The sequence below is a fragment of the Colius striatus genome, chromosome 10 (genome assembly GCF_028858725.1).
Source record: "Colius striatus isolate bColStr4 chromosome 10, bColStr4.1.hap1, whole genome shotgun sequence".
NCBI lineage: Eukaryota > Metazoa > Chordata > Aves > Coliiformes > Coliidae > Colius > Colius striatus.
In genome coordinates this window covers 2,995,968-3,239,016 of record NC_084768.1, presented here as the reverse complement: position 1 = coordinate 3,239,016, position 243,049 = coordinate 2,995,968, and the positions used below count along the sequence as shown (strand labels likewise).

Genomic DNA, 243,049 nt, shown 5'->3' with positions numbered 1-243,049 from the left:
CCCCCCACAATTCAGCTTGTATGATCTTTGGAGTCACGAGCCACCAGTCAAAACCGCCAATTCAGGAGACCTGATGTTTATCATCCTCTCAAACAATCTGGGCTTTCACACACTTAGATGAACAGGCTGACACAGCTATGGATTAAAGCTGTCTCCTCTTGCTTTAGAATAAGCCTTGGAGAAGGGGAAGGTTGCCTTTGCTTGGGGCTGTAGGGTTGTGGCATCCTCAGAAGTCCGAGTGGATCCATGCTGCAGGCTGGAGAGGAAAAGGACCAGCGAGACACAGAGAAAAGAGATGAAACCTCTGTGTGCTGTGCTAACAGCCTTCAGGCAGAAACAATGCAGCCACACTGGAAATAAGTCCCTTTTGTGGTGGTTTGTTGGATTTTTTTTTTGTTTAAGAGCAAGAAAAGAATGGATCTGGAGTTTAAGTGCTGGAGTATGGGAAGAAGGGGAACATATGTCAAATATAAAGCCCGATGCCACGGTGGGAGTAAACACGCCTTCAATGGCAGTGCATGCAGGTGCCAAACAGGTCAGTATATGGCAACACTGGGAAACAGAGCAAGTGAGATGTGTCCAGAGTAGCTGGTACATGTCATGGCACCAAAGAGAAGCACTGTTTCTGTAGGGTATGATTCAACATGGTTTAGTAACTGCAAATGCCCCTCTGCAGAGGTCATGACAGTACTGATAGAGCTTCTGAAGTTCTCTTACCCATAAATACTTCATTTCTCTTTCAAAACCTGTAATCTAACTATATACACAGGTACAGAGCCATATGGATGCAGAGGTCTGTTTTGTGCTTGCTTTGCTCTGGGGCAGGTGCTTGCACTCTCCTAGCAATCAGGAGCACCACACACTGAAAAAAAGCACGGCCTGACCTTTGGAAACTCTTCTTGAGAGCGGCACTTCTGTTACAACACTAATCTTCATGCCTGCAAGGAGCATAGATGCTCAAAAAAACTATAAGGTAGACAGATTGTTTATTTGGCTGCCTCATAGTTTCTGTCAGATCCTCCCTCCTGGTCTGTAGATCTTTTGCTAACTAGTTCCGTGCAAACGGTACAGCCAGGAACCCCCATAGAGGCAGAGTGATGCCTGGTCACTCACCAAGAAAGTCACTTAGGAACTGCTTGTGGCTCTCATTTCTAACCTCAAAGCAAAGACTAAATTGAATCTATGAACCCAGAGTAAAAATAGAGAATATGGACGTTTGCATAAGGCAAAGACTGCCTTGCTGCAGTCTTCCTCTTGTATCTCCCAATTGGTGTGATTTCACTTTCTCATCTGACTCCTTTCCTATTCACCTTCATCTTGATGGTGGTCATCAGTAGGCTGTACAAGGGCTAAGTCTGAAGGGCTTCTCCCCATGTTGATGTTCAGTTTCCCATCCCTCTCATATCTTTAAATGTTTTCTCTGGAAGTTACATCTTTTGTGTTAGTTTTGGCTACAGTTCTTGCTTTCTCAGTAAGTTTGAACCTCTGCTCACTCTTGAGAGTTAAGTGTTGAACACACTGACATGTCAGGATTAAGTCAAGGGTAGCATTTCTTATTCTTTGATTTAGGATGGTGTATTTCAAGTAGCAATTGATTAATGCATCTGGAAACTGCTTCTCTAAGCTTTGTTTCCCTGTATGCTGCCGACAAACTGTGTTACACGTCAGAAATAACTGTTCTATGAACATCCTTCATTAACTGCTGATCAAGAGGGCATTTGTCCTTATGTCTCTGCTCCTTCTATGTGCTCATTTTCACATGTATCACACGGTAGGGACAGTAAGTCTCCAAACTCCAAGTCCTATCTCACAGTTGGTGCAACATCTGCCCACTTAATCAGTCATTCCCCTATAGATTACAACCAGTAATGAAAATGGAAAAAATGCCTTGCTCTCCTCCCTCCCCACACTCTGTAAGTGTGCTGATGAGAGAGTTCTTTCCATAGCACCATCAACACCAGATAATATTTTTAATGAAAGCCATCACGTGTGTGGTGTGGGATTTCAAAGTGAGCATTGTGCCCAGCTGTACAGCTCGGCACTGCAAAGGCAAGCAGCAGTGCTATATCACAGCATGACTGGTGCAGTCCCCCCTTTCAGCTCAGCTAATTCCATACCAAATTCTAACTAAAAGATGACCTAAGGAAGAAAAGAAACTTAGAGGCTTCAAACTGTCATCATGGCAGGGCTGAAGCAAGTGGGGAGAAGCAGAGGCATCCCTGCCACGGGGAAGAGACAGCCACAGGAAGGGGTAAGTTGTGCACTGGAAGCTGATGGAAAGGCCTGAGGATCTTGGTTTATGCTGGCCCCAGAGAGAGAAAATTGGAGACAAAGCCAGACACTTCCCCCTGCAGAGCTTTCTGGTACTCCAGAATTTTCTTACTCTTTGCTAAAAGGAGTTATTTGGGCACAAGGGCATCTCAGCACATCTTGTTTCTGCTGAAACAAAACCACTGTGAGAGCATGATGTTACAACAGAAGTTCGTGATGGAGGAAAAATAATAGCCACAATTTATCACAGTGTAAAAGAGAGTGGTGACTAGATAAGTGTAGGAAAGCTGCAGGCAAACAGTTTGGGATAAACACAAGCATAAAAGCAGATGGCACTTTGGTTTTATGTTCTATTGCTATGGGATAACAACATAAACATAGCAGCGAGCACTTTTGTTTTTAATCAGTTGTCCAGCAGTCCGTGGCAAGTTATAAGTCATGACCTTTATATAATGACATAATTACCTCTAAGAGAACCAGCCTGTTAGGATGTGAATAGTTCACCAGCCACAGTAGATGTCAGGGTATTCAGCCTGTCCTTGCTCTATCACATCAGAGCACTACCAAAGTTTCTGCTCTGCTTTCCCATACAGACTGATTCTGGGCAGCAGGCAAGTGGGCTAGAGCCTCTTCCAGGACTTGTGGTCCCATGGGCTCACAACCTCATCCTAGCCTGAGGCTGATCAGCTTTCCTTGCTCCAGCAGCCTGATGCCTTCCGCATGTCTCCTTTGCCTGTAGGGTGCCTGGGATGATCTCTTTTAGCAGCCTGGCATCCAGTTCAGGGGGAAAATTCCATTAAGGACTGATATGGTTCACCAGATGGTAACTCAAGCAAAAAGTGAATGAGAAGCAAACTGCATTTGCAACATGTTTAAGGAATTCTTTGAATACCCATGTTTCTCTCCTGAATCAACACCACATGGATTAGTAAGCATTTTGTCATACTTCTGGATAAAAAGATGTGCCCGTGCTGTGAGACAAAGGGTACAAATTTCTAGTTCGTGTTTCTTGATCTCTTCCTTCTTCCATGGTTCTTCTCTTTCTTAAACTTCAATCTCTACAGCAGCTTGCAGTAACTGCACCCTGCTGCCTAAGCAGCAGATGCCAGCTGGCTAGAACAGCTACTCACATCGTGTATCTTGGGTGTCAAAGAGTGCAGGATTGGGCCTCTCATTACATTCAGTATTGAACTTCTTACTCACCACATTAAAAATATGTGCTTCTGCCTTGGTTATGAGAATCACTAGCTTTTTGCAGTATGCTTTTACCCTGGGAGCTGCTGAATTCTATCAAAGACTCGCTGATCATATGCCAGCCGGTGTGCTTCTGCTGGGGAGTTGGACTGGATGATCTCTAAAGGTCCCTTCCAACCCCTACCATTCTATGATTCTATAATTTGGCTGCCTTTGGTGGGATTTTCATAGGTGTATCAAAAGGCAGACTCTTGGCCAGCGCAGCAAAACTTAAACAACCCCAGCTTGCCTCTTTCCTCAACCACACAACTTTTTGTTTACAGTTTCCTATAACCTGATTCATAGCAATGGCTGAACCCTTCAGCATGAATAGCTTGGAGACTGAAGCAAAAAATAGCCAGGAGCTTTCCAGCACAAATGGAAAACAAACAAACCCAAACCAAACCTGAAAACCTGGATGTTATCACTGAGGAATGGCAAGAAGCCTTGGGCAGAGGCAATGCCAACCAGCAAGATTTGCAATCATTCTGATACTCTAATCTCTTTATCTTCCTTCTGCACCTCTTCTTTTATCTTCATGTTGATACCACAGAATTCATGGCACCAAAATGTTGTTTGGTTGGGGGTTTTTTCCCTTTTCTTTTTCCTCTGCTTCACTCTCAAAACCAAAACAGCCTCATTCTCATTATTTGAAACAAAACCTAAGAGTCCTGCTGTCCCTTCCATACCTTCCCCAGCTCCTGGCTTGTGGCGAGGTGCAGTTATCCTCTCTCTTGACCGAAGGACCACGTTCTGTCGCAAGACTGAACACAAACACAGCAGTGAGCACTTAGAAATTGTTCCCTGACTTGCAACAAAGCTGATGTATAATGGAGGGTGCCAGTTTTTCAGTGGTGTGAGGGGTGATTTGTTAGAGCATGAGGGGGTGATCTCCCATGGGACCAACAGCGACACTTTGCCACAGTGAGATCAGTTGGATGGAAGTATTTGCAGTGGTGACGGGGAGAACGTGAGAGACATTTATCTCTCTCCTGCCTCTTGGGAAACAGTATATATCTCAGCTGTCCCTGTCATGGGGATTCCTTGAGGTCCCTAGTCTGAATCTCCCTCTAAGTGCTGAGCAGACACTTTAAACACGGTATTGCTCTGCTATTAATATCGCTGTCACCTCGAGCCCGGCCGTACCAGAGGCAAGGCTTGTAGGGTGAAGTAATAACTTCTGCTAGACTTCCTGATATGGTTTGTGGAGCACTTTGTAAACAGGCTGACAAGATCTTTGCCTCCAAGATAGGCAAAGGATGCAGCGTGCTCCTGGGAGCAGAGCGGTGTGTCCTGAGAGCCACCTGCCGACACAGCCGTCCCCACGCACATGACATTTACACCTCTCAACTCCAGCGTGTAAACAAAGCTGGAGAAGAGTTGTAAGCAAGCAGGAGAGCCTTGCAGCGAGAGTTTGCTGCCTAACAGGTTTCACCAGACTGTCTAGATGAGGAATGCAGCCAGTCATGGAGGAGGTCGCTGAGGAGCATTTCTGGGATTGGGGATTGTGTGTTCAGCAGGACCCAGGTCTCTCTTTCTCTGTTTCCCACTGTTCTGGGAAGTCCTTTCTGAAGTTATGGCAGGGTGGAGCTCCACTCACCATGCTGGGTGATAGTCATCTCTGTGGTACATCATCACCTTCTCAGGAGACAGCCCAATGGCATCCACCCCGGTCAAGAGCTTTGTCTACTGGGTACATTACTGGGCAGCCAAGTTTCCAAGCCTGGGCACTGGGCTCTGTTCCCTTCTTCTGCATTATACATTCAACAACCACCAATTAAATCTAATCCCCCAAGAACAAAGGCTAAAATCCAGGGCTCTTTCCTGCCTAATGAAAACCCTCCTCTGTGCCTGAAGTCATACCCTTCCCATCCTCCTCCTCTGCCCTGGCACATCTGGAGTTCATTAGCCTTTAGCAGCCAGGCTGCAACGGGATCCTCACCACGGCCTGTGCTCCAGGAGCACCTTGAGCTGGTTATGGGCTCTGAAATTAGGCAGTCAATAAGTGGAATTTTCTTTTATTACATTTTTAGGAATACTTAATGTGCACCTAAATAATGCCTAAATGACACCATCTGCAGGTAGTTACTTTTTCAGGGTTTCCAGCTCAGTGGTTTGGAATTTAGCCACTCATTAGGATCTACAGAAGTAAAGGAAATGCATATCCTAATAGCTGAAAAACACTGGTTTGAAGGTCACTATCCTGTGAAATCAAGAATGAAAAGGTAGAATTCACCTTCTTCTGGGGGAATGTTATCAGAGTGAGTCAGTGCCAGACTGTAAACAAGTACCAAAGTTAAGAAAGTCAATACAGCTGGGATTTTCTTTGTCAGTATTTTGTCACAGTGCCTTGTTATCTTTTGCTTTGTTCCAGCTTTTACTATATTTTTATGATGGATCACATTTAAGCACAGTAATTAACTTTGCTACCCAGTAACAATGAGAGAAATACAGGTCTGCCAATAGAGAAGTTGGAACACACCTGAATCAATAATCTTTGTAATGTTACAAGATAAAGAAAACCCCTCAGAGATATTTCTCAGTTCAGTAGAAATGCCAAGTAATGACCCACCCACTTCAGACTTAGCATTTGTTAACTGATCAACTATACAAGTGTGCCTGAGCTGGAAAAGCTAAAGAAGCCATTAAAGAGAGTGGTTTTCAAGTCTGCATTTAGAATACAATTGTATGCTCTAAACTACTTAGTTTATGTGATAATTAAACAGCTCTTTTATAGGCTGGGTAACAGTCAAAACATGCACCTCTGGTATGAATCCCCAGGATCCAGTCACTTACCTGCTCTTCAATGAGTTTTCTTGAGAAGGCAGTGAAATGTCACTATCAACTTTGATGCCAGATCATACCTACAGACACACTCCTCCAAAACTTGACTTGTCATTAGATGAGGCATGTTTTGAATACTGCAGCTAATGAAGAAGCAGAGAGAGGAGTTATCTCTGCATCTCATTATGTGTTACTCCACACCTCCACAGGGCTTTTTTCTGGCTTACTCCCTTGTCCATTGCTATTTCTTGTTTGGTACAACAAGTACGAACAGCAAACTCCCACCCTGCCACTGTTTTACTATGTTTAGAGTACACAGATACTCATCTGAAACTCTCCTCTAACCTGAAGATCAGCACATCCACAAGGCATCATAGGCTGGAAGCCTTAGTTATTGTATTAAAGACAGGCTTTTAAAAGGAAATATAAGAGTAGATTGAAATGGTGTACAATCTGTGGAGACAAAAAGCTCAGACTAGAGACCTCTTTCTTTTTTTTTCTTATACTATTTGAGATTTGCTGACAAAAAAAATCTGTTTGGAGGCTGGAATGGGTATTCTACATTTTAAATGGAAAGCCAAGAGTGCAAAAAGAGAAATCTTCTCACGCCCATCACTTCTCTGTTGTTAGTGATGTAAACCTGCAGTTTCATGGGACCCAGAAGTCCTGGCTAGAAGAAATTGTACAAAGTGAGAAGAAAGCATTTCTGCCTTTGAATCATAGAATCATAGAATCACAGAATGGTGGGGGTTGGAAGGGACCTTTAGAGATCATCCAGTCCAATCCCCCTGCAGAAGCAGGCTCACCTAGATCAGGTCACACAGGAACATGTCCAGGTGGGGCTTGAAGCCCTCCAAGGAAGGAGCCTCCACAGCCCCTCTGGGCAGCCTGTGCCAGGGCTCCCTCACTGAAACACTGAAACAGTTTCTTCTTATGTTTAAGTGGAACTTTTTGTGTTCCAGCTTCATCCCATCACCCCTTGTCCTGTTGCTGGCTGCTATAGAAAAGAGGGATGCCCAGTGATGTTCTGTTAAGCAACATGGGTCTGCAAATCAGCTATTTCATTTCTTTCCTAAATCCATTCTCTGCTCATTGTTTTAATTTGATTCTTGACATCATAATCAGGATGCAATTTGGTAAATAGTTCCAGCTAGTCCCAAGCTGTACAATATATATAGTCTAGACTTTGTTAGAAAAAACCCATCCCAGCTGGTTTTCTTTTTCTTCTTCCATCAACAGGATTACAATAGTTATCTGTTTGGCTCTGCCTTTCGATTCTTATCAGAGATTTCAGCTCCAGCACCTAATGAACAGCTGAGATGTGGTAAAGAAGCAGACCTTTCTTTTCCAGTTATTCATACCCTTAATCATCAAGGTTGAATCTAACACATACGAAACAGCTCCCGTTAGGGGAGTGCGTTGGAATGTCACAGGGTATTATGCACAGTCCTTCTCAAGAGGGAAGACAAAAGTAGGGTCAGAGGGTAGACAAGAACAATAACAAAGTTTTGAAAGGTTCATTTAGTAGATTGGCTGGTGACAGCAAATGCAATATATAATCAGAGCTTGACTTTGCTTATCACTTCCTCCTATGCTGGCAGATTTTGGAGGTGTAGTCAAGACACAATGTTCACTCTGGAGGTGTTTGAAGGCCCTGGAGGACAACCCATTTAAAAAGAAGATGGGAGTTCACCATTAAAGACTAAAAAACCAGTAAAAATACAAAGGCCCTCCATGGTATGAAGGAGAAAACCAGAAGTTTGTAATGAATCCTCTGTTAACATGTGTCAGAGCTCGTCTAAGTTTTTCCATGCCCTCATTGCAGCAGGAGGAAGTTCAAAGGAATGTGGTACAACAAGAGCTACGTACTGATGAGATCACAGTCCCATAGGAAATGTGAGGGGGATGTGGCTAGCATGTAAGGGCACCGTTAGCCCTCCTGCCAAGGAACCCATATGGGCTCAGTGTGGGCAGCAGAGCATCCTCTTTAATGCATTGGCAAGACTCTCCATTTTGCAGCCCAGAGGGTCTGGTTTGTAGAGTGTTGCCACCACGGATGTCGAGTTGCCTTATGGCAATCGTGAAGTCTGGTTTGTCTGTGGTTTTGCCTCAATCCTCACTTGAAAAATGACCTTATTTCATGCAGTGAATGTTTGGTGAATGCTAAACAAAGCTGTGTTCTCCATGCATTGGTGGAGACGATCTTTACCTCAACCCATGTGAAACGTCTGACAGGTGTGATTGCTTTAGCATGAGTCATTACAGAGCAGGCAGTTTCCTACCTCTACATACTAACAAAATAAAATGAATGTTACTGCATTGTGAAAATTGGTGGGGACTTTCCACAGAGCCACTTGCAAGTGATTCATCAAAGAGGAATACTTAGCACTTATAAAATGCTCCTGATACCCTTTTTGGTTAGTTGTCCACTCAACAACACTGCACAGCTTCTGTGTACATTCTGCAGAATATGTTTGTACCCTTATTGAAAATAGGTGTATATTTAAAAAGAGAGAAAAGCAGAATCATTCATTCACAGCACTGAATATATACAGCTTGTTGGACTGAAGTGGTGGCAAGGGGTCTGCATTCTTTCCATCATCTTATCACTGATGGCCCTTTAAAATATGATAGACATGGGCAGCCATACCTCCTGCTGTTATAAACAAGGCAGAGACAAATGGCTTGCAAGGAAAATGGCCCTTTTTAACAACAGCAATGAAAAGATCTCCCAATAGACCCTTTAGCTGCTTTGCAGCGTGAATGACAAATTAAGACGAGGCCACGGATACAACAGTCTCAGATACATCAGAGCAAAGCCACAGATAAAAGCCCGTCTTTCAGCTGGCACTTGTTTGGCTCTGAGTCTACAAAGGCACTAGTTCTTCCACTCTTCTTACATATTGTTTAGCAATTAAGCAAATTTAAATTGCTTTTCTCTGATAGGAAGAGTATCTGCTCAAATAAAACATCAAGTCAAAGCTGCTCAGATGGAAACATTGAAATACTTTAACTAAAAATGGGCAGAAATTATCCAGGAGAAAATGTCATTTATATGGCAGAAAATGTTAACTTGTGCAAGTAAGAGTATTTTAAACAATTGTATATATATATCTACATCTATAAATACCCAGTTAATTCACTCATAGAATCACAGAATGGTAGGGGTTGGAAGGGACCTTTAGAGATCATCCAGTCCAACCCCCCTGCAGAAGCAGGGTCACCTAGATCAGGTCACACAGGAACGTGTCCAGGCGGGTCTTGAAGACCTCCAAGGAAGGAGCCTCCACAACCCCTCTGGGCAGCCTGTGACAGGGCTCCCTCACTGAAACACTGAAACAGTTTTTCTTATGTTTAAGTGGAACTTTTTGTGTTCCCTGTGGAACTCCACTGGCGCCAGCAGGGAACTTGCTGAGGGTCCCTCTGTCCCCTCATCCAGGTGGTTGATGAAGATGTTGAACCAGACTGGCCCCAGAACCCATCCCTGTGGAACTCCACTGGCCACAGGCCTCCAACTCAACTCTGTGCCATTGATCCCCAGACTCTGGGCTCTGTCATTCAGCCAGCTCTCCATCCACCTCACAGTCCACTCACCCAAGCCACACTGCCTGAGCTTTCTGATGTGCATCACTCAGTGTAACTAGCTCTGTATTCAGTGTTTGGCACAGTGATATGACATTTATTTTAAGCTGTCCAAATTATGCCAGTGCAAACTCATTCATATTCATCTGTATCAGAAGCCAAAGTGGGTTCTTCCTCCTTGCACATCATTAAGCTCAAAAAAATCCTTCACAAGGCTGTGCACTGGATTCACTACCCAAAAGTACCTTTGCACTCACTTGGACATTATAATGAATTATCCCAATAGCACGATTTGTTTGAATGAGTTTTCACTTATTAGCCAAATTAGCTTGAACTTGTCAGTAGAGTAGATTGTCCCTTTTTTGTTTTCCTGTTGGAGACACCAGAATAATTTGCTTTCTTTGCATTTCTCTTTTTGGATTGTCCATGGCAAAGAAGCTTTCAAAAAAGATCAGGAAACAGAAGTGCCGAGAGAAAATCCAGCGTAATCTGCTAAACTAAGTGTCCTTGGTTATAAAGGACCATTGCCTGGCATTTGGAGGTGCTGAGGAGTGACACTGAGGCAATACCATCAGCACCTCAAGTTCTCCTCAGCAGTAGGAGTAGCTTTGATTTATTCCTACACACAGGCTCTCCTTAGCTTTACCTCGGAAGATTGAAGTGTACAGAGATGACATTGGAAATCTTGACAATGTCCATAGAAACACTCAAAAGGCTCTTCACTTTTGGTTTTTTCCTAGCTCTTAAAGATGGGAAATAACAAACTGGAACAAATAGAAGAGTTTTTGCTCTGAAGTAGATGGTGTTGGGAGGCAGAGGGTGTATCCACGCAACAAAACGTTGTCCTGACTTGCAGAGAAGAAACAATGTAGAGAGACCTAAAATACACTTTTTGGCACATGCAGCTGTACACAACTGCAGGAGTCAACCTGGAAGAGAGGTTGGGTGTACACAAATAGAGGATTCACTTGAAAGGGATGCCTAACAAAAGTGTGTACCAAAATGTACAAAGCCATGGTCTCAGTCCAGCCCTCCTGGGTGGCTGTAGAGGTTCAGGAGATGGGAATTTGTCTTCCTGATGTTGAAGAGACACTTTATGGAACCAGGATGACAGAAAACAGGATATCACATCTGTCTGGTTTTGCTTTTAATGTTGAAATAAGAGTTTGTAGAAGGAATAGACTCTACAGGGCAGGTGGAAACATGCCAGCCTGGGTCAAGGAGGATATTGTGTCTGAAGAGGGAAAGAATGTGATACAATATATAGCTTGGCAGGACATGCAGAAATTGTTTGGATTGAAATAAAAGATTAAAAGACCAAAGAATGAAGATAGGAAACTATTGTAGCCCATCTGGAGCAAATAAAAAAGCAGTCTGGGATATTGATGCAGATAAAGAGCCCATGAAAGAAATCTTCACGTGGGCAAACTTCTGCTACCTGGGGTACGGTGAGGAAAGCAGGGTGCTGCATGATACAGGATGCCAGTGACTGCAGGGCTCTCTCATCTACTGGGTTTCAGTTATTCCACTTATTTCAGTTATTTTTGCTCTGCAACCAACATTTCTCCTGCTTTGTTCAGCTCTAAAGGCCATCAGAGGCTGTTGGTCCACACGCCTTTGCCTTTCCCTGTGGGGCCCTGCCATGGCCACCCCACCGTGAGCCGTGGCCGCAGAGGTCATCCCAGTGATCCAGGTCCAACTTCAACTCATCCAACCAGGTTCAACTGAAATCTCTGGGGGAAGAAAAACAGGGATACAAACCTCGATCACTTCCTCCAGATGGTTCAAAAGAGGTGGAAAAGAGAAAGAGAAGCTAAGGACAGAGGTGATGGGACCACCTTTCTGACAGAGGCTGTAGATGATGATCGTTTAAACTGACTAAAAATGCATTAGCAAGAGGGGCCAGCAGCTTGGCTCTCTCTTGGACATCTGGAGGCAATATGGAAGGGGAGGTCAGCAGCTCCCACCGAGTGGGGAGAACTCATTTTGAAAGACATCAGTAAAGACTCAACATTGGGAGGTATGTAGCACAGCAGAGGATATCATTTCATTCAAGTGAAGGCTGCATTTTTAGCCTTGGCAGCTTCAAAGCTGCTGCCCCTACCCTGCTCTATTCTGTGGAGAGCAAAGCCCCTCCAGGGCTGCTGCCACTGCAATTGCCATGGCATGGTCAGGCTGGCCAGGCCTCTGCCACAGCAGCTACCAGAGGCTGCCACACATTTCTGGCTCTTCTGGTTTGACTGAGCAAGCCAAAGGACATGAGCTGAGCAGGAGAATATGGGACAGAGATGGAGCCAGGGCTCTCCCAGCAAAGGCGAGAGGCATCGTACTCACCTGCTGTGTGCTGACCCTGCAAAAAGCCACTGAACCAGAGCCTGGGAGTATGACAAATTACATACAGACAGTTGAGACAAAGGAGGAGGCAGGAAGCTTCAGGCAGCTGGCAGAGGTGATTCTGCCTGGAAGAAGAGGAGAGGAGCTGCGTTGGCACTGGGGACCCTGTGAGCAGCCAACATGGGCCTCCTGCAGCCATCCTGCAGGACCATGCAGGAGCTGCAGTGCTGAACTGTAGCTTTGCCCAGGGGCTGAGCCAGGCTTCACAGAAACCCAGGGGAGAAGTTTTAGTCCACCTTGCTCCTCACTGATGCAAGGACACCCTGCACAACTGCCAAAACAAGAGCTGCTTGCAAAGTGCCTCCTAGTTGTCACAAGGCATTCACAGTGCAGTTCTGAATGCAGGCACACTTGGCACTTCTACTTTCATGTCTGACTTTCAGACAAGTTCTGTACATTTTCAAAAGGAAACAAAACAAAACAACAACCCAGCTCAAATTTTAGAGCAAATGATAGGAATAAACTGAATGCTGCTTGGAGAAGTGTTGCTATAGGATGGTGCATGTAACCATCAGAGCTTTGGGCATGGATATGGCTGCCTGAAGACTGCAGGTGGGCTTCACAGAATCTTCAGGGTTGGAAGGGACCTCGAAAGATCATCCAGTGCAACCCCCCTGCCAGAGCAGGACCAAATGTCAGGCCCTCTCCAAAAAAACAAAGCCTAAAAGTTCCCAAACCATCATGAATAGGTGCTGTAAGCTCGTTGAAAACACTCAGCTCTAACTTGCACAAGGCCAACAGACAAAAATAGGAAGAGCATCTGGAAGGTGACACCCGAGGAAGGGAGTGGGAGCAGGAGAGAAGAGCTATTTGTGTCTGGGAACAATGCTGGCACAAAGGACAGGAGGACAAAAACTGACCCAAGATATTTGGACAGGAGGTTGGGCCATCTCTAGCTACCAGGGCACATTATTTTAGAACCCAAAAGGAAGAATACTGGGAGAAAAGCTCACTCACTTGGTGCAGAAGAGCAGCTGGGTGATGCAGTGCCTTGCAAAAACCAGAGGCTTGGCTGCCCTGAGCTGAGGAGTCCCTCCCTGCCCCCTGCTCTTGTGTCTCTATGGTTCCAGCAACAAACAGCAGGAGAAATAAAAAATGATGCAGCACCACAAGGCAACCACAGCCCAGAGCTGGTGTGTGGGGGTGGAGGGCACTTTGGGCAACTGAAATCAAAGCCTGTGTGTGGAGGGAAACCAAATGCTGGGGCAGAGCAGTGGTTGGGGTGGCTTTTGGTGCAGTTTCTGATTATGGGTGAGGAGGGTGGATTTTATTTCTGTTTTCTGTTCCCTATGTTTGGTGTGCTGTATTTCAGACCACCTGATTACAGAGAGCTACAACCTGCTCATTTGAGGTTTTGTAGGCTGGGGCAACACCTTCTTTAAGAAGTGTCTTTGAAAAGCAAAGTTGATCTGTATTAGTATGGCAAAGGATCTGAATTGAGCACCACAAAGCTGTGCAATATTCAGGCTCATTCTCCTCATGAAATGAGGAAAGGTCTAGTGGAGATTTCCAAACTGGAGCTCAGCAAAAGCAGAGCCACAGATAGCATGGAGAGTACCCAGGCTCTTGGCCATCCTTCAGGCTCATCTGTGTCAGCAACACAGTGGGGTGAGTGGAGTCAGCTCTGTGCAAAGCACAATAACAGTTTTCACTGTGAAAGTGAGATAAAGCTGTGAGTCTTCCTCTGGGGTTGGGAGATGCCACACTTCTGCCTAGTTTCTTCCTTTTAGTTGGAGGATAAAAACACAATAAGATGGCAAATATGACTTTAAAGACATCACAGAGCCACGTGGCAGAGACCACCTGATAAATCTCAGCAGGGGTAATCTCATGCAGTTCTCAAACTCTGTCTTTAGGAACTTCCATCTCCCCCCCGTGTCAGACAATCTGGCTGGCAGCAACAGCCAAAACACAGCTCTGTGCCAGTGCTGGGGGAAGTCTGCTGCTGCTTTATCCCTTCATCTACCTGTCTGACAGGTGTGTTGTCACATGTAATTAGCTCATGTTTTTAAAATACTGCAAGATCTTTAGATCAGAGATGCCATAAAAGTGCAAAATCCTATTACTAGCTGGCAGAAAACCTGCAATTCCCATTTCTTGGAGGAACCATTATAGATAATGAGCAAAAAGTCCACCTTTGTCACCTATAAATATCAGATGCAAATACACCCCTATTTTCTCTGCCAAGGATGCAAACCATCCCTGCAGCTCTTGTTGACTACTTGTGGCAAGGCAAGGCAAATGCATGGCAGCAGCAGATCAAGCTGGCTGGATTGTTGAAGTTCTGAAGTAGTTGAAGTATCTGAAGACAGAGCAAAACAACAATGTGGTGAGGTCAGAGATGGGAAGGTCATGGGGGCTGTCCTGCAGGTTGCCTGGGGAAACCTCTGTTTGCCCAATAGCAGCTGCCTTGCTATGGAAAACATGTTTAGGGATGTGTTCCACCATTTGGGTATAAGACAAGATAAAGCATCCATGCTGCAGCTTTGTTGGCTGCTTTTGAGCTCTTCTGAGGCAGGTGAGGATGGAAGCATTGGGTTCTGTCTTGGCCTGAGGACTCACTTATGAGTTTGTGCTAAATCCCCTTTTGTTCCATGCCAAAGGTGGGACAAGTTGTTGCTTACTTTAAATCAGCTCCATTCAAAGGAATGAAGCTTCAAAACTAGGGAAGTGAACACTTTCACTGCCTGGTGAAGTGTTTCCCTGTGTTTAATTGGGTCCCTGCAGAAGAAGCCTTCAGCTTCTTGATGCTTGACTGCACATAGAAGAGAAGAGCTGGACCTGACTTCCCAGCCTCCAGCTGCTCCAGCCCTGCTGAGATACCACAACAAGGAAAGGCTCAAGCTGCAGTGCACAAATGAGTTTCTAGCCACTTGTAATGTTCATGTTACAGCACGTTTGCCTTTTCCAAAGCATCAGCTTGAGAAGCAATCCAGGCCATTTACCCAACTCTCCCTCAAGAGGAACAGAACAATTTCACATGTATCCCATTGTTACTCTAGCTTGTAGCCTGTGCACTGCACCAGGAGGCATCTCAGGGACTTTAGGGCATTTATCTCATGATCCCAAGTCTCTTCCCTTTTGCACCAGCAGATAATTCCATGATATTCTAGTAGTGACTGATTTGACTCTTATCAAACTCCTTTTCAGCTCAGGAGTCTATCTCCCTTAATAATTAACACAGTATCCATTTCTGCCAGGTAAACCATCACTGCATACAGGTACAAAAAGCAACTCTGAGCACCCTTTCTGGTAGTTACTTGTTTCCAGTTGAGAGCCTGAAATCTATTGCTGCAAGTGTTTCTCCCAGAGGAATGTATCCAAACCCTGAAAGCACTTGCTGGCCTCTGGGAAAAGTTCAGAATCCCTCTGTCCTTCAGGCTCACCTCTGCTCTGGGATTGCTTTATAAACTGCACTTCTTTGACACACAAGAAGAACCTGCCCTGTCACTAGCCTGCTCTCCAAAGGTTGAATTTTGCAATTCTTGCTCAAGTAGCACTATCAGAGGTCAAAGAGAATAATGCCCCATTAAGCACTGATTAAACCTTGATGAGGATCCTCCACTCCCCCCTTTCCCAAGTATCAGCAAAGCAAACACTGCAAGCAGCATTCACACAGGGGCTGTTGGCTCACAGCAACCATCTGGGTGTGTTTACAGCTCCAGCATTATTTTATAAAGTAGAACTTTGGTAGTGCAGGAATAAGAAGGTGTTTAAATGCAAATCACCTCTTAAACCTACTTTAAAAAGGAGCCCTGCACCCCCTCTGCTGGGCTGCTTCTGATATGCAAAGACTTACCCAAAAGCAAATGCCAGATGAAGAGGCCAGAAGCAACCAGGAGTGTTTAGGCAGAAAAGGAGAGAGCTTTAGGACGGAGTCTGAGCCAGGCAGGAGCAGAGTTTGGCTGGAATATTTAAGGAAGAGCTCAGAGGAATGGTCTGGGAGGAATGCCATATGTGCACTGATATAGTTTGCACTCACACAATGGACAACTGAACAAGGTTTGAGAAATGAGACTCGATTTCTAACATAAGTAGTATGAGGGAAGTTGGGAAGTGTGGACTGTGCTTTGCAGGACAGATGAAAGACAGGAGCAATCCTCACAGCTTATTTGACATAACATCATTATCAACTATTTCCCACGTCCACTAAGAGTGAAACTAGAAGAGATCAGTACAATTCACAGCAAGAGAGACTTGTACTAGATACTTAGGAAAAAACCAAGTGAAGTATGGCAGGAGACAACATGGAGTTTGTGGATCCCACCCTGGATGTTTAAGAGTGGGTGAGACAGCCATCTGTTTAAGATGATTACCAGATATTTGGACTCAGTGAGGATCAGGAGAAGGGATTAGATGAGCTCCCAAAGTCCTTCCTAGTCCTGTTTTTTTATGGCTCTGAGATTTAAAAATGAACACGTTGGTGAGATGTGCCAGACCCAGGAAGGGTCTCAGATTCACTGGGCTGGAGGAATTTGGTTTGAAACAATGCAAAGGAGGGAAGTTATTATGTTATAAACTGCATTTTTTACTGTAATATGAGGGGAGAAAAAAAGAGAGAGTACTGTAAGACTATAGCTCCTGATCACTGGCTATACTGAATAGGAATTTGAAATGAAGCTAATGGACAACTGCTGATTTAAATGATCTGTGTGCATTGAGCATCATGGGGCTTTTGGTGGCAAACTTAAAGAAAGAAGAAATGAAAAGTAACTGCTACATTACTTATTGCTGTAACATGGCCCTGGTGTTCCCACAATACACACACAACCACATGTAAAGGGCCAGGCATCGATGAATAGAACCTAGATCAAAGGGTATGGCAAAAGCCTGAATCCAAACTGGGGACTTTGTTGCAGCCAAAGAGCTTCTCAATCTATAAAAGCAGAAAGGTTGTTGCCACCTATGTTAGAGGTCAAAGAGAAATCACATTTGTGTTTGTACCTAAGCATAGTGTTTCACATGGTTTGAATATTTAAGCTTTATTCTTTCTTGCTATAACATCACATTTAAAACCTGTTACTGTTTGGGGTGGTTTTCTCCCCCCTCAGTGCTCAGATATTACATCTTCCAAAGTGTGTGGGTGAGGGCATCCTCTGCACTCAAGCACTGTGTTATGTGCTGGAGCAGAACTGTGTCAGGTACCATCCCAAAGATGTGCCAGAAGACAGAAAAGCTGCTGGGACTTGGCTGTGCCTGCCCTGAGACCTCAATGCACACAGGGAAGGGATGTGGCATTAGCTGAAAACAACGTGACCTCAGCCAGCAGAGCCCTCATGAACTCCAGCTCAAACGAAACAGTGCAGGCAACACACTGGGCTTTTCCAGATCATTTCTTTCCTGCATTAGAATGGTTATTATTTATCTGAGTACACATAAGGCAATTATGGTCAAGCTACAATTGTTTGACTTCTAAAGTGTGCTAAGAGCAATTACACATCCTTTGATTTCACTTTGATGTCGTCATTTGCTCCTTCGAGCTTGTATTTCAATCCAACTCTCCAGTACCAGATCCTAACGACAGAAACATTTGGGAGTCATGCAAAGATCACACAGCAAGGCAACTCAGTCGAAATATTTACAGCACATTTTAGAAAAATGTCTTTCTTAGTAAGAAGAAATGAAGTTATTTTGTTTACTTGGCTAAGGAGCTGTGGTTTACTGACAGATGTGCAGCTGAAGTGTATTTCTGCCCCATAGAAGTTATTATGTGCAAGAAAATAAAACCAGAGGATGAATTACGACTGCCATTGATGATGACAAAAATAATTGAGACCACATTTTGGGTTGGGTGCATCTGCAGAAAAGCTGAGGCAAATAGATACAGTGCAACACCCTCAGATGTTTTCTTACATGCAGGCAGTGGAGCTGAGGGAGAGAGAGAGCAGGATATGGTCTGGCTGATGGGCCATGTCAGAGCAAGGAACAATGAGGTTTCCTTATTGGAAACACCATTTCCCCACAAGAAGGGAATCACAGCAATCTGCAGCCCATGATCACAGCTATCAACAGCAAGACAATGCCTGTAGGATCAAATCTGGTATTTAGCTCTAATGACACAGACATTCTGCTGGTGTCAAATAGCACGGGTTTGTAGAGGCAAAGGGAGCTCAGCTAACAGGCACTAGCTAAGCATGCAGCCCCCCATCTGCTCTGCACAGCAGGTAAGATGCTCTCCAATGCAATCCACAGTTATGGGAGAGGAATGCCACGTGCACCAGAAAACCCCTGTGTGGCAGCACTTGGAATGCAGACTGCAAATTGCCTGGGGCAGAGGGGAAGGGGAGCATCACTCAAAGGAATGCTTGGAGAAGAAGAGAAAAATCATAATTCATCATGGATGCAGGAAGAAGGATGCTGTGGGATGCCTGCTTTCTTAGGGGAAGGAGAACAGCAGGGCACGTGCTGGCATGGACCAGTCATGTGTCTGAGCTAGTATCATAATACCCAGTGTGGAAGGGCTGCTCCTGCCCCACAGGCAGCCCCTCACCTCCCAGGACAGCCCTTCTGCTGCCAGAGGTGATGAGAAAGATGAGGCTGGATGGGGAAGCAGGAAAATTCATCACCTTTATTTTCAAGAGAGATGCAGAGCTGAAGAACCCATTGCTACACAGAGCCCTCATTTTCCTGTGTCCCCTTGCTGTATGCTCTCTGCTTGGACCAGCCTTAGGAGAACTGGGGTTAGATACACAACTGAGTCAGGATTTGGCTATAGAAACCATATGCAAGTATATGTGTGCATGTGTGCACATACATTCTGCACATAAGTGTAGATGTACTAGTCTATAATAGCTATAATATGCTAATGCAAACCCAATGTATGACATGATTAGCTACATATGTGTGCCTACAGAAATCCATTTTCATCATTTATAAATATCACCTTTTGTTCTTGCAGCTGCTTCTGTGTATGCTTTGGAAAAAAAAACCCCATAAATAACCAAATGATCAGTCTCACTCTGATTCCAAACTATCTATTAAAACCTCACAGCAGGTTCCTGAGCAGCTTAGGGGGCACATTAGCCAGTGAGCTTCTGCTTTAGCATCTACAAGAGCAGTCCAAAATTAGAGGGCAATTTTACCATTACATTACAGCATGTGTACTATCCAACCTGCTCAGAACATGCCAACCAGTGCTGGTGTGCTAACCAGCTGCCTAAACCTCTGATTATTATTTCTTCCAGATGCTTCCCTTGTTCAGAGGCTGTCTTGATGTCTTTGAACCATTAAACTTCCAGCTCAGGCTGTGGCTGGGGGCTGAATCTCTTCCTTTAGTGTTCAATTCACTGTCAAAATCCATTATGCAAACTCAGAGAGACCAGCACTCTTCTGACCATAGGCACCATCTTAAACACAGCAGCAGTGTGAAGGAGTTGATGAATGCAGAGGACAGGAGATGGGGAAACTGGAAAGAATGGGAGAGCATGCAGGAAAAGTTCAGTTTTCATTCATCATGACAACTGCTTGCTGACAACAGCTGTATTTCAGGCTTGGGCTCAGCTTTTCCTTCCAAGGAACAACCATAGCTGAGAGGCTGCCTTTGGAAACAGAATCGACAGATGGATGCAGCTTGGCTCAGCCATGGCTGGAAAAGTCCCCAGTGCAACAGCAAAGGGAGAGATGAGAAAAGGACCATGGGTGGAGCCTTAAACTGTATTATCATAGAATGGTAGGGGTTGGAAGGGACCTTTAGAGATCATCTAGTCCAACCACCCTGCAGAAGCAGGGTCACCTAGATAATGACCTGTTCCTCCTGGATTCAGGCATCAGAAATGATGCCCCACATAATGAATACTGCAAACACATCACTTGCCTGGCTCTAGGGAGCAAGGAATAAAAGAAAGGTGCAAAGACTCCTGTCCACATGAAAAACTGGTGGCTTGTTCTTGGTGCTCAGACTCCTCTTGCAAGTCCTTCTCTCCCAGTACTTCTGTGCTTGGAGGGAAATGTTCCCCCAGCCTCCTGGTGACTAGAACTGCAAAGTGGATGCACTTGGTAATGAATTCAGCTGCAGCTCTCACTCTCTTTAATTGAACAACTTTACTCTTGCTAATTACTGTGCAATGGCAATATAAAATGGTCATCCTGCTCCAAGCCCTATCCCACTGCTGGGCTGCAGGAGACTGTGCTGATTAAATAGCCTGGAGAAAGCTTCAGGAAGCTGAAGGGCAGCAGCCTGCTGTGCAGACAGAGCTTGCCTGCGAGCACAGCTATGTCAGCAAAGCTATTGTCCAGCTATTTTGTTAATCTAAGACAAAGCAAGAAGTTTTACTGGGTTTTGAACAACCAGTTCCTTCAGATGTCCATCCTCTCTATCTGGCTTTTCCTATGAATGTTCAGGAATGACCTTTAAGATTTCAGGCTGCATTTCTTTGACCTAGAAACAAATCAAAGTCTAGGAGAGATTTGGCATGTTTGCTCTTTGCAGTGGGCTGAAACATCCTGGTCATTTTGTGCTGAGTTCCACGTGATCCATTCATAAATACATGTTTGTGCAGAGCTGCCCTTTGCCTTCCCAAACTTAACAAATAAATCCCTCAGCCCCTGTGGATGGGTTTGACTTCCACACATCACATCCCTATAGTTATCAGTTAGGGAAAGGGAAAAATGCAGCCCCTGTCCTTCACCCCACCTTTGCCTCCCCATGCACAGACCAATGTGCAAGTGCTGGCTGGGATGCAAGAGCTGTTGATGCATGCTGGAATGGAACAGCATGACTGTGCCTTTCTTGAGCTTTGGGTTTCTTCTGCCTGAGGATAAAAGGATTAGCTGTTTGTCTTGGGCACAACCTTCTGCTTAACTGTTGCACCCAGCAAACATCCCTGCTCATCTCCCTCCCATGCTCACTAGGGCATCCTCGGTGCACAGTGGGTGCAGCTCCATAGGCAGGTTGGCAGGAACTTGGGTTCTCACAAATTATCTATGGTGGATTTTTCCAGACTTGGCTCCACACTAATACTCTGTTCACTTGAAATAAACTTGCAGAGTCTTATTGAGAGCCTGCATGATTAGCCACTGGGTTTCCCTGCACAGGAAGCCTGTTCTGTCAGCCTGGGGTCAGTGCAGGCTGGTTTCCTTCAGCACAGTTTCCAGGGCTTTTAATTTTCAGATCTAATTGAAAGGCTCTTTACTTTTTGTTTACTTCCTCCACTTCTTGTGATAATAGGAAGAGAAACTCAGAGACCTCACTGTCAGCTTTTGTTTCCTAATGATGAACCTAACCAGTGGATTTCCAGCTCTGATATTTCTGACTATTTACATTCCTACAGCCTCCAAACCCAGCTCCCTGCCCTCTTGGGCACACATAGTCTGGCAGCATTTCAGGCTGTAATTATGCTAGTAAGAAGAGATGGTGGGGAAGCTGGTTAATGTCAAGGTCTGCTGGAGGGCAGAGTCCTGGTTTCAAGCCATCCCACTAAATTAAGGTTTGTGGGGTTTTATTCAGAGATCAAGCCAAGATCCTTAAGCTTCAGAAAATGAACATGCCACTGCAATGTAAACTGATTTCCAGGCAAATTCCTCCCACACTGACGCTGGATACAGACTGGATCCCAACTGAGCTTAGAGTAAGTTGTGCCTTTAAAGAGCCAGCGCTCCCAGCTGTGCTCAGCAGTGGGTGCCACTCTGCACAGCAACCCAGAGACACACACAAGCACTTTCTGTTGCACATCCAGCCTCTCCTGCTCTGATATAACAACAAGATCCCGCTGGCAGGGCACATTGTGAACAACAGCTCTCCCTGCCCTGCTCTGTTACCTGTTGCTGGTAACAAAGAAAGTGTATTTTCCCCTCCTGGGATGCAAGTAGCACATTCTGAGATTCTTGCTCTGCTAGAGATGGGAATGCATGGATTTTGTTTCCAAATATTAGCCAAATTAAAAGTGAGACTCCTGGTACAGGCTGACTGAATGATTAGAGGCTGACGATAGAGGGAAAGCAAGCGAGGCTACTGACAGTTAGGGAGGGTTTGGAAGGTGTCTCTGGGGAGGGGGAAAGGCTTCATTGTCTTTCAGAGTGCAAGTGAACACATGATAGATTTAATATATGATTATTACAAATTAACCATAAACTGAAACCCAGACAGTTTCCTGCTTGTGAGGGTGGAGATGGAATATTAAGTACTTCATGCAATTATGAGGAATTGTTTCCATTTGGCATAAATCACTCTCCAGTCTCCATTATCTGCCCATAAAAAAAAAGCACAAGTGTCTTGGCTTCTCTATATAAATAACTTCCTTTAAAATTATTCTTACAGGGTCTATGAGTGATGGGCTAATCCTGTTATGAGATTTTGAATGCCAAATTACACACTGAGACTGGAATGGTGCTATTTAAACTACTTTACAGATGAAGAGCTTAATCATAGTTTTGCATTTCATCCACTTTCCCCCCGTTAGTACCCAACATCATGCACACAGAGAAGGCTGTCAGTAACAGATAATGCATCAGTAACCCACGTGCTTGAGCTCCTGCAGTATCAAACTTTACTTTGATAGGCCAGGTGACATTTTGACCCCTGCACACGTATGGAGTATGATCTGAAGTGGTGAGCAGGGTGTGAGACATGTCACTAAGTGACCAGCTGCAGGGCCAGCCAAGTTTGTTATACTTCAGCAAATGAGACTTTTGAACACTTTTACATCCACAATTGCAAACAAAACACAATAAAATGTATGAAATGTGGTATATATTCATCTCTATGCAGCTTTATAATTAGTCTGAATAGCTAATGAAGCTTATTTCTAAAGAGTATTAACTAGTACAAGATGAAGGGGAGTTTCCCAGCCCCCTGGCTTTTTGCTTAATGACAATACAAGGCTCATATCTCAGTAGATATCATGGTGAATTATAAATCTCTTAACCAAATATGAGCTTTGAGCTCTATGAATTCAAAGGTATAGCCAGGATAAATCTGGAGGATCTTTGAAAGGACAGGCAACAGACTAGGACAAAGGCTTTCCTTTGCAAGGCTTTGGGTCCCAGACAGATGGAAACCAGTGGAAATTCTTCTGATTGCTCTGTAAATTCCTGTTTCAGGAGAGGAGGGGGAGAGGGACTGCTGGCAACATGAGGTTTTAATCAAGAGGCTAAGGCAGCCACAGCAAACTTGATCAAAACGTGGAGATATTGAACCCAGACCTCAGCAACGGAGAGAGGAGGCTTCAGGCTTGTGCCACCACCTCCCCAGCAGCTCTGGCAGAATCATACCCACCTTCTGCTGATGCAAATTTCTGCCTTCCACAACAATACTTTACTTTGCTTGGGTGCTGAAAAGCCAGTGTTTTTAAAGCTTGCTGCCCTCTGACTGGTTTAAGTGCTAAGAACAGCTCTCATGGGTCTGGCAATCGGTACCTCGGGGTCTGAGGTTTACAGACACGTGCACCAGTTGTGGCATGTTCCCACAGATGGACATTCTCCTTGCCTAAACCCAGATGATATTTGTGAAGGAAGCCCAGCCACAGCAGCATTTCCAGGCTGGTATGGCTCTCTTCTACAGTAAAGCCATTGAATTTCCCTTCTGGTCTCCCAAAAATATGTAAGCAGCAAAACATATGGCAATTCAGATCATGAATCACTAAAGATGACTTTAGCAGAGGCAGATGTGCTCAGTGGTGTTCTGCCATGAACAGATTGGCTTTAGAGGGGTGTCCCATGGCCACAGTGCAATCTGCACCAGAAAAAGCATCCATATAATGACTTGCTTCCCTCCCTTCTTGCAGTTCTCACAAGCTCTGCAAGAAGAGAAACAAAGCCAGTTGGCAACCAAAGAGGAGTATTTCTGGTAGCAATGCAGACTGCTTCATTTTGTTGTCTCCTTTTCAGAGAGAAAGAAACTTTTACAAGCAATCCAGAAGGAAGCTCATCCTCTCAACTCATCTGACAATCAGGCTTTCATCTAAAGGCTTCAAAACTTCCTCCTCCTTCTCCCATCAAACTGAATGGTAGCTGTACTAGTCTGACAGGTTTAGAAAGTACAGTCCAAGTTCTTCAGTCTTAATGTCAGCCCTCAGGTCAGTGAACACTTCCAACACATCAGAAAAACAAGTGCATTTTCAAGTCAATTCCCAGGCAAAGGAGTAAAAGCCACCTAAACCAACGTCCTTTGCAGGAGAGAGGAGCAAAAAGCACTTGAAGCCAAGTGAACAAACTCAGTATCTAAAATTTGTACTGACCAGCATATCTGCATTGTTGAAGGAATGGAAGCAAGAAGATGAAGTTACATGGCTTAACAGAGTCTTTAATGCTTTAGCCTACTGAAAGTTGTCCATGGGACATCTTCCTTGTGGATCCAGCTCTCACATCCTGGCACAGAAACCCACCTCTCTGTTTTAGTGCCTCTCACCACTCCCCTCCTGCTTGTTTCAGTCCTTTCTCTCATCTTCTGTAGATCCTTCTCCCCCCACTCTCTTTCTTGCAGGGTGATTGGGGGAATCACCTTCCTCCTGTTGCACCAATTCTGTGCTCACTCAAGCCTACATTGACCTTTCAGTTCACTGCAGGGCACAAAATGCACTCTCAGAAGAAAGCAGGCTGGATTTGATGGGGTATTTTGCTGCTCATATGGTTCATTTTCTGCCAATGACCTGTGAGGTCAGATGAGCATCTGTGTCAGTACAAGGGAAGGGTCAGGAGCCTGATCAGAAGAGGAGAGTGAAACCAGCTACTCAACCAGCCTGAGTCAGCACACCATACCCTCACAAACACACATGTGCAAGCAAATACCTTCATGTCCCAGCCAGGAGCACAACCACTGATTGATACAGAGCAACCAACAGTCCAAGTGGTGGCTGCAAAGTGCAGACACGAGAACAAATCAAATAGATATGAAAGATGCCATGGTGGGGTCTCAGCAATCACCCAAGACAGAAAGGATTGCTTTTATTTGATAGAGTGGTCCAAGTTCCTCTCACAAGTTAAAAACAAGAGATGAAGAAGAGCATGGACTCACAGCAGCAGCTGACTGTTCAGGTCTGCTTACCTCCACCATGAGATAATCCCTAGGAGGATTCTTCTAATGACTCCCATCTTCTAGGTGAATTAGGAGTAAGCTGCCTTGCAATTAGCAGGGGAGGGAAGGAAGAGTGCAGATGAGAGAAACCCAGCCTCAAGCTTTAGCACATTAACTTGTTCTTGTAAAATGCCCCTGATCCATGCAGATTTCTATGTTGGAGGTAGAAGGAAACGCAGAGCACAGATTTCCCTTCCCTGGATAAGTTTTTCTTCCTTCATTTCCATCTATGGAAGACAAGGAGCAAATAGTCAAATATCAAGATGTCAGCAAAATGTGGACCAGCCAGTTCATTTTTGTTCCCTGCAGAGGGATCACACTGGAAGAGAAAAAAACCACCCCAAACCATGATTAAAGCAAACCATTTAGGCAGCTCCAGACATGTGTACAGTGCTTTTTAAATACAGGATGGAGCACCTCAGCCCTGGGGTTCTCATTGCCCAAGGAGCACCATAAACACAGGGCATGGAAAGCAGAACAGGGAAAGAGTCAGGGAAAGGAAGAGGTGTGGAAAAATTAATGGCAAGGAGAAGGAAGAGGAACTGTTGTTGAAATAATTGGCTGTTGGAGAAAGTTCTGAAGGTGAGAGGAAGAGTTTGGTGGGGGAAAGGCTAAAGTCTGCCCTGACATGGGAATATTGCAGAGCTGACATGAGAATCACAGTAAATCGTGCTGTTGTCAACCACACTGGTACACTCAAACCTTCAATTCCCTTCTCTCTCCTTCCTGTGTTATAAACAAGGCACCTAAAAGATGATTCCAGGGAGTCAAAGTCTCTGCTATGCAGACTTGCTGCTACTTGGGAAGAGAAAGATGATGGAGATCTGGGATCTTTCCTCTATTTTAAGGCCGAGGGTGTAAGTGTTTGGTTGGGATTTTCTGAGGTAAAGACTCTTTAAAGGTCCTATAACCTCTGCTGCAGACATTTAGGAGTTTGTTTCATTAGCTAGGATGTACTTTGAAACAGCAGCTGGCTCTAATTGTTTAACCAAGCACAGAGGACACCGTGAAGCTTTCCACACCAGAGCCCCAAGCTCACACCATGCAAACACCACAGGTCTTGCCTGATACAAACATGGGGGTTTACATAAGAGACAAGAGCCTAAACACTGCCTTGTGCAACATCCTTCCCAATGGCCAGAAAGCCAGAGCAATCCACTCAGGTCTATATGTTGCCTCTTAGGAAAATATCGACCTGAAGAGGCTGTAGTTGATTAAAACAAACACAAGTGTTCCTTCTCCTTCAGAAACATATTTCCCCCACTTTTCCCTGCTCAGTTTTCTGCTCTAAGAAGCTTAAGGAAACAACTTCCAAAATCTAAAATGCCTCTGGCCAGCTCTCCTCTCCTCTCCTCTCCTCTCCTCTCCTCTCCTCTCCTCTCCTCTCCTCTCCTCTCCTCTCCCTCCCCAGCTCCATGTCAGCTCTTCCTGCAGCCCTTGGGAGGAGTTAATGACTTAACAACAGCCTTGGCAGGCTTCACCTGAGCTGTTATTTTGCTCCCAGCTCTCCTTCCCTGCTTCACACTACCTTACTCCTTGCTGTGGTGCTCTAGAAAAAAACAGCTGGGCTTCATTACTTCTGCAATCTGATTTTGAGAAAGTGACACAGAAATGTCTCATTTATGTGTCTTCTCTCTTCTGCAAGCTGGCTGCTTTGCCTCTGCCTCCTGCTTTAATGCTGATGCTGATAAAGGCAATTACAGCCACCTAGGTGGCTCCAGATCAGCTGGATCAAAAGCTCTATCAGCACAAAGGACTCTGCATCCGATGTAGTAAAAGAAGAGCTTCCTGGTGGGAACTTGCAAGGGCAGCAAGGAGCAGAAGCCAGCTGTGGCAGCAAGGGCTGTGCTGCCAGGTAGAGCTGCTCGGGGCTCATGGGACAAGGGCTGCCTGACAAAGTCTGCTGCAGATGGGCAAGAGGGACAGCACCCCTCACCTGAGGAGCTCCACCAGCTCTGCTCTTCAGTTTACAGGACCCTTCTCCTGTAATGATGGGGAGGGTGACTAAAGAGCCTCTCTCCACTGCAGCTCTCAGCATGCATCTGGGCACAATCTGGCTCTCATTTAACCCAATCAGACTCCATCTGCCCATTTCAAAAAGAAAAGCCTGTGCTTTGTCATCTACTTTTGACCACAGGAAGATATTCTGTTCTCCTGAAGAGACAGAAGGGTATCTTTCAAAACAGAGGGTCAGAACTGGCTCTGCTCCAGCCAGCTAATGAAAACACAGCCATTTACACCAATTAGGCTCTGGTTACTGCAATACTATACATCAATGCATCTTAGAGCTATCATACCATTAGGTAGAGTCTGGGTCTGCATGTGTAGTATCATTGCAGAGCAGAGGAGACAGAGGGGCTTGAATATTTCATTGCCCCCTCTCTTTTTTAAGCCTTATATGGAAAGGGAAGAATTACTGTGAGCCTGAGGTTTTATTCTTTAATAACTTAAGCTGTCATGGTAAATCAAACCCATGAACAGAACTCACCTTTCAAATGCAACTGGTTCCTTCAGTTGTTTCAAAAGTATTTGGATGAAGTGCCTAATAAAAACAGGTTGTACTGTGAGCAGCAGCACAGCTAACAGAGTTTCTGTGTCTATGGCCTCATCCTTCCACCCAGGGCATTGCTCTGAGCTCTCTTCCCATGCTCTCCTGCAATACTGGCAGTTCCCTTCTGGCATCCTTTCAGCCTGCTCAGCCTCATTTCTGCTTGCAAATTAATGGATGAGGAGAGGAAGTTTGCAAAAGGCTTTGTGTGTGTTGCCAAGCCAAGCCAGAGATGCTGGGCATGGAGAGCAATACACAGCTCTTCAGCTGCTGTTCTCAGCCATAGCTTTGAAAGATTTCTCGTGTGTCAAAGCCATTACCTCTCTTCTTACTTTGGGGGAAAATGAGACAAAGAGAAGCAGGGCACCTTGTCTGATACTCCTGGCCTCTAACAGAAGCAAGGAAAGAGCTTTCATATTCCCAGCCCCTCACTCCAGCCTCCAAACCATCTGTTTTTACATCGAAGGGAATAATTTTGTTATCCATTTTCTCCACCCTTGTAACTCCAGGGTGTGGAGGTAGAGTTGACTGTTGTCAGGAGGGTTTATAGCAACAGCTTTGGGATTTCATGATTTCTATTTCTTTGCTCAGTGAATCTTTCCTCTGGACCTAACCTAAGCCACACTGTCTCCAAAGCCTGCTGAGTCCTGGTGCCAGGAGAGCCTCTCCCAGGAGGCAGAGCACAAGCAGAACGTGGTGAGAAAACACACAGCCAGTGGGGATGGAGATGATTTGTCAACTAACAGCCCCCATGGACTTGAATGGTTCTGTGCAGAGTGATACCACTCCATTCATCCACACTACCTGGAGTACAGCAGCCCCTCAGCTTTGTGGCAGAAAGCTGACTGCACTGGGTGCAGATTTACAAACCACTTAGGCTAGGCTTAGATTGCATTTTTCATCAAATCAATTAGTTGCATTTGCATTCTCACTGCAGGCAAGAATAATAGCTTCTGTAATGGCATTTTAGCTTTTAACTGTTTTCAGACTAGGTGTGAGGCTCTGTCACAAGCACTGGTCTCCTTGCTGTTACCACTCCACACAGAACTCTCCTCTGACTGCCAGACACGTCCTCCTTAGAGAAAGGGGAAGACATCTGCCAAATGGGCCTTGATTTACCCAGCATCATCTCTGTTTCATATTTAGGGTCAGAGTCTGGCAGCTATCACCTTCCCAATTCTGTTACACCAAAACCTGAAATAATTCTGTTACTCTGAGGATTTCCCTTGGGTTTTACCCTGATCCAGCCTGGGGTATGACACCCTCACTGGGGCTGGGAGCAGCAGTGTTGGTGGATGCTGCAGCCCAGCCCAGCAGGATTTAGGTAACGGCTTCTGTTTCTTCCAGTGCTTGTGAGCTAATTCACCTCTTTCTGCTTTGGAGGTGATGCTTTCCTTAGCAAAGCAGACCATGTTTTTCTATGCCTTGCTGTTGGAAATTGCAGCTTGTAGTTTGAGACTTGCAAGAAATAATTGAGTTTTACTTAAAATCAATTTAGAATGCTGGGCAAGGGCAAACCCAGGCTGGATCCAGCACAGCACAAAGAATACCTGCCCTGAGGAGATGCTTTTTGCTTGTCTTCACTCCTGCATCTTTCTTTTTATTTCACCCATCAATCACCAAGAGCCATTATGTCAGCTTGGCTTCTTCTGACATACATCCACTGGTATAATTCCCAGGATGAATGGATGATTGGCTGAGGAGGGGATCTGGGTGTTGTCTCTGGAGCCTGGCTTTTCTTTCCCATTGTATGTGCCTTCCTCTCTTGCCGACAGCTGATCTGACAGTGGTGTGGAATGTGCTATTTAATTTCTCTGCAATGAATCCACCAGCTCTGCCCTGTCACTGCAATTAGTCATAGCCTCTCAGAGCATTAGGATCCTCACATATCACATCTCACCCAGTCGTTCCTATAGTGTTGGGAACAAAGCTCTCTCACGAACGTCACCAAAGAGAAGCATCCAGGGGAAGTGAGTGCCAAGCACTGAGTTTGGCCCAGAAGCACCAGAAACAGGCAATTTGATCTAACACTGACCTGTGGTTAAACATTAAGGACATGCTGCCAGTCTGCTGTGAGTGCAGGACTGTGCCTCCATGAGGCGAGGATCAAACCTTCCTCTGCCTGCTCCTAGCTGGGCTTGGGCTATTACTTGCCAACAAGTAGACAAAAGGGAGAGAGAGAGAGGCTCTTGCACCTCACAGCAGTTGGAGAGACAGTAATGGGGGAAGCACAAACAAGTTCTGTAGCAGTGTATCCACAGCTATGCCTTACTGTGCAGGCTCCATCCACGCTGCAAAACGTTGAAGTCGAGGCGAGCACAGCCAGGTTCAAAGCACAACTTAACGTGCAGAACCTTGCAGCTTTCTCCTGCAAAGCCTGCTCTAAGAGGTAGGCTTAGCAGCCTTTGCCCCCCTCCCCTCCTTCTTGGTTTCCAGGACAATTTAACTCTTCAATCCTTAATAAGATATTAAATGCTACTAGATTATTTCGCCCATGTCTACACCAAACTTTCATTCCTACTCATTTGACCACTGCAAGCAGGAAAATTGGCATCTGTTAGTTGTGGGGATGTAGATTATGATTCATCACAGAGTTTTAGCCCAGAAAATGACAAGGGTAATAGTTATCACAAACCACCATGCACACTAATGACAGACAGCTGTTGTGGTAGTCAGAGATCAATCAATAATTCACTTGATATCCCTCGTGCAATTCATCATGAGGCATTAATGGGGCTTTAATGTGGCACTAACATGCATTTCCTGGGCTCTCCAATGTAATTTAACAATTAATGTGCCATCATTTTAAATTGCAGCTGTCCTTCCTCTGCACACACACGGAATTCATCTGAGCCACAGCATCCAACAGAGATGGGATAATAGTTGGAAAGCTTTCAAAGACTCGGGCTCTTGGAACTGCCCAGCTATCAGCCTCTTGGGACTTTTGGCCCCAACCCTCTTCCCCACTCTCCTTAGGACTATCTTCAGGGTAGAACAACATTGCCTTGCACCCAAGGAAAGCCAATAACAGATTTGCTGATATTAATGACTATTTTCATTAACCACAAGAAGCATTTGGGGTGTTTGAACTGCTCATATACATTGAAGCAGCAGCAGCTATATCCAGGGGATGATTAAACACAGACAAAAACCACAGCAATTGTCAAATTGTTCTTAACTCACCCATCACTGAAGCAATAAGGCTGGGCTTTTTTTCCCCCCATCAGCACCAAGCACTACAGAGAAAAGCTCTTTCACCCTCGACATTGGCATTGGTGGAATTAAAAGGTTCAGAGCCACCTCTTGCAGAAGCAACACACCTGTGGAAGGGTGGGGAGAGCTAAACAACGAGCACAGGGTGCTGTATGTGTTATTACAAGGATGCTGCCATCAGGAGGACAGGGAAAGCTATTGTCAGGAAAACAAAATAGAATGAATGACTGGTCTCCCTAGTCGTGTCCCAAAACACAGGGAGACCATGTGACCTCTGCAGAGCATCCCAGGAGCATTCCCTGGCTGTCTCAGAGCTAAGCTAAGCGTTTCCCAAATGTGTAGAAGAGCAGCACAGAAGGCTGGCTGCTCCACCTTAAGAGCAGTGCAGCCCCAGCTGCCTTCTGCCCCACTGGCTGCTGCTCAGAGCAGCTGGGCCAGGGCAAGGCAGGAACTGTGCTGCTGGCTGAGGTTCCCCACAGGCTGGGCTTCACTTCAAGGCAAATCCTGCAACCTTTAGGGCTGTTCCCACCAACAACCAACAAAACAAGGGACCTGCCCTCAAGACTTCAACATCATTCCTGAGTTTACTTTTTACTTAAAAAATAAAGGGAAAAAACAAAGCCCTCTCCAGTGGAAGCTGGCAGCCTTACCTTCAGCATGAAGCACTTTGCCTTGGGCATCAAGCTAATTAGGAATTTGCTCACACCTCTTTCTTATGCTTAGAGTCAAATGAGGGATTTGTTTGATTTAGGTGCATTGCAAACAGCCCTCACAAACTTCTGCCATTCTCTCACCTCCTTTTCAAGTGCTGTCTTTTTTTGTCCTTGGATGCTCTAAATTATTAACATATTTTACAGTGTGCTCAAGATAAAAGAGGTCTTTCAACTTTCCTTCTCTCACCCCTCTGTTGAGCCAGTCATGTTGTTTCTCACTGGATACCTTTGATCAACCTGCTTGTCGGACTGTTAAGCCACAGGACACCCCCAGTGAGAAAAGAACCAGGAGGAAGCCTTTCAGCAGTCCTTTGCCATCAGAATTTTCTGCTGAGCTAGGGCAGTGCTTTGAAGTCACCTAAGTTTATGGCCAGGCTCTGAGAGAGGTCATCCTTAATGTTAAGAAAAGCATAATGATGAAAAGGAGGACATGTTTGTTGTAAGCATCTGATGAAGCTAAATAGGCACTGCAATACATGTGGGCACAAATACTCTGCCAGTGGAAGCTGCTATGAGGTGTCACAAACTATTTGTTGCCTCATTTGACTCCCAGGATTGGTCTCACCGTGAACAAGGTCTTCTGTACTTTACTAACCCCTTCTAAACTGTTTTTCAACCAGTCCTTAACATGGAATATCATTGCAATACAGCAGTGCAGAACAAGCACTACCTTCCTCTGCATGTAACCCTGCTGGTTTTCTGATGATTATTGAGATGATGGTATTCAGAATGAGAACAGCACAAACCAGTCCATAGAGAGTACAGCAGACAGGAGACAAAGCACCTTCAGCTCCACGTGAGCATGTCTGTTCACTGATCATCTGTATTACAGACTGAAGACAGCATGTGGTCTTTACTTCTGTGCTTATGAAGAACTTTTTTCCCTGAGAGGGGTGTGAGCCCCTGTGCCAGGCTGCCCAGGGAGCTGGGGCAGTGCCCAGCCCTAGAGGGATCCCAAAGCTGAGGTGCTGAGGGCTGTGGGTCAGTGCTGGGCTGGGCAGGGTGAGGCAGGGCTGGGACTGCAGCAGCTTCAAGGGCTTTAACAACCAAAACTATTCTGTGATTCCATGATTCTGTTTAGAAACATGCATTTGAAGGTGTGCAATGACATGATCAGATATCCACATGCAGAAAGAGGAGACCACCTTTTCTGCTGTCCCATTCCCTTGCCCTTCAGGGCAGCCACAAGCACTCAGATATTTCCCCTTTTCAGTGCTCAGCAGCTCTGTACCGGGTTTCTACCCACACCCCACTTTCTGGGGGGCTGCCACAGCCTGGAGCTCACCCCAACAAGCAGATGCATGTTCCCCAAACCCCCTGTGACGTGCATCCCGCCGGCATCAGCTGAGCCAGTCTTTTGAAGGGGCTTCTCCCTGTGCTGCATTAAGCCCCTCTCGGGTAAGACTACACACAAGCCGAGGGGCTCCCCTAGAAGATGAGAAGCAGAAGTGTGTGTGGGCAGCCCAGAGGGGAGGCGGGAGCTGCTGGAAGCTGGAGGCAGCACCGCGAGGCCATCTAGAGGAGAAGATGCTCTGGGCAGGCTGCTGCTCGGTACCTCCCTGGTCCTCAGCAGCTCTGAAACCCATGCAGGGTGAAACCACCGGAGAGAGCACAGAAACAAGGGCTGGCACCGTCAGCTGCCACCGATTAGCTTTTCTACAGGTATTTGATAGAGAACGATCTTCTCCACAAACTCACCGTGGGATACACGGGGCTTTTTTCCTCCCAGCAGGCACATACAGTGTGAACTACACTTAGCCTGTAGCTGCTTATACAAAGCAAAGGTCACCGATAAGAGCTCATAAAGAAGTGTGACGTTTAAAGGGCTGCAGCTCCTATCACTCTGTGCACGGGGAAATCTGGAGCTGGATTTCCATGGGAAAAGGTGCAAGGCATTTGTGGCTGGAGACAAGTTTCCCCACATGGTGAACAGGATTAAAGTGATACCATCTGGATCCAGGCTGAAGCACAACCTCCAGCTTCACTCAGCTATGTACTGTTTGCATTCCTGGCTGTGAACTGTTTGTAGCAAAGCACCATCAAAGACACAGTACAGTGACCTTCCATCCCTTTGGCTGCCTGTCTCACACACCCAATACCTGCTCGGGGCTATGCCATGTTCTGTGTTTACCATGGACACATCTTTTAGACCAAGAATGTTTATGAGTCATTCCAGATGTACATGTACAGGTCTACAGAAGCTGCAGCATTGTCCTTAGTCCCAGTCCTTGCCTAATTTAAGCACCTGTCAGAACTCAACATTGTAATACACAGGAGACATAATAATTCCTCATGTATTGCAAGCCTAACATGAACATTTTCGTAGTAAAGTGAGATCATTGGTATGTTTGGAAGCTCCTTCTTTGCTTCAGAACCAGACTATTTTTGGAGCACAGCCAGACTGGCTATGAACACGTAAGCACATCACAGAAACAGACTATATCACCTTCATAGATGAGAGATGTGTCAATTGAGAAGGAAGTCTCAGAAAGGTGAAATGGCTTGGCTATTATCATGTCATAGTGGCAGAGCTGTGGGAGAGGTGACAGATGACCCACCTGTGTCCTGTGCTCTGCTATCTTAGAGATTGATGCCTGCAAGCAAAGCTGTATACACATGTCCAATGCTTCTAGTCTTTCAGGACCACGCTCACAGTGGAGCAGGGTCACTCTGGCAGCTGCTCTGTTTGCTGAGACATTCACATCTGGTTTATCTCTAGGTATTGAGATAGATAACAAATATTGCTGAAGTCTTATTACACAACTGACACTTCTAATGGATTCCTAGGGCAAAGTGCTTGTGTCTTTCACCATTGTGCTCCAGTTCTGGGGCAGGGTTTGATTGGTTTTCTTCTCTAGGATGCAGTGTGCAAGTATAAGAGATACTCACATCTCTCTTTAGGCAGTGTACAGGTGTGTTAAGAGGCTGTGACACATTTCTTTTGTAATCTCAGAGATGCCTGTGAATGTGATTTGGCTGACTTTGTAACAGTGTGGCTCTTGTGTGCTCCATGACAGTGCCTGGCTGGCTCTTGAAACCTGAGCCTGGATCTGAGCTGTATGAGATTTTCCTGTCCTCTCTACCTACATGTCATTTGACCCTTTCCTAGGTCTCAACACAACTGCATGAATTACTTAGTGATGGCCACAGCTGATAAGCCCAGAAAAGATGAGACACATGAGCAGTTCTTTTAGGGAAACTCCAATGTGCCACATTCAGATGTTTCATACCAGCATACAGCCCAGAAGAGCACAAGAAGTTTGGAGTGCAAAATTAGCACTGTTGAGTATTCAATTCCAAACACAACCATAGTGTGGTTTTAGTATAAGCAACAGCATCTTCTCACTGACTAGATATCCTCTGCTGTGCATTCAAACCTGCATGTTTCTTCATAGTAGTTCCTAGATCTCATTACAGCTCTAGGCCCAGCAGCAGAAGACCTAAAAATACCAAGCTGCTTAGACAGGACACAACAAACCACCAAGGGAAGAGGAAGGTCCAGATCCTGGTAGAAACCAAGCTTGCATGCTCAGATTCTCACTCCATTCCTACTCAACCTCTAACTGCAGCTGATAGCACCATGGCAGCCAACCAACTAACCAAACCCTAACCAAGGAAGAACTGAACATTTGCCTTGGTAGGAACAGTACCAAAGTCCTTTGACTGTTTCAAAGGTACCTGCTGATCTGTGCATGCAGTCCCCCTGGTGTAACCCTGTCATCTTTTGTTAGTTTAGTCCAAGCTATTAGATTGTCCACTTCTCCTTCTCCTACAAGTTCCTCTTGGTTGTCACATCCATCTTGATCAGCTCTTTGCCTTTCTGGTAGGAGCAGAGGCACATGTATAGCTAGAAACAAGGAAGATCAATAATGGCTGAAGGAGAACAAAAAAATACAGCAGGAAAGAGTAGAAAGGAGGCTCCTAAACCAAGCCAAAAGATATTCTTGTTTTTATTGTAAACAAAAGCTCAGATTTGTCACAATACATGAAGCTGCATCTGCTGGGAAGGCCCAGGGAACATGCAGATCCACACGTGCTATAAATAGAGAAGTATTTGTAGAACAAGTTGCAGAATAATGTAATAAGCTCCATTTCTCATCTGTCTGACAGCTCTCCCTGAAATCTGGCCACTAATCCATTGAAACTCAAACTTATGGCTTCTTCTAAGCTATTCTGGACAATTGCTTTTTAACCTGTCAAGAAATGAGGCTTCTCTCTGAGGCGCTGAATGACGACGTTGTGTTCAGAACGAGTGAAATATCCTCCCCACCCCTCCCAGCATTATCAATATTAACAATTCTGTCAGCAGGATCCCCATTTGCTCTTTTATAGCTCGAGGACTCTGCTGTGTTAACAGTATTCTAATTTGTTTTTGTCGGTTAAGTGAGCCCATATGCCTCTAATACAAACAAAGACCAGATTTATTGAGAAAACGATGCTATTTTAAAGCAGTTCCTTCTGACTCATTTGCAGCCAGTTGGTGATGTCACCTACTTTGAATGTTAGAAAATCACAATGCTCCAAACCACTAAACTCTTGCTTTGTGCAATATTCCAAGGAGAAAAAAAAAGAAACCCAAAAGGATTTAGGAAACATATTTTTTCACATGCAAAAACATGTGGCTAAAACGTTTCAGGTTATGAAACAACAACCCATACACTTATGAACAAGTCTGGTGTTTTCACTGTAAGGTACTGAGAAAAATGTCACTTTTGATGTGTCACTGTTTCCTTTCCAGGCTTGGAAACAAACCCAGGCTTAATAAGGGGGAAAAAAGCCATCGTAAGACAGTGTAAGTCCAGCGCTCAGTTGTGTGTTCTTGAGAAACATGTTCCCCCTCCTCCCCCTGGACTGCCAACCTTGAGTCCTGCTCCCCCAGTAGAGTAAGAAAGCCTCTGTGTTGTGATTTGGTGCAGGATTGTGTCTAGTCTCTTGGGGCAAAAGAGAAAAAGAGGGGTACTTCAGGAGTTGATGAGACAATTCAGCTGCAGCTCCCCCAAACTAAAGCAAGCGGGGTGCTGGGTGGAGCCAGCAGCTGGGGTGCCTACTGAGTCCTCCAGTTACATCAGTTACAGCCCAGCTCTGCTGGGGTGGGGGTCTTGTTCAGCACTGCAGACATGCCACGAGCTTTCAGCTCTCCTCCAGGTCTAACCCTCCATGAGAAAATCTGGTCCCAGTGCTCTCTTCTGAAATCCCACCTCCTGCCCCCATCTGATGTAGACATTGACTCGTTTGAAAGGAGCAAAGCCAATGCAAAATTTGGGCCTCTCATGATGGGGAATTTGAGCAATCAGGAAAGGTAAACTCTATGAGAAACCCTGGGCAAGTTCCCTTGTCAGCAGGCAATGAGAAACTTTGGAGAGCCAATAACAGCATTTAAAACCAGTGTGTAACAACTGCATTCCATACCAACTTCGTATCTGTTCTTTCATAGAATCAGAGCATGGTAGGGGTTGGAAGGGACCTCTAGAGATCATCCAGTCCAACTCCCTGCAGAAGCAGGGTCACCTATTCTTTCTTCTCTTTTGGAAAAAACAAGGGGGGAAAAATAGAAAGGAAACCTTGTCAAAAGGTGTAACTGACCTCAGACTTTCCATTTGTACAACTCATTCCTCTTTCACTTATATCACCCCCATTTTGGTGAAGCTTTTACATATTTGAGTCCAGCTGATCCCAGTCTCTTTTGTTTAATAGGGAGAAAATCAAACAAAAAGGTGCATGGTTTAGAGCAGATTCCTAGTCAATTGTCACTGAAGAAAACCATACATGGTTAACATCTACACTTCTGAAGAGGTCAGAAAGTAACCTCTGACCATTACCAACATGCTGGGGAGCTGCAGCTGTGTTTATGATGCCATTGGTTTTTCTTCTATAGCATCTGCCCATAATTTCCAGCGTGATTTTGTCCCCTGGGTGGAGGCACATTTCAGTCTACAAATGACAACATTAAACCACTCGATTCAAGACTTCCAATAGCATTAAATGACAATGAAGTTGTGGCACATTCACACTGGTGGAAGAAAGAGGGGGAAATTACATCATGCACATGCACAGGAAGGATGATTTTCTGTGGTACTGGCTCTTTACCTGGAGATGTGTACTTCTGTCACTCTGTTTTGCTCGTGTCAATCCTGTAGCTGTTTATCTCCTTTGCTTGCTGACACACAGAGCCAGGATGGCATCGCATCTGCAAGCAAAACCATCCCTTGATGGGTAAAATCAAGTTGGCACACTTGTCTTTGAGACAACTGTACACAACAGACACACTGTTATGTGTGTCCATTCCCCACTTCACCTGCCCTTCCCTTCTAGCAGCTGCAGGTGATCAGTGTTCTGAAGAAATGTGTTTGATTTGTGGTGTTGCTCTGTGTTCATGACCCAAACTTGAAGGAATACACACACACACTTGTTTTGACCAGCATGTCGTTCCTGTGGGCATCTCTGCATGAAATCTGAACTGGAAAAGTCTTCCCTCCCCTTCTGCACTCAGCTTTCTCCCCATCCCTTTGGTCTGGCAAGTTCAAAGTCCATGCTTGAGTCAAAACAGAGAATCAGGCCATCAACTCAGCTATCCTAGGCCAGCAGAACAGGATGGATACAGCTCTTCCTACTAACACATTTTAAGTGACAACCCCCTGGAAGATGCAAAAGCCACTTACCTGAGCAGCTGAGCTGAAAACCACAGAGGCTTTGCCCTGTAAAGTGCTGAGAGCTTTAACCCAGAGTCAGCAAAGCCCTGATCACACCACTAACTGTACAAGCACTATTAAGGCCCTCTGAAGCTAATAGCTTGGAGTTAATTGCCAACTTGTCAGTTTTGAAGGTAATTACGTGGTTAAGAGCTTTGCTTAGGCTTTGATTGCTGAAGGTCTTTCAGACCTGAGTCTCAGGAGCACATGAGATCTTCTCAAACAGCTTACATTTCCCAACAGGTGAGAAATGCTAAATAGAATCATGACAAAAAGCACCAAAAAGAGAAAGTTTTCTGTTGCTTTTCACAGTAACATTTTAGGGGGTTAGAAAAAATGAGGTGATACTAATATTTGTACACACAATTTTACTCTACCCATGACATGGATCTTTGCCTTGCCATAGCCCTTATAGTTTTACCAAATCAAACCACCTTGCTTTCTGCTTTAAATTGGGGTTTTTTTAACCCCAATAATGCTGAGAAGCAGTGGTGTGAGACAGTACCTAAGGAAGATTAAATAAGAACCACCTATGTCCACCACTTCCATTCCCCTGCAGCCAAGCACTGCTCTTCAGTTTGACTTCTCACCATTTCTTCTCTGCTGGGTCAAAATAGAACTGGGGAAAAACAACTGGAACTGGGGAAAAACAACTGGAACTGGGGAAAAAAGCTGTTGTAAAGAAAAGAATGAGAGAACAGTATGTTTTAAAATGAGTCAACTCAGTAAGTTGTCTAATACCTGTCAGTCTGCCTTGACTTTTAGAGAGTATTTGTTATGTCCATGCTTTCTGGAACGTTCATTTTTATAGCCTGGGGAAAACAGTACCTATTATACTACTGCTAATTAAAGTTGAATCTATATCTCACGAAAAGCAAGCAAGGACCATGAAAACAGAGCCTTCTCCTTCCAGCCACCAGATGGCAAACTAGCTTTGAACACAGAGCAAAGCCCCAGCACCTCTGCTTTTTAAGGAGCTTGGCAAAACATACACAAGCCTTTCTAACTTTCTAACCTCTCTCAGCAGCAGTGGGTTTAGACAGCACGGGGCAGTGATACGGGTGCTGAGAGCTCCTGCTCTGTCAGAGAGGGGAAAAGAGAAAGATCTAAAAGATCCAAGCTTATTTGCACTCTACATGTTTTGGTCTGTAGTCACCACAATAAACACAGGCCCAACACCAGTTCCCTTGCCCATTCCCCCTCTGCTTGCTCAAGGTCGCTTGGATTTCTTCTTTTTGTCCCTGCACCAGCAGCACTCCTGTCCCTCCCCATCAGCCACCAAACCTCCAGTCTCTATGGTAATAACTTCAGTGCTGCTGCAAGAACCCTCTCTGCTTCTACTGGGATCCCTCCAGCTCACCAAACCACAGCCCTGTTTTCATATACTGCATCTCCTTGCATTCCCCATCCTTTCTTTCACACTATTCCACTCTTCCTAAGGGTGATGTGCAACCAACTGCTCATTACACCAGGACAAATCGCTGGTCCCCGAAGGCTGAGGCTGATTTAACGATGTCAAAATTGACTCAGTGCCACCGCAATTAGGGAGCATGTTAAAACTCAACGGGGGCAAACTGCTCACAGCACTGGGAACAGCACATCAGACAAAGAAACAAGCTGCATTTCAAATGTCTTTTACAGAAGTATTTGGATGTAGAGAGCTAATTTGATGGAGGAAACACATTTAAGTATGAACATTTGCCTTATTCTAGAGCTGTGATTAAGATTGCTGCCGCTGCACTCGTGTCAGCAATCTTTTGGCCCCTTTCCTCTCTAATCCCATGCCAGGAGTTAAACAGGCTTTTAGCAAACAAGCATGTTTCGTGAGCTGTTTGCAATCGAGGGGGGAAAAAAAGGAGAAATATCATACAAAAGGAGAGGCAAAGCCTGTGTTTGAACCCGCTGCAGCCCAAAGCTTGGCCCCAGCTTTGATCTCTCAGCCCCAGCAGTCCAAAGGCAAGAAGAAATCTGCAAAAAGTCCGTTTTCTGCTGCCACCAGGTGGCATCGAAATGGGCCCCTTCACACATCACCCCTCTCTGCTTCTTAACGAATGTAGCGGGGAAAAGGTGTGTGTGGGGGGAATCGGTACAATGGGAGATGAAGCCACCACCTTAGACCTGGGAGATGAAGCCACCACCCTAAACTAACTCCAGGTTGCCTGGGCAAATGCACCAAATGCACAAAAAGGAGCATTGCAGCATTTTCTACAGCCTGGCAGGGTGGTGTGCCACTGCATAATGAAACAATTATCAAACATATAAAACAAAGGAGTTCTGTTAAAGGACATTAAAACAAGGGAGCCACGTCAAAGGAGAATTAACCCTATCTGCTAGGGGCTTCTTGTGGAAGAAAGAATACTCTCACTGTGAGCTCAGACTCACTGGCCTTCAAACTCAATGGAGCAGTCCTTTCCTTTCTAATTGATGTTGAAAACAAGAGGGATTCAAAGGGAAAAGGGATTTTTTGGTACTGTTACAGAGTTCCCATGCAAGAAATGAGAAGGAAGAAAGCCCCAGTCACCTCTGAGATACAAAGCAGCATCCTGGCTTTGCAACTTCCCTCATTATTTTTCCACTAACTAAGCCACAGGAGAATTCATGAGTAAAATTTAAGAGCCTTGACCACACCTCCAGCTGAAGTTAGGTGTGTGTACCTTCGCAGTTACAACAAGGAATTTGTTCCTGGAAGCCAGAGCTGTGTTTGGTACAGAAAGCCTCCTTTCAGAGCAGGGAAGCTGCTGGTTTGGACAGGTACCACGTGTCCTTCCCTCTCCAACCTGTACTTACCATAGATGCACCTTACCAGGGAACATTTGACTTAGGAGCTGCAATTTCAGACAAGGTGACAACTTAAGGGCACACATGGACAAACATGCAGCAGTTGCCTGGCAGGAGGAAAACAGAAAATGGAGAGTGCCTGCTGCTTGTTTTCCATACAGTACAACAAAGAAGAATAAAACCTTCATGCTGCAAACCCAGGTCAGTAATGAGCTCATGCAAACCCCTGTAAGACACTGGCAATTGCTCTGGTTAGTAACTTGGGTACAGCACAATCCAGCAGTAGGGTCTTGGTCTTCACAAAGGCCATAGCTGACATGCACATTTTTCTTACCAGCTCTCAAGGTTTAATGGTTGTAATTAATGACTTCTCATCACAACAGTGCCCAATTTAAACTCAGACCTCCAAGGCTGTCCCCAGTCAACAACGTCGTTCTCTGACTGGAAGGCCTTTGGGTAAGGATGCCAACACACTGCCTGGCTCCAGACCCTGAAGGCTGGATCTCCAGAAGCTGTTAACTGCCCTGGCTGCCCCAAGACACACGAGCTCACATCAATGCATCACCTTGAGTGCAAGGTCTGGAGGCCTGGCTAAAACAACCTGACCACAGACACTGTCCCAGTTACATCAGGATGAGTCTGACACCAGGACACCATCAAGTCCCTTATGTTCCTTTTTGCTTAACCAGGCATATCATTTTTCATGAATCTCTACAATGCTGTCTAGCTTTTGATACAGCTCTTCCAGAGCATGTCCTGTGGTCACCTTCAAACAAAATGCTTGTAATCCCTCTGAAAACACCAATACAGAACAAGGGGGTAGTTTCTGGCCATGACATAACTGGTTAGTTAACTCAGGCACTCATGGATAACTTTCACAAAAGAACATTATCAGTGGAGTGGATTTAAAACCCTTACAGCAGTAGTGGTTGACAAATGACAGACAGAAATGGGTGAACAGAGCTCCAACAGACCCAAGAGGAGAGACTTCCACAAGCAATTTGGTATCTCTGTTCATCACTGCTGTTAAAAGCAAAGGTTAATATTCTGCCTTCCACTCCAAGGCAAACAAAACACTGTTTAAAATCATTTCTGAAGCAAATCTCTCTAAGGGAAAAAATAGTTTTGCCATTAGATAGCAGTTTGTAAAACCCATTTGGAATCTTTGCATGAGTCTTCTGCCTCAGTTTCAAAGTTACTGCACAAACATTGACAAGAAATGGAGCAAAGTGCCTCTTCAAATGAACCTCTTTACGGTCCATCCCATTGCTGCATGGGCTAGTCACGTTGTAGGCCATGTCCCCACCTCACATATGCTCCCTACCCATGTTATCTTTCACTAAACCAAGTGACAGAAGCCACAACCCAAGTAAGGTAAGGCAATTCCCAGTTTCATGACAGTTTAAAAGAGCCCAAGCTGGTGCTGCTGTGACCCCACTGTCTCTTGTGCTTTTGTCCACACATTCCTAGCCCTCCCCCAGGGTTCATCTGATCCTGCTGTAGACTGAGAGAGAAGCCATCAGGAAACCAATAAAAGAAAATCAAATGAAAAAAGGATTGTTTCCTCCTGGTTTGGCTTCCTGAGCTGGAGCACTGAGAGGTCAGGCAGGCAACAGGTTAGGGAGGGGGTAAGACCACAGCCACTGGAGAGAGGTTTAAACTCCCATGGAAAGTCATCTTCAATCAGCAAGTCCCCAGCAACATTCCTGTTCCACTCAGGGCAGCTCTGAGGTCAGAGGTGGGATGGTCAGTGAGCAGATGGGGCTGAGCTGGTATGGGCATGCATCTGGGAATGGGAAGGGAAAAGAGACCTCTCCTATTTTGACAGACCTCACATTGGCTCACCTCATCTGGAACGACCCTCCTTGCCACCACCTCAGGTTTTATGTCAGTTTTACCACTAACTTCATGAGATTTCTGATTAGGCACATGTTCCTACTAGAGTAAGGGCCCAAAGTGCCCTTTCCCTCCTCTGCTGCTCAGAAGGCTCCTACATCAGTGGGTCATATGGGAAGGAGGGCAATCAGAAGTTGCATCCCCTTTACTGGCCTCCACCAGAAACCTGGCAAACTTGCATGAGACTTTTGTCTACTCGTGGCTAGCCAGCATTGTCTGACTTGGCACTCTCCTCAAGCTCCACATTATCTCATTCTTATTACTCCTGCCTCTATAAAAATAATGGATGGGGGAGGGCAGATCAAACTGTAAACAAAACATATTGGGCTAATGCAATTTTATACATTACAAACCACTGAATCACCCACTGTCTGGGTTAGGAAAGCCCCTGTGGTCCCACTGCTGTCTGTTATCTTCCAGGAAGTAACAATGAAAGTGAGAGGAAGACACCAGTTATGAAAAGACATGGACTCTTGAGCTCAGTGATCAGCATTATTTTTGTCTCTTTGATATCCTTCCAACCTCCCTTGCCATTGTAGTCCTGGGAAATGTCGAGAGCTGCTTGCCAGAAGCCTTTTGCTTTTAGCAATATTTAAAGCTGTGCCCATAAAAGGAAGCAATTCCATTAGAGAGCTCCATTTCCTTCCACTCCACTCTTGGAATTTGTGATGGAAGTGGTGGAAGTTGTACCTGAGCATCAAAGGCACAACTGCATCAGCAATACTGCGAGGACCAACTGAAGACATTCGTTTGGGGTTTGTAATCAACCTTCTCCTGTACCTGACCAAAAAAAGACCATTCTGCAATGAAATCCTGTTTCCACAAGCATGAATTAGAATTTAACTTCATCAGGGCCAAGATTTTATCCTTAGTGTCCCAGACACATCCCCATTGCTAGGGTGTGGAAGGAGAATGGCTTAGGAGTCTACTGCATCAGCACTGCTGCAGATGAGAACTTCTTGTCCTTAAAAAAACCGTCAGCAGGCCAAGTACTGCCAAATTCTGGAGGGAAGCAAAAGCAACTGAACTGAGAAAAAGAATCTGGCTCCATCTGCTAGTCTGAAAGTTAGCTTCAGAGATATTTCAACAGCCATGAGGTGTACAACCCCGGCAGTACAAAAAGAAATACATCAAAAAAATGACCCAGGGTTTTTTTTTCCTCCTAGAGTGAATTCACTGGCTTCCCTCTGCTATTTATTAATATAGCAAATGACCTCAAAATATGTATTGCCTGAAATAAATGCCATTGATTTGGTCAAATAAAAATATCAGTTGGCTCAACAATGACAAATTTCCTGGCAGTGCTCCTGGCAGGGCCAAGAACTCGTTTCACTTCTGAGCAAGAGTTGCTGGCAGTAGCTGGGCAGGAAATTGCTTGCCAAATGTCTCCATAGGAAATGAAATAATTGAGAATATTCACTAGCAGGAAAAAGAAAATCATTGCTCTCTTTAGTATACAGACCCAAACATCCTGGAATTATGTTGATTTTTCTGAAGCAGTGGCAGTGAAAGCAGAATGTTCATTTGTTACCTGGCAAAGCCAAGAGAAGACCCTTTAGTTGCCTGGTAAAACTTCAGAGAAGAAACACAATCCTCAGTCTCAGGAAGCCCTGCAATGGAAAAGAGGGTCTTTTGAAACATTTCTCATCTAGATCCAACTGCTGTACACTGATTCTGTACAGTGGAAGCTCTGTTGACTTGGTAACAGAGAAGAAGCAGTTTACCCTCCTTCCCTGTCTTCCATAGCCACATAGGCAAGAATGTGATGCAATTTGGGTAGAGACTGGTTCTTGTTGGCATGTGGTGCCTCTCACCCCAGCAGTGTATTAAGAGACTATGGGAAATGAAGGAAGAAGGAGAAGCAGCTGACCCTTGATTCTGGTGGCCTTTTGAAAGCACAGCTTTCCTGCCTTTAAGCTAATGGGAACAGACTGGGCTCTTTGTGCCATCGTAGAAGAACATTTACCAGGATCCTTCCCTTACACACTCCCTCTCCCTCTTGGCACTTACTGAGCCAACTGAGAGAAGTTCTGCCACAGGTTTTACCCTGCAGGCAATCTGTTCTGGCAGCTGATCACTGGAAAGCAGCCCATGTGCTACAAGTGTGGCAGACACATCCTTTATAAAGCCCAAGGAAGGACTTGCCCCACTGTGCTGAGAACCAGCGTGCCACTGGGAATCACTAAGGATGAGAGTTCCTGGCTAAAGGACTTATTTAAGGGGAAGGAATGGCAGGCATAGACTCTTCTGGAGGTGGAGGACTTTTAGGGACCTTTCTTTGGGAAAGAAGGTTGTTTTTTTTCCTCCATTCCAGAAATATCTGAGCAGGAGAGGAGAGACGTGAATGAAGGATTCTGGCTGCTTTCGCTGCACGCTTGGAACGGACAGAGGGTTGTTTTCTGTTGGTTTCATTGAAACGAAGCCAATGTTTGTGGAAGCGGCTGCACTCAGCTTACACTGGAGGGTAGAGAAACCAGCTGGTGTGTCAGAGAGAAAATACCAGCACATCCTGCCTCGCTGTCCTCTCTCAGCCCTGTGCACCGGGGAGGGGTGAATTGTGCTGGGCAATAAGATCAGGCACCGTCTCTGTTTCCAAAACTCCATTCCTTCTCCATTTAAACTACACCAACATTCAAATTTGCTTGTTAAGCAAGTTTTAGAATGGTTTAAAACAATGGTTAAGGGTTTATTTCTGAAGAAAGACAGTAAAAGAGACAGTGTCACCTTCGGGGTGCAGCCTCAGATTCCTGACACGCTGCAGACTCATCCAATAGTATATATCATGTATATAAAGGTGGATCATTTCTCACCATTTCTGCTGTGTCCATGTTGGCTGCATTTGCTGTTACTGGTTTTGAAAGCATCACCTAAAAAAACCCATGAACATAAACAATCAACCCCTGGATTTCATGCTTTATTAGTAACAGGCCACAACTCTGTTCTGTTTAACCAATGGCTTTGTGGCCAGAATAATCACAGCAGCCTTTTCCTTTTGGGGGTGGGAAAAATGGACTCTGTTTTCTTGCTCTTTCCACTTTTCCCCTTCATTCTTCTGTAAATCCCAACAGGCACCTGTGAATGATACATGACTTTGCCATTTGTTTTTTTCTCATAATCAATATGAAGCTGTCTGGAAAAACCACGTGTACACCTGGGGAACTTAGTTATGAGAGGAGTGTAGAGTCTCATTCAGAGTGATGGCAGGCAGTGAGGCTGGAAATGAAGACATAAAGGAGAGCAAACAGTGCTCCAAGAAAACAACCCACACAAGCAACAAAAAAAACCCTTAGAAGGAACAATGAGTCTGAAACACAGAGGCCCCTGTGACAAAATGAAAGAGAGCTTTAAGTTACCCTGATCTTCAGACTCATCCCAACACTCTGGATCCAGATGGACAATATGATAGCTCAGAGAAACTTAAAAGTAAAATTATCAGCTTCTTTAAAGCATTTTTCTGAGGTGCAGAGAGCTGGGTGGGCACATGCCTCTTGAGCAGTTGAGATAAAAGTGTGTAAATCCTAGAGATCAAAGGAACCAGTTAGCCTGCTCTGTCTAAAAATTAGCATTGGCAACAACACCATTCATTTCATCATCTGTTTTCATCAGGGTTAAGGAGCTGACAAAAGAGCCACTGCTGAAGAAGTGCAGAGGTGATGATTCCCTGGCAAAGAAGAAGGGCCAACAGCTCCTGTTTACCCATGCTCAGGAGTCATCTTAAAGTCCCAACTACTACATAAATCCTATCTTAATGTTTTCCAACAGAGAAAACAAGTAAATCTCCATCTTTTTCCCTACCTTCCCTGGTTATAGTTAACTTTCTACTTCTCAGAGTCCTGGAGGAAGCCTGTACATGGAACCTGACCCACTGCACGAAGGGAAAACGGTTCAGAATGCTGTGTAGCTTTTAAGATAGGACAGCTTTGTTGCTAAGCACTAAAGGAACTCGAGATCATGACTGTTTGCCCTGGATATCTTGTATTTTTTTTAATGACTCAAAAACCTTTCTCCAGGCTTCCTGTCTGTGGGACTATTTGCATGCTTTCCCACAGGCATTCCCATTTTTCTACCCAGAAAAATCCGTCCTTGTAAAAACTGTTCAATATCTCCACGTTTGTCTAAGACTTTTGGACATTTCATGGCTAGGCTAGAACAGCAGCTCGATAGTTGCTACCAGCTCTGCAGATTTTGGTGACAAAGGCACTGATAAAATGATCAGTGGTATGCTACAAGGCCTATGGGGAAGGGCTCCTGGCTTCTTATCCTGGAGAGAGATATGGCAACACTACCCAGGTGACCAGTATCTGTTATCTTCCCTCCTCTCTTCTGTTCTTTCTGATTCTTCAGGACTTCACACATTCCTCTCTGAAGTTTTGGTTGAAACCATCCACCACCTCATGTTAACAACAGCCTAAATGTTTTGGATCACCCAGGGATCAGAGCAAGAACTAGATGCTACTGGGCTCCTGCCACAAGGCACTTATGAACCCTTAACCCTTAAGAAGCAGCCAGCAGTGAATAAACACAGTTGCCGTACAGGCAGCAAGATGGAAAACAATGACATGAGAGCCAAGCTGTCTCCATATACCTGCCAGTTGCTGCAAGAGCAGAATGTGAGGGAGAGCACATGAGCTGTCATTCTGCACCAGTGTGGAACAACCCAGCATCTGTTGAGGTGAGGGAGCACTGGCAGGGGCTGCCCAGATGGGCTGTGGAGTCTCTTTCTCTGGAGACATTCAAACCCACCTGGACGAGTTCCTGTGTGTCCTGCTCTAGGTGGTCCTGCTCTGGTAGGGGGGTTGCACTGGATGATCTTTCAAGACCCCTTCCAATCCTCAAGATTCTGTGATTCTGTGATCTGCAGCCTCGACAGTTATCTCACTGTGCACAGCAGCAGCTTGTGTGTGACACAAACCAATAACAGTGTTAAGTCTTGCTCCTGCTCTACTAAGTGGTCTGCATGGATTTTCAGGGCTGAGACTAACTACCAGATAAGGACATAAATACATAAATTATACTGCAAAAAAAAAAACCCCAAATCCCCACAAAGTGATGTTTGAAAGGAATGTTATTTATACTGCAATGCTGAGCACTCAGGAATTAGGAAACGTTAGATTTATGGCTTCTTGTGCAATTGTCAGGGCTTGGCTACTTGGGAAGGCTAATTTCCTTAGCCCTGAGAGGTTTTTTCAGCATGAACTAATTTTTGTCCATAAATAAAAGTGATTTTAAGCTCTTTTAATCAAATATCCACCCCATTCAATGCCAACTGTCTTTGGATAAGGCTTACGTGATTCTACTTTTGGAACAACTCTTCTGTTCCTTGCAGTTTCCTCTTACACCATAATATAGCTTCCACATCATCTGTTTATTTGTGTCTTCTGTAACACTCCTGAGTTGGCTTGCTGGGTTTGAACCCTTGGAGGTGCTAGTACACAAGGCACACACACTGGGCTGTGGCTGGGACTGGTGGTGGTTTTACACATTCAGCTTCCCACCCACCCGCAGCTCAGCAGCTCGGCCACGGGCTTTTTGCTGTTCCCACTGGGACCTGCCGCCCCCTGAGCAGCCTGAACTCTTAATGGCAGTTACTGGAATTACCAGGCTCTGCAAGCAGCTCTCAGAGAGCCAAGGGAGAAGAGGCAATGACCTTACAGGGAAAGAAGAGCACTGACATTGCTCCAGCTCGCTAGTGAACTCTGTGCAGATCTCTATGAATATGACTCCACAGCCATGGCTGTACTGGGGACCTCACACTTCCCTATGCCCCTCTTCTTCCAGAAGCCAGTATCACTGTGCAGAGTCATATTAAAGCCCTAATTATTCAGTTACCTCCTTCTCCCTGTCTAGCAATATTCTTATGGCATTGGCACAGATATTTTTCATAGAATCACAGAATGGTAGGGTTGGAAGGGACCTTTAGAGCTCATCCAGTCCAACCCCCCTGCAGAAGCAGGGTCACCTAGATCAGGTCACACAGGAACATGTCCAGGTGGGTCTTGAAGCCCTCCAAGGAAGGAGCCTCCACAACCCCTCTGGGCAGCCTGTGCCAGGGCTCCCTCACCCTCACAGTGAAAGAGTTTTTTCTTATGTTTAAATGGAACTTTCTGTGTTCCAGCTTCATCCCATCACCCCTTGTCCTGTTGCTGGCTGCTATAGAAAAGAGGGATGTCCCAACCTCCTGACACCCACCCTTTAGATATTAGTAAATGTTCATAAGATCCCCCCTCAGTCTCCTCTTCTCCAGACTAAACAGCCCCAGGTCCCACAGCCTTTCCTCATATGAAAGACAACCATGGCCATCCAAGAAAGCAGCTGCCCAAATACACAGGAAAACATCCACAGTGAACAAGAGTTAGATTCCCACAGTTATCCTCCTATATGTCTCCCTTAGAAGTCCAAATAAATCATGGCATGATGAAGGAGGGATTACAGGAAGGTGCTAAGTTGAGCCAGTGCCCAGACCCTAGCAGTCCTGGAGGATTTATCTTCTGGACACTTCATGCTTAGCACTTGAACACGCAGAGCTAGGTAAGCCACTCTGTGGGAGGAGTGGCTGAGGTGGAGCACCTGAGATGTAGATTGTTGGGATACTCATACCAGCAGAAGCCTGTCCAGCATGGGATGCTCAGCAGAGTCTTTCCCAGTGCTTCAGAGACAAGAAAATATGCTGTGAAACGTAAGAGCAAATGTGATTTGTAAGGTGGCCCCTGAGCCAAGCCGAATCCCTGCCTCGCAGCCAGGTGAGACTAACCAGGGCCTGTGGCCGAGCTGCCACCAGACACCTCCAGGAACCCAGCGCCTTCCCCACAGCACACCAGGAAACCTGAAGATAAGCCAGGCCTAACCAGAGAGAAACTGCAGACAGCAGAGTTTGTTTGAACAACATTGGTTCAGCATCGTGATTTTGGGTCAGGCCAATGCCAAACAGAGATGTCAGTCTGAAGAAACAAGCCGCGGCCTTCACAGACCGTGATTCAGTTTCATTTGCTGGAAAGCTGGGTGTGAGAAGATGATTTTAAGCAGAAGGGAGGGAAATGAAAGCCTTGGCTGGCAAGTGCTAGCCCAGCCTCTCAGGAGATTGGTTATGGAGCACTCAGGAAAGAGGTTGGGAGCTGACACTGCAAAGGAGGAGGAGGAGTCCTGTATAAGGGGTGTATGGGGTAAATCAGTCAGAGTGATCACATCTCCCCTCAGCCTCCCTTTCTCCAGGCTAAACACCTGCAGCTCCCTCAGTTGCTCCTCATCAGACCTGTGCTCCAGACCCTTCACCAGCTTCATTGCCCTTCTTTGGACACGCTCCAGTATCTCAGTGTCTTTCTTGTAGTGAAAGGCCAACCTTCCTGGTTGTGGAGCTCTTTCACCTTTGTTTCACATCCCCTTACATCTGCCACGCTACAGTCTTCACCCCCCTCCAATCTTCCACCACATCTCCTCCACCCTCTTTACTTCCTCACCTGTCTCCCACCTCAGCCCTCACCTCCTCTGGACTCCCCAGACCCTCCAGCCCCGTTTACCTCAGACAAACATCTCATCTTCCCAGATCCAGACTTTGATTGTTCCTGTGCTGCATGTCCCTCGCTCAAGGCATGCAGCAACCTTTGCCCCTCTGCAGCTCCACAGGACCTGTACCCTAGGAAGCAGGGAGGTGGCCTCTCCATCCCACACAGAGAGGAAGAGGATGCACATAGGCTATTACCCTCTGGTGTAAAGTAACTTGTACTTTGTCAGAGAGCTGAGTAAAACACATCTCAGGTGGTGTATAGCCTTGCTCAGAAGGAGATACTCTGCATCAAGTAACATTAGGCTTGAAGAAGCAACCTGGCACGGCTCCTTCTGTAGGGCCCTCTCTTTTACAGACTGCACCATGACTGCATTCCTGCCTTCCACAGCAAGGGGTCAACTCAAGTAAGCTCACTTGTGTTTACACAGAAGGTGACTGGAAAGAAATGCTATCCCAGCTCCTGTTTCAAAATACTATTGGGTTTTTTCCTTTAATATCTATGGCAATCCTACCCAAACCATCTGTGTGTAGATACAAGTACCCACACACATAAACATAGCACGTTGTAGCCCAAGCACCAGCTGTGGTTTAAAACCTCCTGTGCTTCTTATGAATCTATTTAATAGATATTTCTCTTCAAAATTCCTCAGATGAGCAAAAAAAAATAACCCAACTTCTTCTTCATCCTGGTGCCAGCATTGGAAAACATTCCTTTGTGTTTTAAGCTCAAAACTCGACAACCAACAGTTGCTGTTCCCCTGTGCAAGGGCAGATAAACCACAGGGTTTAGGGTACATATCAGAAAATTAAAGCAGGACCAGGATGTCAGTTCTAAACCATTAGACACCATTCCAAAATGTGTTGCACTGTTAAATGGAAAAGAAAAGACACCACAGATGCTTCCAATAATTCCAGTTTCCAGTCAATTTTCCCTCTTTTGTCTTAAAGAGCTTTTGATGTGTAGTCACAATATTGTCTCTCTCTCTCTGTTTTTAATAATTTTATATTACCTCAGCAATATAACTGTCCTGAAATATACTGAACTTTAATCTTTGAGAGATCAAACAGGAAGAAATATGATGGGATAGAGACTTGACTGACTTGGGGGCAATATTCTCTCCTCCTATAAAAGATAGCTCACAGCAAGATAAAAATTGCTTCTCAGATTCCATGAACATCACATCTTTAAGAGAGGCTTTCAGCCCCACAGAGAGAGCAGACTTGGGGCCACAAAAAAACCCCATCACCATTGAAGATGCAGCCAAAAGCAAGCACGTTCTCACAGAGCTCAAGGATGTGGTTTGGGTGACTACATGCTGTAAGTTTGGTCCCAGCACCCTCAGACCTCCTCGGTTTAGCCAGGCTCTGCAAGTCTAACGGCTGAGAATCGTTTGGCTACTGGCTTTTCACTGGAATAAACGTGCTGGCTCTTGTCTCAAGCAAAAAAAAACCCCAAACCTGAGACAAAGGTGCAAGGTCACACACCATGAAAGTAAACCAAAAGAAAGGGCAGGGGAATTTAGGACTTGGATCTGATGGACACAAAGGAGTTGCTCTTTCAACGTGCAGCTAGGGCTTCCTTTGCAGAAGCCACTCACTCTCTGTGTGCCTGACTCAGGCAGAAGCCCAGTCGCCTTGTTTTTCCACTGAGGTTCTCCAGCAGAACCAGTGATGGTGAAATTCAGCTTGGCATGGCTGCTCATTCCATTCCCTAACCACAGAACGATGATGAACTCATATTCTACAGAAATACTGCTTATAATATCGTAACATATGGTAAAGATGCTGTAATGTTTCCTGCTAATAAAATATCAGTCTTTTTTTGGTTTACCAATATAATTTGGAACAAAAAGTCTTTTTTTGGGGGTACAAAATGGTTCTTTTGAACAAATGTGTTGACGGGTCTCTTTGCTGGCTGGGGAACCTGCTTTGTAGCACACTGTGCAAGCATCAGAACCACTTGTGAGCTTGTGATGCAAGGCCAAAATTCTCACAGGTACAGACTAAAGGTTCAGGGTTTCATCAAGTCCATTAGAACTCCTACGGACTCTCCAGCAGGCAGGAAGCCTGAGCCAGGCACCACCAAAACCAATGCAAAGGCTCCTGTGGATTTCAAAGTGGTTTATAAGGAACAATGAGAAGGATTTTCTACACAGGACTGGCTTTCCTGTGAGATTACCATCTTTGCCACACGTAGACAGCTCTCTCTCCTTACCTGAAGCATTAGGATGCTCATGAATTTCTATTTAATACATATAATTTATAACCAGCTACAGCATCTTATGCTTCCAGGGGGAGGGTGGATGATAAAGTCATTGCTACCTTAGTGCTTTGATGTACCTAACACCTGGTGTGACACGGTGTGTGAGGATGGAGGGTGGCTTAGCCCATCCCCTCTTCCAACCAGCACTACCCAGTGCCTCCTGAGAGGCAGCCCTGGCTCCACAGTTCCTCTTTTTAGGCTGAGCTGTGCCTGGCCTACCCTGAGGGAGAAAGAGGAAACAATAGGTATCCCTTGGTCAAATGACTCCACGTTGTGAGGGGTCAAAGACAATGCTCAGACATACTGAAAAAGGTGAATCCTGCCAAGGAGCCAAATATCTCCTGATAGCTACACTAACTAGAGCCAGTCAATGTTGAAGATCCTTGTTCTGTAGAACAGGGTCCATAGGGAACAGCATCTGTTTGTACTTGAGACAAGTTGCTGTATCTGGCCTTACCTGCAGGGGTGGTTTGAGTTAGGTGGACATTTTAAAGTTCTCCTGGTGCATGTAGGCTATAGAACAATTGGAACAACAAGCAAATGTAACAGAGTATTTCCAAGCCTCCAACCTTCTTGGATATCCTTATTCATGCAGAGCAAATAATGGACTCCTTTTTGACAATTTCTCATGCTCTGGATAAAAACATTTGCTGGTATTTCCGAGTTTTCCAGCCCAAATTTCTGCTTCACCTTCTGCTTTCAATCCAGAGAATGCAGAAACTCACTATAATCACTCCTCTGTGGGAACAAAGGATACAAATCTCCATGCCAGACTCTGCATTTCAGTCTTTAAATCAGCAAATATTTATTCTCTCTCTTTTTTTTTTACAGAACTATAAGCTAACCTGGAGGGAATGAGATTCTCCAGATCGAGGGCTTACTAAACAGTGTTTATTCAGTTAGATTTCCAAACCTCTAGAGCTTCTCAACCCATTACTGCGTTTCCAACAGTCTTGGCTGTCCCTTCTCTTTGAAAGAAGAGGGGATGATGATTCTAGCATGTAGTGTTAGGGATCAGCCACGAAAACACCTTTCATCTGTATGTCTGCATTCCCACCTGAGGAGTAATTCCTTAATTTCTGGCAACATTCATTTGCCACGTTATCTAGTTGGGTTTAAGGAGATGCTTTTTGTTTTGCCCTCCCTCTATAATGTCTCCCCGATGAATTCCTGCCTCTCTGCATCAGCATTTGCTCCCCAGGCTGTGATTTCAGCCCTGTGATTTCAGCCAGGCTGTGATTTCAGCCCTGCAGTTCCCAAACTTCGCCCGCTGAGAGGGGGAGGGAAGGGCAGGAAGAGGGCTTTTGCAAAGGTTTTCAGGTGTATCATTCAGGGCTGGTTTACAGCTGTAAGTCTAAAAATATTTCACCCTTAAGGACCCAGCTTACTTTGAAATAAAGGAAAACCCTGTAAACTAAGCTATGAGTGGCCTTGCACTGCGCTCCTGCTTTTTTAACTGAAAGCCACAAAGCGTGTGAGAGGCTAGTTTATGCCTCCCATTGCTGGCCCATTAAGCATTAGGTCACTGCTCTGCTATCAGGGTGAACAACACTAAGTATGCAGATTCAGGGCTGAGCTTACCTGCAGTCCCTCAGGAGCTACCTGCATACAGTCCCGACATGAGGGTGGCTCTTGATTGACTTTACAGAATCGAACCCAACATGTTCAGATGTGACTCGATAGGACAGACATCCCATCTGCTGACAGGGACCATCTGTTCAGCTCTCCCACAGCTTGTTCTGTGGCTGTCTTTTCCAGCCTGTGGAGATGAAGGGAGTTGCCTGAAGATACTTCCATCTTCTTCACACTTTCACTCAGTGATTGCTGTTGCTTGACAGCCATGAGCAAATACTCTGACCTCGTTGCTCGTGATATCTCAGTATCTTCTTCAGGCCTGCTCCTGCACAAATGTCTGCATGTCAGCTATGGCACAAAGACTCTTATTTCTCCACTTACTTCATTTACACCATGTTCTTCACCGAAGATTTTGCAGTAACAGCATGACCTAAGGAGCACAGACTTGTTTGGCTCCATATAGTTTGTTCTGCTTCTGAAACCAGATACTTCTGAAGTAGCAGACTCTTGAAACTGGCACTGTTGAAATGTCAAGCCCTTAATGGTACAAGCTAAGAAAGCTCATAGGAAAAGTGTGGAGCTGGGGGAAGGCTGCCTCCTGCTCAGTGTCTTTGAGTCTTAAGATGCAAAAGGGTTGTTTGCACTGGGGCAGACCCTCCAAAAAGCACGCAGGAGTAGATGAGAGAAAAGATGGATCAAGGATGACAACACAGTTACTGTCTATTGAACAAGATGCCAAGAGAAGTGCTGCAAAGCTGTGTCTGTCTGCAAGTGAGAAAGTGCAACTCCCTAGCCTCTGGTGCTGCTAATAGCTATGGCTCTGAGGAAAACATCTCAACCATTCCTGGAAAACACCTCTGTGCCAAAGTAGTTGTTTTAGCATGTAAGTCTGATAACCTGACACAGATGTGGAGGTTAGTTAAGGTGTCATTGTTATCTCAGTCTTCAGTTAAAACTGAACTTTAGCTGACATGTAACGTACCTTCATTACTGATCCAGATGCAGATTCAGCCCGTGGGGAAGCCGACATCTCAGGTTCACAAAGTATCTCAGAAGTCACAAAAGTCCTTGCTACATAATTACTGGCAGCTCTTAACCTGCAAGTACAGTTTCACACCTGTGCTGTGGAGAGGAGCTTTGGCAGCTCTGTGTGCTGCAGCAACGCATTACGGGGAAGCTCAGAGGATGCAGCAGGACCTACGGCGCTCGGTCCGGAGCTGAGCTGCACCAGTGAGGTCACAGCCAAGGCCTCTACGTTCTCACAGGGCAGCTACACCATCCCACTCCTTTTGCATGCTCTGCATATACTTGCACAAGTCAAACACTCCCTTGAGCCTCTGTATGTTACCCCTCAGTAACCTGTCTGCAGAGATTACTTGTGAAGCTCAGCCCCTACTCCAGCGAGCGCTTCAGCAGACTCTGCCTCAGCTGATTCAGCGCTGTTAAACACGAAACTTCCAACAGCTCACACCGAGACGGAGGAGATCCCGACATGGTTCTGTTAAACCAACGTTTTAATGAACAGCAGCATAAAATAATCAGTGTTTAATATCATCTCTGGCACGTGAAATACAAAAAAAACGCACGTATCAATTATAAAATAGCCTTTGTTGTTACATTGTCATGCTTGCCTAATTGAAATGCCCATAATTAATAAATCAACCATCAAGTAATACAGTGATTAAACGCATGCAGTGAAAACAAAACTATTTGTATAAGGTAGTGGCTGAATATCACCATAATATATCTCAAGAACATCTACATCAGGATAAAAACAAACAAACAGAAACAGACCAAGATATAAAATGCAGAGATGTATTTTCGCTTCTGCTGTACAAAACACCATCACACTTTTGTGCAAAGAAAGGTAAAAAGTCATATTATACAACATTGTCAACCCAGCAAAAGATTGTTCCGTGGTCAATAAAAATACTATTCAGTACAAAAAGAGTCTGTGAAAACCTGTTAAGCACGTGGCACCTTTGTAACTCCTTAAAGTGGTTTCAAATGAATTGCCTCCATTGCTTACACCTGAACGGGTTCCTAGTAACGACACAACGTCGCTGTAAGTCGAAAGCGAACGCTGATTCACGCCATTAGAACTGACAGACGAAACTGCTGCCAGGGGATGTGATGCCTGATGGAATGTGAGCTCCCCTCCCCGCAGGGTTACTGGAGCCCTAGCCACTGAAATCACACGTTGATCTGAAACAATAAATACTCCTGGGAAAACTGATTGTCACATACAAAAGTGTAGCTTGGAGCCTTTCCCTTAAAAAGTTGCATAGCAACAAAAGGATAGAAAATTCCTGCTCTAACTGCTAGATTATGAAACGTTACCTTGGAATGAGTCAACTCAGCTTCTGAAATGAAAACACTTTGGTTTCATTTCCTTTAAGGCAATTTCTTAGAAACTCCAGCCCCCGTTAGCAGCCAGCAGCAGATGAGTTTTGTACACTGCACGTTGACAGCTCAAGCTATTGCGCTGTCACGCAAAAGACCTTGTGTTTTCTTTGGTCTGAATCTGAACTCAAGACCCCAAACTTCACAAAAGACCAAAATGCTACCTGAAGGCATCGATTCCGCTCTCAGATCGCATCTTTGGAGCGGAATCCTCGACTGCCAAATTTACAAACGCTCTAACTAGCTACTGGCACTGAAATTGCACACCCAGCAGGTCTCTGAACATTTGCATCTCCTAAAAAAAGAGACAAACATTGGAATACGTTTTCAGCATCCACAAAGATCCCATGACCCAAATCACATCCGAGGTTTACAAAGCTCTCGGCAAAAAGCATACGGCAAAACATTTCTGTTATTAAAAAAGACAACCAAAAACCATCCTCTCCCTTCCCCTTTTGAGTTGTCGGTGGCACTTAAAAGATTAAGAGCGTGTCCGTCGCCGTAGCTTGAGCGTTCGTACCACAGCCATCTGCGTCTGGTTGAGTCTGCCCCGTCCTGTTTTCACAGCAGTTCAAACTTCACAGAAGATACTCGCTGCAGTGTCTGTTGCACAACCAGAAGAATCTGCAATAAAATATTTGAATATAAATCTTTTCTACGGCTTTCTAAGTTTAAGGTTGTAAATAGTTATTATTTACAAAGGCCTGGCTTTATTTACAACTCAGCCGAAATCATAGACTCGTTAGGTCCGTGGATGCTGGAGTCTCCTAAGAGGGACGACTGCTTGGAGTCAATTTTGTAGGGCTTTTGAGTTTTGTTTCCAAACACCGTGATGCCCATTCCCCCCGGGTGACTGGGGATGGACATGTGAGACAGCAAAGGGATATTTGCTTCCTGGTTGGATCCCGAAGACGGCAGACTCGTGACGTGCCCCGTGCTCGTGGAGCCGCTGGCGCTGCTGGGAGAACGGCTCTTGGGGGGAGGACAGTGCTGGATGACCCGGGGAGGAGGCTGCGGCTGGTAGTGGGCGGCTGGGAAAGCGGCGTATCCCGGCGGGATGGGGTACCCGTTGATGGGGATGTACCGCTGGTTCTGAGGTATCGGCGCCCCGATGAAGCCGGCGATCTGGCCTTGCGGTATGCCTTGTGCTGGAAACATGTAGTTGGGGTACCTGGGGTTACTGAGGTTACTAACTGGGCTGGCGCTGAGGGAAGTCGTCTGAGTGGTGGCGTTCCCACCGGACGGGGTGGTGGAACTCGTGTGGCTCGAAAGACCCTCCCAGGAGCGCAGCCGGGCGTGGATCTCTTTAAATCGTGGCCTCCGTGAGGGCAGGTCGTGCCAGCACTCTGTCATCAGGCTATACATTCTGGGAGGACAGTCTTCAGAGCACGGCAGCAGTTGTCTTTTCCTGATCATCTCTATGACTTCTTGATTGCTGAATCCGTAATAGGGCTGAAGCCCAAAGCTGAATATTTCCCATAGGACGACTCCAAACGACCAGATATCCGAGTCAGAGGAGAACTTGCCGTACATAATTGCCTCCGGGGGCATCCAACGGATCGGCAAGAGAGATTTGTTTTGAACTCTGTAATAATCTGCCGAGTAGATTTCTCTCGAGAGCCCGAGGTCGGATATCTTCACGTGAAGCTGTTCTCCAATTAAAATGTTACGAGCGGCGAGGTCTTTATGGACAAAAAAATGACTTGCTAAGTACTCCATCCCTGCCGCGATCTGAACGGCGATGTGCAGGAAATCCCCGTGGTCCAGGCTGGATTTTACAGTCCCATCCTCATCGCTGCTGCATCCAACGTCGGAATGAGGCGAGCGCATGATGAGAAACTCGTGGAGGTCTCCTTGGTTCATGTACTCGAAAAGCATGCAGACAGGTTGCTCCTGGGTCACAACACCTAAGAGGCAAACGATGTTGGGGTGATGGAGCTCGGCCATGAGAGATGCTTCTTGCTGGAACTCTGCCCACTGCTGGGGGTTGTTAAAGTCTTTCAGCGTCTTGATGGCAACGAGCTGAGCGTGATCCATGCCTGGGAGGTAGAGGTGCCCCTTGTAGATCTTGCCAAATGCACATTCACCCAGTTCTTCCATGAAACGAACAGCAGACAGAGGCAACTCTTTGGCCTTACTCTGTTAAAGAAATGACAGCAAAGAACACGTCAGGAAAACGGGACTGAAAACATATTTTTAAGGGAAAGACCTTTCCACACAGGATGGCTGAAAGCCAAGCAGACTGACCCAGGAACTCCCTGGGTCACAGAGCCATAGGGCAACGATCCCACCCAGCCCTGTGAGACATGGACACTGGTATGTTCGCATCAGATCCAGGCTGAGGGCCACCAGTATCCCAGCACCAACAAAGCTCGGGGCTGAGTGCCACCTAATCTCCACGCACCATGCTCCAAAATGAAATTTGGAGTTACTTTTTCCCCTCTACACAAGGTCAGGCACAAGTAGCAAGTATTGGATCTAAATATATGCAGGTTATATGCTCAATGTATGCAGAAACCATCAGCAAAGGCATTCATATGCTCAGGCATTTATATACTTAAAATTGAATCTGACTAATTTCAGGAATTGAGACAATTCACTTACTTTAAGTAAGCACATGCTGAAGTGTTTTCTGGGACAGGGCCTACAGTTTTAGCAGAAAACTTCCACTTTGTCCTTGTAGTCAATTCTTCCTTGACTTTGCCATTAACCCTTCAAAATAAGGCAGAGACTATTTCTGCTCACGCTCGACTGCTCAAACCTGACATGTGCAGGGCTGAGTTGGACCAAAAAAAAGTAAGGTGATGGCCAAAGAAGAAAGGCAAACTGTTAAAAAACCTCTGGTATGGGTCCACATACTCAACTCTTAGGCCATAAAGGAGTTGTTTTCTTTTCAGACGTTGACTCCTACACGTGCTCGTAACCCCTACACCCAAACCCACTCGTTTAGGGCCCTCAGTATAACCATGGGGAGTGATTTAGGGCAATAAAGTCATAATTAATAATAAAAAGGTAATAATTAATAATAACAAAAATAACTAAGGTAAGAATTTAATGACTTTGGGGGATCTGTGTTCCCTAAATTAGTGTAAACAACGTATTGGCAGCTCTACAGTGGCAACAGAGGAAAAGAAGTGAAATTCTACTAAATCATTGAAAAACTACAGTTTAGAAGAAATGAATTGTAAACATATTGACCACTCATAGCTTTTAGACAGATACTGTAAGTACTACTACTAGTAATAATAATAATAATAATAGCCACTTAAGCAGGCAGCCAGTAGACTGTATGGTGATGGCAGGAAATTAGCTATATTGTTGAGGAACAGATGGTTTATATTATACAAATCCTTTAGGCTAAAACTTGTTTAGGTCTGGCATATTGTAAATTATATTTTAGTAATGAAAGTGAAACGACCTCTGTCTGACCTGAGGCTGGGTTCCTCTGTTTGAACCAAGAGAGTGGAAAACTATGAAAGAAAATGAAGTCATAAAGTTTTGGCAGGAAGGGCTCATTTCAAGCGAAGCCGTTATAAATCTGCTGAGTTTTTGTTTGACAAGTTTTTGTCATCCACCGGCATACAAAATGTAAAGAAGTGTAAAATACATACGAGGCAGCACGCCAAAGTCAACCCAAGTACAAAGGGAGAGCAGCAAGAGTGAAGCCCACTGCCTCTACCTCTTTATCAGCTCCTTCCATCAGGTGAGTGACAGCTCCTTCCATAAGGTGAGCTTAGCTTATGATATTTCTTTGAAGGCAATTAAAATCCCTCAAAAGTGAAGCAGGCTTTTGGATGAAATGTTGATGTTTCTGTTTGTGCTAGCAAACACACCTCTGCCTCAGCTGGAGCTTGAAGCCTGAGCGTGTTTTTAGCCAAAGCTGCCATTAATACCAGATCCAGTACTTCAAACTAGGATTCTACTTCCTTTCTTTGTTTGATGGGCAATCAAACCATTTGAGAGAGGGAGAGCTGGGCTTCCCAGTGGGAAACCAGAGAATGAGCATCAACAGGATGGGAAGGCTTTTGCAGCATATGGCTTTGAACATAAAAAGAAAACAGTGAGTTCTATATTGGCTAAAGTTTCAGAGCAAGTTGCTTTCCTGTGCTGTGTGTGTAGGGCAGTGGTGTAGCAGTCTAGCTGGAAGTTCTGACCTCATTAAAATGATGCAGTGTCTTCGCTTTAGCCAGGGTTGTACCCCCAAATATGGAGCAGAACAGGGACCAAGAAGCAGAGCCAAATTTAACAAAGCATTCCATGAAGGTTGGATTGCAAGATGTAGTTTTAATACCTACCTAATTGAATGGGACTTGTACTATCACCAACACTTTAACATACAGCTACTCTAAGCTATGTGTGAAAGCTGAAATGAAGAACATTGAAGGAAAATCAAGACAAATTCATTGGGCCAGCGTGTGGGGGACTAAGGAGTTAAAGTACAACAGCCCAAACTCGTCCTGTCCACCTCAGATACCCTGCACTACAGTCCTGCTGCCACCACCACAGCAGCACCCGGTGCCTGCTACACTACTTAAACCCAGCAATCCTCCTGTCAGTGTTGCACCCTGCAAAAACATCTCTGTCTGCAGTTTGTGCCACTGAGGGGCAAAAGCAGAACTGCATTTTCCAGCACAGCCACACACTGGGTTCACTTTCATCACTGACTTTAAAAGACTCTCCTGCTCTTTCAGGGAGCTGGTGGTAAGCTGGAATTTTCCTCTCTGCAACAACTTTCCATGTCTGTCTGTACCACACTGAGACTGAAAGAGCAACTGCTGCCTGGGTGGTACAGCTCCCTCCCTCCCTCCCCGTCCCTTGCATTGCACTCCTTGTATCTCACGGGATACAGCTACTAAAAGGCATTTTCCCTAGGCTGCAACACTTAGCTATCACCTAGGTTCTATAAACCTGACATTCAAGAGCAAGCAATAGCATCATCCCAGAGCTGCTGTATTGAATTTAAGGAGAAAACGACTCCAGAATTTATTCAGAGATAAATGACAGCACCTGAAGCAATATTTGAAGGTTGGAGTTCAAACTGCTGAGACTCACTGAAATCAGAATGTGGGTTCCCTTTGCTATGTCATTTTCTAACAACAACAACAGCTTAGCCAAAGGCATGCCTGACTCTTCCAGACACTATAGTCTGAAAGTTCCTATTCTAATTACTCGTAGATGTTAATTTTCACCCTGAAATGCCTCAAAAGAACAATTGCCATCCAGCTGTTGACAGGAACTGGCACGGTGTGGAAAACAAGGCATGATTCTGCCCGTAGGTGGCAGAAGGCAGTTACGACCCTGACGTGGCAGATCCGTTGGGGTTTGCATGCTGGCTGCTCTGCCAACTGACAAGGAGCTCAAGGTTAGTCAGGTTTACATCTTAAATGACTTTTTAGCAGTGCTTCACGAAGCTGGGAGTAGAGTGAAGCAAAGCAACACCAGCAACACGAGCTGCTGGGCCTCAGCTGTGCTGGCCAGAGCTGCAGGCAGACTTTTGAGGGTCTGATTTGGTAACTTCTTCACTGAGAGAACGGGTAAGCCTGACAAAACAAGGAACAAATCTTTCCAAAGTGATTGCAGCTGAGTGAATGATGACATGCAGCTACAGCAGCCCCGTGAAACAACTCCCTTGAGAAAATGCTCAATCACATCTTTATCTGCACTGCTTTCTAACTTCAACTTGGAGATGCTTCAGTAATGGGCTGCTTGCTTTGTTACAACTAAACCTCTGGCTCCAACTCATCCCAGCTCCATGGACACACAGGAGTCACCCTCAGAGCTCCAGCACACTTTGCTGTGCTGCAAGGAGAGAACTCCTTACAAAATTCACACCAGCAGAAACTGCAGGCTGGAAATCGAGTCAGTACTTCAGTGACTATTTCAGCGAGTATTTCAGTGCTGATGAGAGCACTTCACTCCTTGCCTTCACAGACAGCGAATGCTGAGGCAGAAGGGAGGCATTACCTTTGGTTTGTAGGCGTTGAGCATGGACATCTCCACGTTTTGCCCTCTGACGTGTTTGGGTTGCCTCTGAACAGGAGGGGAGGACGACTTCTGATTGTTGCGACAGATGCAGATGAAGAAGAAGAGTAAAGCTATGGCCAGGGGGATAGTAACACTTGGCACCAGGATATACAGGATTTCCATTTTATTCTTTTCCTTGGAATCCTTATAATCTGGTTCAGGGGAAAAAAAAACGACAACCCAAATAAAACAATAAATGAAGTATCCCAGAGTCAAATATATCCTTGAGTCAACTGCAGTTGTTAAGAAAACTAAACCAGCCAGGTAATACTACTGCAATCAAACATTGAATGTTCTCTTATTTCCATGACATTAACTGAACACAATTCCTTTTGCTGAGTTACATCTTGTAAGAACACAAGAAGTGCCCAGGAACAATTTCCCTGCAGTATGTCGGTTCCAACCTACGTATGGCCATGAACTAGCTGGATGCTGCGAGGCAGCTACTGCTTGGGGTGACATGAAGTCATGGTCTAATACAGGCCCTCAGGAAAGTTAATTTCTAAAATATCATCTGGAAGAAAAGCTCTGGTGGGATTATAGACTCCTTATTTTAATATGTATGTAAATTAGGGTTTGGTGCCTCCTTCTCAACATCTTCTGGCATTGGCCACAGCATTTGTGTGGTGACCTGGGGCACTGGAACAAACATGTGCCATCAGAAACCCATTTTCTAGTTAGTTTTAGGTGCAGGAGCAGGACAGTGAGGGGCTCTAGAGCAGAAGAAATAGAGGATACTTGGGAAAGGGGAGGAAATGCATGGAAGTGACAAGAAGAGCCTGGGAAATCAGGAAATAGGTTCAAAAAGCCTGAACATGGACAAAAGCTGTAGCATAATATTAAGAAACACTCTTCCATACTGAGGACTTGGTCTTAATAGGATTAACAGGCTGTTGTGCTAATGGACAGGGTCAGCACAAAGTGTACAGGCACCAAGTTAAAAGGAAATAGGCTGATTTTTACTCACATTTAAAGCAATAACGAGTGAAATAACACAGCCAGAATAAAGCAGAACAGGGCAGAGCACCTAACTGTGACTACATAAGGTCAGCAACAGTGATGAAGGTACATCACCAACTGCCTTAATGCTTTACCATCATCCAGACCCTCAGGTGCTGGGAAGCCCCAGTTGCAGAGAGTGTTTGGAGACCCTGCCCAAACTGGGAGCTCCTACACAGTGAGTCCACTCACAGGGGAGGTTCCCAAAGTCACTGCAAGAGGGTCCAGCTTTTAGATTGCTAAATAAACAAGCTTAGAGAACTTCAAATGCAGGAACATCTGGTTCCACTCTCCTTTGAGATGCTACTCAAAGCCTGGCCAGTGCTCAGGGAGGAATCAAGGGAGTTTCTTTATCTACTTGGCTTTGACCACGTACTTCCAAGACACCTGGTTTCATGGCCTCGACAGTCTGCCTCTACACAAGAACTATATTCCCATGGCATGTCTTCAGTACTGATTATATCTTATCTAAGTTCTGTCTTTTGCTAATGATTGGATAGGAAGATTACATTTAATATTTGGTTGGGAGATTTATCTAGAGGTCAACTTTGGTCCAAGGCCTGTTGCTCAGGGCTCAGAACTTCACAGGCCAGTGTGAAAACCCACCCCTCTACCAACCATACACTCATAGTGCATCATCTGGGCAGAGTGGCAAATGCTGGCAGAAAGGACACAGCAATGCTAGTTGGAAGGAAAGCTAGAGCAGGGATAAAAAAGGATGTGGAAGAGGCTAGGAAGCCTATTGAACACAGTGTGAAGGGAAGCTGCAGTACTTGCTCCACACACAGCTCTCTTTGCAGCCAGGGATTAATTTTAGAAACGAGTAACCTACCACTGTCCAACAAGGCAGAGCTGGGACATCAGCCACCCACCTCCCCCAGCTGGCTCTGGTTTCACAGGGCACGTTGGTTAGAGGGAAGGTGCAGTGGGAGAGGAGGGGTTCCAGGAAGGAGCTCAGGTCCTGGCACTCACACAGCACTCGCCTGCGCTGACAGGGATGTACCTTCCTGCCAGTACCTTCCCTCTCTCAGCACGGGGACACTGAGGCTGCCTCTACTCTGCTATTTCCCAGCAGCATTCACAACACTTAGGGCATCCTTATGCCTGGATGAACACACTAACCACAGGGCACCCCAGCAGCTCTGGGGAGCGCCTTGGGCTGGCGGCTGTAGGCTGGCTGTTGTGGGCAGCGTCAGCAGCAGCATCAGGCTCGGCGTATCCTGGCAGAGCAGGGAATGGTTTATTATTCCTACAGGGTCATTGCAGTTTGTTTGTCTGTGTTTTCCAGGCTGGATTTGCAGAACTGCTTAGCAGCCCACACAGATATCTTTTATGCACTTAATTAAACATGAACTTGATCTGAAGCTTGGGTTTGACTCAAATTGTGACAGAGGCAAAGTTCAAATGGTTCTGGATGTCACTTTGCATAATCCCTCTCCTCTTACAGGCTCGCCTTGTCCTTCTGCTCCCCCCACGCTCTTTGTTGACCATTCCTTTTAGATTAAGTTGTGCCATCTGGTTTTTAATTGAGAGGAGGGGTAGTGCAAATGTTTCTACAGCCTTTGGGAAATGAGAGGACTAAAGCACCGTCCCAGCCACAGTCTCCCTCTGCCCAGCAGAAGTTCCCTTCAGTGAACTCCAGCTATACAGTGTGCACCCACTGCGAGGTCTCCTTCAGGTCCTGTTGCCTTCTCAGCACAGGCACACAATCTGTGCCTTTCCCCTCTCCTTCCAAACCTTCTCACACTGATCTTTGCTAAGCCTCATGCTCAAACTGCTCCGTGTTTCAAACCTTCCTATACTCAGGTTGACAAACTTTTACGACACAAATCTATTGTGTCTCCTGAGACAACTGAAAGATACAGTTGAAGAAAGAAAAAGAAAGCATCAGCACGAGGCAGACGGAGACCTGGGCACTAGTTCATCACCTGAGCTACTCCAGTCAAAAGGAATTATCCTTCTTATTAAGTAGCAGCCCCTGCTGTGAAGTCTCATTAGGTTAATAGTTTTCTTGGGAGCCACTCTAATTAAATCCATTTCCCATCTAGGCGTGTCCTGGTGAGGCAGAGCGCACAATACATATTAAAATGTGCCTGAAATGGCTCTTTCAGCCAGTGCAAAACCAGCTGAATGCAAGTCCCACATGGTATTTTGGTTTTAATATGCAGATTAGCATTTAGCAGTTAAATTGCTGCCCACCTGACGTAGCTCTGTTTGTATCTGGAATAACCATGCCATATAGCCCCAGTGGACAGTGAGTACCATTTAAGGCAGTGGTGAGAGGTAATTAAAACCCTTGTCAGGAATTCTTCCAGCCAGCCAGCCCATCTCATTTATTAACTAGTAAAACATTCAAATTGGAGACTTTTGCAACACGTCCAAAAGCGTTTGGCTTTCAGCTCTTTCAGATCAAAAGACTGAGGCAGTCCTGGGATCCCAGAGCCCATCTAGAGGGGGCCTGGCAAGCAGCTACCCCTCCATCAGCTCTTAATTGCCCAATTATCTGGAAGCTGTGGAAAAGACAAAGTGCACAGGGCTGAAAGGTCCCATAGCAAGGGCCCAGCTCATCACAGAGAGCGCAACAGCATTGCAGAGACCCCTGAGGCAGCCCAAACCCTCGGGGGTGAGCTACCTCTCCCCACCTGGAGCAGTCCAGGAGTCTGTGTCTGTGCCTGCAGCCATGCAGTTCCCAGGCTGGAGGGCCAAGAGCCAACAGTATGCTACAAGAGGTCCTGCTGACTGCTACTTAGATCCAGATTTTGGTACTGAAGCGCTGAATAAGACCTTTGGAACAGTTCATATAGATGGAACTATTCTTGTGTAGTCAGTCTATCACTGCACCTAATTAACAAGGAAAATAACTAGAGCTAAATGCTCTGAACTAACAGCAGCGGAGATGCAGGACTAAGAAGCATGTATGAATGTTAGAGAGGGTTTGAGATGCACATGATAGCCCAGACTGTCTGCCTTCCCTGATCTGCTCTTTCAGTAAGAACACAACTTAGTCCCCATTTTGGTATCGATTCCCATATTTCCATTAATTGGAAAAGACTCTGGAGCAGGGTCAGAACGTGTTTCACTGCAGGAAAGTTCATAACCATAACAAATGGAATTTGGTACTGGCAATGGAACAGGAACATCAAAAGGTATCTCCTTTCCAAGGGGAAGGGTGATGTTACTGTGACAATTCAGAGGCAACAGACAATTTCACGTGAAACCTTGCACTGTGAATTTCCAGGTGTCTGGGTGCATTTCTGGCATGTCCATGCAAATAGCTGTATGGGTTTTTTCTTGGTACATTATCAATATTGTTATTTCTAAGTGCAGACAAAACAATTAGGAACAATTTGCTCAGGTCTTCCATCTGCTTTCCTGGGTTTCAAAAAAGCACAATGAAATGAGAATCGAATCTCCACTTTCGTTTGTTTTACAAAGCCAAAACGCTGCAGTTCTGAGAATATGAACTGCAAACACAGCCAAGAGGATCTGGCAAGATCATCTCTACTTTTTAGACAAGGTCTGAGCTCTGTTAAATGAGGTTTGCATTTACTAACAGGGTTCTTAGTAAACCCAACAAAATGGAAAACCTTTTCTAACCATTTTATGGATCATAGAATCAGAGAGTGGTGGGGGTTGGAAGGGACCTTTAGAGCTCATCCAGTCCAACCCCCCTGCAGAAGCAGGGTCACCTAGATCAGGTCACACGGGAACGTGTCCAGGTGGGGCTTGAAGCCCTCCAAGGAAGGAGCCTCCACAACCCCTCTGGGCAGCCTGTGCCAGGGCTCCCTCACTGAAACAGTTTTTTCTTATGTTTAAGTGGAACTGTTTGTGTTCCAGCTTCATCCCATCACCCCTTGTCCTGTTGCTGGCTACTATAGAAAAGAGGGATGTCCCAACCTCCTGACACCCACCCTTTAGATATTTATAAATGTTAATAAGATCCCCCCTCAGTCTCCTCTTCTCCAGACTAAACAGCCCCAGGTCCCGCAGCCTTTCCTCGTATGAAAGATGTTCCAGTGCCCTGATCATCTTGGTGGCCCTGTGCTGGCCTCTCTCCAGCAGTTCCCTGTCCCTCTTGAGCTGAGGAGCCCAGAACTGGACACAGGACTCCAGATGAGGCCTCACCAGGGCAGAGTAGAGTGAGAGCAGAACCTCCCTTGACCTGCTGCCCACACTTCTTGATGCATCCCAGGCTGCCATTGGCTTCTTGGCCACGAGGGCACATTGGATCAATACCAAAGCGGCAACTTCTGTGACCTGATTTAATTTGGACTAAGGAACTGTGTTATCATAAAGACAGCCTGGAAAGCCTGAGACACCTGGGCTGGCAACTTGCTGCTGCTTCACCACCTTCTGGAGAGGGATTGGATATTCTCTATTAAAGCATTTCCACAGCACTACTTTGCCAGCTGCATGAGCAGTAAGTGCTCAAAGGCCTCCCTCGGAGCAGGGATGCTGTGGCTTTAGCCACACACGCTGTAGCCAGCCTTTCCTACAGCTCTCTTTTCAGGGATTCAAAAGAGACACTTTGCACACAGCTCCCCCAGCTCCTGTTTTGTTGCAGTTACCCTCTTTGTCCCCAAACGAAACACCAAAAACAAGGTCAGTCATTACCACACGCTGGGACGTCACAGAGCTCAGACTTCAAGTTCTCATCTAAGGTGAAGCACCACGGGGCATCCTTCTGGTTGCCGGGGTTGCGGCAGTAGGAGTGGCCGCCGTTGAGCTCGGGGTACCTGACGGCAGTGAAGGTGTGTGTGTGTGGGTACTGCGAGTTCCACGGCTGGCACTGCCGCCCCGACCTCGTCACGCTCACCGTGCCCCGGTAATCTGCTCCCGTGCCGTTGTAGCACTTGTGATCTGCAAAGGAAAACAAACCCCAAGCCATAATGAAATAATGCTGTAGTGGTTTTGCCTGGGCCAGGGTTTTTGGTAGCAGGGGGGCTACAGGGGTGGCTTCTTTAAAGAAAAAGAGTTGCCAGAAGCTTCCCCTGTAGCTCACAGGGTTAGGGCCAGTCAGTTCTAAGCTGGACCCTGCACCTGACCCAGGCCTGGCCAATTAGTGCTGGAGGTAACACCTCTGTGAGTAACAGATTGGAGAAGAAGCTGCTGGTCAGTTGCAAAACTGCTGCAGCAACAGGGAGGGAGAATGGGAAAACATCTGTGCAGACACCAAGGGCAGTGGAGAAGGAGGAGGAGGAGTGTGCTTAGGCACTGGAAAGGCTCCCCTGTGATATGTGGTGAGGACCATGGTGAAGCAGGTTGTCCACTGCAGCCCGTGGAGGCCAGCAGGGAGCAGAGACCCGCTGGCAGCCCGTGGAGGAGCCCACGCTGCAGCAGGTGGGTGCCTGAAGGAGGCTGTGACTGCGTGGGGAGCTCACCCTGGAGCAAGCTCCTGGCAGGACCTGGGAGCCCGTGGGGGAGGTGCCCATGCAGAGCAGGTTTGCTGTCAGGACTTGTGACCCTGTGAGGGCCCCAGGCTGCAGCAATCTGTCCCTGAAGGACTGTTCTCCTGTGGGTGACCCACGCTGGGGCAGGGTGTGAGGAGCTGCCCCCGTGGCAGGCCCCAGGCTGGAGCAGTTTGTGAGGAGCTGCAGCCCATGGGAAGGAGCCACGCTGGAGCAGTTGGTGAGGGACTGTCTCCCGTGGGAGGGAGCCCACAGTGCAGCAGTGGGAAGTGTGAGGAGGCCTCTCCCTGAGAAGCAGCAGCAAAGTCCATCTGGAATGAACTGACCGCAACCCCCATCCGCTGTGCTGCTGGGGGTGAGGAAAGTGAGTCCTGGGAAGAGGAGGGGTGGGAGGAGGTGTTTTTAAGATGGTTTTATTTCTCATCTCCCTGCTCTTATTGTTCCTTTACTAAATCAAACCTTTTTCTCCCTAAGTTGGGTCTGTTTTGCCCGTGACACTCATTGCCGAGTGATCTCTCCGTCCTTATCTCAACTCACGAGCCCTTTGTTGTATTTCTCTCTCTCCTGTCCAGTTTCAGGAGGGAGGAGTTATTTTACGACTGGGTGGACATCTGGCTAAACCACCACAAATACAAAGCAAGAGTTGGTGGTGGCAAGGCAGATGGGCTGCAGCAGCCCGGGGCAGCAAGCCGCTGGCATGGCCCAGCCCCAGCTCTCTGCTACTGGCTGCAGAACACAGGCTGGGAGCACGGGCTCCCGATTTGCTGTGGCTGTAATGCAGGGCTGCTTTGCATTCACATTCCTGGGAGGATTTAAAGCTTATGCTTCTGTAATGAAAACAGCTTATGCCAAGCGTTTTTAATATAAGACACACAAAAGAAGTACAAACTACAGTGGGAACCTGAATTGCAGCCATTATTTTCATAGGAAGGTGGAGATTTGGTGGGAGCCACAGTTTATATTTGCCAACTCAGATGCATAAGGGTTGTGCACAGGCTGCAGTCCAGCCTGATCAAAGAGCCAGCTCAGCTGATGCCTAAAATCAGGTTGTATGAGGCAGGGACAGTCAGGACCTACAAATGTTCCTCCTGTCAAGCACCCCTTGGTCTTGCACACTGAGCTGGAAGCTAGTGATGTTCCTCAGTATTCAAACGCTAACACAGTCCTTGTTTCCTGCTTCATAATGAAATGACATGAACCCACTTAGTGGGATCTCACAGACAGGTAAAGGAAAAACTGAAGAGGTATGTCTGAATCTCTACCCCCAAGCCCTCGCAGCCAACCTTTCCACAGAGGTATTTGTTGCACGGAGGAACAGACGGTTCCCACTTACTTTTATTGATGGGATCTGCCATTGGAATGCCAATGCGGATACAGTTGACAGCTTCGGGGCTATCTGGCTGGGGTAGATCTTCGCAGTTGGGCAGCTTTAATCTCATCAGAATCATGGGATTAGACCTTGCAAAAATATACTCTGTCTGACAGAGGACATTCTCCAGGATCTCGCACTCATCGCGGCACAGGTCCCGCGGCTTGGGAGCCGCCGACGTCTCGTCGCAGTAGGGGAAGGCGTAGTGGCACAGCGACGGGATGGCAAACTGGGAGCATTTATCTGACAAATGGCTGGAGGTGCCAATCATGGTGAAGGCAGCTGCAAAACACACAAAAGGATTTTCCTCAGCCCGCTGGGAAGTTTATCCCTGTGCTGTTGCCTCTCCAGTACAACCCTCGCTTCCCGTTGCGACTCTTGTGTTCAGATGCTCAGGTGATGAAGGGTCTTCCAGAAATACAGAGCACTCATTACATTAGAAAGTTATTAATGATGCCAATGTTGCTGACAGAGAAAATGCATCTGTTTTTCCATGCAGCATGTCACCAAAATCCCAGACCTAATTATACACTTCCCCCCACCAAAGTAATTTGTAACAGTTTGCAAAGTCCTACAATACCAGGATGCCTTTTGCCCAAGAGGTACAACCCAAGGCTCCAGCAGGCTGCAGGATGAGAATGCTGGTATCTTGGTGGAAGGTGACAGCTTTCACACTATCCCAAATGACTTTTCAAACAGAATGGTGTAAGATTGTGAACCGTTGGCTGTACAGAAACCATCGGCCTTCCCTGTGAGCAATGCAAAAGCCTTTGCAATGCTGACAGTGTTTGGAGACAAAGGAAGGACACTTGAGAGGGCAATTTGGAATGTTGTGACAGCAAGAGATATTCTGAATATAGAGAAGATGATTACCATGGCTAGGAGCTGGCCAAGGCTAATTTAGATTAATACAATGGAGAGGTATCGTATCTACAAAGCCTCAGTTTGAATTCAACACCCCCAAGCACAGAATCTCCCCCAAAATGATGACACTCAATTCTTTGCTAAAGCTGAAGGGAAAACACTACCTACTGGATTACTTTATGTGGCCTGTTCCAGCACCTAAATGATCTCAAGGGTGTAAAAATTGACTAAATCTGGTCCCCCATCACTTTTAAAACCTGCTTGGGTGAGAGCAGCACAGAGGAGCCTGCCTACTAGAAGCTGTAAAGACACAGCTCCTTCTCCTGGAAAACCTGATTTTATTTTTAGTCTCTTTTGGAGGAGCTGGATCAGCAGAGACATGGAGGCTGCTCAGATCCTCCCTCTTCAGATGACTCTCTCCACTGAAACCTCACAACGCAGGAGTCCCCGGCCAGCTTTGTGGTGGGAAGCTCCCAGCAAGAGAGGATAAAGAACAAATACAAATAGCATTGCAGTTTAGACAACTCTTACCAGCTTTTTGGGGAAAAGACAGCAAGTGCCTTCTTTTCCTCACCTGTAATCTGATTTTCTATCTCCCCTTGCATGTGCAGAGACTCCATGTAAATGGTTCGGTTTCCGATGAAGCGTGCGCAGGCAATCCCTCTGTAGGGCTGGCAAAACCCATCCTCTTCATACTCATCCCTGAAATCAATCATCAACACAAAAGGGTGAAACCTTTCACTGCCACTTTGCAACACAAAATGTCCCTCTGGGGAGCTGGCAGTTGCACTGGGAGGGCTCCCTGCGATTCGTTCTGGGGGAGGCTCGCCTTGTGCAGGAGCCCATGGGGCTGTCAGTCCTTCCACAGTCCTGTGGAGGGCTGTCAGTCTGGAAGGGCTGTCAGTCCTTCCCTGTGATAAGGGACTGATTGTGTGGTCTTTAGGTAACACAGGGGGCTTTGTGCCCTGGGTGATTTTAACCTTCAAGGATTCCCACAGTGCTGCAGGTTGTTTTTGGTATCTCGGTGTAAGGATTATATCCTGATATTCCACATCATCTCGAATACTTGTTGTTTTTAAAGAGCTTCAGTTGCCTGGTAAAAACAGGTAGTGGCATTTCAGGTTAGCCAGAATATGTAGTAATGTGGCATGAAACAAAGGCCTTTTGCATGAGGGGAAAGGCTATACTCAGGAGTACAACCAGCCTCGATTAGAAGAGAAAACACAAAGTGCCCAAAAGAGAAGATTGATGTTTATTTAAAGCAGCTAACGTGTTGTTTTCTATTTCTAAGCTAAACTTGTACTTAATATTGATAAATACAGTGGGAAGAGTCATTCTACCAAAGACAGAACTGTGTGTACAGAAAATGAAACCACTCCCAGCACTGACACCCTTGACATAGGAAATGTTTCTTCCACGAGTGTGGTAACAGTTATGGCTAAAACAGAACCAAAGCTAAGACAGGAGTTAAAGAGACAGATTTCTTTCATCGGGTGCTTTGTCTTATACAATATAGGAGACATGTAATACATAAATCCAGATGTGGAATTATTTGCCAATATTCTTCAAACAGAGCAAAGAAAGGAAATTACTGAACCTCTGAAGGCCAGAGTGGTCACTGCTTATTTTGAACAGATCATCAAGGTCACTGCTTATTTTGAACAGATCATCAACAGCCAAGTGCTGGCACACAACAGATACTTTTATGGATGTTTTCAGGAGGCAGATCACTGAAACATACCCCCAGCTGTAGGAATCAGCCCTTTGACATTCTTTGGAGGATCCAGATATTTGGGACTCATTTTCTGGAAAGACTCAGCAAAGGGAGATGACTCATGAAAATTTGCTAATAAGTTGTTTATTCATGCTGGTACCCACCCAAGCCAGCTACTATCTGGCTCTCAGTTAGGAGAAATGCTATTGGAACATCCATTAGTGTGATCCCAGCTGAGGAGGCACCAGGTTACTTTCTTTGTGTGTTTTTTCTTTTTGCAGATTTCATCCTCCCTCTGACACTGAAAGCTTAGAGGTGGATTCAGACTTTGCCATTAATAGGGGAAAAATCGAAGCTTTTTTAATCAACTCTGCCATTAAGTTTAACAAAAGCCACTTTCATCCCCTCCTGAAGACCTTGGCTGTGAGAGCTTGGAAATGCAAATTACACTGAGGCTCTTTGAAGTCACCCTTTCATTGTGTGCATGGCTTAGGGCCAGTGGCCAGCTCCCAGCGCCCTGTCACAGCAGCCAGGCCCAGCTAATGGGATTAGTGGGAAGAAGAGTTGAGGATAGCCTTCCAGGACACCCCAACCATCTCCCAGCACTCCTGAGCTACCAGCTCCAGAGCACCATCCCGGGATTTGCCCAGGGTTGTTTCCCCATTTCATGGGGAGAAGCCAGGCTTCATGAATTAAATGCAGTAATTTATGGCTGTGAAGACAGGAGGGGTGGGAATGAGGGATGGTAGAGATGGAAAACTCCTTCCACAGGCATCTCACATCAATGGAGAATTCAAGGGGAAGGAGGCCAGGCTTCATTGGATGATGGTCCAAAGATGTTCCCAAGTACACTGAAAACTAGGTGGCAAAAGTGCAACCTTTAAACTACCAATTGAACTCTCTGTTAACTAGAGCAATGGTAGGCTGAGATGCTTTGGGTGATGGATAGCACCCAGCCAACACAGGCACTCTGAGCTGCAGAGAGACACACAACCACACACAAGTGCTTCTGCATGGAGTCAGCTCTGGCAAAAACCTTTTTACTCTGTAGGGTTTTGAAGAGGAACAGCTGACACCTGAGCTGAAAAATCCACAGTAGCTACTGCTCTCAATAAACCAGGGATTTCCCCCAGTAAGATACAATTTATTACTCATTTATTATGCATTGCAATTTCTTATGGAACTCTGGGACTACACCTGACAGCAGCAACAGCTCTTGAGGGGGATCAAGCATTGCAACTCAAGCACACAACTAGATAGAGAAGACAAAACGAGGAGGAATGTGATTAACACACCAACAAAGCAAACTCACCTCTCACTCTGCAGCTCACCTTTGAGCTAAAGAAGATTTAACTGCAGAAGTTGCATGCAGCAAGGATTGTGAGTGAGCAAGGACTCCATTTTACCTGGATGGAAATGTCTGGAGGAGCAGGATTGTGGAGATAATCTCAGAAGGTGAAGATTAAAGCGGGGAGCCTGGATCCCACCACCTCTGCCCCCCAGGGCTGCATGCCAGCCTTGGATTCAGGTACAAGATGTGATTAGTAGCTCAAGTAAAGCAAGTACTGCTTTGAATTGTTTTGGAAATCAGTGCCATCATGAGGCAGAGGATAAATAAATTGAAAGGAACAGCAGAATCAGAGTATGAGAGAAGGACCCCTGAGACAGGAGAGGATCCTGGTCTCCACTCCCAGAGCTACTCTGCTGTGATAAAGAAGGGAAATACTGGGCTGTGAGGTTCAACTATTGCTCCTGACAGCTATCAGGAGCTCAGAATAGCAGCTCCCACAATAGGAGTCAAGTCATCAGAGGTTGGTTAACACTCACTGGGGTGATGTTATCAGCAGATGCTCATCAATGAACAAGTGGCTACATGTCACGCCCAGGCTTTGTTTCTGTGTCATCCAGCTACTCAAGGACACACAAATCCTCTGTATCATCCAGCCACTCAGGATCACAAAAATCCTCTCTTGCCTCTGCATATCTCATGACATCTCTTCCCTTCTCTCATTCCTGCAGCCCTTTCCTATGAGATGGCTCAGGATGCATCTAGCATCTAGGGCCTCCCTGGGCATCCCTCTGGTCCTCGATGGGCAACCAAAGCTGTGCCCAGTGATATCCAGGGCAGTCCTGGAGAGAGCCCTGCTGCCAAAGCAGCTGCAGCTCTGCCAGATAGACACTTCCTGAGCCAATGCTCCCCACGATACAGCATTTTGGGGGCAGTGGCAGCCTGCTCTCCAGCTGAGACCATTTCCCTCTGAACAGATTGCTGTCAAGGCTGAACACCTTCTGCTCACCAGACATTTTCATCCAAAAGCAGAGCTGTGGCCTGACACAGAGCCCACAATAGCATGAAGGACTCTCACATGGCTTAAACGCTTTCCCCATCTTCCACTGCCAACTGGCAGCCACCTCTGTGGCTGGCCTTAAAACACAGCTATCACCTTCTTGGGATGAAGGCTGAGCTCCCTCATTCCTCTCACATGGTTGAGGTTTTCCATACCTCCCATGCTTCTTGGAAGTGAGTGGCAGCATCACTGCTCAAATGCACATCTGCTTCATAGTCCTGATCAAAATTTACCCACAGCAAAAGGATGGGTCAAATAGGAAGTGAATTGGGCCTGATCCAGCAACTGATGGGTTAAAAATTACAGACAAGCTTAAATCCTAATAAAATGGAAGTCAATCTAAGCCTTGGGCACTGCCAATTGGGGATGGACTTCAGGGCGAGTACAAATTCCCTGCTGAAACAGAGGCAAGCAGTCAGCATGTGAAAACCACACAGCCCAGCTCACAGGAGCGACTTCAGCCATGAGCACAGCACAGACTTTGGGGTCTGGGTGCTGCCTCCCACCCAGCTCCTGCATCTTCTGCTGCCTGCACCCTGTGAAGCCCTGGTGAGCATCCAGAGAAGACTACAAAAGGAAAAGGAAAGCCCTGGATTCGAATGACTGACAGATGGTACAGCACTGCAGTGCTCTATGATTATTTCTTTTCAGGTTTCATTTCCACTCTGTTTTCTGTCTTTAGGCATTTCTAGCATCAATGTTTATCTTGGAGCTTGCCCATTGCTTTTAGATCCTGCTGCAGTTCCCTGTGTGACAATACTTCAGACTTCATGTAATAACAATAGCACCAAGGATTAAATTTACACTACACTCAGGTGTCTTTAAGTATCTGATTGCACAAAGTTTACAGAAGACTGAGAGCTTTGAAGGGTGTCCACATCAGTTCACTAATGTAATCTGATCTAGCCTGAAGCCTGCATCAACATGTGATGCACTGGATCTTCCTGTAGCCCAGACTTGACCAGTATCTTTCTTTCTAAGGACTGCATGGAGAGATCAGCACCACAATAAGGTACTTCATGTCCCTCTGGGCACTCTGGAATATGAGTAAGTGCCTGTATGAGTAAAAGGACCCCGTCCTTCACATGCAGTTAAAGAGAGCAAAAGTCTCAACAAGGCTCACCTAAGTGGAGCCAGAAGGAGAGACCAAGTCTCAGCATGCAAAAAAACTTGCAAATAACTGCCAAAGGATCCACTGTCACTGCTTGGGTTCATTTTCCCCTCCAATTTGCTTGTCTTTTGTGCTAGCAATATTTACATCTGTCAGCCTTGAGTCACCAGCAGCTGTTCACATGCTGGAATAATAACAACATAATAAAGCAGCCCTAAACCAAAGAATGGCCAGCACAAGTTCCTGTGTCTCCTCTTTTGCTGAACTCCCCACTCAAACCCTCCTCATGGCTTGCTTAGTGTTCCCCAACTGCACAGAGAGAGCAGCATGCACTTCCAAGGCAGAGGTTCCTTCACAGCAGCTCCCCAGAGGGTTATTTCTTAAAGGTAAGGTAATAAAAACCATAAAGGACAGGAAGGGAGGACCAAGAGCTCTGCCTTTGCACTGGGATTCCAGAGGAGGTAGTTACCATATCAGGAGAGAGAGATGTCTGCCTCATCTGCTTATGGCCTGATGGCTCCAGTGAACTGAAAGGCCCAGCTCAGTTGCCTTTCTGTTGCAGCCCTATACCACAGAGAACTTCCATTTGCCTCTGACTTGAAATAACAGCAGCTTTGTAGGCACCCCCCCCCATGCAAAGCACCTTACAGCAGCAGAAAAGCAATTAACAGTTTACAATTTGGTGCTAAACCTGGAGGGGCTGCACAGAATCCACCTCAGGCAAACACAGCTCTTGCAGGCTGTCTTCTAAACACAAACCACTCTGCAAGACTCTCCATCAGAGCTCACTTCCCAGCACACTGCCTTTTCTTTGCCAGCCTTTTTCCAAATGTCCAGAAACTGCCCAAAATCTAAACTACATTCCCAGCAAGCGTCAACAACAGCTCCAGGAACTTAGTTGAGTAAAAAGCTTTGTAGCCAGGCTTTAACATGAACTCAGAAGCATTTAAAAAGTTAACAGTAAACCTGAACTTTGGGAGAGCACATTTTTACAATATCCAATGTATTAAAAATACATGTTTCAAAGATGGTGTAATTGTGGGATCACTTCATCCACACCCCATGGATTGCTTGCTTGCTTTTCCTTTCTTTATCCTTCTCTCTCTCTTCCTTCCTTCCTCTCTTTCTTTCTCTCCTTCTCTCTCTCCTCTCTCTCTTTCTCCTTCTCTCTTTCTTTCTCTTTCCCTCTCTCCTCTCTCTTTCTTTCCCCATCCTTCTCTCTCTTTCTCTTTCTCTTTCTCTTTCTCTTTCTCTTTCTCTTTCTCTTTCTCTTTCTCTTTCTCTTTCTCTTTCTCTTTCTTTCTCTCTTTCTCTCTCTCTCCTCTCTCTTTCCCTCTCTCCTTCTCTCTCTCTCTTTCTCTCTCCCCTTCTCTCTCTCTCTTTCTCTCTCCCCTTCTCTCTCTCTCTTTCTCTCTCCCCTTCTCTCTCTCTTTCTCCTTCTCTCTTTCTCCTCTCTTTCTCTTTCTCTCTCCCCTTCTCTCTCTCTCTTTCTCTCTCCCCTTCTCTCTCTCTTTCTCCTTCTCTCTTTCTCCTCTCTTTCTCTTTCTCTCTCTCCTTCTCCTTCTCTCTCTTTTTTCTCCTTCTCTCTTTCTCTTTCTCCTTCTCTCTCTTTCTCTTTCTCTCTCTCTTTCTCTCTCTCCTTCTCCTTCTCTCTCTCCTTCTCCTTCTCTCTGTCTTTCTCCTTCTCTCTCTCCTTCTCTCTTTCTCCTTCTCTCTCTCCTTCTCCTTCTCTCTCCTTCTCTTTCTCTCTCTCTCTTTCTCCTTCTCTCTCTCTTTCTCCTCTCTCTCCTTCTCCTTCTCTCTCTCTTTCTCCTTCTCTCTCCTTCTCCTTCTCTCTCTCCTTCTCTCTCTCTTTCTCCTTCTCTCTTTCTCCTCTCTGTCCTTCTCTCTCTTTCTCCTTCTCTCTCCTTCTCCTTCTCACTCTCCTTCTCTCTTTCTCCTTCTCTCCTTCTCTCTCTCTTTTCCTTCTCTCTCTTTCCTTCTCATTCTTTCTCTCTCTCTTTTTATCTCTTTTTTGTTGCATTTTCTTGGGTTTTTTTTCTCTTTAAAAACAATTTGAATGAGTATCCAGCAAGAAAGAATCACAAATACAGGACTAACTCTCATATACTGATTGAAAATGGGCAAAGGAGAAATATAGGATGAGGCAAGACAAAGTCCCAAATGAGTGTCCCATGACAAGAGGTAGGAGAATCCTTCTCCCTCCCATTGCCTGTTCCAACACCAGCCCCCTGTGGTATATACTTATGCTTAGGTCTGTTAGTCCATTGATTAGATGGGATCATTGGATTCTCATTATTTTGGCAAGCACACCTCTAACTGACAGTACTGTAAATAGGGGAGTGTACATAGAGGCAGTGAGGGTTCAATAAGGACATCAGGACATTCAGCACACGCTGAGGGTGTGTGTGCAAAGCCAGACTGACTCCTGGAGATTCACTGCTCTGAAGAGCAAAAGCAGATAAATGCTGTTATTATCCCTGAGCAGAGATGGAGTGGCTTTGGCTCTGTGTGAAGACTGTCCAGACATTTATTCTTTTCACTTGCAAAGTGAAACACATTTTGTTTTGCTTTAAAAAGCTTCCACCACAATACTAAGCTAGTCAGAACCACCACCCAGATAATTTATATCAGAGCACTGATGGGAAAATGCAGCCAGTGTTGCCTAGGTCAGACAGCCAAGTGTTTTATACCCTCCTCTTTCAAGGACAAAACTACTGGTCCTGTCACTTTAGCACAGGCAAGTCCCCTGGCACAGCTGGGGATCCCCAGGGTGTCTGCAGACACTCCTGGGTCCTCTCAAGAGCTGCACCAAAATTGTCCTGCAACCTAAAAACGTGGTTATGGAGAGTGTTGCTTATGAGGAGCTGAGATCCTCATGAATGCTGATAGGTGACAGCACAGAGGGAAGAAACATGCTCTAGAAAACTTTGCAGTTAATTAAAAGGCGTATCAATAAATTACTTCTCTCACTACACAGAGCCAACACACCCTCTGTACCTGCATTATTGCTGCAGAAACTATTTGTGCATTGTTACATAAATTACATCTTTTTCCATGCTCATGTTCCAGGCTTCACACAGAATGAAACGAAAGAGTTGTAACTTGGCAGATACCCCTTGGAGCAAACAGATGAATAATATTCTGTCATACTTTCCAAAGAGCAAAGCTCAGTTGCTTGTGCCTCTCTTTGAACATGGAAACATATTGGCTCTGGTTCATAACAATATTTCAGAACTGAGGGCTGCATTTTGCTTTGCACAGAAAAAAAAAAGCCCAGAGAAGAGAATTACCCAGAGCTGCACGTCACTGTGTAACTCAAGGAAAAGTCCTGTGTAATATAAGCCATTGCTGTTTTGACACCCCTTTAAAGTTGCAGGGCAGCTAGGGTTTAAATGGGTCACTAGAAAAGCACAGGCATGATATAAAAAATGAATAATGCTGTCCTTTCACATCATTAAATGTACAGAGCCCCACAGCACCACTGATACACCTGGTGCCTAAAAATAATAACCACCAAAAAAAAAATCAATAGGCAAATACAGTCTGCCTCAGTAAGTGCTTTACTTAGTGTTCCAGGCTGATGGCTGGTTTAACATGCTGCCTCCCATCCAGGGGCAGACCAAGCTTCCTTCATGTGACTTTGGGATGCTGTTTTGCACGGTTTACTGGCACTGAGTGGCTAAGGCCACCGCATTATGGCCATTCCTCGCTTCAAACTGGGACAGACAAAATTCCCTGACCCCCCTCCCCAAAACCTGAACACTTAGCCAAACATATTGGCCTGAGCATTTCTCAAGGCTGCAGATCCTGTGCTCCCTTCCCCCAGTCACTTCTCGTTAGAGGGTTTTGCTGCTGAAAGGAGGCAGGTTTGTGCAGAGACATAAACATCACTGGTGAGAGCTGACATGTGTTTTCCACTAACCTCATCTGGGCAGCGTGGCAGCATCCACAGCTTTGGAGGCTTAATAAGATACATCTCTCATGCAATTAATCCCTTGGCTAGGGTGCACTGAAGCAATTACTGTGTGTTTGTCTTTGTCATCATAAGAAAGCTTCAGAGCATCTCTATCAACACGACCCGTTGCAGGGAAGCGAAAGCCACCTAGTAAAGCTCAGTGATGGTGCCCGTGAATATGAGCTAAATACTGACCCAAAATAAGTAAATCAGGTGGGGTGTTAGCCTCTGAGATTCACTCTTTTTCTCCTCTTAAACACTTTACAACAATCCTTTCCCTCCCAGAACTCCCCCTGTGAAGGCAGGGAGGGTGCTCAGCAGCTGCAGCTGGTTAGGGAGCAGCCCTGGTAACAGTGTTTGCATCTTTCCTGGCAGATTTCTTACATCATTATTCAAGATGAACTGCAAATCATATGCTTGCAGTTATGGAAATGGCAGGAAACTCCTTGCACTGATGTTTTGTTTGACAGAGCTATTTTAAGGTTGTGTTTGGAAGGCTGGTTCATCCAAGTTTCTAGATGCAGAGGGGGGGAAAAAAAGAGATGTTTTTGAAGAGCAGTCAAGCAGGATAAGATTACAAGTGCTAAGTGTTGCCTCTTCTATCAAACCTTTGTACTGCACAGAAAAACACTCTCCTTCCTCCTGGATTCCCTCACTGAGCTGCAGTGATCTCACACACACACGTTCCTTATCCCCTTCTCATCAGGCATTAACCTTTAGATAAGGAGTTTTTGATGGACCCATCATCAGCTTCACCCCATAAATCTCTGCCCTGAGTGATACCAGACTCCTACTCTGCTCAGCACAGGGGTTCAGGCCACTGGGCTGATGGCACTCGGCAGCAGACACACCCAACCAGACCATATCACATCCATCTCCTGCATGGCACTGCACTGGGAAGCTGGACACAAGACAGTCAGGCAAAGGGAAGAGATTTCCTCTAAGTGCCATGGCCTCATCCCTCTGGGGTGGTTTTTTTTGTCCAAGTCCCTAATAACTGGGAGCTTTTTGAATGCACATTTTATGAGCAGCCTCAGAGTGTAGCACAGCTTGACTGCTGCATCTCCATCAGCCACCCCTGCCCAGCCATCAGGGCTTGGTGCAGCTCAATTTGTACAAGTGATATCAACCCCTCCAGATCTGATGGGAGCTCCTTAATCAAACATCTCACTGCTTTCACATGCACAAGAAGTATTTAAGTGACCTATCTGACTGGGAAGCTGACATTCCCCAGAAGCTGTTCTCCATCTATCCCATTGCCATAGGAGAGAATTCCTACAGGTTTGCTTGGTGCTGCCTGAGGTTGGCACTTTTCCACCTAGGAACAGGAGAACAATACACCCTTCTGCCTCTCAGGGTCTGCCAGGGGGATACACACAGGACTATAAATAGGTCCTATCACAGAGGACATACTCTGGACAGCATTCAGTCTCCAGTGAGATAAACATCCCCAATACTGAGGACTGTATTCATGATTTAGTCACATGAAGTTGAGGTCTCTTTACACCAAAAATGTGGTATAACCAGGTTTAAATGCTTAAGGAGCTGGGTCTTCCATGGAGCACTGGTTTGAGAGAACAACAGGGACAAGATTACTTTGAACCCCCATGATCAGAAGAGGGTGAAAATAACAACAGAGTTTTAGGTAACATCTTTCTGCTTGCCCTCCAATAAATCTCTTTGATCACATGTCCTTCCTTAAGGAAAAATTAACATTTTAGGTTTCCCAGTTAGCACTGACAATGATCCCAGTTTGTCCCCCAACTGTTACTCATTGCAGAGGAACTGCTCAAGCACTCAGAAAGGATTTTGCTTCCCAAGGCGTGATCCACGTCTACCTTTGCAACAGGATTGGCAACTCTTCTGGGATACATATGGGAAATAACACATATTCCTACATGAGAACATCAAAAGTGAAAAGATTTAACCTAAAACAAGTGACTTTTTTGTTTTCATAGCACAGCACACACACCATTCAAACACCATGGGAAAGGATCTTCATTTTCAAGCAATTTGTCCACCCTGTGCATTTTTTCCTCTCTCTCTCCTATGGAAAGACATCCAAACTTCCCATTTTCCAGCAAAGTGTCTTAAAGACATGGTTTATTTCCTGACAAAACTGCTGCAGACAGTTCTTTGCCTGGGAAGGACTTCTTAAAGAAGGTAACATGCTGCTCCCTCCTGGGCCTCAGGACACTGCAAACAGCTTTGAAGAATTCCTAACTGTTACAAAAAACTTATAAGCACCAAGAGTCACTATTGAACACTGCAATATGACTTTCAGAATTTATGCAGACCACATTATCTCCTGCTTTACCTTCTTTTCTGAAGTCACAGGTCCATTTCTGCTCCTCCTGCTCCTTCCTTCTAACATTTAATTTGTCTTATGTGACTCAAACAGGTCTTTCTTCTGGTGACCTAATATTTTAACCTTAAGCATGATGAAAAACAGACTTCACAAATCTGACACTTGAATTAAAAGTGAAACACATGCCTCAGCACAAGTTAATGAAAAAGAATACGTCTAAAGTTAGCTTGTTTAAACTATTATTTGACCAAAATTTGCACTTATCAACAACTACCATAGTCCACAGTTGCTTTGAAAAGAAACCAGTAACCATCATAAGCTCAAACTTACTGCAAAACTTAGCTATGTCACTTCTTTTATTTAACAGAGGCTTTCACAGATCCTGCCAAAGCTCTGAGCTGAGTTGCTGAGCTCTACTCAAGGAGATGCTGGAGCACAGGGCTGTCTGAACCCAGGAGCTCAGGTACAGACTTTGACACAGCAGTACCTGACCACAAGCCCTGTACCTGCTCAGTGTTTTGCAGTGCTGTTAGATCATAGAATCACAGAATGGTAGGGGTTGGAAGGGACCTTTAGAGATCATCCAGTCCAACCCCCCTGCAGAAGCAGGGTCACCTAGATCAGGTCACACAGGAGCATGTCCAGGTGGGGCTTGAAGCCCTCCAAGGAAGGAGCCTCCACAGCCCCTCTGGGCAGCCTGTGCCAGGGCTCCCTCACTGAAACACTCAAACAGTTTCTTCTTATGTTTAAGTGGAACTTTTTGTGTTCCAGCTTCATCCCATCACCCCTTGTCCTGTTGCTAGCTACTATAGAAAAAAGAGATGTCCCAACCTCCTGATATTTATAAAGGTTAATAAGATCCCCCCTCAGTCTCCTCTTTTCTAGACTAAACAGCCCCAGGTCCTTTCCTCATATGAAAGATGCTCCAGTCCCAGTATCAAGTCAGATATTAACAATTACTAGTTTTACAGGCATACAGCCTTGTTCCTCTCAACCTGGCAACTGTTGCCCTGAAATGTGTTATCTGTGGCTGCCTTTGATGGAACAGGGGAGAGGTTGGGAGTTGCAGAGATGGAGAGCAATGCCATGGGAAAAGATGATCCAAACTTACAGACTCCCCTTAAAAAAAAATCTACTGGAAATCATATTTTTCTCAACATCCTTCCCAGGAATTATGTCAAGTAGGAATACAGCATTTCTCTCCACTGACAAGCAGTTTGGGGATTGCTGGGTTTATGAGCATAATACTCCAACTTCAGCTGGAGATAGCTGCTAAGTCCAAACCCCTTTTTAAGCAGTTCATCTTACTGAAATAGTTGATCAAGTTTAACAACTGTGAAAACATTTGAAGTTCACATAACTTGCAGGTCTGTCATAAATTCTGCTCCTGACAGACACACATAAATAGAGGCTCCTCAGCTGGGAATAGCCAGTCTGCTTTAAAGGGTATCAGGACTTACATTAAACTGAGAATGTCTTGTGGAAAAGATTGCTTTGGAGATAAGAAACTCATTCTTAAGACAACAAACACAAGTGAAAATATGCTTCAGTGAGAATGAAGCTCTGTCCACCCATTCCCTGACAGTAACTGGGTCAGGCACTGAGAACTTGCTTGTTTTCTTTAAAGGCATTTGGCCTCTCCACATAGGCTGCACAGAGCAGCGTGAAGCTACCACACTTCAGGAGCTGTCCTGGGACCAAAATACTCCTGGTTTTATTGCCCTTGAGAAGGATGCCTAGCCCTACATTCTGAAAATCCTAAATCTGAAGGAAGAACAGTGTGGTTTCTATTCAGAAATGGGCCAAATCCTTTCTAAAGCTTTGGTTCCTAGGAAAAAGCTTTTCCCTCCTGCTGCCCCAAAAGAGTGAATCCATTGCAACTTGCCTCCCTGCCTATATTCTGGCAGCAGCATTAAAGGCATTCTGAAGTAACTTCTGACCTCCAATCCTTAACTCTTTTGTTGTTGTTGCTGTGGTAAACAAAGATGGAAACACCTAATTTTGCAAGGTCAATCGGTGTGAAACACTGCAAGCTTAAAGCATTTCTCTGAGCAACTCCAAGCTTGCCCAGCTTGTTTGCAGCAAGGTGTTTGTAGAAAACATGTAAGATAATGCCACTTTGCAGCTCGTTTACAGCCAATAATTGGTATTCAAGGTGAAAATAACACTTTCCTCCCTTCTCTCATAACCAGCACCATGGCCTTTTTACATTCAAGTGATAGAAGGAAAAGGTACATATTCTTCTGGACTTGGGTCCAAGTTTGCAAGATATGTGATTTGAAAAATATTTACCAATGAATAAACCCATCTCAATAGATTTATTTCGTTTAAATTCATCATTCCAGTGCCTCAGAAATGGAGAACAGCAATTCAGTCGAATTCTGCATTGGCACTAATTATGTTAACTTGCCTTTGTCAACGGATCACAAATTTCTGTGACATTTTCCACGGGATTTCTTGGGTACTTTGATGCAAAGGTGCTCCTAACATCCAGCTCTACCATTTCCCAGTCAGAAAGCACAGCCCATGTCTGCTGTTCACAAGGGGCTGAGCTGTGCAACGTCAACATTTCAGCCATAATTCTGAACTTAATTGGTCTTGATAAGGTTCTGTTCCAGTTATGTACTCTAGTCATGCATTCCCTCCCTGGAAAAATATTATTCAAGAAAATAGAAGCTTCTAGAAGCTTGTTTTAGTAAAGTCTGCCCTACCATACTTTTGCAGTTGTGCTTTATGTAATGGAGAAGCTGGTTTTTATCACTGAGTAAGGTGCAATGCTGGCTCGTAGGGATACTAACCCTCATCCTGGTCTTGTAAAGTAATACATGTATTCTACAACTGCATAAAAAATAAAAGAGGATGAAGCCAAACAGCATTCCAAAAGGCATGCACACACCCCACTCATTCAGCAAAGCACTGCACACTCAGTGTGTGAGAGTCAAAAATCAAAGGAAACACTGGTATTTTTTTGCAATTCATTTCTGCTTAACAGGGATCTCTGCTGGCTCAGGCATCAACAACAGCACTGAGCTAATACCAGGTCAGATGATAACTGCTTCCCTTCTCCCCTGAGGTAACCACAGGCATATTTTCCCATTAACAAGATCAATAAACTTGACACGTTCTTAAACTGATGATTAACTCCTTTTATGGTGTTTGAGGTTGCCCAGGGTTATTGCTCTGAGCAGGCAATGCCAGGCTCAGTATCAATAACGTAACACCTTCTTCTTCCTTGCACTTCATGATGGTGTGACACAAATTGCAACTGAGCAGGTAAGCACACAGAGGCTACACAATGATGTTATCTTTATAGGAGAACTCATTCTGAAGGTTTTACACCACATTGCAGAAGTGAAAACACCTTGGGTGGGTGCAGATTTACTCCCATTTCTCATGGGTTTACTAGACTGAATAAACACTTCTCCCAAGACTGAAACCATTGGGTCCCCTAAAGGCTGCAGAAGCCCAGAGTAAACTCTGAGCTCAGTGTGACTGCCATGTCTTTGCAGCAAGGAGCCACATCCTTAGCTCAGGGGGAGGATTGCTCCCTCCAGTTTCAGGTGGGCTTTTACAGCCTCTTTGTCACAGGGCTCTTGCTCACAACACTCCTGAGGTGAGCTGGTTACAGTGTGGCTGACAATGGCATTTTAAATTGCTGATTCAAGTGTTCTTCACAAGTGAGACTTGTTTAAGCATGGGGATGCCTCTACTCACCCTCCCCTGGGAGCAGAGGAGCTTGCTCCCAGCAGGCACATCAAGCCAGCCCAAGGCAGGTAGGACGTTATTAAAGGTGGAAGGAGAAACAGCCTATAACCACAGAACCATTTATGAAATCAGGAGTTCTTAAGATACACAGGAGACAATTAAGGAACAAAAATCCATCTGAAGGGGCAGAAGCTGCATAAAGTGCCCATGGGAAGAGGAGGAAGGAAGAAGCAGGTTACATATGGACAGAGATGACTTTTCATGTGGGTGAAAGAGAGCCAAGGGCAGGAAACAAACCCATCCCACTGAGACCACGGACACTGCCTCTCCCCCTTCCACTACACACACTTTGTTTGCAATACTTTAATTATTAGTCTTACTATTTTTTGCTCTCTTGAATAATTCCTGCCACAAGCAACTGGAGCTTTCAAATGTTTAAGCTCAATTCATTTGCCAGCCCACTGGTAGTGAGGCTGGCTGCTTAGCAGATAAAACAAAAGCCTGCTTGAAGTTGTGCCCAGTGTTGAGCTGTTGCATGCCACTGTGATCTGATGAACCTCTGACAGATCCCTCACTGCTCCTCCTTTTCTTGTTTCCCCACCAACACAAAGCAAAAATAGCAGAAGAAGATTTGTTTAAGGGATATCAACAACAGCTGGGAACTAAAGCACAAAATGAGAAAGAGATTGAGATTTGCCCACTGAGGTTTTATTACCTGGTTATGTGGGATATTTTATTACAACCACAGAAACATTATAGGCCTTTAAATAGGATTTCCCTTGTAATTAAAGGCCTTATGGCATAGGGGAATCTCACTGTGCTTTGGAGATTACCTCAGACATTAACTGGTTTCTGAAACCTCTGACTATTTCTTTATTTCATCCCTTACACCTGACCAACTCCCACAGCTGTGCAAACTGCCAGGAGCCCAGGAAAGCACTGGAAGGACATTCCACCATCAGAAACTGCAGGGATTTTTAAGTAAAAGGAGACCACAGAAGGCTCCTAAACACCCTTGCTCCATGTGACAGAAGTCTGGTTATTATCAGAGGAATCAAGACCACTGATTCACAGTTTCATTTGTCAGTTTTCTCATTTTAACTCATTCCATGGCAGCCAGAAATCATTTTATACCATAAGTACATGAGACAGATTGGACAGCTATTTCCTTCCATTTCTTCTACATCTAAAAGACCTTCACACTCACCTCTGCACAAGTAACACCTGTACACACTGGGCAACAGTGCCCAGAAGGCAACAGCCAGACAAGAGGAACTCAAAAGTGTTCTCCTGCCACACCAAAGTCTTATATTTTCCATGCCATCCCACCTCAGGCTGATGGGGAGGGAAATCAAGGAGGCTGATTTCCAGCCTTTTAGCTTTTTGTTGATGTTTTAACTGCTCCAGGCAAACCAGTAACCCCCCCTCAAATAGAATAGCCTGGAACTTGAAGAGAAGAGGCTCTGGCACTTGGACTACATAGTAAAATACATCCCTGCTCTCTGAAACAATAGTACTTGTCTCTATTTTAGCAACTCTTAGCTGAAGAGTCACTGAAGAAGGTACTGTGTGGTAAATACACATCGATAAAACAACTGACTAATAATCTGTGCCAGCAGCTTTAAGACACTCTGTTGTCTGAGCATAACACAAATCAGGTCCAAGCCTATCTGAATCAGAGACCATCATTTTTCATTTGTCCTCTTTAAGGACAAGACACACATTCAGGGCAAGTTCTTTCCAAACTAAAGCAGCACAAAGACAGGCTCTGTTAAGCCAGCACTGTAACCTGACCTGGTCCAGGAAGGGTGAAATTAATTGTAATATTGTCAGATCTCACCTCACAGCCTTTGGCCTCAAAGAAGTCCTTGTAAGTCATTTAAATTGCTCTTATGATTACAGTTTGTTTCAAATGAAAATTGTCCTAGAGAGAGAAAACTTCATCTGAGAAAAAGGGGAATGTTTCACAAAAACACACTGGTTTGGACAAAACTGCTGCTGCAATCTTGTAGTAGCTCCAGAAGGAAGCTTTGGTTTGGCTTCCAAATAGCTGTTACCTGGAGTGACCACGTGAAATGTGGGAAAAGCAGCTCATACCTCTGCTCTAAATCATAGTGTCCTCCTCTCAAATGGATAGATGCTGGGCTAGGGGCTGTGCAACGTCTATGGTCTGAGAACAATGTCTAATGGTCTCAGCTTCATTTCAGCATGGAATAAATGCACATATTGAAGGCTGAATGTTTTTAATCAGATCCAATACTCTTTTTTCTTCCAGTCAGCCTGAGCTGCTGCCTTAATGTTGAACATAGCAGCACGAGTCCTCTGTTCTGGGGTGGACTGAACAACTCTACCCAGATAACTTCTGCCAGGGAGTTCAGTGGGAAAAAGGCCTCTGTGTGTGTGACATTAAGGATATCTAGCACTATAGGAACAATCCTTGGCAGGTCTATTTAGTTTATCTCACAAGACTTTGTTATCATCCTCAGGCACAGGTTTCCAACAGTGTGTAATGAGTTTGGGGGTTTTTGCCTAAGCACAAAGCCCTGAAGGCTGGAGGAGATCATCAGGGTGAGTGATGCAACTTTTCAGCCTCTCCTGATTTTTTTCTCCTCTTCATTTCTATTACCAAACAGAAGAAACTTCACAGCCTCACTTTGCTCCTCGTTAAATAAAGCAGGACAATTGCCCCCAGTCTGTAACCTGGGGTCAGATTTATAATCACAGGATAAACACTGGCAATTGAGATCACCAGCTAGGGAAAGGAAAATCTATCCTCTGGCCACACTGTATGTTCCTGCATGGGATTTGAGATGTTCCATAGTGTTAAAAACTGACAACAAGGTATCTAGGCAGAGTTTACAGTGGTGGTGTAAATCCACCTTTCAGTGTTACCCCCAGCACTTGTCAAACACGGCCGAATCAGCTCAGTGCAACGGGACCAATGCAGCAAGGCTAAAGTAACACGGCACAGGATCTGATCCAGCCTTTCCAAAATGCTGAAGGATGAGCACTTCCTAAGCAAGGAAAAGCCATTTTATCTTCTCACCTTCACTTCCCCTGCAGTGGTAATAGCTGCTCTGACCACACTGCCTGCCTCCTCCTGACCTCTGCGGGCACGGTGAGAAACTCTCCCACTGTACATCCTACGTGGCCCCAGCCAAGGGCTATAAAGATGCTGAGGGAATTGGAACATCTTTCTTATGAGGAAAGGCTGCAGGACCTGGGGCTGTTCAGCTTGGAGAAGGAAAGGCTGAGGTACACTTACAAGTACCTAAAGGGTTGGTTCCAGGAGGATGAGGTGGCACTTTTTGCTGGACTAGGGGTAATGGACATAAGCTGGAGCACAAAAAGTTCCACTTGAACAATAGAAGAAACTCTTTTGGTGCTGAGGTGAGGGAGCCCTGGCCCAGGCTGCCCAGGGAGGGTGTGGAGGCTCCTGCTTGGTGGGTTTCCAAACCCACCTGGACACGTTCCCATGCCCCCTGAGCGAGGGGAACCTGCTTTAGCAGGGGGTTGAGCTGGAGCAGCTCTGCAGGGCCCTTCCTACCCCCACCACTCTGGGATTCTGTGATATAACACAACATATGCACTTTTTTCCTCTATTTGGATGTGCAGTGGGAATTAGGACAAGAATCTGCATTACTACTTCTTGAGGAAGGCCAACCCCCAGAGCTGAGAACTGATTCTGCCAAGAAATAAGAGCAGTGCTTGTGTTTCCCTCCTTCAGTATCACAGGGCAGCTGCTGAAGTGGGACAGGTGTCTCAGGATGCTGCACTAAGCTGCACAGGCAGACTTATGCTTGGATAAGATGAAGTGAGCAGGCAATAGGATGAAGGGAACAAAATGCTGGGGCCAAGGTTTCACTTCCCTCAGTCTCCTGGGGTCTTGCAATCCTGTGTGCAAGGTCAGGGGTTACTGACCATGCAACTGGGCCATACAAAAGCCTTGTAGATATAAAAATGCAAATACTCTTCAAACACTGGCTGTGGCATTTTGCAAGGGCCCCTTTTTTACACCAAGCAAGAGTTTGCATATGTAGTTGCTACGGGTGATCCTGCACAGAATGGAAACAAATCCAGTTCCTAACAGCACATTGTCTTTTCCTCTGTAGTAGAAAAATGCACTAGGGAACTCTGGCTCCCCATGTCCAAGTCATAATGTACTTTACTCATTTTTCCCCTCTCCACTTAAAAAAACATTGACATCAGTGTAATTCATTTGTTTTCAGATAGTACAACTATGTCTCCATACCGTGTCAGAACTCTCCTTCATGCCTCTTGAAGACAGAAGGGCTTGCTGTTTGCCCTACAGGCAGATAAGAGTGGAACATTTCAGCCAAAATTTGTAGGAATATTTATCAGATACCCTTTCAAAAGTGAAAAGCACTTTCTAAGGTCGACCTTGCTCCAAACAACAGGCCAACTTCCCTTCTGTAGACTTAGCACAGCATAACAAAATACAACTTAAAGCACACCATTGGTAAGAGCTCTGTGGCAAAGAACTCAGGTTTTTGCAGCACTGCTCACATGAGAACCAGTGGATGGCCAAAGCAGACAAGAGTGATAACCCAGTGCCACAGGTTTTAGCCTGAGCCTCCAGAGACAGAGCTCAATTCTCTATTTTGTTACAGGAGACACATGCAACAGCTCGGGCAAAACACCCCAGGGTGTCTAACCCCAAGCAGGTGACCAGCATGACTTTAGCTGCATCTGCAGTAGCACAAACAGCTGCAGTTAAGGCAACTAAAACACACCTTTAATCTCACTCTGGCTCAGCTTTCTATATGTGGTCTGGGAGATAAGAGGAGGCAAAGAGGCAAAGGATATTCCCAGATAATGTGTATATTTAGCTACATAAGTACCTCGAGGCAGTTTATCTAAAATGCACTAGAATACTGTCTGTAGCCTACTCATTTCATACAAGACAAAGAAAATGCCAACAGAGTAATCAGACCAAGGGAAAAGGTGAGGCAGTGGCACAGCAGATAAGTGTGCACCGGATCAAAGGCCCAGGGAAGAGAACAAGTCCAGCTCTCCTTGGAAACATTTCAGCTCCACGACTGGCACGCTCACAGCAGATAATCTGAAGCTCAGAGCCTGGCAAAACTAAAGGGAGTATTCTTTTCACTGGAATGAAGTAATGCAGCAGAACTTAACATGGTTTCTGTCAGCATCAGCCACTCAGACTTGCAGCTTCAGACCGCGTGACTTTTTTTTGCACAGATCTATTTATATTGGCCTCCACACGGAATATCCCACTTCAGGGCTGTGTCTCAGATCCTACACACCAACGAGCAAGCTGCTGCACCAGCACACAGTGGGGCTATAAAAGATCTCACACCAAACCTCCTGGGATTTGCCTTCGCTCCTCGCTCAAAATTTCCACCCTCACTAAGCAACAGGGAGGTATTTTCTGTGACAGCCACAAAACATGTTACAGGGCTGGAAATCAATCCTCCTCCTTCACCAGGATCCTGGGAGGGAATCAAGCCTGGTGCCCAGCCTGGGCACAAGAGCCCTTGGGGTGCTGGGAGCTGTGGGCAGGCAGCAGCAGGCAGGTTGGTCTCAGGATGCTGCTGGAGTGGCTCTCCAGTGAGTCTGCTCCTGCCTCTTTATTGGCATCTTTTTCTTCTAGAAAACTTGGCTTCTAAGGCCAAAAGGGGAAAGTCTGTTACTCTGATATCTACAATCAAATACACAGTTGGCCAAGTCTCACCTGGATGCTGGCCAGTGGTTATGTGTTTTCTCTTGGAAGGAGCCATGCTGACATCCAGCCACACAGAGCCACTGCAGAAAAGAGCTGTTTTACTTCAAAACCCAGATGTGTTCAAGTGAAAAGAAGTAACCATCTTAATCACTGAAAAAGAGGATGGGAGAATCCTGTGAGGTTTGTGGCTTCACAAGACTTGCAAGCTAGTTCTGGGAATCACAAACCTCATTTGATTTTATGAATCAAATATCCCTTAAAATTATAGCTCCCTCCTCTTTTCCTCTCCTCTCTTCATTCTCAGTGGTTAAATAAAGAACAGGATAATACCATATTTAGATTATATAGCTACACAAAAGCCTCCATTCAGAAGAAAACCTAAACCACCATATCTTGCATGCTTACAGAACACTTCCAAGAGGTGCCACGCTGTTCCTCCCACGTTTCCACTGTAATAAAGTCAAAGTTTGCACTGCTGAGTGAACTCTTTTACCTGCAGGTTAAGCCTTTTTGAAACACACTCACAATATAATGAAATACACAGAGCATATTCCTGACCTCTTCCCACTGGACTACACTCTGGGCAGGGTTTGTCAAACTTGTTTACAGGCTGGACCATGTACAAAAGGTATTTTTGTTTTCTTTCCCACTGCAGCTCTCGTGGCAGTTCTTGGATAGAGTGAAAAGATGCCTCCTCTCATTTCAGGGACTTGTGCTAAAGGATTTCTCCTGGAGCGAGTGACGTTCAGTTCAGGGCAAGCACAGGGCCATTGCTCCAGGTGGTGGAAACAATACAGAATGAAAAAAAGAGGACAATAATAATGGGAAATGTTGGGCACACAATCATTTTCCAGGCCAAAGTATCTTGTTATACTCAATTCTCTCATCTCCAGCCATCTGCTGTGCCCTGACCTCAGCCCTTTCTGATTTCAAGCTCTGTAGCAACTGGAGAGACCTGAGGTCAAGATACACACTTCTGCATCCTAAAAAAGACCAAACTTTGCCATGGATGATGGATAAAAAATGACTTTCAAAGTGATGGGAAACATGGGAACTTCAAAAGCAATGTTGAAGTCACAGTCTGTCAGGGCATTTGTAGAAGTGATGGCTACAGGGGTGCACCTCTGGGTGTGCACAGTATGTATACACACAGAGAAATCGGAAATGCACAAGTACACACTGACACATGAGTTAGCTGGCAGAATGTTCCTTTTGATTTCCTTCAAATCACTGAGTCAATTTGAGTTTTCATTCCCACATGCCATGGGAAATAAAAGAAAAGGGGCAGGAGGAGGCTAAGCTAACTGCTGGAGGATTTCACATCAAGAGCCAGCAGGACTTATCTGCCAGAAGGCACCCCCGACCCACACTCCTGCCTGTGTGAAGCTGCCCTTGACACCATCCAGTGTATGGAAACTATTGCAGTGCCTGGGTTCCTGAGTACACGTGAGGCCCATGGCACTGCAGCCTTCACACCCTGCCCACAGCTCAGAGCGCTGCCTGCAGCTGGCACAGCGTCTGTAACACCTTCCAGTGCAAGGAAACAGCAAAGAATCATTTCTTTATAAAGCAGAAGCATGGGCTGGGGGGTGGCTTGTTTTGGGGGGGTGTTTTTTTTGAACAAAAGAAGCTTCTCCAGGCTATGTCAGAGCCAGAGAGCACCAGAGCATGTTAATGGAATGTAAGTCCGTGGCCTCACAGATAAGGGCTTTAAAGCTGACCTTTGCCAAGCACAAGAGAGTTAAAGGAAGGACATTCAGGTCAACCAATGCTTTTCACTATAGCAATATCATAGAATCATAGAATGGCAGGGTTGGAAGAGATCATCCAGTCCAATCCCCCTGCAGAAGCAGGGTCACCTAGATCAGGTCACACAGGAACATGTCCAGGTGGGTCTTGAAGACCTCCAAGGAAGGAGCCTCCACAACCCCTCTGGGCAGCCTGTGCCAGGGCTCCCTCACTGAAACACTCAAACAGTTTCTTCTCATGTTTAAATGGAACTTTTTGTGTTCCAGCTTCACCCCTTGTCCTGTTGCTGGCTACTATAGAAAAAAGGGATGTCCCAACCTCCTGACACCCACCCTTTAGATATTTGTGATACAATACATATAATATATATATCTCATATATATTTGTGATACAATATATAATGAGATCCCCCCTCAGTCTCCTCTTCTCCAGACTAAACAGCCCCAGTTCCCGCAGCCTTTCCTCATATGAAAGATGCTCCATCCCCTGATCATCTTGGTGGCCCTGTGCTGGCCTCTCTCCAGCAGTTCCCTGTCCCTCTTGAGCTGAGGAGCCCAGAACTGGACACAGGACTCCAGATGAGGCCTCACCAGGGCAGAGTAGAGGGGGAGAAGAACCTCCCTTGACCTGCTGCCCCCACTCTTCTTGATGCCCCCAGGCTGGCATTGGCTTCTTGCCCACGAGGGCACGTTGCTGGCTCATACTTAGTTTATTATCAACCAGCACTCCCAGGTCTCTCTCTGCAGAGCTGCTCTCCAGCAGGTCACCCCCAGCCTGTCCTGATACAGGGGGTTGTTCTTCCCAGCTGCAGGACTCTGCCCTTGTCCTTGTTGAACCTCATGAGATTCCTCTCTGCCCAACTCTCAATATCTTGTGTTCTTGACTTCCTTATGGGCTATGACAGTGTGTTTCTGCTGCATTTGTTTTTCATTCACTTCAGACACTTCCACAGCAGTCATCCACTTCAACTTTTAAGCTACAGTTGGCCCACCTATTTTTCCTGCCATCACATCAGTGCAGAGCTCTGCATCTGCAAATCATGCAAACAAAAAGTGATGGATATTTTTAAATACATGCTCCCCAAATGAAATGCTCAAATGAACAGAACCTTCCACTCCCAGTGGATTGATAAAGACATGGCCACTGAACAAGGCTGCAACTTGCCATCAACTTGGTTTAACACCTTATCATAGGAGAAGAAATCTATGCAGATAAGGCACAAACATTAATCCAACCATGAGTTTTCATTTCCACAACATTCTTCAAAGTGCTTTTCACATTTACCCCTCATTTAACCACTAGAAAATAATATGGTACATCCCTGTGGTGATGTGAGTGTCCTTTTGCTCAGAGCAACACCAGCAATCAGTCTGGACAGCAAGGGAAGGGACACACAGGTTCCCATGAATGTGTTTTGGGGAACCAAAATCACCTGAACCCACAGCTAGTTTAGCCAAAACACCAGGAACAATGGCCATCAGGGAGATATTTCCTGACTCAGCTTCCAGGACTACTCCTGAAGGAAGGGTTTCCTCATAGAGCTCCCATGAGTCTAAAACGATGATGAGTTCAACCATGCAGCATATCCATCACTGTGGAACCTGGAAGCTCCAACTTCTCTTCCTATTGAAGAAATTTATAATCAAAATACCAGGAAAATTATGTTTTAATCTCTAAAATGACTCAAATTTGGTTTTCAGACAAGAAAATTTAGCAGAGCTGTACAAAATGCTCTGTTCCCCTGTGCTGAAGAGCATTGCTGTTTGCAGCCAGTAGCCCTTCAAATGCATTTCTGTGACTCTTGCCCATGTGTTGTGGGCTCCTTCTTACCACAGGCACTTCCACCAAAGTTTCATTCATTTCTTAGCTAGGGATTTGTTTGCCAACTTGTATGGGGGAAAAAGCTATGCATGAGCAGGCTATCCAACATTCAAGCCACTGTTTGCATAGAAAGAACAGCAAACAGCAACCTGCATTCCACAACATGCCAATCTATGCAATTTCACTTCACACAGCTGGATGTAACCCCACTGCTGCTATCCATAAGGCTCTTGCACTCATGCCTCTGGCAACAGATACAAATTAGGCTCAGAGATGATGTACAGTGACCTTTTGTTTTTCATTTTCACTCAGAATGAGTTCCAAGTTTATCATTTCTTTGTCATAAGCTCCTTCCTGATTCTCTCACTTCATGGATGAAATCTGGTCAGCTTCTAGAGGAATGCAAATGTAAAACGAAGATCCCTCTGCAGGTTTCATTGGATAAGTTTTTCTCCAATGTTTAGTATAATATGACCTCTTACTAGACAGAACCCACAACCTCCCAGGGAAATGAAGTGTGATCAAATATCTTTTTTAGTTACAAAACTGGGAGGCACATCTCTCACTAGACAGAGCCCTTAACCTCCCAAGGTAATGAAGTGTGATTAAATATCTTATTCAGCTACAAAATTATGAGGCACGATTATAAAGTCAATTATTAAAGAGGATGTCTCACTTTTTTCACCTTTTCACATTCTTTATGTTTGTACACCTGCACCTTTGTGTTGGCATACATGAATCTTTGTGTTGGTACATCTGCATCCTTGTGTTGGCATACATGAATCTTTGTGTTGGTACATCTGCATCCTTGTGTTGGTACACATGCATCCTTGTGTTGGTACACATGCATCCTTGTGTTGGTACACATGCATCCTTGTGTTTGTACACATGCATCCTTGTGTTGGTACACCTGCATCCTTGTGTTTGCACACATGCATCCTTGTGTTGGTACACATGCATCCTTGTGTTGGTACACCTGCATCCTTGTGTTTGCACACATGCATCCTTGTGTTTGTACACATGCATCCTTGTGTTGGTACACCTGCATCCTTGTGTTTGCACACATGCATCCTTGTGTTGGTACACATGCATCCTTGTGTTGGTACACATGCATCCTTGTGTTTGTACACATGCATCCTTGTGTTGGTACACCTGCATCCTTGTGTTGGTACACATGCATCCTTGTGTTGGCACACATGCATCCTTGTGTTGGTACACATGCATCCTTGTGTTGGTACACCTGAATCCTTGTGTTGGCACACATGCATCCTTGTGTTGGTACACATGCATCCTTGTGTTGGTACACCTGAATCCTTGTGTTTGTACACATGAAGACCAATGGGCAGCAAATGCTGAAAACAACATTAAAATCCTGGGTTAAGTCACTTCAAAGCCAACTGAAGAACTGATACAGTGCTAATAGAATACAGTGACTGTTTGTTCCCTGGATATATGGGCTTTCCAGACAGAACAAGACATGATCATTTAAGCTAGAAGATGGGTGTTTAGCTCAGGGAGAGTGTAATATTCCTAGTCTCCAAACAACCTTATTTTTAACTCATGGTCTGGATGATGCTGTGTAGGTATCACCTTAGAGCTCAGCCCGACACTCACTGAATTAAAGGGACCATTTGCTGTTATGTCTGAGTAAATGGGTGAGGCTTTTAGCTAATGAAGTTGCAGTCTTTTTACCTAATACCCTAAAACCCTGCCAGAATGAAAAATGGGGAAAAGGTTCCCAAATCTATTTTGTCTTTAAAAAGTGAAGTAATCCTGAGTGGCCTGGACAGTGAAATCCCAGCACAGCTCTCTGCTTCCCGTGCTCACATCGCTCTCCTGTGGGTTTCCAATGACCAAGGACATGTTGCTTAACCTGACAAATTTCAGAAAGCCCAAACTAGGTGGGAGCAGATACAAAATACACATCTCAACTCTTTGATTAAAGTCTCAAAAGGGCTCAAAAGAGCACAACAGCCTCCACTTCCCACAGCCTCCACTTCCCACAGCCGCGTGAAGCTCTCCTCCCCAGAACACTGCAATCACAAAACGGTGCCTACGTGCAAGCAAAGAGCTTCCCTTCCAAAGCAAAGCCAGTAACTTCATGTGATGTACCTTCAAAAGGGAAGACAAAACCACATTTTATGATGTTCCATTAGAGGGCATCCTAGCATGTCCTTTTGTGATCAGATGCTTCCCCTAATTTATATCCTCTGCAGAGTCAGAAACATGCACATCCCCATGCTTTGGCGTCCACTGTAATTGTATGAATAGTTCCACTTTATGCTTCCATAGGTACTGTTTCTCTTCTAATGGTGCAGCTTCCCTCACCAGGAGAGGTGGGTTACAGTATTGTTCCATGCATGCAAGATGTGAATAAGCTGGACACAGTATCACAACATTAATTTCCAGCTTCAGAATAGCTGAAGATCACACTTGAGAACAACTTGGGACTACAAAAGGTGAGCAAGCTTGATCACGCATGGTGGAACCAGAGGAGAGGATAAATGCACATTCTCAAAAGCTGACACGATGTGGCATCTGCTCAGACCTTGCAGCAGGAACCAAACCTGAGCTCCAGGATGCAGGGAGCTGTTGTGAAAACCTTTAACAGTTCAGTTTTAAGAGAGTTTACTAACACAGGTACAGATAGATACAGACACAGCTTACAAATGTCAGTTCCCTTACAAACAGAGAGAAGCCCCATGGTAGTAAAATCTATTTACAGTGATAAATATTTTCTGGATTGGGCCATGACATGTACAAAGATCAGTTTCTACTCATACCTGTAGGTACACTGAAATCAATTCCAAGATCTAAAGGTAGTAATATTGGAAATTAAGAAGTCTGGGGTAAGAAATAGGAGTTGACATGATAACATGAAAATATGTCTACGAGACAGATAATTCAGTTATAATAAATTACTGTAGTATCTGACTTAAAGTGGAAGGTAAAAGAGCTCCTGTCACACAGGATGAAAAATGAACCCCTGACTGCTGAAATGCAAGATTAATGAATCAACATAACAGACATGAAACAACTTACGATGATCCTGGACTTGCTGTTGGCGGGGGACCTGGAAAAGTGACAGAAGAAAAACAGCGTGGTGAGTTACGGTGAGGTAGCAAGCAGGAAGCTTTTGAAAACCTTTTAAAAGATAAAACGAGCAGTCTGTCATGTTGGATGTGGTTTATGGAGTTTAACAGACAAGTTGCAGTTCCTCAGCACTAAAGACACGACTGTACCCTGCAGCAGTTACTGCAGATGAAGACAATGCACAGGTGAGGCGACTCGTCCTGCCTTTTCTACTGAGTCTTGGGCCATCACTGAAAAGGTTACATTAAACCACAGGAGGCTTGTTGTAACTATAACTGGGAGAAAACACCATCATTTCCTCCTATCAGTCTTTATTATTTAGCAGGGAATTCACCCCAGGCTTGATTCAGATGGGCTCTGAGCAGGCTTTGGAGGAGAGGGTCTTGCTACTGCCCTTGGTGCTGCTGTTCTGGCAGGTGCATGTTCACTGGCACAGCACAGACTCGAGAGCTGGCTGCAGCACATTTCAGAGAAGTTCATACTAATGAGTTATTTGCTCTAGAAACCAAACTGTGAGATTAAATATTGTTGCAGTCAGAAAAAGGCTCCCTTTTCTACAGCAGCATCTACACAAACACAGCTCTCCAGATAAAACTCTCCTGCATTTCAGACACAAGCTACAAGATATCTGCCCTATGAAAACATCTAATGATTGATTTCTTACTGCAACTTTCAAAGTGTGGCAGATTTATGTAAAGATGCTATGAAGCTCATCACATGGATCAGTCATTGTGTGTTATTTGCCCAGTTCCTAAGAGGATTAGCTAGGACTCTGCAAATATCTTCATCTCAGTGAGTTATTTCCCTCTGAAGGCGGAGGTGAAGGAAAAGACACACAAAACCTGTTTCTTGTTTGGAATCTTCTCAGTCATAAAATCAGCTTTAAAGGCAATTATCTCAATATGAACCTCGAAGAAACAGTGCTTATTTCACCTGACAGATATGTATTTGCATCACTAACACGTCTCTAATATACATTACAAGATGATATTTCTCACTTGCTCAAGACAAAGGAGGACACTCAGACCCTTCAGAATAAAATGCTTTTTCTCCTCTGGTCTGAATCCATTCAAGCAGCACATTCATGAGCACTATCAATCAGTGATCCCTGTGCTTCAGCCTTCCTTCCTGTAGGCTTTTCTGTAGCAAAAGCCACTGCTCTTACAGCTGACAACAGGGGCACCTCAGCCGAGCAATGTGCAAATGGGCAGAGAGGATAAGCTGCCATCCCAGAGATGCTCCCAGGAACTGGCTGGATCAGGCCAGCTGATTACACCACAGCAGCGTGTTCATTTTCAGAGGATAAACACGCCCTTCTCTTAAGGTGTTTTACTCAGTGACAATTTGAACAATCACAGAATCATTATGGTTGGAAAAGACTGTTTAGTCTAGAAAAGAGGAGACTGAGGGGGGATCTTATTAACATTTACAAATATCTAAATGGTGGGTGTCAGGAGGTTGGGACATCCCTTTCTTCTGTAGTAGCCAGCAACAGGACAAGGGCTGATGAGATCAAGCTGGAACACAAAAAGTGTTGCTGCCCAGAGGGACTGTGGAGGCTCCTTCCTTGGAGGTCTTCAAGATCCGCCTGGACACGTTCCTGTGTGACCTGATCTTGGTGAACCTGCTTCTGCAGGGGGGTTGGGCTGGATGATCTCTAAAGGTCCCTTCTAACCCTACCATTCTGTGATTCTAAGTCCAACCACTAACCTCACATTGCCAAGGCCATCACTAAATTAACTATGCCACTGAACATCTCATCTATCTATCTTTTAAGTATCTCCATCCCCCATCTCCCTGGGCAGCCTCTTCCAATGCTTAAAAACCCTCTTGGTAAGAAAAGTCTTACTAATGTCCATTGTAAACCTCCCCTGGCACAACTTGAGCCCATCTCCCCATGTCCTGTCATTCATTAGTGGTTAGAGCAGATGAGGGTTGTGGAGTCTCCTTCCTTGGAGGTCTTCAAGATCCACCTGGACATGTTCCTGTGTGACCTGATCTTGGTGAACCTGCTTCTGCAGGGGGGTTGGACTGGTTGATCTCTAAAGGTCCCTTCTAACCCCTACCATTCTGTGATTCTATGATCCCTACCTCACTCCAACCTCCTGTCAGGGACTTGCAGAGAGTGCTCATGTCTCCTCTCAGCCTCCTCTTCTCCTGGCTGAACATCCCCAGCTCCCTCAGCCACTCCCCACCACACTTGTGCACCAGCCCCCTTTCCCCAGCTTCACTACCCTGCTTCGACCACGCTCCAACCCTTTGTTGTGAAAGGTGCAAACTCACCAAACTTCACAAAGAGCACGCCAGTGGTAGAGACGGTCTTTCTGCCATTGGTGGCGACGCACTGGAAGTAGCCGGTGTCGGTGGTGTCCAGGTTCCGTATGCGCAGGCGGGAGCCGTAGCTCGTGGCACGGAAGGAGATCCTGCGGGGCTCCTGGACAACCGGCGCGTCGTTCTTCAGCCACCGCACCGTGGGAGGAGGGTTGCCAGAGACCTTACAGTGCAGCTCTGCCGTCTGCCCCAGCGTGGTGGTGATGTTATTCATAGGCTCGTCAAGAGTCAAGAAGTAGTCTGTTATGGGGGGAAAGAAGAAGAGCAAAAAGAAAGGGGTGAATAAAGAACTGCAGCTCAGGAAATGTTGGTTTAAAGAAAGCTGGTGTGCTTGTTGAAATGAGGAAAGTGGCTATTGGGTCTAGCAGCACATGGTAATACTCACTAATTGATGTGTCAGAGCAGGCAATAGGTCCCACACTGTTTTGCACAGGAATAAAAGGAAGGAGCTTTAGAGTTTCCATTGCACTACAGTAATCCTGTCTTTCTTGGAAACTTCTCTCCCTCCATACACTCCTCTCTGCTTCCTCATCATCATCCTACTTATCTTCACCCAACACAGAAAAAGGAGCTCACACAGCTTCAATTCTTCCCTTTACATTGTTTACTTTAGCTAACCAATAAACATGAAAAACATGCATCAGAAATCTGGCTGCTTATTTTGATGCCTATGCCCATGCAGATCTCCCCCTGCCCATGCAGATGTCCCCCTGCCCGTGTTAGGACCCACACAAGAGAGGAACATGCGAGGTGAATCGCTCAGAAGTGAAGGTCTCTGAGGCGTTCTGCAGTGATTTGCAGAGCACCGTGGAGCGTTACGCTGTTAATGACTTTGTAAGCACTAATTGCATAGATGAGGAAGCAGGAGCACGTCTAGGAGTTTGAGACTTTTTGCTCACTCGGTATTTCCCTTGTGAGGAGTCTTAAATTCTATCTGAAATCTGGAATGGGTCCCATGATAGGGGCAGGCAGAGAAGATCAGTCAATTCTTTTGTTCAGATCCAGAATGTTACATCAAAATTCAGCAAATCCATCTCTTCTAATCCATTAGTGAGCACTGCCGTCCCCTGTCAAGTGCTATTCCATTCTGCATCGCTCAGGAAGAGGACTACTTCTACTTAACTGTATTCAACATTTAATTAAATCCTTTAAAGGCAGAGAGTGAGATGGATGGGGGACAGGGAATGGGACACACAGGCTTTCATCTCCGTGTCACAGGTTCAAACCTAACGGTGGTCATTAGTAGCCCAAACCCATTATCATCTGCTGGCTATCTCAGCAGGGTGGCCAAGGAATGAGAAATCCAGAGGTTGTACTCTGCTCCTGCACTCTCAGAGCCAACCCAGGAGGTCAAGAAAAGCCTGCCTGTAAGTACACTTGTGCTGTGCTGCTTAGGCTCCACAGTTCTCGGGTACAGCTACTGTCAACTCCAGCAATACACTTGCCTAAATGCATGAAGACAAATCTCCAGCACATGTCAAACCTGCTTAGCCAACTAATATGCCTAACTACTCCACTTCCCTAATTATTTATTTTAATCATGTTACTAGCCACTCCCTTCATTATGCTTTGTGTGTATCAATCTCTCTTTCCTTTGTATTCAATCTGTTTAGCACACAAGCTCTTACCTTGTATTTGCATGGCACTTTACACAAGGAGCCCCAGCTCTCATTTGGTGCTGAGGAGTTGTTAAGATCAATGGTTAGAACAAAGGCACTGCCCACACCTATTTCTTTCCCTGATCAAACAGCCTTTTAACGTGCAGGTAGGAACCTGTGCAAAACACTACTGTTACCTACGCTGCCCTGGATCTAATTAGTTAGGAAAGCTGTGTACAGGGTAAAAAAAGGGCAGAGATCCCAGTCCTTGGTGAGGACAGACAACAAGGGCTGATGTCTTTTGCCAGGAGTGTCAGATGGGCCTTCCAGCTCTCCAGAATCATTTGTGCATGCCTCGTTGCAAGAGTGGAAACGTTTCTGAGCCGCTACCTTTAACAGCCTCGCTGGGCAGCAGAATCTAAGTCAGCTCACGTGTTCTTGGGGTCTCTCCACAATCTGGATTTAATAACATTACAGTAATGGCATGGAGCTGGATAACCACATCTAATTATCCAATGTAACATTTGTGTACCACAGCCATTCATCTAATTCCTGATAACATTTCAAAGGCTGGCTCGGGCATCTAAAGTGTAACACAGAGAATAGAATGGCCTCAGTCCTGTGATGGCCTTGCTGACAAACACCACGGTAAATATAGTATTTTAATGGTTATATCATACACAGGAAAGGCAAATAGAGGAATAAGTATGTAGAGAAGCTTTCCAAAGGCTGGAGAAGGATTTTAAAGCACCAGTAGCAACAGTAAGTCAGTGCAGAAGTGTGCAAGAGCTACGGTGCAACTTGTCTAAGGGTACAAAGAGAAACAGCCTCTCAGCACCTGGAGCTTCTGACTCCTCTAAGTGTTCTCCACCTTCCTCCATGAACTACAGAAACAACAAATGTATCTGCTACACTCAAATCATCTTAGGCATCAAACCTAGAAATCTTTCATCCATATCAGAAATCAGATCAAGCAGATCACCTGAGAGGGAACTGAAGCAGGGCGGCTTCCAAGCACGTTGGAAGCTTCGTCAGGAGACGTTTCTCACCCTTCTCACATTTCTCACAGCAGTTCTGCAACTGAAACTGTGCTTGGAAAAACCTTGGGCATACAAAACCCTGGGGTGGGCCCTCTGCTTGCTTGCATGGTGAAGACACCGTGTCATGTGGTCTCTGGCTCAGAGCACGTCGTGTCTTACCAGATCTCATTTGCCAGCCTCCCTGCCATCAAGGAGCTCCCCAGACACCCAGAGCTGACTCCCTCTGACCTAAAGGGTAATTTCTTAGAAACATGATGGTTCTTCTGTACAAAGTAATTGCTGTGATTTGGAGAATTAATCAGCCTAGTGGCACTGGCCACTGGAAAGTCTGAGTTTTAATCCTGGCTCTGAGTAGCCTTGGGTGAATCACTTCAGTTGTGATTTTTAGGAGAGCCAAAGGGAAGGAGACACCCAAAGCCAATCAAAGCTCACATGGGATTTGTGCAACTAAGTCCTTTTAAAAACAGCCTTAAAGCTTTTGGCTCAGTCTCTCCAGCTATAAAGTGAGGATAATAATCCCTCTTACATCATGGGGAGGCTGTTATGTACATTAATGAGATAATGCTCGTAAAGCACTTTGAAGGTGAAAAGTGCTACGCTGGGATAAGCGCTGCGATTGTATTTTAAGTTCAATCTCAGGGACACACCAAAAGCTGGTCTATATTTTAAGAGCAGTAGTCTATACGAACCCTTTTTGGAAACATTTGAACTTCCAGGAGTAAGAGCCTGAAAAAGTGCTAAATACAATTTGGCTCATCTATAATTTAATAACAGTCAAACTGATTTTTTTTTTCTCCTCTTAATTTGTATAAACAATTTACTGCTGTGCCTAGACCCTGAATGCCAAGTTTCAGTCCACAGAGGGGTTGGGTGGGTTTTTTTTTTTGGCTTTAATGGCTGAGTTATAAACCCTTGAAAAATGCTGACAGCCCCTTTACTATAGCAGCACTAGTGGGTGCCCTATAATGAACTTTTAAATGACTTGCGATAATATCTGGAAAGCCAAGCCTGAAATATATTTTCTGGGTTTGAGCCGTTGCCAATGCAAACACAACACATCATAAGTCATCTCCATGATTCTGAGCACATAAATTGGAGACACTGCATATAAAATCCAAATATTAGGTATCCTTCATGGCCAAACTTTTTTTCCCTGCTGGGTTGATGTTACAGAACGGCAACAGCTGTGCAAGGACCTTGCGTGTCTCCAAAGAAAAGTGTGTGTGTGTGTGTGTGTGTGTGTGTGTGTATGTGAGTGTGTGTGTGTTTCCACAGCTCTGTCTTGACATTGTTAAATAGGAGCCTGCCAGGTCATAATAAATTCCAAAGTATTCTACTACTTTTAAGTGGAACCCAGGTGGCTTTCAAAATAAAAGCTCGTCCTCTCTGGCCAAGGAATGTTAATCTCCTCTGTGACCACATGGTTACTCTATCTTAAATTACCAAAGACACATCTTAGAGCAGTAACACCCCTCGTTGCTTAGAGGAGGGTTTTGCTGGCCACAGTGAGATCTTTTTCCCCAAGCACTGCTTGTGCTATACATTTCTGATTTCACTAGGTGTTTAAAGCATGAGAGGGATGCAGGATCAGACCTTTAAATGTTCGTTTCAGGAGCAGAATTGTTGCTTTGTTTACGCTTTTCTGCTGCCCTTCTGATCTTTCAGGATATTCAAAGAAATGCTGAAACTGAAGTGTCCATTTGAGCTGTTACAAGCCTGAGAACAGCTTTAATCCAGGTGCAACAGAGAGGCCGGTGTACCAAGTTACTCCCCATTACAGACATGTAACAACACACGTCTCTGGAACTGAACATCTCAAGCAAACCTACAGCTGTGGAGACACCGTTTCCAGCTGCTGGACTGGAGAATAAATCTAACTATGGATTTGAAAACTCAAATCTGCATTGCAGCATGTAAAGCAACCACCTGACCTAGCTGGAGGAAGGCAGTTAGGACAGGAGTCTTACAGCCTGCTTATTGCATTCAACTCTTTGCATCAAAGGGTTGAGCAGCTTGCTGGTTCTTTGTCATGGCACACATTGGCAAGAGGAGAGGTGAAAAGTGTTTGCAAGACAGATATGTTTAGTGATGAGTATCTTAAAGAGTTGTTAACCTTTGTCTAAAAGGAAAGAGCCTGTTAAACACTTCAGGGGGTCTGACTCAGTCCTCTGATTTAACAGACTAGTCTGGGAAGAAGCATTTCCACTCGTTCAGAGCTTCGGATTATCCACGTTAGTGCACGCTGATGCTACACTCAGACACAGCCCATATTCACATGTATTGGCTCAGACTGTTGGAAATATTCTATGTGGAATCGTTCTCTTTGAAGAAAGTCAACAACGTGGAGCCCACCCAGCCTGAAGACACTGGAGGGGCTTGCTGCTTGTTCCATATGTTCAATCGACTTGAGTTCTGAGCTAAAGGAACCACCAAGATTTCTGACTGAAGTGTGGCCATAGACAGAGCTCATACTTCTGAGCTGGAAAAAGGATTAACCATTGATTGTTGATTTGCCCATAACTCACAAATGAAGACAGCTCCTGGCAGGTCAGATCTGTGGGTCTGATCAACAACCCCTTGTTATTAAAAGGTGCAAACGGAACACTCCCGTCTGGAATCTCATTTGTTTTAAATGAATAAAAGCAGAGGAATGACAGCGGGAGGAAAGGGATGCTATACTCAAGCCATGATTTGCAACCCATGTGAAGAGTATAAAAGCTAAAGAAATCCAGACAATCATGTGGAAATATGTCAGCTGTCTTGGGACTAAAGGAAATACTCTCCTGCCTTTCCTTGCCTAGTGTATTTTCAGATGAGTTTCCTCAGTGATGATGGGTATGTGCAAGACTCCACTCGGGACGCAGGCTGCAGCTGTGTGCTGGGCTTTCTCTTCCCAGACACTGCCCAGAGGATAATTTAGCAACCTGAAACAAGCTGACCACTGTCCCTGGGCTTTATGGCTGTTCAGATATCCACTTATGACATTCACTGTGCTTGGGATTCTCAGAATTAATTGCTACTTTCTGATAACTGGCAGTTTAAAGATTGGCCTGGGCCGGAGGGGAGGGATGGCTCGTGGAGGGAAACCAGAGCAGGCTTCCCAAAAGTAATCTGGGGCTCAGCACCTGAATCCCATTGCTTTTAGATACTCACTGCCCTTCATGCCAATGTGAATTCTTAATATGCATTTGAGAGTTCACATCTGCTTCTCCTTTTATGAGTCAAGTTTCAGGTTTAAGGACAGATGCCTCGGTGATAGCTTTGACGCTATAATCTGGCAAGGGGAAATGAAGGTTTTCTTTACTCAGGAACCAGTTTTATAGCACAAGTAGGAAGCCTCTAAACTTTATCACACACACACACACACACACAAAAGTGGTTTGGAATAGGTAAACAAATGTCCACATCCAGCTATAAACCCAACTACTGAAAACCATCAAGGGATTTTGTTGTCACTTTAGAAGCTGCTCCACAGTCAAGAGCCACGTACAAAAATGCAAGCTATTAAAGGAGGGGTGTACAGAAAGGTATGTGCCTTAAGATTGATGCTGCAGAGTCAAAGAAAAGCTGTTATTTTTGACATTTTGACATAGCATCACTTTAGGATCTGGTTCTTATTAGCCCTTTCTGTGCCTTTTAAAGGTCTATTATTTTTTTTTTCCAACCAAAAATGTCAGGAAATTTGGAACAGAAACTTACAATAAAACACGTCCCTTGACCCTCTGATCTATCAATCTTTCAAATAAACAAAGATAGCTCGATGAGTCAGGAAAAGGTTACTATATATAGTTACCTTATGGATAATGGTCAGATATTCGCTGCACACACTGAGGCTGTATCAAAGAATCTACAGTAAAAGCAGCGTTTTGTGCCAGATTTTTTTGCCACGAACGCCCGACGTAACTCAGGGTGGTTTCCTTTTCAGGTTGTGTTCTGTGACCTTCAGATTTCACACCCTGTATTATTTATAAATGAGACATTCAAGAAACACAAATTCTCAAATAAAACCCTGCGCTCTGTCAGTGGAAAAGCAAACAAAAGGAGCTAATGTACTGTGGCTAAAAAAATGTTCAAACAAAGTAGCGGTAATTTACTGCCTCGCTACTAACGGGACCCCACAAATAGAATCCGAACCCTGAGCCCCATCAGGGGAGCTTGATTTACCAAATATCCCCCAGATAATAAAAGGAAAATAAAAAGGTAAATTGTGCATGAATGTGAAAGCTGTAATTCTTCCCCTTTCACCACACGTATCAAATTCACATCCAGAGATTTCAAAAGCAAATCTGGAAATCTCTAAAGAACTGGGGCTAAAGGCAGGAGCCCTCCATCCACCTGGTGTTCTCCACGTTTGGTTTTGTTTATGTTTTCTAACATGTAGTTTGCCTAAGAGTCAAATTCTCCCTGGGACATCACATTTCCCTATAAGAACTCAGAGCCAGGTCATATCCCTGCATGGAAAGACTTTCCAAGGAGGCAGCTTTAGCCTGGATCTGTCAGTAAGGATGGTGAAGTTTGATTCTCCCTCCTAGGGAAGCCCCTAGACCCAAAGGCTATATCAGTACTGTGCAATGTCCTGCAGCCCCTTCTGCTCTCACGCTGCAGCTGCTGTGCAACCCAGCCTGCCAGGGGATGCTCTGCCCACACAAGGTCCTCAAGAAGTTAATGACACAGAGTCCCATGCACGGGGTAGTGGAGAAAATACTGCAGCTCCTTCATGCCCTGTTTTGGCCTTCCTCAGTTACCCTCTCCTCTGGATCCCCAGACCATCCCAGGGGAGGGGATGCCTGCTATGAATGATCACTGTACTGCTGCGCCTTTGAGTACTTAAGGGTAAATCCCAGCTTAACCATAAACCACTGAGTGATTTGGGGTGCATTTGTAACATCCTGCCCCTTGCTGCCAAACTCTCCAGGGAAGGTTGCTCTCTGGAGCACCACGAGACTGCTCAGTGCTGCCACAGCAGTGACCAGAAGGTCTGTGTCACACACACACACAGAGGCTGTGAGTGCTGGGAACCTCAAAGCCCACGCTTGGGATCAGGGATGTCTGGAAATGAAAACCATTCTCAAGCCCTGACTCATTCTAATGTTTTATACTTGCTTGCCAAAGCAGATAAGCCATGAAAAGGGAAAAGAAGATGGGCAGTATCTGCAAAAACTCACACTAATAGGATTTCTTTAGAAACTGAAGGACTAAGTGAAGAGCCCCTGGGAGGATGGCGTACTGGTATTGCACATGCTGTACTCCAGCACTGGTATCAGCTCTGGCTCAGCACATCAGGACACATCCCTGTGCATGGTCAGGAAGCTGCCATGATGAAATGAGCTCCTGCAGAGGCTGCAGGTGGGCATGGGGAGGGCTGGGAGGATTTGATCAGGGGAAGCCAAATCAAGGGTGTCATTTTCTTATCAGTCTCATAGAGAACTCTGCTTCAATGAACGTCCACTGAAGTTAAATCCTACTCGCAGCTGAAGGAAAATGGTGTTTCAAAGGTGGTTCTTGCTTGGCAAAGACTCTAGTATTATCTTTGCCTAAGGATGAAGAGTTTCCAGACAATCCCTCTACTGTACAAGACATAAATAGGGTCTCATTGGGATTTAGGCCTATCTGTTCCTTTGTAAATAAATTGATATCTGACAGAGGGAGAAGTCTACCCTTCCACAATCTTCATTTTCTGTAGAGGAGAAGCAGCTGAATGATGAGCTCTTGTCTTCTTAAAAACAGGAACAAGGAAAAGAGCTCATGGTAAATCAGAAGCTGTCTCAAAGAGCTGGAGCAGGAGCTTGTCCTCTGGTCTGAAGGGAGAGAGGGGAGGCAATGGCATAGGCAAGGAGAAATGAGAAACCAGAACGCCTTAAACAATAGGAAAGAAAAAATAGGCCCCAAAAAAGTGCCTGGGGTTTCATGCATTGCTCCCTTGCTCACTGCTGTGTCCCAAAAAAGAGCTGCATTAAAGAACAGACCTTAACAGTGGCACCAGGGCAGAGCATCTTTGTGAACTCCACTACTCACACTTTCGTCTGGCCTTCTTGTTTTGCCTCTTGTTTTGACATCACCTATTGCCATAGCCTGTGCCAAACAATGTCTCGATAAAGAAATTGCTTTCAGCTGCCAAGAGCAAATGGCTGAGCCATGGTGAGTGTCAGGAGAGGTTACAAAGCACAGTGCACACTTGGAGGGGACCCCATGAAGCAACAAGCTACGGTCCCCACCTACTCTGCTGGGCAGCAACAGGCTCCCCCAGCCCCAGGGAAACCTCAGACTGGGGCTGAAAGACTTTACATCCTGCCACCAACCTCCTGAGATGGGCCTTCTCCTACCACCATAGACCCCTTTTTTCCCCCCTGAAGTTCACTTACTTCTCCTCAGATGGATAAATATTGATTGGACCATATTTTCATGTCTCTTTTTCCCTCGTGGCATCCCCTCTGCACGCCACAATTTACCAGGTGGAAAGGAGAGAGAAAAGCTCGTAGCTAAACTTCCCCTGCTTTAAAAGTGATTATTTTTTATTTTTTATGCCCAGTTTGTTTGTTTTTTTAAGGTTTTGGTGAGAAACCACCTCCTCCCTCCCATCAATCGTTGCTTTCAACAGCTCTTCACGGGTGGCTGCTTCTCTTTTAAATTCATTTCCTGCTCAAAAGAATAAACAGGCAACTGTTTAATGCTGTCGATTTAGCTTATTTAATAGAAATTGAAACCTGAATGGGGCTCAGTTGTAAGATAATCACTGCAGAACTCACCCAGCTAAGGAAAGCACCATATTAAGTCATTATTGCAAAACGCAGAATATCGTTTAGCAAGATCACGAGCTGCCCGCTCCTTCCCCAGCGAGGGAGGCGTGTTTGGAGGAGGAAGAGATGCTCGTTTCCAAAAGGCAGCAGGTAGAGTTAGAGCCACTTAGAGCGACAGCCATTTCATTGGGAAATTTGGCTGGAAACCACTTTCATGTGGTGAACTTAATAGGCTTTAAAAGGAGTTTTACTGGGACGCCTGCGTGACCTCACGGCTGACTGCAGCAAAGACAAGTGGATGTTGATTCCTTGAGATGCTTGTTTGCAAAAGAAATGGAAGCTAAGTGCATGCCTAATTTTCTCCTCTGAGGTTTCAACTCACCGAGTCAGCATGTGCTGCAGCACAGCTGGCTTTATACGAGCCAGAGTATCAAAGACCTTTAGCAGAACCAGCAGCTCCCACATTAAAGCCCCTGCTTCTCTCTCAGACAAGACAAAACGTGTGTGTGCTCCTCTCTTTGCTCCTAGGCACGCTGGGAGAATCCACCCCTCTGACTAAGCTTTTTGGGCAGCAAACGCATTTTAATCACATATGTAAATCCGTGTTGAGCTGTGTAAGCTTACAGCAGTCTAAATGCTAATCAGCTCCAGCAAAGGGGCCGGTAATCCCCCAGGAATGCCGGGCTCTGCCTAACGAGTGGTAATTGCTGCATTCCAGGTGGATTAGAAGCGTGTCATTTCATTTTACCTGTTTCTGACAATCTAGCTGAGCAGCAGGTGCCACGGCAGTAACACAAGAAAAATGGTAATGGTTTCATTGCTAAGGTAGAGTGCTGGCACAGAAAGTGGATGCTTTGCTTTCAGCAATGACTCGACATCCAGGTTGGTGGCAATCACCCGAAGTTTTTATAGCTCTGGAGCTGCTGTTTTCTGACAGTGAGCACACTGGGAGCCAGGGTGGGAGATACAAACCCTAGCTGAGAACACTTTGAAGGAAGCAGACACCCAAGGAGGCAGGCAGTCCGTGCTGGCACCAGACACCTATCCCTGTTTCCCAGCTCTATCAACCAAACCAAGGCTTTGGGGAGTGCCCACCAGGGCCATGTGCCTGAAAAAAGGCAGCATTTGAACTAAAAGCTGAGAGACAGCTTAACCAAAATACAGGTTAAAAATCACCCTGGTCATAAGAAACTTGTCTATGCAAACCCTTCCCCTAGGAATAACAACAAAGAAGCCACTAGGGGCTATTTTTCAGTACAAATCAGACACAATTTAATGTAAATACACTTTATCTTTAATATCTTTTTTGTACCTTCCTCTTTACCTAGGTTTTGGTTGGAGGAACATAGCCTTCTCTGCAATATATAGCAACCTATGGGCGCTTTACCAACACTTGGGCTCACAGTGAGGAACAAAGAACATGACACCAATGATCATTTGCAAAACAGCTTCCACCACTTCAACAAGGTGTGGCCCTTTCTCCTCCTGTGATCACTGAGTGGGTCCTAGAGAAAAATCTGCTCTGTAGCTTAGTAAAGGGTATTTGTAGGAGGCCTGAAGTGAGACTGTCCGACTGCCTTCTCTCCAAGCTTTCCTGACTTCCCAGTGTTTGGCTTTGTGGCCTTAACTTAATAATTAAGTTAACAAGTTAGCTTAATTATCTTTTTACTTTTTGGCAAAAACAAATGAAGCTGCCAAAAAAATGAAGTAACATGCAGCTGTCCTGTTGGAGGGAACCACCACCCTCACTTCTGCACAGCTTCAGGATGTTCCTGGAGTACAGCCCAGGGCCTGCAGACCTGAAATGGGCAGCTGGGTGAGTCACTGCAGTGGGACAAGACATTCATTCAGTCAATGCCTTCTTTCAGCAATTTGCTGTGAATTGGGAACCCTCTGCTCAATGACTACATGCTTTTCTCCCCTTCCCATTAGCAAGCACAAGCCCTTTGACTTATGCCTTCTCCAATGTGTCCTGGATCACCAGAAAGTCCTACTCCTTCCCTGGTGGGAAGGCAGATGTGAAAGAGTTAAGCTTGCCTTCTAGTACTCAGAACTACATATTCTCTTCACATTTAAGCACAGAAAACATATTTCTGCATAAACATAAACCACGATGAACACATGTTCATAAAAAAAACATTAACACAATAGAAAAACGTTTGGAAAAACCATCTGTGGCAGAGCTCCACTATGGGAAATTTCAGCTAATGGCTGGCAAAGTTAGAAACAAATGAAGAGACTGGCTGACAAACTGCAGTTAGTGTGGCCAACAGCATCCTTCACTGCAAGCGTTACGTTAGAAGCCTTTCAAACACCAGACTGACTCAGGAGCTGCAGGCTGCTGCCTTGCAGTAAGGGCCAGAAGAAGCTAAGCAATTGGGCTTAAATAATTGCTGGTGCATAATTCACAAAATGAAAGGGAATGAGAAATAAATCTCTTTTAAAATATATATATATACCCTTCAGAGAGCTCCAAATCACTCGTAATCACCACCTGCAAATGCATTGTCCCCCTCTACGAATTTAAAGCCTCACAGTTTCATAATGAAACTGCCTGCCTGCCTGATGCTCCTTGATTTTGAGTTCCAATCCAAAGATCCATCAGACAAAATGTCAAGCAGTTCATAAACCAACAGAACTCAGAAATATTTTTACCACATGGACCATTTTCCTGGTACAAGAAACGAACACAGAGCTCCCCAGAAATCCCAGAGCCACGGGTCACTAATGGCAAATGATCACAGGGCAACCAAGGTTTATCTTAAATGCCCCCTCACTCCTTTCCTTGCTGACAGGGCCAAGTCTAGAATTGAGATTTTAAAATGTGATTTCACACCTTTCTGGGTTTTTTTTTTTCTATCTACTTACCTTTATCTAATTCACTTGAGATATTCCATGATGACGTTGGCAAGAAGTCAGCAACAACTGATGAATTTGCTCCTGGAAGGGAAAAATAGGAGAACAGAAAAAAAAGAGCTATTACTATATTGATTCTGTATCATCAGGAGAGTGAGACACATTTATAAAGTCCTGTCATAGTAATAAAATCATTTGAGGAACAGCAGCTATTAAAATGCACTCCATGCTCTGCGTTGGCAGGCTGAGACATATGGGTAGCAGAACTAACCAAGTGGAAAAAGGCAGAGGGCCAGTGCTGGAGTTTGTTTTGCAATGCTGTCACTGTGAGGCCTTGTGTTAATTAAGCAACCAATCTTTGAGATGTATTTGGCCCACCTTAAAATCTCTCCACAAGTTTTATGGAGGTAGAATGACTCTGCAGTGTTACAGCTGAGAGAAACACAAACGCTCTGAGGTTGCTGAACGTGTTATCTATTAACATTTACAAGCCATTTTAATCCTGCAAACCCATGTGCTCAAGAAGAGACACAGTTTATGCACTGAACTTAACAGGGCTACTTGTACAGAAAATCCTCCTAGAGCTCATGTAAACACAGGCTGGAAAGGCTGATCTGAATATCAGTAGCATTTTCTCATTGCTATGAGACTTTTTTTCCCTTACAAGAAAAGTTGAACAATGACTTTGCTTCTATTTTGACCTTTCTTTAACACACAAACAGTAAGTGGTACACAGGATGGTGTTAAGGGAACTGCCAGCAACCTTCCAGCCTCAGCTATAGGTCATGGCAAAACACCTCCCTGTATCTGAACATCAATGATTTCACCAAACACCTGTATGAGGGGCTCTGGTGTGTCACTGCTGCTGTAGCACTTGCCATATCCCAACAGGCTGTGGTGGCCAGGTGAAGGATCCACAAACCACTTTTGGCTGTGTAGATCCATCATCACACAGAGCCTGGGGATTACTGTTCCCCCAGAACAGCTGACCCATGTGCACTTCATGAGTCTTCTCAGGCAGCTGTTGACTGCTTCTGGAGCACAAATCCTCAGAGTCAGCCCCAGGGACAAACACACACGGAGAGGAGCTTCAGTGAGTGATGGTGGGAAGAGTGGGAAGAAGGGGTGTGCACACACATTACGTGGCACGGTGCACCTCCTAATTCCCTGTGTCCACCCAGTCCCAGGAAACCTGACCTCAAGAAGGAGAACGATGCCAGGCAGGAGTGCTACGGCACTGGAAGTGGGAGAGGAGACTGAATTTGCAATAAAACCAAGCAGTGCTCAATGTTTCAGCACCCAATCTCAGTGAGATGCTAAAAAGACTCACTACAAACTAATGCTCTGTGGCCCAATCCTGCACCACGTCTGGACCCCCTGTGCCGGGTGATTTCACTCAGTCCCACAGGTGCACAGTGGGGGCAGGCAGGGTGCTTGAGTATCAGTGGGATGCCACAAGAGAACAGGAGCATTTTTAAGTGCACTATTTTGACTTTGCCACTACCCCTTTAGCCTGTTCCCAGACAGCTTTTAACTACAAAGCAACATCCCTCATAGAGCTGTGGCAGCCCAATGCCACGCAGAGATGTTCTGCGTCTATTTGCCCAGTTAGCCAAGTATTCTGTTTCACTATAAAAACACCAGAAAATGGTAAACACAAAGTCACACTAATGCATGAAGCAGTTAAGTTCAGATACAGCCACTACACATTTATAAATATGGTCTTTCTTAAAAGACCACCTGGTAGCAGTGCTTATTTAAGACTCTGTCAAGTATTTCCAGTGTAAACACTGAATTTGAAGGCATTATAACTCACCTACAAACACAGCCCCTGGCCCGTGCAGATACCCACTGCTGGGGACAGATCCTGAGCCTGTGGAAAAGGACACTGCTCTCAAGCCAGCACTGACACCTGTTTACATAAGCTGAGATTCTGGCCCACTGTGTCCATCCCTCAGTGTCAGTGGCACCGGACTTTGGGACGTACGACCTCCTGTGCTTCCCCATGGCCGTTGCTCTTCCATCCCTCCTAACCAAAAAAAAGGGGCAGCTCTTGTAGGTTTGTGGTAAAAACCCTCAGAGATGAGGATCTGATGTGCCATCACTCTTCACATTCCCTGTTGAGACCAAGCAGGTTCATCTCTTAGGCACCACTCAAGCCCATGGGCAATAGGTTATGTCACCCAGCACTGCTCACACATTCAAGCTTTGCACTCAGCACATTTTCTGTAGGGAATACTACTTTTGTCCACCTGGAAATATTCTAGTACTAAGAGCTCACAAGCCATATTCTCCAAAAAGCTAACACACATTAACCAAGCTGAGGAAAAAGCACTGACAATACCGTGACCAAATACAGTGTTTTGTTATTTAAAACTCCAGTGTTCTTAAACAGGCTTTGAAAACATGGCCACAAACCTCGCAGAGCATCATCTGATCTACAGAAGAAACCACATCAGAAGATGAAACTTTCTTATTTATGAGATAGTTCTCCAAGCTGGTAATCCTGAATAAAAGCCCTGATTTAAGAGGAAAGCATTACTGTGCCCTCAGTTCCTTGATTGAAAGGATCACGCAGAGGAGCTACACAGCATGAGAATGTACCACTGATTCAAAGCTAATGCCAAAACCAAAAGCAGCCCAGAAGAGAAGTCCACGAGGCAACCATGGATTTAATTTCTAACTGCAATGACTTGGGATTGCTGTGCAGGAAAGTGAGAGTAGTGATACCTCTCCTTGGAAACGCTACGCTCAAACCTTCAGGCCAAATAGTGTGCTCTGTCAGAAGGTGAGCTCCCAGCCAGCCCAAAGAGACAGATGAGTCATGGATGGGAAAAGGATCAAATCTTCAGCTCAGAAAACTTGTTCCTCCCCTGTTCTTCCCTCTTGCTCCTGCCTGATCTGCCTCGCTCAGTAACTCTGTCTCCAGGAGGAACACGGGTTTAAAAAATGAGACTGAGAAGGAGTAAGATTTTTTGTACCTTTTGGGATCCACCATGTACCAGTGGGTCAAAGAGCTGGAGCACCAAGAAGGTCACACTGAATGCAAGATAGCTACAGCTATTCCACCCACAGAGCAGTGCTCAACATCATCCATCGCCCCACTCATCACTGGCTCATCCACTCCACTCAAACACCCAACCTTGAAACTCCCACTATAGTCAATCACTCTTTTCATCCTGTAAATCCCATATGCAGGATTTACACACAGCTACTTGCACTCCAGGCACTGGGTCAGGCTTGTATATTTGCTGTCACCATTGAATACAAAGAGAAAGAAAAGAACCTGCCTAACATTGCAACTGGATATCAAATCAGGAGCTTAAAAAACAGTCCTTAAATGTTAAAAAAGCCCTTCTGTGCCTCTCTAAATATTTGAAGATATGTTCTGAAAAAAGCAGTCAACCTGAGGAACAGCAGAAAGAATCATTGTCCTGTTAAGAATTCATTTGTAAATGAAATCATTCCAGATGAATGACAAACCTTAACACTGGAGAGATAAGTATCTGTTCAAATCTCTGTCACTATGAGGAAACTTTAGTCTGAAGTTGATGAGAAATCACAACAATCAGTTGTGAAAAACCAAGTAAAGTGCATTCAAACACATTTCCCACACAGCAGTTGGCTAATATCCGATTTTATTACCATATTGCATAAGGGCAGAGTGAATTTCACACAAGTCGGTCCTTTTCAAGCCTTTGTGATTAAATAAACTTCAGGAAGGTTTACAAAAATCTGCCTCTGAAGAAAAACTACAGAGCTAGCTCTTATCACAGGCACATACTGCTGTCTCATTTTCTCACTAGAAGCAACCATTACTCAGTGCTCCAGTGTTTGTACTGTCACCCTCACGGACCCATCAAAAGGATGGGGCAGCCCCATGCCCTGGCCACAGAACCAAAGAGGAGAAGATCCAGGCCCCCTGCCCAGGCTAATTACTATCTCTGTGCAATGCATTTGTAACACAAAGTAAAGAGAGCATAAGTCAAAACAGGAACAAGGGAGATAATTATGATGACACCAAACCTAGAAAAGATTGAAGATTTTCAAGGGGAAAAAAAATCTGCTACACAGAAACAAAGCAGAGAGCAACATAAATCTGAGAAGGTGGATATTGTGCTGGCGAGGCTCTGGGAGCAATGCATAAGGTCTGCAGGGCTGCTAAGCATAGCAACAGACACAGCTACTAGCAGTGTTGCCTTGGGTGCAGAGAGGAAACATCCCAGCTCTGGCAGGAACACATCTTTTTAAGGTAGAAGATGCGTGTAATCAAAGCAGGCAAACAAAGTGCCTTCTTAGTGAGCATCCCCTCTATGACTTTAGATCCCACTAGAGGATCACCCTACCTACACCATTACAAACAGAATCAGAAGTAAGCAGCCTTTTTCCTGATACAGACACGAAGGTGACTGCAGCGTAGGCGATGCGCACCTCACCGTGGAACACCCAGAACAGCAGAAAGATCAAGGAGCTATTTAGAGCAAGCAAGGAGTTAGAAGGCTGAGTAATAAGATAAACTATATACAATGGATGTCAAACTAAACTGTAACAGTTTTGCATCTGGGAGTCTCTTTCTGAGGCTGAGTAAAAAGCCCGTGCCAAGGGAGGTTGGTTATCCTGTGAAGGAATTTGCCCAAGGAAGTGATAAACCCCAATTTCACAAGACACTAAAAACAAGATTAGGCAAGACATTAGGAGTGGGGAGCTATCCCACAGTGTGAGGAGGGTCAAGACAGGGTAATTTGAGAGGAGATTTGGGCACAACTCTTTTTTGCTTAATCACCAATAAACACCTTATAGCAGCAAATCTACCAGAAATATCAACGCTCTTTAAAGAGGTGAACAAAAGCCTTCAAAGAATAAACTCATCAGCAACCCTCCTTGGATATAGTATTAAGAAAATCAGATAGATAAAGTTATACAGCCTTGGTGTAAAACCCAATTATACTAAGAGCTTTTTTGCTTTTCTGCACATTCCAGACCAACGCTTCATCCTTCTCTCTGTCTAGTCCCTACTTGACTAATCTCTTCCAGGATCTTCCCACAGATATGCCTCAGGGCTGTTTTCCTTCTCAGTCCTATCTCTCCCATCTTCCTCCTTTTTTTTTTTTGTTGGCCTTTTGCCTTTTCTGTTTCACTGATCCTTTGTAAGTTCCCCACACAGTTTTCATCTGATCTCCCAAGGTACTCCATTTTGCAACCAGCCAGCTACCAGCCTATCCACAGCCCACCCTGGAGCTGCTGAAGGAAATCTAGACATACTTTCTGCAGGCTGTAATGGATATGACCTATTATTTACTAATTCTCTTGTCTGTTGACAAGCTGGCACCGTCCTGAAATTTCCATAACATCTACCTCAAATGTTGCTGGTATCTTTAATGCATGAAAGGATTTCATTTTTTGACATCAGGATCTCTGTGTGTCAGTAGACATTTCTGCATTACACTGTTCCTGCCTTTCACAGAGAGGCAGGAATCATAAATACTTCAATCAGGTGAGACAAGACTGAGTGAAGGTGGGAAACTGTTGAGAGCATTTCTGCTCTTCGAGTAAGGCAGGAGGCAAGTCTCTCAAGGAGAATATGCTGCCTTTAACAGCACTGAATCCCACAGGTCAATGACAAAGCTTGCATTAGTTGTGAACATACCCATTTCAGCACACAGTGTGTGTAAGAGATATATGGTACACGTAGTCTACGGCAAACAGTCCACGTTAACAATACACTCCCGCAAAAAGAATCAACCTCCCATGTTCAGGTGAGCTGCTGGCCCTTGCACTGTCATTTTAAGCATTTTGAAAGAGAAGAGTCTACAAATTACATGCAATAAAAACTGCTGGAGAACAGACCTTAACTAAAGATCTACCTGGTAAGCAAGATGAGGCACTGCGTGATGGCACGTCTCCTTCCAATGCTGAACCTTTACCAGTTAGCTTTACTCCACCTGGTTACTCTATGGCTGAAAAAGCAAATGCAAAGCTTGTTCTGCCAAACCCTTGCATAGGCAGATCCCTCAGATAAGCCTTTACCAGATGATTCCTGCAGAGTTCACAACTGCTGCCATCAGCTGTGTCAGAAAAAGCACTTTCTGCTGGCAAAGGACCTGCCGGAGCTCTTCAGGCCACTCCACACAGGCCGAGGCAGAGATGGCACTGCCTGATGCAAATAACTTCCAAATGGTTCATTTTATTCCTGTTCTTAGAATGCAAAGCTGTCAGGCACGTTTATCTGGGATTTATGTGTACTGCAGCATTATTGCTAGCCTGAGGTGGGGTAACAATCGCCATTAGATAGGGACATTCCAAACATCAGTGAACAATCTAAGCTCTGTGGATTTCAGACACACAACACGGGAATTTTCATCTTCAAAAGTGAGACATGCAGCAGGATGATTTAACTCAGTGCAGGACTGGAAATTGTTAGGAACTTCATTTATACCACAGCCTAGTCCATCTATCAGAGCACCTCGTCGCTGCTACTGGCACTTTCACCAGCATGTACACAACAGACCCTCTCTGCCTGGGAGCCTCTCTAAATGCCTCGAGCTCCAGAGGGCTGGAGATAAATTGAAGGATTAGCCCATTTATGATGCATCATCAGGAAGAATCCTAATACCTCAATTTCTGGTTACGGGGCACGAAGCCAAGAGCACTGCATGCACCTAACACTTCTGCCTTACCTTTTCTTTGATGGGGATACATTAGGAAAGCTATTGGCACAAAGGTGGGTAGTCCTTAGGGTTTCCCCAGTACCCTCTCCAAAAGGGCTACTAGAGACATTAAAGCTCCTTCTCAAACATATATTTCTTAAGATTTGTCCTGGAGTATCAATAGGCAATATCATTAAACATTTCTAGGATTGCTTCATACTGAATGTCTGCAAACTCTTAAAATACCTTGAGAAGTTTTTGGCAGCAGCCTGATGACCTGCACAAGTCAGGGCTGACTGCAGTAGTTTTAGTAACTGGGTCTTTGGCTAAGGTCACACTGGTTAAAAAATGTTGTCTTCCACGGGATCAGAGGTATCTTTTGGAAGAAGAGGTTATTAAGATGCCTCTTTAATATGCTAATACTTTAATCCTAAATTTCTAATTACTGAACTACAATTCCCTTTGATTGCAGCTATTAATTACAGATTATCATTAATGCTACATGGATTTAGAAGTCACTGTGGAATCTGGGTGCACTTTACGTTGCTCTAAATTGGGTCGTTAACAGTTCCACTTAAGAAGAGCAAAACACTGCACCCTGGAGCAACCCACAGCTTTAATGACAGGGGATAGAGAAAAAGAAACGGCCAGTTGGCTGAATGCCAGCATTTCATAGCTCACAGTCGAGCCTTTGTGCTTGTGAACCGCAGAAGTGTGGCTACAATGGCACTTCAATGCCGGCCAAGCAGACGGGAAGCTCAGGCGCTGAGCGCCGGGACTGGCACGGCTCGGGTGCACCAGGCATCATCCTGCCCTGCAGAAAGCCATCGTTTGCTTGCCCATACAGGCAGGTTTTATTAGACAGAGATATCAGAGAGTCTGGTTCTGGATTCCTGAAACATCTTTCCTATGAGGGAAGGCTATAGGACCTCAACAAGAGAAGGCTGAGGGAGGATTCTCAACAGCATTTAGAGGTATTTAAAAGGTGGATGTCAAGAGGATGGGGCAGCACGTTTTCTGTTGTCTCTAGTGACAGGACAAAGGATAATGGACATAAGCTGAAACAGAAAAATTTTCACTTAAAAATAAGAAGAAACATTTTTACTAAAAGAGTGAGGGAGCCCTGGCCCAGGCTGCCCAGGGAGGGTGTGGAGGCTTCTTCTCGGGAGGTTTCCAAACCCACCTGGACACGTTCCTGTGCCCCCTGAGCGAGGCGAACCTGCTTTGGCAGGGGCTTGGACTAGATGAGCTCTAGAGGTTCCTTCCAACCCTCACCATTCTATGATTCTATAATTCTTCAGAAGTGATAACCCTGGAAGAGAGCACAGGACAGCTGTTGGGCATGCAAACCTACAAAGGCTGGGAATTTACATAATAAACACAAACTCCCCATCTCTCTAAACCTACCTGAAATAACACTGGGTTTTTTTTCCCATGCCCTGAGCTTTTATCTTCTGAGCACCTCCAACTGGCAGAAAGACAGAAGAGATAGTGGAAGTGGGAACCACACAAAGGAAACTGGATGACTGCAATAGAAGAAAGCAAAAAGCTAACAGCAGCAGGAAGAAATTCCTGCATAGCTTGTCTGGGGCAAGAGGGTGTGACAAGAAACAGAGGAGTCACAGAAACCCATCACAATATCAAAAGGGCAGGAAGATGGAGAAAGATAACCTCAGGGTACTCTTAGGTGACAAAGAACCTTCAGAACCAAGAATGGTGAAGAAGGGTCCAGGGAGGAATAGAAGGAGGCGACGTTCTCTGTTAGGTACTTTCCAAGAGCAACTGTGGTAGCAGCATCGGGGCTGCCAGAGATGGAGGTTTCCCTAACAACCCCCCCAGAGAAGGTCCTGAGTGTGAAGAGTGCTGAGATCCCTCCAAGCAAAGAGAAGAGGCCCTCTTGCAAAGCCTGGATGTCCTGGTGAGTCAGTGATCCACAGCTCACCCTCACAACGGGAGGTTGCTTTCCTGAAGGCATCAATGCCACGCACAAGCGTTTTGGGGGGCCTGAACTTCTACCGACACAACCACCACACAGGTTCCCACTTATTTATCTCCCAAAGCAGCAGACTGAGCAGTGCCCACGAGTGCATGGTTGGCACAGAAGTGTTTGCAGACGAAGGATGAAGTACCTGGCCAAGTCTTTGCATTGCACCTGCTTGTCCCTGGCTTCTGTCAGTGCCACTGCACTAAATTCACCCGCAACAGCTTTAAAGACGGCAAAACCCAGCCAAGCACAGGGAGAGCAAACAAGAAATCATTTACATCCACCATAAATCGCAGCACACCGTAACTCCTGGCACCTCAGCACTTGAGGCCCAGAAATTACTGACAAGGACAAGGCTACTAGCAATCTACAATTAAACCCTTATAACTTGTGAAGAAAATTACAGTAGAAGCCTGCCGTGTGCAAATTCGTTATTACTTCTCTGAGCTCGATAATTGTTTCTGTTGCAGTGACGAAAAACGTGCCGGTGTCAGCTCGTGAATTAATGCATGGCCCTGAAACAATTACTTCTTAAATACACAGAAGTCTCCCCAGTGTAAACACGCTCCATTTTATACCATATCCTCATTGCAGCATGACTTATTGGCTGCGCCTGATGAAACAGTAAATGCTGCGCGTTTGACGGCTCCAGCCTCATGCCTGGGATTTTACATGGGTTGATGTTGATTAATGCACAAGCTGCCAAATTTATAAAGAGGCTGAAACACAAGGATACACTGTGAGACGTATGCTAATAGAGCACAATTTATATAGAAAAGGGGGAATGTAAATATTTAACTGATGCCAGAGCTGGTTGCTTTGGCCAAGTCGGGACTGAGCTACGTAGACTGTTCAAGAGGAACTTACGTCCAGGTCTGAAGCCACACAAGCCTGATCTCAGACAGGCTTAGAGTCTGCACATTTTAAAAGGCAGACTTAAACCTTAATTTCTTAATTTCTCTTTTAAATTTCCCTTCAAGTCAACCAGATGACACTTGTGAGTAAGAGCTGACCAGCGTGCACGTGGAGAGCTGGGCTTAGCTCAGGTCTCAGCTGGGAGCACTGGGGGAAGTGCCAGGAGGCAGGATCCTGACCCAGATCCCTCCGTCTCCAGCACATGCAGGAACAGCATCCTCAAGAGACCAAAACCAAACCCAAGGCCCTCCAGCTCATTTACATCTATTAGCAGCCTCAGGAGAGGGCAAGGTCTCTCAGAGGTGAAGACTGAAGTCCCTTCTAACGGCTCCAGGTTGAGTTGCAGATACACAGTGACATGACACAGGGATGTTTGTCCTTGTCCTGCCCTTGTGGGACTCCACATCAGGGCTGTCCACATGCCAGCCAACAAAAGCAGTTATATAGGTACTTGGTCTGCACAAAAGGTTTACATCAGAGGTTTATTCTTAATGCCTTCATTGCTGGAATAAGTTAATGTACTGATTTAGTCACAGCTACAACTTATTTACCATCAGAAAGTTTCCTGAATCCAAGGTTCACCAGGACCTCCTGGATTCAGATACTCTCTAACAGGACCAAATTTGTTTTCATTGCTACTTTTGGAAGAGATCTTCAAATTGGTTTGTCAATGGCTTATCATAGACTCATAGAATGGTAGGGGTTAGAATCTCCCCTCAGTCTCCTCTTCTCCAGACTAAACAGCCCCAGGTCCCGCAGTCTTTCTTCGTACAAAAGATGTTCTATACCCCTGATCATCTTGGTGGCCCTGTGCTGGCCTCTCTCCAGCAGTTCCCTGTCCCTCTTGAGCTGAGGAGCCCAGAACTGGACACAGGACTCCAGATGAGGCCTCACCAAGGCAGAGTAGAGAGGGAGAAGAACCTGCCTTGACCTGCTGCCCACACTCTTCTTGATGCCCCCAGGCTGCCATTGGCCACCTTGCCCACGAGAGCACTTTGCTGGCTCATGGTTAGTTTTAGTAATCAGGACTGCCAGGTCTCTCTCTGCAGAGCTGCTCTCCACCAGTTCGACCCCCAGCCTGTCCTGGTGCAGGGGGTTGTTCCTTCCCAGCTGCAGGACTCTGCCCTTGTCCTTGTTGTACCTCAGGAGGTTCCTCTCTGCCCAACTCTCCAGCCGCTCGAGATCCCGCTGAATGGCAGCACAGCCTCTGGGGAATCAGCCAGTGCTCCCAGTTTGGTGCCAGCAGGGAACTTGCTGAAGGTCCCTCTGTCCCCTCATCCAGGTGGTTGATGAAGATGTTGAACCAGACTGGCCCCAGAACCCATCCCTGTGCAACTCCACCAGCCACAGGTCTCCAACTTGCTTCTGTGCCATTGATCCCACCCTCTGGGCTCTGTCATTCAGCCAGCTCTCCATCCACCTCACTGTCCACCCATCCAAGCCACACTGCCTGAGCTTTCTGATGAGTATGATATGGGAGACAGTGTCAAAAGCCTTGCTGATGTGTGCTCTTGTACTAGATCCCCCTTGATCTACAGAGATTCAGAATGATGCAAAATTCCAGGGGCTCCTGAACATCTCACCGTCACAAGCTCACAGAGCCCTCAGCACTGCAAGCCTCATGGTGGCAGTTTAACAGTGGACATCAAATCCAAAGCTTTGATGAAGTCAGCCTCTTGAATCCTTAGAATCATGCAGCAATCCTTATGCACTTCTGAACAACACAACTCAGACTTAGAACATCTTCATCTTAATTCCACCCAGAAGTACAAACGTCTGCAGTCTTCATGACCCCATAATGGCTTTGCCACAAAAAACCTCCACCCAGTCTCTAAAAATTAACAGCCTGTACAATAGGAAATCAACAGGAGCAGGGCAAAGTTGGCTTGTTCAACTCTTAACTGCTTTTGCAGCCGCTTGAAGCCTCATGGAAGGATAACACTGATGATTTTTTTATTAGCTCAACAAACAAGAAACCAGGCGTTTGATGTCATGCTACTGCACTTCTACAGAGATTATGTTTCAAAGTCATGGCAACTACCATACTTTAAGAAACTAGTTAGCTTGGAAATGGAGATAGGTTTTCTCTAAATGGCAAGGCAATCCAAACAAACATGCTGAGCACATGTATATCCAGATGAAGTTCCAGAGGACCAAGTGGTTGCTGGTAGTTGCAAACCGCACCGCTGCAGAAAGGTTTTTCATTGCTGTTCCTAATTTCTTGTTCTTCTGGCCAAGGGCTGCAGTAATATCAAGCTCAGCAGGTGATAAGAGCAAGTGTCTGCCAAAGTAAGCCCAAGTGCACAGATTCTGCTGAGTTCAAATGAGCACATACTTCTTACAGGGCTAAATTTGACTAGTGGGTTCATTAACGTTAGTCAGCTCTGATAGCATCCAGACACACTTGAAATGTTTGGTACAGACTATTTACAAGCAAAGGAAAACACAGTTTCTCCTTGAAAGTCTCAAAGCAAACATGACACTAGGAAAGTGAAACGTGGAATGTCCTGTAGCCTTCTCATTAGCTTTGTACCTGGTATTTGCAGACTGCTCCTCCAATTTTTCTCAGCTCATCTATAGTTGGTTCCCAAACCACTTCTTGTGGCCAAGCCAAAGTTTTCTGCTGTTTGATTTCTCTTCTAAAGTTCATCCACTGGTCCCTTCCTCAGCATGCCAGGAGCAACATCCTCTGTTCTGTCCCACTTCTCAGTTGTGATGACCTTGGACAGGATTCTGTTTTACAACAAAGTAAACTCTTGATGCTATCAAAGGGCCTTCTGAATCAATGATGGGGAGAGACCATGTTCAACTGCCATTTTGGTCTCCTGAGGGGTGGCTGAAGTTCTGGGAGGCGAATTCCTGGCTGAGAGATACACATCATTCATTGTACAAAGTCTAAACCCTCCATCGGTGATATGAGGAGAAGGTTGGAAGTACTTAGTTTTTATTCTGGCAGATTACCATATCATTTTCATGATTCTGGTCAAATATCACTATCTACCACCTGTTTAGTTTCAATTAAAATGCTGAAGTAATCAAATTCCTTTACCCTGTAGCTGTACAAGACTAAAAAACGTTCCACTATTTAACACAAGGCTGCTAGAGGAATATTTGAACCTAATCCAAACTTTACCGAGATCCCTCGAAAACCCATCATCAATTAATGATTTTGGATGCTGTTTCAGGTTTGTGCATGCCTTTAATCCTCCTGAAACTCAACACTGCCAAGTTGTGTCTTTTCTTACCGAGGTTCCCAAATTAATTGACTCTGACAGTGGGTTTGTGTGCTGCTGTTAGCCACGCTGTTTACATAAGGTCAGGGGATAGCAGATTATAGCATTACAATAATCTTTTAAAAATTTAGCTATTAGAGGATTCAGAAGGGGTGTAACAGAAGAGAGAGAAGAGATTTCCTTGTGGGTTACTTGACTTGGTAACAATGTTGTATTTGGTGTTCTCAGTCCAGCTCCCAGCAGTCAAACACTCCTGTCACAGAAAGCACAACTAGCAGATGTGGAAACCCTCTTGGCAAGTCCAAGAGCCAAAGGACTGAATTTCTCTCTCTCCCAGTGCCAGTACTCCTCTGGGATATTAACAGCTCAGCCTGGAGAGACCATGAACTTCAGGCGAGTCCTAAACTTGTGAATGGGGCAAATCTTCTTCTGCTGATTGACATCATTTCATTTTGTCTTAGGTTCTGGTTTAACAGACTGAATGGCTCGCTGCCATACCAGCCAGTGACACATACAGCCCTAGACATGGGCTTTAACGCAGCTGGGGGAAGGTGTGCATCCAAATGCCTTGGACACCAGCTGGGGTGACGTGTCATAGGATCAAAAGTGAACAAAGTGGTTGTGAAGTCCTGCTAGACAATGAGCAACCCTGAAATCCTGTCTGGTAGACAGAAGCTCTGACTACTAATAAAGTGCATTTCAGTGAAGTGAGTGATGCAGGCAAACACTGTGGACACTTTCACTAATCAAGGCTTTGTTGCTACTCCTTCAAGATAATACTGGTTGAAAGCAAGGAGTAATTGCATCAAACATTATCCACTTCTACCTGAGCCCTTCAACAACAGCGTTAGCCTGGAGTTCTAGCAGCCCGTGCTGTTGTATCTAAAGCAACAGCCTCATGAAGAGCAAGGATGAGCAAAACTAGTCTTCTGTGGTACCTGGACATTCCTCTTCCCAGCTTTGCCTCACAAGAAACCAAACTTCTCTGAACATTTGACTGGATTTAAACATGTAAGAAACTCACTTAACAGCTGGCATCAGAGATGAGTCTAATGTCCTTGCACACTTTATATCGGCCCAAAGGCACACTCTTACTTCCCAGGAATGAGAGGAGATGAGGGTGGTAAACGGGATGAGGCACCTGTAAATTTTCCAGCCTCACAGCTAAGTCTTGCAAGAGGTTTCCCATTATATCTAGAGACCTTTAAGCGTGGCAGAGGAAGAGCAAAGCTGTACACCTGCTGCATTTCCACACTGCGCGGCACACACCGCAGCACCTTAAAGAGACTGGCGGTTCCTCAGAACCACAACGTCGACTGATTCTTCTGGCAAAGCTCCAGACATTAGCACATCTGACCTTCTGGGGTCAGGGACACCCTGCACCTTGCCAGCTCTGCGTGTATTGCCACGAGCTCTTCCGCTGGAGGCTCCTGTCCGTGTCCATATGTTGCTTCTCAGTTCTGGGAAGGTTCCCACTGCGGTCGAGGGAGTTCTGACTAACAAGGATAAATAAAGGACTGCCCAAAGCTTTCAGGATTTGGCTTGCTTAGTGTCATTATGCTTGACATTGTGCCAGGCAAGGAGAACTTGATCTCTACTCCAAGTGCATAAACACTGCACTGAAGGCATGGGAGTCTTGGAGATCTCAGCGTGTATTTATGTAAAGCAGTGCAGGTGGGTTTACTTTTCAAATAAATAAATAGAAAAATACTTCATAATACTTGGAAGTCAGCAGAGAACAGTGTGGTGGAGTTGGCTTCTCATGTAGTGGGTTGAGAAGAAAGTCCCCACGGTAACAAGTGTCACTGATGAAGGGAAAGAGCCAAGCTAGACAGAGGTCACCTAGGGAAGCAGGAGATTCCCCTACACTGAGCACTTCAGCACAAAGCAAAACCAACATGCTGTATTAGAAATTTTCCCATGTATGCAAAGGTATTTCTTTGATTTGAACAGAACCTTAACCATTAACTCTTAACAGCAAATTAACACCCGTGTGTCCCCAACGGCAGCCCCACAGAAAGGACTGTCTGGTGACACTGGGATCAAACACTGACATTTTATCTGTTCAAATTGCCACTTGATGATCCTGCTACCTTCATTCTATAAGCTAAGAGCCAAAAGGAGAAAACCCCAGGGAAACCAGTGTGGTTTTTCGAGAGGCACTTGGGTTCACTTGTGCTTCCATTGAAGTCAACAGTGGAGCTGCTATTGAATTAGGAAATGCTGAGCACTTCTGAAAGCCACACAAGTGGATGAGAAGTGTCTTACAAAGCTATTAGCTCACAACTGCTCTACAAGTTACAAGCAATGAAAATAAAGAAGGTAAAGTAAAAGCAAAGAAAGGGCTAAAAATGTTTGAAAGCCCTTCTAAGCCATCACAGGCTGACTGCTTGCATTAGATAAGCAGCTGACTCTCTCAAAGTCCCTTTCATCTGAACCCAATCTGCTGAAGGCCACTTCATCACAGGCTAGGTTCTAATTAAATGTAATGTTTATTTGCACATGTTAGCTATATCATCATTCAAGAGAGGGGAAACCCTCTACTCCTCAGCCACCAGAGTCACCTTGCTGAAGTTTATGGAACCGAAATAGTCGGCACTCTTGAGGACTGCAGAGGTAAAACAAGGCCAGGACTGAACCAGCACAGTTACCTGGTCTTGTGGTGTGGGTCCTTGGCTTAGGTTACCTGATGCTTTTGCAGCTCTCTTGCACATGAAAAACCTCCAGAGCTAAATGGACTTAGCACGTGAACAAGCCCAGAAGCTCTGACAGACCCGTGGGAAACCCAGAGTCACCGTGTTCGCCGCTGGCACCTCGATAAACTGCAGGAGCCTACAGATACGTGTGTCCTTACAAGCAGCTCTGACACGCTCAACGTTTCACCTAACTCAAATACCGGGGGGAAGAGTTACACTGCTCAGAGATTTGCTTTGGCACAGGACGAGGACACTGTGGCACCATTTGTGTGTACTCAGCAATTCTGGAATCCAAGGATTTCTCAGCGTTGCATGCTTGGAGATCTAATAAGAGCACTCTGCACAGTTTCTGGCTGGTTAGAAAGCAGACAAATGAAAAAATATGATGACTTTTGTTTTTACTAGGCTGTCAGTTCACATTTAGCTGCATGGCTCAAGTTGCCTTTTAAAGGGTGCTGTGCTCCATCCTGGCTATTACGTGAAAAATGACACAAGGCGTTGTTATTTAAGCAGTAAGTCAGTCCCTAACGGCCTTTTATACACAAACATTTGTGTTCTTCAAAAGGTGAACGTGGAAGGACAGGAATGAAGGAAATCTCCCTTTAGACAACTAAACTAGACTTCCAGCAGCTAGCATATACACAGCACTATTAGAGCTCAACACTACTTGATTAGCAGCCCAAAACCATTTATCCACTTAAAGGTTCTGCTTTCATCACCTTAGTTTTAGGGAACTGTAATACAAAGTGTTGTTCTTTGCAGACACTGATGGCTAAGGCTGATGCTTTAAGGCCTGCAGAGGTTGAACCATAAGGATATGCTCACTTGCACCCAGGCTAACGAAGGTACAGGGTTTGATCCATAAGGGAGACAAAGTGATACTTCACCACTGAATGACTCCTTCTACTCAGCTCTGACAGGAGGAAGAAATGGCATTAGTGCAGGAAGAGAAATGAAGATATGTCATTCCTTGATGTCCAGAAAAGAGGCTGGATTTAAGGAGGTCGTTTTGAATGCAGGGAGCTGTTGTACAAGAGCAATTATGAAGACTACTTCCTCAAGTTCATCCTCACCCTGAAATAATAAGGTCCTAAAGTAAAACCAGACACTGGACATCAAGGGTTTTAAAGTCTCCTCCCTGTGTACTAAAGGAGCAGAGACCAGTGGTGGGACAGAGAAGGAAGATCTGTAACAAAGCACCTATTAAGTCACATGGTGCAGTCTCTGAATAACTCTATACATAGGTCTTTTTCTGCTGAAAAAAGGTCAGGGGGAGGGAGGGGGAAGGAAGAGAAAGCTAATCCTTGAAAAATAATCTTCCAAATAAAGAAAACAGCTTACAGAGAAAGGTTCAGCATACTGTTTGGAGGGAACTAGCAGAGGCAGCTTGAGAATGATCCTTTCTTTAACAGTAAGTGATCCCTGCACCTTGTTTCTCTTTGTACTGGTCGTTTACTCTCTGTCTTTGACAGGGTCATAAAAATGGCAAATAGTAGCAGCTACAAAAGATTAAATCAAAATGGTAGCTAGGAGAAAATGGAGATGAGACCCACAGCAAAATGATCATTTCATCAAGAGTGTCTGCCCAGCACCATTTGATTATGGTCAACTCAGAGGTAGCACTCTCCAGGAGCTGTGAGCCTGGTTTCTACATCTGTACAAGCAGCTCTTACAGAATGAAAACTTCCCATCTGTGGACAGCATATTGAGGTTTAACAAGTCAAAAAGACATTTAGATACAAAATAAGAAAGGGGGATGTAGGAAAGTAGCTTACATGCATAAGTGGAGAAATGAGGAGACACAAAGCATCAGCCCATTATCCTTAGCCCCACTTGCAAACCAAACCATCATTTCACGTGTTCACACAAAACCAGCTCGGGTACTTGTATGCTAAGCTAGAATATAAGCTTATATCTCAAAAGAGGCTTCTGAAAGACTGATACAGAAGCTGCAGCTGAAGAAAAAATCTCTTAAACTCTCTTTCCACAGTCCCACAGCACTTTGACAACCCAATTGTACACACAGTTACTAAGTATGTGTATTTTAAACCCTGGTATGCCAGCTAGCATTGCTGTCTTGCTTTCTGACTAGGCATTTCTATACATTCAGAAACATGGTGAGAAATGCAAAGAATAAGCATTACAATGGTAATTGCATGTAAGTCATGTAAAGACAGGGGCAAAAAAAACCCCAGTAAAATCAGGTCCAAAATGATGAGTGGTAATTGCTAAGCTAAACAGAGAAGATTTAGTTGAAGATGAGAAGAAGACACCCCAAAAACCTGCACCACTGATCACACACCTTAAAATAAGGAAATAAGGGTATCTGACATCCTTATTTCCCAAGCAAAGATGATTTATAACTTTGCTTTGTAAGAGTGCACCCTTGGAGCACTGGGTATTTTGAAACCCTTCATAAAGAGCTCATTTTGAGGTGAAATTCTCATAACGCTAGTTGGCAATAGTTTAAACTGAAAATCTTTGAAGGTATTCAACTTGTGAAAGATTTACTATGAACATAATAGCAAATATGGTTGGAATCAGGAGCCAAAGACTTTCTTTTTAGCTGAGAGAGTAAGTAGTCTGTTGTTCCTTACATCTGGAACAGTAGTAATCTATTCCTTAAGCCTGAGCAATCAAATTACCCTAATTTTCTGTTGTCTTGGCTAGAGTAAATATTTTCAAGACAAGTTATGTGAAAAATATGCACAAACTGACTGTAGAGTTAAATGTGCTTAACATCTGTGCTGCAGCTCAGTGTGGCAAGTTGGAAAGGTATCTCAAGGAAAAGGCACTTGGGGAAAAAAAAATCTCTCAATTTCCATTTGAATTAATAATCTACCACAGAATAACTGGTGTGGTGAAAAAAAGAGTGGGAATTTCAAAGTAAAAGAGAGAAATTGGAAGGGAAAATAGGAAAAAAGAAAAGAAAGAGGAAAAGGAAGGTTGGAACTCGTGTGGCAGCGTGCACAGAACTAGTCTCAGAGGGATGGCAGGCTGCAAGAAACACAACCATTCATCATTGCACGAGATCCAGAGCTGCCCTGGCAGGGCTGAGTGGGCAACAACTGCAAAAAGAGAAACACTGGGAGGTTTCTGCCCCTGGAATCCCCTTGCAAGTCCCCCCATGAGAGGCAGTGATTTGGGTTGCAGTTGTTTGCTAGTTTGTGAGGGGAAAAAAGGAAAAATGGACTCTCTCATTTCACTACCAATTATTGAAACCTTCTGAAATGTTGAGTGAAAAAACACCTGGGACGTATATTATCATTGTTTTTTGGGGGAAAAATAAGTATCAGGGAAATGTTTCCACTTTTACATCCAGATGCACTAAAGAATCTAATGGGTGATGAAGGGAAAGCACAGTTTGTGTTTCCAGAAATGCACATGAATAAAAGTCAATGCATTCAGCAAGACTGGAAGATCGTGTATCTAACAAGCAGGAGAGAGGCAGGTAAAACTGTGTCAAATTTTGGATCAAAGTCCCATATACTTCTCAGTTTTCCCTACAGATCAGTGACAGGGGTTGACAACCATTTCATAAACTCTAATAGTACTCATACTTTTAAACAGGTCATCTAAAACTGAAGTTCCTTTTCATTTACAAGGCACCACTTACATTCCAGCCCAACACAAGAAAGAAAACGAAAGCATTGAACTCTTTTAAACTCTTTTTTCACTAAAGTTGTTCATAGAATCACAAAATGGTAGGAGTTGAAAGGGACCTTTAGAGATCATCCAGTCCAACCCCCCTGCAGAAGCAGGGTCACCTAGATCAGGTCACACAGGAACGTGTCCAGGTGGGTCTTGAAGACCTCCAAGGAAGGAGCCTCCACAGCCCCTCTGGGCAGCCTGTGCCAGGGCTCCCTCACTCATATGCAAGATGTTCCAGTCCCCTGATCATCTTGGTGGCCCTGTGCCCTTTTGTTGCCTTTCTCCCCCAGCACTGCAGTATTAGGACACAGAGAGCAGAGCTGGTACAAGATCTTTTTCAAATAAGTGTCTTTTGTCATCTTTCATTGTAAGAAATAAACACTTGATATTGTTTTCCCTTAAGAGGCAATGTTTGCCTTAGTGGAAAGCTCTGGGTATAAATGAAGATGTGTCCATCCAGACATTTATTTCAGCTGGTCAGCTAAAAAAAACCCACCAACCAAACAAAAAAGAAAGTTGCTGTTCCTTCTTCCCCCTAACATCTCAAAACTGACTTCAAATCACATCATTTTGAAAGCTAATGCCCTCCTCTGCTTTCTGAGTCACAACTCTTCACTGCCATCAGAACTTCAAGCTCCTTCCTACAAACATGAACGTGGTGGTTTTGCTTTCAGGGAAAACTGCCATCTGTACCAGAACAGCATTTAAACCCAACGTGAGGAGATCCAAACTAACACTGCAGTAGGGATGCAACTTCTCATTCATCTAGAAGACAAACAGTTCCACTTAAACATAAGAAGAAACTGTTTCAGTGTTTGAGTGAGGGAGCCCTGGCATAGGCTGCCCAGAGGGGTTGTGGCGGCTCCTTCCTTGGAGGGCTTCAAGACCCACCTGGACACGTTCCTGTGTGACCTGATCTAGGTGACCCTGCTTCTGCAGGGGGGTTGGACTGGATGATCTCTAAAGGTCCCTTCCAACCCCACCATTCTATGATTCTATGATCTATGTGCTGCTGTACAGAGGCAGGTTTCCCAGTGCCTCAAAGCCCCGTTGAGCTTGGGGCAGAGGAGAGAGGGGAGGGGATGTGGAAACTCAAGAGCTGCACAGCTTTCTGTCTCCTTTGAAGAGAAAATTACATCTGTTGAGATGGAGTGTAATTGATGTCGAAAATGCATGCGTACTAATAAATTAATATCACGGCAAACTCGACTTCCAGGATTTATGGCAATGCAATATAGTTCCGTTTGGTAAACAGATCTGAAGCACAGACCATTTGGGAGGATAAGAAATACAGAAGCTTGGGTTGCTTCCAACTGAGCAGATTAATGTCAATATTTAAGCAAGCACCAATTTGCTTGCAGAGGGAAGGGGAAAGAGAGAGAGGGAGTAAAAATCATCTATCTGAAACAAAACACTGGATTGCCTCAGTGCTAGAGGATTATCCTAATATAGTAAAATCTTAGCCCTCTGCTCTTTATGTGTTTGAGTCCATCAGATAGCACAAATGGCCCATTCCAGCACCTTTGGAGGAAAAGCGTGTGTAAGGTTGGAAGTGCTGGAGAAGCTGGTTCTTATTTTTCAGCCAAAGGACAATTCTCTGGTGTCAGAGCTGCTCAGCTCTGCAGCAGAGCATCCCCACTCCTGCACCCCCATAGCTCCCAACTCATCTTGATGCCTACAAGGCAGGGTTTGAGAGCCATGGAAATGCTTCATGCTGCAGGGAAACACCATTCTTCCTATCATGTCATTTAGAGTAAGTTCTTGGGGAGGTGGGAGGTTTTTTGCAGAACAGCAGCTCCAGCCTCACCTTACGTATTCCCTGAAGCACAGATGAAGAGGAAGGTCTTCCATGGTGAAGGTGAGAAGATCCCTCCTTTCCCTCCTCTAGCAGGAAGACATTCACCATAAAAAAAACCTGTCTGAGGTCTTTTATTAGTCCTCTTTTTCTGCTCTCTCTCCCCAAAAGGAGACTCTCTAGGCCACTCAGATCAATAAAATACATTCTACTACAGAAGGGGCAATTCAGAATAGCTTAAATGTATTCATCCTTGTAATTCCAAAGAAACACTCTGAAAGGTCAAAGGTTGAAAGCCAGTTCTTTGAAAATAGTCCCATATTGCTGAACTTTTAAAGGAATCTTAACAGGAATGTTAATTACTCGGGGTCATACATGACACACACCAAGTGCCTGGTGAAACTTTAACAAAAAAGCCTCAAATCCATTTTGCCTCAACATATTTAGGACCCAGTTCAGCAGAGTTCTTAAGCACATGAGTAACTTTAAGAAGACTTAAGTATGTGCTGAAATACTCTACTGTAAGAGAAGCTCGTGGTGTATATGATAAAGGAGCTAGAATCAGATCAACCCAGTCCAAAACACCAAGGATACCAGGTGACAAGTCCCCGAGCAATAAAGGAAGTTATTGTGAGTTACTGTCTACCTCTAACTGTTTTATGAACATCTCACAGTGTATTTGTCATGAAAAGGCACCCTGTTAATTCAAAATGTAACTATCCAGTCCTTTTTTCTACCTGATATAAAAGTACTTCTCATTCCTCCAAAAAGCTGTGGGTGAGAAGAGGCAAAGCCCTGCACCAACCTTTGAGAGTCCATTGTAATCTGACCCCATCAAGTGATTACTCACAAAGGATGGCAAAAAACATGATTTATTTTGAGTACCATTGAACTCCAACAGACTGAAATGGCACACTCATATTTTCTGGGTTTACCCACACACTACATTTTTATTAAGCCCATGTGTGACTACATGAGCGTTGTTTCTGAGCATTCACTGACCTTCTCAGTTTGTAACTGTCTGCAGTGACATGAATTGGGAACATTTTCCTTTTTTTGCAAAATTATTATAAATTTGGGTTATTTCTGGGTTCTTATTTATGTAAAAAATATTGGTGATAGAAGAACTTCAGAGAGTGTGTCCAAAAAGTTCCAATTCCAATTCCTTTTCCATTAACAACGCAAATACTGACCACTTTTTGTTGAGGAAAACAACCACCCTTATGTGTCTAAGGCAGATTTTTACCATGCAATTAATACATCACCACCTTGAAAAGGCTCAAAGTTTCCTCAAGGTGCATCAGTAAAAGCAGACAAAACATCCCTTGGTTATTTTTGCAGAAGATGGCTGGAAATTTGTATTGCAGTAAATCCCAAATGCCAGTGCAGTCGTGCTTATCCTCCTTTTCAAGTAAAGCAGAAACTTGGAAGACCTTTTGCTAGACAGCCTTTGCCATCTGCTTCCCTCTCCCAGTTTTAAATGTGGGGATGATGGGAATGTGTCCTCTGAATCCATGAAACGGTGGCACAAGCAAAATAAGTGTCTTGGCTGAAGAATTGAAACAGTGACATGAAGTGAAATGTGTTATTAGAGATGACTTAACAGAGAAAGCCTTGGTGTGTGTGGTACTTGACTGGAGGCTGGGAATCACATTTCAGACCCTTTGGTTGTAAATGCTGCTGGTGAAATGTGGATTCCCTGTGAACACCAAGTGAATGTGGGATTTCCTTCTAGATACCATAGCAGTAGCTCCATCCAGGAGCACAAAGCAAAGCAGCACAGATGCACCCCTTTTTTTTTGGACCAGAAACAGGCCCAAATCAGAGCTCTTAAAGCAGGAAAATGTGAGAGGAGGTTGATGTTGGGTCCCTCACAACACTGCTTTGGCTTACCCTTGGTAGGTGGAAATTGGTCACCTCTGGGACACGGCACATGGCTCAGTATGGTCTGTGTCCATGTGGACAAAAGGTTTATTCAATTCCTGTTTCCATGAGCTGACAATCACATTAGATTACAACCAAATATGTCAGGTTCTTTGCTTTTGGCCTCAGTTCCAAACTGCCCCAGCTCTTCCACCCCATCCTCACCCGATACAGTCTCCACAGGCCCTCTGGGATCGATACCTATTCCTCTAGAGATATCAAAACCACATCCCACAGCATTCCCTCTCCCTGCCTCAGGCTTACCTCTGACACATTTCCAGCCCCAGGTGAGTGTTTATGACTCCATTTCTTACTACATCTCATACATCCTAAAGCTGTTAATCTAACACACAACAAAACAAGAACCAAGTAAAAGACATTTTATAGGTTTCCTCCAGGTAGGTTTCTGAAGAACTTGCCTGTCCATAACAAGCAAACAACTTGACTGAAAAGTAAATACCACTACAAATACCACAAATGCAATAGTATCTACAGGAAAGATGCACTGAGTATGTATCTCCACTTATTTCGCTAGTCCTGCAATCTTCTGTTAATTTCCTATTGCTTCATCATGGTGTAAAAACTCACAGACTCATCAATTTGCTGCTATGTCTCCATCAGTTATATTTCTGCTGCCCCAGCAAACAGTCAGTAAAGAGCTTTGTATTGCACCACTCTCAGATTCATAATTAGAACCATTTTAATCGCTCTCTCTCTCATGGAAAGAAAGATAACTTATCTTTCTTTAAAATAAACAAAACTAAATGGAAAGAATTCATTCATAATTAAATCATTCTCCCCAGAAAACCTACAAGCAAGACTGTCGATGCAACGAAGAGATAAGAAGATTAGAAATGTAATTTTTAAGTTGTCTTAAGGGTGAAAGTTTACACCCACATCAGTCAAATTACGTCTGTATCAGTTACAAAGAACGAGTTTAGCTCAGTCCAGAGTGAACAAATACATTATCAAAATCAAAACTGTCAGGGAATAGGCATCAGCTCTGTTCCAAACTGCAAAAGGACTGAAGAAGGGAGAAAGATTTAAAGAAGTCTGGAAGGTTTTAAAGTGAAGTTTCAATATTGTTACAAATCATAGAATCACAGAATGGTAGGGGTTGGAAGGGACCTTTAGAGATCATCCAGTCCAACCCCCTGCAGAAGCAGGGTCACCTGGATCAGGTCACACAGGAACATGTCCAGATGGGTCTTGAAGCCCTCCAAGGAAGGAGCCTCCACAACCCCTCTGGGCAGACTGTGCCAGGGCTCCCTCACTGAAACACTCAAACAGTTTCTTCTTATGTTTAAGTGGAACTTTTTGTGTTCCAGCTTCATCCCATCACCCCTTGTCCTGTTGCTGGCTACTATAGAAAAGAGGGATGTCCCAACCTCCTGACACCCACCCTTTAGATATTTATGAATGTTAATAAGATCCCCCCTCAGTCTCCTCTTCTCCAGACTAAACAGCCCCAGGTCCCGCAGCCTTTCCTCATATGAAAGATGTTCCAGTCCCCTGATCATCTTGGTGGCCCTGTGCTGGCCTCTCTCCAGCAGTTCCCTGTCCCCCTTGAGCTGAGGAGCCCAGAACTGGACACAGGACTCCAGATGAGGCCTCGCCAGGGCAGAGTAGAGGGGGAGAAGAACCTCCCTTGACCTGCTGCCCACACTCTTCTTGATGCCCCCAGGCTGCCATTGGCCACCTTGCCCACGAGGCCTCATTGCTGCTCATGGTTAGTTTATTATCGACCAGCACTCCCAGGTCTCTCTGCAGAGCTGCTCCCCAGCAGGTCGTGTTTAGTTTCATGTAGAACGTTTTAAAGCTTTGTGTGCTTTGGTTATATCAAACCAGTGTGTTAAATTAAAAGGTTGCAGGGTAAAAAGATGAAAGCAACCTGAAACAACATGAATTAAAGAAACATGGGGTAAAAGCAGGAATCCCCATGACAGTCACTCACAAAGTGGGGATGCGGGAGCCAGTTTTAATAAAGAGCTGACTTTGCCTTTCATCAAAACCTTGAAACAAGCCCAAGCCATACCCAATATTGAAGAAAGTTGGTGAAGTGCTTTTGTTCCTCTTCTTTCCTATATCTGTCAGCACAACTTGATTTCAGGCAATAATCTTTGGGATGGAGACTCAAATCTCAGAGAATTTCAAAGGTGCCTGTTCCAGCCTTGCTGGAAAGAGGAATTACTGTCCTCCAGCAGACGAAAGAGAGCCTAATCCTGAAAGATTCACAGTCCAAATTCCAGCCCAAAAGCATTTGATATGCTTGGATAGGCTTCCCATAAACAGCTGAACTTTGTGTGCTGGCAGGAACTCCCTCTCGGAATCTTTGAAGTTTGCCCTAGCAGATTACCGACGCGCATCACCGTCAGAGCGGAGGCAGGGCCAGTCAGCCACTCACACTGCTGGCATCACCTCTGAAACAGCTGATGGATTTTCCTGGGATAAAGTGAAAGAGCAGCTCCAGAACTGAAAGTGCATCAATAGCCCAATACACTCACTTCAACAGAAGTGGAGGAAGCCCAGCATCTCCTGGCATCTCCCGCCACAGGGCAGTGTCTCGCTTTACCGTGCCAGCTCTCCCGCATCACATTGCCCAGCACAAGGCCAGGGATGACCCTGCTCCTGGCACTGGTACCTAATTAAATTGAATATGGAAAGCCTATTTCACAGGAAACACAGAACTGAGCACTGGATCCAATCTGACATGAGACAACAACCAAACAAATGCCTCTCGGTCATCAGACTCAACCAACGGTGCAGGCAGAGTGATAAATGAGTTGCAACTGTTCACCTGGCACATTTGGTTGTCTCTCCTTTCCTTCCTGAACTTCACTAAAGCACAAGACCTGTGGTTCAAGAGGCAACATCCACAAAACACGTAAGGAATCCTCTTTTCCCTGCTGCCAAAGAGCAATGTCAGGAAAAACCCAAAAAATGATAAGACTACAAACACATGGACACCGTTGCATTGGCTCACCCTGACATGTCACATGAAAGCTGCTACATGATAGAGTTATCAATAGCACCAACAGTCCTTGCACTAGTGGGTAGATACCTAAAAGACTGTGACAAGGTTTTAAATGTTTACCAATCATTGTGCTGCAGCTCTTACTGGAGCACACAAGCCAGTTGGTCCTTCTCTGTCTCCAGCTTGGCTGTCACCAGTGGCCTTCTCTCTTTGTCTGATCTCTTTTGGAAAGTTTTTAGTGGCCCTTGGAGAATACTGTGATTTCAGTAAAGCTGGTATATGAATTACATTTTATTAAATGTCATGGTAAAGTGCTCAGGCACTGATGCACAGCCTATTAGTAGCTTTAAGATTGCAGTGTTTTGGTGGGAATGCTTCAAAACTGAAGTATGTTTTCTTTGGCTAAAGCACCACCATTAGATGCAGTTTCTCCTGACATTTTAGGAATTGTTTTATGACTGTTTCCATGGAGGTCAAAAAGGAAATTACTGTTCCAGGAATGCTTAGATAGCATCCACGGCAACACAAAAGTCTAAGTTATACAGCTGCATTCTGGCCAGTCTGATGGTGTGATGATTAACAAGTTGTGCTGCCATAGAAGGCCAGGAGCTGGGAATGCTGCAGGGAATACCGCTTCCTAAGCCCAACGGTGAGTTCCAGTGCCTGATCCAGCATCTTTCAGCTCATACATTTTCCTGCACAGTCAATTATCAAATTTTCTTCCTATACATTTCATCAGTCACAATTATTATTTGCATTGTTTCCCCACCAACTGCCAGACATTGGAGAGATCAAACGAGGAAGCCTCCCTCTCTTTTCTGTTTTCAAGAAAGAGACTCTGCTTAAGACTTCCATAAGAATAGGGATTGTAAATTTATTAGCTTCACTTGCTATGAGGAAGCTGTTAAAGGCATCAGGAAGCAGCCAGATAACCAAGGCCATAAAATACTTTAGAAATTAATGAATGAAAGATGGGCTGAAGCCACAAAGTGTTGGTCTGGTTCTGTTTTTTGAACTTGTGCAGAGTTCACAGATGCTCGCAGGCAGTGCTTTTATTACATAAAGCAAAGCACCAGTGTTCAAGTTTAGGGCAGAATCAAACTATTTCCAAAGCTCAGAGTTCCCCTAAATCCTCGGTTTTGTTCTGATACATTGCTAAAACGTTTCAGAAGTCCTGTGAGCTGGAGACTGATACAGCTGGCTTTCGTCAAGCATTTCCTGAGACAGTGCTTGAGAAAAACATCACTACTGCTGCTATCACCAGTTGTTGCATGCTGGAGACATCACCTTGAGAAACAGTAAAGATTCATCCCTGCTTAAAAGAATTCATGATCTGAATGGGTAAAACACAGGAAGGGGAAAGGATGATGCAGAGCTCAAGCAAAATGATGGAAGCAACTACTGTCCCAAGCCAGTGTGCGCCACCTGCTCCCCACGCTCCCCGAGAGCACAGAGAGAGCCTGAGCACTGACCTTCCCAAAAAAGAAAGAGCATCTCAAGTCTTACCCAAGTTCTGCTGAAATCACTGAATTCTCTACCAATTTAAGTAGATTCATTGAAACTGACAGTCATACTTTGCATGCTGAGGCCTCTATCAACATCTTTCGTTTGGGTAGACAGAAACGAAGTCTTATGTCTCTATCCTTGTCTCCTCACTCAAAAAGAGAAATCCCCTGGAGAAAACAACGTTGGATAGAAGAGCTCAGAGGCATACTCACCTAACCCAGCCTTACACAAGGGGTTCAGTGAATCAGACCTCATACATTACCATACACTGAGGTGCACTCTCTCCTTAAAAACCAAAATTCCTTCTCAGAATAGAAGCCTGTTTTCTTTCTCTCCTTTCTGCACCATCCCTTTAGACATGTGCATTAGCACAATGACACCAGTAACAGCAGCTGAGACTCACTAGTCACGTTTTCTTGTACAATTACTTTGTCTCTACATTATACTTGCTAACTGGAACAATGTCCACTCTAGATAGTGTTCCACAGCTGCTTTACAGCATTAACAGTGGTATCAGTAGATAGGGTCATGGACCACCCACAAGACAAAACAGCAACTAAGGTAGTTGCTTACATGGAAAAAATCATGTCAGAAAAGTATTCTATGTATTTTTAGCCTCTTTTAATGTACTTTAGCAGCTGGAAACAAGGTGGGAAGCCAGAACAGTGGGCCAAGATCCAAAAGCCATTGAAGGCACAGGAGCTTTTCCATGGACTTCAACTGGCTTTGAGTCAGGATTGCTCTGGCCAGGCTGCCTCGACTCCGCAGCCCAGAGCTCCTCAATTAAACTGTTTTCTGGGCTTAGAGTCATGGTTTCCTTCACTTTTCATACATGAGCTTGAAAGAATTACATGCAACAAGCATCCTGGGGAATGGAAGACTTATGGGGATAAAACCCACTTGCATACAAAATAAAAAGTCTTGTCCTTGAGAAAGGTGCAGGGCAGAGGAGAGAGGTCAGAATTCTTCTCACACCTTTCAGTGCTCAGAGGTATGGCTTGATAGCATCTATTTTAACTGAGGTTGTAACAGAGAGGGAGAAGGACAGCTTAGTTACAACTTCACGTGACAGGTTAGGCTTTGAAAGCAGTATTTGCAGCTTCTCTGAGTAAAAGTAAACACCAGAGTGCAATTTGACTTTCCACACTCATTAAGCATAATTACAGAGATAAAAGACCCTTCATTTTAAATACACTGAGCTTTGGGATTCACATCTGGGAAGGAATTACAAAGATAAACATAATTCAGAACTATGATTAAACTAAAAGAATCCCATTTTCAATAAAGCTTGTGAATGGAGTGGCAACATCACATCACTCAGCCTCTTCTGCCTATCTCCCACTTACAGCAATACAAGGGATGTAACACTACAGTGGATTCTAGGCCCCGTAATTACTCAGGTTGGTTTGCTCAATGGCCATGCTGATGCAAGGCATTCTTAGTAATTCCACTCTCATAACATCTGGTCATTACTCTGAGTGTTTCCCAGATCTGCAGTAATTGCACAGCCAGAGGAAAGTCCCGGTGTTAACCCAAACAAGGTGCACAACTTTCTGGAAAAGGTGGTATCATCTTCTCTTTTTAAGGTCAAGAATCACTAAAATTCTTTATCCCCACCCTAAAAGAGATTTTCAGGCTGTCTGCAACAGTGGTACAATAATTCACATTTAAGGAAAATTATTCTCCTTTGCTAAGCAGGATCCTTATCCTTCCACCTGAAAAAGTTTGCTGTGAGACCCAGACTGAGTGGTCAAATGTTTGACCAAAAGTTGTTACAAGAAACCACCTTATTTAGCTATTTCTGTCATGTGGCAGAAACTACTCCTACAGTTGAACAATTAGCTTTTTGGCAGCACATCCTCTGAAAATAACTGTATAACTGTCCATTCTCCTGACAACTTTCTTCCTGTATTTTTTCCTTAAATCCCACCAATGAAGGATTACCAGGATTTATGTAGCAATTTGATACCATCAGGAAAGAAAAAGCACACAGTACAGGAAGAGAAACAACAGGAATAGAATGGATCTATCATCATTTAAGTTAAACTCACAAATAAATTCATCCTGACATTGACTGATAAATATCTAGGCTACTTAAACTTCAGTTTCTTGGACTGGGTAAATGATCCTACAGCTGCTTCCTCTGACTGCTCCAGCTCGCTGGATTTTGGGGAGCAAGGCTACACTGCAGAGGGTGTCAAGGCAAGGGGAACGACAAGTCATAGCAACTGCTGGTGACTCACACCTTTCGCATCACACGGCGCTTTCCTTTGGGGTTTGAGAAGTATGTAGGAAATGTCACCTGTCTTGCAGGCTGCTCATATCACTTGCCCAAATTATCTGGCCTGGGTAATTTATATGAGTTTTATATCATTTTAAAAATGGATCTTTAGTCTTCAAATATCTTGTCGAGTCAATTGAAATTGAAACAATTTGAATGTTTCACACTGAGGCTTCAGGATTGGATCTAAGGCATTATTTCCCCATGAAGTGTCTCAGATACTCAATACTCCTTTATCACCTGGTTTTAATTCCCTGTTTATTCAGACTAAGGGGTCCTCAAGGTGTACCATAACACACAGCCAAACAAGGTGTCCGCTTTCCCATTCTCCTCCCTGCCCACCGTGAACATCACAATCTACTTCTCCCACCACTGCTTTTGCCTCCCGTGGCTCATCAAAATGGGGATGGGGTTAAGCAGCTTGAATTTTCATTGCATTCTCTGCCAGCAAGAATTAGCCTCTGCAACCCAGAGAGGGGGAGACTCAAGGAAACAGTAGGGTCAGTGTGACCAGCAGCAGGCTCAGCGCCTTTGCAGCCCCACTGATAACAAGGCTTTTTTTGTCAACATCTCAGCAAAGGACAGCTTTAAGGAAGGATTTCTGAAGCAGTATAATGAAACAGCTTTGCAGATACTGATGGGGAGCTCCCTTCATGCATGAGGGGAGAAGTACATGAAAACACAAAGTCATTTGTTTGAAAATTTAATGAGTGGATGATGAAGGCTGAGCCAGCAAAAGGCAGACACCCCCTCCTCAGCCTCAGGAAATATGACAGAGAACAGAACAGGCTGGGATGGACTTTGAAAATGAAGGGAAGCAGCTTGCATTTGATATGGCAGAGGAAGAAGAAGCAGTTAAAAGCACACAGAAAAAAAATGGAGCTAGGCAAAGCGACTGCCTAAAGAATTAATTTTTACTACACTGCAGCATATGAGTCCAATTTAACCCCTTTTGTGCTGGCTCTTAGTTGGGTGTATATTCCCCTACAAGGGCTTTATAATTAAATTCCCATGTGTTTATATAAATGGGTGGATAAAGGAGAGAAATCATAGAATCACAGAACGGTAGGGGTTGGAAGGGACCTTTAGAGACCATCCAGTCCAACCCCTCTGCAGAAGGAGGTTCACCTAGATCAGGTCGCATAGAACATGCCCTGACAGGAGGGGCAGAATGGTGGGCTCAGCCCTTACAACCACCACAGAGTCTGCATGGCAGAGAGAGATTTTTAGATGCTTCAGATGCAAAATTTGAGCTTGCAGTCAATGCCATGAGGTGCAAATCCCCAGGAAAGCAGGTTCCCTTATTTCACGTGCTCACGCTCGGTTCCATCTCACACTGCTCACACTGTACAGTTCCTGGAGGAAGGGAATGGTTAAATTTTGCCAGAAACTCCAAGGGAAGAGCAGTGTGCTCTAGTGATTCCAGCCGCCTGCATGGCTCCAGCTGGAACCCAGCAAGAGCTCAGGGATGCTGCCTCTGAAGGAGGCCAGATAGCACTGATGTCCTTATCACTAGTACCTGCTGCTGTGCGAGGCTGCTTCCCGGAGAGTGGGAACACAGCAGGGGCTGAGAGGTTTTGGTTTTCACAGAGGTTGCCTCTTCTTCCAAACCACATTAACTCTGAGGTTGGCTGTCAGCCTGCTCCAGTGCAGATCAGGAGCAAGGCTCAATTCTTCTGTTCAGCTATTTATAGAGTTTTTATGTGTAATAGATGCTTATATGCACGTCCTGTCTCGTGGTAAAGAGAGGAACGGTGGAAAATGTGCCTCTGAGTGTCATCTCTGCATGGTAATGATAGATATTGATCAAATGTGTTCAAGTGACCAAAGCAAACAGAACAACAACTGGATGCACATTTAGTGATGGAGGCTTGCTTCCTTTTCCCTACAGTGGATACACTGTTCTACAAAAAACGGGGAAGGACTGGAGCACTCATGCTTTCTTATTGTTGCTCATGAAGAAGTCATGGTGTAGGTGCTGACTTTTGATTTCCCAAATGGGGCATGGAGAAAGGGTTCAATCAAGCCTTTGATCTGCAGGTCAGGAGGCTCTTTGGCCTCCCCACACCACACGAGTTTAGATGCTCCACAGTGTGACTCCAAATGTCTTTTAGGCCATCAAAAAAGATCATCAAAGAACTCATCTGCTTTTGAATGGTGCATCTCAGGCTGAAGCCACTCTACCCTCAGCCTAAAAACAACAAATTGGCTATCCTTGGTGCAGGCAGTGGGTAGATTCTTCCCTGTTGGAATGTGAGAGGTTAAATCCCTTTCTATTCTAATGAAAACATATTTTAACTAAATCCAACACTCTTTTATTTAACTTAAAGAAATGGACATGCTGTGCTCTAATAAATTTTTCCTTGGCACTCTCCCTTCTCTTTGAATCTTGGGAGGAGGGAGAAGAAAGAGAGACAGACAGATTAACTATTTGGGCTAGGCTGACTGCCCTTTAAGTTGTCAAAAAGCTTGAAAGATATGTGAGCTTGCTGCACTGACAGTACCAGTAATGTAGGTCAGAGCCTCAGGGTCTCCAAGGCTTTCAGATCAGCCTATCCACAGACGCTTGACACTGGATGTCAGCATCTCATTTAACAGCTTATAAAAAGCCCTAAAATTGCAATGTGGTCAGGTCTGGCCAGAAGAATGCTTTTTGTTTTGTTTAATCAACAATGGCTAAGTTCACCTGGCAACACACATGAAGTCAAATCACGTTGAGACCTCAACGGACTCTTCTGAGTGTCTAACTTTCCCTTCTGTGTTGGATGATCACATTAACATTTTCATCTACCCTTGCATCTTACCTAGGCCATATTCCCTATTGCACTCTCTAAAAGGCTTATTTCATGTCACTGCAGCTGACCCAAGCAAGAGAGTTCCCATCACTTGCTTTCACAGTTAATCCTTGAGGCTAAAAAATCCTCCCTAATTGGAGACTTCATTCCTGACGCTTGCTCTGTATTTTCCATTTCTCAGTTTCACCCGTCATTCCCTTGGACAATGTTAAAACAGTTCCTCTCTTTTCTTGGTTTTTCCCCTTTACTATCCATTCCCACCCACTTCAAGGGAGTCAGCATTTCCCACAGAGCCCTTTGCCACTCTAAACTTGGAGGGGAGAATATGGCATCTGAAACGACATTGTGTGGTAACTGCTAGCAAAGGCTGAACCGCCCTAATTCCAAATGCACTTGGAGATAATACATTCCTCCCCTCTCGCTGAGCCCTGGCTCTTTAGGCAAGCTGTGTGTCCTTGAGGCTGAGTGAGAGGTGTTGATTTGGGCTTTTTACTTTCTCCATTCAAATGAGTTTCTCAGAGCTTCCAGACAATTTTGTAAAGTCTCTTAAATGATTTTAAGGAAAAAGAAGAAAAGCTGTTTTCTGCATCCAGTTTACATCTATCACTTTCAGGCATTTCAAAAGCCATTAGAAAGACTACAATACAATCTCCTTTTTCCATCCCTCCTCTGTAATTTAGTTTTTTGTGTGACAGACCCCTGTGCTCATCACCTACCTGCTAACATAACTCCCAAATCAGGCCGTATTTTCACGCTGCCTTCCTTTGGTATGTGTTTCAGGAGGGGGGGGGGAAAGTAAACTGGTTGGAATCCAAAACTCTCCTGCCTGAGTGCCTGAAGTTCAAGCAGCCAGAATAAATTCTCCTACACAACTGCCCTCTCACCCTAGCAGAGAAGAGTCTCCATCGCAGTGTCTCATGGAGAAGCAAACACAAAAGGATATGCTGAACTCATGTTGTTGTAACCTAGGAATTCAGAGAGTTAACAGCAACCCGCTGGGGCAACACAAGCCCCCATTCCTGCTTTCTCAAATACTGCATCACAGTGGACAGGAATACAAAAAGATCATTCACCTACACATTTCTCAACAGAGTCTAATCAAGTGGGACTGCGGAGCAGCGCATGTTTGCTGAGAAAATTTCCAAGGGGGAGATACAAGGAGGGCTGAACAACATTTAATAACTTTGAAATGTGATAGCTACCTACAGAATAATGCCCTAGTTGGGAACAATGGTATTTCAGAAGCTCCTCACAGAATGACCAAATTACTTGTTTAAATCTACGTGGTCCTCATTCATGGAGAGAGTTGAGAAGATTGTTCAGCTCAGGAGAGGAGTGGGTTTGAAATATTGATCTTATAATAATACCTGAAGAAAGCTAGAAATGTACCTAGATATCTCCCAGTTCCATTTGAATGCTGTGTTTAAAAGTCCTGGCTAACAAGTGAGATCTGATGTTTGCAGGGTAAGTAGAGAAATCTTGTGTATTCACTTCAGAACATGGCAAGGCAGCTGGAGCTCTCCCTTTGCAGAATCTGCTGGGGATGTATGAGAAGCAAATATGGAAACCACTTGAGTTAACAGCCACCTCAGCCATCCTGTCTTTATCAAGACCGTGCATTTTTTTGCTATGCCAAGTGTCAAGGAAAACAAATGTGTACCTATGAGCTCTCTTTAAATGCAGAGTTTAACAGCAAAAGTAAACTACAACCACTTAGTGTTATCTCCCTTGTGTCATATGGGGCAATTAGAATGTAAGCTGAAAGATCTTAGAAGTAAAATTGTCTAAATCTAGTTCAACAAAGTTAAATTACTGTATGAGACTGTTTTAAGAGTCTTTACACAGTTGCCAATTTCAGCCTCTTCAAGCTGAGGCTCCCAGACCCAGAATGATTTCCCTACAAGTACTAAAACCCTTCCAGTATGGGATTGCATTTCAAGTTGTATAATGTAGTTTGGAACAAGCCAAGAAAATGTCTTCAGCCTTACTTTTACTAATATGGCAAAGATCAACCCAAAGCATGATGTGAAGGTTGATTATTTTAAAGCAATTTAACATGTTGCAACAATGTTATACTTAATGCTGCTCCATTAAATGAAACTGCAATCTAGCAGCAGTACAAACATTAGGTCTATGGATTTGGTCCTACAAACTGGATTCACATCAGTAACATTCACCTACATGAGTAATCTCCCTGAGGTAAAGATAATGGATGACAGGGAGAAACGGAGGAGCTGGTTACAAAACTTGGCTTCAGCAGTGCAATTCAGCAGTTAGGTTCTTACTCTAGACTGGCTAAAAGTCATCAGAGACTCATTAAGGTTGGAAAAGACTTTAAGATCATCAGGTCCAACCGTTCCCCCAGCACTGCCACAGCCACCACCAAACCATGACCCTCAGCCTCACAGCTCCATGGCTTTGGAATCCCTCCAGGGACTGTGATTCCACCACTTTACCACTCAACCTAATGCCTTAATCTCAAGAGCAACTTGAATGTTTCTGATCCCTTTCCACCTGCTTTCACATTTTAGAGACTACTGTAGGACACCAAAAAGCAGCTGTCAGTAAATTCTGACAAAACTATTTCCCTATTCCCAACATCTCCTTGCAGAAGCCAGGTAGAGCCACAGCCTTGTGGTGTCTGCAGCCACCACTCCAGAAAGACCCACTGCCAGAAGGCTACTTGAGGATCAGGAGTTAGAGAAGGCCACTCAAACCACTTCCAATGTCTACTGCACAGGGGAAGGATATACACATTCAAACATATGTGCACTGATAACACTTTTTTTGGTGATGACAGCTCCCATAGTATTTATTATTAGGTGAGGGGTCTAATCAGTTGTGAAATGGCTTTTGTTTGCATCACTTGATGATTATTCACTCCTGCTTCTTTTTATATATATATATATATATGACACATTAAAAATCACATAAATCTAGTTTACACAAGCAGCAAGGAATGTAACATTGCAATACAATGGCAAAGATAACAGCTTTGTAATAATTTGTAGCTCACCAGCCACAAAAGCTCTACAAGCAGTAGCTTCCTTTATTTATATGTCAACAGATTTGCTATTCCCTGATGATCAAGATAAATAACTCTGCATCTCTGAGAAATAAATAGGCACACGAGATGGAAAGCAAACAAAACCACAAACGACCAAAGTATGCCAAAGCAAGCTACAGAGGCATTCCCAGAACTGCCAAAACAGGTATTACTAAGGGAACTCTATTGTTACCACTGTAGCCTTTAGAGTTAACAGAAACATAACTGCTTCAGAGTAATGTAATAATCACTGTCTATGCCACATAAATCCAACTGCATTTATATAGACGTGTTGTCAAATCACCTGTTAATTTTTAGAGGCAGCAGAAGACTCTCATATTCCATAACACCATAAGCAGAAGCACAGCAGTAAATGATTCTCACTGGTAATGAGGAAAATGACTTTACCAGCCACGCTGGTCCACAGAAGACATCTCTCATCACAGAATACATACATTTAAAGCTGTGGATTCCAAACCGTAGTTCGCTTGCAGATGACCTGCTGCCTTCCAACAAACTGCCTTGTTTCCCCATCATCAACTTGCCTGGACAGATATGAGAGCAATATTGTTCCAAATTCAGCTCATGGCCTCAGAGTACCATAAATATGGCTTGCTGATGAGAGGTGCTGCCATTCAGCTGCTAAGAATTATCCACTGACAAATAAAAGTTAATGTGCTTGTCAATTCTGACAGTACTTTTAATTCTTCAAAAGAGCTGTACTCTGAGATCTGGCCAAAGCAATTGAATCATGGACAATTATTCCTGCAAGACACATTGGCACCACAGTGTATGTCTTGAGCAATCAATGTCCAGTTCAATATACTTTGATTCAGTACTGGAGAATCTGTAAGAGTCAGCCCAGAGATGTCATTTGGTCAGTGCTGAAAGGGGGTTTCCACTGTCTCTCAGTAATGCACCAGTCAACAGTTTACGAAAGCTCCTCCAGTCTTCAAATCTATATTTGGAATCATGAACTCAATTGTGACACAAACCTTCAAATCAGCTAAAAATCACTTGGTAAGCCAGCAGGCTTTGCCATAAACAGCTCATATCAAATTGACAAAGACACACATCTATTGAGAGAAGTCCTGTAAGAATGCTCAGGGAGTCTCACCTCCACAAAACATGTTAATTCCTTAACAGAGGAATTATCACTAATAATCAATAATCACTAATTATCTACTCATTTTACTGCCCAAGAGTTGCAAGATGATACTGGAAGGGCGATTTTTCCATCCTTAAGCAGGTCTTCATTTAAAGAGTTCATGTAGAAGGATTTTAAAACCCAATGGATAGGGCCCCAGTCTGAAGGGGAGGGAAGAGGAGGGTGGGAATGCAGTGGTGACAACGCTGGTGCTCAAGGGCTGGAGTCCTCTGACCCTCCCCACTCAAACTTCTGCCACTGCCACAAGTAAGAAAGTAGGTACCAGTTAAATGTCCCTGCACAGAGACATACTGAGAACTGGTTACTGACCTGTTACACACTAAGATAGAGTAATTATCCTGTATTGATAAAGACGCTGTGATGTCACAGTAGCCGGGTGCAGGATTTGCAGCAAGACCTCCAGAGACAATACAGCTCAAGTAAGCTGAGACAGTCTGGGATGTCCAGAAAGGAAAGACATGAATGCCTTTTGCCAAAGCCCAGCAAAAGCTACCAATTTCTTGTTCGTACCACTCCCTGCCAACGACTGATGTGAGTTGGGAAGGGGGCAAAGAAATCCACAGCTCTGCATCACCACCAATGAAGGTGTCACCACTGATGTTGTCCTTTTCAGCAATGCAAATGATCAAGGGTATCATAATTCCATGAGTGTGCAGCATACCAAGGCTGTGTGGCAGGGTTAACTCCTGCAGGATCCAACGCTTGGAGGATAAAGAGGTCCAGTGCAGAAGGCTACCCATGCCCTCCTGGCTGTCCCCTCAGCATTTGCAGAGCTGCTTATCACAGTTCAGCCCTAAAGCTTTCAAAACTGATCAGTTCCTTAGGAAACAACGTTTAAAATACAACTGCAGACACCTTTAAATTACTTAAACACAGAATTGTCTGTGTTTAATGTTATTTAAACAAAAACACTGAGGAAATCTTTAATTCCACGACTAAAAGGAGATCAATGCAAGATGCTCATCACCTTGGTAATTTAGCTGACATCCAAAAGTGGACTAAATGTGATGACAAAAACTATGAAGGTGTGTAGGTAAACTGCCAGCACAGTCACTGTTTGATTTTGTCTGTCTTAATTTTGCATGTAGACTTTTCTTAAGGAGATACACATCTCTTTGTAGATGTAAAACCTATTTTAAGGGGGGAGAAAAGACTTAAAAGCACAGCCTGAGAGCTATCAGAGTTGAAATTTAGCTTTGTACTGCAAGTATCTGACCTATTCACTCAGTAATAAGCCTAATCAATCATACTATCTCCCACAATAGTGATTCATTACAGCACAGGTCTTATCTTTGTATCAAAGTCAAGAAGAAAGGCAGACACAGATAGAAGGAAATACTTCTCTCTGATACGCTATACATAGTTTACATACCAGCACTGATGATATGTTGGACACTTGTGAGTCCCATGTACACTTAATCACTCGTTTCCTTTAATGACTAAGAATAACACTGGTGTAATTTACTATGTTTTACCCCCTGCTTCTCCCAAGACATCTGGCATGCACCCAGGGAGTGGCACTTCTGAAGCTAAAGGACCATGGTGAGGCTTTGAGGGATGGAGGTCTGAAGGCTGAATAACTGATGGGAAGATTATTGTTGCCTGCAGAACTGATGGAAAGAAAATTTCCTTTAGCTACAGAGATATTTCAGAGCTCAGGAGATTCGAAGAACTCTGCATGACCAAGACTGTTTGACCCCTCTGGAGCTAGCCAAGGCACTGTCTCCACCTTCTGCTGCAGGCAGGCTGCCTCTGTTAATCTAAGCTATGCAGAGCCTAATTCACAGTCCCGTTTGAATCCTTGCAGAACTTGGATAATCAGATACAATGGGGAGGGAGGAAAAAGCACACTTTCACCTTTATCTTGGCTGGGAAAGCTCATCCTTCTCTTCTCTACCAGAGGGGACTTTGCTAGGAACAATGGTGTCAGCATCAGCTCCGTGTTCAGCTTGGGGCCACCAGCCCCCACACCCACAGTTGGCCAGCCTTCAGTTGCCAGACAGATGTGAGGGCCTGGGAAGAACCTCATGCTCAATCTGGAGTTGTATTCACAGCTAAGCTCCTGTTGATGACATCATTTCTCCCTAGCTGTGTGGTGGGGGGGTTCAGATCTGAACCAGAATCAAAGATGTGCACTGCCCAGAAGCAGCACATGGTCTAGGGGGTGGTTTCCCTCAAAAATGTACAAACCCAATTTCCCATCGTGCAAAGCATCATTTAGTTGTTTCTAATTTCTCAAATGCAAAGAGCCTGATGTAAAGGAACACACAGATATTTGTCATCTGGAGAACACTCATCACCTCACACCCATTTTCTAATGGTGTTCTCTTTCTTTCTGAGCCTAAGACACTTGACCATGTCACTCGACGACCATAAATCGCCACATGCTGCTGCAAAAGATCAGTCACTCCATTTAAAACCACAGTTGGCTGCATCCCTTTCACAGTGCCCCAGTAAGCAGAGCAAAGGAGAAGCACTCAATACCTCTAACAATACTTTATTTATAAAACTGACACCTTCAGGGTTTACCTCAACAAAAACCAAAGCAGCGAGCCCTGAAGGTTAAATCAGGCATCTAGAAGCGGTTTCTTTCTAACCTCACTGTGCTGAGGTTCATGCACACAGCCTTCAGGACCACCACACTTTAAAAGGAGCTGGGTCATCCTTGGCATGGCAGCTTCCAGAAATGAAAAACATGGTAATTGATCCGAGTGAAACAAAAGCACACCGACCACTTGGCGTGTTTTATTGCTTTTACTACTGTGTGCACCTGCATAAGTCCAGGAGTGCAGTCCCTCAAGGCCCAATACACAGATTTATATACTCTTAACACATCTTAAAAGTTGAGGAAGTGATGCATTTTTCTCTCAGAGGGATTTGCTTTCTAAAAATCCTAAAGGCCATTTCACTGTCACTCCTGTTACTTATGCAAGAAATAGTAAAGGTACAAACTATAAGTGGCTGGTATTTAAAACAACAGGTTCTTTCCACTTCTGCAGGTGGAAAAATACTGACACTGTAGTTTATACAGTGTCAGGCAGGATAGGGAAGAGCATCACCAAGCAGAACTTCCACTGTGCCCCCTCCTGGGAATGAAGGTTGACTGGGATTCAAGTAATGAGCACAATGGGTGCTAGAGGCAGACACACACAGAGCTAGCTTCTGAAAATCATCAACAGTAAATCCCCAACACACACATTTTTGTAGATGCAGGCAGACAGTCCATTTTTGCACACAAGATCCAAACAGTGGGTTGTGCAGCTGTCTGTGTTCTGCTGGTACAAGCTTGCAGGAAACACAATTCAACTTGGTAGCTCTCTGAAAATAACAGAGGGAGTGGGAACCTTGATTTGGGTCTGGCCACGTGCAAGTTAAATCTACTCCTTTTTAAAATGTATTCCACTCTTTTCACTCTGAGCACTTCTCAAGCATTTTGCAAACGCTGTGAGGCTGTCTGAAACCTTGTTTAAATTATAGGACTGAGAATTACTGCAGCAGAAACACCAAAACAACTGCTCTTTAAGTTTGTTTCTTAACCTTTTCCTTGGAGTGACTTTCTTTTCTCCCTAGAGACTTCATACAAGTGTCAGCTTCAGTCATTGCAGTTTTACAAGACTATAAAGTTAGCAGCCCCTAACATCCAATTAGCAGTTCCCTATATAAAGCAAAACCAGCTCCATACTATTGTATTTGTAATAACCTGAAGCTCACTGCATCTTTTCCCTTCCTTGCTTAAAATACTAGCTTCCAGCACTTTTCCCTTAGCAAAGTGACAGGGGAAGCAAGGAGGAGTAATAAGTTTGTAGCTGGACCGATTTGATTCACTTAGAAGACATGCAGTTAAGGCATTTGACTTTTACCTTGCAGTTAAGGTTTTGGCTTTTACCTTGCTAATAACTCAAGGTATTTTCAGATCATCTCAGAAATAATTGCACAGCTTTTTGTCCTGTGGTCTCTTTCTTGTTGTCACTTCAGATCAGAATCATACCTGAGGATCCCTGGTGAAGCCTTGGCTACTGTCTAAACATATTAAGAAGCAGTTCCCAATCTCACAGGCTTGTAGCTTCATGGATAGCACACACACACAAAAAAGGAATGAAGTGTTACCATCAGTTTTGCAGGAGAGGCACAGGAAACTCAGGAGCTGCACCCAGGTCAGACAGAGCACGTGTTCACATGGGGAATGACACGACATCCTCATAGTTGCAGTCCAGCATTTAAACTGTAAGGTGATTTTTCCTCCCCAACTAAACAGGTTGATGGTATTTTTCTCTCACCCAGAGCCAGTGGGCAAGCAGCTGAACACATAGTAACAGCACATGCTTGCAGGCCTCTCACCTATGAGACTATCATTAGCAGCAGCTTAGCCTGCTGGCCAGGGGAAGCAATCAGTGCCCTCAACTAGGGTCCTGTGAGGCCACATCTGGAGCCTGGTTGCATCCCCTCACACCCTTCACACAAAAGATAACAGCAGACTAGAGTGAGTTTAGCAGCTGAGATGGTCAGGAATGGTGTTACATGATGTAGAAGGGGAGTGCCAGGGCTTGTGTCACCTGGGGATGAGAAAGCAGAGGAAGGATCACAGAGTGGAGGAAGCAGAGCCAGGCCCTTCTTGGAAGTGTGCATATAAAAAGAGACAACACCCACAGGAAGAGATATCACAGTTGGAAATCAAATCCCTGATGAGAATGGCTGAGCACTGAGCAGGGGCCTGGGGAGGCTGGAGCACTTCCACCTTTGCATATCATTTACACCAGACAGGACAAGGCCCTGAGTGACTTGAGATGGCTTTGAAGTTAGCCCTGTCTTGACAGGAGGTTAGATGGGCTGACCTCTCACCTATACTTTCCTACCATTTCTAACCTCTATGCCTGATTTTCTTATGTTTAGACAGGCATCAGAAAGAAGGCATATGTGAAAGGCAGCAGCGTGACACTTGTTCTTACACCTCTAACATTCTGATGAGGCAGCAGTCAAGACTCCAGTTCGCTGGGTCTCAGACACTGCACAAAACAGCGAGCTCCTGGGCAAAGGAACTGCTTACACCAACACATTTTTGATGTGTGTTCATGAGAGAAAGTGCTATCCCCATCACACATATCTCTTCCAGAAGCACTGCTTTTTTAGATGAAAATATGTCCAAAAATACATTTTAGTGAGCAATGTTGCTCTGGCAATGTCTCACAACATCAGCTCTCACAGCACTTCAGGGCTAAGATCCCACACAGCTTTCAACACAAATAGCTGGCCAAAACTTTTCCATGCACACAGTTCATCTGGAAGAGGGGAAAGTGATCCATCTACCTCCCCCTCTGCTTTCTCCAGCATGTGCCTCAATCAGGTTGGCTGTCATACCAGATCATGTCATCGGGGCTATGACATCACATGGCTGAGACAGCCCAGAGCAAGTGATGTAAGATAGATTGTATTTGACACCCAGGGAAGATTTCAGTCCATGTGTTTGCTATCCCAAACCCGTTGTGTTTAATGACTGTAACATTAGGTCAGCAGGATGCTGGGAGCAGGTTACCAAGACACAGCAGCCTGTGCAGGAAGATTTTGTCCTTTCACAGTCAGCATGATGCAAGCTGAGCCATAAGACTAAATATTGGCAGTAAAACACGAGGCCAAATCCCACTTCCCTAGAAGCCAAGGCTAAAGCTGGACCACTCACTTTACCTCACCAACACCTCTTTAAGAGTGATTCAGAAAAGGGCCCTGAGGAAATACATGCTATATGTCCACCAAAAAGTACAACTCCCTGCCTCTGACTTACAAACAACAGACAAGTAGAAATACAATATATGCCATAAGGTCACTATTTTACCCAAGAGCAAGATATAAGTCAGTTGTTTTAACCAAGAATGTGTCCTAGTAGTACCTTTATCTCTTAAGAAGATAAACTTGAAGCCAGACTACAAACCTATATGACTACTTTAAAACAAAAATCTTCTAAAACAAATCAATCTTTCCCATAAATTTAACATTTTTACATTTCCAAGAAGGAAATACCTTCACTTCCATGGTCCTATTTGCTGATCTACTTAACTGTAGGGATTTCTCCTACACTTGCTTTTCCCTCATTCTGTTCTGTTGTGATTTTGCCAGGCTCCCTTTTCCCATACATCTTTCAACACTAAGAGGAGTTTCTTAAACATGAGCAAGCCATAGCCCAGCTGGTTAGTCTCCTGAGGACTCTCAGAACTAGTTTTTTTGCTATGAATGACCCCATGTACTTTCCCTTATAAAGATAAAGAGTGAGCATCCACTGGCTTTCATCAGAGACAAAGGTACCTGGAAGTAGGGGAGAAAGAAATGGGAACTTGCTACTACTCAGCCTGAGGGACAATGGCTCTGATACATCTGGCTATACAAACTCCCACGAGTTCACCCTGTCTCTCATCTGATCTACACAGGTAAACAGCCTGCCTGAGCTGTAATGGGAGCCCCACATTCAGGAGACCAGTTACATTTCCCCTCAAGCAAAATGGTTTTCACACTTGGCTTGGGATTCTTCAGCCCCACCTACAGTCATGACAAAAGATGCTTTTCTAAAGTTAACAAACTTCAGGTGCTTTTCATTGGCAAAGTGTAAATACATCTGCATAGCTCTTCAATTACTGATTCATATACCAAAACAAAAAGTCACCTTATTCTCAGTTCTGACCCCAGACACTCAATGGAGAGTCAGCTTCTGACACAGGGAAACTTGTGTGAATGAGAAGCTGGAGGAAAGATAAAAAGTCAGTTGGAGAAAACAAAAATGGTTTAATTGAAAGGGAAGTTTTGAAAGAGCTGAAGTAAGGTTTGAGTCCCAGGGAGGGGAGACAGGTCAGGTATGAAATACTCTTGAAGAGTTTCCCATTTTACACTACAGGTGTGAATTCTTTTGTCACCCTTTCAGTTTTGGCCAGGATAGGAATATCCATCAGGTTTCCAACTAAGGAGAGCCAGACTAAGCACTTCTTACTCTCCAAATACTTTAGGTGATCACGTAATCATTGTTCCTCTTTTGTTAGTGGAGATGAGAATTGATTCCTTTACTGCCTTTTAGACCTTCACATGTGAAAGTTGGTCTTGCCCATGCCTTTGGCTTCGAGGATCATCTATTCTCTAACCTGGTGCACACGTTCCACTTGAGTAACATTGTCTTTGGACCCATGACAAGTTTTGGCTGGGGAGAAGAAGGGGAAGGGGGGGGGGGGGGGGGGGGTGTAAAGATATCTTACTCTGAGATTTATGAGATGAAATTTATGCCAGCTTTAAGTATGGTCAGTGCAAAGGGTCAGGAAAAGTTCACAGCCTTCTCTCCTCCCCCAAAAGATAAAAATCAGAATTAACTTCCAAATATTCCCCTGAATTCTGCACATCCCAGGAGTCACAAAGAGCTTCTGGGAATATCTGTACCAGTCTGATGAAAAGCTGCCCCACAACTCCCCAAGGTTTCTGCGTTTCTTGAAGTGTGCCAAACCCGCCCAGCTTGTTAACAAGGACTCTTGGAAATAAAACTGTAACAATGAGTGTTATTTTGTAGATCAGCTCAAATAAGCAGAGTGTTTCCCAGGAATGAAAACTTGGTTGAAACAAATGTATTCATGACCTGTAGGGTTCTGTGGAACTAAGATTAAACGTAAATCTAGAATAAACACTAAAAACATCAACCTCAAGGAAACAATGAGTGCACATAACAGCTAAAAACATTAAAAGGAAAATCAACAGTAGTCATCTATAAAAGGAAATACTACACTTGTCTCTGAATTCTCCATTATTACAAAACTTCACCCAAAATCTCTTTGACTGTGTGGACAAATGTTAGAGAAACAAGCAATGACAGAGAAATAATACCTAGTGCACTACTGTGCACATTTTTAAAGCGATCAGGTTTATCTTCCCACAACATCTGTGCACTAGATTAACCACAGGCTTTACCTAAACCAAAACTCTATAGATTAAAATGTGTTGTTTCTTTGACATATTACCAACTTGGTTATGCAACCCAAACATCACAGATTGCCCTGTACAGATAGAGTGGTTCTATTTCTCCCCACAAAGAAAGTCATTCAGGGTGGGACATGAAACTAGGAGAGGAAAAAGCAGTTTAGGGGCCATCACCTGGTCATCTAAAAGGAGTCCAGTACCTCTCTGATGTCATCACAGAGTTTTCAGACAAGTTTAGCTGGCACTGGCATGAGTAAAGATTTTTTTTCCACAGACAAAAGTTGTTAAAATGTACAAAAGCAAAGTTGGGGAGGAGGGAATTTTTGGGAAGTCTAGACAGGACTCCAAACAAACTTCAAAGACAAACCCACTCTCAGTACAGCTCAGCAAGGGACCAGATGGGCTGCAAGGGGGGGAAAAAAGCCCTCCAAACCCTCTCAGACATCCTGGCTACCACTCGGAGGAGGTGAAGCCCTGAGACAGACTAGATAATATCCTGCTACTTCAGACCTACAAAAATAACCTACAAAAGTTATTCATTAACTCCCAGCAGAAGGTTGCACAGGCAATGAATCAAGAGAGAATGTGATTAATTTCTCACCATTTGCACTGCTTTCATTAAATAAAGCTAAAAACCAACAAAAGCTCTCTTTTGGACCATGTCACCCAGCTGCCATCTCCAGAGGGAAATAACTGCATTGCTTTCTGACATTGTCCATGTCGTGCAGATGCCTGGGCAGACTGCAGCATGGCCTCTCCTACAGAACCACTCGTTCACAACACACCCTCCCTCAACTGAATTTACTCTCTAAATAAGAAATTTGACCAAGAGCAGTATTATCACTGCTTTACAACTTGGGAGGGGGAAGTTGATTTACAGCCACCCATAAATCTGTGCAAAATAACCACCGCAGATCTCTTGGTTTGAACAGGCTTTTGCCTTTTTGATTTTTTTAAACAAAAACACATGTTGATTGATGACACCATTTTTTTTTTGCAGGTTCATGTTGATCTTAATGAATTGTTTATGTAAAAACAAAAGCTTCATACCATTCTGAACCCTCCTCAGACGGCTTCAGGGAAAGAGTGATTATTTCATTTGAAAGAACCTTTCATTTCCAACTGTTGCTGAATGCAATTGAAAGCTTAAAACAGTCAAAACCAAGTAAGATGGTTTGATTTTCTCTAGTAAAATATTTTGACTCAAAGTGAATCTTTTTTCCACCGTTTTAACAATTCTGTTTGAATTTTCCATTCGTTCCACACTCAATGCTTCAGCTCCTCAGAAAACCTACCACGTGCCAATTCTCAGCTGTGCTCTCTGCTCAAAGAAAAAACTGAGTGATCCAAGTTCAGATCCAAACCTCAAGCTCCACAAGTGATCTGCTCTTGTAGCTATATCCCACTGCAGCATCCTTTTAGCTATGGCTTAGAAACAGCAAAGGAATAAACGTGAATGGAGAGAAGCAAGACAGAGCAGACCACAGAGAAGCCAGGTAAAGAGAACAGCTACTCCAAAAGCTGGAAATGGCAGGTTTTCTCCATGGACCATCTGTGCAGCAGCATAAAAATCATTCTGGAAGTAGAAGGCAGTGGAATGGAACGTTTTTTTTATATACCCTGAGTCACATCCACCAAATACAATGCCTGTAATTTCCCCCTGTGCTCCCTGGTGCTGTGTTCCTCTTTCTTAAGAACAAACTAGACTTTTTAAACCAAAAAGAAACATTTCACCTTTGGATATTCATAAATATAATTCTATTATACTTATTATTATTATTATTTACTTGGCCTCTTTTAAAAAGAAAAATGGAAGTAACAGGCACTTGTACACCTGCACTACCACAAACATAGTTTTAAGTCTCTTGCTAACATGCAAAGAACAGAAAAATAATGTATTCAAATATATGTCACCCAGGAGTGACATTCTTCATATTAGATTGGGTTCAGTTAAGTTTATTTCTAACTCAACTGAAACAAAATCTTCTGTATATGTTATGGAGAAAACAGGGATGCAAGAAACGCAGACAGTAGGTGATCACTACAGGACTGGCTTAACTGCAGACTCCAGAAGGGTCGCTGTCAAGAGCAGAGACTGGAGTTTCAGTACACATCTTCTTGAGACAGTCTGCAAAGCAGCTCTGGAAAAGTGAGTCTAAGCCTGCAAAAGGCATTGTGGGGATTTACAGCCCCACATCTGCTGCGTGGGGCTTGGGAAAGCACCAGGATTTCAGGTCTCGGATCAGAAAATACAGGTGATTTGTCACAACAGGAAAGCCTGCCTTTAATAATGCAGCAAACATCTTACTGGGGTTTTTCTATTAACATGGCATTATTTTGGGATTTCATTCTATTTAGTCTATGCAGGAAGATGAGAAAAAACAGACTTAACAACCTTTGAGTTAAGAGTGGACTTCACCTCGTTTCCCAAAAGGGCAGCTGCAGACTTCACCTACAGCCCCTGACTGTCCCTTCACAACATCCTATTTACCTGCCCTTTCTAAAGCAACCACAGGGAATTCCAGTCTATATTTATCTTTTAAATGAGTGTACAAATCATTTTCCCCTGCCCCAAACAGGTCCTTTTGAAGTAATATCTGATATTTCATTGTATTTCACAAACTACTCAACTCTCAAGGTTCAGTGGTGGCTGAAGACCTACACACTTCATAATATTTATTTGCATCACAGACAATAAAGTACCTTCTATTTGTGGAAGCCCATTAAAAATAAACAGCCTGAGATAACTTGGCTTTTCAAACTTCCTTGTATGTTTGGTTTATTATTGTCCTTTCCCCAGCTCTTATCCAAACAGTCCTGACAGCTTGTTTATTGAGAGCTCTGCAGAGGGTCTACCTACGCCCAGCGTGCTGGTGACAGAACCATGGAAAAATCTCTGACTATGGGCTGACCTTACAAACAGTAACATTTGAAAGGAAAAGAATAAACTCACAAGAGCAAACTGGTTTATTTGTGGACAATACTATAAAAAAACCCTCTCTAGTGGCTCACTGCCAATTAGACAGAAATTCAACCTGAAAACGTTACATCTTTCAGTTTGATATTCTATCACCAAATACACCAGGCAATATCAAATCCACCCATAAAAACCTCTGCTCGTGGGATTTTTAAGTAGAACTCATGATTCCTTCTGATGAAGTTTCATTAAAGCAGAGATATAAATGTTTATATATTCAGTGAAACTCTTAAATGAAGTTATATGTAACATTTATATGTTGTATATAGCAGCCAATATATATTTCTGTAACAACCTATATGTGTTGTTTTCTAGACAGTTAAACTTCTACAAGAGTTTAATTCTAGGAAGCTGCTCAATTCTGACCAAAAATAGGCACATTTTAACCCACAATACATTAAAAGCACAAGTCACAGCAGTTTAGCTTTAAGTACTATTCCATTAACATCCTCATCATTTACCCAAAAGGAGCACAGGGGAAGATGAAAGGTGGCTTAGTTTCCAGACCTTCTCAAAAAGGTAGTCTGTTCAATGCCACATGGCCATGGGAGCTGTTTAACAAAGAACACTGAACTTAGACAACCCCAAACTTACTTCAGATGTATCATCAGTCATCTGAAGAAACTCTGATGTACTAACAACTTTTGATTAGACTCAACAGTTACTTTCCAAAACACCATCACTGCCCCTCTAACGTGGTTGCAGCAGTTATCATTCAAGGATTGCTCACTCGCCCACTTGCAAACCCAGAGTGAAATCCTTGCCTAGTTGAAGTTCTGCAATAAAGTTAGGTTTTCATCTCTGGTTGTTAAAAGCAGTAACTAAAAATAGCCTTTTAAAGACAATTTAGGGGCTTTTAAGAACTTCACATAAGACTGAGTCTTTTGAATGAGATCACAATAGGTTTCATAGCTCAGCACACCCTGAGATTTTGTACTGAATTCACATTTAAATACAGCGTTAGGGCACTGCAGCAGCACTCCAAGAAACTAAACAAGCCAGAGAATTTCTACTCAGAACTATAACTGTGTCATTAATTCCCCAGGAATGAGCTTCACTTTTGTTTTGTTTTTGTTTTGTTTCCCAACACTGAAGAGTGTACAGGTCAAACGCTGACCTTGACTTCATGCATACTCCAGCCCTGCAACAGCAAACCTGTAGCTACCCATGAGGATGCACAATTACAGCTGAGGACATAACCTGAAAGTAACGAAGTTGAAGAGGCGATGCTGTGAACAAGGCAGGGGAGCTATGAAAAAATCCAATTTCCTTTTTCAGTGCTATGGTGGTTTTGTTGAGCTCAAGTAAGTTCAACCTTTCCTGTGTCTTTAACGGTTGAAATATGATTAAGCAAATGTAACCCTGCTCATGGAGAAGAATGGTAGAAAAGCAACAGCCTTTCTATCAACAGTTGTTCAGACATAGATCACTCATGTCCTTGTCTTATTTGGGTCTGGGCAAAAAAGATTTGCAACTCCATGCAGATCTTGGCTGTGGTTCAAAGGAGCTTTACTACATCTTCTGCAGAGCTAAATTGTGACAAAGGGAAACAAAAAAACCCCAAAAATCACCACGGTGAGAGGCAGCTGTGCAGGCTCTTGAGACATGGAAGAGGGGAGAGAGAAGACAGCAGTAATGCCTTTTCCTGGGCTGGACCCTCTTACGTCTAAGCCAGACAGAGTCAGGCAATGAACCGTGACTCTCCAAGTCAGTTCCTTCCCCAGGCTGCTCTTCGGGGAAGGCACTTACAGCAGCTTCTCAAGCAGTAACTCAGGGCTGACATGAAAAAACCCCTCTGTCTGGCCCAGCTGCATTAGGAGATCTCTCCTAACAAGTACTATTTAGCCAGTAGACATTAACAACTCCGAATTGTAAACCTGTATTTGGGGACTTTCATAAAGGCAATTTCTGACCTTCAGGTTTCACAGCACTGGAGCAGTTACGGTCCATCATGCCAATGAGTATTTAGGGAGTCTTAAATCCAGAGACTATTTGGCTGTTGTGCATGCATGCAACTCCCAAGAGTCACGAATTCTGATTAAATGTTTGCTGAAAGGCAGAAAATGTCATATGACTCCCCCAAAAAAGAAGACAGCATCTTAGTCTCATATTGTTTTCCCTGCTCAAATGACTCAAAAGGCATCAGTCCATATAGTGAGCTAACTGCCTGGAAAACTTCAGACTTGCTAAAAGCAAACCCATTTGTCCATGATTTATAGGACTTTAGGAAAAAAAGGCAATTCCTCATGAAAACAGAAAATAACTTTTGCTTTTGCCTTACATTCGACACAAATATCCCTGAAAACAGAATTCAAACTGGAAAAGCTGACAGGAATTCAGCAGAAAATTGCTATACAAAAAGAAAGGCCCAGGCTAAGTAGAAAGGCACCATCCTTCCTGCTCCTTCCACTGCAGCAGGAAAGATAGTCGAGACACATTTAAAACTGACATGAAAACTGCAAGTTGATCCATAGTCTTACCACAAAGACTAACTAACAATGTATCTCTTTCAGTATGGCATCTGACAGGCCTACCACCTTAGCACTTCGTGATTTCATTAAATGGAAGAGAAATGAAAGTATTACTTTGCCCAGTAGCTAATACTGCCTTCCAAAAGCACAGCCAAGGCCGACAGCACAGCATCTTTGTCCTTCACTCTGCTCCAAACATACCCCTAATTGAAATGATTTCTCTTTAAATAGTAAAAGAAGTGTCAGAAAACATGGGAAACAATAGATGTGGCAAGGTGCAGAAAGTGCTCAACGACATTCAACACCCAAATCCCTCTCCTGCAGCAGTCTGGTGGATAATTCAGTAAATGAAGATGAAACACCCCAAACCCACATGAGCTTTTGACCTATAAACCAAGATGTCTTCTTGGCTTTTTATTAAATCTGATGTTACTGTAGTAAATGTAAAAATAAGCAAAGCTCCTCAATCCTTTGAGGTACTGCAGAAGTGACAGCACTGCTGAACCTCACCAAGACGTTAAGCTTCTGCTGTACCTTGGCAGAGAGCAGCATCTCCAGGAGGTTGCTCCAATCCTTGCCCAGGTTGACTCTGTGGGCAGTACTGGATAACTACAGTCAGCATTTCCTGTTTCCACCTCTTCTCTTTCTGATCAGGAATAATAAATCTGCAAGTCCAGGATTAACAACTCATTCAAAGGCAAGGATGTGTTTTGAAGTACAAAGATCCTCAACCAACTGCACACCGAGATGGCTTCACTAAATTGAGTAGGGCTATAACGATTTATATTCACCATCCACTCACGTTTACAATTGTCCCAAACCTTCTTTCAGGGTTTTTTCCCCCCATCTTCTTGTGAAATTGTCTTTTCCAAACCATGCAGTATTTACTCTGTGGTAAATCCAGGAAGAATTGCTATTTATCAAGTCAAAGGAGCTATCTGGAGTATGTTTTTTGGCTGAAGTACACTTTTTAATTGCTGAGATAACCTTAAACTTTGATAGAAAGCAAGAATAACATTCTGTACTGCTAGAGGAATTTCATAGCATAAAAAAAAAGGCTATAAAATAATATTAGCAGCTCAACTTCAGAAGTGTCTTTCAGAATTGTAACCCCAAGCATCATCTAGAGTGAGCCCTGCCATTAATCTGCTTGTGCCACTGCTTTACATCAGTTGAGAGACTGGAATACTCTTGGTAGTACAGAGAGGGCACTTTCTCAGAGACAGGTGAAGAAAGGATGAGTTTTATATTCCCAACAAAAAACCCCCACAGAGTTTCACACATTTGATCACAAGTATTCTCCACCTGAGTAGTGCTAGAAATCCACGTTGCACCTTTAATTTTGGTGGTGCGTCAGTCACCACGTGGGGACAAGACCACTCTTTTCTGAGGTCCATGAGGTACAACCACATAAACCCATTAGATCAGGATTAGTCAGGAGGTTTGGGGCAGCTCTCACTGCTGCTACAACCGGTTTGCTCAACTCTTGACACTTCCTTATCACAGTGGCAACAGGGAAGCATTGACACACTTACTGAAAGATGCTATGTAGTTCCCCAAATGCTCACAGCTGGCAGAATATAGAACAACAGCTAAGACAACTCTGGTAAATAAAGGCTGAATAACATCTGTCCCATGAAAGGAAGGCCTAATCACATATCACAGGCACTTTCACTGGCCATTTACTTCAACAGGCTGAAATGTATTCAAGCCCCCCACCCCACCCCTCCAAGGAAGACCACCTTCCAGAATTGGTTACTGACTTTCAGTTATGAAATATATTAAATAAGTAAATAATTCACAGCCTACATCTGGAATAAATATCAATCAACAAGCTAAAAAAACCCCACACTATTCAAGAGGTTCTTGTATCAACCTTTGCAATTCTCACTGGGTCGCAGAGTAACACAGGCTGAAGCAATGTAATAAAAATGTCTGGTCCCAGATATGGTGCTTAAGGGTTAAGTGTACAACCTGCTGATTGCTTAACCTTACCCAAAACATATGGATTTGCACTTAAGGGTAAACCCATGGAAAGGAATCCAGTGCCCAGAGTGTGTGTAAAATTCTTCCAAAGGTCACTCTGAGGCAAAATGTATCTAAACACTTCTCCTGCACACTTTTGTTTCCAGAGGCTTTGCCCCTCCCAGCTTGCAGAGATTTCTGAGCTCCTTACACCCCTCTTAAAACAAGAGTGCCTGTTGAATTAATTAGGCAAGTGATTAATCCACAAGGAAAGGAATAGTTAGTAACTGCTTTACAAATACAAAAAAAATGCTCTGTTTTACTGTTCTTTAGGTGTCCTAACGCTGGATGGATACTTGTGGTTTCCAGCACCTTGCCATCTTTTGCACAACAAGCCAAACACTAAAAACCTCTGATGCCTCTTGCTCAGGGAAAATCCAAATGGGCTGAGCCAAAAGCACAGTAGCTTCTGCGTGGCCATCAGGTGAACAAGGTGAGACTCAACCCCAGGACCACAAAGTCACAGTCTGGAGAAGCAATTCAGGGTCATGCTGCGCGAATTAGGACTTGAGGTGCAAGTCCAGCCCTTCGTTCTCTTCCTCCAGTGTTCCCAACACACAGGGCCCTTCCACATCTACAGCACCATACAAATCCACACTGGGCATGACAGTATGTTTCTAATAGCTCATTTACCCTTTTTGTGCAGTCCCTTAAGCAGTAACAAAGACATGGGCGGTTTGGTGTCCCAAAGGTAGCCATTTCTTTGCATCCTCTACCTAGGCAGATTCCCAAGTCAGTGTTTTTCACCTATGCACTATGTCTTTCATACCTAGTACAATGTTAAAGCCATTGGATTGCCACATCACTGGCAATCCTGCATGTACCTGCAAATTTTATTAGTGCTATTTCAGTTCCACCTCTGTGTGTCACCACATAAACACAAATAGTTACCAGTACATGCTGTACTAGTAGGAATCACTGGGGAGTGAATTTTCTCACATAGGAGGATGCCCTTTCCTCCACATTCTCAAGTGGGTCAGGTTTGGGAGTTAAGAGGTGATTGTGCTTTACACAGCTGTCTGCACAACCTAAGCTTCACATGCAAGGACTCATCAGTTCCTACCAGTCCTGTTTGTTAGCCTTTCGCTTGTTTGAAAGCAGCACTGGTGCCATCCAGTATCACACACTGCTAGGTGCTGTGCCTGGTGTTGTAAATAGCTGCTTCCAAGCCTGCAGGTTATCAGCCTGGGCATTAAAAACGTCTTCAAGTGGTCTACTGAAATACGTGGATTCTAGAGCTTCAAGTGACTTCAGACATCGTTACGGCTTCAGGTCTACTCTAATCACAAGGAACTCGTCCCCTTCTTCCCCGTTAAGCAGCAGCATGAGTAGTTTCTATGGCAAATGTTTCAGTGCAGAAGAATTTGAGAGGCTTGTGGATCTGGGCAAACTATATTCTTATATTACAAGTGTAATACAAAGAAAAAAAACTAGCCAGGTGTCACAGAACAGAAATGACTGCGTCGTTCCTTCTGAGCCTCAACAACCATGAGCCAGCAATGGCTAGCACACGCCGAAAGGCATTTTTCCCATACAGTCACTGAAGATTCTCTTGCAAGTGTACAATATATATATTTGAACCAACATGAATTTTAAAAAACTATTTCAATAACAGCTGGTTTTAAAAGTGTAATATTAAAGACCATTTACAGAAACATTTTTGATTCAGGGGAGTTAAACTCATGCTAACTCTGCCTCACACTCCTCTGTCCTGTTCTCCATGCTTGATGATGTGGTGACAGACATGAAGGCGTGACATCATAGCACCATCTTTTCAAAATTGCCAAAAAAAAATGATTTCTCACCATATGGGTTCTGTAACAGTCCTGAAGTGGTTTAGACTTCTTACATTCAATTGCTTTTCCCCTTCCCTTGTGTGACAGTCATGCACCTACAACAATTCACCATCTCCGCAGTTTCACGGTGGATTTTATCTGCTCTGACATGTAAATTAAAAGCCACGTTAACAACACCATGTATCGAGACGATATAAGAAATAGATGTGTACCTCAGCTTGTTTAATGTTAGTACTGGTGAAGCCTGAAAGTAAAAAGCATGTCTGGAAATCTTATCTGAGAACTACTGCCTTCAACTGCACACCATCACGCCCTATCGTTAAAAGCCTGAGTTAAGCACTCTGAGTACACGTATCCAAAGTGAAGAAAGGCTTTGCATGGTTCTTCCACCACATTGTCCCAGACCATGTGCACCAAATCTTGACACTAGACAGGACTCCCCAAATAAAATGGTGGGAGTATAGGCTTTTCTTTTCATCTTTAAAAAGGATTGAGACTTACACTGGCTTCAGTGGAACTGGATTGCAAGTGCCCTGGTGAAGTTGTAGGCTGAACTTACCTACAGCGTGAGGATATCAACAGGCTCAGTTCAAACACAAACTGAACTAACAAAAGAGAAGATGCACTATTGGAGTGTGACAGGCTAGACCCAAGATGGGAGGCTCTGAGGGACACTACCTCCATTCACAGGAGCAGAAAAAAATACACCGTAGCCCACTCCAAGTTCCCAAAAGACCTGACCTTCAGGGTGCAGGTTACATCTGAGCTCACATTTTTAATAGATACACAACTGTTTTCAAGAGGCTCATTTTCCCTTTCTTTTCCTCCTCAAACAGATATTCACTATGTCTCCACCTCCTCTTCGTCCCAGGCTGATGCTTTAACCTTTACACAGAAGTAAACTGTCTCCCTTGACTTCCTTCTGCTTGAGAAACCTACAAAGCGTGTCGGGTCATCTGCAGGACTTGTGTCCTTCAAGGTCATGACACAAATGCTTTCCCCAAGTACATTTACTAAAGTAATACAGAGAAGATCTGTTTTTACAGTCCAGTTGCCACCTTACCAGGAGGACAGCAGAATCATGCTTCATTGAGATTATCAGAACAAGCGTGCTCACGGACACATACAGCATGGAGCAGAGAGTTGTTTCCAAATGAAGAGCATTTTCCAGCAAAAAGAGCACCTCACTTTTCATTGAAAACACACTAAATTAATAATTTCTAGCCTTATATTAAACCAACTTCATCTAAATCTGTTTAACATGTTTAACATGCCAAGATCTCACTGTTACCAGCTTCATCACAAGTGAGTTTATGGAAGTTTATTTCACTCCTGAACTGGCAATACTAAGAAAAAAAGGAAAGAAAAATGGGTTCCAGGACAGGATACTGATGAAAATGTCATCTGCAACAACATCAACTGGCAAGTGAAATTTTTGAGGTACTACCTTTATCCATGAATGTACATCCTTAAGTGATCTATTGGAGTGCTTGTGTACATCTCTTCCTGGAAATCACTCAATCACCACAAAATGTTTTTAAAGAACACCTCTTAGGCTATATTTAATACATTCTTCCAAAGCTAAGTTATCTGAATTTTGCTAGCCATAAGAATTAGAGAAGTACAGAGGTGTTTGTACTTAACCCTCAGTTTCAATCCTTCGCTTTTAGGGGAATAAGTAGACCGGATCCCTCTTAATGCAAAGCCATTACTTCTTATTGTCCTGAAAGACATCCATTCAGACACTGCCTGACTGTGAAGGACAAATCTACCAGCGATTCAGGCTTGAAGAGGAAAATGAGGAGTTGTTTGAGGTTTTCCCAATGTATGTGTTCAGTCAGTCAGTCTTTTCCTGCTACTTATTTTTCATGGCAAGCTCTGAATTTTCACCTGGGGTTCATCAAAGACGTGTTTAGTTTTGTGGATACAAAGCAAAAGAGAAGATGAGGTTATTCTGCTCACTGCACATGCTCCAGACATAGCTTGTGGGGTGGTCTGTTTAGGTCCAAAACATTTCTTCAAGGAATCACAGTATCATTAGAATGAGCCTGAACTGACTCCTCGCTTGCAGAGTCTGATCACAAAAGCTAGAGCTGTAACGGGAATGGATTAATTTCTCACCAGGTCAAGGCTGAGGCATATTAACTTAGGCAGCACCTGAAGAAAGTCTGTACTGCAGCTTTCCCATGCTGTGGTTATTCTCTGGGTAAACAGAAGACTTCAGACTCCAAGGTTGTCAATCTAGCACCTTTAACGAGCAACAAGTTCATTTTATTAAAGGAGGAAAAACGTAGATTTCCATCACTCCTTATAAAAGAGCTAGAAAATGTCAAACATGTAGGTAAAAGTCATATTTCAAAACGGCTCAAGCCTAAACTCCCTTTCCCCTTGCACCTGCATGGTGATGAACATGTGCTATATGTCTCTGTACTGGCTCAGTACTCAACATTTGAACTGGACCTGCTCCAGCTTTTGAATAAATATCTCTTTTGGGGGAGAGGGAATTACATTCCTTAGAACACAGTTTTTCTTCTGTTCAATTTTGAAAGAAACGTGTACTTGTGGAGCACGAGGAACCAGCCACGAGAAGAACTGAAATCCTTTCTATCTCCATCCTCAGCAAAGAGCCCTGCTCCCTCTGCAATGCATCCGTGACCTCCAACCTAACCACACATACAATTGAGATGAGAGGGCCTCTAGTCAGAAAGGTGTTCCTACGTTTTACTTTCTAAGTAATGCTTATTTCCAGTGAGGGTACTTTTGAGGAACTACATGAGGCACTATTCAGAGGGATATGATAGTCCATTTGGGATCAAGGTGGCAGCATTCACTTTGTTTCCCATGGGCTGCAAATTACGAACAATTCGAGTCTCTTGGGAGTGCCCCTGCTGGGTGATGAAGAACAATAATAGTAATAAAAACAACTTCCTTCTGTTCCAAATAGGTTTCTCAGTAAACATTTGCTCTCATAATTCATCCAGCAAGATTACATAGCATCTATATTTACTAGACAACATCACAGCATCTCATGTGTGCTGTGTACAGGACAAATAACCCTTTATGTTTTCTACAGAGATCTGCCTCCTAATAGCCCACTTGTGCTCACGCTGAGTTTGCTGAAGAGCACGACTGCGGGAAGTTAACCCCAATATCAGGATCCTGCTATCACCAGAGGTCGTCTGTTTAGTGCAGTGGAACTACAGCTCCAGGCAGCAGCCCCAACAGATGCTGAGAAAAGGAAGCAAACGCCTGAGCCAGCCTGCGAACATCAGCTGCCAGTTTCATGCTCACAAGTACAAGCACGCAGACTTCGTTCGGATGATCGGCGCTGTCACATCGAATGTACAACACCAACTTCCACCAGTCTGGAAACACTCAAGGTTGGTTACTCTGCTGCCTGGGTCACTCCCACAAGCTCAGTTTGTACAAGCGTGTGCAAGTGGTGGAACAATCGAGGTTCAGGATAGTAAGAGCAACTTTAAATTCTAAAGAAGTCCACATTGGAGGTGTGTGGTATAAACAACTCAGGGCATTAACATATTTCAGAACAAAGAGACCTGTGAAAAAGCATAATGAAGGAAGCTGAACAGCAAAGAAGAAAGGAACAGATGTCAGATTATACTTAAAGCAAAGTTACCAGTTTATTTTCCCACCAATTTGAATATCTAAAATGTACATTTTTGCCAAGGCAAACAGGTGATTAAAATATATTAAAAATCCCAGTAGGCAAAGGGCTACATTTGTATTCGCTTGACATTTGTTAGCCATTCCCTAGCTTATGGCACATGCAGAGCACAGCAATAATAACATTCATTTTACAAAGGCTGACTGTTTAATTGCAATTAACTGTGGCCTTACAAAAGGGAAGATGCACTCTCTGGAGTGCACATAAGCCTCATTTATCCCGCAAGGACAGCAAGATGAACCTGGCATGAAATATTAAGATCACAATTGCTGTTGGCAAGCCATCTGACGGGAAGCTGTTAGCTTGAAAGAGCAAGGATTATACAAAGGAGCAAAGAGTGAAAACACAGCGGTGAATCAGCTCCACAAAATGTCCTTTCATTGAGGAGTATCAGGAACGGGTGGGCCGTTGGCAGCAGGGGGTGGGCAGGATGCTGAGGAGGTGACAGCAGCTGCGGGAATGCCAGGGAGTGTGGGACAGCCTCCGGAGGAGGGAAGGCTGGAGGACACGGGTAAGGAAAGTGACACGTAGGGTGATTTGGTGCAGTCTCCTTTGATTGCAGGCATGCTGTACTACTTATGAACTGAATGAGTGCCATCTTCAAACTAATTAAGTTTCTTGCCCAAACTGCTCCTGCTGGAAAGCTCTTCAAGTGCCTCACAGCTTTCCACTCTGAAAACTTCAACTCAAATGTACTGATGGCCAGTTTAGACAAAGTTAATTTTGCATGGGCATTAATCTCTGCCTCAGTTACATTCCTTGCCTTTCTGGCATTTATGAGGATAAATGCTTTATTCATACAGAGCAGTAACATTCACTGTAGCAAGCACTTGACTTGACTGAACAAGCTGCATCTGCAGCCTCATCAAAGAGCCTGTCTGTATCGGTGATGGTCTTCAGAGTAATAAGCTCAAGTATTGCAGAGAATTCCAGATTGAGTCTTTCCAGAACCTGTTACACTGAACTGCTCCTGATAACTAATACCTGATACTCTAGGGCATCATTCCTTTTCATCTGCCTGTCCACATTGATGATTCCCAGTCAATATCCTGTTGGTTGGTACACTCCTGTATCCCTTCAGCTTTTTGCCAGGTTCTCCACGTGTTCCAAAATGGAAAAGAAACAGAGATAAGATGCTTAGAAAAAAAAGCAGGCACAAAATCCCTATTTACCTGGACTCATAAGCAGGCAAAGGAAAAGGAAAATCAACTTAGATCTAAAAAGCTTCTTTTGAAGGGACAGATCTTAGGCTGGACCAAGATTTTCTATGAAGAAACACCATCTTACATGGTGGGCACAAACAGGATTTACAGATTGGTGATGAGAAAAATCAAGATTCATACAAGAAAAAACAGCATGAGAGAGGGACCATGCTGCTAAATGAGAACATGTGAGATGGGGTGGACTGGGGCACAACTGCAGCAGACAAGGGAAAAAGCCAAGATCATAGTCTTGTTGCTGGGAAAGGAAATCTCCAACCCTGGGAAAGCCACCTATCCAAGAAACCAGGGCACACACATCCTACATGAAAGAACAGTGGGGGCTTCCTGGCTGCTCGTCTTTCTCCTCCCTTCAGAGCTGTGAAATAGGCTGGCTGGAAGAGCTAGCAAAAGTCCCTGAGAACATGTCAGCAGCCCCTGCGGTATGATCTGCTCTGAGAAATATTGTAAGTATGTGTTTATGTATTTTGCTAACAGTATAGCTGTTGTGCAACATGTTTATGCAATAACTGCAAATAATGTAAGGAGGTCTTTGAATGCGAGCTTGTAGCGGTTTGTAGAGGTGGTGGTTTTCACTGGATCCTTGAGGTTTGAGGGGGTTTTATTGGTTTGGGCTTGGTTATTATCCCCACTTAAGGTGTAATATGCAATTTCTTGATACACCAGCTGATTGCAAAAAGTGTTTCCAGTACACCCTCCAGCAGAAGATGCATCTTCACTAAGATCCAATCGACACGTTTTAAAAGACTAAATGTCATTACCATACCACATAAGTCAATCTGATGACATGACCAGGGCCTAAATTTCTAGGCCTGGCATGCTGCAGTAAAGTTAATTCATCTCAAATTTGTATGGACTTGTAGAGGAACCACATCTTCCTCATGTTGTACATAAAATTTTGATCACCCTCTTAGCTTTCCCGTATCAAATGTCCAACCAGAAATCCTGAATAACAGCAACAAAGGCACAAAGAAGAAACCCCATTGGAAACCACAAACAGGTGAGTTGATTGTTAGAAAAGCAAGGCTTTAATCAACAAAAATAATGTATGCTTGAAAAGGAATAAAACAAAGAGAATGCATTTCCACTGGAGAATGCCAAACCTGCACAACTGAAATATAACCTGGACACGGTTCCCTTTGGAAATATTTGCTGCAGAGCCCCACCAGCGTAATGATGAGAGCCTTGCTGCTGAGCACAACCCCACAATTTCAGCCTTGCTAGGTTAACAAGGAGTTTGCCTTTCCAGCTCTCAGCCCTTTGGCAACGTGCCCTCCAGTTCCCACAGCTCCCAGTTGCCGGCATGCCCGCCCTCCAGTGCGGCTCCCCCGGGGGCTGCTGGGCTCTCTGGCTCCCCATCACTAGCTGACTCGGAGCCAGAGCCTGCAACCATAGCCGAGCCAGACATTTTGGAGCCGTGGCTCCCAAGACTTCCAGTTTCCTGGCTTCCCTTCAGCCCACCTGGCAGATTAAAGGGCAGCTCAGAGCTTGGAAGCATGGTTCCCAAGGCTGTGTCTCGGAAGGAGCCCCAGCTCTCCAGGCCAATGGCTCCGCACACCTCCCAGGCAGCTTGCCCTGAGTTAGGGCCCCGTTCCCTTTGCAGAGAATTTCACAGGTTTGGCTTTCAGTGGAACCCTGAACAAAACCACAGCTTTTAAATGCTCTAGTCCTCTGCGAGTGGTAATCATCTTTCTCCACACATCTCAAGTTTTAATCCTTTAAAAGCACAAACAAGTTAATTCATGGGGGAGAACGGGAGCAAACAGTTCCCAGCCCTGTAGCTTCGAGAGATTCTCTGCTTGCATTTGTAGCTTTCACGGAGCTGCCTCCAAAACCTGGCTACAGCACTGCCTGCTACACTTTTCCTGCACTCACCTGCCAAAACCCTGACGTGTGCCAATAAAGGTGCCAGAGGCACTTGGGCAACGCTGTGCTGCTGCACACCAGCTGAGCTGCAAAACAGCCCTAGGAGTGACAATTCCCCTTTAAAGGTCTCAGGAGTGGAAGGAGATCCGGGACAGAAAACACTGTGTGTAATTTTACAGCTTTCTAAAATAGGTTTATATGAAACAAAGAAATAAATTAAACCCAGTGTTTGCCCTTGGAAATAAAACATCACCTCAGAACAAGACACTAGCCCTGTAAGTTAAGAAATGCATGACAACTTCTTCACACTAACTCCTCCTGATCTCTCATATCAACCCTGAGGTCTCCTGCACAGGATGGATGCTTTGTGAAAGCAGTTTAACTGCAGCCCTGTCAGCTTCACCAACACACCTCTCTCATTTCTTTTAATTATCAGCCCAAGCAGTGAGTACACCCCTTGAAGTCAAAGTATGCAGATGGGCTCTAACACATTTCCCTCCCAAACAATGAGGCCCATGGGCTGTCCCTTGTAATACTGAAAGAAAAACCCAGGTGTTCCTCTGGCCCCCAGGAAGAGGAAATACCACACTGATTAAAACGAACCACACTCACACCAGGACAGACCTGAACCTCCTCCTGCCCTCTTCTAGGCCACCCCTCCCCACTTCTTTTAGTCAAATGAACGGGCAAACATCATTTGTAACTCATCTCGGGATGTGTAATTTGAGCGCAGGCAGAAGCGGAGCTGGCCCACAGGGATGGGCTGAGAGTAGGTGAGCTATAAAAATCACATCGTTCTCAATTTGATGGGAGGAAAAAAACTGCCTTAATTAGAGAATCACATCCTGAGAATCACATCCCAGCTTCCCAAGTTAAGACACCATTTCTCATTCCTCGAAGCTCTTCCAAAACACCCTTTTACAAGCCCTTCCTCTTCCAACGAGCAGCGGGAGATTTCATTCTGCTCCCTCTCTCCCTTTGCTTTCCCTACCCATGCTTCATTTTTTTCACATCTAGGCTGAAACACACCCTTGACCACTTATGAGCTACACACCCTGTTTTATATTAAACTACATCCACAAAAAACCCCAGCTCACTGTTTCCAAACGTCTCCTTTTCCACGTGTGAGCTGCCTGGTGCTGCCAGAGCTGCCGCACAGCAGTGCCGGAGCCCCGTCACCCCGCCTCGCCTTACGCCAAGCTCTGGAACCCGGCACAGCCCCAGCCCCCCCTCCCACAGCTGGAACTGGCAGAGCCTGGGAGCAAAGACACAAAGAGCCTCCTTTGGGACAGCAATCAAATTTTCTTTTCCTGGTACAGCAACGCCTCTTGGAGCAGGAGGAAAAGCAGGTCATGCGAGGGCTCTGCTCTCTTCTTTGTGTTCTCCAGAAACTAACAGCTGATGGCTCTCAAATGCATTTGTGGTGTGCAAAGTGTTTCATGCTCAATTCTTTCACACATATAATGCTTAAGTCTCAATGAAATCACATCGGCTTTTTTGTCTTCTTTTGTCAAAAATCAGGCCCACCAATGCTTGCTTTCTTTAAGAGCCAAACAACATTCTTGGATAGCAGTCCAATATCTCCAGAGGTGTAAATCACCACACTCTGTCTTATTAGAACCATTTGAAAGAGGGCAAGTGCTTTCAAAGTCATAAACTTCAGATTCCATACATGTTCCAAAGCTGTAGTGAATACACATTCCTGCCTTGAGCTGGTTTCAATTTGCAGTCCCTTTAAAGCACAAATGCAAAAGTCTAAATACTAAATCAACTTAAATAACAAAAACAAACCATTCAAGAAATTGTCCATTTGCAATGTTTTAAAATAAAATTGGAAATGGGAATCACTTAAATGCCTGAAGCAATGCAGTGTGTGTAAGTCCAGTGCAAAGGTAGCCTGCAGCTCCTGGGGAAATGCAGCGTAATCACTGCTCCACCATGGATTATTTATGGTCACAAGCCTGACAGAGCATTATAAACTAAAGCAATGATTCTCACTGCCTGCTGCAAAAGGCTAAAAATCCCTAGACACAATGAGAACGGCAGAATGAAAACCACATGACAGTTAAGAGGGGAAAAAAAACCCAGAAAGCCCAACCAAAAATTGCCACATCCTTTGTGAATACAAACAATTAAGTCATGAGGAGATAAAAACCATACCTGAAAGCATGGGGGTGGGCGAGCAGATGCTACTTGTGCCAAAGCATGCAGTTATAATTTCTCAGCAGGCACCAGTTGTTCTGGGGCCTGGCAGAGAGCCCTGGGCTCTCCAGCAAGCCTTTTAATTAAAGATATTGCCAGTTATCTCTAACCGCAATCACTGCCCTGGCGATCAGATCGGAGCGAGCGCTGCAGCACATCTCCCTTAGGAAACGCCGGCGCCAGCGCTCAGGAGAGAGCTCTCCAGCACATGGGGAAAGACTTCCCCACCAAAAGCCCTGCTCAGAGGCAGCTGGGGCCAGGGCAGAGCTCTCCAGCACATGGGGAAAGACTTCCCCACCAAAAGCCCTGCTCAGAGGCAGCTGGGGCCAGGGCAGAGCTCTCCAGCACATGGGGAAAGACTTCCCCACCAAAAGCCCTGCTCAGAGGCAGCTGGGGCCAGGGCAGAGCTCTCCAGCACACAGGGAAAGTCTTCCCCACCAAAAGCCCTGCTCAGAGGCAGCTGTGGCAAGGGCAGAGCTCTCCAGCAGGGAAAGACTTCCCCACCAAAAGCCCTGCTCAGAGGCAGCTGTGGCCAGGGCAGAGCTCTCCAGCACATGGGGAAAGACTTCCCCACCAAAAGCCCTTCTCAGAGGGGCTGTGCACGAAGCAAAGAAAACCCACCCACTGATGCCAATGTAGGTGTGCTGGCAGCTTTGGGAAAGCTCTCAGGGAACAGGGACTAGTGAGGAACACAGTTTAGAGTCATAAACTGGGAGGGAAACATTTTTCCTTCCCACATACAACCTTTAATGATGGAAATCTTTCCCTCGGAGTTTTCAGCATTTCAATAGAATTTCAAAATCAAAACAATGGACCTTTAAGGAGAAATTAAAATTGGAAAACCCCTCTTAAATGTATAATTTCCTACAAAGCTTCAATTTAAAAAGTAGCTTTTTCTCCCAAATTCAATGTTTCAGTGAAATTCAGTTGCAAGGCATGTGGAATTGACAGTATTTTACTAACACAGAGGTGGTTTGCTGCTCTGCATTCAGAGAAAGCAGCTTTTGTCAGCAGCTGGGGAATAGCCAAATCAAGAGCACAAGAGTAAGTGCCACTTAATCACCAAGAAGCAGTCTTCTTTCTCTCTAATCCATTGTTAGAGGAAAATGCTGTACAACTGAAAGCCTATTAGTGACAATATGGACTTGTATTGAAACATGGGACACGTCCAAAAGGTTTACTTTGAGGTACTAAGCATTCAGGAAATATTATTAACCTCAAGCACAATCGCTTAGCAAATTGATTTTAACCCCTCCAAGTCCTTGAGACATAAACCATTCAACCTGTGAGCAACCTGATCTAACACCAAAGCTGAATCTCACTTCAAAGCAGGCACTGCTCTGAGCAAGGGCTCGGACCTGATGACCTACCTTTCAGCCTAAGTTGCTCTGTGATTTTGTGTTTGTCCTTCAGGAATCTTTAAACACGTTGACTACATCAAATATGCAAATCCCAGGCCTGTACTAACGAACCTTCCAAACATTGCTCATTGTGTTTGCCATCTTTTTAGTACAGGAAAAGAAAAAATCTGAAGTGGAACTATAAATAAGCTGACATAGGGTTAATGATGACTGCAAACATGCACGGCATACACATCTATTATACCCAAAGTAGCAAACATTGAGAGGCAAGAACAATAAGCAGAATGTCTAAGTAGGCTTGAAATTCAGGAGTTTTCTAACAAGTTTGAACATGGGCAAAACATGTCATGACCTTACAGAGACATAGCCTTTGTGCATTGCAGGGTACACTGGGATTTCTCCTATTTTTCTCTCCAGTCCTAGAAATACTCTATGATGAAGCAGTAAATTGTGTCCAAGTTAGGCTTTATTAAATCCTGATTGCTAACCTTGAAAGCAAAATTAACTCATTTCAAATCATTATCTCTGGAAGGATGAAATGTGAAAGAAAAACTCAAAGGCTTTTTTTCCGCCAAGGAGGAAAAAAGTGCATGTCATAAGTGTTCCTGCAATAATAACACCTCAGGCTGTGATGGCTTTGGGTCAAAGAAGGTGACAGAGGTCAGATCAGGTCAGTACCTTTATGTGAGACCTCCAAGAGAAGGCAAAGTGCTGCGGGGAGTACCGCCGGTGATTCCCTGAAGATGACACGCAGCCCTTCGAGCTGCACCACGGAGGTTTGTGACTCCAGGAGGCAGTGGAAAAAGCTGAGTTACTGTGGTTTTGCATGTGCTGTTTACCAGAGGAGACAGGTCTTAACCACTTGTGGTTATTCAAAAGGAAAAGAGAACGTTATTAACTCCAGTAAAGTGGAGCAAATTCATTCAAAAAACCGACCCAAACTTCAAAAGAAATAACTAAGCAGAACAACCAAAAACATAAACCCTGAGAAATCCAAGCAGCTACCAAAGTGGCAGAAACAAGGAAAAGCACGTCAGGAAACAGACACAAAAACAAGTTGGTGTAAGGTAAATGAACAGCGTCCTGCTCTGGAACAGTAACTGCTTCTGCTTATCCTCTTACCCAGCAGCTCCTCCAAAATGATGAGTTCGCTCATACCTCACCCTGCCAGCCCGAGCTCTAAACATAGACAGGGGCTTGGGATCAAAGGGGTTGTTATCTGCAACACAGGTCTCTGAAGGACAAAAGAAGTTTCCCCTGATGTTTTCCATCCCCATTCTTCAATCAAAATGAGGAGAAAGCTATGTCAAGGCAGAAATAAAATCCACCAACAGAACCGTGCTCTGCAAATTCTTTTCTTGATGTGTATTTTCCCTCCACGTTCTTATGTCCTACAGACCAATTTCTGTGCTTTGGTCATGGGATCAGCTTCCAAAACCTATGGATTAGCAAAGGGATGAAAGGCAACGATACACAGGACTAAAGATGTGGTTTTAACTTTGAAGTGAGTCACTACAAGCTGGCAGCTTGGAAAAAGGAAAAAAAATACCTTACCTTGGTGTGTCAACACAGCTACCGTGGAACCTTCCTCATAAATAAGTTTGCATGCAGCGCAGCTGTTGTATGCATGGACATCTCTAATCATACAGCAGCAGCTCACAACAACCCTGTATCACATAACCCAGCCATTGTGGCTCTTCCCTGACCACCACAGAAAGAGACAACATTACTACTACTATTTGCAGGACTAAGTAAGGAGATACCCTGAAACAGGACACAAAATCCATGAGAACGTGCTAGGTATTAAGTAATAAGACTTTCCACGCTTTTTCCAACCACGGGCTTGAGCTTCTACTCTGTAACAGTTGCCTCATTTCATTTTGTAAAGACACGTTTACACAGACAAGTCTTGAAGAAGCAGCACAAAAATGGTGTCTACATGAAAACACTACTGCACTACAGATACACAGGGAGCTCTAGCTAAAAGGTATGAGTTCCTTGGACTAGTTTTTGCCCTGTATACAGCCAGATTCCCACTCTGTATTCTTGATTATGCCAGAACCTGCCCCTGCACATGACTTTGGCAAAGGGTTTCCAGTATGTGAGCCAAGGACTGAAAGACAGCGCAAGACAACTGGCAGTAGAAATGTACGCTCTCTATATTTGTTTGGTTGGTTTTCCACCTGCTTGCCAAACAGCCAACTCTTCCTAAACGTTTTCCAAATCAGTTTAACACCAGTAAATGGCAGATGTACAACAAAATAGCTGCACTTTCCACCGAGGGCAGCCTCCCTGGTCTCAGGGACACAGGTGTGCATCACGGAGGCTGCCCCACTTCGCAGAGCACACAGTGTAAATCAGCAGACCTCTTGTAAAATCAGCAGCGCAGCTGATCTTACAAGATACCAAGACCCACACCTGCATTGCTGAAAGCAGGAGCAAGGCCTCAGTGTATGCATACTTTTCCCCCTCCATTCATCTTTCAGATTTATTCTTGTCACTAACAATACCCATTTCCTCTGTGAGCCTTACAGAAAAGGAAAAGAATAGCATGGAAATAACTTGGTAAACTCTATGTTACTTCCAGCCTGATCAAAGCCCACCACAGGTCTTTATGTTGACCCAACAGACCTTTTGGGTCAAGATTTTAAGCACTTGCTAATTTTAACCTTAGCACATAGAGTGCCTAAGTCAGCAGTATGAAGGTACCACCTTCCTGACGCTCTGGTGGAATTTCTCTGTTTAACTCTGCCACGTTATGGATTTAAGATTTGTAAGTGATCAAAACTGAGAACCAAAACAGTAAGGAAAACATTTATTTATTTCCAAATGGAAAAAACATAAAGCAACCCTGGAATACCATTGTCATGAGAAGTGAGATCTGGAAATCTGATTCAGTGCTGGATTACCAGCAGCTCCCAGTGCACCACTTTAATACCGTTCACTGTAGCTGTTTGGGAGTTTAAAGCCAGGCCTGTGTTACATAGGATCTGGCAGGTGCTTTTCATTTCTTTATGCATGGTTACATATAACAGCTTTCTCTTCAGGCAATCAGGTAGATCTTTACAGCACGTTTCACTAATGGTTGTACAGACAGAAACAAAGTCATGAATTATTAACTTGTTAAGAAATTAAAACCACCTTTCTCAAGCAGGAAGGTGCTTTCTGTTACCGTTCTTCCGTTATTTCCACAAAGGATGGAAGTATAACACAACACAAAAAGCACCAGCTGCCTTAGCACTACCCTGAACACGATTAAAACTGCCAAACTGTTCTCTGTCTGCTCTACAGAATTATTGTGGAATCAGCTACAAGTTACTGGAGGCCATGAGGAGCCACCAATTTACATCTAGAGCAGATGTGGCCCTATCAAAGCAAACACGATGTCAAAGGCAAGAGCTACACAAACAAAACCGGTAAAAGTTAAAGTCAATTACCACTGTTCATGTACTAAGTACATAGCAACTCCATCACATACCTGGAAATCACACTGCTTGTCCCATGAGAAAAATTATTCCCTCCAGCTACGACAGATTGCCACAGCAGTCAAAGAGTGAATTATTACAGCTCTTGCTGTTTCTCGTGTGTTATCATTTCCTACGTACAATTAGTGCCAAGCAGCGACACTTTCTGACCTTTAGTTTCAAAGTCAATGCTTGTAATTTTCTACTTAAAAATTAGCAGGATCAAATCAGAATTTCAACCTTCCCCTTTTTGTTGGAGTTACAGATGTAGCAAACAAATAGTTTTACAAAGTTTAAAGTTTTCCAGCAGCTTCATGTGCAAAGACTCAGGACAGAGAATGGAGCAATGTGGGAGCCACCTCTCCAACCCAGCAACCTGCTAAAGAATGCTAAGGATACCTCAGAGGAATGAAAATTAGGCTGAGTGCTATTCTCACCTCTTGCTATTGCAACATGTTCTTTTGGATTTGGTTTCTGGGTGCCTCAGTTTCTCCAAGAAGAAAGCTGGCAATTTCATGCCAACTTAGAAGCACTTTGAAGTCAGCTCTACCATGCAAGTCTGTCATCACTTTATTTGAAACACAGCTCATTGCCATTTATGGAAGAAAAATACATGAAATTTATGAAGTAAAGACTCCTCTGTCAACTTGTTTCAATATTAGCACCACAGACCTGATCTGTCACTAGAGCCAATGGAAAGACTATTGACTTGAGCAGGCTTTGCTCACATTCCTGCTAGAGACGACAGGGTAAGTGTAAAGGCAGGTAGGTAGTTAATACACAAGACCTGACTTTTATTAAAAAGGAAGATTTTTTCATGTGTGTGTAAGCCTAACATGAAATGCAAACACAAGAACAAGTTCTGCATGAGGAGAATGGTTTGGTAATGCAGAATAGACACCACTGCTCCCTTCAAAAACCCCAGGGATATACTCAAACTGAACGTGGCAAACAAACACACTCAATTTTTGTCTCCCCTATTTAAAAGCACACTGGTAAACCAGGGAAGGAAATAAGCAATTCATCCCATTTTCATTCAACACCTATTTGGACAACGGACTGGGGAAAAGTTGGAAATGCAAACCTCAGACCCTCTTGGGACCATCCTTGGGAGTCTGCTGCAACTGGATTCTCCAGTGAAATGATGCGCTGCAAGTTTCAGCTCTGTGCACAAAGCCAGCCCACCAAGGTCTTCATTGTTTTATTTGCCCATTTCCTGTGATTTCAACAGAAATACTCCCTTCCTTACTCCAACACTCTCAGCATCTGTCTGCTGAGGCCACGGTGTTGCTGATTTTTGCCCTGACTTGCCTGGCACCAGCTGCACAGTTTTGTTGGCTAACGTAAAATTGTTAAAAGTAAATTGAAAGGCAAATAAGATAAATCATGCACACTGCTGGCTGGAGAATGACTAAAGATGTTTTAGCTCAGCCATGCACAGAGCAGCTCTCTCTCCAGGCAAATCCATGACACCAAAAATCTACGTCAATATCTCAAGAATATAGTCGAAAGTAAACCAAGTACAGAAGGTACATCAGTAGCAATGATGCTGCCTAGAACTTTTCATTTAGGAAGCAACTAATAGACAGGGTAACCCTACTGCAAGTTGAACATGTTTACACTGTTTTGTTTTCTCTAAGCACTCGAATTTTTCTCATTGCATTTGCACCTCAAGAGAGGTGCAAAAAACCCCCATATATAGCTGGTTTAAAGCTTAAAAAGGAGAACAAGCTGCTGTTCAGAATGTAAATAACTTATAATAGGTTCAAACAATTAGGATTAAATAGTTTTGTGTTTGTTGTTTGGGGCTTTTTTTAAAGAAGAGTGATTATTCTAGGCTGCACTTTGGAAACCGTTTCTACCTTATTTTCCTTGGTAACACAATTTCATGCTACCAAAGAAAAAAAAGCATCAAACGATGAAAAGCATTTGTTTCTTTCTAGTTCTTAAGTAAAACCAGCAATGTTAAACAGGTCAGATATAATAAATACAGCTATTTCAAGGCAAAGAAAAATGTTTTCCTGTCCTAACTTTGAGTGACAAGAGAAAATTTTTACCAGCTTGCAATTCCACTTTATTAAAAGTGTTCAATTTTATTTAATTGGATATAGATGTATATGTTATATTGGGTTTCTTTGTTGCATTTCTTCAAATTAATCATACACCGTAGAAGCAATGTTTTGAAGCGAGTGGATGTTCTAGACACCTTTAAAAGTTCTCATCTGTGGCAGCCACAGTCTCCTGCTCCATATTTTTACGTTTTTGATACTTGGATTACCCTGGCAGGAAGGCGATAGTCCTTGAATAGAGCTTTTTGTTCAGCTTTCTAATAGCTTCCAGCACTTGCCCCAGCCCACAAGATACATACCAAATTTAGTTAGACATCTAGAGGCCAGACATGAAGAATTTCTCTGTAGATCCAGTAAACCCCACCGCTTTAACATTTTGGCTTCTTGAGGGCAAAGAGGAGACGGCGAGGCAGCAACAGCGCCTTTTGCAGCAGCCCACTGACACATGGTGTCTCTTGAAGTTAATGAATGAGGCTACTAACCTCTGCAACCCCTGAAACATTCCTATTTTAGGGTTAAAAAAAGAAAAAGGAATCATCCATCCTTAGCTGTAGTCAACCCTATATCCTGAGGGCTGCTAAGACACAGATACCTGATTCTATTTCTTTAAGTCCAGATTGCCATGTAATAATGCCAGAGCTCAGATCCACTGCCTATTTCCCCACGAAGATACTAAAGACATTTCAACCAGCTTGATGCAACTCTTCTCTTTCCACTTTGTTTTAGAGTTGTTACCAAGAGTTTAAACCCAACAGAAGGCACTGGTTTAGCAATTTGTACTCTCGTATTAAATTATTGTGGTTTGGTTTAAACCCATTTATTTTGATCCTGTTGTACTAATCTTCTCCCATGCAGAACTGGTGCAAAGGGAACAAATTTCTGTTACCCAAAATGATTTAACAGTTTGAAAAAAGGGGGACAGAGTGGCAGAGCGCCCTCCAACCAGAGCCTGTGAGAGCCTGGCATTGCCTGCTGCTGAACACTCAGGATGGCCACTCCCAGAGCCTGTGAGAGCGTGGCATTGCCTGCTGCTGAACACTCAGGATGGCCACTCCGGGCAGGAATCTCCCACAAGATATTTTCATACCCGCAGAACGCTCTCAGGAGGGTTTGAGTTTTTGGGAGAGGCTCCTCTCTCTGGGCTGGGCAACTGTCTTGTGGGAGGAACTGTAGAGGCAAATGCTTGCAGAGCACTGTGAAACCACAGGGCTGTGACGGGGGGATCTGCAGCGGAGCCTGGGCAGTGCGGGGCCTTCTGGGAGACCATGAGAAATCACTGCTGAGTTCCAGCCCAGCGTTCCTCATTTGGAACTAATTGCCCCATGCAATCCTTCAGGAGGGGCCAGAGAAGATATCTTTGTGAAGTGGAAAAAAATGAGTTCTTAATTTATAGATGACAATTAAACCAAATTGGATTGATTTTTTTCTTCTTCTTCTTTGGAAGACTTTAAAATGAACTCGAAGTCAGATGATCTGCCAAGGCTTCCTTCCCTAATTAAACACATAACTTTTCAGTCCAGCTGCTGAGAGACCGTGGAACTGCAGAGATGTATGGTTTGTGGGAAACATTGTGTTCCTTCTTGAATTCTGCAGCTTTCACAACAGACAGCATGTGAACACTTTCCATAAATACAATCTGTGTTTTCTAATTGAACTACTGTCACTTCTATAGAACGAGTTAGAGAACCAATGAAAGCTTACATAAATTAACCAGAAAGATTAAACGAGGCTTTGTCTTTCTAAATTCTCTTGGAAGGTGAAATTCCAGTTCAGAACCAAACTCATTGGCTTTAGTTACACCAGCCTCAGAGTTCCAAATGAGATATGCATGTTTCTTACAGAAAGCTACTTTATTTTTTCCTGCAATGTAAGAGTTTTGGCTGGTTTAGCACTGTGCCTCATTAGATAGAGACAAAAGTGTTTGTCTTCGATTACCTCCACCCTACTAGAAATGCACATGACAGTTACATAAAACATTATATACTTGCACAAGAAAAACTATTCCTTTTCCTGCATTGGTTGCTTTATTCCTATCAGACTGCCTTTCTACAAAAGCAGCTCTGCAGGTATTACATACTCAAAGCTTTCTCTGGCTTGGAAAAACAAAATAACTGAGAAGTATCAAAGACCTAATCCTGTGGAAACAGTTCTTTCTGTGAAAAATCCAACTCTTTCCAATCCTGAAGTAGCCAATTTACTTGTACATTTGTAAAGTTTAGCACGGGTCAGGACTTTCTATAGCCCAGCCTGGCTAGCTCACACTCGCGTTGCTTTGTTCCCAGTATCCCTCACATCAAACTTGAGGCGTGCTGTCAAGTGTTGCCTTTGGAAGCCAGCCTGACCCAGTTAATGCCTTATTCAGAAAAAAACCCCTTCCTACCTACTTAGAATCATTTTAAATGCACAAATTAATGCATCAAAAAGCTAACTGCTCTTCCTGTTCCTCCACTAAAACTATGTGCCCTCTTTTACACTGACTCTGTTACAATAGCTTTAGTGTATCTCAATTATCCTACATTCACTTTTGTTGTACCAGATTTTCTTATATCAAAACAAAACTAATAACCTGCTTCCAGCTACAGTTCCTTGTCCGAACCCGAGGGGATCTTGTTCCTGCACTGTTTCTTACCCTGTTTCCTAAGTGAGGTCTACCGACCACCCATCATCAGAGACAAGCTGCTCATTTACAGGGGTCTTTGGTCCAGCCTAGTAGGCCTGTGGCTGCCTTCTGAACCTAAGGGCTATTAAGTGATCAAGTAGCTGACTGAAATCAAATAAACACTCTCCTGGTTCCACAAACAAGGAATACACACCTAACAGATCGTTAGCAGGGAATTGGCTTTCACACCTAAGGATGTGAATCAGTGTGCCTTCCATTGTTGGAAGACTACCCAGAGGAGTTTTCATCTTGTTTTCGGTATCAGTTGGAGGCTCTGAACTACCTACTCCTACTGTGCCACTCACATCCAGGGAAGAGAGGAGCACTAAGGGGAAATGGGCTCTTCTATTCCCATTAACAACCATTAACTTCATGGTTTTGTAATGCAAGCACCTTGGCACTTGCCTGTTGAGAGGCCTTTTGCACATGACAGAGTGGCATTAGCCTAAGTAACAGCAGCAACAAAGGAGCAGGCTGGGGGAGCTCAGGTAACAGCAGCCTTTGCCTGCTCCTCTTGATCTCAGGGAAGGAAATAAAAGCCACTGGCTTTTCCACCCTCATCACAAAACTCTCCAAACCATTTCCCAGCTCATCTCCTATTAGAGCAGCACTGGCTGCCAGAGAGCTGGAAAGATTTCAGCCCCTCCTTTCACACTTAGGTCATCTTTGCACAACCTGAAGCCTTTATCACCAATAGATTCCCCACAGTTGCCTTCACAGTGATGTCAAAAAGATCCAGCAAAGGCTAATGGAAAGCCACTTGTGGAGGGGCTGCTAGAACCATTTTGAGAACCTCGGTATTTGTTTTAAAGATCATCTCCTGATGTGAAAAATGGTTCTGCTTCCTCGCTCAACGAGAGCATCGCAGACAGTTAATCTCACCCATTTATTATATATCATCCAAACCAAAATATTGATACATCTGGACAAACTCAGGCCAAGGAAAGAGCACCATTCCCAAAGCATCCATGAACACAACCAACAGATCATAAATCGTAACTGTCCAGAACTGACCACAGTTAAACACTCTGTCAAGGGAGGAGGTAGGCAGCCATCCTGGCTGGGCTCAGGCTGCTGAGAGGAACTCAGAAAGGGCTACATTAAAAATATCAGCAGTCTGTAGGATCCGTGTCTCCCGAGTCACTGAGTTAAGACTATGCTACAACACACCTTCCCAGGGCTGCTCAAATATTTATTAAACTGTTGTGCCCAAGAGGCTTAAAAAGTCAGGAAAAAAATAATCATTGATACACTTTAATAGGGCTCTGTCCAGGACAGGCTAGCACAAGCACAGGGAGGCATCTTCTTGGGTGAAGGGGCATGGAGATCTAGGGTGAGTCCTCGAGAGCTCAGTCCCAGTTATTCCATCTGTGCAGCCACCTTGCTGCTAACAGTGAAGAACGTGATGTTACATCAATCCTTAAGGAGAGAGATTTGTGCTACAAAACACAGCCCTGCCAGCTGTGGCCGTGCTATGCACTGGAGCCACAGCAACATGTGAGATTACTAATTGCTGTTTTAAAGAGAACTTAGGAAAAAAATGCTCAAATCCTCCAACACCTCCATTTTCCCCCTCCTGTATCTTAAAGAAAGTCAAACAAAGCTGATAACCATGGTATTTATTCCTGGCTCTGAGAGCAGGAGAGGATCAGGGCAGAAAGTGGTCATTCTGAGGGCAACACAATAGCTGCACCTGAATGCCACTACTATTTAAAACATCAGAGATAGAAGGAAAAAGACATTTCTAGACAGAAATCTGCATTTTAATTCTAGCTCTGCTGAAATCAACAGTTTTGCCATGAACTTCAAAGGAATTGTGATCTCCCTGTGTTTTTAGGGCTAAAATACCAGCATAGCTGAAAAGGATTTGAAAAACTACAAACTACACCTCCTATTAGTAACCACTTAGTAACTTCTAATCTGTGGCAAGGGCTGAGCCTGCACTCCTCTATTGTAAGATGGATGGCTAAAATGGAAAGTGCTACTGCAAGCTTCGTCTGGATGCCACTACTTCTGCTGGCACCATCAGAGAGAAGCTCAAGCCACCCTTCACACAGTTCTTTGGTGTCTTTGCTGTTCTAACAGCACTCTAAGACCCAGGTTAACCAATCATGAGAAGTTCTTGTTTCCTACTTGTCAAGTTTTACATTACATCTCTGAATTGCATAGAATTGGGGTGTTTTTACCCATATAATCCACATGCCCTCCCTTTATTTGAGCATCTAGACTTGATGCCAACAGTGATTGCTCACCATCATACGAAGCACAAGAACCTACAGAGTTTCCATGTCCTACAGGAACAAAGGCACACACACACAGACAGAAGCAGCTGCTGGCCATGCTGTAAAGCACTCCTCTGCTTCAACCAATGCCATCAGCCTCTGAGAGCAACATCCACTCTTTGCGCCTCAGTGATGCACTGAGACACATTCATTGTCTACTATTAATTTAGAGTTCATTTCTTAATCACAACTTGGCCTACTTAAAAACTACTCAGGAACAAAAGTCACATTTACAAGTGTTTGACTAAATGCCTCTTGCATGGCAAAAGACAACCCCAAAAGTCACACAGGACTTCAGTTTATCCTCTATGTGCCTCTAAATTACATTAATTAAACTGAAACCATGACCCTGACTTTTCCATTACAGCAGTATCTTCAAAGTGAGGACAAAAGCACGAATTCATCTAGGTATAGCTTTATTTTTATGAAAACATTTCTTGGCAATCAGCAATAATGTCTGTACTTCAGCCTGACCTCAAAAGAAAACCAAACAAGCATTTCTGTACCACTGTGCAAATTACAGAATTAGAGTAGCATTCCTTCCCATCATGTCTTATTTTACAATAAAGAGGTACTTTCCTGGCATAAAAGAAAAAAATTCTCAGTGTTGTAACATTCCCCTTGTTACACTCCTTGTTACACTGTAAATCACTCAATCTGAACATAAAAGTTGGGCATTAACTGACTTTACCCTGCACCAGGACAGGCTGGGGGTGACCTGCTGGAGAGTAGCTCTGCAGAGAGAGACCTGGGAGTGCTGGTTCATAAGAAGCTAAATATGAGCCAGCAATGTGCCCTCGTGGGCAAGAAGCCAATGGCAGCCTGGGGGCATCAAGAAGAGTGTGGGTAGCAGGTCAAGGGAGGTTCTTCTACCCCTCTACTCTGCCCTGGTGAGGTCTCGTCTGGAGTCCTGTGTCCAGTTCTGGGCTCCTCAGCTCAAGAGGGACAGGGAAGTGCTGGAGAGAGGCCAGTGCAGGGACACCAAGATGATCAGGGGACTGGAACATCTTTCATATGAGGAAAGGCTGTGGGACCTGGGGCTGTTTAGTCTGGAGAAGAGGAGACTGAGGGGGGATCTTATGAACATTTACAAATATCTAAAGGGTGGGTGTCAGGAGGTTGGGACATCCCTCTTTTCTATAGCAGCCAGCAACAGGACAAGGGGTGATGGGATGAAGCTGGAACACAAAAAGTTCCACTGAAACATAAGAAAAAACTGTTTCAGTGAGGGAGCCCTGGCACAGGCTGCCCAGAGGGGCTGTGGAGGCTCCTTCCTTGGAAGTCTTCAAGACCCACCTGGACATGTTCCTGTGTGACCTGATCTAGGTGACCCTGCTGCTGCAGGGGGGTTGGACTGGATGAGCTCTAAAGGTCCCTTCCGACCCTACCGTTCTATGATTCTATGATTCTACCCTTTTCTCTTTCTGTACAAATGAAATGAAACAATCTGTGAGCAAAAAACTAGTCAGGCTGAACACAACACATTCAGAGTTTGTGCCTCTTGAGCCATACAAAGCTACGCATGTTACACAGAGTTTATCTGTAATTAATAACAGATCTGCATCTAGTTGTGCTTATTTACACAAATAACCTATAAACAAACCATACACAGTGATTATTAATTCAGCCTAAACATCTGTACTAACAAATTGAAGGAAAAAAAGTCACATTCTTAGAAATGGAAACCTTGACTTGAATAAAAACTCTCCACCTGTATTTCAAGAGAGCCATGTCTGAGTTATCTGTGCATTACAGAATTCTGAGAGCTTCTCTTAACTTATAAACAAGGCAAGGCACAGACAGCAACCCTGCTGTCATCTTCAGTGCTAATCACAGCAGGATGAGGTTAAAAGGTTCAAAACAACATCATTCCTTTCACTTGAAGCACCACTTTTAAAATATTGCCATTAAAAACTGTTTGTTTGCTTGTTTTCCATTGACACAAGAGCAGCAAAACCCACACTGCATGACATTTAACATCATTTGCATCTTTATATAGCCAGGTAGACAACTACTGCGTGTCTATCACTTTAAGCTTTCAAGTTCATGAAGAAGTGCTCAAGATCAGGAGCACACGCTGGATCTTTATGTGAAAGGCACTTGAATTACATGTGTTTACTCCTCCTTTTCACAGCACACTGCTGCTGATAGAGTGTATCAAACTGATGAGCTCCTTGGGAATGAATCGAGTTATGAATGAACATCACGAGCAAGGACTGTCCTAGTGGCTTAATAGATCTTATCACTGCAAAACACCTCCAGGAATGTGCCTCATCCCAGTGTCCGTGTGATTGCTGTTTGTACATCTGGTCAGGAAGCACAATGCAGCCACTCCTGACTCCTTGCAAGCATTAAAGTCCAGACAGAGCTGCAAAGATAAACAGTGCTTTTGACGAGGCACTCACTTTGATGAAATAAGATTTATTCTCGAGAATTACTGGAGCTGCTCACAGCTTTCAGGAAGAAAATAAAGTGAAGGAAAACACATTGGCTGCTGGAGTGAGACTAATGATGATATATGCTTGACATTAAAACTGCTAAAACCAGGCTGCATGTTGGTAAATTGTGTCATGTGCTTGGGAGTCTGGGCACTGGCTTTCCAGCCAGAAGCCTCTAGTTTCTAGCACTGCTTTTAACAATAACTTCTTTTGTTGCCCTTGCCAAGTCACTGCTTGGCTTGTGCTGTGGTGAGAAGAGGCCAGGGCTTACCTACCATGTGGAGGCTGTGTGCTTCAACTAATAGTTGCAACGTGCTCTAAAAACTGCAGCCTCATAATGCAAGTTCTTGGGATTATTACGATGAAACCAGCGTTGCAGACAGGGACACTTGCCAGCGGCAAGAAGAGAAGAATAGATCCAAGTGCCATGACATTTTGCCCAATGTATCTGACACAAGCACAGCACAAAACCCATCACTCCTTGTTCATTCAACTCAATGCTGATTTTTATGCTCGTTTATCTACTACAGCCATTGTTTTCCTCTGGAAAGTAAATATCAGAAGAGAAAGCTGTGGTAGGCAGGCACTGTGGCACAGCCTTCACTGTAGCAATTCAGAGGACCACTTTAGTGAACAGGCAGAGAAACAAGCCTGCAGTCAAGTGACTCCTACTCAAAGCAAAGCCAAGCCATCAGTTACCCTGCAGATAGAGTCTTCAACAGTGTGTCTGACAAAAAGGAGCAGGACCACCACAAGAGAAGGGATGAGGATCCTCACCTTTTTGCCAAGGGAAATCTAGCAAACCTATGCCTTCTGCAACCTTATTTCCACCATCCTCAGTATGGCAAACTCCCATTCTGTAATCTTTGCAAAGGTGCTACATAGAGTAGAACTGAAGTCACGCTAAAGACGTCAGCTCTTCCCTCCCTTCAGCTCAAAGCAGGATCAGCTGTACAAGTGGCTGAACATCCTTAAAGACCACGAATAACAGCAGTTCCACAAAAGCTATTCCATCATCTAACAGTTCAATGCATGTGTCCCTTCTTGTTGTCCTAATTTCAGTGGACAACTATCACCTTCCTTTCTGTAGCAGTTCCTTACCGTATTGGAAGCACATAAACAAGTCTGTTCTCTCATGGCGATGAAATGCCATAACAATCGTTTTGTCTTTTGGTTCTCTTCCTTTTACCACCAGTCACAGGGCTTATGCTACAATGACAGAAAGCAAGAGGCTGAGTTCTCCTAAGAAACAGGTCAAGTCATCATCACCTTTCCTCTCCAGGTGGCAATGCCAGAGGCCGTGCTTCCCCCTTCAGTGATGTAACGCAGCACTATAGCTGAAGCTAAGCATAGGTAACTCTGCAAGGCCAAGGATCATAGCCAGCAACCCCACCAGCACAATTCTGATGCCTGTAGCCTGCCACCCTCCTAGAGAGGTAAAGTAAGCAGTAAGCCCTTCACCCTGATTTCAACTCTTCTGCAGCATAATCCTCAAGTAAATCTTCCCCTCTGAACATGACACCATGTGCACAGCATTATCCACAAAGGGGACATGGGGGTGAGCACTTTGCAAAAGCACAGAGCATCTTTAGTTGTGCACACTCCAGAGAAAGGTATAGGCTCTGTACATCTGGGAAAGCAGGGCCACACATTCATTATGCCCTCAATCACCTCCAAATTATATGTATGTTTTTCTTAATCAAATTGCAATTATTTAAACTTATTTTCCATCTCTGCCCCGTTATGACTCACAGTGAAGGACTCCAGCAGCAGCAGCTGCTCAGCCTTACCTTGTCTGAAAAAAAACCAAAACCCAAACAAACAAAAGAGCCCACCCCAACACCCTCAAAAGCCAGCAGAGCTTTGGAGAGGAAGTGTGAAATCTCAGACCTGCTGCATACTGGCTTTTTGCATGCACTTCAGTGACATCCAGATTTCACCTCTTGTAGACTTACAGCTGTGCAATGTGTGCCTAACGTGTCACCATGGATATGAGGCCAGATTCCACATGCTTCAAACAGAAGATTTATAAGGTAAAACACCATGTAAGCCAGCAAAGAGAAAACAGACTCCTTATTTGCTCATTTTAATACCAACTTGAAGGAATTAGTGTTTTCCCAAAAAGCAGCTGTGGGGAAACAGAACAAACCACAGATGACCTCAAAAAACCAACCCATGAAGGCCTTCAGTCAGGTGTCTTCCTATCTCCTGAGCAGAGAACACAACTGTTCTTCCCCACATAACAGCAGAGAGGAATCATAAGTATTAAACAGAAGCCTGTGCTAAATCTTTTCCCATATTAAACACGTACTAAAAAAACAGATGAGAAAAGGAAGGAACTACAGAGGGCCTGAGACAACTCACCCTGCAAAGACCAGTTGAATCCTTACTCCAGCTCCTGTTGTAAATGAGGTACCTAGTCACTAGGACATGACTACCAGTGCCTCAGTCATTCTGCTGCAATGAGATATTAGACTCAGGATGGCAGCTTTATTTTTCTTGTTGTCATTATTCCTTTTTAACCATAATGCAGAAAAGCATTCAAATGCTGATCCCTCCAATTCATTCCACGGGCAAATGCATGGTTTTTTGGTTCCACGCTTATTTCTTATACATTCCTACCCTCCCATCTGAAGAGAGAATGACCCAAATACTATCCCATAGATATTACTGATTACTATTAGCCAGGGAGAAAGCTGTAGCTAATATTGTTATAATTACATGACAAAAAAACAATGCCTCGGTATTACCAGCCCACCAGAAAGAGAACCACCATGTTAAAGCAACACTCTGCTACCTCCTGGAGGAGCTCAAACAATGGCCACATTGTTCAACAGCCTCATCTCTGCTGAAGGCCACCCACATCTTCCCTACTCCAGGGAGAAGTCAAAATCTTCCAGCTCAATAGACATCCAGTCAGAGGAGAAAGCATCTTTACAAGGCTCGTTCATTTTTCTTGGACAAGAAGAGAGTTCAGCTTTGCCTTCAAGCCAAGTCCCTGTAAGGAAGGGAACGAGTTTGAAGTTCCTGAAGATGGACATGCCTCCAAAGCTCAGGCATTTTATATCACACAAGATTGATTTCCTCCAACTACAAGAGGCCTCGGGTGAAAACGATCCTTCACAGCCCCGTGGCTGGGAGCCAGCGCCAGACTGGAGCACAAAGAACACGTCGTGCTTGCCTCAAGATGTCAGGAGCTTTTGATACATTAAAATTCATTTTGGTAAATGAAAAAGAAAAAAAAACCTCCCTGGAATCTTTGGTTCATGCTACCATGCACCCTCATATTTCACATTTAAGTAAGTTACACAGAAACAAGTAGAAGATTAGTCAGTTCTTGCAGAAATTGTACAGTCTCCCCATTTTTTAGAAGACTAAAAACATTCTATTCCTTTTACCAGGCCTGCTATAAGAACAGAATGCAATCAACCCTAAAGTGCTGGAGAAATGAAAGGGTAGAGGAAAACAACAGAAATGAATCATTGTGCCATGCCAGATGGAATCCAACCTCTGTCCCAAATCAGACGCAGATCTGGGTAACTCAGCACCAAACACTTGCCACGAGGGAAGACAATGCTGCCAAGGACAGAGTAGGTCCCACAGCATACAAGCACAGCCTATGAAGTCTGAAGACTTTTCAGGATTCACCTACAGACCAAAAGAGATTCTGGAAACATTTGCCAGATGTCCCAGTATAAATCAGGGGTTTTAATATTCCTCCTGATGTCCCATTGACCTCACCAGTATTTCCACACATGTCCTCAGGACGTCCAGTATAAACCTAGGAGACACATGTTAATGGCAGAGAAGAACAAGGGAGAAGCCCTCACAAGCCTGAACCTGACTCTTTCAGTTTGCCATGCCTGGAACAGGGGATGGAGAACAAGGAGACAAAGGAAAACAGCTTGTGTGTAAAATAAGCATAGAAAGAGTGAACACAGCCCAGATGGACAGGGCAGCCTAGATCCTGGACTTTGCTCCAGGAGATGAAGACAGCACAGGAATGGGAGCTTGTCTGGGGACAAGGGAACAAAAAGGATATTATTTTATCGTGCTTACTTCAAGATAAACTTCCTGTAGCCTAAAATAACCATTCCTGCTGACAAGCATTCAAACACACTGCAAATTAGTGCACTGATACTGCTCACCTAGAAGGGGTATGATCTTGTGGTGGATGCAGGGCTGCATTTCATGCTAAACAGAGCAGTGAATGCTCTCCATGGCTGCACTAGCTGGCAGCATGGAACCCAAACTGCCTTCCTTACAGGAGGAGACACACACAAACTGCCATCCACAAACATCTGCTGCTGTCAAACATATTAACTTTTCCTTCTATTTACCACTGTCTAATCAATAAGAACTTAACCACAAAGAAAAAAGCTTTCTTCTGAGGTCCTTTAATTAGAATATTTACAACAGGTATCAGGGAAACTGAATCAGTCCTTAGAAAGCATTTAGCTCTAAAGAGGTGCATAGAGTCATTGCTCTCTCCATTCCCCAGCAGAAACCAGATATTTCTGGAGAGCTGAAAGGGATATAGTTTGTCATGTCCATTGAACACCTGCCTCCACTTAACCCTTTTGGGACTTTCTGCTTCAGCTAGTCTTTACAATGAGGTTAGTAGATCAACAGGGCTCTAAATTCTTCAGAAACTGTTTTCCCCCTGCTTCTTTTCAACAATATCTTACCAGACAGTCTTTCAACACAGGGTCTCCATCCTTATGATTTTCAAAAAGACTCCAACTGAGGGATCACAGAAAGTCAGGACAAAGCAGTTTTGTTTCTGCCAAGGATTTGAGCTCAGATAGCCCCTGTTCATTATGTCAATCAGTTCTCTGGGCTAGGTCAAGAGTTACTTGTAGACCCAGCTCCAATATACATTTTTTAGAGAGTGGCTGCCTTCTTGCCCTGCTCACAGAGGCAAAATGCTCTCCTGCCTTCATGTTCTGTACGCTGTTCCATGCCCCAACACACATGTACAAAACTCTTGTGATATGCAAGTTTAACAATTAACCTTTCATTAACATGAATGCCAAATGTTGTCCTCTTTTATTGGGATGTTCATGTAAAATACTTGAAGGGCAGTCCTCAGACTACAGCAAGCAGCTGACAGCAGAAATAAAGTCTTCTGCCTTCACTATTTACATAGCATGCCACAATACCATAGGTGCTTTAAAGAGAGATAACAGTGACAGTCACTGCAATCAAAACTCAGCAGCTTTACTTCTAAAGAAAACTGGAGATAAGATTCACCCAGTAGCTTTATCTCTGTATACAAGCATAAGTGTGCTGTATTTATTTACACACTCTATTCAGAAAGGTATTGAATGTTCTCAGTTGTAAACAGCCAAGCTCCTTTCTCCCAAACAGCCTGTTCAAGTCACACCGGCGCTGTTACAGAATTATTTTGGATTTATGTGAAGACTAAATGCCATATAGCCAGAACTGGAAGGATGGAGTTGCAAATGTTTGTCTTTTAGTGCTGGCATCAAAAGTACAATAGAAAACGGAGTTCAGTGGGAAGTTCAGATGCTTGACTACCCTGCTCTGAATAGAGCAGAAAACTTCTATTAGTTCCCTGCTGTTTCAGCTCTGCTAGGTCAATTCCTCCCCCCTCCAGGACACTCTTCCAGCGTTATCAGCATTAACCCTCTTCACACTGCTCAAGAGAGTTGACAAAACCGCCCCGAGGCTGGTGCCAAGCAGCAAATTCCACTTCCAAACTCTCTAACGTGGAGAGGTCAGGTACTTTAAAATATGGGATCACACCAACATTCTGAGCCCTTTGGCCAGAAAGCAGGACATTACAGCACCTGCAGAAGGTGTGAAAATGTGTGTCACACAAAGACAACCAGCATTTCCACTCTGTGCTTACAGGGTAAGAGTAGATTCTAACCAGTTGGAAAAAATTCATTGCAGCAGCACATGTAAAACACAAAGTGCTCAAACCAGACACAGGTAGACTAAAGTAGATGAAAAAAATTGCTTCCAGCACATCCTATGGAGGAAAAGGGTGTTGGTGTTGCATGTCAAGTATTGCACAGCTGATGAAAAAAATGTGAAATGCAGCATTTTCTGAACACTAACTCATGTCTGTGGTTATATATAAAGTACCTGGCACTTCAGCAATGGTGTCAGAGAAAGTACCTACTAAAAGTACTGCTGAGCTGGTTTGCCTGTTTTCAACCCCTGCAACTGCTGGTGTGGGGTTACCTGTCCCACCTTGACACCATCAAATGCTACAGGACAGTAGCATCTGAATGCTCAGCAGTAGGAGCAGGTGAGACAGTAGGAGCAGGTGAGAGAATTGGTTTCCTCATCTGAGGGCATTCTTTCTTCATGGAAGTATTTCTTAAACAAATACCCTTCTGTAAATTGAGGATTTCCATCTAGATTTTAATCACTGGTCAATAAAAAGAAAACCCAAACAATTTAGCTACCAAATTTGAGTGAGGATTTCTTAACTGGAGTTTGAAGCCTACCCTGAAAGGGAATGGGGTTGAGCTCTTCATCCCTTGCACAGTTCACCTTGAGAAAAGACCACAGGCCACCAAACACTGTTCATTGCTGAATTAACAGCTTGGGAAACAAACAAACAGGGGAGAAACCCTTGGGCAGTATCTTAGAGAGAAATAGATGTCTTGATCATCACACAGAGCACATCAGGCAGCAGTGGCAAGCTAGAAGATGGACCAGACCAGATGAATCAAGGAGTAAAGTGAGAGCTGATGGTACTGGGAAACCAGAGGTCTCCTTGGGCCAAGCTAGACATGGGGAAAAAAGCATATGCTCTGAACCTTTGGGGCTTTGTGTCCCATTACATTTTTCTGTCATGCCAGAAATATTGCATGGTTTCCAATCTTTTGACAATGAAACAGGGCATGGAGCAAAAATCATGCTACAAGGCAAAAATGAGAGGTTGGAAGTACAGAGCTAGGTAGAGAATGGCAGTGGTGGGGATGCTGGGAGTCTGCATTATCTTTAGTTTTGACAACCAAGATTCCATACCTAGCATGACACTGTCACTCTTTGATACCAGCTTTTGCTATGCCAGCAGAAATGCATGTGCCCCAAGACATGTGCTACCCTCTCCAGGCTCCACATGAGTGGCCTGGAAGTGATAGTACCCATCTGAGCAAGAAGAGCTCAAGGTTTGAATCTTGGATAATTATCTCTTTGTCTGGTGACATCCTAGACAAGTTATTGAGCCTGTTCATGTCTCCATTTCACAGAATCACTTCCCAGCTGTACAATGGGAATAGCAGATTTTGCCTGCCTCAGAAGGAACGTAAGGAGGAAAATTAGGTCAGAGGTCATAAAGCTTTGGGGTATCTACAGTGACAGGAACTGTGAAAGTACCAGAGGACGGGGAAAAACTGTGCCTTAGCCAACTGTCAACATAGAAATCACTTCACAGTGCTATGAAGAGGAGCACAGCTACAGATCAGCAGCAGCATTTAGTGAAATGGATGATGGAATGCTTCCTTTCTAGGCTGAAACTCTGAAGAGCCCCTCATTTTGCTTGCTCTAGTTAAGATTTTGGCATCCCAATGCACCTAGTCCTGGTCCACTGCAGAGTTTTTGCTTCCCCTGAAGGGAAGTGCCTGAGTGACAGGGGGAATATGCACACCCAGCCTCCACCAGGAGGATGCTCCCTCGAGGGAAAGAAGAGATCAGTCTGCTGTCCCCATCTAAAATACTTTCTTCCTCTTCTTTATATTCAGTTAAGGGGACACTCTAAGCACATGTTTAATATCCAAATGTGTCTTTCCAATGGAAAAACACATTTAGAGAGGCTTAAATGGCTGTGGGAAAGAATTCCTATTCAGGAGAGGATCCAAAATAGTGGCCACAAATCTACCCCGTGGATTTTGGGCAGGGCAGAAGAAGAGTTCAGGCTGTCTCTGTTTCTGTGCAGCTGCAGCATGCTGTGCAATGACTGAAAAAGTGTCTTCCCACTTACCACAGAAAGAAGTAGTAAAGTGTGAGTGGTGCCAAAGCTCAGAGGATGACAAAGAAACCAACAAAACAACCAAAAACGACAAGGGGGAAAAAAAAATCAGTTGCTATTTTTCCAAACAACTCCAGGAACACAAATAGGGGTTTATAGATTTAAGTAATTTTTCTTAATGGAGGAAAAAAAGAGAGTACTGGAATACCAAAGACTTATATAAACTTGGACAAAAGCTAATTTCCAAGAGGAAAGCTTTAAATACCTAAGAATCAGCTTTTTAAGCCAACAAGCAAAGCGGCAGGCGGGCTGCCACGTGCCAGCACAAGGGATTCACAGATCTGTGAAGAACTTGCTCCATTGTTTAAGCAACTGATTTGCTGAGATAGGCAAACTGCAAAAGGCAAAGGCCCTGCAGCTTTCCTCCGGCGCTGCAGCAGCAGCTAGGCATAGGCATCCCACCAACTATTATTCTATTAACTACACATGGCGGGGAAATGAGGGAGGAAAAACACAATACGGCGCAGTTCTTTCCAACAGAGACTTAGCAATATCAGGGGATCATATTGTGTTATTTAAATCTGAGAGCCTAAAAATACTGTTCTTTATTGCTCTGGAATTTGAAGACTAAGAGCAGTTACATGATCTGAGGTAAGAAACCAAAGGATATGTCACAGTTCCTTCTTTTAACCTGAATTTGGTACGCATTATTTTTCTGCGGACCTTTTTCCATTAGTAAAACAAACAAACAAGCAAGCAGGCACATGCTACTAATTGTATTTACATTACACATTATCAACCAAATCTATATGTGGGGTTTTGTCAAGACCACCACAGGGCTCACATTACTGGGGCTTTGCGTTAAGTGGAGAAACAGTTAAAAAATGGGTAAAAAAAAACCCACAGAAAAATCTTGCTACTTCAATACTCATGACATAGATTTAGGTTAAAGATACTTTTATGATCCCAGGAGGGGAAAAAAGATCCATTCCCATCTGAAAAAGGGATTCTCTTTTAATCTTCTGTTAAAAAAAAATACTCTCCAAGGCAGAGTTTACAGGCAGCAGTCTGAGATAATTAAAGAATGATGGCAACTGTGGTCCTGCCACTCGTCCCCTCCTCCAGCCTAGGAAACCTGAAAGTCTGCACAGACATTTAAACACAACTGAGATCACAGAAACAGAAGTGACATCTTCAGCCAGTCAGGTCCGATCCGGAGCAAGCTGAAAGGCTCCCATTGACTTGCCGAGGTGCTGGACTAACCTGCACATCCAGCCCACTGCCAAGGAGGACTTGCTGCCAGAAATATATTCCCCCATAGCTCTGCCCAGCCTTATTCAAACATTTCAGGCAATGTAGCTTCAATAACCTCTCTTGCAACAGTTTTTACTCTTAGGAGACTGCTTCTGAAACTTGTCTGCATTTCCCTCCTCCTATTTACAGTCATGTCTTCCTTTGCACTGCTCTAAATAATACCCCTTTCCCTGATGGTAAAACAAATCAAGTATGTGTGCACAAAAGACCATCCCTCTTAACATCAACATGTTTTTATTTTACCTAAATAGAAACAAACCACAGGACCGAGTTTGATGGTTTTCCTCCAAGGTTTCACCCCAATTTCTCAAAAGGTTTTCTAGTGTTAACTCCCCCACAGCTGTATATAACGTTACAGGTGTGTTCCCACGACAGCTGTAGAGAAAGCTCACTAACCTCACTGATCTTGTGTATTTTCCTTTCAGTCAAATAACAGAAACCTGATTTGGGGTTTGGTTTTATGAACAAGTATCTGTGTATTGTTAACTACGTCTCTTTTCCTTCTTTTCTGGCAATACCATGCAGAGTACCCCAGCAAAGGCTACAGATCAATACTCAACAAAGCTGCAGCTGCTCAGGCTCAACTCCTGCCTTAGAAGTAGTTTACATCACCTTCATGGCACACAGGGTGATAAGGAAGAACATCATAAGGGAAAGAAAAGCCTGTATATTTTTTAGCAGTCCCCCTACAACAACTGTAGATGAGATGGAGATGCAGAAGAAAGAAAAATGGTCAGAACTAGGAGAAAAACCTAAACACCTCTGGGATGTTCCCCAGTCTAGCAACTATGTGAGAGTACATACCCACACAGAGTTGAATAAACCGTGGGCAAACTTCTTATTCACAGCCACCGTGTTAATGAGCACTTAGGGCAAAAGATGAGTCTGACACCTACAAGTGTACCCACACATACACTTGAATGGGCAAATTTCTTATTCACAGCCACTGTGTTAATGAATGCTTAGGGCAAGAGATAAGTCTGACACCTAGAATGAGGAGAGGTTAAACTGCAGCTCTCTTCAGGCAAGCTCCTCTGGGTGTTTCCTTTCTCTCTGCTTTATTACCCAGGCCATGAGCTCACCAGGAGCAGCAGCCTACAGAAAATGACTTTGCATCATGTGCAACTTAACAAGCCCTTGAGGAACAACTGTAAGAGAAACAGCAAAGCCCACTGAGAGAAGCAGAGCACGTGTGTGTAATCTAATAGAAGGGAAAACAGCCCCACTCCAAGCAGAAAGTTGGACTAGGTGACCCCAAGTCCCTTTGAGCAGCGTTACAAGGATCCCATGAATCTACAACATTTCACCATTCATCGTCCTGGAAAAGAGCACGATTCTGGTACAACTCTTACCTAAAGTCTCATTAATAAAGATTAAAAGGCTAAGTTTGATCCTTAGAGAACAGAACAGCAAGCAGCAGCAGACTTCACAAAGAGGGTGATGTTAAATGGAAGTTACTGTGGAAAAGAAAGCATGCTGGGGTTTCCAATGGAAGGAAGCAAAGGTAAACAGAGCACTCGGACTCACGAGATTACACTTCATTGGAATTAAAAACTGAGTATTAAAAAGAAGGGGACAGTACGTGTATATAATGTATTTTGGGGGGAAGGAGGAAGGGGAAAGTAATACTTGCTATTTGAGCAGGGCATGCCTTTTTTTCTTGGCAATCTCTGCCTTCTCTTTTCAACAGATACATCCTTTGGGGCCTAAATTGCAAGTTAGACGCATGTACACAGAGAAATGGGCCTCTGTTTTCTGTATAACGACAGACTACTTATTTTTCAGCACAGACAACCCCTCATATCTGGTATTTAACTTATATGTAAACTAGTCCCAGCAGAGCTACCCCTCTTAATGGCTCACACAACTTTGGATAACTGATTTTTCTCTTTCTGCCCTTGGACTAGACTCATCACTGATGTATTAACTCAAAACGACAGTGAACCTAAGGCTATTCGGTTCTGTGGGTTGGTGTTGAGTGATCAGGCTTCTTGGCAGATTTGAGCTACTTGGGAAGTCAGAAGTGAATCAAAGACTATTACACAGATACTAAAAACAACATTAGAGAGCCCAACATATTCAACCCTTTCAAAATGTTTGCTGCTTTGCTGTTCTCAAGTGACTCGTGATTAACAAAGTACATACGTTTGTCATCTCCTTGGACACAACTAAAAACGTACTTTGTTACAAGGCAAGACTAATAGGCTTTTAGAGGAATGCCACAGGTGAATGCCACCCACAGCACTGCTGTCCTCTCCCCAAGTGCAAGGCATGTGCAGTGTGGAAGCACCCTTCCTTTTAGAAGACGTCCTGGGATCAAGGACAAAAGAACGTTTCAGGATCACTAAAACTTATGTCTAAATAATATTTGTTGTCTGTGAGCTTTCATATCAAAAACCATTCTACACTCCATCAGGTCTTTGATGAGAAATGGCTTGATACTATTATAGTTTTAATTAATGTCTATATTTGTAAAGGCCTGTAGAAATAGATGAGAGAAATATTCACCATGACTAGATGGAGCCTAGGGAAGCTCATCTCTCTAGGATCCCTTTAGAGGCACAAAGTTAATCATGTGCAGAATGTGATGTGTGATGTGGCAGAATCCTCTTGTCTTCTCCCTCCTCAAACCTCATCCTAACAGATATAAACCTAATCTCTTGTTGGGAGAGACTTCATAGCCCTCTCAAGACTGTAAAGGGCTTTACTCTCCTTACCCTGGGTAGTTTTATCTGCATATCTAAATTAAAGCTATTCTGCTGTAAATAAAGCAATCACTGCCATTGCAAATACACTGTTCTCTTCATCACTGTAACAACTTATTTACTAACAACTCATACCATCTGCTTTCCCCTCCCTGGCCTTTTTGGTGCTGGAGCCTTGGGTTCATTCATCCTCAGGAGTTGTGCTTCCCATACTAGGCACAGTATTCCCCCCTGCCCAGTCGAGGTCTCACCCATGCTGAGCAGAGGGACAGACGACTTCTCGTCCCCTGCTGTTTCCATTGCTGTTGGGGCAGCCAAACACAATGTTTGCCCTCTCCTCACTGTTGACTCTGCTCAACTCCTGTGCCACGAAAACTCCCAAATCATGTGAGCAGAGCTGCAACCTAACCACATTCCTATTCTGTAATTTACTCCTTTAGAAGTTTAATATATTGCACTTATTCAATTTCAGCATATTTCTTCTCACTATTTTTCCCATTTAGCAAGATCATTTAAAAACCTGCCTGCCTACCAATACCCTCACAGTTCCTTTCACCTGGGTGTCCTCCAGCACAACTGCTATTCCACGTCCCAGCCTGCTACCCCAAGAACCAAACCACTGAGCCCAAGGCTTTCCATTCGTTTTAGAGGCTCTCCATTTTCCCTGCAAACCCCGAGAGCCACCCTTGGCAAGCAATTACTCCAGTTCTGCCTTTATGCTGTACTAGTTTCACTAAGACCCACAGATGACTTGTAGGAAAGGCACTTGAGATGTGACATCAAAAGTTTACATGAACTCAGGATACATCATCTCACGTTCTCCACAAGACTCGAGAAGCTGCTATAAGATAAAAGGATTGGTGTGACAGGATTTGTTCTTGACAAAACCATTTTAGCTTGCTATTTATCTCCTTGTTATCTTCCAGCTGCTTGCAAATAATTTATCTGTTGTTTAGCAGATTGATGTAGAATTCCTTAGCACTTCCCCTTTTAGCAGGCTTTATGTTTGTCCTTTTTTTTTCCTGCCCAGTTTTCAAGTCCTACCTCCATCAGTATGCAATGTCTCTCACTTCTGAGACAGACCAGGACTGGAAAACTTCCTCAGAGGTTAAAGAATTGACAGAAGAAATCTGAAAACACCTAATTTATCCAAGTATTCTCAAACTGTTTCTTCTTATTCTAGCCTGAGATTACAGCCCCTACATCTTTGCATCCATTATTTCTGCTGGTTTCTTCAGGGCAGGGTGGAAACCAGCCCCCAAAAAAGAGCATTAAAGATTTTAGCCCTTGGTCTCATCTATCATGAATTTTTTCCTGTGCACTGAATCACAAGTCAGCATTTCCCTTGGCTTTCCCTTTTTCTGCTTCTCTCATTATCACTCAGAGCTTCACTCCTATTCTGTGCCTTTACTCGTCTGATTTTTGTGGCTGTTTATCCTAAGCTTTTTGTACCCCTTTCTAGGAATCTCATTTCGTTTTTTGATGCCTCCTTCTCACATCTGAGGCCCTTCTCTTTCTTCTCTTCACACTTATACCCACATACTAAGGGGGTGTTGTCTCATCACAAGTATAATCTCTACAAGAAACTGTAGAATCCCTTAAATACTTCTTAAGTTTGCTTCCCATAGGATCTTATGTAATCCCTCAAATAGCCAATCACAGTATTTTTTATATCATACCTATTTCCAAAGGATTTTTAACTCCACCCTTCAATACTCTTAATTAAAACACTTCTCATAGTCAAGATAGCAAATTTTAAAGCACTTTGTCCTTTTATATCCAGTAGCTATATTCAGCTACAATCTGAACACTACATGGTAAATGGAAGTCCTCCTTGGGAAAATATATTCAGCACCAAGTTATTTATCCTGTGGGTGTATGTCGAGTTGGGGTTTGGCATGGGGTAGTGGGGTTGTTTTGGTGGGGGTTGGTGTTTTTCACATAGTGTCTCAGTTATTAGACTTTAAGAAGGGTTTCACACTACTTACATGATGTAGTGAGTTCATTCTTTCTTAGCAGGATATAATAGCACATAGGTAAGATTCCACAGTTTGTTGTGTGGCTGACTGCTATTCTTTTCTTCTCCTTTTGCTATATAAACCTGATTTTCCAGATGGCTAAATATAGATTTGGTTTTTAGTCTAAACTTACATTTAAAACATTCAACACATCTCATATTAATCTGAACTATATAAAGCACCATATAGGACTTCACTCTTGACAGGCTACTGCACACCATCACCTCTTTACACCTTTTTTTCTTGATGCTTAGGTAGCAGCCAAAACTCAAGGCCAATCTCTGCTCACAGGACAGCAAGCCCTTGGATTTAAACCACTATGCAACACTGGGTTGAAATATTCTCCTCTTCACAATGCTATGCAATCTCAAGAAATGATAGTAAATACTTTTAATTCATGAAGGTAACAACTTCTGAAATATTAGCAACTTCCAAACCAAATGGCTAATGATTTCCTTCTGTCAACATCCCACTCCCCAGGTGAATGGCAAAAGACTTCAACAGCATTTGGGAAGTGCATGGATAGGAGACAGCGATTAAGGAGCTTGAGCAAGCCCAACAATAAGGAGTAATGTACACAAGATGACTGCATATCATCTTAAAATAGGTATGACCTTCAAAGTTTTGGTAAAGCAGAGGCATGTGGAAGAGAAGATGCCTGGTTTTTATTCCCAGACCTGCTGTGGGTTCTCTTTTGGGATCTCAAACAAGCTGTTTTTCCTGTGCTCCCTCTACCTGTAACTAAAAGGAGAAAATACATAACTAGCCAACAGTGAAAAATGAAAACCTGGGTATAAACAGTTCTGAGATCCCTTGATCAAATCTGCTGTACAAAAGCTTTATAACTTCTGGACACTATCACTAAGAGACAGCAAAGCAATAAAAACTGAGCATGCTCTTTTTCTTTTAGATGGAACACTGGAAAGATTTGCTTTTTTTCCAAAGCCTGCCAAACTGCAATAGGAACCATATTTTCAGCATGAAATTTAACACCCAGAAGAAACTGTGAAGGACCAGAGGGTCCTTTGTCCCTATACACTTATTACTGCTGTGAGCTCCCTGAGCACACAAAGAACATTCTCTAGTTTGTCTTTCAGGATATAAATACAGGTGAGTGCATTTATCAATATGCTTTATTAAAAAAACAGCCTACAGATGTCATGAAATAAGTTATCAGAAAACACCTATCAAAGTGGCAGAAGGACGTGAGTTCAGACCCATCCTTTTTTACATGCTCTCTATGCTTTGGGGTTTATGTGCATTTTCTTTTAGCTGCACTGCCTATTTCCCAGGACTCAATGAAAAGAACCTGATCTTTCGACACACAAAAGTTGTTTTGGTGTTCCCTCGTTCTGATTCAACACATATCAATGTCCCAAGCTACATATTATCAACAGCCAATATCATGCAAGAAACAATACCAAAGTATGGTAAGTGTTCAAAACACGCTTTTTATCCTTCTGCTTTCCATTCATATCACTCTACCCACAACAGCTTCAGATAAGCCACAAGTGAGTGCAAATATTAACTCTAATATACTAAATTGTGCACATTTCTCTATGAGCACCTCTTCTTCCCACATCCAAATCACTGAGAAAAAGCAGCTGCTCCAGCTCAGAACAGGGTAAATCCCAACAGATTATACTGAAGTACTGCAAGATTTAGTAGAGACCACAACAATCATGAGCCTGATCCCCTGCATGACATGTGGCCACAGTTTCCTATAGCCAGCAACTCTTGCATGTCGCTCGCTGTGGCTGTGGGTGCACTGTTCAGGAACTCAGCCTTGATTTGAAGGCTTCTAAGTGATGGTGAGTCTGCCACATCATTAAATCATTTGTTTTCAACACATAGCTCCTTCTAAAGTAAAAAAAACCCAACTTGCAGAAGAAAGCTGAAGGTGTCTCTATTTCAAGCTGTGGATGTTGTTAAGAGTGTATCTCCATCACAAACCACAGTAAACTGGAGAATCCCATGAGCAAGTGGGGCACCAGAAATGGGGCACCAGAAGGTCCACACCAGCCAATAACTCCATTACAGAGGAGATCTCAAGGGGCCAGTCTTGTTCAACATCTTCATCAACCACCTGGATGAGGGGACAGAGGGACCCTCAGCAAGTTCCCTGCTGGCACCAAACTGGGAGCACTGGCTGATTCCCCAGAGGCTGTGCTGCCATTCAGCGGGATCTCGACCGGCTGGAGAGTTGGGCAGATAGGAACCTGCTGAGGTTCAACAAGGACAAGTGCAGAGTCCTGCAGCTGGGAAGGAACAACCCCCTGCACCAGCACAGGCTGGGGGTTGAACTGGTGGAGAGCAGCTCTGCAGAGAGAGACCTGGGAGTGCTGGTTCATAAGAAGCTAAATATGAGCCAGCAACGTGCCCTCATGGGCAAGAAGCCAATGGCAGCCTGGGGGCATCAAGAAGACTGTGGGCAGCAGGTCAAGGGAGGTTCTTCTTCCCCTCTACTCTGCCCTGGTGAGGCCTCATCTGGAGTCCTGTGTCCAGTTCTGGGCTCCTCAGCTCAAGAGGGACAGGGAACTGCTGGAGAGAGTCCAGCACAGGGCCACCAAGATGATCAGGGGACTGGAGCATCTTTCATATGAGGAAAGGCTGCGGGACCTGGGGCTGTTTAGTCTGGAGAAGACGAGACTGAGGGGGGATCTTATTAACATTCATAAATATCTAAAGGGTGGGTGTCAGGAGGTTGGGACATCCCTCTTTTCTATAGTAGCCAGCAACAGGACAAGGGGTGATGGGATGAAGCTGGAACACAAAAAGTTCCATTTAAACATAAGAAAAACCTCTTTCAGTGTTTCAGTGAGGGAGCCCTGGCACAGGCTGCCCAGAGGAGTTGTGGAGGCTCCTTCCTTGGAGGTCTTCAAGATGCACCTGGACATGCTCCTGTGTGACCTGATCTAGGTGACCCTGCTTCTGCAGGGGGGTTGGACTGGATGATCTCTAAAGGTCCCTTCCAACCCCCACCATTCTATGAATCCATGAAGATATCAGCATCAGGGAATGTGCTTATACCAAAACAGCCCACTTCAGGATCAGACCTCAGCCTTTATTTTGTGGTGATTTAATGAAAAACTACAAAGTGGGATTCAGTTTGCAACAAAATGAGGAGTATTCCAGCACATGACTAGGTAAAGAAGAACAAAAGCTGTTCTCACACTACTATCCTATCATACCTCTTTCATCCCTGTCTCCCTGACTGCTTTGATAAAGCTTAATCAAAGAAAAAAAAGCATTTTGTTATAGTCCAGTCTTAAAGGTTGGATGAAACCAATTGAAATCTCGAATGAACTGTAGCACGTTAATGATACCGTACTCCTCTTTGGCTTCCTGCCAGAGTGAACAGTGCCAACATCTGCAGACTTCCAACAGGAAATTAAATAACTGCCCTGTTGGAAATATAAACCATTTACAGTGGTCAGACTTGCATTTTCCTAAACAATGATACAGTTTGTGCACGTAAAATGCTAGGAAAATTTTGGCCAACCGAATATAAAACAAAGCCTTATGAAAAGGTGTTTTACACAGGGCTACAAATTATAGCTTTGTCAGGTGTATTTCCTGACTTCAGGTTTATATAGGAACAATTATAAGGGCCTTTACTGAGTGTGCTGTACACACACACCCTCCCATGGCCGACCACTGAGGATTAACAGAAGAGCTGCTTATTTCACAGCTTTCTATATTCTTTTATTTACTCCTTGAGAAGTGTTTTGGGCCGCTTGCAAAGCGCCTGCTGGAGACTGGTGAGAGCCCGTGCTTCATTTCTAACCCGTTGGTTAAACTGTCGGTCACATCTCTGCTCTGGGTTACTGTTCCTCCTCATCTACTTCATGATGTATTGAAGAGAGAGGCAAACTCCTGTCCCTGTTGAGGTCAGTGGAGTTTTACCACTGACATTGCCACCACTGAGATCTAGACTATAAAAATACTGGAGAAAGGAGCTGCCTGTTCCTTACCAGCTGTTTGTACACAACCTGGACTGTGGCATCATTCTTGTCCAGGCTTTACAAGTTCAACACACAATAACAACTTTTGGTTTTTAAGTATTCTTCTCTAGGTAATTTGATTCTCACCTTCATTCTGTTTCACCACCCTGCTGTTGCAACCTTTTCCCTCTGCCAGCTCCTTCAAAGCACTATGCCATACAGAGTCAGAAATGACAGGGACACACACGCCAGTCAAGGAACAGGAGGCAGGCAGTGCATTAGCCAGACACAGAACAGTTCCATAAGCAGGAATAGCAGCAGCAGGATTTCCACACCTAAAAGATTAGACAGTTGTCCTTCGCATTTTTGCCAATGCTAAGATAGTTCTATTCCTCAATCCCATTTCTTTTCAGAGCAATATCAGGTAGCACTAGTGCTAACTACACCTTACCTATTTGCTAATGAAACCTTCACTACACTCACTGCAAATAGTCTAAAGTTGCAGGTATACAATACTTCCCCCCACACACACACACTAATGCTACCTTGTAGTTTTGCACAGTAGAGCCTTTCATTCAAGAATCTGAACTTGCATTACACAGGTGAGTAAACATTATTATCCAACTTCACATAGACTGGTGAGACAAATTGTTGCAGGGTAAGTCAATGGCAAACCTGCAGCAGAATGGCATTCTCTGCATGGCAATCTCCTCTGAAGTCAGCAGTCGGCTCTCTGGAGGAAAGGCAACTTGCAAGAGGAATAGTTTCTGGGATCAAGCCCACTAAGCAAGTTCTTCCCAGTAATGAAAGTCATATGGGAATAATTGCTTGAAAAAAGTCCTGTTTCCCTTCCATCTAGGGTGGATTGAAGATTGATAAAAAAAGATACAGATTATCTACACAGGACTTAGACATTTTAAAACCTCACCTTTAGTTTTATGTGTACTTACACTAAGAATCTTGCATGTACTTAACACCAGTGAAGCAGAAAGACACCTCTACATCATTGCTCTTATTGCTCCTTCTCTTCTTTCTCTCTCACCACACAAGTTGTGTTGGGGCCCTTGAAAAATGGGATCAGTTAGAGCAGCCCCCTGACATGGAATGAATTATTTGCATCTTTTAGATTCACATTCTGCATAAATTATTTTACTTGTGAGCAGAAAAAAAAAGCAGGGGGAAAAGAAGCATATCTGTAGGTGGCAGGAAACGTAGCAGCACGGGTACAGCCTTACAAAGTCTCTCTGCAGCTCAGATGCCCCAGGACACCACTAACCACTGGTCAGGTCTCACTCAAACACTCACTCCGGTCCTGATCCAGAAAGGCACTCAAGTGAGTATCTAACTTTAAACACAATAGTTGTCCCATTTAAACCAACCAGACATCTTGACTGTTTATAGTTAAAATGTATGTCTAAGTGCTTTGCTGGATTGGGGCCTTAAGCAGAGATTGTTACTCAACACTTTCTTTTCGAGGTATCTTGCCAGTTTCTCGTGCCTCGACTAATTTCATCTCTTTTCCATATGCTGCATCTCCTCTTGTTTCTTGAACAAACACAGATGTCTCCAGTCTGAACACTTCAGATTCTGCCACCACAGTAATCTAGGAACCAGCAGATATGAAATTAAATGGCAAGATCCTATTTTTCAAAGTTTCCCTTAACACAAGAATAAACTTGCAACTTTCACTGTCAATAGAAGAAAACAGGCAGTGGTGAATATGCTGGAAGGCAAAGGGAGACCTTAGGAAAGGGGAAAACAAACCATCCCTGCAGAGGAGGTAACAGCTTGAGGCATTTTCCCTCACCACAGCAACTAGCTCTGTAAGAAGTGTAGCAGGAGGAGTTCTCACTTCTCTCACTGCCACTGATAAAGCACCAGAGCTCAGCATAGGGCTTGCTGCTGAGAACGACCAGAGACATCTGCAGTAGGGCCCTGTGGAACAGCTTTTTAAGCAGAAGCAAAGCATTTCCAGCACCATTTGCACAGAATGTCTTCTCCATCAGCCTCTCCTTGCGCTATCTGATGCTAAGATTCAGTCCCCGGCCTAGTACAATAAACCAGGGATGCACAGACTCCTCCTGGATAGATGAGGCATTATCACAGCAGATGGACCAAGAAGCACGGGCAGCTTTTGGGGTCTCTTCTCCCAGCTCCTCCACCACAAAGAAACTAATCACATGGACAGCAAGGGAATTATTTAAGTAATCAAAGGGAAAAACCTCTTTTAAATCAGAGCTGAAGAAACTGCTTAGACAGACCTCAAGACAGTCAGCAGGGGATTGCTTTGAAAAAACAAGACTCCCAAGGACCGTGAAGAAAGCACAGTGGAGAACAGAGATTAGAGAAGAGGAAAGAAACAGCATGAAGAGGAAGAAGTATCATGTGCTCTGCTAACTGCACCTCTTAATTAAAAGAGCACAACTCTGGCTCGGTGAATTACTGTGACTGCACATCCCTGCTACAACACACTTTTTTAACAGGATACATTCCTGTTCTTCAAAATGCTGAAGGATTTACATTCATCTGGCTCCAGCATGTTACAGAACTAAAGACATTACAGAAAAGAAAGATAATCTCTAGAAAGTCTGTGCTGTTATTCATATATTGAAACATAAGTAAGATATTATTGGTTTGGAAGCTGTCAAGACACTTCTCTGTGTGCTGCAACAGAAGTCAGAATGAGACATTATCCAGTCTCTATGAAAGGCTTCCATTGGACACAGGAAAAAGAAATCAAAGGCCAGAAATCCTCTGGAATGTTGACATTACTTTTCTAAACTAAATCATTACAAGTAGAGTTCCCATTCACATAAAGCTAATTTTATTTGAGATATAAAGCTTCTAATATAAACAAAGTTCCTGAAAGAAAAACATGTCAATCACTTCAGCTGCCACGCCAGGTAGCATTGCAGCTCTGTCATTTGCCAATACCATTACAGGGTTTGGGCATGGGAACATCTGTCATTCTGCTCCCCAGTATCTTCTCCTCTGAAAATGTAAATTGCTGCAGATGGATTGATTTATTTTTTTAATAATCCCAGCCCCTAGAAACTGGGGAATTAAAAAAAGCACTGGAAAGTGCACTGTCATCACTGTGCCTGTGTCGTGTTAGACATGTCTCTGCTTGGAAACAAACTGATTTCATCTCTTGGTAAATCAGTCACACTGTGGATAATATACCAGTCACTCCCCAGATTAAAGAATAAGCATCTGCTTATAAACACAAAACAACTGAGGAGCTGGCACTGCTGCAGAACTTCATGGTATGTTATGTTTCTCTGCTATTCATCAAGCGCACGTAAGAATTGAACCCCACCACAACTCTAACACCACATCAGGAGGTCCACTCAAAACTGTAACTGCCCTGTACTTTTGGTATATGTATCAAAAACATGCATTTTAATACTTTTTTTTAAAAAAAGAAGCATGCAAAGTAAGGCATGGAGCACAGTGACTACCAGTGCCCATTAACCATTTGTAAGAGCTACTCTTGCTTCCATCTCTTCGTTGTTAAGCATCCCAGATGAGCAGACAAGTCTTGAACTATTCTTGGGAAGCCAAGAAATTTGGAGTCTTGCTGAACCAAAGGAAATGAAAACTTTCAAATCACAGACTCTTTCACAAAGACAATTTCCTACCAGCACTGGTCACAGTATGAGTTTATTCTGCATCTACACCAGTGTAAGGAAGAACAAGTTTGGTCAAAATATTTTCCTGTCACTTACAAATCTCCAATTAAGCAAAGCATATCCCAAAATAAAAGAGACCTTGGCAGAAAAAGTCTAAGCAGCTGTTGGCTGTCACAAGAATACACTAAAATCCAAACAAAAACCCCAAGAATTGAATTGCCAATCCAAATGATTTGTCAGAGCAGCTCAACAGCATAGTCCCAAAGTGTTCTCTGCTCCTCATCAAAGAATGGGAGTGGAAATGCAGCCATGCTCTGAATCGGGTGATGCTTCCTAATGCTCTTGGAATCTTTGAATATTCTTCTACAAAAGACAACAGAAATCACAAAGTTCAGTGTAGGCCATTTCACCTCCGAATCTCAATAAACAGAGTTCCATAGACGGCAAGTTCATCATTTAAAAACATAGAACAAAAACAAGCAGGCCCTAATACTGACTTTCCACATCTCAGGGATTTATGCTCTCCAGGGATGACTCTCCTGTATACTGCCCTCTTCAGACATACCAGGACCTAGATACGGGGAGATGGAAATCCAAGGAACACCTTGGATTAAAATTGGCTCAGGATGGAACCTGTTGGTGCAGGCCAAAAAAGGGCTGCCAGAAGCTCACCTGCCAGGTGCACCCCTCTTCCAGCACATTTTCACTCAGGCTTATATCCAAAATAAACCACTGAAGTTCTGAATCCCAAACATCAAAAGGTGAATGAACATAAAATATACAAAATGTTTCATTGTTTGGCCCAAACTAGTAAATTCTGCAGAACCTAGGCAAGTATCAAACCTTGTGCAACAGGAAAGAGACACTTTAGGCTGTCTTTCCCTTTGCTTCATTTGAACAAACATTTGATAGATTCAGAATAAGCAGAAAAATCCTGAAGATCAAAAAATCCCACTTTCTATATATACAAAAACCATTCACTTGAGAACTCTTAAAGACTGATGAGTAAATTAATAAAAGCCAAAGAAGCCACATAGGAGACAAACCAGGAGCTGTTTCCCAATCAAGACAGCATTAAATATTTCCTTTTTTGTCTTTATATTGCTCCAAAATGTGAAAAGTTCATGCTTAGCCAATTAGTCTCCTTGACTTGCACATGCAATGGGCTTCAAGAAGCAGCATTGTCTCAAGTAGCAAGGGCTTTCATCAAATGCTGCAAATGCTTTCCTGACATACAAGTGGACTGAAAGTTTGCAAATTCAACTGCTTACTTCAAGTGATACATTCAGTATGAGGTATGTTTCAAGTCGAAATAACCACTGTCTTTTCATTAGGATTTAAGTGCATTCTCTACTATTTTTTACTAGGCCAGTGTGAAGTCTTTTAATTTCCTAGCACCTATTTCTTTATGAGAAAAGGTTAGGATACGGTTAAGGTTGGTAGAGGGCATGAGAACATCCACGGAACAAGAAGTGTAACCATTTGCATTTTTGGCTGCTCATTTTAACCCCATTATGGTATGAAAGTCATGCAAAGGAGGTTGGATAATATTTTGTTTAGTGAAATCAAATACCCCCCGAGCAGATATTTTCCTGGATGCAAAGCATTTGCTTTCTCCCTTCCCCCTAAACAGCGAGGCAAGAATAGGCACTGTTTTCTCATACGGCTTGAAATGACAGTCGTCTTTCATCCCTGAAAGCTGAGACAGCTACACATCACAGTATGGACAGCCCAGATCAAAACTATCGTTTCTCCCATGGCATTTGGTGCAGGAAGCAAAAGCAACACTATATTCTGCTTAAAGACAAAACCCAAAGTCTTCCAATTTCACACGTTCTGCAGTGGACACAACATCTATGGGAAAGGGCACACTGGCAGAACTCCACACTCTCACCATTTGTCAATTAGTTTTCCTCTGCTGCAAAAAAACCTACAGAGGAAAAACCATCTCAGTGGTTTCAACATACATCTGAACAACGACAAAGTTGATGAGAAATACTCAGGAGCTGTATCACTGTAAGGGAGCAATGTGGCACAACAAAACGAAAAGGCTCGCTCATTTCTTTAAAGCCTCACGTGCACTTTACACCCCAAAGAAGTCAGTGAGGAGAACAACTGTAGTTGACTGTGCTTCAGAGTAAGATACTCGAAGGACACCCAGCACCCACATTGCTTTCTGTAAAAGGACTCCCCTTGTACACTGCCAGATGAAGTTGCAAACAAAGCAGAAACATTCTTTTCTGTGGAAAGAAAAGAACCTTTTTCTTTTTCAAATAAGGGAAATCTATCAAAGTAACTTTTGAATTTATGGTCTGTGTTTAGTAGCAACAAGTCCCATTTCATGCTAATTGTTTAAAGATGCATCTCTTTGGGGGATGACATCACACTCAAGGGGTGGGCTTGCACTGCACATCATCACTTTCTCATTGAAAAGCGGCTCTCTTACACAAAACTCTCAAGAACAGCTTAAAGGGTAATTCCAGTGAGGCCAAAATTAAGGCAGATAAATCTTTTTTGAACAGTTAGATAATTCACTTTTCACCTCTTACTTAAATAAAACCAATACACTGGATAGCTTCAGATGCCTGTATTATTTAATGTGCCACAGCTCAGAAGAAATCACTTGGAAGCCAGGAATACTACAGCACAAGTACCACTCCAGTGCCATGATTTTTAACAGAAACCCGGATCATCAGCAAAACATCTTTGTAAGGAGAAGATGCCATGGATGCAGCCTGTCCTTTCTGACACAGCAGCACTTCCAAGCCCAGCATAGTAGACATTCTCTTACATGGGAAATATTTAACTGACTGGAAGCAAGTGCCAGCTATGTTTCCTAAAAGATGCATTACATATATTCTTTAAAAGGCTCTGGCAGAAAATCTGTCAGGCTCTGTCGCTCGGATTGACTATTTTAATCAGCATTGCTGAATGACTGAACCCCAGAGGGTCATAACCACTTGTAGGATCTTTAAGACAGTAAAACAAGTAGAGATCAAAAGCAAGCATTTCCTTCCTGCACACCTCGGTTACCCGCAGTGGAATCACCAACCATCGCTGGTGTCAGTGATTTACAGTAAAGGTACAGTAACAAATAGCAGGATGTCATCAGGCCTTGATACCTGATGAAATGAAAGCTAAATTAGCACAGTAATCCTTCAAGAACACAAGCCCCTTCTCAAGCAGCCTGACACCAGCTTCTATAGGCAAGGGGATTAAAAAAAAAACACTTAAAATTAGCTTCAGTGGGATAATGCAACAAAAGCAAGAGAAAGTTGAGCCTCCATATCACCAAGTATCAATCCTTTGCAACATTTCAAAGGATTTCACAGCTCTCCTGACAGATATGTACATAGACACCTCTCAGCAAATTACACTGAATATATACACACTTAATCCCCTACTTGCAACGCAGAGACAGAATTCTTCCCCTTGGGCCTTTTCAGTTATTACAATTAGTCCATGTGAAGTTAACCCTTGATAATCTCAGGAGATAATAACTGGCAGGGGGAACGGTGTAACAGACAATTACAGGGTTTGGGTAGGGAATTTCTGTAGAGCTGACCAAAAAGAAACCCCAAACAAACCCTAAAGCGTGCAGAACCCTCCCCACTGCAACTTCCCCAAGCCAAAGGCAGTGACAGCATCCTCTCCCTGCTATGACCCTTGCTGGATGGTTTGTGGTGCCTGAGGCCACAGTGTCAGTCATTTCCTTACACAACAGGAAGAACAACGCCAGTTAAGTCATTTATGCTGTGCTCAGTCAAAACCTTCTAGAGAAAGAGGTCTGGATGTTTTAAAGCTGGATGGAATTGTTATAGCCCATGATAAACAAAATGCAGGGCAAAAATATTCAACCAGTGCTCCAAACCTTCAGAATGGCCTTGAATGAACTGAACAGGCCTCATGAATGACAACAGAGCACCCCTGGATGTTCAGCTTCCCCAAAATCCTTGTCAAAGTACCACATTTACAGGAGCCATTTCCACCTGTGGCACTCACCAAGACATTACATTACTCAACCAAGAGCCTTATGGCAAAGGAAGATAACATGAGTTTGCAAGTAATCTCTATTGCACAAACTCGCTGAAAACTGACTTTACCCACTATCAACACTGAGGAGACCTTTTTCTCCTTCTCCCAACACCCAACTTTTTACATTTTCAACACAGATCCACGAATTTCCCCTGAACTACTACAGCCTTCACAGATATACAGACTTTGAAACCAGAGACAAGTGTCACCGCTAGCAAATCTGGCTCCCCATTAAAACCAGTTCAGGGATGAAAGGAACAGTACAGTTAGCTTCATGTCCAGCCTAATCTGTCTCAACAAAGAAACCAAAAGCAAATCAGTTTGATTTGGACATTCCCTGTAGATTCTCAGCTTGAAATTAAAAGGGCTGAGAGGTTCCAAAGAAACACAAGGAAGAATTTCTCCACTGCGAAGGAGCACTGGAAGGGGCTGCCCAGATGGGTTGTGGAGTCTCCTTCTCTGGAGACATCCAAACCCACCTGGAAAAGTTCCTGTGTGACCTATTTGAGGTGTCCCTGCTCTGGCAGGAGGGTTGGACTGGATGATTTTTTGAGATCCTTTCCAACCCTTAAGATTCTGTGTAGGTTAACAAAGATCTCAAGAGGAGTTCATATGAAACCTCAAATTTCTGCACATAAAAATATCCTCAAGGTTTGTGAACTTTTTACTACTGCTCAGGGTTCACTACACAACCAGTCATAAAGAGTCACAAATACTCATCAGGATTTAAAAGAAGACTGTGAGTTTAAAGAAGAAAATCCATAAATCACAGAACCAGAATGTGCAAACATAAATCACATCCTGCAAACACCCTCAAAGACTCTCCCAGGAAAAAAGGCAAATCAGATATCAACTCCTCCTGTGTAACGGAAGAAAATCAGGAGAACATCTTTTGATCCCTGATGAATTAGACTTTTGCCAAGATACCTCTATGGTGAGAGGATGCCTTTACAGCCTCTTCCCTTGCTTGGGCCTCTTTCTGGAGAATTTATGTATCAGTAGGGGCTAAAAGAAGCAAAAACCCTTAAACAGTTCTTTTTCAGATGGGCATTCAAAGGCCTTCCTGAAGCTCTTCACTGTACTAAAAATCTGTTTTATACATATTTAAAATATTGATGGTTTTCAGGTGCTTTTCAACAGAGAGAAACGTATGCTACATTGGAAATATAAAGAGAGAGATAAAGATGACATCCCACTCATGGCCCAGGAGTGGAATGACCTGTAACTCACAAGAAACAAGAGTGTAGAGCTGTCATGGTCCTGGGCTCTGCTGGGCAAGGTCCCATGCACCACTACTGCATGTGCTAGAACGATTCTGTGATCCCACATCAGGTTTCAATATTCATCTCTTACTCAACTTCAGATTTACTTATTTAAAAGGATACCATTTTAACAATAAATCTCATGGACAGTGTTAATTAAAAACTCAATCTTGCCCTGAGCTGGACTTCCAAAAACTGTGAGAATGTTCACAGCCCGTTTATTTATTCCAGCATCGTGTCAGTTATTGAAGTGCAGCAAAAATTAAAAACACAGTGACAGACCAATAGCTAAAATAAGTGAAGCTCATCTCACAAAGGTTGCCAGACTTGGGCTCTGACAGACTGCCAAGAAAAGTGAATTTAAAAGCAAGGGGCCCTCGGTTCAAAAACGCCCTATCGTGAACATGAAGTGCTTCAACCTCAGAGATGCCAGCAGCACGGCATTCCCAAGTTAATCACAGCTGCTGGATGCAAGACTGCTGGACAAAATGACCATGCTCTCAAACCACAACCCTGGGTCACTCAGAGCTGTAAAAAAGCATCAGCAACACTACTCAGCTGCCTCAGGAAATCAGTGAAGAGGCTCAAGCCTCCTGAGTGTCTACTAGCTAGAAGGTGGCCAGCTTTGCACCAGCTGGAGTTTCTGGGAGGACTTCTATATGATGCTCGTTAGAGCAAATGCAACTCTCCTGTCCAGCAGTAGTAAAGTTCATCAAAAGCCCAGACAGGGCTTGAATAAAGAAAGGACCCACTTGGAATTTCAGATTTAGTCATTGGCTGATAGTTCTAAACCATTACATTTTCACTTCCAATTACCAGCTTCCCTGTTGCTGTGGGACATGGCCATGACCAGCCCTCCAAGGCTACTCATCTCTCCAGGAACCTCCATGCTTCTACTCTTCATAAAGCAGCAAAGGGAGCTCAAGTCAAAACTGGGAACCTTTTTTTTTTTTTAATGTGAAGAAGACCTTTAAGTACGGGAAGATAAAATGATTCAAGACACACTGAGTACTAACTCAATGGTCAGAAGCAAAGATCCACCCAGTGCTATTCTGTGGCCTTTGGAAAGCATTTAGTGACATAAACCCATTTCCTTGAGGATCAAGGGGGAATTAAATGGCCTGCTGTCATTCTAGGTGAAACACTCTGAAAGTGTCTGTTCTGGAGAAAGAGATGTCTCCATCAGGCTACAAATTCCCACTAAATTGACAGAGAGATAATGTGCTTTTAAAAGAAAAACCAAAACAAAACATGTGGAATGAATAATTAACAAAACACAAACCTAAAGCATACAGAATGCTTGTTACTTAGAAAGCACATCAAATGCTTCAGAGTAAACAAAACTATTACAAAATAGTTGCTTTTATTTGAAGCCAAGTTAATTTTGGAGAAGAGATGTTCAACCATGATAACTGATCTCTTACAGGGAAAGCTGGGAGAGGCAGAAAGCTCTTGCAAGCACGCTGCAGACTCCACAGAGCCCAGATACACACCGTGTCACAGATGAGAATGATATTCACAGTATGATAAAAATGATACCCCTCCCTGAAGAGAAAAGTAAGGTTACAGAAGTTTTGCAAAGAGGATCTCACATGATCAACAACCAATCTAATCTAGTTCTAACATTGATTGGGTTTTATTTTGCCATTTGGCCAGGCTTCTGCTTGTAAAGTTTCTCTCTCAGTGTATCATCTCGAGCAGCTTCATTTCTCCCGACCAGGCTTCTGAAGCCTTTGGACTGATTATGTGCCTTCTGATGAAATTAAGAACTGCTCAGCTCTCCCAGGTAAATGTCATGAGAGCTAAAGGCCCTGGAGTTTTGAAAGTAAGGCCACACAGACTATAAAATCCCTCCTCCAGCATGTGTTATCAGCACTGAATCAGCACACAGTTTCTCTGAACAAGTAGCCACAATGTTCAGTATGAGACACAATGGACACGTTACACTTGCACCCTCATTTCCTTAAGGCATGGCTTAGCACCTTCAGGAGGGGCTGTGCCACCTCCTTCAGGGCAGGACAAAACAGCTAGCTCCTAAGAGGAGTGCTCGTGCTGTGAATCTGGAAGCACACATCTTTCCAAAGACAGTCTCGAGTTCTAAGGGTAAGAAAAGCATATCCTGGTGTATTTCCAGTCCCTGGAGGGAACGTGCAATGAGCTTATAAAGCTGCCGAACATTTTTCCTTGCTTATCTCTGATCTTTCAATTTCCCATGGCCTGCTGCTGTGCTTCAACACAGCACTTCACCACCCTGTCCCTTTCCCAGACCTGCATGGAGCAGATGTTGAGAACTCCGCTGCAGGCGGAACAGAGCATCTGGGAACGGGACAGGAGGACGCACAACCGACATCCCTAGGAGGAAAGGAGCAGAAGGTCACAGGAAGCCATCATGAAGTATCAGTTTCAACACATGATCTGACCAGTTTGAAAAAAAAAGCCCCTTCTAATAAAGTGCAGGCTTCCACTAAGGCATCCACTGTTTTCTCAAGAACTTGTCTCGTTACAGCCTTTACCGTTGCATATTGGGGTGGCCTAAACCTAGTCCCAAATATCTGTTACTGAGTGAAAGCATGTCTGTGCACAACACAACACACAACAGGGCATCAGCAGCAGTGATAGAAAGCATACCACATCTGCACCAAGTTACCAGTTTGCTTGAACCCTTTATGAGGAGTGTGTCCTGCCCCTACGTATGCTGGCTTGCCTTGCTTTTTTAAGAAGCAGCCTTCCCTGCTACCAAGGCCAGGCAGATCTTTCCCTTCAATGTTCCCAAAGCACCATAAACATGGCCAGGCTCCTTGCCTCCAACATAATAGCAGAAAAGCTCAAGTGAGTCAAGCTATGGCCGGGCCAGTACTGCTGAACTGGCCTGCAATCACCTCGATCCAGCCAATAAGGACATGCTGCCCACATCAACACGGGATGCTTCCTCCCAGAGACTCATTTTTTCCTGATCTTCATTCTCCTGTAAAGGTGGCTGTGGAGCACCTCACTGATCAAACACAACCACAGCCTCTATGCAGCTCTCTGAAGGGGTTTTGTTAAAAGAGGGTATCAAGTACAATTACCACATGGAACTCAATAGAGGTAAGAAAGCAGACTTGACCCAAGCTTTCTTCTGCTTCAGAGCCTATTTCATGCCTTTGGCATCAACTCCAGATGAATGACTTGTTGAAATACATTAGAAAAAGCCTAGCATTGTATACTTTACTGCTGAAACACAGTGCTGGCCCCACCCTCACAGACACCTGACAGTTTCCTCCTCAACAGGAGTGATGTGGCACTCTGTTCCTGTTTGTGACCATTTCTGTGGTACTTTTGAGAAACTGTATCTAACCAACCACCCTCCAAATCTGTGTCTACTCCCAGCAACATGCACCATAGGATTCTTTTCACATGTCACTAGCCATTTCCTTTCATAAACTACTCTGCAGATTTACTTGGAAACAGTGGCACTCCAATGTCTCCACTTCAGGAGGAGACCCTGGAAAGCAATCTTCCTCACTACAGGATGCTGGCATAGAAGTGTGCTGAGAAGCCTGTGTTATTGCCTCCCCTCCCTAAAGTGTTCCCTTCTAAAGCTACTCCTTTTTCCCAAGCTATCTGACTTTGGCAGAGCATTATTTTCAATATCACATTGCATTAGATCCCAAATATACACAAGTCCTTCTACTTTACGTTATATTCCCAAGGGGATGTAGAAGATCTTTACTATTAAAGAATAGTAACATTTAGAGCTTTGTTTTATTACATAACACACTAGTGGTATCTGATAGAGCTGAAATTATGCCCTTTTTTCATCTTAGCAAAACTTCACAGCCTTTCTATACATTCTGTCATTTCAGCTCAACTAAAAGACACTGAATGTGACCAAATCTCTCCTATGTCATGCTCCTGGAGGTGGGGAGGAGGGAAGGAAATAACCCTGCTTGTAAACAGACAGAAAAAAACTGTAACTTCTTTGGCAGCACTTCACACAAATGTGTGTTTCAGGAATTTTAGAGCACTCTTCACTCATTAAAAAGTATGTAAAACCACAGTCACCAAGCCTACAGACACATCCTCCAGCTAAGACCAGTATCTTCTCATTCTTTCCAAAGAATCATAGACAATTGCTCTCATTTATTCATTTCACTAGTGTCTCATTTATAAACAAGCAACTTCATTGACTTATATCTCCACGATTAGAACAAAAAAGAAATCAGACTAGAAGAAGCCCTACAAGGCCAATTAACTATTCAACTGCTGCCCCAGCCTCAATCAACCCAGAGCTTCTTTAAGCTCTGCTTCAGGGAGCTGGTTCCACAGCCCTCCCAGTGCTGCACTACTCTTACCACCAGAATCTGTTTCCCACTGCGTAACCTGAGGCAGATTTCACATAAACCTTCCCTCTGTTTTCAAGTGCAAGAGAAAACAGTTCCAGTGTGCTAATTTTTAAAAGCAGAGGTTTGGATCAACTGTAGCATCTTAACAATAAAATAACTCTATATGAGATTCATGTAAGTGTTTCAATACATATGAGTTGCTGTCAAAGCACAAGCTGCCTTATCACTGTCACGTCTCTGCCTACACAAGGCTGGATGTGAGACTTCCCAGCTTTCCTAAGGCCAGCCCTGATACAAGCTGCCTTTTGGTTCAAGGGAGCAATTTTACCTGTGAAATACCAACACACATCACCTGAGCAGCTTACAGCAGGATGAGAACATCCCACTAAAACAGCAGAAAAAACACGCATGACTTTGCAGCTGGAAACAGCTGCACCTCACAGCCTACCACATCACTAAAAACCAGCTCTCGAGGTACAACGTTTCAAAAGCACACACAATTGTGTGAGCAAAAACTGAGCATGACTAAGGTTTTTTTCCAGGGCTTGGGGAAGAAAAGGTTTACAGCTTGTATTTTGTATTAGATAGCTTTCTAGATACTTCTGGCTTGCAAGACAATCGCTATGGGGGAAGCAGCTGCATTTACTTAGAGACTCCTTAAAAGAGTTTTCAACTGAGGTGCTCTTTGGAGTCCCAGAAGACTGCTGCATTTCTACATGTGTTTCCAAAGAGAAGTATCTAGTGTCACACCACAGGGAAACCTATTTTTTTTTCCAAGCCTTTGCCTACATTTAGGTATTTGTCTTTAAAAATCCATACACAAGTTCTAAAGGCTCCCCTCTGCAGATTTGCCACACTTTAACTTAAAAGTTCCTCTTCCAGCACTTTCAGCAGATGGTAATTAGAGAAACAAAGAAGTGATGTCCTGAGGATAATTTGCAGAGACTTCAAGCAACTTTAGTCAAGAAATGTGAGACTACGGTCATGGTAAGTCACAGCAACTTCTACTCTCATCCTCTTAGAGGCTTAAGGCAACAAAAGCATTTTGTTTGTTTGTAAACTCATAAGTGGGTACTGGCTGAAACATCAGCCTGTTGACCTATGGACGAAACAATTAACCACTGGGGTGTTACAGGGACTAATCAAGAGCTGTGGAACTTTATCTCACAAGAGGCAGCTTTCAAGGAAATCAACAGTACCACCTATAATCTGAAACATAATCTAGAGATTTGTGCCTTTACCATATGCTTTTAAAATGCTTTTACACTATTCAGGCTCCTTCCACTGTGACTCCTCACGAAGTTACACGATACTGAAGAATAATAATAAAGCTGAACTGGTAATATTCAGAGTCAGATACTGCAGAGAATGAAAAGATATCCTAGCTGGAGGGTTGCTGTGACTTATACTGACATTAGCTTTGTGGTTTTATTCAGAACGCTTGAGCCCGCCTGTGAGCACCCTTGGGAAGGGCAGGCATTAAAGATAGCAATGAATGTAGAAAGGAAAATGCACTTTTTGTTTTGTTTTGCTCTTTACAAGGAAAGGTCATTGACAAAAAAAGGAAGCAGCAGGAGACAGGGGAAAAAGCGAAGAGGAGAAGGCAAGAAAAGAGCTTTTGGAAGTAACACAAATAGTTTTGGTCACTCGACAATCACAGAATCTCAACTAAATGGATGACCTGGTAATAATCCCACCAAAAGAGACGTGACAATACCACGCAGGTCCAAGCAGATCCACTTGTCCTACTGAGCTGCACCAATCCTACTAACACAAGGCCGTTTGTGCACAGCTGCGTGCATTTACTGGATCAGAGTGTCAAACTGGGAAGTCTCTGGAGTGGGAGTCATGTCTTCACAGATGTTTGGACCGAGTGCAGCACAATGAGGCTCTGATCCTTCTGGGCCTCAGGGAGCTACAAGCCAAAACTACCCTCCAATATTTTTGTTGTGTTAGGCTGTTGGATCTTGCACTCCCAGCCCATCTTTTCTGGGAGTTAGGCTACAACCAGAGATGGACTTTGATTGCAACCTTTATTTGACACGCCTGGAAAAAGACTCTTTTACTCATTTAGCGGTCCATAGTCTATCCTTGTTTAAAATGGGAGGGTAAAAGGGTAGGGACTGAAGGGTTCTGGATGGTTGGCTGGCTTTGTGGTGCAGCAAAATCTATTCACCCACACGCTACAGTTATCTTAAAGAGATTTGTAAAAACACTTTATAATAGATTTGTTGGTTGGCTGTTTGTTTTCTTTAGTGTTGGATGTTCAAGTTTCCTTACTCTTGGACAAAACCTAGATCTTTACCAAGTTTGGGGGGAAAACATCCTGTGTGGTTGTAACATACGTGACAGATGCTTGTCTATTAAAACAAAACAGCCTGCTCCTGAGTGAATAGTGTAAGCTTTTGCCAAAGATATTACTTAAAACACAGCAACTATTTCACTGTGGAAAGTAATTGTGCTTAGTGACTATATCAGTAGTCACGCATAAAGGTGAACTGATACAATGAAAGCAGAACTCATAGTGAATAAAACAATGGTCAGCTTCACACAGAAAGGTGAATTGATAACATTGAAAGCTACTTCCCAGCAGAACTCGTAGTAAATAAAAACAGTGGTCAGTTTCACACACACAATGTGATCAGTTGCTTTACGTTTGTGATGTTTGTTTTCCTTCCAGCCTTTTAGAAAGTCAAAATATTTTCTATTATAACCCAAAAGTTTTGAAAATACATGAAAAACAGGGGAAAAAAATGAGCCCCAACCCCTTTCAAAAATGCAGCTATTTGTTAAGCACACACACAGCATTCCCTGGAGATGCTAGAAAACAACATTTGAACACTTTCCCATTGAGATGTCAGGGAGAATTCCTACCCTAAACTAGAATATCATCCAGCCATTGAGTCTGCACCAGGAGACTCCTGTGTCCAACAGAGTGATGTCTGGAAGTCATTCCGACAGATCCACTGCCTAACACAGAATCCCAGGTAATGGCATCACTGGGGACTGTCTGGGGGGGGCAGGGACACACTGAAAGGATGAGAGAAATTCAGGCACGGAGCATTGTATTTGTTAGCTCCGACTGGCTTTTAAAAAAGGCAGTTTACCCTACAGTAGCTGCTATTTGGCTCGGGGGTTTTATAATCACAGCCTTTTCAGTTCTGAATTGCTCAGTATTTAAACTCATCAGCTTTGTCTCTTTAGCACTCACTTTCTTCCCCTTCTTTAAGCACTAAATATGGCCATATTATTAATCAGGACTTTCCAGAAGTGGCTTGTGATTTAAGCACCCATCATAAAATACCGTCAAGGAGAACGAGTTGATGAATATCCACCTCTTACTGAAAGTCCCATGCAGCCGCGCAAAAGCACCGCTCACTTTTTATTGACTTGGCCTCCGAAATCAGCCCTTCTTTCCCGGTTCCATCTAGGTCCCTTTACGCCTGTGCTACTCTCCACTTTAAACGTAAATCACTTGCGAAAGGCTGAAATCAAAACTCTAATAAACCCGAAGAGTCGCAGAATAAGCGTTAGCCGTTAAAGCGGGATCAAAGAGGCTTTCTACAGAGGTTGTTGCCTGAACAAAAAAACCCCACAACTTCTTGGAAGACTACAAGGGCGATGAGACGGCAAAACACCCCCCGGCTGGAGCTGAAGGACAAGCCATCGCCGATAGCACCTCGGGAACCATCAATCACGTCTCAAAAGAGGGGTTGCCTGGAAATGGTTACACTCGGCTAATAACTCGGCCGAACTTGGAAGGGTTTTTTTACGAAGCAATTAAACACAGATCGAGTATAAAACTCGGAGTTCGTTAACGGGACGGGGGGCGGCGGAGGGGGGGAAGGGGAGGGCGCTGGAGCCGCCGGGCTCTCCGGCAGAGCCCCTCGGCCGGACGGCGCCCCGCGCCCCGCTTCGGCCCCGCGACCGCCCGCCCCGCGCCTCGGGGCCGACCCCGCCGTCCCGCACCCCGCGCGGGCGGCACCACCGGCTTGCGGAGGCTCGGTCCCGGTCCCCGGCCAGACTCACACCCCACACGCCCGGGATCGCCGCCGTCCCAAAGCCGCGTGGCGGCCCCGCGCAACCCCTTACCTTGCGTGGCGTCCGCCAGCTCCGCTCGGCTGCCCGCGCGCAGCAGCAGGAGCAGCGGGAGCAGCAAGAGGCTCCCGTCCCCGCCGCCCGGCTGCTGCATTCCTGAGCCGGCGCCGCCGCTACTCCCACATCCACCGCGCAGCGCCGGCGTCCCGGGGCCCGGCCCGCGCACCGCCGCGGGGCCGCGTCTGGTGCCGCGCCGCCGACCCGCCGCACGCCGCGCCCTCGGGGCCGCTCCGCTCCGCGCTGTCCGGGCGGGCGGCCGCCGCCTCCGCCGCCCTCGGCCCCTCACTTGTCACTTGGCGCGAGCTCCGCTCCCGGCCCGGCCCCCGCCGCGGCCCCGCCGCAGCCCGGCCGCCCAGCGCCCCCTGCCGGCCTCGCCTCGGCCCTGCGCGGCGGCCGCCATCTTCGCCCGGCCCCGCCGGCGGCCCGCGGCCTCTCACCTGCGAGCCCCGCAGCGCCCGTGGCCGAGCTGCCCTCCCGACCTGCCCTTCCCGTGCCTTCTGTTCCAGAGCAGGGGGATTTTGAAGGCTTCCACCCCTCGCCCTCCCCGTTTCTCTGGGACTGCCACTCAATACCCTAAATGTGATCTGTGAGGTCACTGCGCTTGGGCACAAAACCACCTTTCCAGGCTGAGCCCGTTTCTATCACAGAGTCATCACGGTTGGAAAAGCCCTTGGAGCTTGTGGAGTCGAAGCCCACCACTGACCCTCAGCTCCACAGCTTTGCGGCATCTCCATAAATAACCCTCTCCTAACTTGCCACCTCCATTCCTCATCTTCCCAGGTCTCTTCTCTGCAACGTATGACAGCTGGGATCCCTTGTCAGCAAACTCCCCAGTAAAGGCAGCCATATGAACAGAGAGGTGGTGAAATCGCCACAGCTGCAAGCACGGGTCAGCCCGTTCCTGCCTGCACACCCAAGCATCCCAGGGCTCCTTAGCAATGTGGGCTGGGAGCAATCAGGGCTCATCTGAGCCCACACAGCTGATCCCAGCTGCCTTCTGTCCTGGGAAGGGCATCACTCTCTGCCCACGTGCAGCTGTGGCTACGGGGAGGGCAGCTGATCATGATTTAAAGTTTATCTCACCGAGCTCTGTGGGTGCAGGGTTCTACATTTTAGAGCATTTCCATTGAAACAAAGCAAAGAAACTGAGAACCAGCAGAATGGAAAAGTCACTTCTCAACTGTTCTTCATACATGGGTTGATAGTCAAGAGCTTCCCATTTTCCTCTCACATTTTGGATTTATTGGAGCTCTGCTGCATTTCCTCTCAGCCAGGTGCTCACAGGTCCAGTTTGCATTAACAACTGTGTTTCAACCCTCTGCCTTAGTGAAATCAATGTTTTAATATAGAGATATATCCTAATTTAGTTTTTATTCAAAAAGTCACCCTACCTGAGAAGGAGTCAGCTATGGTTGGTACCTGAGATCACACTCCCCTAATTCTCCAGCACATCTCGCCCCAGCCTGGGGACCATCCCCACACACACGCTCACTACACAGCTTTGACCTCCTTACCATGACAGTGACAGGAGGCTGAGCTTTATGGGCAGCACAGTGTCAGTTCCTTCCCTGCCAACACCAAGTCCAATTCACCATCCATTTTCTGAGAGCTGTAACTGTGGTCAGGCAGATTCAATAGCAGATGGCACAGTCCTGCTGGAGTTGAAGGACACTGCCAAAGCTGGTTGAAGCAACAGGAGTGATAACTACTGTCCGTTCAGGAGAGCGATCGCTTCCCTGGGATGCTTACGTTAGGTTTAGGATTTCAAGAGTCAGCAACTGTTTAATACAAAGTTGGTAAGCAGAGTGGAAACAAGGACAAGATTAAAGGAATTTCCTCCTCGCTTCCTGCTAGATCAGTTCCCTCCCCTCTTAGGCTTGCTTTCTGCCATATGAATCTCGTAGTTCTGTCAGATGCTAAGAGAGCTTCAAGAGGAGGGACAAACCCAGATAAGCATCTGGCTGCATGTTAGGGAAGGAGGTTGAGGTCTGGAACCACATCTCCTCACATTTACAAACATGCACAAATTCCTTCTCAGGCCAAGGAAGACAAAGACAAGAGATTATGCACCTCCTAGGGGAAAGTTACCAATGTACAAACATGGATTAAATGGAAGCGGCAAGCCAAGCTTGATACTGCCAGATCTGGGTGTGATACGTGGAACAGACTGTCTGCTGCTGGGACCTGGGTGCCTATGTTTGCAGCAAGGTAGAGTTTGATTTCTGCACCATTACACAAAGTTGCTCCTTGTCCGAGGAGCACAGCCACACAGGAGCTGCCCTTGAGCAGCACTATGAGCTTAGGCCAGCTTAAACTCACCACAAGACCAAGCCCCTCCATACCAGCCAGAGCTGACTCAAGACAAAGTTAGGAAGGGCGCACACCACTTGCTTCTCCAGGGTCCAGGTCCAACAAAGAGTCTAGATCATCAGGCAGGTTCATGGTGGTGAGGCAGGTCTGAGATCATGCTGAGAAATCAACTACAGGTCAAGATCTATTCTGCAGGGTCCATCCCAGCAATGGTCAGTGAGATGTAGCACAGTCATTGCCAGGCAGGTCCACAGTGATAAGACAAGTCTCAGGTCAAGCAGGGAAAGTCAGTCCACTCATCAGGGTCCAGACCAGCATAGCCAGGCACATGAATGCCGGAGTTACAGACAACTAATCCTTTAACATAGCTCAGGCAGGGACAGGCTGAGCTTAAATAGAGCCCCAGGGAACAGTGGCATGGGGTTTGAGGCCCCAGATGAAGCTGGTCAGTTGTTAAGAGCTATGAGTGCCCCCAGGGTCCTGACACTTATCATCTAGATACAGCAATACTAAAGCTAGTGCCAGTGAGAAGGTCAGGCAGTACAGCTGGGATAGGATTTCTGCAGCACCAGCCTGGACTTGCCTGCCCTGACCCTCCAAGGTGACATTTCAAGTAACTCCTGAGCTGATCTAACAGCAAGCTGCCCACAATCCAAAAAATCTCTTTTGTTTCCTGTATGTTCATCCAGGCAAGTCCATTCAGCCAGCTGGTCCCATGGAAAAGTAACCCTCTGATGAGGGAAAAGAAGAGCAATGCTCCTGCAGATCAGGCAGCTGGGTCAGCTACCCCACAGCTGCTGGGCTACTGGAGCCAGAGAAGGAGAGGAGGACCCTTCTTCAGGGGTGGGGTGGGAGCAGTTGAACCTCTGCTATTGGCAGCAACCTGCTCTTGGACTTGTTCAGCTGCAACACAAAAGAGTTTCCTTAATCTCTGTGTTTGTGGCATAATGAAGGAAGATGCCTGTGAGGTCTGGGTGCCCCTGAGCTATGCACAGGGACAACTCAGAGCCTAAAGGTACAAAAGAAGTCAATGGCAGATGGGGAAGCTAAACGCAGATTGCCCAAGTCTTCAGTGAGCTCCCAAGTGCTGGATACATGCAGTGTGAAAGGAGAAATCATTGCTAATTAAAAAACAAACCGCTTATTTTTAGCTGCAAGTCTACCAAAGCACATGCAATTAGCAAAAATAAATCACTTCCTTGGCTTGCAGACTGTTCAGCACAGCACAGCAACGAAAGCTAAAACATACGGTTGGGGAATACACGGTACATCTGCTCCCAATCTGCAGCGCTCTGAAATCAATACGAATAACTCTCCCTGCCTCTCCTCCTCACATGCTGCAGTCTGTCACACCACGGTGGGAGAAATAAACATGCATTAAACAAAGGAACTAGGGCGGGCACGGCCCTGAACACCATCACACAGGTAACACGGAGCATTCCTAACGATCCCATGGCAAAAAGTACCCGAGGTAAGGATAAGGGAGGGCTTGGGAGGACAAATTAGAGAGAGTTCCTCCTCCACGGTCTCCTGGATGCTTCAGAGATGCAATGCAGAGATAAAGCTGCAGAAGGTGACTCTGGGGGGAAGAATCAACCGCTTGATGCGTGTCTACATACTTTAAAACAAGGAAAGGCTTGTAGTCAATATCTTGGTGGAATTAGCTCCCGCAGGGAGAACGGATCACACACCAACCTTCTTCATTCTTTTGGGCTGAGGGGCTTTTTGTTTCTTTTTAAATGAAAAGATAGCAAAGAAGCTGACTGTCTGGGAATGATTTGTAAGTACAATAAACCTCACAAGAGGATGATAAGCAAAATATTGTCAGAGAATAGTGTCAGAAGTACGGCAAGATGAAAGAGAAGCGTTATACTTACTGACGCCGTGTGTTCTGGAGTGTCGTGTCACGGTAGAAAAGGATCCTTGTTTCCCTTCCCATCTTTCACTAACACCCCTCTTATTCTGTACCAGGTGTTTTTTTTTTTCATTCAACCATTTGAGGCCAAATCACACATCCTTTGGCCATTTCAAATCCAACTGGAATGACACCAATTTTCTGACTTCTCTACAAAAACAAGGCAGCCACCGTACAGAGAACAGTCCTGTACAGGACAGACACATGTCCTCCTAGGCAACTGATTTCCAGCAAGTTAGAGTATTGTAGAAATGTGTCGCAGACAGTTTAAGATAAATACAGGTTTTGACCAACAGGCATGTGGAAAACTGTACTTTGTATGATTAGGTAGCAAAAGCTTTCCCTTTTGTTCCCAATCGCATGAGCAAACGGCTGATGAACCTGACGACTGTGACAGAACTCTATGAAGCAATTAAGGCTGGTCTCAGTATTTGTCTTTTCAGCAGGAGTAAGAAAAGGCACCACAAACAGGGAGGCAATGGATTGCACTTGAAGGGTTGTTTTAATTAAGAGTTCAATCCGGCGCTGGTCCGTGTCAGGATGCTTCCTGACGTGCCTCCCTGCCTGCGCCACGCAGCTCAGCTGCAGGCAGCGAGAAGCTCAAGCTCTGTCCATCCGTGGGCAGCCAGTGGGATGCACATCCCCTGCCAGGGACCTCTCTTTGGTTTGAAGGCAACAGCTTAGACTAAAGAGTAGGTGCATTTGTGTCGGGTTTTGCAACAGCTCTGTCTCCTCCTCAGGCTCAAGTTTTTCTCTTGGCCTTAAGAGGAAAGCCAAGGCCTGGCTAGCCACAGGGAGGGAGAGAGCAGTGGTGGGGTCAGGTTGTAGCCCCGGGGAATGATGGAGGGAGCATCAGGAGGTGCAGTACAATCTTGTTCAGATAATCTAGTTCAGTCTGTGATCTGGGAGTACTTTGAAAACTGGCAGGAGACTATGGAAAAGATAAAAGGAAAAGCCTTGAAATAGACCACAATTCTTTCCCTTTCATATGTGTATTACACTGGAATTTTATATATATATATAGCAGAAGGACTCTATTCTTTCTATCCTTGAACTACAAACCCCCCAAACGTGTCATGCTACCCTGCTGGGGTGATAGAATGGGACACAAACAGCAGCAACTACTTAATAACACATGCAAATACTGGCATGCCTCTTAGGCATTATTTCTGGTGGTGTTGCTACTTTATTTTTATAGCTGTGTGCTGGCACCCCAGCGTTCCATTACATTTGGTATCCGTTGTGCTGGGCACTTTCAAAGCATGAATTTAAGGACCAGACGTGGCACAGAGCAGGACAGTCAAAGGGAGAAGCGTGTTAACAGTGATGCTGCCAGTCACTCAGGCTGGCTATTTACACTTCAGATGCTGAGCTTCCTCACCATCCTCTGGGAGGAAAGAGTTGCAATTGTTTTGTCTCTGACTTCCTCATTACCTCCTGAAGTGAGTCTTGAAAAGATGGTGCTGGATTTACAGCTCAGCTCAGGCACGAGCAGGTTGTACTTTTGCAAACTATCTCAGGTGGTTTCAGGTGAAACTTCAAAGGGGCCACGATTCCTCTTGCAGAGTTTGTTTGCAGCTTCTGAAAGGAACCGATTAACCCAATCCTCAAAATATCTGAATCGGAGAGAAACTTATTCAGGCACTGGTTTGGAAAACTGACCTGGTATCACACTTTACTGTCTTAATTCATGACTTCACACCATCTGCAGGTAGCCCACTTGTACCAAGTGGTCCTGCTGGGAAGGGCCATGGCAGCCATCAGCACGACCAAGGGAGATTTCACCACCTTCCTAAACAATATCATCTTTGTTGCCAGGCATGTAAAGCAGCAAAATACCTCAGTCACCAGAGGAAGGAGAATGTCACAATTTCTGCAGGAGGAAAATAGATTCCAGAACTTGTGGTTTGACAGGTCAATAAGAAGGCCTGAACATTTGCCTTCACAATCCATGCACTCCTAAGTCCACACAGGGATTTTGTTAGGGATTTGGCATCTTAAACAGGTTTTTATTCCAACAACGTTTCAATCCGCCTTGAAGACTTTCAATTAAGACAAACCCAACTAGAGATCCATCGGTGGGATTTGCATGGAAGTTAGCAGGGGGCTGGCAAAGCCATGATAGCAGGGTTTAGGTATCAGCTTTATGGACTTGTACTGTACTATCTAACATCTCGTATTTTCCACCCGTTTCACACATAAAACTTTTATTGATACCTGAGTCTAGCAGCCCACTCCAATGCAGCCTGTGCCCCGAGGACATGGAGTGATGTAAGGGACCCCATCTCGTTAGAACAATTTGGCTGCACTAAATCTTGATGTCGAATGTTTGGTTTAGCTCCCCCATAAACTTCGTCTGCTGGATTTATGTATTTTGGCTCCTTTTATTTTGACTCTAGTGGCTAAATTTGTGATGGGCTGAAGTGAACGCAATCCCACTCGCACCAGCAGCAAATCTGCAGCACAGTGGGTAGTTCTTCTTATGTAAATACAGGGCCTCATCTGGCAAGACGCTGAGTGGCCTGACTTGGTCGGGTTTCTGTGAGACCCAAGAGTGCTCAGCACCTCGAGGGAGGAATTCCAGCCCTTGCAGCAACTGAAGCTCCACACAGCGTGCCTGTGGTCTATTTTTCTATGGCCTTTTGTCCAAATCAGAGTACACAAGACACTTGCTCATCACCTTTTTAATCCCAAACACAAAAGCTAAAAGATATTGATTTCCCTGGCTCTTACAGAAGCACCTGCAACGAAGAATTATCTGCAACTTACCCCTCCATCTGCAGCAAAGAGTTGTCTGCAACTTACACCTCCATCTGCAGCAAAGAGTTGTCTACAACTTACACCTCCATCTGCAGTAAAGAGTTGTCTACAACTTACACCTCCATCTGCAGCAAAGAGTTGTCTGCAACTTACACCTCCATCTGCAGCAAAGCGTTGTCTGCAACTTACACCTCCATCTGCAGTAAAGAGTTATGTGCAACTGTCATGATTTGACATGACAGCCTTTTCTGGTAAGGGGAAAGGGGCTGTAAAGATGGCTCCTGTAAGAAGTTGCTCTCAACTCTCCCAGCTCTGAGCCAGACCCACTGCTGGGGCTGAGCCAATGAGCCACCTCCACCATCACTTTGTAAGAAGAAGCCGGAAGAGGAGATTTCTTCCTCCATCTTCTTCCTTCTTCTGCCTCTTCTTCTTCTTCTGGCTGCTGGTGGTGCAAGGAGTAGGAACAGTGAGAGAAACAACCATGTGGGCTCCAAGGTCAGTGATGAAAGAGAGGAGGAGGTGTGCCAAAGCAGAGACTCCCCTGCATTCCATGGAGAGACCTGGTGAAGCTGAGATTTGTTTGCATTTCTTTAAAGACCCCACATCAGCAGCAGAGACTCATTTTGATAATGAGCCCGTATCAGGGGCAGAGACTTATTTTGCTAAAGCTGACCCCGGACCAGGGGCAGCGATTCACTTCATGAGAGGCCCCGAGCCAGGGACAGTGACTATGGCCAGAGGAGGCCGTGTCCTGAGGAAGGGACCCAATATCCACAGGTGTAACTGTGGGGAGGAACCCACGACAAAGCAGCTCATTCAACTTATGCCCAGAAGAGGCCTTGTCCCGAGAGAGGGACCCTGTAACTGCACAAACTGCAGCCGTGGTGAAGAATCCACACCAGAGACATTCCCCAAGGGCTGTGTCCCGTGTGAGGGACCCTGTATGGGCAGAAGCTGCAGCTGTTGGGAACAACCCACACCAGAGACGTTCCTTAAGGACTGTGTCCCGGGGGAGGGACCCCGTGTTGGAGCAGGGGAAGAATGCCAGGAGTTGTCCTCATCTGAGAAGACAGAAGCAGCAGAGCCCATCTGTGAGAGACTGAGCACATCCCCCAGTCCCTGCCCCCCTGAGCCACTGAGGGGGGCGGAGGTAGAGATATCGGGAGCAGTGAGCTGGGCCGGGGAAGAAAGGAGGGATGGGGAGGGAGATCTTAAAGTGCTGAGTGTAATTTTCTCATCATCCTGCTCCCTTTTTGCTTTTATTCCGTTCTGTTTCTTGTAGAATAAACTTTCCTCCTTTCCTCTCTAAGCTGAGTGCTGGAGTCTGTTTTGCCCAGAACCATAATTGGCAGTGAGCCCTCCCTGACCTTGTCTCTATCCACAGCAATCTTGGTGATCTTTTTACTCCCATTTCACTAGGGTCTCTGCCGTCCTAACAAGGGTGGGGGTGAATGGGGGCACCAAGTGAGAGACTGTCGTGGTGCTGCTGTGCTGGCTGGGCCAAACCACGACAGCAACTTACACCTCCATCTGCAGCAAAGAGTTGTCTGCAACTTACACCTCCATCTGCAGCAAAGAGTTGTCTGCAACTTACACCTCCATCTGCAGCAAAGAGTTGTCTGCAACTTACACCTCCATCTGCAGCAGCGTTATGCAAATCAGCAGGATGATGGAGGGGATTTTTCCCTCTGTAGCTCTGTGAAATTCAGCTTTCAGTCACAGGAGTGTGGGGCTATTTTTACACAAAGCAGTACTTCAGGAATGGCTTCACTGGGGTGTGTTTTTTTACTTCTTTTGCTCTATTTAGAAGGGTTCTTTAAATCTGTTTGAATCCCAGTGAAAATGTCCCTATCTGATAAAGGAGATGAAGTCACTGCCCAGGCTCACTACTTGATTTCCGTCAGGTTTGAAAGTTTCGTTCCCCGCAGTGTTTTGGAGCCCAGGAGTATTCATCTGTTTTGTAAAAGGAAAAGTTCTGCGGAGCAACATTTGGTCACTGTTGTCTGAATTTCATTATTCCCTTCTCCAGACTAGCAGAGGGGAAAAGTGCAACTTAGCTGGGTCACAGTCTGAAATGTGAGAGCAGTCAACTTTTTCTGAAGTTTATGGGAATGAAAGGAAATTTAATACTGTTCAAAAGAGAGATTTAAAGTTGCATCATGTGAAAACAATTGGAGAAGTTTAATCCTGAGGTCTGGGGTTATTTGGTAACTTACATGGCCATTTGTCAGCCTGCAAAAGATGAAGTTGGCTTTGCCTCTGTTAACAGTTGGCCTCTGTTTTGGGGTGGTATTGCAACGCCAAGGGAACAAATACAAGTTATATGGGTTTTATAGACCACTACTAGTTCTATTCTTCTTTATCCTTTCAGCTCATGACATGTCTGCTTGTCTCCTCTGGCTTGCCGGTGCGGATCTCCCACCGATCGTGGCAACACGTGCTGACAAGCCTTTCATGTCAAAGGGACTGCAGAGCCTGACAGCCTCTCAGGCTTTTAAAATGCTGCATACATATCCATAATTTAACCTTCACCTCTCAGGCTGCTTCAGGACTCAGACATTTCATTGTATGTGGAATAAAAGCGATGGGACCCTGGGATGTAACTGAATACTCGATGTTTTGTAATGCTTCCCGTGTCCTTTTATGCTAAAAGACATTGATTAAAACAATCTTTACATTTATATTAGTTTCTGTGGAGTAAATGGGACTGAAAATCTACAGAGCTTTAAATGCATACGAATTGGGAGACGTTTTCCAGGGTGTCCTGCCACAAATTCCATCAAATAAGCCTTAGTAAAACCTCCTGCCATTAAGAAAATTCTCTTAACAGACAGCCTAGATGACCTCCCTGTGTCATCTCCCTTCTACCACTGACACATCCCCTCTGGTTTTGGCATCCACAGCAGCATCTTCTTGTGCTTGGCCTCGAGGCCTCTTGACAGAGATTTAAAATAATGCTAATCGTTATTAATGGCAATAAATGAACAGTCTCCCAGTAACGACCACTTGCTTTTGAAGGACATTTCATATGCTTTTAGATATTGTTCTGAGGGAGCTGAGTCTCACAACATGACAAACAGGCCTTTGGGTTTTGCATTGGTACTGGGTATCACTGGCCTGTGCAGCTGGCGGGAGTGCAGGGCTGAGGCAGTCCCCTGAGCTGCTGCTGCTGCTGCAAACACTGCAGTCACCACAGAAGATGCTCTGCTTTAACACAGCCTTGCACATTACAACATCTTTTAGTAGGACATAACCTACGCTCCCAGGCGCCCAGCCCCTCTCTGCCAGCCCAGGAGCCTGGGCAGCCCAGAGGACTTGTCTCCATCTCCCTCTTCTCCCATGGGGCCCTTCCTGGGGACATTCCAAAACCTGCAGTGTCTCTGCCTTTTCTGCACATTCACCTGATTGTACAGTAACTCCTCAGGCACCTGTGCAGGAGTCCCACGAAGGAACTTTAACCAATGCTGAAAGAACAGACCAGAGGAGGGTTTGCAGATGCTGATGTTAAACACTGATCCTGCAAGACTTGTGTTCCCACACAAAGAAATCTAGAGGGGAGGAAAAATATTATGTATGGAGAAGATGGTAAGGGGAAAACAGTGAAGGGGACTGAAGAGGAGGAAAAGCTGCAAACAAAGAAGGTAAAAAACCACAGGAGAAGAAACTCCAAAGGTTCAGATGAAAGAAAGATCCAGCAAGCACTGAGCTACAAAACCATCATGCCTCGTTTTGCAGGAATTAGTGCACAGTGAGAGGGATCTGTAGCACCGTCCTGGCTCTAAAAACCAATTCCTGGGAAACACCCAGCGGTTATATGCTGTTTAGCATCAACCCACTTGGTAATGGCAGAGAAAAAGGAGTAGTATGTTACTTGCATAGGGGCTGAGGTATACTCTGTCCCCTCTTTCTGCCACACAGTCAAACACACATGCACTCAGCTACTTGGTGGGTTTTCAAGGCCCATGTATAAACTTGAAAAATGCAGCTCAGCTGTTTTTTATAAGACATTTACAATAATCAGTTCAAAGTAGAACATACAATAGCTGCTTAAGACTTGACTTTGATTCCCACTGTGATAGAGAGCTTACCAGTGAAGCCTGGGTATTTGAAACCACTAATGTCTAGTTTAGTTTTTGCTGCTGTCTAATCTGTGTGGATCTATTCCATCTCTTCTCTTTTCTTGTCTGGTGAAAGCAGAAAATGTCTTACACTGCTAGTGCTGCCATAAATGTCATCGACAGCAAAGGCTTGAAACCCTGCCAGGAGCTCTACTGTCCCACCTGCTACTGCGAGCAAAACCCTCATTAACAGCCCTCCACATGCAGCACTGTTTTGCTTGCAACTCTACTTTGCAATAAGCAACAAATGGCTTACACTGACATCAAACACTTTTGCTCCATGGAAATAGGATGTGCAAAGATGAGGACGCTTACCCTGCCAGTGCAGAAGCAGAGAGGTGAGCTGCTTACAACCACCTCCCTGATTTTCTCCAATCAAACCCTTCTCAAACCTTTGCCAGACTTTCTCCCACTCTGTAGTTCTGCTGTGAAGGACCATTGAACAGACAGTAAAGTCTTTGCTAACTCTACATCCCTATCCAGTTTGAAATCTGTCATTATTTCCTAGTGGCCCCTAGAAGAGACACACAAAGGTGAGGTGACTGCGGGGGATTTTAGGACAGCACACCAGACCCTTCCCGGGCAGGCCTGGCACCCATGCAGTGCCCACCAAGAAGCTAAACTTGGGAAAATAAGCTTGCTTTGATTGCAGGGAGTGTGAGGGAATGGCTGGTAATAGGGGTTCAGGATGAACACTGAAAACCAGCAGGTTTTAAGCACATTCAACAAAATGGTTTTAACTCTTAATAAGCCCGACGAGCTGGTGAAATGGCACAGGCTGAACCTGCTGCCCTGCAGTGGGAAATCTGTCCTTAAGGTAGCTAAACTTAGTGACTTCTCTACTTCCCACAAACCCTAACATTTCAACTTCCACAGAAGCAACAGGAGAGGTACATTCTGACTTCTTGAAATCAGCAGGAGCTCACGAGCTCCTGGAGAAGGCAGCCGGGACCTAACTGGGCCCATCTCCACTTCAGCATTCTAATAAACTCCAATGTAGCCACTTCAAATAACACTGACATACCAATTAACTTCTTCAGCCTAAGCTGCACATAATTGATGCTTTCCTTTTGCTTTGTACAAGGCTGTGCTTCACCCTGAAAGGTGGAGGCATCTCCAACTCCACAGGACCATCCTTTACACGTTCATGTCTCCCTCTGCCAGCCCAGTGGTCAGCTGGAATTTCTTACAGAGGGAGAAACACCTCTAAAGTGTTGCTGAGACAAATTAAACCTCAGCATTGTTTAAAAATCACATTCTTTCATTTTGTGCCACGGATTGGAAGAGCTGCCCTCATAAAATTTCCTCTTTGAGGCTGGCTCTGTAATTACAGAGCATTTGAATGCTTTTATCTTTGGGTTCCACTGGGATGGGACAGATTTGTAGCCTCTGTCTCCTGTTTCATCCAGTTTTGCACAGTCAGAAGGGAAAAAAAATACAGAGAACTTTCTTGTGCTCCTCTTTCTGGATGAGTACATAGCATTAGCACAGCCAAACAAACTGCAGTGATAAACTCAGTTCAGGGAGGGAGCAGGAAAATGCTTTTAGAGTCCCAGATTCACAGAATCGTTGAGGTTGGAAAAGACCCTCAATATCATCATGTCCAACCATTCCCCCAGCACCTGCCACTAACCCCTGGGCCTCAGCCCTGCAGCTCTACAGCTCTGGGATCCCTCCAGGGCTGGGCACTCCCCCAGCTCCCTGGGCAGCCTGGCACAGGGGCTGACACCCCTCTCAGGGAAACAGTTCTGCCTCAGCTCCAGTCTAACTTTATAGCTACTGTTGCCTTGAAACATCTTCCACTCAGGGAAACCTCTCCCTCAGTAAGGACCTAGGCAGGCAGGTGACCCCAGAGGAGACTGCAAAGCCCCACGTGCTGCTTCCCCTTGTCAGTGCTTCCTCATACAAGGGATCCTCCAGCCATGGCAGGTCTTCAGCTTCTGCTGCCCCGATGCCCAATGCCTAGAGGATGCACCCTCCTCTGAGAAGCCATCCCCCCCTGCTCTAAGCACCTCTCAGAGATAAAGGCTGTTTCTCATTTCAACAGGAGGAATCCCCAGTGCTTTAACCTGCATTTGTCAGATTTATTCTGCCTAAGTGTGTCCTTCCCCACCTCGCCCGCAGCTCCCACGGGCAGCCCAAGCCCTGCTGCAGCCGGGAACAACCTCAGCCACGCTCAGGGAAGTGCTGGAGCTGCAGGTCCCCTGGCTTCGCTGCTGGAGGTTCATGGCATTGTGAAGGGACACACATGGCTGGGAATTTTGTGCCAGAAACAACACAAGCACTCTGCTTGGGAACTTCCTAAACTCCTCCGCTTCCCTCCAGCTCCCTCGTCTCCCAGGAACAGAGGTAAACACGGACTCCAATGCTTCAAAGCTTCCCCTGCTCACTCACTGTGACACTTTCTTTGCCCATTTATTCCCTCTACAACTTACCTGGGTGTTTTCCCTTCCTTTCTGCTGTGGATGTGAGGAGTTCACCAGGACCTGAAAGAACAGAGGAACGAGCCCAAGGTCTTGTTGGGCTCAGCTGTACACCACAGTGGGAGTCACCTGTGGCACCCCAACAGGCAGCTGGAGGGAGCACATCATGGAAGGCTTGGGATGGCCCTTCCACAATGGCTGCTGTGAAGGAGGCAAGGGAGCTGAATTGATGTGCTGCAAAGTCTTCCCAAGCAATGCCATGGTATCAAATACAGCCAAACTCCTCTAGTGTTTCTCTCACCCTGGCTGCTTCTAGGGATGGACAGAAAAGTTGAGATCCTGGCACATCAAACGTGCCATGGGCAGGATTCCTGCTCCAGCCTTTGCCTCGCTGGGGTTTTGCTGGTGCAGTGCCTGGTGTTTGCTGCCCAGTCTCGGAGCCAGGAGCCAATGCTCAGCCCCTGCAGGCAGAGGGCTGCTGTGATGGGCTTCCTTTACCCAGATGATGCAGGTTGGATAACCACTCCAGATGCCAGGTGAACCCCTCCTAAGGGCCATGGCGTTGGCTCCTCTCACACACAGCCACACAAACCTGGATGGATTTCAGATCTGGGCTGTTGCTCCTCACTAACATTCATCTTCCTAATTAAATCTTCATTTGCTCCCTGTAACCAAGCTCTGTGTGAGTGTATGTGAGTGCTCAGCCACAGAGGAACGTGTGAGTTTACAGAATTGAAGTTCAGGTGGGATGCTGTGAGCAGCAGGGTCTGCACTGGCATTCAAAGCCATTGCCCATCACAGGGAACAGGGCCGTTATCTCTGTTAGTTCTGGCTTGTAAACACAGCCTGTGGAAACAAAGGCAGTAAAAAGCAAATCCATTGCTGGTTTGAAGCTTGTACACCTTCCAGCCTCTGTATGTACCACCCCACTCCCCTCACCTCCACCCCAGGGCTGCTGCCTGATCCACTCTTATTCTTGCTGTGTTTCCCTGAGCCTCTTCCTCCACCCACACTCCTTTGCCCCAGCCTCACCCTGCTCCTTGAAGTGGTCCCAGCTCACAGACTCTGGGATCCTCTCAGATCCTCCCTGAGCTGGGGAGCACAAAACAATCTGAAGGTAAGGGATGACATGAAGTCCTTCTGACAGCAGAGAAGCTGCACAGACGCTGGGACATGCTGGTGCTCTCATATGCCTGGACAGCACATGAAAACGTTGAAGGGGAGAAAATGATAATTGCTTTATTTGATTTGATATCTGGTTCATTTCATTTGCAGCCACTGCCCCTGCCTGAGCCTGGGTGTAGCTGTCAGTGCCGTGATGGAAACACGCTGAATGACAAGTGCTCTCTGCAGCAAAGCTGAGGGAATCCCTTTTATTTCAATGGCAACTGGAAATTCTGCCCAAAACTCTACATGCTGGAGATCTGGGGTTTAGACTTTGGATTTATCACATGGAAATACCCCACAAAAGCCAGCATTGTGCAGCATTGTCCTGAACCATTTCAGCCAGTCTCCAAGTGACCTTTGGTTTACCAGGCTGGGTTTCAGCTTTGTGCCAGTGCTTGTGCTCAGGACACTGTGCTGAGGGAACAGCCTGGCACTGTCTCTTCTCACCAAGGGCATGAAAGATGCAGTGATTTTGAATTGTGAATGAACACCCAGATCATAGATGAAATCACACCAAAGTCAGGTGTGGCAAGACGAGGTGCCCAAAGAAGGGCAATGGAGCTGGGAAGGGGCTGGAGCACAAGGGTGCTGGGGAGGGGCTGAGGGACCTGGGGATGTTCAGCCTGGAGAAGAGGAGGCTGAGGGGAGACAGGAGCACTCCCTGACAGGAGGCTGCAGTGGGCTGGGGATTGGGCTCTGCTCCCAAGTAACAGGGCAAGAGGAAATGGCCTCAAGTTGCTCCAGGGGAGGTTTAGATTGGACATTAGGAAGAACTTCCCTGAGAGAGTTGCTAGACTCTGTCCCAGCTTGCCCAGGGAGATGGGGGAGTCCCCAGCCCTGGAGGGATCCCACAGTCATGGAGCTGAGGTGCTGAGGGCCGTGGGTTAGTGGTGGGGCTTGGCAGGGTGAGGGCAGGGCTGGGACTGCAGCAGCTTCCAGGCTTTTTCTGACCAAAACAAATCTACAGTAAGACCCTGGTTCCATCAGCAACTGCCCCAACACTCTTTACCAATGCTGTCATCTAGAGAGAACCAGTTCATCTTCCCTGGGTGGAAGCAGCAGATCCTGCAGAACAGGACTTCAGAGCCTTTCTGTCTCCAGCACAAGGGTTCACCCTTCAGGGCACGTGTTGCAGACAGCAGGGAGCGAACCCGCCGCCCCGTGTGCCGGCAGTCACTGGGCACTGCCGCCTGCCAGTGGCACCTCTGCCAGACCCCCTGACCGGGACACAGAATGACCAAGTTGGGTGGCCAGGCTGAGCTCTGCTCCGTGCTCTGGGTGCTGCTGTCGGTGAGCTCTTGTGATGTATTTTCATTTCTGCACGGTGGAAGCTCAGGCAGAAATCAGATCCCGCATGACGTAAGCTCGGGCTAAAGACTAAAACACGTACGAGCACTGAGACATCTGGATCCAATTGGGCTCCTCTGGGACAGGAGTCTACAGCTTTGGTCTGAGGAGAAGCAAGGAAAGAGCAGGAGTAATTTTTCATGCACATGTCCGTCTGTGCAGAGGCGCCGAGTCCCTTGAGCACCGCTGTCGCTGTGCCTTTGGCCCCGCGGGCTGAGCGTGTTCCCCTGTCGCTGCACACAGTCGCTGCCTGGGAAGGAAGCTGCTGTGATACAGCCCAGGGGTAAAAGGGAATTTCCTGAGAGATTATGACTAACTGAACCTCTGTGTAGAAGGGAAGGCTCCTGTACTCAGAGTTGAGCCAGTTATCTTTAACCACCCGCCACTTGTCCCTCGTTTGCTGTATATTCAGGGACCTGCTGGCACTCAGGCAGCTGCTGAGAGCTATGGCCCACTCAGACATCCAGTGGGAAAATCCACCCTGGCTTCCCCCAGAGCTATCCTGTACAAGATCCATCCTGAATCTCAGCTGCATGGGCAGTGCCCAGCGGGGCAGAGCGTGAGACAGGGCATGGGTGTTGTGGGGACTGGGGTGACAAAGGTGAGGAAACCAAAAGGGGGAAGAAGTCACCTAAACTCATTCCCACTAATGCAACTAATTCTGTTACAGAATCCCTGAATGATGGGGGCTGGAAGGGCCCTGCAGAGCTGCTCCAGCCCCAGCCCCTGCCAAAGCAGGTTCCCCTGGCTCAGGGGGCACAGGAACGTGTCCAGGTGGGGTTGGAAACCTCCCAAGAAGGAGCCTCCACACCCTGCCTGGGCAGCCTGGGCCAGGGCTCCCTCACCTCAGCACCAAAGGAGTTTCTCTTCCTGTGCCAGGGGAACTGCCTGTGTTCCAGCTTGTGCCTGTTACCCCTTGTCCTGGCACTGGCCACCACAGAAAACAAACTGTTAATGGAGCTTAAGCTGTAACTGTCTTGAGATAGGGAGAATAAGCCAATGGGGTCTTGTGGATTTTCCCTGGGGTTATTTTCCAGAGTCCCCCACTGCTGGACTGTGTCACCTC

The 243,049-nt window shown here is 44.7% G+C and overlaps 1 protein-coding gene across 1 annotated transcript; it reads right to left on the bottom strand.

Annotated features, from left to right (window-relative positions):
- Positions 1-55,978: 55,978 nt before the first annotated feature.
- On the bottom strand, positions 55,979-226,037 carry ROR1 (receptor tyrosine kinase like orphan receptor 1). The gene is made up of 9 exons (XM_062003502.1): positions 225,938-226,037; positions 113,605-113,676; positions 101,314-101,601; positions 98,980-99,010; positions 72,091-72,218; positions 70,617-70,934; positions 68,490-68,735; positions 62,817-63,028; positions 55,979-58,991 (listed from the first exon to the last, which is right to left on the bottom strand). Exons 1-9 carry the CDS (start codon positions 226,035-226,037, stop codon positions 57,567-57,569), a joined length of 2,820 nt encoding a protein of 939 aa, XP_061859486.1. The 3' UTR covers positions 55,979-57,566.
- Between the last annotated feature and the right edge of the window lie 17,012 nt (positions 226,038-243,049).

Bases quoted from the DNA above. Each gene is read 5' to 3' on its own strand.
- ROR1 (XM_062003502.1), bottom strand. From the start codon at position 226,037: ATGCAGCAGCCGGGCGGCGGGGACGGGAGCCTCTTGCTGCTCCCGCTG. The intron at 70,935-72,090 runs GTGAGGAAAAGA...TGTGTTTTGCAG, and splicing joins GATAGAAAATCAGATTACAG to CTGCCTTCACCATGATTGGC. The intron at 58,992-62,816 runs GTAATGCCTCCC...TTTCTTTAACAG, and splicing joins TCAACGCCTACAAACCAAAG to AGTAAGGCCAAAGAGTTGCC.